The 288,358-nt window shown below is 39.5% G+C and overlaps 7 protein-coding genes and 1 pseudogene across 7 annotated transcripts in view; 5 read left to right on the plus strand and 3 right to left on the minus strand.

Annotated features, from left to right (window-relative positions):
• Window positions 1–7,897: 7,897 nt before the first annotated feature.
• LOC142104183 (vomeronasal type-2 receptor 26-like) lies at window positions 7,898–39,275 on the plus strand. Its single transcript, XM_075188707.1, has 6 exons — window positions 7,898–8,049; window positions 22,154–22,445; window positions 25,440–25,919; window positions 29,104–29,238; window positions 30,876–30,999; window positions 38,293–39,275. The coding sequence occupies exons 1-6, from the start codon at window positions 7,898–7,900 to the stop codon at window positions 39,198–39,200; spliced, it is 2,091 nt and encodes a 696-aa protein (XP_075044808.1). The 3' UTR covers window positions 39,201–39,275.
• Window positions 39,276–44,444: 5,169 nt separating this feature from the next.
• On the minus strand, window positions 44,445–67,117 carry LOC142104184 (vomeronasal type-2 receptor 26-like). The gene is made up of 7 exons (XM_075188708.1): window positions 67,082–67,117; window positions 66,820–66,896; window positions 62,233–62,443; window positions 58,147–58,605; window positions 54,437–54,664; window positions 52,166–52,289; window positions 44,445–45,418 (listed from the first exon to the last, which is right to left on the minus strand). Exons 1-7 carry the CDS (start codon window positions 67,115–67,117, stop codon window positions 44,511–44,513), a joined length of 2,043 nt encoding a protein of 680 aa, XP_075044809.1. The 3' UTR covers window positions 44,445–44,510.
• A 282-nt stretch (window positions 67,118–67,399) lies between these two features.
• On the minus strand, window positions 67,400–88,135 carry LOC142104185 (vomeronasal type-2 receptor 26-like). Its single transcript, XM_075188709.1, has 7 exons — window positions 86,852–88,135; window positions 85,476–85,540; window positions 82,242–82,533; window positions 78,869–79,327; window positions 75,494–75,718; window positions 73,836–73,959; window positions 67,400–68,307 (listed from the first exon to the last, which is right to left on the minus strand). Exons 1-7 carry the CDS (start codon window positions 88,133–88,135, stop codon window positions 67,400–67,402), a joined length of 3,357 nt encoding a protein of 1,118 aa, XP_075044810.1.
• An 8,442-nt stretch (window positions 88,136–96,577) lies between these two features.
• Window positions 96,578–137,748, plus strand: LOC142104186 (vomeronasal type-2 receptor 26-like). The gene is made up of 8 exons (XM_075188711.1): window positions 96,578–96,920; window positions 97,026–97,499; window positions 99,065–99,119; window positions 99,664–99,853; window positions 128,622–128,873; window positions 130,996–131,430; window positions 134,513–134,636; window positions 136,810–137,748. The coding sequence occupies exons 1-8, from the start codon at window positions 96,578–96,580 to the stop codon at window positions 137,715–137,717; spliced, it is 2,781 nt and encodes a 926-aa protein (XP_075044812.1). The 3' UTR covers window positions 137,718–137,748.
• Window positions 137,749–143,480: 5,732 nt separating this feature from the next.
• LOC142104187 (vomeronasal type-2 receptor 26-like) lies at window positions 143,481–153,255 on the plus strand (annotated as a pseudogene).
• A 4,590-nt stretch (window positions 153,256–157,845) lies between these two features.
• LOC142103360 (vomeronasal type-2 receptor 26-like) lies at window positions 157,846–185,763 on the plus strand. The gene is made up of 7 exons (XM_075187421.1): window positions 157,846–157,874; window positions 161,010–161,180; window positions 164,323–164,614; window positions 165,300–165,767; window positions 169,138–169,365; window positions 181,697–181,820; window positions 184,856–185,763. The coding sequence occupies exons 1-7, from the start codon at window positions 157,846–157,848 to the stop codon at window positions 185,761–185,763; spliced, it is 2,220 nt and encodes a 739-aa protein (XP_075043522.1).
• Window positions 185,764–198,982: 13,219 nt separating this feature from the next.
• On the minus strand, window positions 198,983–249,906 carry LOC142103361 (vomeronasal type-2 receptor 26-like). Its single transcript, XM_075187423.1, has 6 exons — window positions 249,829–249,906; window positions 245,210–245,220; window positions 222,973–223,264; window positions 217,143–217,964; window positions 203,602–203,725; window positions 198,983–199,890 (listed from the first exon to the last, which is right to left on the minus strand). Exons 1-6 carry the CDS (start codon window positions 249,904–249,906, stop codon window positions 198,983–198,985), a joined length of 2,235 nt encoding a protein of 744 aa, XP_075043524.1.
• A 1,142-nt stretch (window positions 249,907–251,048) lies between these two features.
• The window catches only part of LOC142103362 (vomeronasal type-2 receptor 26-like), a 106,318-nt gene continuing 69,008 nt past the window's right edge, over window positions 251,049–288,358 (plus strand). Inside the window, exons 1-6 of the mRNA XM_075187424.1 lie at window positions 251,049–251,065; window positions 261,637–261,925; window positions 273,725–273,940; window positions 276,567–276,788; window positions 282,227–282,350; window positions 285,408–286,021. Coding sequence (XP_075043525.1) covers window positions 251,049–251,065; window positions 261,637–261,925; window positions 273,725–273,940; window positions 276,567–276,788; window positions 282,227–282,350; window positions 285,408–286,021 — 1,482 coding nt within the window. The remainder of the gene's footprint in view (window positions 251,066–261,636; window positions 261,926–273,724; window positions 273,941–276,566; window positions 276,789–282,226; window positions 282,351–285,407; window positions 286,022–288,358) is intronic.

Here is a 288,358-nt window from a genome sequence, read left to right on the forward strand (position 1 = left end):
ACTGTACCATTAGTGAATGTAAGTGATCCATATGCAAAGTAATGGACCACAAGTCACATATACAGTAAGTGCATACAACAGATGGTTTTACATTTTTAGAGTACATTCATTATAGGGATTTAATGAACATTTATCTGTACCAAACTTATGAACAACAAATGTAAAAAAATACAATCATGTATTTATATTTCATCTTTATCTGCTGTGTCTGTAGTATATTTTAAGATCAGGGCAGAATAGTCAAACACCTGCCACTAACTTCAGGAGATCTGTTATAAAAGGCAGTGAGATGATCCAGCGTCATTACACTAACAGACAGATGCATCAGGTTTCAGTGTCCAGTGTGACACATTTCACCTCTGTGTGTTACATTTATGTTTTGAAGATTTGTGTGACTTTTGGATACATTGTACTGTCTATTGTAACAATGGCACCAACTACAGTGGTCACTTATTTATTTATAGTGCTGCTGAATTTAATGATCCTGTGTGTGACACCCTGTACATCAGGTACTCAGAACCCATTACCAGCATGCCATTTGCAATTAACAAAATCATATGAAGACTATGAATATTTTCAAGATGGAGACATCATAATTGGAGGAGTGTTCACTGTGAATCAGTATATGGCAGGAATTCCACAAGAACAAATAGTCAAACAAATGCTGTGTATAAAGTAAGTAATATTTATTAATGTCACATCATTTATTCCACAAATTGCTTAAAAACATTTGACATTTTACTTTATATAAACATGTGAAGTGCAATTTTCTTATTCTGCTGGCTAATTAAAATGCACATAGATCCCAGTTTGGCAAACATTTGGCACATAGAAAATGCCCACTGGAAAATCATTGTCAAATGTCTTAAAAGAATTAACATTCACCCCTTTGGACTCCCACGGCTCAGAATACTCTGCACTATTAGTAGTGCAGAACACTGTGTGCATTGTATTTGTTACATGGCTGTGTAACAATACTGCAGCATTGCTGAAGTTATCTTCTCCTAGTTGTTCTCATACATTTTACATATTCACTGCAACACACTGTCTGCTGCAAAACACAATTGTGTTCTATAGTACGGTTACCTATCTAATTGTAGATATACCCAGGAATGTCATTGTGTGTATTTGTTACAATGCTACAGTTGACAAAAAATGGTCACACAAACTATTCAGTCATTTAGGCAGCAGAAGATGAAAATAGTGTCGGTGAGGTCACAAAAACCTCAAGTTATCAGCAAACGGTCATCGTAGCACTCTATCCCGGGTGAAGAAAAACTTTATTAACAATTTAAATAAACTATTGATAAGAATGAGACCGAAGAAGTTTTAGAAAAGTCAGAATAAAGAGAAACAGATAGACAGGATATGCTGGAAGCTCCGGATTATCCCTGTAGCACTGATTACAAACTGCTGGAATATTGGCTGAAAAGGTTTTACCAGTGGTCAGAATGCTCCAAATGAACCATTATAGCACTTTTATTTCCTTGTTTTAGTATATTGTCTGAATGTGTGATCAGCTCTGCTTGTGTAATTGTAGAAGACAGTTTATTCACTACAAATATGGAAATGGTGACATTTATAAAAAATTAATAACTCCTAAATTCATGCACAATCCGCACAAGATACGTAAGAACTATGTAATACATTTACAGAATCAGGATATCTATAACATTACTGTGTAAGGAATTACTTGTAGGAACAGAATTACATGCAAATTGTAATTAAAGGATTCTGTTACCTACAACTTTATTTTTTCTTCCCCACATCCTTTTATAATTCCAACCCATATATTTATATAATCAGGTAATCAAGCAACATAAATAATATCAAATTAAAATGGTAACATTGTAAATAGACTATACAGTATAATTTTTCTTTGTGTCAAAACCTTTTCCAGGAAATGTGTTACAAAGTCACCTTCTATGGACACATTTGCTGTAAACCTATTTTGTATTATAAGAGTGTTACTGAGTGACAGACACATGAATGTGATATATTACACAGAATGATGATACAGTCAGGGCTGCCAAGAAGAATTCAGGGCCCGGGTACAACAAATTCATGGGGCCCCCCTCATAGTGAAGTAAGCCCCAAAAATTTTTTTTTATTTCTCTGTGGCTCTCTCCTTTTTTTCCTCCTCTGTTTCTCTGTCCCCTTTCTTTATAGTACTGTCCCTCTCTGTTTTCCTCCCCTTGCCTCTCCGTTTCTTTACTTACCTTTTGTCAACTTCTTTCTTTTCTTTTCTGCTCTTCTGTCTCCTCTTCTGTCTTCTTTCTTCCTGCTGGCTGCGGCGCTCCTCACTGACTGACAGGCGTGACTTGATGACGTCACGCCCGGCAGTCAGTGTGAATGGAGGAGAGGAGGGACACGGCGCCGCGCGATCACGTGAGTATTGTTTTTTTTTTTTTTTTTATTTATTCTTCCTCCCAGCTCCCAAGAAACCCAAGACCCCCCCCCCCCCCCCCCCCCGCGGGAAAAAAAAATCTAAAAAGTAAAAAAAAAATAGCGCAAGACAGCAAATTAAAAAAAAAAAAAATTAATTAGCAGTGAGGGCCCGGCCCGGGCCCCCTGGCATGGCCGGGCCCGGGTAAACTGTACCCGCTCCCCCCCCCTCTCGGCGGCCCTGGATACAGTGTATAGAGGAGCAGCTAATGTAATATTACTCCCATATACTGTGTGAATACCCCGCTCTATGTGGATAGAGCTCAGGGGGGCAGAAACACTACAATCACAGCTGCCCCCACCTACTGTATATGGAGTTTACCCCCCCACCTGTTCTCAGATGTAACTAGAGGGAGATGATGCAGATCTGGCCGGTGCTGGGTAATTACACTGCAGTGAATGACAAGAAGGAACCTGATATGTGTTAGAGCTGATCAGTTACCTGGTGGAGGAAGGGGGAGTATTATGGTTACATACTGGGACATCCCTATAAGCTGGTGAGGAGTCATCTCACTCACAGCTTCACTTTCCTTCATCTTCCAGCTAGAAAGACATTTATGTATGAAACCAGCCGGGATCACTACTAAGATTTACACATTCTCTGGGACTAACTTTGTATTGAAGTTCACCTGGGGGGTCTCAGTGAATGTGTGGATTGGAGTAAGATGTCTTAGAGGAATATTGCAGCTGACATCATTACATGTTATTACCAGACTACTTGGGGTTTAGGGTTTCTTGTGAAAAACATCAGTAGGGCTCAGTTACTAACAAAACATTTAGTAGCTAAGTTTGCAAATTGCTGCACATCAGCAAATATCTTTAATCTGCCTAGTGCAGCGTTTCCGAAACCCAGTCCTCAGGCCTTTTAACAGTGAATATTTTAAATATGTAGTTGCTGGAGCACAGGTGTACTCATTACTGACTGACACAATGTAACAGATCCACAGGTGGTATAGTTATTTCACTTGTGACCTGGAAAACCTGCACTATTAGGGGTCCCTGAGGACTGGGTTTGGGAAACACTGGTCTAGTGCAAGTCAATCAATGAAAGCAGGTAGCTGATTGGTTGCAGCAATTTGGGGTTGTGCAGTTTTTTCTTTGTGCACTTGAAGTATTAGTGTTTGTCATGTAAATTTTGACTCCAACACAGCTCTGATTTTGAAACTGTTTCATTGTTACACTGACATACATTGCTGCCTCCTCTGCTCAGTCTGTACAATGCACAGGTGTGTCAGTCTACACAGAGGTGTGGCACATTTTGTAGTATAATGTATTCTTAATAGATATATTGCAGGAATAGCTTTGCATGCATAATTTGTTAGATTCAAAGTGACAAAGACTAAGGGGTATATTTACAAACCTGCGGGTATGAAAAAGTGGAGATGTTGCCTATAGCAACCAATCAGATTCCAGCTGTCATTTTGTAGAATGTACTTAATAAATAACTAGAATCTGTTTGGTTGCTATAGGCAACATCTCCCCTTTTTCATACCTGCAGTTTAGTAAATCTAGCCCTAAATATTGTTTTTCACTCAGCAAAATAGGTGTGGTTCATATGATTGGAATATGTAACTATCCGTGGCTGAAAGCTGCCTCTGTCATAAATGCTTCTTTTTCACACTAATACATTTTTAGGGTTGGTTGGAATTAATGGATTATGATTTCTACCATTTGCAAGAATATTTTCTATATGTTTAGTAAGTCTTTAGAAAATATTTTTTTTTCCTTATAAAATCTCATTATTCATTTAATTTATCTATGACAGCAAAATTCTTGAAAAGAAGCAATGACCTATAACCATACATCTTCAAACCATATATGCACTCATGGTGAACAATTAGTGATGTTTTTTTATTATTTAATAACATTTACATAGCACCTACTTCATATGCAGAATTTTACTGAGAATATTTACTAATTCAATTAAGATCATCAAGGGGAACTCTTATTAGTTATGTTAATCAAGGGAGCACTATTATTATTATTAATTAAGATCTTCAAGGGTCATGATAATGTTAATAATAATATTCCGAACCACATGATTCAAAGCTTGGTTAGTAAGTAAAGCTGGGTACACACTACACTGTTTTCAGCCAATAATTGGGCCAATCAGACGATAGACGACTGATTGGCCAGATATCACAGTAGTGTGTACCCTGGAACGATCATCGTTCCAAAGCACAGACCATCGTTTGAGCGGATTGCTCGTACTGCTTAAAAAATCTCGCTCAGTTATGAACAATGTCGGTCTGATTCTGCAGTGTGTATGCAGAATTGGACAGACATTGCTTGAAACAGCACTTACCTGTCACTAGAAGTGTCCGGGGCTCCGCTGTCATCTTCCCTCTGTATCCTCCTGCAGATGCTGCTGGTGCGTCTAGCTTTCACTTTCAGAATGCAGGGGCTGCGCGTAGGGGAGGGTGTCCTTTGTGCTGATGGTGACCTTTGTGCTGTGTGAGCACAGCCAGGCTTCCGAGCAGCAGCTCCTTGCAGGCTGAGCGTGTCCAGAGTGCAGTGAAGGTGACAGGCCGATGGTCATGACAAATGAACAGCACACATCTGAAGGTAATCGCTATAGTGTGTATACACATATCTGCATGCTCATCTTTTTTTTTTTTTTGTCTGTCGTTAGTGAATCGCTAATCGTTACCTTTTCCTGCAGTGTGTACCCAGCTTAACTCTCTTGAGTTTAGACCCTAGGTTCCCAAACTGTGTACCGCGGCTCCCAGGGGTGTCGCAGCGATGTCACAGGGGTGCCGCGGCCAGGTAGTGAAAAAAAACCAAAAAACTTACCAATCCGTCAGCGCCCGGGACCCAGCATCCTCCTTTCTCCTGCCGCTTGTCACTGATGACGTCACACCCGACATTCAGTGACAAGCAGTGACCCTCTGCCCCCGGGATGCAGATTGGGCAGAGCGAGGGGGCAGAGCGAAGATGCAGAGAGGGCAAAGCGAGGGGGCAGAGAGGACAGAGCGAGGGGGCAGAGGGGGCAGAGCGAGGGGCCAGAGCGAGGGGGCAGGACAAGGGGGCAGAACGAGGGGGCAGATGGGGCGCAGAGGGAGTGGATGCAGAGGGGGCGCAGAGGGAGTGGATGCAGAGGGGGCGCAGAGCGAGTGGAGATGATGCAGGGGCACAGAGCATGGATGCAGGGGGCACAGAGTGAATTAGCTCTAAATTATTCTTTGACAGAAATATAATTGAAAAAAAAAAAAAAAAAATTATTTTCCCTTGGATTTATGTGTTTTTTTGCATACAACTAAATAAGTATTTCTGTCCTGACCTAAATACTTATTACGTTTTTTGACCCAGCTACTTATAAAATGGGACTGCTCTGTAATTATAAGGAGGAGGGGTGCCTTGAAAAAATTATGAAGACTCTAAGGGTGCCGCGAACTGCAAAAGTTTGGGAACCACTGGTTTAGACCATAGGGCCACCCCCCCACTCTTAAGTACCCTTGTCCCCCCAAAAGCTTAATCCGGCTCTGGCCACAAGGTAAGTAAAATTGTTTATTGAAAGTTGATCTGCATGGGGGTGCACATGAAAGTAAAACTCCCTCTAAGACCTAGGAAGGAAGAGCAGAGAGCCGCAGCTATAAGAGTATGGATAAACTTCAGAAGGCGCTGCACTCACAAAGGAAATAGAGGGCGTTGAAACAGCTGTTTGCAGTGAAACATAAAACTTTTAAGAACAACACAATAGGAGAAATACGGTGCAAAGAGTGGAGAAGAAGTTCACGGAGCTCAGTAAAATCTATAGTTATAGTTATCAGTTATAGTTATCAGTAATGGCTGGACATTGGCAAATTAACAACACTGACACAGATGACTCAAATAAAGTGTTAGAGAATTTTTTTTCCTGATGAGGGTTTTTCCAAATCAATTGTGCATAAACAAAGACTTATTATCACTAAACATATATATATATATATATATATATATATATATATATATACATGCATATATCCTAAGCTTATACTTATTTTTAAGAAAGACTGCACGCAAGAGCTAGTTTTAATGTCAAATAGTTTGTATTTTTATACTCATCATAATTTTACACATAAAAAAAAACAGTGTACTAAGCATAAATGCTATAAGACATAATAAAGTACATTACTCGGAATTATTAACTAAATAAAAATATCTTAATTGTGTGTGTGTTAATCCCAGACCACATCAGATAGAGAATGGATGAAGTGAACCTGGGCTACATTTGATCTGGGGGAGGGGGTGAATTGTGTGTGGGTCTGTAGAGGGGGGGGGTTGTCTCTCAGAATAGCATGAAAGCTAAGCATCCCCCACTTTGATTGTGAAGGTGGGGATTGTGCACATTGGCTGGGTGTCCCGATACTATGCTGGGAGGTTTGTACAGATTATCAGGAATGCAATAGATGTGTATAATAGCAGCATAAACAGCACCTTTCTCTATATCATATATATATATATATATATATAAATATATATATATATATATATATATATATATATATATATATATATATATATATATATAAGGCTGACACTGCTCCTCACCTTTGTCACGAACATCACTCACCTGAGCCAATGAGACGCGTGTGTGACACAGGGTTAACCAAAAAACAACCACCTGGTCTGTCTAAAATGATCAAATCCTTCCCTATCTATGCCACACACTAGCTTTGCCGTACCAACTATGCCACCACCAAGGTTTTTTTTATGAATAGCTGACACTCTTATTTAGGAAGCCTTCGGTTCTCCCTAGGATTAATCTAGCACAATTTACTTTAATCAGAGGTAACATAAACCACAAATGTTCTCTTCGTTTCAATTAGGTAGCGTCTTGACCAAACTGTCGCGTGAATTTGGAAGAACACAGAGACTTGAACTTATTAAGTGTAATTTAATATGGAAAATACATCCACAATGCTTAAGATATAACAGTTAATAAAAGGCATACAAATATAATACAATTGTTTCTTATAAAATAAAAACTATAATACACAGAATTGATAACTCACATATAATCAAGTTTCTGGTGCTGGGAGAAGCAGGAAAAATGGGACCCTCTTCAATATCAAATTGACTCCCACAAGTGAACAGTGCAGTTTTAAAACCAAGCTGCAGTTCCCACAGACCCCCTTCCTGTGATGTCAGAACAAAATGGTCTGTGAGAATGCAAATTAGGGTTTTGTGACTCCTTTTATGTCAGGTTTTTGTTACCATGTCCTAACTTTTCACCAGTATGGCTTACAAATATGATTTTACCTCCACACAACAGGTCATAAGTTCCCCTTCATCTGCATACCACACATGCCTCTGGTAAGTATAATATTGGAGAAAATTATATGATATTTTCCTGTGACCCTATTAAGGTTGAATTTGTCATTATCCTATAATGTCTGCTGTGGGAGTAACTGCACAGCAAGAAGCAGCAAAAAGACAAAGGAAGGAGCGGGATAAAGCCAGACGACAAACTATGACTGATGACCAAACACAACGCAAACGTGATCGTCATCACCAGGCAAATATGACCCTTGTCAAATTGCCCATCACAGAGAAACCAATCAAAGAGCGAACAGGACAAGGTAACATCACAGTCAGCGAACAAGATTCCACGCCATTCCTGATGTCAGTAACTTTGATAAAAAAAATATTAATGCTCATAACTGTGGTCCCATTAACAGTATTTGTGAATTTTGCCACGCTAAGCATTTTGCGGCTGAGCAGCCATCTGACAAACTATTCAATCAATGCTGCCACCAGAGTAACGTCAAAATGGGTGCAAAGCAGTCCAACATGGTCTTACTCTTATTTTTTCCATCAATTTGACGAGCTTTTAACTAGAAGTCTAATAAAACACCACTAACCCAACATTATCATATGAACAATCTCACTTTACCGACTCAATCCACAAACCATATTGTCCTCGTATAGACCACCAGAAAGTGCTGCATTGAGTCTCATTCTAGAAAAGATTGTGCCTGTGCTATCATAGTGCCCCATTTAGACTAAGGCATACATTCAACTGAAGATACAATTTTAAAACTGGAAAAAACATTTTGTGCTGCCGGTTGGGGGCAAACTTAAATATGGGACCAGACTTACAGTTGGGAGTGGGTGCATCCTAGTTCAACAATAAATTACAGTGTGAAAATAATATCTGTGTGCTTTATGCAAAAGCAGTCTATCCTCAATGCTGCTACCCGCCTTATTTTTCTCTCCCACCACACTCTCGTCTGTCCCTCTCTGCCAGTCACTACATTGGCTCCATGTGGTCTACAGAATAACATGAAAACTCCTCATCCCCACCTACAAAACTCTCAACTAACCCCCCTTATACCTCCAACCTTCTCTCTACCCACACTCCTTCCCACCCCATCCGCTCTGCCAATGATACTACCCAACTTGTTACCTCTTGCTGCTTCCGCTTCCAGGACATTGCTCGGGCTGCTTTTCACCTGTGGAATGACCTCATAGGCCCTTTCAGATTAGTCTCTACTCTCCAAAGCTTGAAGCATGACATTAAAACTAATTTCTTTATTCAAGCCCTCCTTCTAACTCCATTACCTTGGCTATCACCTTCACTCCTCCACTTAGTACCACCCTTTTTGTGTCTCCCCCTTTCTGTAGGATGTAAGCTCTCATGAGCAGGGCCCTCTTTCCTCATGTTCTCCTTCTATTATTCTATTCTATTATTCTATTATTTCATCACCTTCTACACATCTAGGCCTGCTTCCCTAGCCCCTATTTGAGGCCAGGTCTACTTCACGTTGATCATTACCATCACTGTCACTCACTGTCCCGTAATTAACTTGATCTGCATTACCAAGTTATCTGTGTATAATGTGTCAATTAGTAGATATCTGGTCTTTGCATTATTTTTTTTATTTTTTTATGTATTATTGAATTTGTTATGGATTGTTGCTGTCTGTGATTTGTATACTACTGTAAATTTCATGTGCGATACTGCTGACCTTCTGTGGCACCTTATTAATAATAATAATAATAATAATACCATTTTCCCTGCATGTTAAAAAAATGTATTTGCACTGCTTGCATCTTAGCATGGTTTGCCCAGCTCAACATTTGCACTTTTTAGCTGGACTTGCCCTTAAGTCTCAATCAGTCACACAATCAGGGCCGGCGGAACTCAGTAAGCTGATAAGCGCGGCAGGAGGGTGATACATTTACAGGGCACCTGCCAGGCCGCTGGCGCCGAAAACAATATTTTTTTGGTGTGAGTGTCGTGCTCCCTTAAATTCCGAATGTGTTAACAGAGCAGGGACTGGAAAAAGCGCAGGAGTCTGAGATATCAGTTCATGTATAGTGAAGCCCCAAAGGGTCTTCAGTAGTATTTCCAGTAGTATACGATACACAGACAGCAGACTCAGGCAGTGGGCACTGGAGATCCCTGCCCACAATGTATCTCCCTTTCTCAGGAATTAAGTAACAGACTAATCTTTGCACAGGGACAGGTTATGGTGTTTGGCTGTGCCAATGTGGAAATGAAATTGAAATTCCCTCTGGGATTTTGCCAGGAAAATAAATTGTTTCACTCACAAAGAATCTAATAAAATAATATATGAAGTGTAAAACCAAACAGCAAGTTGGAACAGAAGAGATGAAAAACAAGGTTCCTACAAAATCTCCCTAGTTCTCAGTCACATTAGTCACTAGGGAGGAACCTTTCAGGACAGTGAAATATTTTTACTACTGCATCAATAAATTGATCAGTGGATGTACAAATATCATAAGCATTTTTTAAACATCAATTGACACTTTTATTAAAACAAAATATATAAAAAAAACATTTTTCAGACAGCCCTAGTGGAATCGCTTGATATTATAAAGATACATTGACACATTGAAATACATATAATAAAGTAATCTCTTATTTTTTTCTCTCTGTAGTATTCGTGTCAAATCCTTTAATCCTCAATTGAAGCAATTGCTTTAGTGATCAGATAATATTAAATTTGGGCATAGAAACAAAAGTTTTCAAAGGATCCTAGATTTAGGTTGACATCATAAATCGATTGTTTGAAGCCTGCATGCTATTTAAATATGTCTCAAAGTATATTAGTGGGTCAACTGATAAGAAGTTCAGATAGTATATATATATGGCATATTTGCAGTTTAAAATTGCCTTTCACAGAAGTTAAATTTGGCATATTTCAGCAATGATTGCAAGAGGCAACAGAACTCAGCCGCATTTAGAATTTTAATCCGCAGCCAGACAAGTCCATAAGCTTGTGCAGCTCATAAAGATTGAACCTGCTGTAAGAAAGCACATATGCTCGTTTCTGAGATTTCAACATAGCACCATTTAAGATGTACACCTTCCTCCAGGCAAGATTTTCACAGGTTATCCATTACCGCAACTGACGCATTTCATCACCCACAACACTCTGCGATTTCATCATTGGAAGTGGCTCACATTCAACTCTGGTACTATTTACAGGTACTCTGGCCAATCAGCTGTTTGAAGAGCAGCAGGTGTAATTAACACCCGGATAATCATGTGTATCCAGTGTCTGAATACTAGTCCACTTTTTTTTTTTTTACATAATAGTATCATCTTTCATAGAAAATATAAACAAAAAATTAAATAAGCACTTAAGAACTACAAATTGATCCCATTTATAGAAACACATTAATAGTTACTTTTCTAAATCAGTGAAGCACCTGATTAATATAATGATCCAATTTTATCTCAAACGTAGTTCACAATCAGAACCAGTACCAATATAGCTGGATATAAATTCATTTAAACTCTTTTGTGTTCATTAAAACCATATTTGCTGGCAGGAGAGAACTAAAAGTAGTTGATGATATAATAATTATTTCCAAAATATATTGGTAAAATAGCAGACAAAATTTGAAATATTAAGCAGTTAAATTTCCATTAAAATATATTTCTAATTTCAAAACAGTGTACATAGAGAAGATTCAGTCAATATAATATCTAATAAGAAAAGACTTAGCAGATTCTAAATACCACTGACCAGGTCTATTAACCTTAGCATATGCTACAGAACATGCAGGAAATCTTATTAGTGTGGCAATAGCCCTCTACTGCAGAAGCACACCCGAACAATTTCTTCCTTTTTATGTAGCTTTATTGTCAGGATGGTAAATGTTTTGACACCGTATACTTTCACAGCAATTATGGAGACCCTAAACACTAGCTATACATAGACCAGCTCTCTCTCAGAACCAGCCAGCTTCCCCAACATTGGTCTCAGTGAACAAATGACACAAACAAGCTTTTATACATGATACTCCTCCCCCAGCCTTAGCTTGATGGACAGGTGACACACCCACCTTCTCTTTAAGAGAAAACGCCCATCACTGGCTCTGTTTGAACTAACAGACACACCCTGTCTGTTTGCTGAGAGGAAGCAGCTTTCAAATAATGTAAGTTAACCAACTTTAAACTACACATAAGTCTTTACTTGGTTTAACCTGAATCTAGGTGCATAACTGTGCCAATGTCTTACTCTGCTTGTATGTTTTCTTTGCATCTTGTCAGATAGATGCCTCCCTTTGTTACATTAGGTATTGTTAAGTTCTAATTTCAAGATTTTTCTATATATTGGTTTGGGGATCCAGCTCTCCAACTTGAGAGCTGCTGTCATTAATCATTTTGAATCAGCAGTTTGCGGCTACTGACGTAATAAGTGTTATTAGAATGAGCGCCTGTCCCTATTCTTTTGAATTTCATGAAAGATTTCCACATCTCAAAGTTATGGCAACCAGTGCGGCATAAACTTGTAGAACATAGCAGAAGAGGTCTTCACCTATAGCAGCCGCCTTTCCCGTAGAGACTGGTTATGCTCACAGGCAGTGCTTTTTTTGAAAGAAAAATGGTGCCAGAACTCACCTCTTTCTGCCCCATCATTTTTCTATATTCCTCTATTTCTGTCCCCCTCGTTTTTTTGTAGCCCTCTTTCTGCGCCCCTCCCTCGCTTTCTGGAGCCTGTATTTACCTTCTATGCTTCTTTTCTCGCTTCTCTGGTTGTTTGATTGATCGTGGCTCCTCTCACTGGCAGCGTTGTGACATCACAACACTGCCAGAGCCGGAAGCTAGCACAGGACACACACTAAGATGTGGTGCTGCACTGTAGCAGCACCGCAAAGAAAACAAATGATAGAAGTCGCAAACATTAAATGTTCAAAAGTTAATTTTAAAACTTGGAAAGTCCGTCGAAAAAAGGTGCCGGAACTCAGTTCCGTGCGTTCTATGACAAAAAAGCACTGCTCACAGGTACTTGGATGCCCCCAGAACTTACACTCAGTGTAGTACAAGTTTATGGTCACAGGGCAGCGCTCAGCTACAGGGTGTAATACACAGAGTAGGGCTAGGCCAGAGGTCTGCGGACTGGAAAGAGTTGATAATGTCTGACTTCTCTGACAGAGCACAGGTAGAGACGTCTCGTACAAGCTGGGTCAGGGCCACAGGCAAAGGTTCAGAGTCCGGGTACAGGCAGAAGGTCCGGGTCACAGGCAAAGGTTCAGAGTCCGGGTACAGGCAGAAGGTCAGGGTCACCGACAAAGGTTCAGAGTCTAAGAACAGACAAAAGTCATACACAAGAAAGCAATCCAAGGTTTAAACATCAACAGAGAATATAAGCAGGTAGCAAACTGGAACAGAACACTATAACCGGCAGTGTGGCTCCGTCCTCACTGCCTTAAATAGTACTAAGAGCCAATCAGGGCAAAGCCCTGCAAGTATTCCCAGCACTTGCTTAATTAATTAATGGTACAGCCGGCCAATGAAAAGAGCAGAGTACCCAGCTGCATATTAATCTAATCAGCTATGAATGGTTGAGCCTTTAAACAGCCCTGCGTGCTCGCGCCCTGCTGTTTGACAGCTGGTGGGGCACGGCAGCAGGGAGCCTGAAACGTCCCTATTGTTGCCTAGGCAACCGGGAGGAGGGAGCCGGAAGTGACGCCCTGGTCATCATGGAGAAGAGTGGGATGACACCAACAGAAGACAGAGAGTCACGGCGGTGCCCGCGGCCGCTGCTGACACTCTGTTAGCGCCTGACTGCAAAGTATTATTGTAGCGAAAAGGAAAGAACAAGGTGAAAGCCCAAACTACTATCTCTTCATAAGGCGCTGCCTATACCATAATGAACAGGACAAACATCACATAAGTCCAAAACATGGTAATGGAGTCCAATGACTAATGAAATGGTTCATTTTCCGATCCTTACAATGGTGAAAAAATGGTAGATTTTGAGTTAGATTGGTTTTTGCAATAAAATATATAATTATTTTCATTTAGATACCATTTCAACTCATCAACCATGAAATAATTGATATGTGTTTGTTTTTTGGTCAATGTGCATGATCTTTTCATTATATTCTTATTAGGGATGTGCACCGGCGACTTTTGAGGTCTCGTGTTTTGTGTTTTGGATCCGGATTTTCATTATTTTTGGGGTTCGGATTTGTCTCGCAAAACACTTGACGAAAGGTCTCGGTTCGGATTTAAGGTTTTGGATTCGGATTTTTTTTGGAAAAAACATAAAAAGTTTAAAAATCAAGTTTTTGGGCTTATTTTCACTCCTATGCTATTAGTAACCTCAATAACATTCAATAACAAGCATTTCCACTAATTTACAGTGTATTCTGAACACCTCACAATATAGTTATTAGTCCAAAACGTTGCAACGAGGTATCTTTCTGGACTGCGTAGAGGAGTGGGTCACCACAATATATATAATAAGAAAACCATCAACTTGTATGATTCGCACCAATAAATGTACCTGGACTGCGTAGAGGAGTGGGTCACCACAATATATATTAAAAACCCTGAACTTGTATGATTCGCACCAATAAATGTACCTGGACTGCGTAGAGGAGTGGGTCACCACAATATATATTAAAAACCCTGAACTTTTATGATTCGCACCAATAAATGTATCTGGACTGCGTAGAGGAGTGGGTCACCACAATATATATAATAAGAAAACCATCAACTTGTATGATTCGCACCAATAAATGTACCTGGACTGCGTAGAGGAGTGGGTCACCACAATATATATTAAAAACCCTGAACTTTTATGATTCGCACCAATAAATGTATCTGGACTGCATAGAGGAGTGGGTCACCACAATATATATAATAAGAAAACCATCAACTTGTATGATTCGCACCAATAAATGTACCTGGACTGCGTAGAGGAGTGGGTCACCACAATATATATAATAAGAAAACCATCAACTTGTATGATTCGCACCAATAAATGTACCTGGACTGCGTAGAGGAGTGGGTCACCACAATATATATAATAAGAAAACCATCAACTTGTATGATTCGCACCAATAAATGTACCTGGACTGCGTAGAGGAGTGGGTCACCACAATATATATTAAAAACCCTGAACTTTTATGATTCGCACCAATAAATGTACCTGGACTGCATAGAGGAGTGGGTCACCACAATATATATAATAAGAAAACCATCAACTTGTATGATTCGCACCAATAAATGTACCTGGACTGCGTAGAGGAGTGGGTCACCACAATATATATTAAAAACCCTGAACTTTTATGATTCGCACCAATAAATGTACCTGGACTGCGTAGAGGAGTGGGTCACCACAATATATATTAAAAACCCTGAACTTGTATGATTCGCACCAATAAATGTACCTGGACTGCGTAGAGGAGTGGGTCACCACAATATATATTAAAAACCCTGAACTTTTATGATTCGCACCAATAAATGTACCTGGACTGCGTAGAGGAGTGGGTCACCACAATATATATTAAAAACCCTGAACTTGTATGATTCGCACCAATAAATGTACCTGGACTGCGTAGAGGAGTGGGTCACCACAATATATATTAAAAACCCTGAACTTTTATGATTCGCACCAATAAATGTATCTGGACTGTGTAGAGGAGTGGGTCACCACAATATATATTAAAAACCCTGAACTTGTATGATTCGCACCAATAAATGTACCTGGACTGCGTAGAGGAGTGGGTCACCACAATATATATTAAAAACCCTGAACTTTTATGATTCGCACCAATAAATGTATCTGGACTGCGTAGAGGAGTGGGCACTGGGCACCACAATAAAATATATAAAAAACCTTCAACAGGTCTGCATTACACTGCACATACGGCTGCTCCTCCATCCTCTCCATCATATACATGTTGGAGTTTTAGCGTGTGACAACCTCTTGTTTTTGATAATGTCAGTGCATTTTGAATATTTTTCAATTTGCCCCACACCACTGAATGTACTTTATCTATGATACGCATCTATCTATCTTGACTGCGTAGTGTGGTGGCCCCGGTACACAATTTGGTACCGAGGCCACAATATAATTAAAAAACCCTCCACGGGTCAGAATTCCACCAAAAAAGGGTATGGACTGCGTAGTGTGGTGGCCCCGGTACACAATTTGGTACCGAGGCCACAATATAATTAAAAAATTGGGCATCAACTGTCACCGTTGTTTAATATCTGATACACCTAAATATGGACTGCACAGTGGAGTGGCCCCGGTAGTAAATTTGGTGCCGGGGCCACAATACCTCCTCCAACTTCCAAGTGTAGTGTTTATAAAGACAGACAGCGTCGAAGTGTTATTAGTTGACTTTCTTAACCCTAAAATTGTCCCTGTTGCAAATATTCGTGCAATGGACAGTTACTTTTTTATTGAAAGACTCAAGCTTTCAAGTGTAGTGTTTATAAAATATAAACAACAATACAGTAGTTTTAGAGCACGTCAATACCTCTTGTTTTAAATTATGACAGGGCATTTTACTTTTGGTTTAATTTCTTGAATTTGTTTAAATTTGGTTTTACTTTTTGAACATGGCAAACGACTGTTGATTGGTCATATAATGCAAAAAAAAAAGTTCCAAGATGGAATTGTCCTTGGGCCCTCACACCCACCCTTATGTTGTTGAAATAGGACATGCACACTTTAACAAACAATTCATTTCAGCGACAGGGCCTACCAAACAACTTTGGCTGAAATGATTGGTTTGTTTGGGCCCCCACACCAAAAAAGCTATTCATCTCTCCCTGTACAGACTAAACAGGCTCTACTGAGGCAAGATGTCGTCCTCATCCTCAACCTCTGATTCCTCTCCCCCTACAGTGTGTACTTCCTCCTCATCACACATTATCAATTCGTCCCCGCTGGACTCCACAACCACAGGTCCCTCTGTAGTATCTGGAGGGCAGTGCTGTACTTCATTGAGGAATTGATTATTCATTTTTATAAACATCATTTTTTCAACGTTATGAGGAAGCAACCTCCTTCGCCGCTCACTGACCAGGTTCCCCGCTGCACTAAAAACTCTTTCCGAGTACACACTGGAGGGGGGACAACTCAGGTAAAATAGAGCCAGTTTGTACAGGGGCTTCCAAACTGCCTTTTTTTCCTGCCAGTAACAATATGGACTGTCTGACATGTCTACTTGGATGGTGTCAGCAAAGTAATCATCCACAAATTTTTCTATTGTGACAGCATCCAATGCAGCGAGAGTAGACATGTCTGCAATGGTTGGCAGGTCCTTCAGTCCGGACCAGATGTTATCAGCATCCCCGCCAGTGCCTCTTTTGGGAAAACTGAGCTTTTTCCTCGCAGCCATAGATGTGGAAGAAAATGAGGGTGGAGCTGTTGGTATGTCACGGTCCTCTTCAGAGGACAATCTCCTGACCAGCAGGTCTTTGCACCGCTGTAGACTTGTGTCCGCCGGAAACAGAGACACAACATACGCTTTAAACCGAGGATCGAGCACGGTGGCCAGAATGTATTCCTCTGACTTTAAAAGAGTGACCACCCTCGGATCCTGGCAAAGCGTACGAAGGGCTACATCCACAAGAGCTACATGCTTGGTGTAATCGCAATGGCTTACCAGCTCCTCCCTCACTTTCTCCAGCTGCTTCTGCAACAGCCTGATCAGGGGAATGACCTGACTCAAGCTGGCAGTGTCGGAACTGACTTCTCGTGTGGCAAGTTCAAATGGCTGCAGAACCTTGCACAACACGGAAATCAGTCTCCACTGCGCTTGACTGAGGCGCATCCCCACTCCTTTGCCTATGTCGTAGGTGGCTGTGTAGGCCTGAATGGCCTTTTGCTGCTCCTCCATCCTCTGCAGCATATAGAGGGTGGAGTTCCAGCGCGTCACAACCTCTTGTTTGAGGTGATGGCAGGGCAGGTTCATGCTTTTTTGATGTGCCTCTAGTCTGCGGTAGGCACTGGCTGAATGCCGAAAGTGTCCAGCAATTTTGCGCGCCACCGCAAGCATCTCCTGCACACCCCTGTCACTCTTGAGGTAATGCTGCACCACCAAATTAATGGTGTGGGCAAAACATGGGACGTGCTGGAAATTGCCCATATTTAATGCCCGCACAATGTTACTGGCATTGTCTGACACCACAAATCCCCATGAGAGTCTAAGTGGGGTAAGCCACTGGGAGATAATTTCCCTCATTTTCTCTAATATGTTGTCAGCGTTGTGCCTCTTATTAAAGCCTGTAATACACAATGTTGCCTGCCTTTGCACGAGCAGCCATTTTGTAGTTGCTGCTACTGATGCAGCTGTTGCTGTTGCTGCGGAAGGGGATGCATCTACCCAGTGGGCTGTCACAGTCATATAGTCCTTCGTTTGCCCAGAACCACTTGTCCACATGTCCATGGTTAAGTGGACAGTGGGTACAACCGCATTTTTTAGAGCACTGAGGACACTTGATCGTACTTCTCTGTACATTTTTGGTATCGCCTGCCTAGTGAAGTGGAATCTCGACGGGATTTGGTACCGGGGACACAATACCTCCATCAACCCTCTAAATCCCACTCCACTGATGGCGGACACCGGGCGCACGTCTAACACCAACATTGCAGTTACAGCCGCAGTTATACGCTTTGCAATAGGGTGACTACTATCGTATTTTGTGGTCATGGCAAACGACTGTTGGACGGTCAATTGTTTTGTAAAAGACTTAGCGGTCTTACGACTTCCCCTCTGGGAAGATGACCGACTAACAGCAGCAACAGCAGCAGTGGCAGTAGTAGGCGTACCGCTGCAGGATTCCTCAGATGAATCCCGTATTGAGGAGGACTCAGTCTGGCTGCTGACTTGGGCTGCAGGACTGAATCTGATGGAGATTGTGGAGGAAGTTGACGAGGAGGGTGTTGCTGGTGTGTATCCAACTGGACCACGGGATTTAGGTGTCCCTGTACCGATGAGGGTCCTAGCCCCAGTTCCTGAACTAACCACTGAACTATGAAGGTTATTCAGGTGACGTATAAGGGAGGATGTTCCTAGGTGGGCAAGATCCTTACCCCTGCTTATTTGAGCTTTACATAAGCTACATATGGCCATACATTGGTTGTCTGGATTTGGATAAAAATAACTCCAGACCGAAGAGGTGCATTTTTTGGTCTTCTGACCAGGCATGACGATGGGCTTTTTCATCCCATGGACATCAGCTGTTTCCCCCCCTGGTGCCTCATTTACAATAACCACATCACCATCCTCATCATCAAGTTCCTCCACAGCGCCAGCTACATCATCAATAGCCTCCTCCCGAGCCACCTCTTCCCGTACAGTGATAGGAAGGTCAGGCTTGACAACCACCAACATCCTTGGACTCGCCTTGTGGATTTGTGATAATTTCTCTTTAGAAGGCAGAGTTGTTTGCTGTTTTGTTGCTGACAGCATAACTCTCTTCAATTTTTTGTAGGGGGGGGGGAGGAGGAGGAGGGCTAAGATCCGTGGGTGAAGCTGAACCACTAGTCATGAACACGGGCCAGGGCCTAAGCCGTTCCTTGCCACTACGTGTCGTAAATGGCATATTGCCAACTTTACGTTTCTCCTCAGATGATTTTAAGTTTCTCTTTTTGTTACTTTTTCTTAACTTGGGCTTTTTGGATTTTACATGCCCGGTACTACGAGATTGGGCATCGGGCTTGGAAGACGACGTTGATGGCATTTCATCGTCTATGTCATGACTAGTGGCAGCAGCTTCAGCATTAGGAGGAAGTGGGTCTTGATCTTTCCCTACTTTATCCTCCAAATTTTTGGTCTCCATTATATGTAGCACAAGATACTGCAGAATGTGTGAACTTGGTAATATTGCAGTACCAATGGACTTATACTGCTGGATTGGTTTTGCAAATTTGGTTATAATTATATATATTTTTTTTAATTTTTAATTTTTAATTTTTTTTTACTTTTTTTTTATTTTTTAAAAACTTGTGAATAATGGGGAAATAACTATGCCCTTAGAAGCACAGAGCACAGGACACAGCACCACTGGACTGAACAGGACACGGCACAGGACCCAGCAGCACTACGGAACTCAGCAGGACAGAGCACAGGACACAGCACCACTGGACTGATACTGCAGAATGTGTGAACTTTGTAATATTGCAGTACCAGTGGACTTATACTGCTGGATTGGTTTTGCAAATTTGGTTATAATTATATATATTTTTTTTTAATTTTTTATTTTTTTTTACTTTTTTTTTTATTTTTTAAAAACTTGGGAATAATGGGGAAATAACTATGCCCTTAGAAGCACAGAGCACAGGACACAGCACCACTGGACTGAACAGGACATGGCACAGGACCCAGCAGCACTACGGAACTCAGCAGGACAGAGCACAGGACACAGCACCACTGGACTGATACTGCAGAATGTGTGAACTTTGTAATATTGCAGTACCACTGGACTTTTACTGCTGAATGTGTGAACTTGGTAATATTGCAGTACCAATGGGCTTATACTGCAGGATTGGTTGTGCAAATTTTGTGGTAATTAAAAAAAATGAAATTAGTTTTTGGTATTTTTTTAAATAACTTTTTTTTATTTTTTTAAACACAGGGGAATATTGGGGAAATAACTATGCCCTTAGAAGCACAGAGCACAGGACACAGCACCACTGGACTGAACAGGACACAGCACAGGACCCAGCAGCACCACTGACCTCAGAAGGACAGAGAACAGCACACAGCACCACTGGACTGATACTGCAGAACACAGCACAGCACAGCACAGCACAGAACTAAACAGCACAGCACAGAACTAAACAGCACAGCACGAGATCTACCAGGACAGAGGACCACCTAACACACCCTCCCTCTACCCTGATCAATGCCCGAGTGAAGATGGCGGCGACTAGCGGGGAATTTATAGGATCCGAGTATCGCGAGATCCGACAACGGGATTATGAGTCAGAGCCTCAGTTTCAGATTTGAATTTGGCGCCAATACCCGGATCTGTCTCTGATCCGACTCGGATCGGCAACGTTCGGGTGGGCTCGGATTTCAGAAATCCGAGTGCGCTCATCTCTAATTCTTATATGCATGATTCTTTTTTTTCATAGATATACAATCATAACAGGTTTTATTATGTGTAAGATAATTGGATATAAAATATTCTCTTCTTGAAATGAATATCCTAAATTGATTAGTCCAGTATTAATTCTTAAATTAATGTTTTATATTTTTAATGCAAAGGCTCTAGAATTTCTTGCATATGTATCTATTACTATATGAGTGGCAAAAGATTATTGAATATACAAATCTCGTATTAAGATCCCAATTGCAGCCATCTCCATCTTAGGGCATAATCATGGACTATATTATATGTGTATATTCATCTATGCCACCTCCTAAAGGCTGTCCATTGGGTAGTCATATCACATAATACTGGGACTGGTGGTCACATGACCGGAGACAGCATACATCAAAAATGATACATAACTAATCAATTGTAGTCTTTGGCAATTTAAGGATATAATATAAGACCAAATCCCCAGGAAGAGGCGTGTTAAGTATGAGGAATTCTGAAATAAGTTTGATGACCTCTAAAGATCATGTGATTAAGTATATGAGAGAGGAAGCTTCAAAATTATCTGTGAATTTGTATACCAGTTGAATTTATGCATCTTAGATTGTATTAGGAATTGTTTCATGTTATATGAATCATACTATTGCTATAATGTATCTATCCCTCTTTGAGAATGATCAGGTGATAGAAGCCTGAGCAAGTCACTTGATAGAGCTCCTTTACTATAAATAGTTGCTCTATTGGAATGACTATATATTCCTTGATAAATACCTGTGGAAGGTCGAAATGCGTCAGCACAGTCAATCTCCAGCCTTGCACTTACTGCCTAAACTGTTCTCAAGTGTCTATGATCCAGTGGGCTCTTAGATAAAAGAACTGTGTTATGAGCCATTACCATCGGCCAAATCTGTTAGGCGGCCATTACCTGGCATCTTTACATTAATTAAATCTGAGATCTATATATATCTCTACTTATGTTTAATATGTTTTTAATAAATTTTGATTGAAGGTAATACACTATTGCACATTCTTGTTTTCTTCCACATATATCTGCTTCATGAACATGATACTTGTATCTCAAAGAAGATTTTTTCACCATTGTGTGGATCGGATAAAGAACCATCTCATTATTCATTGGACTCCATTACCATGTTTTGGACTTATGTGATGTTCATCCTGTTCATTATGGTATAGGCAGTACCTTATGATGTTGTGAATTATTATTTTAAGTTGGCCCTCGTTGATATCGTGTTTTGTGATTCAGGTGCCTGAGAGTAGGGATACATATATTTTTATTTTTTTTCCACTCATTTTTTTAGCTACTTCTTCAGTACGTAATGGCTTCCATTTCAAAAAACATATAATTGGACAATTTTCTGTATATTCTTTTCACAGGCCTTCACCGCAACATTACAAAAATCTACTGACTTTTCAGTTTGCCATTGAGAAACTTAACAACAATTCTTATCTTTTACCTAATATAACACTTGGATATCATGTATATGACTCATGTAATGCTGGGAATAAGGCAATAAAAAGTGTATTACAGATATTATCTGGACCCGGACGTACGGTGCCTAATTATTCCTGTACAGAGAGAGGCAAAGTGATTGGTTTTATTGGAGATCACCATTCAGTAACGACTGTACCAATAGCCCAATTCTTAGGAGCATATCATTATTCACAGGTAAACAAGACATGGGTTTTCTAAAACAATTGAATACAATGTTAGCAACAATGAATATTTGACTTGTCAATGTGATTGTGGATAGTTTGTATTCTCTGGTGTAGTGTGGTCATTACATCTGGACTACTGTACAGTTTATTTTTTTAGATTGTCCAGTTACCAGTTTCTGCTACATATCTGACTCTGATCCTTGGCAAACAGCACTTCTACTTCATATCAGCTTTTTGTCATCCAGCTTACTTTGAATTCTACTGTGAGTCCTGCAGCTTGAACATATAGCTGCTTATATGAAACAATTGTCTGCTGGCTAGGAAAGAAGAAATATTATCTACAGGTGTTTAGGTGTCTCTCGGATTAAATTTTCCATGCTCCACACATACAAAAAACCCCTATAGGCGCTAAGGAATAAAAAGCTTAAATAGCAGCTGCTGTCACATAGGATTGTGGAATTATTCCAATATAAATTGTGCCAAGAAAAAAACACTGTGACTGCACTAAGTAGATAGTCAATTGACATTAACATCAAAAAGAGTCACATTCCCTTTTATAATTATACATAAAATATTTATTTATAAATGATAAATAAAAACTCAATAAAAACACACAAATATGACCGATAATCAACTAATAAACACTGGATAATATAAAATCAATATATGATAATCAGTTGCTGCATTGAGGAGTTATACAGTTCCTACTTGGTACTACTATGGCCAAAATAGTACTATAAAGGCTATATTTCTACAGTTCAGTTCCTGGATACAAAGTGTTGCAATGTGCACATAAAGCTGCTGATTAAATTTACCGAATTATTGGCTACTAACAGACTTTTCCACGCTTATAAGTTACAGCATCCTGCACAGGGTTCGAACTTGCGGAGGGTAGAGATCACGCCAGTGTAGCTCTAATAGTGAGAGTCCCAGTCACATGACTCTGATGCTGAGTCTGTTGTCCAAATTTCAATATCATAGGAGGATCCATAGATTTTTAGCTTGCAAGTAGGAGGTAACCTCTTACCTCTCTGTATGTATGTATTACCCAGTATTGTTTTATTACTGTTTGTTCTCAATTGTAAAGCGCTACAGAATCTTCTGGCGCTATATAAATAAATGTTGTTGATGATGATGATGATCCTCCGTTACTTGAAAATTAGTATAGCAGAAATAGTTGTTACAGCTCCAGAATGATAAAGAACGCTTTTGTGCAGACTGCACTTTCATCAGAAGGAAATTGGTGTAATGAGGGTGATCCCACTTTATTTATTCAATTAGAAACCAATTAGAAACCACAATAGTTAATTGCACACATTTGGCAATCAGCGATTAAATTTGTGTAAAATGCAAATCAATAACACATCTTGGCTAGTAGAGAAATCTTTATACATCATTCTGCCCGTTGATACTGCACTGAGGGAGTCTGGGTTTGTCTCACTTGCGTTTGGACTTTTGCTTCCTTAATGTGATTAGAAAGATTGGTTACCCTGCATTATCAATATTGGATCTGTAAGTAATATTGTCTACTGTCAGAACTGTTATTATACTGTTTGAAGTACCACAGATTGCCAATGTTTCTGAAGACCTCTAATTACTACAGCTGTTTGAGGCTACCATTACTAGAAACCTGTGTTTGCTCTGTATCTGATCATCAGTTACTCTGGATGTTTTCTACATATTCAATATAAATTCATGGTAGAATATCATCATCATCATTTATTTATATAGTGCCACTAATTCTGCAACGCTGCACAGAGAACTCACTCACATCAGTCCCTGCCCCATTGGAGCTTACAGTCTAAATTCTCTAACAAACACACACACAGACTAGGGTCTATTTGTTAGCAGCCAATTAACCTACCAGTATGTTTTTGGAGTGTGGGAGGAAACCGGAGCACCCGGAGGAAACCCACGCAAACATGGGGAGAACATACAAACTCTTCACAGATAAGGCCATAGTCGGGAATTGAACTCATGATCCCAGTGCTGTAAGGCAGATGTGCTAACCACTGCGCCACCGTGGCTCCTAGGCGTAGGTGCTAGGTTATTAGATGATTCAACAGAAGGTATATGAAATCAGACAGTGTACATGAAACCGCTAAATTATTTATTGCAAATATGGTAGAGCTACCAGTGCACTGGATAAAGGTTTGTAGAATAATGTACAGTTCTATAATAATCACTGAAGATGAGAACAAGGAGGGGGGGAGAGTTGATAAAAACTGTGAACAGCCTAGAGATGGAATGATGAATCCACAGTTGTTTGCACTGCTCTCCTGCCTCTATCTTGTCTTGAATTACCTTAGTGCTGACTTGTGGCCGAAAGGGTTAAGTTTTAGAGGTTTCTTGGTGGAAGACAAGGAGTGTCCATGATGGGATAGCGAATGTACAAGGACATAGAAAATACAAATTTTAAGTTGCTAATATAACTATCAGTGTTTCATTGATGGCTAATTAATTTTTGAAGCGTGGGTTATAAAATGTTTTGAAATTTGAAACAAAATTATCTTTTAATGTTTATTTGTTTTTAACAAAATTGTGTTTTCAAATATTAATTTAAGACAACAAATTCTATAAAAATGTCAAACATAACAATATATTAAATAATTCTAATGTTGGAGTTTTACTCCTCTCTACCGGAGATCTCCACATATATTGCTTAACAGACCAAATTATTTTGTTTATATTATTTAAATGTCCTTTTCTAATTAGAATGTCTTTCAAATAATTGATCTAAAACTGCAAGTTATATATGAAAAGTCAAATGTAATGACAAATTAATTAAATGTCTATAATAAAGTTGTTTAAATCTATAAAATGTATTTTGAAATTATATTTTGTTTGAACTTTTAATAAAATCTTTGTGAAATGAATCTAGTCACTATGGCCCAATATGTGATTCACTTCACAAAACCAAGCAGATACTTAAAAAGTTTAATAGGCAGTCAGACTTTAAATTGTAAAACATATATTACTTATTGTATTTATTTGTTCCTTGTAGATCAGCTATGGTGCAACACATTCTGCGCTAGGTGACAGACGTTTTTATCCAACTTTTTTCAGAACTCTTCAAAATGATCGCACTATTTATTCAATGTTATCTAAAATTCTAAAATATTTTGGATGGACGTGGATTGGAATTTTAGCCTCAGATGATGACAGCGGAGATATGGAAGTTGAACTTCTGACAAATTATGTGACCAGAAGAGGCATCTGTGTTGCTTTCACCATAAAAATGAGCTTCAAACATAAAGACTGGATAAATAAAAGGACTGCTCAAATAATAAGAAAATCAAATGCTAAAGTTATAATACTTTGTGGGACATTTTCTCAGACTTTCATGAAATGTCTAGAAGTAATGTATGATGTTCTCAGTGACCGGACCATAGTCTTGAGTCCTATATGGGCAAATAACAAGTTTCTCATGGAATTGATTGGCAATATATTTAATGGTAGTTTGGTTCTTGACAATTTGCAAATAGTATTACCAGATATGTTGAGATTCTTAAAGAAAATTATACCTGACAATTACCCTAAAGATAAGTTACTTGAACATATTTACATATTATACTATAATTGTTGCTTCAGTAACCAATCAGAGTGTTATAATTATGGCCCCATGTATAATATAAGTCTTCATAAATGCTCTGGAAAAGAGATGATTATACGACTACGCCATTTTAGCTACTATGGGATTTTCCCGCGAGTGTATTTAGCAGTCACTGTTATGGCTCGTGCTCTAAATATTATGCACTTATTTCTGTACAATGAACATCAAAAAATGGAAACTAAATTCTACTCTTATAAACATCAGGTAACAAAAATGTATTAACAAATGATGGTCTCTAACTGACGTCCATTTGGAAATGTATTTAAAAAATACCTTCTATAGGAAGGACACCATTAACTACATATTACATAGTATAAAGATGAATAATTATGGAAGAGTTTTATTTTCAAATGAATGTGTTACTTTGAACGAATTGTTCAGTTTTATTTTGAAGCTGGAAACCACAAAGAGACTCACAAACAATGCTGTTTAATGCAGGGTATATTTATATACTGAGTAGTTTTCTCTCCAATTGGTCTATTTATTAAAGGGAGATAAGCCCTAAATCCTGCAAAAAGGGGATTTTTATCGCAAAATGTAAGGGTTCCAATTATTTACTAAATGCCCCGGCCAGTAAAGGTTATTACAGACAGGTGGCCATCGCTTGGGGTCTCCCAAGCAGTACAAGTACTACTCTGGTTGCTATCACCATCTCAGGACGGCGGTAGCTGGGTGTGCCCACAGGAAAAATTTATTAGAATTAAAATAAAACATTTGATTTATTTTGTTTTGGGGGCTGGTTTTCTATGTTTTCATTTACGCAGCGATAGAAAATCTAAATATCTAAGGGGGTCTTCATAAATAGACCCCATCTGCACATTTCCTGTTATAACCATGTCATTTCTCAGAATTCCTGTGTAATCAGTCTATCCGAAACTTGCACCAAACTGTGTCTCCCTCCAGAAAATTGTTCAGATTATATGAATATGCAACATTTGTGTACGGTCTTTAATCTGTGAAAAAGAATACACGCTTCTTTAATTTAATGAAATGTGTAGCAATGAAGGAAATAATTTGAAAAAGTGCAGCCAGGACAATTAATTGTCTGGCACTCTAAAGCAAACATATAAATCACTATGTGTCAGTAGGTACAGCATATAAATATTCCAATATAGCTATATTGGGATAATCTCACCTGTCAACGCCAAGGCATCTCCTGTAGGTGAGTCCCTAGACTGTGAAACAAATGGGCGCGTGCACATCCAGGCAACTCTGCAGAAGAATCAGAGCTCGCTGCACATTATAATTGTCTGTCAGTGGAGAAATGCCTCTCTACAGTCAATTCAAGTGATCTAAAAAACTGACACCAATAATAAAGACCTGGGGGTAAATGTATCAAGCTGCGATTTTTTTTCAGCAATTTGACTACTGGCGATTGTATGAGTATGTGCAAAGTCACCATATGTATTAACCTGCGATTTTGACATTCCAAAATCCAATCTCCGGCAATTTGTGTCGATTCTAAAACACCTATCCTGCTGATGGTTTGGTCAAACTCGGTTGAGATTTAACAGAATAAAAAAAGCATGTTGTTAGATCTCTCTGGCCATTCTTACATAAGAGGAGACAAAATATAAGTTTTAATTATGAGAGTAATCATGATTTCTTGTTTAGAGGGGCAAAAATTATTATTAATTAATCTTACGGGGGTCAAATTATTTTATCAATTAATTAGTGGGCCAAATATCATTAATGATTATATGAAATGGAAATATTTATTATTTTATTATATTATAGTGACATGCTATTTTATTACCAGTGGGGCAATACATTTTTTTTTCTGATTTGCAACGCTTAAAATTTCCTGATGGGGACACCACATGAAGTACATACTTGTGGCACTACTTCTGCTGCCCTATGCCTGAGATGTGTATCAGATATTCTAACACATTTTTTCTTTTTTTTCTTATTAGATAAACACAAAATAAAGATATCTTGCATTTTTGTACATGTTTACTTATACAATTTACACATGCAGTTCTCTACATTTCTAGATCTAATGTGTCTTTTGGACGAATGTACCTGTGTGATGCCCCTGAGTGATGGGGTATGAATGAAACCACCTGTATGACAGGCTAGTGCATAGTGGCAGGACAGGAGCATTTGAATGTAGCCAGTACCCTCTTCCAGTATAGCAGGGATCAGGGATAGTGGTTGTGTGGTTACTGAGAGGGACACTCTGAGACTCAACTGTAACTAATAATGTATGTGAGAGCAAGAACTTGAGTTGCAAGAGATAGGTTCTGAAACCCAACAAGATGTAGAGAGAGGAGTCAGTATAACTGCTGAGAGTAGCGATGTGAAATCAAAGTTGCCTCTAAGTCGGTGTGACCGGCTGGAGAGACGAGATAGCTGGAGACTTCCCTAGAGAAGCAAGTGTGACAAAAGTCCAGGCATGAGTATTAATGTCGGCTGGGTGTGGAACGGCTAAAGAGGAAGAGGTACCCTCTAGTGAGATCAGGGCAAGAGAATTGACCGTGGTACAACTGAGACTGAATCAGTGAAGTGAACAACTCATTGTGCCTGGGTTAGAAAGGGCTGAGCTACACCTGGGTGGCCGGTATTAGGTGTTTACACCTACACTGCCCCACAGATGGTCAGGGGCTACATTACACTGTTAGTTATTATATAGTGCCGCCATATTTCACAATGCAGAGAATATTTGATCATTCACATCAGTTCCTGACAGTTTAAAGTCTCTACCACAGGAAACACACAAACATTAGAGTTCTTTTACAGCAGCCAATGAACCTACCAGTATGTTTTTGGAATGTGGGAGGGAATCGAAGAACCCGAAGGAAACCCACGCAAACACGGGGAGAACATACAAACTTCACATCGTTAGCCAGTGGACACTAGCTGAATCAATATATCCATAATAATATATAGTTAATTAGTCATTTTAAGTTATCTGTATATTATGCACAATATTATGAATTCGCTTCATTTAATTGTTTTAAAGTTACATCACTATTTGAAGAATCTTAAATATTCATCTGATGATGACTCACCTCTATTTTTTGATGAAAATGGACATTTTATTACTAATTATCAGATTTTAAATTGGATAATAACAAATCAAATGAAAGTGAGATCATTGCAAGTTGGTGAATTCAGACCATTGGATAAAGAAGATCGTCAGATTTTAATCAATAAAAGTGCAGTAACATGGAAGAAGGGTGTCAATCAGGTTAGGTACAATCACTGTTTACTTAATTCTTATATATATCACATCAATTGACAATTTTAATTGATGTTTCTATAAATATTTTTTTCTATAAACAGTGTTCACCTTACATCAGATGTAAGGTGCTTCACTTACATATTTCTGACATGAGGATCAGTAGGGTTCATTCTCTCATGTTCCATTAATGGACACAAATGTTTCCTAATCAAAGGATACATCTGTAATATGAAAAAGGAAGTTGTGTCATGTGACTTCCTGTAGGCTGCACCCTCAGTTATTGCTGCAACCTTAAGACCATCGCGTGTAATGTAAGGAATTATGAAGATTGGTTTATCAATGAATATTCTGACTAAACGATGCCCCTACCCCTTACAATGCTCAGCATACTAGAAGTAACCTCAGCACTCTATGACCTATATAAAAGCTCTGTGGCCTTGTTCTTACCTTATGGTCAGAGACTCCACGGTAACTTCTTATAACGTTATAATTTACAACAGAGGATGCATTATCCTAATTACACATTTTCATTATAGAAAACACTCAGTGATAGACTCATAGACGTTTCCATCCTTAACAACCTTTTCCCCTAAATTATTCCATTTTTCTTTTTTTAAATAACACATTTAGTCAGGGCCGTATTTACATTTTATGCTACCGTAGGCTCTTATGTGTTCCTACAAAACTCCTGGTAAACCTAAATTAGTAGGATAAGGGGAGAATTGGCTTCTATAACTGCTTAGGTCTTCCCCATCCTGGTCAATGAACCCAGGGGTACCCTCTTTTGATGAAGTAGGTAATCTATTTTTTAAAAAAATGGGCTATCTATATTATCCCTACACAATTTATATTTCATTTCAAGACCATGTAAACTAGCAAATAAAATGCAATATCATTTGCAAGTGTAGATTTTATTATGACAACCTATGGTCCTGCTTATTGCTGTTTTGGAAATTGGTTGCCAAAGCAATCATCACAAAGTATTTATTGGTAGTGTTTAGAAAATAAATACACACATTTCTTATAATTCACTTTCTTAGGAGGTTTATGCAAACTAGCGGCATTTTCTGAATATTGAAAGTCTTTTGATATTGAAATGTGACTAGCCCAAGCAAATGGCAAAAAAGGTTCAGCATTGGGATGAGAAACGACTCAACAGTGAAGGGGTTAACAAAGACCAGCAAGACAGATTTTTGGAAAAATAAATTTCTAGAACAAGGCGATATATTGTGAAATTGGAGGGAGGAAGATTAAGGGCTAGATTTACTAAGCTGCAGGTTTGAAAAAGTGGGGATGTTGCCTATAGCAACCAATAAGGTTCTAGCTGTCATTTTGTAGAATGTACTAAATAAATGAAAGCTAGAATCTGATTGGTTGCTATAGGCAACATCCCCACTTTTTCAAACCCGCAGCTTAGTAAATCTAGCCCTAAAAGTTAATAAGAAAAAGAACATTTTAAATAATGTGTGATAGATCGATCTCCATGTAAAATAATTTAAGAATCCCTCGGGAAGATATGGTGATTACATAAGACTTAGATCTAAAACATTAAGAATTGTAAAACAATATATATATATATATATATATGTATATATATATATATACATGAAAACTGTCACATAAATATATTATATCTATTTCAGATTCCAGACTCTCGCTGCTCAAGAATGTGTTTACCTGGGAGCAGAAAGGTCCCAAGACCTGGAATACATCCCTGCTGCTATGACTGTGCTCCGTGCTCCGAGGGAGAAATATCCAATACAACTGGTACATTTTATGTGCTCTATAAACATGCAAATAAATTTGTACATTTCCCAATCTCATGAATGAACAGATCATGTGGGAGGGGCATTGATATCACCACTCCCTGTTTGAAACAAGCAACCAGCAGTCGCAGGTGGAGAATGTTGGAGATTTCAATGGAACCTTCACATATTTTATTGGAGTGGTTACATTTTGTGAACCTCCATTTACCTTTTATCAAGTAAAGTCATATTACTATATATATACACAACATTAATATACCCATCCCCCACCCCCAGATAATGTAACACACCTATACCCATAAGATAACATTAATAAGCCCATACCCCAAGATAACAATAATATACCCATACCCCTCAGATAACATTAATACACCCATACCAACAAGATAACATTAATATACCCATACCCTCAGATAACATTAATACACCCATACCCCCAGTTAACATTAATACACCCATACCCCTCAAATAACAATAATACACCCATACCTACAAGATAACATTAATATATCCATACCCCTAGATAACATTAATACACCCATACCCCCAGTTAACATTAATACACCCATACTCCTCAGATAACATTAATACACCCATAACCCCTAGATGACATTAATACACCCGTACCCTCAGATAACATTAATATACCCATACCCCCAAATAACATAATATACCTATACTCCCAGATAGCATAATATACCCATATCCCCAGATTACATTAATACTCCCATACCCCCAGATAACATAATGCACCCATACCTACAAGATAACATAATACATCCATACCTACAAGACATCATAATTCTCCCCTTTCCTCCCAGGCCTGCCCCAACCAGGCGGTCTCCCTCTACAATCACACCCTCACCTCCGCTCTGGACGCGGTCGCCCCTGCCTACTCCGTCCACCCCCGCTGCTCCAAACCCCAACCCTGGCACTCCAAATTTACCCGCTTCCTCCAAAAATGCTCCCGTTGCGCCGAACGTCACTGGAGAAAATCCCGCTCCCTGGCTGACTTCCTCCACTTTAAATTCATCCTTTCATCCTACAGCTCTGCCCTCTCACTCGCTAAACAATCTTTCTTTAAATCCCTCATCTCTTCCCAGTCCTCTAACCCCCGCCGCCTCTTTGCCACCTTCAGCACTCTCTTGGCCCCCTCCCCTCCCCCCACCCCCTCCTCCCTGACTGCCTCTGATTTCGCCTCCTTCTTCTCTTCTAAAATCGAGGCCATCCGACTTGAAATCTCCTCCTCCACTCTCTCTTCCACCCCTCCCACTCTTCTGTCCTCCCCCCCCAACCACCTTCCCCTCCACTCCTTCCGTCCCACCACCGGCGAGGAAGTCCACTCTCTCATTTTATCCTCCCCCCCACTACCTGCCCCCTGGATCCCATCCCCTCCCACCTTCTTCGCTCCCTTTCCCCCACCACCTGCTCCCACCTCGCTCACCTCTTTAATCTCTCCCTCTCCACTGGCATCTTCCCCTCCTCCTTCAAACATGCTCTCGTATCCCCCATTCTTAAGAAACCTAATCTCGACCCCACTTCTCTCTCGAACTATCGCCCCATATCTCTTCTCCCTTTTGCCTCCAAAATTCTCGAGAGGCTCGTCTGCAGCCGTCTCACCTCCTACCTTTCTGAATACTCCCTCCTTGATCCTCTCCAGTCTGGTTTCCGCCCACTCCACTCCACTGAAACTGCCCTGGCTAAAGTCACCAATGACCTCCTCTCTGCAAAAGCCAGGGGCCACTTCTCCCTTCTCATCCTCCTTGACCTCTCTGCAGCCTTTGACACCGTTGACCACCCCCTCCTCCTTCACACCCTCCAGTCTTTCGGCCTCTCCGGCCCAGTCCTGTCCTGGTTCACCTCTTACCTTACTCACCGTTCCTTCTCTGTCACCACCTCTGGGTCTCTCTCCCCCCCATCCACCCTTCCAGTCGGGGTCCCTCAGGGCTCTGTTCTGGGACCCTTACTCTTCTCTCTATACACCTCCTCCCTGGGTGAACTCATCAGCTCCTTCGGCTTCAGCTACCACCTTTACGCTGACGACACTCAACTATACCTCTCCTCTCCTGATCTTTCTCCCTCCCTCCTCTCTAGGGTGTCCGCCTGCCTCTCTGCCATCTCCTCCTGGATGTCCTCTCGATTCCTCAAACTTAACCTTGCCAAAACTGAGCTCATAGTTTTTCCTCCCTCTCATACCCCATCCCCTTCTGACCTCTCCATCACTGTCGACAACACCTCTATCTCCCCTGTCCCCCAACTTCGCTGCCTTGGTGTCATCCTCGACTCCTCTCTCTCCTTTGGCCCCCACATCCTCTCTCTTGCTAAATCCTGCCGCTTCCAGCTGCGCAACATCGCTCGCATCCGGCCCTTCCTCTCCCAAGATGCCACCAAATGCCTTATCCACTCTCTGATCATCTCCCGCCTGGACTACTGCAACCTCCTCCTCACTGGCCTCCCCCACTCTCATCTCGATCCCCTTCGATCCGTCCTTAACGCTGCAGCTAGGCTTATTTTCCTCTCTCGCCGCTCCTCTTTTATCTCCCCCCTCTACCTAGCCCTTCACTGGCTCCCATTCCCCTTCAGAATCCTCTTTAAGCTCCTCACACTCACCTACAAGGCCCTCGCCAACTCCACTGCGCCCTACATCTCCACCCTCCTCTCTATTCATGCTCTATACCGCCCTCTCCGTTCTGCCTCTGACCGTCGCCTCTCTTCCCCCCTTATAACCTCCTCCCACGCGCGTATCCAAAACTTCGCCCGCGCTGCCCCCCTCCACTGGAACAAGCTCCCTCCCTCCATCAGATCTTCCCCTAATCTGTCCAGCTTCAAACAGGCCCTAAAAACCCACCTTTTTCTTAAAGCCTTTCTGTCTCCCACTTAACTTCCTACCTTATCTTCTGCCTCTGTCCCCCTACTCTCCCTCTCTCCCCTGCGTCTCTCTGTCTGTCCACCCCTCCCCTTAGATTGTACGCTCCTCTGAGCAGGGCCATCTCTCCTCCTGTTTCCACCACTTCTAACTCTGCTCTCCAGCTACTTAGCCCTCCTCCTCGAGGGTCCTCCACCCCACGTCCACTCTCGCTCCCTCCTCCCTCCCTGTCTTCCGCGCCCTCCTTCTTGGGCCCCGTCGTTTGCGGATCCTCCCTCCCCCTTCCCCGCCCTCTCTAGCTGTGCATTGAGCGTACTGAGTTGCTGTGTTTACTGTACTGTGCTGTCTCCCATTGTATTGTGATTTTGTTTGTCTCTGTACGGCGCTGCGGATGCCTTGTGGCGCCTTATAAATATATATTAATAATAATAATAATAATAATGCACCTATACCTTCAGATAACATTAACACACCCATAATCCCCAGGTAACATTAATACCCCCATACCCACAGATAACAATAATACTCCCATACCCCCAGATAACATAATACACCCACAGCCCCAGATAACATTAATGCACCCATACCCCTGAAATAACATAATACACCCATAACCCACAGATAACATAATACACCCATACCCCCAGTTAACATTAATATACCTGTACCCCCAGAAAACATTAATATACCCATTCCCCCAAAAAACATAATACACCCATACCCCCAGATAACATAATACACCCATACCCCCAGATAACATAATACACCCATACCACACAGATAACATTAATACACCCATACCCCCCCTCATAACTTTCAACCAATACCCCCCCGGATAACATTAATGCACCTCCCTTCCCATATACCTATTCTTCAAGAAAGTTGAGATTAAATTGCAAGGAGAAGGAAGGGGAGCATAAAAGGAAGTCTAGGTCACTGAGCGGGTGATCCCGCCCTGTCACAAGTGTTCATATGCTATGTGTATTTTAGTTTTGGGCCATAAGATTGTATAATATGGTTAAAAAATGTGTAAAATCATAGTGTCATAAATACTTCAAGGATATCCAACTTAAAAAAGCATTGGTTAGCACTTCTGCCTTACAGCACTGGGGTCATAAGTTCAATTCCTGACCATGGACTTACCTGTGAGGAGTTTGTATGTTCTCCTCGTGTTTATGTGGGTTTCCTCCGGGTGCTCCGGTTTCCTCTCACACTACAAAAACATACTGGTAGGTTAATTGGCTGCTAACAAATTTACCCTAATCTGTGTCTGTCTGTGTGTGTGTTAGGGAATTTAGACTGTAAACCCCAATGGGGCAGGGACTGATTGATGTGAGTGAGTTCTCTGTACAGTGCTGCGGAATTAGTGGCACTATATAAATAAATGATGATGATAATGAGGATTATGTCAAATTATAACACATTAAAGGGAAACCAATAAATGCAATTTAACTGACTACGCGATTATCTTTTATGATGTACAATTTTTGGAAAATGATCTGTGATATTATAATGTGGTTCAGTAATTTACATGCTAAGTTATTACTTTCTGGCAACTAAGTTTAATTGAGTCTGTGTCGCTTTTTTCCACTCAGATTGCAAGAATTGATCCTATTTAGAAATATTTGTTATACCTATTGTTGCTCATCTCATGTAGTATAGATTACTACAAATAAATCATATAATTGTGCCATAGCTTTAAATGTGTTACTATGTGTTTATTCTACTTTAAGCATTTTAATAAAGGATATTGTTCATACACAGTGACATAACTACAATTTTTAATGTGTTCATGGTGTAATATTAATGAGTATTTTACTATAATTGATGCAACTTTGCAGTTTCTTTTGTTTGACAGTTACTTGCGTAGTAACTGTCTGGTCCAGTCTCTGTAGCAAAAGTCTCACTCTCAGCTAATCAGTCATCCAGTCATGCGGTCATTCTCCTGAGGCTGAGCACCTGGGCTCAGATAATCACAAGCTCCTCTAACCCCTGGTACTTAGCTTCATGGGATGGAGATTGAGTCAAAAGAGAGATAGAGCAGCAGGAAGGATTGTCCCTGAAGCTCTGTCAAAATAGCCGTCAGGCCTGCGTCTTCATTAACCCTTCAGGTGCCGGCCTGGTTGCATGATCCCCTTCTCGTCTCCCCTGGCAGAACCTGGGGCACTTTCATACAAAAGAAGTATTTCTCCCAAGTAACACATAACCTAGGGACTCTTCTAACCCAATTATCAGCTGTTGAGCAGAAAATTGCAGCCAGAAGAAAAATTAATCTGAGCACTTGTGTTTTGTGCATTTTGAGTTGCATGTACCTTACTTATGTGCAATTTATAATCCAGCTTGTACTTTTTGACGCAGACGCAAGTTACTGTTAGTCTGACAGGCCCGTAATAAATTTGCAGAACTAGCGGTAGAGGTCTTCGCCTATATCAGTCGCCTTTCCCGTAGAGCTTGACGCGCTCACATGAACTAGGATACCCCCAGGTCTTCACTCTATTGTAGTGCAAGTTTAACACCGCAGCAGCAAGGCAGGAGGAGGAAATTCAGATTATAACAGGTGATCAGACGTAAGTCGAGGTCAGGGGTCCGAAGCAAACAGAATAGTAGGGGAAAGGTTAAATGGTCAGGGCTGGCAGCGATCAAGAGTGCCTGAAAAACAAGCCAAAAGGTCAGGGTCACCAGAACATAAGCAGAATCCAGAAACTGGCTAGTGGTCACAACAGGAGGTCCAATAACAGAGAGGCAGAGTATCCACAGGAACACGGGTAACAGAACAGGAGCAGGTCAGCAACAGGCAAAATCCACACTATAACCGGCAGCGAGGTTAAGCCCTCCCTGCCTTAAATTCTCAAGGTGACCAATCAGGGAAGGGGGATAAGGTGTATCCCAATGAGCCCCCCAGCAGGTGTATAACACTGCTTAATTATCCCACAGGCTCTGGCTACACTACAGGATACTACTGCGCTTGCGCCTGGCTGTCCAGCGTTTCTGGGACACAGCGCTGAGCAGAACAGCATCTCCGTTGCCCTGTAAGATCGAGCAGCGGGGAGCCGACGCTCTTAACAGTTACATGCCAATTACAAATAAACTTCCCAGAAATAATTAGGGCACATGTGCAAAAACATTGTTACCCTAATGGCCTTAAGTATTAAGGGGAAAAACTTGTTGCCTTTTGCAATCGAACATGTTCACTTTGTACCTTTATGATAAAAGCATTTTAATTAGCAATGCTGAAAGACAAAATATAAATGCATATGATTCAAAAACTAACCAATTATTGTTAGTACCCATTATTTATGAAGTGTTGACATGGTATGCAGAGCTGTACATTAATGGGATCATTAAATACAATAACATTAAACAAAAGCTAACAGTTTAGAAAAAGTGATGGGAAAGCTAAGAGCAAAGATTCAGCCCAACTTATGAAGTCTGACACTGGTAACTACATTAGCAGGGGGACCTCATTCTCACTGTCCTCCTCCTTTAGTGAGAACCAGACCTCAGCTGGTAGTGCTGGTGCTAGTTATTCACACTCTCTTTATTGTTATTATTTCTTTATCTTTGTTTTCTTAAATAAACAAGATGTAGATGAAAGTAATCATTGCCAACATTCCCATCCTTATGTCTTTTTGCAACACTGCTCCTCACAGTGACTGTAGGAGTAGGTACTCTGGAACCATATCTATATATATATTAATTTAACTTACTACCTTTTACAGTACTGCTCCTCGCAGTGATTGTATGAACAAACACTTGGTCGTCATCCTTGTATGTATTTATGATAGTCCACTCCTTATTTTATTCTTTAGTATCACTCCTCACAGTGACTGTAGGAGATAAGGGTCGGTGATCGTATCTGTATGATCAATAAGCTGTAAACCTGTGTCTGCTATTTCTTTCGCATTGAGGCCTTTTCCACAGTCTAGGTGAATGGCTAAATCAAGGGCCAGTTGCAGAAAATATAAAGGGGAAATCCTGACTTTTTTTTAAATAACAAAAATATGAATGGTACTGGTCACGGTGACAAACTGGCATTGTTGATTTACAATACATGTTTTAGATAAATAACTGATGAATAAGTAAGTTGCGTATTTACACTTTATCTCCAACCTGCTACTTTGGGGGATCAAGAACTGTATATTTGTTAGGATGCAGAAATTATTAAACTACATTTTGTAAACTTTTTAGCTACATACGATTTTATAATCACTCATTAAAGATTCATTTTACTCCAATTATATTTAATTCAATCATTTTATTACCAACAATAAAGCTTTGCATTAACCTCTAATATATTTGGACATAATAATTGGAGTCAATATTTTATCTAGTTGCTCTCTGAACTCTTAAGATCCGCTATGTTTTCGTTGTTGAAAAGTACTCAAAACTGTACAATAACTTGTCTTTATCAATTATGCGTTTTTGCAGACAGTAAAAATTGCCTTAAATGTCAGGATGATGAATGGCCGAATGAAAAGAAGGATTTGTGCATTTCCAAATATGAAGACTTTCTGTCCTACACAAATGATGAGATCTCTGTAGTATTTATTTCTGTCTCAATTTTCTTCTGTTTCCTAACTCAGCTAATATTGGGAATTTTTATATCACATCAGGATACACCTATTGTAAAAGCCAATAACAAGAACCTCAGCTTCCTTCTCCTGGTCTCCATCATGCTGAGCTTCCTCTGTGTGTTCCTCTTCCTCGGTCGTCCTGTGGATATAACCTGCATGCTGCGTCAGATCTCTTTTGGAATCCTCTTCTCCATAGCTGTCTCCTCTGTGTTGGCCAAGACTATCATGGTTTGCATCGCTTTCAATGCCACCAAACCCGGCAGTGTATGGAGAAAATGGATGGGTGTGAAACTGCCCAATTGTGTAGTCTGTATCTGCTCATCTGTCCAAGTTATGATCTCTATTAGTTGGTTGTCTATCTCTCCTCCCTTCCAGGAGCTGGACACACACTCTTATCAGGGACAGATCATCGTTCAGTGTAATGAAGGTTCAGTTATTGGGTTCTACTCTGTCCTGGGTTATATGGGGGTTCTGGCAGCTGTGAGTTTTATTACAGCCTTTATAGCCCGGACATTACCAGACAGTTTTAATGAGGCCAAATACATCACCTTCAGCATGCTGGTGTTCTGCAGTGTCTGGATTGCAATGATCCCGGCTTATCTGAGCACCAAAGGGAAATACATGGTGGCTGTGGAGATCTTTTCCATATTGACCTCAAACGCTGGACTTTTAGGCTGTATATTTTTTCCCAAATGTTATGTTATATTATGTAGACCTGAACTGAATACAAAATTGCATTTGCTTGATGAAAGAAAGTCATGACATTTTGTAGTAAAACTGCATATATTTCTTGCTATAGTAACGTTACCTTATAATCATTTAATATAATTAGTGTGAGTTAAGGATAAATAAGCTAAGAGTATTTTCTATCTTTTAAACATTGGATGACTAAGCTTTTCTTATGAAGTCAAAATAATAAACTTACATGAAACATTTTGATGCACAATTTATTTATTAGTAATAGTAATAAAACAGGTCCCTGAATTAGTAGAAAGTACCACTAATATAACATTACTACACGGAGTATTAATGGTATAAGTAATAATGGAGGTAGAAGTACCAGTAGTAGATGACGTTGTGGTAACGATGGTGGTGATGATAGCAGTAACAATAATAACAGTAGTATCAGTGACAGCTGTGACGATAGTAGTAGTACAGTCGTTGTTCTCCAGTTCCTAATTATTATTAGTACCTATTCCAAGTAGGAAAGTAAAATTTACTGAGCTGTTCTTTAGGAATTATCCCTTCTACTTTTTCTTCAGTTACCTCCAGTTCTTCCCATTACTATAATCACTGCCCAGTTTGGCTACAAGCAGTGACCAATGAAATGCTGGGAGAGGTCAGAAAGGTGTCTCTCCAACAAATTCTCTTTCTGGATAAAATATCCTAAGATTAAGGGGTAGGGAAGAAAAAGCAGATGAAACTGGAGCAAAAATTTTGTTCAGTATAATATACAGTAACTTGAGTTATGGACATTGAAAGCAAACATGAAAAGCATTATTTCAGGAGCTTATTTAAATTTTTGCTGAGAGCTCCAAGCAAAATCATCGACATTCGAAGTTTAGAGCAATAGAACTGCAATATTAAACTGCAAAAGCTGAACTAAACTTCCCCTAGCTCACTATTCCAGACAGAGAAAAGAAAGAAACAGCTCCTTCACAGCGCTCCCTCTCAGTTGCTGCCACTAAATGCAAAAGGGATACCACCAAATCCTAATCATACACAAACATACAGAACACATCTAGACAGCGCTCACCGAGGTAAATACAAAAGTTCATACAAAAGAGTAATTGAATACTCAAGTCCTTTAAAAGATAAAGTCACTGGCAGATTCCAAATGCCCTTATCACATGCTCTTTCAACAACGTGTTCCCATATCCAAACGAAGATCATAAAAAAGAAGGAAGAAAGGGTTAATTTCCGGGGCATATAAACCCCTAAAGCTGTAGTTACTTATAGAAACCTAGAGAAATATCTAGTTGAAACATCAATGAAGGTCACAGATATCACAATCTCTTCTTGGATTTACCAATTATCATGGATATGTGAAGAGAAAAAAGGAAACGCCAGAATCTGGCATAATACCTTCAATACAATTTATTAAAATAAAGCCAACAGTATAAAATCCTCATTATGAGCAAGTTCACACCTACCAGAGCGGTATGTAGAGGTCAGAATAGAAAGGGTTAAATCCCGATTGACATAAAGGCAGATCATCTCCTCCTCTTACGGTAGGAACAACTTGTCAGCAGAAGTTCTAATTTGCCAAAGCGTTTAGACCCGAGTCCTTGGGTCTTTATCAAAGTAATAAATAATCCATGCATCCGATACAGGTCCTTATATGTGAAGCGACCAATCAGAAATGCAGGTAAAAAATACATAATTATCTATAGAGATAATTATTAGCCTATAGCAAACAATCAGATTCTAGCTGTCATGTTGTAGAATGCACTAAATAAATGAAAGCTAGACTCTGATTGGTTGCTATAGGCAACATCTCCACTTTTCCAAACCCGCAGTTTAGTAAATCTAGCCCAGAGAGTCTGATGTAAATGTGTTTCATGGCTTTGCACATCCCAGTGTGAGAAGATAAGCCTGCCACCTTTAGCAGCTTCCAGGATCTCTCACTGTTAGCTTTAGCACTTGAATAGACTTTGTGGGGCCGATCACAGCTGGAGATCCTGGTAGGCAGCATGTGAAAGCCTATACAGGTATATAGAAATGTGACCTTCAAAGGAAAATGTTGTCATAGCTCATATTTTGGGAAATCTGGGGGTTACGCCATACTGAGGAGCAGCAAACACACCAGGGTTGTGAATGACAAGTACGGGGGGTATCCGTGAACAGCTAAAATCACATATCTTTGGAAAAGCTATGTCACATTGTCATAATTCTGTCACGTTTGGTATTTAAATGTGTGGGAGATTATGACCGGTTTATTGAACGGGGAATTATTTCTCAGGGATAGATCTGTGAAGAATTACCCACAGGTCAAAACTTTGGGAATATTTGTGAGCAAAGTATAGTGACACCCAGGGGACATCCCTGCCCCCTATTAGCATTAAACACGGCCCCTGTGAAGACCATCCCATGTCTTGTTGCTTAAAAACCTGTGTTCTGAAAGAACAAACTGTCAGACTGTCTGGGAAATCAATTCCCATTGATAAGCTGTTCATCTTCTTCAAAGCCAAATTTCCCTTGGCCAGAATGCAATTCATGTAAGTGCAAATCTGAATGTAACCCCTTTTATTTGAAACTGCTTTGCTTGTCCTGTCAGTCTATTAATTGTTTATTCATTATTTTTCTTTATATCTGAATGTCCTGTATTTTTGTATATTAAATCTATAATGTAATAATTTGCGTCCTTGATACTCTAACAAATCCATTAGCCTGTTTAGAAGAGTCAGATTGCTCGACCCAGTTAACCCTTGGAATGCCAGTGTGTGATTTGTTGATACATTTGATTAACAATCTGTGTGTGCTGCATTTACATTTGTGTAACAGTCTGGAGGTGTGAAGAGTTAACCCTGTGTGTGCTGGTATGGGTTTTGCTAGTTGGTGAATAACTAAAAGCCTGTGTGCCAGTGTGGGACAGTATATTGGGGTCCTATTGCCTGTACTCAATAGGTGGTGGCAGAACCTGAAGTGTCTGGGGGTGTGAGAGCGCTGTGTTGGGGGCGATTCAGTAGGTTTATAACCTGTGTGATAGGTAGTGAGAGACTGCGGGCTGAAATCGTGTGTGACCTCATACAACAAACACCCCAAAGTCACGGCAGCTGAAATCGTGTGTGACCTCATACAACGAACACCCCAAAGTCACGGCAGCTGAAATCGTGTGTGACCTCATACAACGAACACCCCAAAGTCACGGCAGCTGGGAGCGTGTGTGACCTCATACAACGAACACCCCAAAGTCACGGCAGCTGGGAGCGTGTGTGACCTCATACAACAAACACCCCAAAGTCACGGCAGCTGAAATCGTGTGTGACCTCATACAACGAACACCCCAAAGTCACGGCAGCTGAAATCGTGTGTGACCTCATACAACGAACACCCCAAAGTCACGGCAGCTGGGAGCGTGTGTGACCTCATACAACGAACACCCCAAAGTCACGGCAGCTGGGAGCGTGTGTGACCTCATACAACGAACACCCCAAAGTCACGGCAGCTGGGAGCGTATGTGACCTCATACAACGAACACCCCAAAGTCACGGCAGCTGAAATCGTGTGTGACCTCATACAACGAACACCCCAAAGTCACGGCAGCTGAAATCGTGTGTGACCTCATACAATGAACACCCGAAAGTCACGGCAGCTGGGAGCGTGTGTGACCTCATACAACGAACACCCCAAAGTCACGGCAGCTGGGAGCGTGTGTGACCTCATACAACGAACACCCCAAAGTCACGGCAGCTGGGAGCGTGTGTGACCTCATACAACGAACACCCCAAAGTCACGGCAGCTGGGAGCGTGTGTGACCTCATACAACGAACACCCCAAAGTCACGGCAGCTGGGAGCGTGTGTGACCTCATACAACGAACACCCCAAAGTCACGGCAGCTAGGAGCGTGTGTGACCTCATACAGCGAACACCCCAAAGTCACGGCAGCTGGGAGCGTGTTCGTGACAGAGGGTATTATGCCAGATTCTGGCATCTCCTTTTTTCTCTTCACAAATCCACGATAAATGGTAAATGCAAGAAGAGATTGTGATATCTGTGACCTCCATTGATGTTTCAACTAGATATTTCTCTAGGTTTCTATAAGTAACTACAGCTTTAGGGGCATATATGCCCCGGTAATTAACCCTTTAAGTACATCACATGGTGACTTACTGTTAATTATTCCACCTTACCCTTAAGGTGATAGTATACAGTCAAGTAAGTTACACCAGTGTTTGAATTTACTACACATGCGCACCATTTTTTCCTTCTTTTTTATGAATCTTCGTTTAGATACATATGGGAACACGTTGTTGACAGAGCATGTGAAAAGGACATTTGGAATCTGTCACTGACTTTATCTTTTAAAAGACTTGAGTATTTATATTTACCTTGGTGAGCGCTGTCTAGACGTGTTCTGTATGTTTGTGTATGATTAGGATTTGGTGGTATCCCTTTTGCCTTTAGTGGCAGCAACTGAGAGGGAGCGCTGTGAAGGAGTTGTTTCTTTCTTTTTGTTTGTCTGAAATAATGTGAATGTGAGCTAGGGGAAGTTTAGTTCAGCTTTTGCAGTTTAATATTGCAGTTCTATTGCTCCAAACTTCATAGAATAAAGAATGTCGATGATTTTGCATGGAGCTCTCAGCAAAAATTTAAATAAGCTCCCGAAATAATGCTTTTCATGTTTGCTTTCAATGTCCATGACTCAAGTTACTGTATATTATACTGAACAAAACTTTTGCTCCAGTTTCATCTGCATTTTCTTCCCTACCCCTTAATCTTAGGATATTTTATCCAGAAAGAGAATTTGTTGGAGAGACACCTTTCTGACCTCTCCCAGCATTTCATTGGTCACTGCTTGTAGCCAAACTGGGCAGTGATTATAGTAATGGGAAGAATTGGAGGTAACTGAAAAAAAGTAGAAGGGATAATTCCAAAAGAACAGCTCAGTAAATTGTATTTTCCTACTTGGAATAGGTACTGATAATAATTAGGAACTGGAGAACAACAACTGTACTACTACTATCGTCACAGCTGTCACTGATACTACTGGTATTATTATTACTGCTATCATCACCACCACCATCGTTACCACAACGTCATCTACTACTGGTACTTCCACCTCCATTATTACTTATACCATTACTACTCCGTGTAGTAATGATATATTAGTGGTACTTTCTACTAATTCAGGGACCTGTTTTATTTGTACTTCTAATAAATAAATTGTACATCAAAATATTCCATGTAAGTTTATTATTTTGACTTTGTAAGAAAATTTTAGTCATAGCATGTTAAAAAAATAGACAATACACTTAGTTTTTTTTATCCTTAACTCACACTAATTATATTAAATGACTATAAGGTAACGTTACTATAGCAAGAAATATATGCAGTTTTGCTACAAAATATTATGACTTTCTATTGTCAAGCAAATACAATTTTGTATTCAGTTCAGGTCTACATAATATAGCATAACATTTGGGAAAAAATATACAGCCTAAAAGTCCAGCGTTCGAGGTCAATATGGAAAAGATCTCCACAGACACCATGTGTTTCCCTTTGGTGCTCAGATAAGCCGGGATCATTGCAATCCAGACACTGCAGAACACCAGCATGCTGAAGGTGATGTATTTGGCCTCATTAAAACTGTCCGGTAATGTCCGGGCTATAAAGGCTGTAATAAAACTCACAGTTGCCAGAACCCCCATATAACCCAGGACAGAGTAGAACCCAATAACTGAACCTTCATTACACTGAACGATGATCTGTCCCTGATAAGAGTGTGTGTCCAGCTCCTGGAAGGGGGGAGAGATAGACAACCAACTAACAGAGATCATAACTTGGACAGATGAGCAGATAAAGACTACACAATTGGGCAGTTTCACTCCCATCCATTTTCTCCACACACTGCCGGGTTTGGTGGCATTGAAAGCGATGCAAACCATGATAGTCTTGGCCAACACAGAGGAGACAGCTATGGAGAAGAGGATTCCAAAAGAGATCTGACGCAGCATGCAGGTTATATCTACAGGACGACCGAGGAACAGGAACACACAGAGGAAGCTCAGCATGATGGAGACCAGGAGAAGGAAGCTGAGGTTCTTGTTATTGGCTTTTACAATAGGTGTATCCCGATGTGATATAAAAATTCCCAATATTAGCTGAGTTATGAAACAGAAGAAAACTGAAACAGAAATAAATACTACAGAGATCTCATCATTTGTGTAGGACAGAAAGTCTTCATATTTGGAAATGCACAAATCCCTCTTTTCATTCGGCCATTCATCATCCTGACATTTAAGGCAATTTTTACTGTCTGCAAAATGGCATAATTTATAAAGACAAGTTATTGCACAGTTTTGGCCACTTTTCAGCAAAGAAAACATAGTGGAACTTAAGAGTTCAGAGAGCAACTAGATAAAAGAATGACTCTAATTATTATGTCCAAATATATTAGAGGTCAATGCAAAGCTTTATTGATGGAAATAAAATGCTTGAATTAAATATAATTGGAGTGAAATTAATCTTTAATAAGTGATTATAAAATCGTATGCGGCTAAAAAGTTTCACAAAATGTAGTTTAATGATTTTCACATGATAACAATAATACAGTTCTTGATTCCCCAAAGCGGCAGGTTGGAGATAAAGTGAAAATACTCTACTTACTATTTCATCAGTTATTTATCTAAAACATGTATTGTAAATCAACAATGCCAGTTTGTCAACGTGACCAGTACCATTCATATTTTTATTAATTAAAAGAATGTCAGGATTTCCCCTTTACATTTTGTACAACCGGCCCTTGAATTAGCTATTCAGCTAGACTGTGGTTTAGGCATCACTAGGAAAGTAATAGCAGACGCAAGTTTACAGAACGCTTCAAACATTTTTTAAAAAAAAGTAAACTCCTGCTTAGTGATCATACAGATGTGATCACCTAACCTCATCTCCTACAGTCACTGTAAGGAGTGATACTAAAGAAGAAAATAAGTAGTGGACTATCATGAATACATACAAGGATGATGACCAAGTGTTTGCTCCTACAATCCCCACGAGGAGCAGTACTGCAAAAGGTAGTGAGTAAGTTAAAGTTATATATATATATCTAAAAGTAAATGAGAGGAGGCGCACAATAGTGTAATATGGCAAGTCAATGGAGCCAGGTGAACCAAACCAGAAAAAGAACTAAACCACCAGAAATGAGTGAGAGCTTCCCACCAAGTGGGTATCGCCTATATCTGAGATGGATAAATAAAACTCATAGACTAGAGAGTCACACACGGCCAAATGGCATTCAGAAGGTAGAAAAACAGGTCACACCAATATAGATGTACTCGTACCGGAAGCCAATGGTTTAATGGCTTATCTGCAGGATGTCACGTAGGCTGTGAGGATGTATTCAATCTTCAGCCACCCTTGGCTATCCCATAGCAACGTGACCTGCTATACTAAGCTTTGAGATTGCAACCACTGGAAGAGTGGTAAACAGGACACTGCACTGAAACACTAACTTTCCCCCAGGCGGGCGGACAGAGAGTTTTTAGTTTACACTTCGGATGTTTGGGACACAGGAGTGTTACTATTAAGAAGAATCTTTTCTATACCAGGTAACCTATGGGATAGCCAAGGGTGGCTGAAGATTGAATACATCCTCACAGCCTACGTGACATCCTGCAGATAAGCCATTAAACCATTGGCTTCCGGTACGAGTACATCTATATTGGTGTGACCTGTTTTTCTACCTTCTGAATGCCATTTGGCCGTGTGTGACTCTCTAGTCTATGAGTTTTATTTATCCATCTCAGATATAGGCGATACCCACTTGGTGGGAAGCTCTCACTCATTTCTGGTGGTTTAGTTCTTTTTCTGGTTTGGTTCACCTGGCTCCATTGACTTGCCATATTACACTATTGTGCGCCTCCTCTCATTTACTTTTAGATTTTTTCCTGCTACACCGCTTGCTACGGAGGATTGGCAGCCGCCCGCACGGGGGAAGTGTTACATAAGAAGGAACAATTACAAGATTTTGGACTATAATATTTACATACTGGTGTTAGTATCTTAGCGCCTTCTGTATCAAATCTGTGATATTTTATATATATATATATATATATATATATATATACAAGTTAACCCGTGCATGATACTCATGCATTCTAGTCAAATCAAGATACTTAAGGTCTTAAAAAGGTTCTTGTCATGCATTTGGGCCTAGCCCAGGCCTCCTTAGGGGAAGATCGTTATTTCCCGACGCAAGCGCCCTTTTTAATGTGTGTTCATGAGGTAAAATTACCTCACGAAAATGAGTTTGACCCCTCAACTCGTAAATTTAGCCTTTACTACCCCTCCCACGGGGGGAAGGGGGGATGATGGAAGTTAACTGACTTGACTATTCTAATTTTTTTGTCAAATAATGTCAGTATACCAAATTTCAGGTCAATTGGATGAGCCATTTCTGAGAAAATAGTTTTTTCCACACACACACACACACACACACACACTAACGCACGCCTCTACACATGTGTGTTCATGAGGTAAAATTACCTCACGAAAATGAGTTTGAGCCCTACCAAATTTCAGCCCTTTTTGAAAAATTTTTCCCACACACACTAAGAATTTAGTAGGTCAGTGTATAACTCTGCCCAGCAGGTGGCGCTGCAACTTGTGTTTTTTTTCCACACACACACAGACAGACAGACGCCACTAAGCATTTATATATTAGATAGACATGGTTACAGAGTACCTACCTACTCCTACAGTCACTGTGAGGAGCAGTGCTGCAAAGAAACATGGCGATGGGAATGTTGGTAATGATTACTTGCGTCTGCATCTCTTTTATTTAAGAAAACAAAGATAACAAAGTAATAATATCAAGAGAGTGTGAATAACTAGCACCAGCGCTAGCAGCTGAGCTCTGGTTCTCACTAAATGAGGAGGACAGTGAGAATAAGGTCCCCCTGCTAATGTAGTTACCAGCGTCAGACTTCGTAGGCTGGGCTGAATCTTTGCTCTTAGCATTTTCATCCCTTTTTCCAAACTGTTAGCTTTTGTTTCATTTTATTGTATCTAATAGTCCCATCAATGTACAGCCCTGCATACCATGTCAACACTTTATAAATAATGGGTACTAACAATTATTGGTTAGTTCTTTTAATCATATGCATTTATATTTTGTCTTTCAGCATTGCTAACTAAAATGCCTTTTCATAAAGGTACAAATTGAACATGTTCGATTGCAAAAGGCAACAAGTCATTCCCCTAAAGACCTTAATACTCAAGGCCATTAGGGTAACAATGCTTTTGCACATGTGCCCTAATTATTTCTGGGAAGTTAATTTGTAATTGGCATGTAACTGTTACACCCGCTCTTACATGTGTTCCGACTGTCATGGCAACAGCCGCGATGTTACTTCCGGGTTCTCCATCTCAGCTGCTGCCAGGGCAACGGCCGAGATTCTGTTCGGCTCAGCGCTGCGTCCCAGCAACGCTGGACAGCCGGGCGCAACCGCAATAATGTGCTGTAGTGTAGCCAGAGCCTGTGGGATAATTAAGCAGTGTTATACACCTGCTGGGGGGCTCATTGGGATACACCTCTTCCCCCTTCCCTGATAGGTCATATTGAGTATTTAAGGCAGGGAGGTCTTAGCCTCGCTGCCGGTTATATCGTGGGTTTTGTCTGTTGCTGACCTGCTCCTGTTCTGTTACCCGTGTTGATTCTGCCTACGTTCTGTTGACCCTGACCTTTTGGCTTGTTGCCAGCCCTGACCATTTGGCCTGTCCCCTACTACTCAGCTTGCTTCGGAACCCTGACCTCGGATTACATTTGACCTCCCGTTGTCATCTGAATTCCCTCCTCCTGCCTTGCTGCTGCGGTGTTGTTAATAAACTTGCACTACAATAGAGTTAAAACCTGGGGGTATCCGAGTACCTGTGAGTGCGTCAAGCTCTACGGGAAAGGCGGCTGATATAGGCGAAGACCTCTACCGCTAGTTCTGCATGTTTATTACAAGACCTGTCAGACTAACAGTAACTTGCAGAATGGCAGTTTTTTTATTTACTGCCTCAAAAAGTACAAGCTGGATTTTAAGTTGCACATAAGTAAGGTACATGCAACTCAAAATGCACAAGTGCTCAAATTAATTTTTGTTCTGGCTGCAATTTTCTGCTCAACAGCTGATAATTGGGTTTAGAAGAGTCCCTAGGTGATGTGTTACTTAGGAGAAATACTTATTGGTTCTCTTGTATGAGAGTGTCCCAGGATGCCTGCCTGCCTGCAGCAGCTGAAAGTCATACATTTTTAAATGCACAATAATAGAATTAAGGCTGAACACAGGTTCTGCCGGGGGAGGTGAGAAGGGGATCATGCAACCAGACCGGCACCTGAAAGATTAATGAAGACGCAGGTCTGACGGCTATTTTGGTAGAGCTTCAGGGACAATGCTTCCTGCTGCTCTGTCTCTCTTTTGACTCAATCTTCATCCCATGAGGCTAAGTACCAGGGGTCAGAGGAGCTTGTGATTACCTGAGCCCAGGTGCTCAGCCTCAGGAGAATGACCGCATGACTGGATGACTGATTAGCTGAGAGTGAGACTTTTGCTACAGAGACTGGACCTTGGACCAGACAGTTACTACGCAAGTAACTGTCAAACAAAAGAAACTGCAAAGTTGTAGCAATTGAAGTAAAATACTCATTAATATCACACCATGAACACATTAAAAATTGTAGTTATGTCACTGTGTATGAACAATATCCTATATTAAAAAGCAGAATAAACACATAGTAAAACATTTACAGCTATGGGACAATTATATGATTTCTTCGTAGTAATCTATACTACATGAGATGAGCAACAATAAGTATAACAAATGTTTATAAATAGGATCCATTCTTGTAATCTGAGGGGAAAAAAGCAACACAGACTCAATTAAACTTAGTTGTCAGAAAGTAATAACTTAGCATGTAAATTACTGAACCACCTTATAATACCACAGATCATTTTCCAAAAATTGTTGTTCATAAAAGATAATCGCATAGTCAGTAAAATTGCATTTATTGGTTTCCCTTTAATGTGTTATAATTTGACATCTTCATCGTCATCGTTTATTTATATAGCACCTTTAATTCCGCAGCGCTGTACAGAGAACTCACTCACATCAGTCCCTGCCCCATTGGAGCTTACAGTCTAAATTCCCTAATATAGATACACACTCACACACAGACACAGAGGGAGAGACTAGGCTCAATTTGATAGCAGCCAATTAACCTACCAGTATGTTTTTGGAGTGTGAGAGGAACCCGGAGCACCCGGAGGAAACCCACGCAAACACGGGGAGAACATACAAACTCCTCACAGATAATTTCATGGGCGGGAATTGAACTCATGACTCCAGTACTGGAGTAAGTGCTAACTACTTAGCCACCGTGACATAATAAAATGTTTATCTTGTGGTATACTGCTGCGCTAGTCATGTAATACAGAGTTAACCATTAGTTTTTTGCATATGCATGATTGTATAAAAAACATTGTTGTACTTTACACATGGTGAACAAATGCTTTTCTAAGTTGGATATCCTTGAAGTATTTGTTACACTATGATTTTACACATTTTTTTCAACCATATTATTATACACTCTTATGGTCCAAAACTAAAATACACATAGCATATGTACAGTTGTGGCAGGGCGGGATCACCCGCTCAGTGACCTAGACTCCCTTGGCCTTCTTTTTATGCTCTCCTTCCTTCTCCTCTTAATTTAATCTCAACTTCCTTCAAGGGTAGGTATATGGGAAGGGAGGTGCATTAATGTTATATGGGGGGTTTGGGTTTATGAAAGCTATGAGTGGGGTATGGGTGTATTATTGTTATCTGGGGGTATGGGTGTATTAATGTTATCTAGGGGTATGGGTGTATTAATGTTATCTGGGGGTATGGAAGAATTAATGTTATCTGGGAGTATGGGTGGATTATGTTATCTGGGGTTATGGGTATATTAATGTTACCTGGGGGTTATGGGTATATTAATGTTATCTGAGGGTATGGGTATATTAATATTATCTGGGGGTTATGGGAGTATTAATGTTATCTGGGGTTATGGGTGTATTAATGTTATATGGGTGTATGGGTGTATTAATGTTATCTGGGGTTATGGGTGAATCAATGTTATATGGGTGTATGGGTGTATTATGTTATCTGGGGGTATATGTACATTATGTTATCTGGGGGTATGGGTATAATAATGTTATCTGGAAGTATGGGTTTATTAATGTTATATGGGGGTTATGGGTGTATTAATGTTATCTGGGGGTATGGGTGTATTATGTTATCTGAGGGTATAGGTATATTATGTTATCTGGGGATATGGGTATATTATGTTATCTGGGGGTTTGGGTATATTAATGTTATCTGAGGGTACAGGTGTATTAATGTCATCTAGGGGTTATGGGTGTATTAATGTTATCTGAGGAGTATGGGTGTTTTAATGTTATCTGAGGGATATGGGAGTATTAATGTTATCTGGTGGTATCGGTATATTAATGTTATCTGGAAGTATTGGTTTATTAATGTTATCTGGTGTTATGGGTGTATTAATGTTATATGGGTGTATGGGTGTATTATGTTATCTGGGGGTATATGTACATTATGTTATCTGGGGTATGGGTATATTAATGTTATCTGGAAGTATGGGTTTATTAATGTTATATGGGGGTTATGGGTGCATTAATGTTATCTGGGGGTATGGGTGTATTCATTTTTTCTTAGGGGTATAGCTGTCCTATGTGATCTGGGGGTGGGGGATGGGTGTATTAATGTTGTGTGTGTTTATATATAGTAATATGACTTTACTTGATAAAAGGTAATTGGAGGTTCACAAAATGTATCCACTTCAATAAAATATGTGAAGGTTCCGTTGAAATCTCCAACATTCTCCACCTGCGACTGCTGGTTGCTTGTTTCAAACAGGGAGTGGTGATATCAATGCCCCTCCCACATGATCTGTTCATTCATGAGATTGGAATATGTACAAATTTATTTGCATGTTTATAGAGCACATAAAATGTACCAGTTGTATTGGATATTTCTCCCTCGGAGCACTTAGCACAGTCATAGCAGCAGGGATGTATTCCAGGTCTTGGGACCTTTCTGCTCCCAGGTAAACACATTCTTGAGCAGCGAGAGTCTGGAATCTGAAATAGATATAATATATTTATGTGACAGTTTTCATGTATATATATATATATTTTTTTTTTACAATTCTTAATGTTTTAGATCTAAGTCTTATGTAATCACCATATCTTCCCGATGGATTCTTAAATTATTTTACATGGAGATCGATCTATCACACGTTATTTAAAATGTTCTTTTTCTTATTAACTTTTAATCTTCCTCCCTCCAATTTCACAATATATCGCCTTGTTCTAGAAATGTATTTTTCAAAAATCTGTCTTGCTGGTCTCTGTTAACCCCTTCACTGTTGAGTCGTTTCACATCCCAATGCTGAACCTTTTTTGTCATTTTTTTGGGCTAGTCACATTTCAACATCAATTTGCATAATTTGTTTATGCACAAATTATACCTTGTTTTTTCAAAAGACTTTTAATATTCAGAAAATGCCGCTAGTTTGCATAAACCTCCTAAGAAAGTGAATTATAAGAAATGTGTGTATTTATTTTCTAAACACTACCAACAAATACTTTGTGATGATTGCTTTGGCAACCAATTTCCAATACAGCAATAAGCAGGACCATAGGTTGTCATAATAAAATCTACACTTGGAAATGATATTGCATTTTATTTGATATTTTACATGGTCTTCAAATGAAATATAAATTGTGTAGGGATAATATAGATAGCCCATTTTTTAAAAAAAAATAGATAACTTACTTCATCAAAAGAGGGTACCCCTGGGTTCATTGACCAGGATGGGGGAAGACCTAGGCAGTTTTAGTAGCTAATTCTCCCCTTATCCTGCTAATCTAGGTTTACCACGAGTTTACGTTATGGTAAAATAAGTATTGTTTGTTCAACAGTTTTGTAGGAACACATAAGAGCCTACGGTAGCATAAAATGTAAATATGGCCCTGACTAAATGTGTTATTTAATAAAAGAAAAATGGAATAATTTAAGGGAAAAGGTTGTTATGGATGAAAACGTCTATGAGTCTATCACTGAATGTTGTGTATAATGAAAATGTGTCATTGTGTATCCAAGACTTATCCAAGACCTATCAATGACTTCTCCCGCGCCACTCCCCTCCATTGGAACAAGCTCCCCCGCTCCATCAGAAATTCCCCTAATCTGTCCTCTTTCAAACGAACATTAAAAACCCACCTTTTCTTAAAAGCCTTCCAGTCACATGCCTAACCCCCCACCTGTTGGCTACCTCTCCCTCTCATCCCTTCTTCCCTTCTCCCCCCTCTCCTCGATTCATCCTTGTGTCCGTCTGTCTTCCCCCTCCCTTTTGATTGTATGCTCCTTTGAGCAGGGCTCTCCTACCTCCTGTTTCCATCACTTTTAACTGCGCTCTCCAGCTACTCAGCTCACCTCCTCTTGGACCTTCTGCACTCTGACTCCTCTCGCTTCTCTCCGCTCCTCTCAGTGGCTCTTAACCTGTCATCTGCACCCACCCTCTTGGGCTCAAGTTACCAGCCTGTTCTGACTATTCCCCACCCTCTCTTTCTAGCTGTGCTTTGAGCTCCCAGAGTTATAGTGCTTACTGTTACTTGTACTTTGCTGTTTCACCTTGTACTGTGTCATTGTTTGTCCTTGTACGGCGCTACGGATACTTTGTGGCGTCCTATAAATAAAAATTAATGATAATAATTGGGATAATGCACCCTCTGTTGTAAATTTTAATGTTATAAGAAGTTACCTTGGAGTCTGTGACCATAAGGTAAGAACAAGGCCACAGTGCTTTTATACAGGTCATAGAATGCTGAGGTTACTTCTAATATGCAGAGAATTTTAAGGGGTAGGGGCATCGTTTAATTAGAATATTGATTGATAGACCGATCGTCATAATTCCTTACATTACACGCGATGGTCTTAAGGTTGCAGCAATAACTGAGGGTGCAGCCTACAGGAAGTCACATGACACAACTTCCTTTTTCATATTACAGGTGTATCCTCTGACTAGGAAACATTTGAGTCCATTAATTCAACATGAGAGAATGAATCCGAGTGATCCTCATGTCAGTTATGGATAAGTAAAGCACCTTACATCTGATGTAAGGTGAACACTGCTAATAGAAAATAATATTTATAGAAACATCAATTGATATTGTCCATTGCTGTGATATATATAATAATTAAGTAAACAGAGGTTGCACCTAACCTGATTGACACCCTTCTTCCATGTTATTGCACTTTTATTGATTAAAATCTGCCGATCTTCTTTATCCAATGGTCTGAATTCACCAACTTGCAATGATCTCACTTTCATTTGTTTTGTTATTATCCAATTTAAAATTTGATAATTAGTAATAAAATCTCCATTTTCATCAAAAATTAGAGGTGAGTCATCATCAGATGAATATTTAAGATTCTTCAAATAGTGATGTAACTTTAAAACGAAAAAAAATGAAGCTAATTCATAATATTGTGCATAATATACAGATAACATAAAATGACTAATTAACTATATAATTTTATGGATATATTGATTCAGCTAGTGTCCACTGGCAAACGATGTGTAATTTGTATATTCTCCCCGTGTTTACGTGGGTTTCCTCTGGGTGCTTCGGTTCCCTCCCACACTCCAAAAACATACTGATAGGTTCATTGGCTGCTGGCAAAAAAAACCTCTAATGTTTGTGTGTTTCACGTGGTAGAGACTGTAGACTGTCAGCAACTGATGTGAATGATCAAATATTCTCTGCATTGCAAAATATGGCGGCACTATATAATAACTAACAGTGTAATGTAGCCCCTGACCATCTGTGGGGCAGTGTAGGTGTAGACACCTAATACCAGCCACCCAGGTGTAGCTCAGTCCCCTTTATCCCAGGCACAATGAGTAGTTCACTTCACTGATTCAGTCTCAGTTGTACCAGAGTCAATCCTCTTGACCTAATCTCATCTCACTAGATTGTACCTCTTCCTCTTTAGACGTTCCACACCAGGCCGACATTGATACTCATGCCTGGACTTTTGTCACACTTGATCCTCTAGGGAAGTCTCCAGCACTCTCGTCTCACCAGCCGGTCACACCGACTTAGAGGAAACTTTCATTTCACATCGCTACTCTCAGCAGTTATACTGACTCCTCTCTCTGCATCTTGTTGGGTTTCAGAACCTATCTCTTGCAACTCAGGTCCTTGCTCTCAAATACATCATTAGTTACAGTTGAGTCTCAGAGTGTCCCTCTCAGTAACCACACCACCACTATCCTTGGCCCCTGCTATACTAGAAGAAGGTACTGGGTACATTCAAATGTTTTTGTCCTGCCACTATGCACTAGCCTGTCATACAGGTGGTTTCATTCATACCCCATCACTCAGGGGCATCACACAGGTACATTCATCCAAAAGATATTTTAGATCTAGAAATATAGAGAACTGCATGTGTAAATTGTATAAGTAAGCATTCATTAAAATGCAAGACATGTTTATTTTGTGTGTATCTTATAAGAAAAAAAGAAAAAATGTGTTATAATATCTGACACACAACAGGAATAAGGCAGCATACGTAGTGCCACAAGTATGTACAGTATGTGGTGTCCCCATCAGGAAAAATTAAGCGTTGCTACATCAGAAAAAAATAATTATTGCCCACTGGTAATAAAATAGCATGCCACTATAATATAATAAAAAAAATTCCCTAACATATAATCATTAATGATATTTGACCAACTAATTTATTTATAAAATAATTTGACCCCGTAAGATTAATTAATAATCATTTTTGCCCCTCTAAATAGGAAATCATGATTACTCTCATAATTAAAACTTGTATTTTGTCTCCTCTTATAGTAGGAATGGCCAGAGAGATCTAACAACATGCTTTTTAATTTTGTTAAATCACGGACGAGTCTGACTAAACCATCGGCAGGATAGGTGTTTTAGAATCAACACAAATTGCCAGAGATTGGATTTTGAAATGTCAAAATCGCAGGTTAATACATATGGTGACTTTGCACATACAATTGCAAGTAGTCAAATCAATTAAAAAAATCGCAGCAGCTTGATACATTTACCCCCAGGTGTCTGTTATTGGTGAGTTTTATACATCACTTGAATTGACTGTAGAGAGGCATTTCTCCACTGACAGACAATTATAATGTGCAGCGAGCTCTGATTCTTCTGCAGAGTTGCCTGGATGCGCACGCGCCCATTTGTTTCACAGTCTAGGGACTCACCTACAGGAGATGCCTTGGCATTGACAGGTGAGATTATCCCAATATAGCTACATTGGTTTATGTATATGAGGTACATATTAACACATAGTGATTTATATGTTTGCTTTAGAACGTCGGACAACATTTTTTTTTTGTTCTCACATACAATGGGGGTCTTAATTGTCCTGGCTGCACTTTGTAAAATTATTTCCTTCACTTCTACACATTTCATTAAATTAAAGAACCGAGCCTTCCTTATTTAAACAGATTAAAGACATTACACAAATGTTGCATATTCATATAATCTGAACAATTTTCTGGAGGGAGACACAGTTTGGTGCAAGTTTCGGATAGAGTAAACACACAGAAAATCTGAGAAATTACATGGCTATAACAGGATATGTACAGATGGGGGTTTAGGGCCTGATTCATTAAGGATCTCAAATGAAGAGGATACTCATTTCAGTCTCCTGGACAAAACCATGTTACAATGGAAGGGGTGCAAATAAGTGTTCTGTTTTACACATAAGTTAAATACTGACTGTTTTTTCATGTAACCCACAAATACTTGATAGCTTATTTGTACACTGAAATTTAAAGTTGATATTTGTGTGTTACATGAAAAAACAGGCAGTATTTAACTTATGTGCAAAACAGAACACTTATTTGCACCCCTTCCATTGTAACATGGTTTTGTCCAGGAGACTGAAATGAGAATCCTCTTCATTTGAGATCCTTAATGAATCAGGCCCTTATTTATTAAGACCCCCTCAGATATCTAGATTTTTTATCTCTGCCTAAATAAAAACATAGAAAACCAGCCCACGAAACAAAATAAATAAAATGTTTTATTTTAATTCTAAATAGTTTTTCCTGTGGGCACACCCAGCTACCGCCATCCTGAGATGGTGATAGCAATCAGAGTGGTACTTGTACTGCTTGGGAGACCCCAAGCGATGGCCACCTGTCTGTAATAACCTTTACTGGCCGGGGCATTTAGCAAATAATTGGAACCCTTAAATTCTGCTAGAAAAATCCCCTTTTTGCAGGATTTAGGGCTAATCTCCCTTTAATAAATAGACCAATTAGAGAGAAACTACATTAGTATATGCATATACCCTGCATTAAACAGCATTGTTTGTGAGTCTCTTTGTGGTTTTCAGGTTCAAAATAAACCTGAACAATTCATTCAAAGTAACACATTGATTTGAAAATAAAACTCTTCCATAACTACTCATCTTTATACTATGTAATATGTAGTTAATGGTGTCGTTCCTATAGAAGGTATTTTTTTTAATTAAATTTTCAAATGGACGTCAGTTGGAGACCATCATTTGTTAATACATTTTTGTTACCTGATGTTTAATATAGTAGAATTTAGTTTCCAGTTTTTGATGTTCGTTGTACAGAAATAAGTGCATAATATTTAGAGCACGAGCTATAACAGTGACTGCTAAATACACTCGCGGGAAAATCCCATAGTAGCTAAAATGGCGTAGTCGTATAATCATCTCTTTTCCAGAGCATTTATGAAGACTTATATTATATATGGAGCCATAATTATAACACTCTGATTGGTTACTGAAGCAACAATTATGGTATAATAAACAAATATGTTCAAGTAACTTATCTTTAGGGTAATTGTCAGGTATAATTTTCTTAAAGAATGTCAACATATCTGGTAATAGTATTTGGAAATTGTCAAGTACCAAACTACCATTAAATATATTGGCAAAAGAATCCATGAGAAACTTGTTATTTGCCCAAATAGGACTCAGGACTATGGTCCGGTCACTGAGAACATCATACATTACTTCTAGACATCTCATGAAAGTCTGAGAAAATGTCCCACAAAGTATTATAACTTTAGCATTTGATTTGCTAATTATTTGAGCAGTCCTTTTATTTATCCAGTCTTTATGGTTGAGGCTCATTTTTATGGTGAAAGCAACACAGATGCCTCTTCTGGTCACATAATTTGTCAGAAGTTCAACTTCTATATCTCCGCTGTCATCATTTGAGGCTAAAATACCAATCCACGTCCATCCAAAATATTCTAGAACTTTAGATAACATTGAATAAATAGTGCGATCATTTTGAAGAGTTCTGAAAAAAGTTGGATAAAAACGTCTGTCACCTAGCGCAGAATGTGTTGCACCATAGCTGATCTACAAGGAACAAATAAATACAATAAGTAAAATATATTTTACAATTTAAAGTCTAACTGGCTATTAAACTTTGCTAATATCTCCTTGGTTTTCTGAAGTGAATCACATATTGGGCCACAGTGACAATATTCATTTCACAAAGATTTTGTTAAAAGTTCAAACAAAATATAATTTCAAAATGCATTTTATAGATTTAAACAACTTTATTATATACATTTAATTAATTTGTCATTATATTTGACTTTTCATATATAACTTGCAGTTTTAGATCAATTATTTGAACGACATTCTAATTAAAAAAGGACATTTAAATAATATAAACAAAAGAATTTGGTCTGTTAAGCAATACATATGGAGATCTCCGGTAGAGAGGAGTAAAATTCCAGCATTAAAATTATTTAATATATTGTTATGTTTCACATTTTTATAGAATTTGTTGTCTTAAAATAAAAATTTTAAACACAATTTTGATAAAAACAATAAACTTCAAAAGATAATTTTGTTTCGAATTTCAAAACATTTTATAACCCACCCTTCAAAAATTAATTAGCCATCAATGAAACACTGAATGTTATATTAGCAACTTAATATTTGTATTTTCTATACATCCTTGCACATCTGCCATTACATCATTGACACTCTTTGTCTCCCACCAAGAAACCCCCCAAAACTTAACTCTTTCAGCCACAAGCCATCACTAAGGTAGTTCAAGAAAAGATAGAGGCAGGAGAGCAGTTCAAACAACTGTGAATTTATATTGAATATGTAGAAAACATCCAGAGTAACTGATGATCAGATACAGAGCAAACACAGCTTGCAACTGGTTAATAAGCACAGAATAATGTTTCTAGTAACGGTAGTCTCAAACACCTGTAGTAATTAGAGGTCTTCAGAGACATTGGCAATCTGTGGTACTTCAAACAGTATAATAACAGTTCTGATAGTAGACAATATTACTTACAGATCCAATATTGGTAATGCAGTATAGCAAATATTTCTAATCACATTAAGGAAGCAAAAGTCCAAACGCAAGTGAGATAAACCCATATTCCCTCAGTGCAGTATCAGCAGGCACAGTGATGTAGAAAGATTTATCTCCTAGCCTAGATTTGTTATTGATTTGTATTTTACACAAATGTAATCGCTGATTGCCACATGTGTGCAATTAACTATTGTGGTTTCTGATTGGTTTCTACTTGAATAAATAAAGTGGGATCACCCTCATTACACCAATTTCCATCTGATGAAAGTGCAGTCTGCACAAAAACGTGTCAAGGTTCTTTATCATCATGGAGCTGTAACATCTATTGAAACATCTAAGATAGTATTCACAACTCAAAATTTGCTGCTATACTAGTTTTCAAGTAACGTAGGATCATCATCATCATCATTTATTTATATAGTGCCAGCAGATTCCGTAGTGCTTTACAATTGGGAACAAACAGTAATTAAAAAAAATACTGGGTAATACATACATATAGAGAGGTAAGAGGACCCTACTTGCAAGCTTATAATCTATGGATGCTCCTATGATATTAAAATTCGGACAGCAGACTCAGCATCAGAGTCATGTGACCGGGACTCTCACTATTTGAGTTACACTGTCGTGTACTCTACCCTCCACAAGTTTGAACCCTGTGCAGGAAGCTGTAACTTCTAAGCGTGGAATCATCGGTGAATAGCCGATAATTCGGTAAATTTAAACAGCGCTTGTCAGCAACTTTATGTGCAGATTGCAACACTTTGTTTCCAGGAACTGAACTGTAGAAATATAACCTTTATGGCACTATTTTTGGCAAAGGAGTACCAAATAGGAACTGTATAACTCTTCAAAGCAGCAATTGATTATCATATATTAATTGCAAATTATCCAGTGTTTATTAGTTGATTACCAGTCATATTTGTGTGTTTTTATTGGATTTTTATTTATCATTTATAAATAAATATTTTATGTATAACTATAAAAGGGAATGCAAGTCTTTTTGATATTAATGTCAATTGACTATCTATTTAGTGCAGTCACAGTCTTTTTTTCTTGGTACAATTTTTATTGGAATAATTCCACAATCCTATGTGACAGCAGCTGCTATTTTATTCCTTAGCGCTTATAGGTTTTTTTTGTCTAAGGTGCGTGTGTGGAGCACGGGGAATTTAATCCAAGTGACACTTAAACACCTGTAGATAATATTTCTTTTTTCCTAGCCAGCAGACAATTACTTCATATAAGCAGTTATCTGTTCAAGCTGCAGTGCACACAGAATAATTCAAAGTAAGCTGGATGACAAAAAGCTGATATGAAATAGGAGTGCTGTTTGTCAAGGATCAGAGTCAGATATGAAGCAGAAACTGGTAACTGAACAATCTAAAAAAAAAGACTGTACAGGAGTCCAGAGTAACTTCTATCATTGACAAAGATTGCAAAGAACAGGAGGGGGAGGGGGGCTTAAACTCCATGGGGTATATTAACTAAATGGCGGGTGTAAAAAAGTGGAGATGTTGTCTATAGCAACCAATCTGATTTTAGCATTCATTTATTTAGTGCATTCTACAAAATGACAGCTTGAACCTGATTGGTTGCTATAGCCAACATCTCCACTTTTTCAAACCTGCAGTTTAGTAAATATACCCCCAAAGTCCAAACAGGTCAGGAGAGACTCATATCCTAAATCAATGAGGCAGTTGTGCGAGGACTCATGTAGCTGATGAGGCAGTCCCAATAGCCTAACAATGCTTATTATCTACTAACCCAAGAGACCCTTATTTGCTTGTGTTTACCACAAACCACGATTCTTGCCACAGGAGTTTTGATGTAATGACCACACTACACCAGAGAATACAAATTATCTACAATCACATTGACAAGTCAAATATTCATTATTGCTAACATTATATTCAATTGTTTTAGAAAATTCATAACTTGTTTACCTGTGAATATGGATATATCATCATCATCATCATCATCATCATTTATTTATATAGCGCCAACATATTCCGTAGCGCTTTACAATTGGGGACAAACGTAATAAACTAATAAACAAACTGGGTAAAACAGACAAAGAGGTGAGAAGGCCCTGCTCGCAAGCTTACAATCTATGGGACAATGGGAGATTGACACATGAGGTTAAGTATACATTTTGCATCTTGGCCCAGCCAGACTGCAAAGGTAAAAGTGACTCATAAGCTAAATGATCCCGTCACACAACAATGTTGGTCCGGGGGTAGTTGTCTTGTGTGAAATTGTGTAACAGGCTAAAGGTAGTGAGGTTAAGATGGTGGTTGAGGAATATTATAAGCTTGTCTGAATAGGTAGGTTTTCAGAGAACGCTTGAAAGTTTGTAGAACAGAGGAGAGTCTTATTGTGCGAGGGAGAGAGTTCCATAGAGTGGGTGCAGCCCGAAAAAAGTCCTGTAACCGGGAATGGGAGGATGTAATGAGGGTGGATGAGAGACGCAGATCTTTTGCAGAACGGAGTTGCCGAGTTGGGAGATATTTTGAGACAAGAGAGGAGATGTATGTTGGTGCAGCTTTGTTGATGGCCTTGTAGGTTAGTAAAAGTATTTATACTCCTAATAATTGGGCTATTGGTACAGTCGTTGCTGAATGGTGATCTCCAATAAAACCAATCACCTTGCCTCGCTCTGTACAGGAATAATTAGGCACCGTACGTCCTGGTCCAGATAATATCTGTAATACACTTTTTATTGCCTTATTCCCAGCATTACATGAGTCATATACATGATATCCAAGAGTTATATTAGGTAAAAGATAAGAATTGTTGTTTAGCTTCTCAATCGCAAACTGAAAAGTCAGTAGATTTTTGTAATATTGCGGTGAAGGTCTGTGAAAATAAAATACAGTAAATTGTCCACTTATAAGTTTTTTGAAGTGGAAGCCCTTACGCATTGAAGAAGTAGCTAAAAAAAATGAGTGGAAAAAAATAAAAATATATGTATTCCTACTCTCAGGCACCCCAATCACAAAACACGATATCAACGAGGGCCAACATAATATAATATTTCACAGACTAGAACCGATGATGAAAAATGGGCAATATGTTGAGAGCATCATAGTCCTTAATTTAAGGGCATTAAAAAGGATTTGTACACCTTGCTTCTCTGTAGGTTGCTGTAGAGTCGAGCCATACATTTTATCTGACCTTTATCAAGTGAGACTGAAGAGATAGTAACAGTAAATGTTAGACCTAGAGTGTTCCAAACAGGTGGCTACCTAAGATGTAAATCTGGAATGTCACCCACAAGCTAAAAACATAAATACATGGATAAAAAAGGGGATAAACATCAAAAGGTGCTGCCTATACCATAACGAACAGGACATACATCACATAAGTCCAAAACATGGTCATGGAGTCCAATAAATAATGAGATAGTTCTTTATCTGATCCACACAATGGTGAAAAAATGGTCGATTTTGAGTTACATTGGTTTATAATAAAATATATAATTTTTTCATTTAGATACCATTTCAACTCCTCAACCATGAAATAATTGATATATGTTTGTTTTTTGGTCAATATGCATGATCTTTTAATTATATTCTTACATGAATGATTCTTTCTTCATAGATGTACAATCATCACAGTTTTTATTATAATTGATCTAAAAGCACTGAAGCAGCAAACTTTGTGAAAACCAATATTTGTATCATTCTAAAAACTTTTGGCCATGACTGTACGCTAAATCCCAGAAACTAGCGTATGTGCTTAGCTAAAGCAAGTTGAATCTTTAGGAGCTGCACAAGCTTATGGATTCATCTGGCTGCGGATTAAAATTCTAAATGCGGCTGAGTTCTGTTGCCTCTTGTAATCATTGCTGAAATATGCCAAATTTTACTTTTGTGAAAGACAATTCTGAACTTTCAATATGCCATATATATACTATCTGAACTTCTTATCAGTTGATCCACTAATATACTTTGAGAAATATTTAAATAGCATAGAATCGATTATGACGTTAACCTGGATCTATGATCGTTTGAAAACATTTGTTGCTATGACCAAATTTAATATTATCAGATTACTAAAGCAATTCCTTTAATAACAATTTGTAGGTAATTCTGTTCCTACATATAATTCCTTACATATTAATGTTATAGATATCCTGAGTGTGCATGAATTTAGGAGTTATCAATTTTTATAAATGATACCATTCCCATATTTGTAGTGAATAAACTGACTGCCACAATTACAACTGCAGTGCTGATCACACATTCAGACAATACACTAAAACAAGGAAATAAAAGTGCTATAATGGTTCATTTGGAGCATTCTGACCACTGGTAAAACCTTTTCAGCCAATATTCCAGCAAATTTTAATCAGTGCTACAGGGAAATTCTGGTGCTTCCAACATTTCCTATCTGTTTCTCTTTATTCTTTCTTTTTAAAAACTTCTTCGGCTTCATTCTTATCAATAGTTTATTTAAATTGTCAATAAAGTTTTTCTTTCCCTGGGAGAGTGCAACAATGACCGTTTGCTGATGAATTGAGGGTTTTTGTGAACTCACTGATACTGTTTTCATCTTATGCTGCCTAAATGACTAAATAGTTTGTGCGACCATTTCTTGACATTTGTAACAAATGCACACAATGACATTCCTGGGTATATCTACAATTAGATAGGTAACCGTACTATAGAAACCAATTGTGTTTTGCAGCAGACAGTGTGTTGCAGTGAATATGTAAAATGCATGAGAATAACTAGGAGAAGATACCTTCAGCAATACTGCAGTATTGTTACACAGCCATGTAACAAATACAATACACACAGTGTTCTGCACTACTAATAGTGCAGAGTATTCTGAGCCGTGGGAGTCCAAAGGGGTGAATGTTAATTCTTTTAGGACATTTGACAATGATTTTCCATTGGGCATTTTCTATGTGCCAAATTTTTGGCAAACTGGGATCTATGTGCATTTTAATTAGCCAGCAGAATAAGAAAATTGCACTTTACATGTTTATATAAAGTAAAATGTCAAATGTTTTTAAGCAATATGTGGAATAAATGATGTGACATTTATAAATTATACATACTTTACACACAGCATTTGTTTGACTATTTCTTCTCGTGGAATTCCTGCCATATACTGATTCACAGTGAACACTCCTCCAATTATGATGTCTCCATCTTGAAAATATTCATAGTCTTCATATGATTTTGTTAATTGCAAATGACATGCTGGTAATGGGTTCTGAGTACCTGATGTACAGGGTGTCACACACAGGATCATTAAATACAGCAGCACTATAAATAAATAAGTGACCACTGTAGTTGGTGCCATTGTTCCAATAGAAAGTACAATGTATCCCAAAGTCACACAGATCATCAAACCACAAATGTAACATTCAGAAGTGAAATGTGTCACACAGGACACTGAAACCCGATGCATCTGTCTGTTAGTGTAATGACGCTGGATCATCTCACTGCCTTTTATAAGAAATATCCTGAAGTTAGTGGCAGGTGTTTGACTATTCTGTCCTGCTCTTAAAATATACTACAGACACAGCAGATAAAGATAAAATATAAATACATGATTGTATTTTTTCACACTTGTTGTTGTTAATAAGTTACTTTAGTACAGATAAATGTTCATTAAATCCCTACAATGAATGTACTCTAAAAATGCAAAACCATCTGTTGTATGCACTTACTGTATATGTGACTTGTGGTATATTAAGAGGTGATGGAATATGGATCACTTACATTCAGTAATGGTACAGTGAGCTAGAAAGTACCTATAATTTTCAATGCAAAAAATCTTGGTAGCTGTCGGTGGAACCCAAAGTTATGGTGTCATTGTGCTAGGACTAAATTTTTAGAATGTCATTGTTCTGGCACTCCAAAAGCGGTGGTTTCAAATAGATCATACAGCATCTCTGGCATAAAGATGTCCCCAAATCCAAATTCTGAAATCCCACTTGAGGCCCTGACCCACAGTTTGCACCCTCTGATGCATTGTAAGTGATAAGAAGCAGATGTGTGCAAAGGATGTTCATAAAAGTTCTATCATAACATTTGTCTAAAATGTGTAAAAGTTGTTTCCTTTCTCCATAGATACATTGTATATAGCCATATATAGTCAACATATTCCCTGGGCCTGGGGTGGCATCAATACTATTCTTACTGTTAGATATTAATAACTTTTATCAATAAAAAATGGAGAGGTGTGAATGTATTATATGGTGACCTGACTGATCACAATCAGGGTCAGTGAGTGACACAATTGTTGGAGATATCATGGACCTGGATAACTTGATCAGAAGAGGTGCTCTAAAAGTACGCATTTTGGTGGTTACCCCCCTCAAAGGGAATTAAGAAGACATGAAAAGGAGAAAAAGAGCAATGGAAAGGAGCCTTAAATCAACATGTATAAGATAAAAGACAAAAAGGTGCTTAATAAGATTGACCATAGAAGGTTTTTGTATTTTATGTGCTTAGTTGTGTAATGGGCTTGTAACCTCTTGGGGTCCTGCTTTTTTCCCCTTGCTGCCCCATCATTATGGCTAGGATTAGCTTCTACATCCACTGAGTTGTCTGAGGTTTCGCCATTATAATTAGTAGAACACTATGTTATAGTTCAGAGCTTATACACCTCTCTGGGAATCTATATATTACCCCATCTAACACATTAGCCCTTTTGTGTGCTGGAGATGATTGTTTTTAAGGAAGGATGTGTTAAGAATGTTTGGCCCCTCCTCTATTAAAAGTAAAGACATCTACATAGACAAGTCCTTTGTCTAGCTGATATGATTAGAGACAGGAATCTTCTAGTATGATTTTTGATCAAATTGACAAATTCCATCACAATAATCATGAATGCTGTTAAATCAGTGTTTGCAAAATAATGTTCCTACCCAACTAGGTTGCTCTCTATCCAGAGAATTCTGTCTGTCTGGAATAATGTGAATGTGAGCTAGGGTAAGTTTAGTTCAGCTTTTGCTGTTTAATTTTGCAGTTCTATTGCTTTAAACTTCATAGAATAAAGAATGCTGATGATTTTACATGGAGCTCTCAGGAGTAATTGAATAAGCTCCTGAAATAATGCTTTTCGTGTTTGCTTTCAATGTCCATGACTTAAGTTACTGTATATTATACTGAACAAAACTTTTGCTCCAGTTTCATCTGTATTTTCTTCCCTACCCCTTAATCTTAGGATATTTTATCCAAAAAGAGAATTTCTTGGAGTGCCGCCTTTCTGACCTTTGTCCACTTTTCATTGGTCTCTGCTCGTAGCCAAACTGGGCAGTGATTATAGTAATGGGAATAACTGGAGGTAACTGAAAAAAAAGTAGAAGGGATAATTCCTAAAGAACAGCTCAGTAAATTTTATTTTCCTACTTGGATTAGGTACTAATAATAATTAGGAACTGGAGAACAACGACTGTACTACTACTATCGTCACAGCTGTCACTGATACTACTGTTATTATTGTTACTGCTATCATCACCACCACCATCGTTACCACAACTTCATCTACTACTGGTACTTCCACCTCCATTATTACTTATACCATTACTACTCCTTGTAGTAATGTTATATTAGTGGTACTTTCTACTAATTCAGGGACCTGTTTTATTACTACTAATAATAAATAAATTGTACATCAAAATATTCCATGTAAGTTTATTATTTGGCTTTATAAGAATAGCTTAGTCATAGCATTATTAAAGGATAGACCATACACTCAGCTTTTTTAATCCTTAACTCACACAAATTATATTAAATGATTATAAGGTAACGTTACTATAGCAAGAAATATATGCAGTTTTATTACAAAATATCATGACTTTCTATCGTCAAGCAAATGCAATTTTGTATTCATTTCAGGTCTACATAATATAACATAACATTTTGGAAAAAATATACAGCCTAAAAGTCCAGCGTTTGAGGTCAATATGGAAAAGATCTCCACAGCCACCATGTATTTCCCTTTGGTGCTCAGATAAGCCGGGATCATTGCAATCCAGACACTGCAGAACACCAGCATGCTGAAGGTGATGTATTTGGCCTCATTAAAACTGTCTGGTAATGTCCGGGCTATAAAGGCTGTAATAAAACTCACAGCTGCAAGAACCCCCATATAACCCAGGACAGAGTAGAACCCAATAACTGAACCTTCATTACACTGAACGATGATCTGTCCCTGATAAGAGTGTGTGTCCAGCTCCTGGAAGGGGGGGGAGATAGACAACCAACTAATACAGATCATAACTTGGACAGATGAGCAGATACAGACTACACAATTGGGCAGTTTCACTCCCATCCATTTCCTCCACACACTGCCGGGTTTGGTGGCTCTGAAAGCGATGCAAACCATGATAGTCTTGGCCAACACAGAGGAGACAGCTATGGAGAAGAGGATTCCAAAGAAGATCTGACGCAGCATGCAGGTTATATCTACAGGACGACCGAGGAACAGGAACACACAGAGGAAGCTCAGCATGATGGAGACCAGGAGAAGGAAGCTGAGGTTCTTGTTATTAGCTTTTACAATAGGTGTATCCTGATGTGATATAAAAATTCCCAATATTAGCTGAGTTATAAAACAGAAGAAAACTAAGACTGAAATAAATACTGCAGATATCTCATCATTTGTGTAGGACAGAAAGTCTTCATATTTGGGAATGCACAAATCCCTCTTTTCATTCGGCCATTCATCATCCTGACATTTAAGGCAATTCTTACTGTCTGCAAAATGGCATAATTGATAAAGACAAGTTATTGCACAGTTTTGGGCATATTTCAACAACGAAAACATAGCGGAACTTAAGAGTTTAGAGGGCAATTAAATAAAATATTCACCCTAATTTTTATGTCTAAATATATTACAGGTCAATGCAAAGCTTTATTTTTGGAAGTAAAATGCTTGAAATAGATATCATTGGAATAATATGAATCTTTAATAAGTGATTATAAAATTGTATGTAGCTAAAGAGTTTTACAAAATGTAGTTTGATAATTTATGCATCACAACAGTTATACAGTTCTCGATCCCCCAAAGTGTCAGGTTAAAGATAAAGTGAAAATACGCAACTTACTAATTCATCAGTTATTTATCTAAAACATGTATTGTAAATCAACAATGCCAGTTTGTCAAACTGGCCAGTGCCACTCATATTTTTATTAAGAATGTCAGAACTTCCCCTTTACATTTTCTACAACCGGCCCTTGAATTATCCACTCACCTAGACTGTGGTAAAGGCATATGTCAGACGCCTTCCCCGCGCCTCCCCGCTGGTCAGGGACAGCCTTTTTTCTCTTGCGAAGCGATCCGTTGCTAGGCAACGGAGACGCTTCTTCCAGGAATCACCAGGCGCATGCGCGCACGTTGCCACAGCAACAGGACGCGCTTCCTGACTTCCTGTCAGTGGTCATCACGTCTGACCGTCGCCCCCTGTCCAACAATGAGCTGCTTCTTCCTCCTATTTAAAGATGGCTCTGTCAGAGCAACTAGTTAATCTAGCCTCCAGCATTTCCTATGTTCTATTGCATTCAGTCTGACTTCTTGTGTACCGACCAAGCTCCCATTGACCTCGTTTTGGATTATCCCTCTGTCTTGTACCACACTCTCCGGATTGACCCTTGGCTTGCTGACTTCTCTTCGGTTCCTGATTCTGTACCTTGTTTGCCCGCACGTTGCCAGACCACAGCCAGTACGACCACGATTCTCATCGCCACCTCGCGGATAGCTTCCTCGGAGGGCCGCGACCTGCACGTCGTTTACCACGAAATGCAAACTTCCTTGCGGGGGTTCCTGGTGAAGACCGGCGGCATGTTATACTCCGCACCTCCTAGTGTTGCAGTGTCAATATCCGCAGGTAGCCGTATTCTCACGTGACAGTTTGCTCTGGCCATGTCTACAGAAATGCCAGGTGAACCACCGGCCCGGGACCTACTCCTCCATCTTGCTCACAGAGTAGAGAAACAGGAGTCCGAACAGGCGCAGCTCCTCCAATGCATCCAATGAGTCGCTGTACGACTTGAGTCCCTTTAAGCTTCGGTGACCTCCTCCCAGGCCACTCCTGTAACTAACTCCGGAGCCGCGGCCTCTTCCTCTTCTTCCATAGCGGTATCTACCACTTCTCTAAGACTCTCCCCGACGGACAAGTTTGATGGAGAACCTAAGAAATGCAGGGGATTTCTTAACCAATGTTTGATTCATTTCGAATGTAATCCTGCTTCATTTCCCTCTGAATGGGTGAAAGTAGCCTTCATCATTCACTTCTCTCTTATCCAGACAAGCCCTTGCCTGGGCCTCTCCACTGTGGGAACGGAATGACCCTATCCTTTCTATCGTATCTTCCTTTATTGAGGCATTCCGGAGAGTTTTTGATGAGCCCGGCTGGGTGTCGTCTGCCGCCTTCCGCCTTCTGAACCTTCGCCAGGGGTTTCTTATAGTCGGTCAGCATGCGATTCAGTTTCGCATGCTTTCTTAAATGGAACAAGGAGGCGTTGGTGGCAACACTTTGCCAATTATTACCGGCAGTTTATGCCGCAATTCTCCACAATTGCTCCCATCACGCCCTCACTCAGAGGGCGGCCGATCCCCGGGATTGGTTCTCAGAGGCCATCACTGCGCTTGAATCACTTAAAAAGGCCTTCTTCTCTGCTCCGGTGCTCGCTCAGCCAGACCAAAACAGACCCTTCTTCTTAGAGGTTGATGCATCCTCCCTTGGTGTTGGGGCAGTACTATCTCAAGAATACATCTGTGGTAGCCTCCTGCCCTGTGACATCTTCTCGAGGAAATTAGCCCCCTCTGAAATTAATTATGGCATCGGTGATAAAGAATTACTCGCAATCAAGTCTGCGTTGGAAGAATGGTGTCACCTCCTTGAGGGCGCTCTCTACACTGTTACTGTCTTTACTGGCCATAAAAATCTCATCTACCTTCGAGATGCCCGCTGTTTGAATTTCCGCCAGGCCAGACGGTCTTCATTTTTTGCCAGGTTTGACCTCAAACTTACCTACCGTGCCGGCTCCCTAAACTCCAAGGCTGATGCTCTCTCTCGGTCATTTGACATTTCCGATGTTCCATCCACTGTTGAACCCCCACCTGTGATCGAACCTTCCTGCATAGTGGCGATCACTCATACTCCCCCTGTCGGTTGTTCTTTCCTGGTACCCCACCTCCGTCTGAAGACTCTTCCTTGGGCGCATACTTCCAAGTTCGCCGGACATGCCGGGGTTGAGAAGACTCTCTCATTATTGTACTGATACTACTGGTGGCCTACTATCCGTATGGACATTCGGGACGTTATAGCCTCTTGTGCCACGTGTGCCCAAAATAAGGTTCCTAGGCAACTCCCCGCTGGCCTACTGCAAACCATTCCCATTCCTGACCAGCCATGGTTGAGCATCCCTATGGATTTCATCACAGACTTACCTCCTAGCTGTGGCTTCAACACCATCTGGGTAACAGTGGGCAGGTTTTTGACTATGGCCCACTTTGTCCCTCTGAAAGGGTTACCCTCCGCTTCCAAATTAGCACTAGCCTTTGTCAAGGAGATCTTTCGCCTCCACGGGTGCCCTCGGGAGATAATCTCTGATCGTGGTGTTCCGTTCATATCCCGCTTTTGGAGGGCACTTTGCAGGGACTTAGGTGTTACCCTCAAATTTTCTTCGGGCTACCATCCACAAACCAACGGACAGACGGAATGGGTAAATCAAGACCTGGAATTGTTCCTCCGCTGTTTTTCATCCCACAATCAGTCCAACTGGAGTCTCCTGTTGCCTTGGGCCGAATTTGCCCAAAACAATCATAAACATTCTTCCTCAGGATCCTCTCCTTTAATGAAGGGTTAATGAAGACGCAGGCCTGACGGCTATTTTAACAGAGCTTCAGGGACAATCCTTCCTGCTGCTCTGTCTCTCTTTTGACTCAATCTCCATCCCATGAGGCTAAGTACCAGGGGTCAGAGGAGTTGGTGATTACCTGAGCCCAGGTGCACAGCCTCAGGAGAATGACCGCATGACTGGATGACTGATTAGCTGAGAGTGAGACTTTTGCTACAGAGACTGGACCAGACAGTTACTACGCAAGTAACTGTCAAACAAAAGAAACTGCAAAGTTGTAGCAATTATAGTAAAATACTCATTAATATTACACCATGAACACATTAAAAAATGTAGTTATGTCACTGTGTATGAACAATATCCTTTATTAAAATGCTTAAAGTATAATAAACACATAGTAACACATTTAAAGCTATGGGACAATTATATGATTTCTTCGTAGTAATCTATACTACATGAGATGAGCAAAAATTAGTATAACATATGTTTCTAAATAGGGATCAATTTTTGCAATCTGAGTGGAAAAAAATGATACAGACTCATTTAAAATTAGTTGCCTGAAAGTAATAACGTAGCATGTAAATTACTGAACCACATGGTGAACAAATGCTTTTTTTTCAAGTTGGATATCCTTGAAGTATTTATAACACTGTGATTTTATACATTTTTTCAATCATATTGTACACTCTTATGGCTCAAAACTAAAATACACATAGTATATGTACAGTTGTGGCAGGGCGGGATCACCCACTCAGTGACCTAAATCTTCCTGGCCGTCATTCTATGCTCCCATTCATTCTCCATGTCATTTAATCTCAACTTCCTTCAAGGGTAGGTATATGGGAAGGGGGGGTGTATTAATGTTATCTTGTAGGTTTGTGTATTTTAATTTTATCTGGGGGTATGGGTGTATTATGTTTTCTGGGGGTATGGGTATATTAATGTTATCTGGGCAGTATGGGTGTATTATGTTATCTGGGGGTATGGGTGTATTATGTTTTCTGGGGGTATGGGTATATTAATGTTATCTGGGCGGTATGGGTGTATTATGTTATCTGGGGGTATGGGTGTATTATGTTTTCTGGGGGTATGGGTATATTAATGCTATCTGGGCGGTATGGGTGTATTATGTTATCTGGGATATAGGTACATTAATTTTATCTGGGGGTATGGGTGTATTATGTTATCTGAGGGTTATGGGTGTATTATGTTATCTGGGGGTATAGATGTATTATGTTATCTGGGGGGTATGGGTGTATTAATGTTATCTGGGGTATGGGTGTATTAATGTTATCTTAGTGGTATATGTGTATTATGTGATCTAGGGGTGGGGGATGGGTGCATTAATGTTGTATGTATATATATATATATATAGTAATCTGACTTTACTTGATAAAAGATAATTGGACGTTCACAAAATGTATCCACTCCAATAAAAAATGTGAAGGTTTCATTGAAATCTCCAGCAATCTCCATCTGCTACTACTGGTTGCTTGTTTCAAACAGGGAGTGGTGATATCAATGCCCCACCCACATGATCCGTTCATTCATGAGATTGGGAAATTTACAAATTTATATGCATGTTTATTGTTACGGCAACGAGTGAGGCATAAAATCATAGAACTAGTGGAAGAGGTCTTCACCTTTAGCAGCCGCCTTTCCCGTAGAGACTGGTTACGCTCACAGGTACGCGGATGCCCCCAAGACTTAAGCTCAGAGTAGTATAGGTTTATACTCACAAGGCCACGCACAGGTACAGGAGGTAGAGGCAGGCCAGAGATCTGTGGACTGGACGGAGCACCTGAGGAGATGTTAGCTACCAGCAGGGTCAGGGTCACCGGCAAAGGTTCAGAATCCGGGTACAGGCAATAGATCAGGGTCACAGGCAAAGGTTCAGAATCCGGGTACAGGCAATAGGTCAGGGTCACAGGCAAAGGTTCAGAGTCCGGGTACAGGCAATAGGTCAGGGTCACAGGCAAAAGTTCAGAATCCAGGAACAGGCAGAGGTCATACACAGGCAATAAATCTAAGGTTCAACACCAAACAATAGCTCAGGAGCAGGCAGCAGTACTGGAAACAGGACACTATAACTGGCAGAGAGGCTAAGCCCTCCCTGCCTAATATACTGCAGCTAGCCAATCAGGGCTTTGCCCTGTAACAAGCCTCAATACCAGGTTAATTAATCAGCCTAAATTAATCAGCCCGCATGCTGTACACTAGCGCACGCGCCCGGCTGCCCTGTGTTGCCGGTGCGTGCTAATACTGATTTCGGCGTCCGGCTGTTGCCTTGGCAATGGTCGGGGCCGTGAAACCGGATGTGACGTCCTGGTCGTCATAGCGACGGCTGGGACGCCAGGTACCAGAGGCAGTGAGTCTCAGCGGTGCCCGCGGCTCTTGACATTTATAGAGCTCATAAAATGTACCAGTTGTATTGGATATTTCTCCCTCGGAACACGGAGCACAGTCATAGCAACAGGTATGTATTCCAGGTCTTGGGACCTTTCTGCTCCCAGGTAAACACATTTCTGAGCAGCGAGAGTCTGGAATCTGAAATAGAGATAATATATTTATGTGACAGTTTTCACGTATAATTTTTTTTTACAATTTTCAATGTTTTAGATCTAAGTCTTGTGTAATCACCATGTCTTCCCGATGGATTATTAAAATATTTTACTGTATGAGTCCCCATCACTACATGGAGATCGATCTATCACCCTTTATGTAAAATGTTCTTTTTCTTACTAACTTTTAATGTTCCTCCCTCCTATTTCACAGTATGTCGCCTTGTTCTAGAAATCTAATTTTCAATAATCTGTCTTGCTGGTCTCTGTTAACCCCTTCACTGTTGAGTAGTTTCTCATCCCTGTGCTGAACCTTTATTGCCATTTTTTGGGCTAGTCACATTTCAACATCAATATCTGTAATTTGTTTATGCACAAATTATACCTTGTTTTTTTTTCAAAAGACTTTAAATATTCAGAAAATGACACTAGTTTGCTTAAACTTCCAAAGAAAGTGAATTATTAGAAATGTGTGTATTTTTTTTCTAAACACTACCAATAAATACTTTGTGATGATTGCTTTGGCAGCCAATCTCCAAAACAGCAATAAGTAGGATTTTACCCATAGGTTGTCATAATAAAATCTACACTTGCAAATGATATTGCATTTTTTTTGCACATTTACATGGTCTTGAAATGAAATATAAATTGTGTAGGGATAATATAGATATCTATTTTTTTAAAAATGGGCTAACCTACTTAATCAAAAGAGGGTACCCCTGGGTTCTTTGACCAGGGTGGGGGAAGACCTAAGCAGTTATAGAAGCCAATTCTCCCCTTATCCTACTAATTTAGATTTCACTGTAGTTTACGTTATGGTAAAATAAGTATTGTTTGTTCAACAGTTTTGTAGGAAGACATAAGAACCTACGGTAGCATAAAATGTAAATGCGGCCCAGACTAAATGTGTTATTTAATAAATGAAAAATGTAATAATTTAGGGGAAAATGTTGTTAAGGATGAAAACATCTATGAATCTATCACTATATGTTTTGTATAATGAAAATGTGTAATTAGGATAATGCACGCTCTGTTGTAAATTATAACGTTATAAAAGTTACCATAGAGTCTGTGACCATTAGGTTAGAACAAGGCCACAGAGCTTTTATACAGGTCATAGAATGCTGAGGTTACTTCTAATATGCAGAGAATTTTAAGGGGTAGGGGCATCGTTTAATCAGAATATTCATTGATAGACCGATCTTCATAATTCCTTATATTACACGCAATGTTCTTAAGGTTGCAGTAATAACTGAGGGTGCAGCCTACAGGAAGTCACATGACACAACTTCCTTTTTCATATTGCAGGTGTATCCTCTGATTAGGAAACATTTGTGTCCATTAATGGAACATGAGAGAATGAATCCTACTAATCCTCATGTCAGAAATATGTAAGTGAAGCACCTTACATCGGATGTTCACATACTGTTTATAGAAAATAATATTTATGGAAACATCAATTAAAATTGTCCATTGATGTGATATATATAAGAATTAAGTAAACAGTGATTGCACCTAACCTGATTGACACCCTTCTTCCATGTTATTGCACTTTCATTGATTAAAAGCTGCCGATCTTCTTTATCCAATGGTCTGAATTCTCCAACTTGCCATGATCTCACTTTGTTTTCTTTTGTTATTATCCAATTTAAAATCTGATAATTAGTGATAAAATCTCCATTTTCATCAAAAATTAGAGGTGAGTCATCAAATGAATATTTAAGATTCTTCAAATAGTGATGTAACTTTAAAGCAAAAAAATTTAAGCTAAATCATAATATTCTGCACAATATACAGATAATTTAAAATGATTAATTAACTATATAATATTATGGATATATTGATTCAGCTAGTGTCCACTGGCTATCAATGTGGAATTTGTATGTTCTCCCCGTGTTTGCGTGGGTTTCCTCCGGGTGCTTTGGTTTCCTCCCACACTCCAAAAACATACTGATAGGTTCTTTGTCTGCTGACAAAAAAAGGACTCTAATGTTTGAGTTTTTCCTATGGTAGAGACTTTATACTGTCAGGAACTGATGTCAATGATTAAATATTCTCTGCATTGCGAAATATGTTGGCACTATATAATAACTAACAGTGTAATGTAGCCCCTGACCATCTGTGGGGCAGTGTAGGTGTAGACACCTAATACCGGCCACCCAGGTGTAGCTCAGCCCTTTCTAACCCAGGCACAATGAGTAGTTCACTTCACTGATTCAGTCTCAGTTGTACCACGGTCAATCCTCTTGCCCTGATCTCACTAGAGGGTACCTCTTCCTCTTTAGCCGTTCCACACCCGACCGACATAAATACTCATGCCTGGACTTTTTGTCACACTTGCTCCTCTAGTGAAGTCTCCAGCTATCTCGTCTCTCCAGTCGGTCAGACCAACTTAGAGAAAACTTTGATTTCACATCGCTACTCTCAGCAGTTATACTGACTCCTCTCTCTCTGCATCTTGTTGGGTTTCAGAACCTATCTCTTGCAACTCAGGTTCTTGCTCTCACATACATCATTAGTTACAGTTGAGTCTCAGAGTGTCCCTCTCAGTAACCACACAACCACTATCCCTGATCCCTGCTATACTGGAAGAGGGTACTGGCTACATTCAAATGCTCCTGTCCTGCCACTATGCACTAGCCTGTCATACAGGTGGTTTCATTCATACCCCATCACTCAGGGGCATCACACAGGTACATTCATTCAAAAGAAACATTAGATCTAGAAATGTAGAGAACTGCATGTGTAAATTGTATAAGTAAACATGTACTAAAATGCAAGATATCTTTATTTTGTGTGCATCTAATAAGAAAAAAAAGAAAAAAGGTATTATAATATCTGATACAAATCTCAGGCATAGGGCAGCAGAAGTAGTGCCACAAGTATGTACTTCATGTGGTGTCCCCATCAGGAAATTTTAAGCGTTGCAAATCAGAAAAAAAAATGTATTGCCCCACTGGTAATAAAATAGCATGTCACTATAATATAATAAAATAATAAAAATTTCCCTTACATATAATCATTAATGAAATTTGGCTTACTAACTTATTTATAAAATAATTTGACCCCCGTAAGATTAATTAATAATAATTTTTGCCCCTCTAAACAAGAAATCATGATTACTCTCATAATTAAAACTTGTATTTTGTCTCCTCTTATGGTAAGAATGGCCAGAGAGATCTAACAACATGCTTTTTTTATTCTGTTAAATCTCGGATGAGTTTGACTAAACCATCGGCAGGATAGGTGTTTTAGAAACGACACAAATTGATGGAGATTGGATTTGGGAATGTCAAAATCGCAGGTTAATACATATGGTGACTTTGCACATTCAAACCCTAGTAATCAAATCGCTGAAAAAAAATCGCAGCTTGATACATTTACCCCCAGGTCTTTATTAATGGTGTCAGTTTTTTAGATCACTTGAATTGACTGTAGAGAGGCATTTCTCCACTGACAGACAATTATAATGTGCAGCGAGCTCTGATTCTTCTGCAGAGTTGCCTGGATGCGCACGCGCCCATTTGTTTCACAGTCTAGGGACTCACCTACAGGAGATGCCTTGGCGTTGACAGGTGAGATTATCCCAATATAGCTATATTGGTTTATGTATATGCTGTACCTACTGACACATAGTGATTTATATGTTTGCTTTAGAGTGCTGGACAACATTTTCTTTTGTTCTCCCATACACGGGGTCTTAATTGTCCTGGCTGCACTTTTTCTAATTATTTCCTTCACTTCTACACATTTCATTAAATTAAAGAAGCGTGTATTCTTCTTTTTCACAGATTAAAAACCGTACACAAATGTTGCATATTCATATAATCTGAACAATTTTCTGGAGGGAGACACAGTTTGGTGCAAGTTTCGGATAGACTGATTACACAGGAATTCTGAGAAATGACATGGTTATAACAGGAAATGTGCAGATGGGGTCTATTTATGAAGACCCCCTCAGATATCTAGATTTTCTATCACTGCATAAATAAAAACATAGAAAACCAGCCCCCAAAACAAAATAATTAAAAAATATTATTTTAATTCTAAATAATTTTTCCTGTGGGCACACCCAGCTACCGCCATCCTGAGATGGTGATAGCAATCAGAGTAGTGCTTGTGCTGCTTGGGAGACCCCAAGCGATGGCCACCTGTCTGTAATAACCTTTACTGGCCGGGGCATTTAGTAAATAATTGGAACCCTTACATTTTGCGATAAAAATCCCCTTTTTGCAGGATTTAGGGCTTATCTCCCTCTAATACATAGACCAATTAGAGAGAAACTACATCAGTATATGAATATACCCTGCATTAAACAGCATTGTTTGTGAGTCTCTTTGTGGTTTCCAGGTTCAAAATAAACCTGAACAATTCATTCAAATTAACACATTGATTTGAAAATAAAACTCTTCCATAATTACTCATCTTTATACTATGTAATATGTAGTTAATGATGTCATTCCTAAAGAAGGTATTTTCTTAAATACATTTCCAAATGGACGTCAGTTGGAGACCATCATTTGTTAATATAATTTTGTTACCTGATGTTTAATATAGTAGAATTTAGTTTCCATTTTTTGATGTTCATTGTACAGAAATAAGTGCATATTATTTAGAGCACGAGCTATAACAGTGACTGCTAAATACACTCGCGGGAAAATCCCATAGTAGCTAAAATGACGATGTCGTGTAATCAATTCTTTTCCAGAGCATTTATTAAGACTTATATTATACATGGGGCCATAATTATAACACTGTGGTTGGCCACTGAAGCAGCAATTATAGTATAATACACAAATATGTTCAAGTAACTTATCTTTAGGGTAATTGTCAGGTATAATTTTCATAAAGAATGGCAACATATCTGGTAATAGTATTTGGAAATTGTCAAGTACCAAACTACCATTAAATATCTTGCCAAAAAAATCTATGAGAAACTTGTTATTTGCCCAAATAGGACTCAGGACTATGGTCCGGTCACTGAGAATATCAGATATTTCATCTACACATCTCATGAAAGTCTGAGAAAATGTCCCACAAAGTATTATAACTTTAGCATTTGATTTGCTAATTATTTGAGCAGTCCTTTTATTTATCCAGTCTTTATGGTTGAGGCTCATTTTTATGGTGAAAGCAACACAGATGCCTCTTCTGGTCACATAATTTGTCAGAAGTTCAACTTCCATATCTCCGCTGTCATCATCTGAGGCTAAAATTCCAATCCACGTCCATCCAAAATATTTCAGAATTTTAGATAACATTGAATAAATAGTGCGATCATTTTGAAGAGTTCTGAAAAAAGTTGGATAAAAACGTCTGTCACCTAGCGCAGAATGTGTTGCACCATAGCTGATCTACAAGGAACAAATAAATACAATAAGTAAAATATATTTTACAATTTAAAGTATGACTGCCTATTAAACTTTGGGAAAATCTCCTTGGTTTTGTGAAGTGAATCACATATTGGGCCACAGTGACTATATTCATTTCACAAAGATTTTATTAAAAGTTCAAACGAAATATAGTTTCAAAATACATTTTATAGATTTAAGCAACTTTATTATAGATATTTAATTAATATGTCATTATATTTGACTTTTCATATAAAACTTGCAGTTTACGATCAATTATTTGAAAGACATTCTAATTAAAAAAGGACATTTAAGTAATATAAACAAAATTTATGGTCTGTTAAGCAATACATGTGGAGATCTCCGGTACAGAGGAGTAAAACCCCAGCATTAGAATTATTTAATATATTGTTATGTTTGATATTCTTATGAATTTTTTGTCTTAAAAAAATATTTTAAAAGACAATTTTGTTAAAAACAAATAAACTTCAAAAGATAATTTTGTTTCAAATTTCAAAACATTTTATAACCCACCCTTCAAAAATTAATTAGCCATCAATGAAACACTGATAGTTATATTAGCAACTTAAAATTTGCATTTTTTGTACATCCTTGTACATCCGCCATTACATCATTGACACTCCTTGTTTCCCACCAAGAAACCCCCAAAACTTAACCCTTTCAGCAACAAGCCATCACCAAAGTAATTCAAGACAATATAGAGGCAGGAGAGCAGTTCAAACAACTGTGAAATTATTTTGAATATGTAGAAAACATTCAGAGCAACTGATGATCAGATAAAGAGCAAACACAGCTTGCAACTGGTTAATGAGCACAGAAAAACTTTCTAGTAATGGTAGTCTCAAACAGCTGTAGTAATTAGAGGTCTTCAGAGACATTGGCAATCTGTTGAACTTCAAACAATATAATAACAGTTCTGATAGTAAGCAATATTACTCACAGATCCATTATTAGTAATGGAGGATAGCCAATATATCTAATCACATTAAGGAAGCAAAAGTCCAAACGCAAGTGAGACAAACCCAGACTCCCTCAGTGCAGTATCAGCAGGCAGAGTGATTTAAAAAAAATTATTTCCTAGTCAAGATTTGTTATTGATTTGTATTTTACACAAATGTAATCACTGATTGCCACATGTGTGCAATTAACTATTGTGGTTTCTGATTGGTTTCTACTTGAAAAAATAAAGTAGGATCACCCTCATTACACCAATTTCCATCTGATGAAAGTGCAGTCTGCACAAAAACGCGTCAAGGTTCTTTATCATCATGGAGCTGTAACATCTATTGACATATCTAAGCTGATATTGACAGCTCAAATTTGCTGCTATACTAATTTTCAAGTAACGGAGGATCATCATCAGCATCAATTTTTATTTATATAGCGTCAGCAGATTCCGTAGCGCTTTACAATTGGGAACAAACAGTAATAAAACAATATTGGGTAATACATACATACAGAGTGGTAAGAGGGCCCTGCTCACAAGCTTACAATCTATGGATCCTTCTATGATATTGAAATTCAGACAACAGACTCAGCATCAGAGTCATGTGACCGAGACTCTCACTATTTGAGCTACACTGGCGTGATCTCTACCCTTCATAAATTTGAAACCTGTGCAGGATGCTGTAACTTCTAAGCGCAGAAACCTTTGTGAGTAGCTGATAATTCTGTAAATTTAATCAGCAGCTTTATGTGCATATTGCAACACTTTCATTCCAGGAACTGAACTGTAGAAATATAGCCTTTATAGTACTATTTTGGCCAAAGGAGTACCAAGTAGGAACTGTATAACTCCTCAACGCAGCATTTGATTATCATATATTGATTGCATTTCCAGTGTTTATTAGTTGAATACCAGTCATATTTGTGTGTTTTATTGGGTTTTTTTTTTTCATTTATAAATAAATATTTTATGTATTATTATAAAAGGGAATGTGACACTTTTGATATTAATATTAATTGACTATCTACTTAGTGCAGTCACAGTGTTTTCATCTCGGTACAATTTCTATTGGAATAATTCCACAATCCTATGTGACAGCAGCTGCTATTTTGTTTAAGCTTTTATTCCTTAGCGCCTATAGGTTTTTTTTGTCTAAGGTGCGTATGTGGAGCTTGGCCAATTTAATCCGAGTGACACATAAACACCTGTAGATAATATTTATTCTTTCCTAGCCAGCAGACAATTGTTTCATATAAGCAGTTATATGTTCAAGCTGCAGTGCTCACAGTAGAATTCAACATAAGCTGGATGACAAAAAGCTGATATGAAATAGGAGTGCTGTTTGCCAAGGATCAGAGTCAGCTATGAAGCAGAGACCAGTAACTGAACAATCGCAAAAAATAGACTGTACAGGAGTCCAGAGTAACTTCTATCATTGACAAAGATTGCGTAGAACAGGAGGGAGGATTAAACTCCATGGGGCATATTTACCAAATGGCAGATTTGAAAAAGTGGAGATGTTGCCTATAGCAACCAATCTGATTTTAGCATTCATTTATTTAGTGCATTCTACAAAATGACAGCTTGAACCTGATTGATTGCTATAGGAAACAGCTCCACTTTTTAAAACCCGCAGTTTAGTAAATTTACCCAAAAGTACAAACAGGTCAGGAGAGACTCATTTCCTAAATCAATGAGGCAGTTGTGCGAGGACTCATGTAGCTGATGAGGCAGTCCCAATAGCCTATCATCATGCTTATTATCCACTAACCCAAGAGAACCTTATTTGCTTGCATTTAACACAAACCACGATTCTTGCCACAGGAGTTTTGATGTAACTACCACACTACACCAGAGAATACAAACTATCCACAATCACATTGACAAGTCAAATATTCATTATTGCTAACATTATATTCAATTGCTTTGGACAACTAATGTCTTGTTTACCTGTGAGTACCGATATACTCCTAATAATTGGGCTATTGGTACAGTCATTTCTGAATGGTGATCTCCAATAAAACCAATCACCTTGCCTCTCTCTGTACAGGAATAATTAGGCACCATCCGTCCTGGTCCAGATAATATCTGTAATACACTTTTTATTGCCTTATTCCCAGCATTACATGAGTCATATACATGATATCCAAGTGTTATATTAGGTAAAATATAAGAATTGTTGTTAAGTTTCTCAATGGCAAACTGAAAAGTCAGTAGATTTTTGTAATATTGCGGCGAAGGTCTGTGAAACGAAAATACGGTAAATTGTCTAATTATATGTTTTTTTAAATGGAAAAAGTAGCTAAAAAAACAGTGGAACAAAAATAAAAATATATGTATTCCTACTCACAGGCACCCAAATCACAATATCAACGAGGGCCAACTTAACATAACATTTCACAGACTAGAACCAATGATGAAAAATGGGCAATATGTTGAGAGCATCAAAGTCCTTATTTTAAGGGCATTCAAAAGGATTTGTACACCTTGCTTCTCTGTAGGTTGCTGTAGACGGGAGCCGTAGATTTTATCTGACCTTTAAAAAGTGAGACTGAAGAGATAGTAACAGAAAATATACTCCAAACAGGTGGCTGCCTAAGATGTAAATCTGGAATGTCACCCACAAGCTAAAAACATAAATACATGGATAAAAAAGGGGATAAACATCATAAGGCGCTGCTTATACCATAATGAACAGGACATACATCACATAAGTCCAAAACATGGTCATGGAGTCCAATGAATAATGAGAGGGTTCTTTATCCGATCCACACAATGGTGAAAAAATCTTCTTTGCGATACAAGTTTCTTTCAAGAGGTGCTCATATTCATGAAGCAGAAATATTTGAAAGAATACAAGAAGATGCAATAATGTATTACCTTCAATCAAAATGTGTTAAAAACATATTAAAACGTAAGTAGAGAGATATATAGACCTCAGATTTCATTTCAGTAAAGATATAGACACTCCATTAATGCCAGGTAATGGCCGCCTTACAGATTTGGCCGATGGTAATGGCTCATAACGCAGTTCTGTTATCCAAGAGTCCACTGGATCGTAGACACTTCAGAACAGGTGAGACGGTTAGTACAAGGCTGGAGATTGACTGTGCTGACGCATTTCAACCTTCCACAGGTCTTTTTTAAGGCATATATAGTCATTCCAATAGAGCAACTATTTATAATAAAGGAGCTATATCGTGTGATCTGCTCAGGCTTCTATCACCTGATCATTTTCAAAGAGGGATAGATACAATATAGCAATAGTATGATTCATATAACATCAAACAATTCCTAATACAATCTAAAATACATAAATTCAAATGGTAGACAAATTCACAGATAATTTCGAACCTCCCTCTCTCATATACTTAATCACATGGGGCCTGATTCATTAAGGAACTTAAATTAAGACGTTTCATATTTAAGTCTCCTGGACAAAACCATGTTACAATGCAAGGGGTGAAAATTAGTTTTCTGTTTTGCATATAAGTTAAATACTGACTGTTTTTTCATGTAGCACACAAATACTTGATAGCTTATTTGTACACTGAAATTTAAAGTTGATATTTGTGTGCTACATGAAAAAGCAGTCAGTATTTAACTTATGTGCAAAAGAGAAAACTAATTTTCACCCCTTGCATTGTAACATGGTTTTGTCCAGGAGACTTAAATAAGAAACTTCTTAATTTAAGTTCCTTAATGAATCAGGGCCATGATCTTTAGAGGTCATCAAACTTATTTCAGAATTCCTCATACTTAACACAGCTCTTCCTGGGAATCTGGTATTACATTATATCCTTATATTGACACAGACTGCAATTGTTTTCTTATGTATAAATTTCGATGTATACTGGCTCCAGTCATGTGACCCCCAGTCCCTCCTAATCATATGACTATTAAGTATATTCTAGGGCTTCCCCATACTGCTAGCTAGATGCCGGTCCGGTCACGTGATCACTCGTATCACATGACTATGACGTGTGCGGAGGACTCCTTCTAGGTTAATCTTCACTCTCATTCAGAGGCAACTCTGGTCATGTGATATGGCTACCCAATGGACAGCCTTTAGGCGGTGGCATAGATGAATATACACATATAACATAGTCCATGATTATGCCCTAAAATTGAGATAGCTGCAATTGGGATCTTAATGCCAGTTTTGTATATTCACAAATCTTTTGCCACTCATATATGTAATAGATAAATATGCAAGAAATTTTAGAGCCTTTGCATTAAAAATATAAAACATTAATTTAAGAATTAATAATGGACTAATCGATTAAGGATTTTTTTTAAAACTTTTTATTTAAAGAGGAGACAACAGAAACCGTACAGACAACAATTTTGACACGAAAGAACTTAATATTCAAGGTGCATCCTCTAAGTTTTATACTTTTATATCGGGGGGAGGGTGAGAAGGGAAGGGAGGAGAGGGAGGGGGGGGTAGAAAGGCACAAATATTATCAACAATATTGCTAATGAGTGAATAGGCACGCAAAATTGGAACATTGCTAGGAAAGGCTTAGACACATAGTTACAATGACTGCCCAAAAAAACAGAAACATACTGGCATTACTCACCAGTCGTGCACCATATCCAGCCTGGGGGGATCCAGAGGCGGCCCAAAAGCTATGTTCCAACTGCAGGAGGAGGAGCCGCATTGGATAAGCAGCTACGGCTTTCTAGAAAGTACCACGGGGCCCACACCTTATCGAAGTTATATGATTTGTCATGGAGGTAGCACGTTATACTCTCCATGCTTTCGACATGTCTTATGTATGACCGTAACTCCTGCATAGAGGGAGCTCTAGGGTCTTTCCAGTGCTTTGCTATTAGGGATTTAGCAGCTGCCAGAATGTGGGAGATTCGCTTGTTAGAAGGCGCACTCTCGTCAGGTATAGGGCGAGAGAGAAGGAATGACCAGGGATTCTTACTTATCTGTTGTTCTGATACAGAGTTTATGAGTGTAAGAACCATGTTCCAGAAAGGAACTATGCGAGGGAAGGTCCACCATATATGTAGCATCGTACCTCTCTGGCCACATTCCCGCCAGCAGCTCGGAGTGGCCATAGGAAACATTCGAGACAACTTATCAGGAGTATAGTACCACCTATAGTACACTTTATAGGCAGTGTCCTTAATTAGTGTGGAGATCGAGCTCTTGGCAATCCCCTCCCTGACCTCTTCCCAGCATAGATCGTCTGGGGGAGGGCCCAAGTCATTTTCCCAATCCCGCTCATGTCGGCCTGGAGTATCAAAAGTATAATCTATGAGCCAATTATAGATTAGGGAGATCATCCCTTTGGTGAGAGGTGAGTGTAAACACATATACTCAAAGGAGGTCGGGGCCCGGAGAGCCTCCTGGCGGGGGCAGAGACATGGCGAAGTGTCGAACCTGGAAGTACTCAAAAAAGAGCGGACGAAACGGTTCAAATTTATGATGGAGTTCAGACATAGAAGCCCAAGTTTGATTAACCACCAGGTCCGAAACCACCCGTAATCCCGCCTTTATCCAGAGCTTAAATTGCTTGGTTGAATTGCCAGGAGGGAAGTGTGGGTTGCCCCAAAGTGGAGTCAAAGGTGAAATAGGGGAGGACAATTTATATTTGACCCGGCATGAGTCCCAAAGGGATAAGCAGAATTTAAGAGATTGAAGAGAGGAGGCCGCTGGTGGTCTATCTATATTGGCCAAGCCCCAGAGTGATGCCATGGAGGGGACCCCAACATAGTGGGTCTCCAGGTCCACCCAAGCTATGGACTGGTAAGGTGCATAAGTTACCGCCACCTGGGTCAAATGAGATGCCAAATAATAAAATTTAATGTCTGGATAACCCCTACCTCCCCGAGCCCTGGGCTTCTTAAGCACTGCTATCGAAATTCTAGGGGGCTTGGCTCGCCATATAAACTTTAGGAAAGAGGAATGCAAATCCCTAAACACAGAGTCGGGAACCTTCACTGGAAGAGTCTGGAAAAGATACAGAAGTTTAGGGACCAAGTTCATCTTGATAGCAATAATCCTCCCCACCCACGATATGATATAGCTCTTCCAAATCTCCAAGTCCTGTTTGATTTTTGACAGGAGGGGGGGGGAAGTTTTCCCGATACAATCTCTCATAGGATGAGGTGATATAAACTCCAAGATATTTGATCTTATTTGGCTGCCAACGTAGTGTAAAATTAGTCTGTAAACTGGACCTAAGGGAAGGGGAAGTGTGGAGGAGCATGGCCTCAGATTTAGAAAAATTTATTTTATAGCCAGACAGTAGGCCATATTCATCGATAAGTTTATATAGGGTGGGTAGAGACTCCTGAGGGTTCGTCAGAGAGAGAAGTATGTCATCTGCGAAGAGAGATATCTTGAATTCCCGCGGTCCCACTGTCACACCTGAGATTGACGTCGACTGTCTGATCATCGCCGCCAAGGGTTCTATCACTAGAGCAAAAATTAAGGGCGAAAGGGGGCAGCCCTGTCTCGTCCCGTTGGAAAGGGAGAGAGGGTCAGAAAGAGATCCATTGACCAGAACCCTAGCTGAGGGAGAGTTATAGAGGGCAGATACCCCGGTCAGAAATTCAGCTGTGAAACCGTACGCCTTCAGAGCTAGGGTCATAAATTCCCAGGAAATCCGATCGAACGCCTTCTCAGCATCCAGTGAGAGCATCATGGCCGGGAGGCACCTTTGATTAATTATTTGAACAAGGTCGATCGCGCGGCGAGTGTTATCCCTGGCCTGGCGACCCGGGATGAAACCCACTTGGTCATAATGGATTAGACCCGGAAGGACTCCATTCAGACGAGTAGCCAGGATCTTTGCGTATAGCTTAATGTCAACATTGAGAAGGGAGATAGGACGGTAGCTTGCACAGTCGCTAGGGTCTTTCCCCTCCTTATGTATAACTACAATACGCGCCTCTAACATTGATTTCGGAAAGGGTTCACCATGTAATACAGCATTGAACAAGGAGCGGAGGTGGGGAACCAATGTCTGGGAAAATCTTTTATAGTAGGCTGCGGAGAAGCCATCGGGCCCTGGGGCCTTGGAGGACTTTTGGGCCTTGATAACTGCTAGTATTTCCTCCGACGTAATATCCTCATTTAATTGTTGGACTAGACTGTTGGAAAGGGTAGGGAGGTTCGCTTGCCTCAGGAAAGCTGCTATCGTGTCCGCAGGAGGAGCATTCCCAGGGTTTAGAGCATCCAAGTTGTACAGTGTAGAATAAAATTTCTGAAACTCTCGCCCTATCTGATCAGGACGGTAAATAGGTAAGCCGGAAGGAGACTTCAGGGCCATGAAGTTGTTTTGAGATCTCTGGGCCCTCAGACGGGAAGCTAGTATTCTATCAGCTTTATCTCCTTTTTCGTAAAACGTCTGCCGCAGCCGTTTCAGGGCCGAGGCAGTGGATTCAGAGAGAAGGAGGTTCAAATCGGATCTCACCTTTAGAATTTTGGCCAGTACCTCTTCATCTGGAGATAGCTTATGCTGTCTTTCCAGAGTCTGGAGTTGGATAGTTAGTGACGCCCGTTTGGAAGTGGCCAACTTCTTACGGCGTGAGGCCATACTAATAGGATGGCCTCGCACCACTGCCTTGTGGGCTTCCCAGAGGGTCATGGAGGAAGTATCAGGGAGGTCATTAAAGAGAAAATACTCGTCGAGGAGGGTCCGGAGCTCCAAAATAAGTGACTGATCATGGAGAATGGAGTCATTAATGCGCCACGAGGCGGGACGAGGACGGGGTACTATGTCTGATAGGTCAGCTGAGATAGGAGAGTGGTCAGACCAAACCATCGGGTGTATGTGAGCTGCCCTGAGTCTTAAAGACAAATCGTGGCTGAGGAAGACCATGTCTATTCGTGAGTAGGTACCATGAACCGGGGAGTAAAATGTGTAATCTCGGGATGAGGGTTCCCTGAGCCTCCAGGAGTCAAAGAGGAGATGATGGGAAAGAAGGGATACCAAGGCCTTAGATTTACGGGACTCCGAGCCACTGACAGGGGGGGGGGCACAGTGGACGATCTATCTATGCTATCATCTACTACAACATTGAAGTCCCCTGCCATAATCACCTCTCCCTGGCGTACCTGAGAGAGTAGAGAATCCAGGGCAGCCAGGAATGAACGCTGATTCTGATTTGGGCCATATACATTAACCAGGGTGCATACAGTATTATTGAGCTTGCCCACTAGGATTAGAAAACGACCTTCAGGGTCAGAATGAGATGTCAAAAGCTCAAAGGTTACGTGGGATGCAAAAAGTGTGGCTACTCCTTGCTTTTTTTGTCTGGGGTCACAAGCATGGAAAGCAGAAGGGTACCGTTTAGATTTCAATTCTGGATGTGAATGACGGGTGAAATGTGTTTCCTGGAGAAAAACTATGTCTGCTCTATGTTGTTTAAGTGTGAGATAAAGTGTTGTACGCTTTTGTGGGCTGTTCAAACCTTTGACGTTTAATGAGAAGATCCTAAGAGCCATCTGGTGGTGAAGACAGGGCCGCCTCAGGTCCCCCAGCGAGGATCAGTCGCACTACAAATGAAAACAAAAACAGTTCCAAGTTAACACAAATGCAATAAGGACAGAAAATATAAAGAAGTGCCTGGGGTAGAAAGGGAGAGGAAGGAAAGGAGAAGGAAAAGGGGGAAGTAGGGAAGTGGGCAGGGCCAACATGTGAGGACACACCTGGTCCATGAAGCCGGCCAGGGAAGGTACGGGGCTCGATTAAGGATTTTAATTCAAAGAAGGGAATATTTTATATCCAATTATCTTATAGATAATCAGGGCCGGATTAACCCGTGGTCTAACTGGGCTACAGCCCAGGGGCCTCGGGCACCCAGGGGGCCCTTGACAGTGCTCAGTGGCATTATTGAATAGGGCGGGGGCACCCCTGGTCCGATCACTGCTGCTGAGCCTGTCACTGTAGTCTTTCCACGGTGCTCAGTAGTTTCCTTACTGAGGAGATCTTGTGAGTCTCACTCTGTTGTCCTGTCACTGTAGTCCTTCCAGAGCGCGCCGCGGAAGGACTACAGTGACAGGATAACAGAAAGAGGTAAGTACTTGGGGTGGTGGGTAGCGGGGTGGATCACGAGGGTGGGGCTCACAGGGGGGGCAACTCACAGGGGGGCCTCACAGTGGGGGGCTCACAGAGGGGCCTCACGGGGGAATGGAGGCCCCCTTAGTCCAGGGGCCTCCATTCCTTTAATCCAGCCCTGTAGATAATGAAAACTGTTATGATTGTATATCTATGAAAAAAGAATCATGTATATAAGAATATAATTAAAAGATCATGCATATTGACCAAAAACAAACATATATCAATTATTTCATGGTTGATGAGTTGAAATGGTATCTAAATGAAAATAAACATATATTTTATTACAAAAACCAATGTAACTCAAAATCGACCATTTTTTCACCATTGTAAGGATCGGATTTTGAACCATTTCACTATTCATTGGACTCCATGACCATGTTTTGGACTTATGTGATGTTTGTCCTGTTCATTATAGTATAGACAGCGCCTTATGAAGAGATAGTAGTTATATCTCACCTTGTTCTTTCCATTTTCGCTACAATAATATTTTGCAGTCAGGCGCTAATAGAGATGTGGAAATCTTTCAAAAAAATTCAAAAGAATAGGGACAGGCGCTCATTCTAATAACACTTAATAAGTCAGTAGTCGCAAACTGCTGATTCGAAATGATTAATGACAGCAGCTCTCAAGTTGGAGAGCTGGATCCCCAAACCAATATATGAAAAACCCATAAAATAGAACTTAACAATACCTAATAACACTTCCTGCATGTTCTGTAGCTTATGGTTTACAGACCTGGGGGTAAATGTATTAATGTCCGGATTCTTCAACTCCGGCGTGTTCAGCGTCTTCAGCGATTAAATTTAATCGCCGAAGACGCTGAACACGCCGGAGTTGAAGAATCCGGACATTAATACATTTACCCCTTGGTCAGTGATATTTAACATCTGCTAAGTCTTTTTTTATTAGATATTATATTTACTGAATCTTCTCTATTTTGAAATCAGAAATATATTTTAATTGCAATTCAACTGCTTAATATTTCAAATTTTGCCTGCTATTTTACCAATATATTTTGGAAATAATTATTAGTTCATTAACTACTTTTAGTTCTCTCTTGCCAACAAATATGGTTTTAATGAACCTAGAAGAGTTTAAATGAATTTATATCCAGCTATATTGGTACTGGTTCTGATTGTGAACTACGTTTGAGATAAAATTGGATCATTATTTTAATCAGGTGCTTCACTGATTTAGAAAAGTAACTATTAGGGGGGGGGATTTAATTCCCCCCGAAGTAGCACAGTGTTAAACCTATTACCGTTCTTACGGTATGTCTAACCCGGCTATCTGCTCGCTGCTCAGGGAGCTGCGGGCGAAATGCCAGCATTGAAACTACCGTAATAACGTTATTTAGGCGCACTATTACCGTAATAACTGTAATAGTGCGCAGGCCACGTTACTTTTTACAGTAATGCGGCCAATTGAATTCCCCCCTTAATATAAATAGGATCAATTTGTAGTTCTTAAGTGCTTATTTAATTTTTGGTTTATATTTTCTATGAAAGATGGGACTATTATGTTAAAAAAAGAGTGGACTAGTATTCAGACACTGGATACACATGATAATCCGGTGTTAATTACACCTGCTGCTATTTAAAAAGCTGACTCTTTGCATAAACTTAATGTGATTGTCAATAAAAGCCTTTAACCCTTATGAAATGCTTGTAATTTTACTTCGGTATCCCATAGCAACATCTGACAAAAAGGTCTAAAAACATTGAAGCAGCAAACTGTGTGAAGACCAATATTTGTGTCATTCTCAAAACTTTTGGCCATGACTGTATGATGAAATTCCAGAAACAATTATATGTTCTTGCTTAAAGTAAGTTGAAACTTTAGGAGCTGCACAAGCTTATGGACTCGTCTGGCTGCGGATTAAAATTCTAAATGCGGCTGAGTTCTGTTGCCTCTTTCAATCTTTGCGGGTAAGAATACTGCTGAAATATGCCAAATTTAACTTCTGTGAAAGGCAGTTCTGAATTTTCAATATGCCAAATATATATATATACCATCTGAACTTCTTATCAGTTGACCCACTAATATACTTTGAGAAATATTTGAATAGCACGCAGGCTTCAAACAATCAATTATGACGTTCACCTAAATCTAGGATCCTTTGAAAACATTTGTTTCTATGCCCAAATTTTTTAATATTATCTGATCACTAAAGCAATTGCTTCAATTTAGGATTAAAGGAATTGACACGAATGCTACAAAGAGAAAAAAATAAGAGATTACTTTATAATATGTATTTCAATCGATGTGTCAATGTATCTTTATAAAATCAAGCAATTCCACTAGGGCTGTCTGAAAAATGTTTTTTAGATATTTTGTTTAAATAAAAAAGTGGCAATTGATGTTTAAAACATGCTTATGATATTTGTACATCCACTGATTGATTTATTGATCCAGTAGTTAAGATATGTCCCTGTCCAGCAAGGTTCCTCCCTAGTGACTAATGTGACTGAGAACTAGGGAGATTGTATAGGAACAGTGTTTTTCATCTCTTCTGATCCAACTTGCTGTTTGGTTTTACACTTCAAATATTATTTTATTAGATTCTTTGAGAGTGAAACTATTTCTTTTCCTGGCAAAATCACAGAGGACTTTCAATTTCACCTCCACATTAGCACAGCCAAACACCATAACCTGTCCCTGTGTAAAGATTAGGGAGAGAAAAGCACCATAGTCTGTTACTTAATTCCTGAGAAAGGGAGATACATTGTGGGCAGTGCCGATGCTGGGATCTCCAGTGCCCACTGCCTGAGTCTGCTGTCTGTGTATTGTATACTACTGGAAATACTACTGAAGACCCTTTGGGGCTTCATTGTACATGAACTGATATCTCAGACTCCTGCGCTTTTTGTAGTACCTGCTCTGTTAAGACTCGGAATTTAAGGGAGCACGACTCCCACGCCAAAAAAATATTGTTTTCAGCGTCAGCGGCCTGGCAGGTGCCCTGTAAATGTATCACCCTCCTGCCGCGCTTATCGGCTTGCTGAAAAAAAATAAGAGTAAGACCATGTTGGACCGTTTTGAACCCATTATGACGTTACCCTTGTGGAAGCATTGATTGAATAGTTTGTCAGATGGCTGCTCAGCCGCAAAATACTCAGCATGGCAAAATTCACAAATACTGTTCATAGGACCACAGTTATGAGCATTAAGATTTGTTTTATCAAAGTTACACACATCAGGAATGGCGTGGAATCTTGTTCACTGACTGTGATATTACCTCTGTTCTGTTCGCTCTTTGATTGGTTTCTCTGTGACGGGCAGTTTGCTGAGGGTCAGATTTACATGGTGATGACGTTCTTTGGTCATCAGTCATAGTTTGTCGCTGGGTTTAATCCCGCTCCGTCCTTTGTCTTTTTGCTGCTTCTTGCTGTGCAGTTACTCCCACAGCAGACATTTGCCTTTTAGGTGGCCTCACAGTTACACTTTGTTGCTTAAATTAATTATTATGTTCCTATTAATTTTACAGTAAGTGTAAATAAAAGGAATGGATAGAAAATTGAGTCAATTTCGAATAGCAAAGGTTGTTATAGATGGAAACTGCCACTCGAAATAACCTAAATAAACCAAACAAATAAGCCCAAGAAATGAGGAAAGTCAGTAGGAATAGTCAAATACACAAAAGAGTCATTTGCAAACTTGTTACCAAATTTGTGTTTTGTGTGTGTATTTATAAAGGTGAGGAGCAGCGTCAGCCTTTATATATATATATATATATATATATATATATATATATATATATATATATATATATATATAGTTATGGAGAAAGGTGTTGTTTGTGATGCTTTTATACATATATTGCATTTCTGATAATCTGTACAATCCTCCCAGCACGGTATCGGGACACCCAGCCAACGTGCACAATCCCCACCTTCACGATCAAAGTGGTGGATGCTTAACTTTTATGCTATTCAGAGAGACACCCTCCCCCCCTCTACACACAAACACACAAAATTCATTCCCTCTCCCAAATCAAATGTAGCCCAGGTTCACTTCATCTATTCTCTATCTGATGTGGTCTGGGATAAACACACACGATTAAGATATTTTTACTCATATATAAAACAAGTTAAAAATTCAGAGTGATGTACTATATTATGTCTTATAGCATTTATGCTTAGTACACTGTTTTGTATTATGTGTTAAATTATGAGGAGTATAAAAATACAAACGATTTTACATGAAGCTAGCTCTTGCGTGCAGTCTTTCTTAAAAGTAATTATAAGTAGAGATGCTCACTGAACCCAGTGAAGTGGTTTTGGTTTTGGATCTGGATTATCTTCATGCTTTGGTTTTGGTTTTGCCAAAACCACCCTCGTGTGCTTTGGTTTTGGTTTGGTTTTGGATCTGTATTTTTTTAGAAAAATTGCTAAAATATGCTAAAATCACATACTTTGCTCTTTTTTTGATCCTACATTATTATTAACCTCAATAAGACTAATTTCAAGTCATTTGCAGTCAATTTTGACCACCTCACAGGTCACAATATTAGTTTCATACACTTTCAAACAAAGATTGCAGCAGTTCTTGCCAGTGATAAGAAAAAGGCCATTGTCATGACTGGGCATAAGACCAAAAATCCATCACTTATGTGTGCATTATTTTTACACAAATCCTGACAACAGTTGTCTAGCCATTTGTAGCATTTGTAAAGCCACACTCAGTAGAGGTAGGCACCATAACCATCTAAGATATTCATCTTCTCACCTCTTTGTCTGTTTTACCCAGTTTGTTTATTAGTTTATTAATGTTTGTCCCCAATTGTAAAGCGCTACGGAATATGTTGGTGCTATATAAATAAATGATGATGATCCATGTTACGGCATTTGAAGTGAGTTCATGGAAAGCTGTTGGGAAAATCAGAAACTTATGTTAAAAAATAACAATAAGGGGGGCGTGGCTAAGACGCCATCTCAGACAGACACGTTTTTGGGCTCTCCCTGTCTACGAGCTCTTAAACTAGACAATATTTGGGCTCAAATACTGCCAGAACTGCCCAGACGGCTTGTGACACTAGCTGAGACCTCCGGAGGTGTTTACCTACTTCCTGGGGCACTGGAAGATCGCTTGCAGCCGGCTGAACATCTCGCGCCGAGTGCCCTCTCATAAGCAGGGCTTGCCGGCATCCCACTGACTGCTTGGCTCCTGCCAGAGTAGCCCCTCCGACCCCACTGGCTCTTTTTCGGGCTTCCAGCCGTCCGGAGCGCATTCGGCGGGATAAGGGGCCTATTTCCGGCGGAGTCCCTGGGCTGAAGTTGAGAGCCGCCCGGCGGACCCTCCACTTCCAGTTTCGCCGCGGGACTTCCGGTTTCGCCGCGTGACTTCCGGTCGGACGAAATTGAACGGAGTCGGCATCCCTGCATTGCTTTCACTAAAATAACAAAGCGCCCACCTTCTCAAGGCTTCCATCGCCTTGTTGTGGGGCCCTTCCGCTGTTAGAAGCAAAGTGCAGCCACTTGACATACAGCCACTTGCAAAATCTGGCTCCTCTGCTGACACCTGCTACAGACTCACTACCCAAGCATTCAGCTAGATCTGTATCAAGACAGGTTCCATGTCAACCATCTCAATAGCAGAACAAGGAGCATCCACCTCAACCTAAACCCTCGCCTCAGAGAGGGAGCATCAGTATGTCCACTTAACCCACATGGGTTTGTTCCCCGCCCGTCTGCCTCATATTCATCGTTAGCAAACGGTTTCCCAGAGATTCTGCACTTAACATGAATAAATCTACGGGTAAAGGCCGCAAAGGCGCACCAGTTGAGATAACTCAGCACTTCTCCCGTCAGGACAAAGCACATACTTCATCTTCTCCTAACTCACACTCCCAGAGCGACCGAGACCCTCCTACCTCTGCTTCTCCCTCAACCAAGGCGGATTTTAATCGTGGAGCGCACTAACGCCTTTTCCGTTGACCTTCAGAAGGCTATAGGCGATCTCAAAACAGAAATGGTCGCAATCTCCAAAAGAACCTCGGCTCTGGAAAACAAGATGGAGTCGTCACTTACATTCCAAAATGTAGTCTCAAAAGATATAGACTTCCTGCTAAAGGACAACGATTTCATGAGGGACAAGCTGGAAGATGTTGAGAACAGGGAACGTCGCAATAACCTCAGATTACGCAACATCCCCGAATCAGTGGAACCTACGGATCTGGAGGATTATGTGAGTAGGTTTTTCTCTTCTCTGGACTCTGCCTTATCCAATCACCCAATGCAGATCGAACGGGTTCATAGGGCCTTGAGACCACGCCCGAAAGATTCCGAACCCCCTCGTGATGTGATACTGAGACTACTATCCTTTAAGACCAAGGAACTTATTACCAAAGCGGTTCGGAATTCTTCATATACCCTTTACGAAGGGTCCCGTATCCAAGTTTTTCAAGATCTTGCCCCTTCAACGATAGCCAAGAGACGCGACCTCAGGGAGGTTACCAGCATCCTTAGAGAAAATGGATACAAATACCGCTGGGGTTTCCCTTTTCGTTTGATTATTGAAGTCGAGGGCCGTCAAGAGTCAATCCGAACACCGAACGAAGGAAGGGACTTTCTTCGCAAGCTCCATCTCTTTCGTATTGACAGGATCGTGGGTGGCGATGCCCAGAGCTCCTCGCAACGGCCTCCTTGATTTGTAAATCTACGTCTCTGTTAGAGGAGACGTGAAGTAATATTGTGCCTTAACTTGCTCTGTTTGTATCTCCTTTTATTCTTCTAACAAATGTCAATATTTTCATGTTGCTCTCATATTTACCGTAGATATTGTTGTCTCTGGTTACAAGTTTAGCTTCGGTTTAACCTTATTATGTTATTTATGTACGGGCGGGGGACGTGTCCTGTCCTCCTAGCCACGCACCCACATACCTTGGGATTTTCTTAGCAGTCTATCTGATAGTTTATATTTTACACGCACTCCCGTACTCTGTGCCTTGGTTCTGATAATTGAATAGGCAAACCTTGCCTTGTTTTTTAAGTTAATATAGTTTTTTTAGGCACTGTCCTAGTAGGTCTCTCCTCTGCTTTTGAGGTCTGTACCTACTCCCTTGCCTTTCTTCCTTCATAACTCCTCCTTCCTTTACTCTCCTTTCCCTTCCTTTCCCACTCCCTGCTCCCCCCCCCCCCCGGTACTCCAGTTCGAGGGATAACATCTTTATTCCTTGTGTTTCTCCTAAGAATACCGATCATGACTCTTACAACACTCTCCCTCAATGTTAAAGGGTTAAACACACCTCAAAAGCGCTCTATGCTATTCCATACGTTACGAAAACTTAATGGTGATATAATTTTTTTGCAGGAGACTCATTTCAAAGCGGGTGGCCATCCTTCCCTGTCCTCAAGAGGATATCCTGATGCCTACTATTCCTCTCATTCAACAAAGAGGAATGGTGTCGCCATTCTTCTCCGCAGTTCAGTTCCGTTTGTCGTGTCAGCAGTTAAGGACGATCCTGAAGGCCGGTTTCTCTTCCTGTCCGGAAAAATTGGTCATCTAGATATAACCTTTGCCAACGTTTACGCGCCAAACACAGGTCAGACAGCTTTTTTCACACACTTTTTCTCGGAACTACACCATTTCCGTAAGGGTTTGCTTTTACTCGGGGGTAACTTTAACACTGTTATGTCCCCCCTCCTAGACAGATCTGCTTCTAGGCACACCTCCCCTCCATCTTCACATACAAAACATCTGCAGAAACAAGTGACTGAGGCCGGCCTATTTGATATCTGGCGAGCGTTATATCCCTCTTCAAGGGACTACACATTCTACTCCTTTCCCCACCAAACCTACTCCCGGATTGACATGTTTATGGGCTGCACAAACATCTTCCAACATATAACTAGGGCTGATATAGTTCCCAACACGTGGTCCGACCACTCTATATTATCGTTAACGGTTGACCTTTTTCAGAACCCTCAGGGCAGAACCTCCTGGAAATTGAACGAGACTCTTCTTAAACTTCCCGGGTTTCAAGATCTCATATCTGATTCTATCACAAAATACTTTGAGCTCAATTCAGACCCAGAGATTCAGATCTCCACTATATGGGAAGCCCACAAGGCAGTTATTCGGGGGGACATCATCCAGTTTGCTTCCCGCAGGAAAAAAGAACGTAACACAACGCTTGATAAACTTACTCTTCAACTTAAAAATTTAGAAACAATACATAAGGAGTCTAACTCCCATTCACTTTTGAAAGAAATCCAAAAGACTAGAGGCGAAATTCAGTCAATTCTCGCAGAAAGAACAGAACGCCAGCTTAGATGGCTTAATCAAACATTTTTTGAAAAAGGCAACAAGGCCGATTCTCTTTTGGCCAGGAGACTGAGAGCCAAACGGGGTTCCCAAATAATCAATTCTATCAGAAACAAAAAAGGGGACCTATCTTACGATCCCAGAACCATAAATGAAACATTCCACAAATATTATGAAAATCTGTATAACCTTCATAAGGACCAAACCTCATTTAAAGCCCCCGCTCAAGCCATCAATACCTACCTAGATAATTGTTCTCTTCCTTCCCTATCCTCCCGCCAGGCTTCTACTCTTAACGAGGCTATCTCCAACGAAGAAGTAATCCTTGCACTAAAGTCACAGAAGAATTCCAAAGCCCCCGGCCCTGACGGCTTTATGATGCTTTATTATAAAACATTCTCCAAAGAACTAGTCCCTCATCTGACGCATTTGTTTAATTCCATTATGACGGGGGGTAAATTCCATACAGAATCCACGCGCTCCACTATAGTGGTGATTCCTAAACCTAACAAGGACCCGACCTGTTGTCCCAGCTACCGCCCCATTTCACTAATCAACTCTGACGTTAAACTTTTTGCCAAAATTCTGGCAAATCGTCTAAATGCCTTTTTACCAACACTGGTCTTCCCAGACCAAGTAGGTTTTGTCCCCACCAGGCAGGCTCTAGACAACACTAGGCGTACTATAGACATCATCACCCATATTAACCAGAATAAGATCCCGTCAGTGGTTTTGGCATTAGACGCCGAAAAGGCCTTTGACAGACTCTCGTGGCCTTTCATGTTCAGCACGTTAAGTCACTTCGGTTTAAACGGGGCCTTTCTTTCGGCCATCCAAGCCCTATATCACCGCCCCACCTCATCGGTATTGACCAATGGGCTCCTATCCCAGGCTTTTTCACTAGGTAATGGCACCAGACAGAGGTGTCCCTTGTCCCCCCTCTTATACGCTTTATGCATAGAACCTTTAGCTGCCGCCATTAGAAGAAACCCGGACATATCAGGGATTCAAATTGGTCCTCGTCATTTCAAAATCTCCCTATTCGCTGATGACGTACTATTAACACTCGCAAACCCCCTCATTTCACTCCCAAATCTTCTTAAAGAACTTAAAGAATATGGATCCTTATCAAACTATAAAATAAATAATTCTAAATCGGAAGCCCTCTCACTCCAAGTCCCTATCGTCACCAAAAATATTCTCGAATCTTCGTTCGATTTTCAATGGCGCCCAAAGGCGCTACGATATTTAGGGGTTCAGATCACGAAAGAATACAAACAGCTATTCCAGGCCAACTACACCCCCTTATTTGACTCAATAAAAAGAGACCTGGCCAGATGGGACCCGCTTTTTGTCTCCTGGTTTGGTAGGATTAGCGTGATAAAAATGAACGTTCTGCCTAGAGTCTTATATCTTTTCCAGACCTTACCAATCCCAATCCCAGGTACCTTTCTAATGAATCTGCAATCTTCATGCGGTACATTTATCTGGCAAGGGAAAAAATCGAGACTCAAAAGGTCCTGCCTAGCTAAGCCCATCCAGTCAGGGGGATATGGTCTTCCGCTCTTTGAGCGCTACTATCATGCAGTTAACCTCAGTCATATCATTTCCTGGCAGTCTGCTCCAGGGATCAAGAGATGGGTCGATCTAGAGAACGCACATACACCAGATCACAATCTGAATTCGCTCCCCTGGCTCCCTAGAGCTCAAAGGCCGGCCTCAGTGTACTCGCACCCCTCCATACAGTTCACACTCAACCTATGGGACAAGCTCCATAGAAAGTGGGAGCTCATCTCATTTCCTTCTCCTCTTACTCCACTGTGGCATCACCCGGACTTTCCAGCAGGAAATATGCGGTCATTCTCGCGCCCCTGGCAAAAGGCTGGTATCACTCAGTTTACTCACATTATGGGAGATTTTGCTCCCCGCACTTTCCCGGATCTAAGAGAAAAAAAGGGCCTTCCTTCGTCCTTACAGTTTGCTTACGCTCAAATCCGAAGCTTTATTCAATCTCTCTGTAGATCCTCCAAGCTTCGTAGCCTCACTCCTTTTGAGAGGAGCTGTGTGTATAGACCAGGAGATTCGGGTCTAATATCTCTGATATACCATAATTTCCTGGTACCAAAAACTGACACTGCGGAATCGTTTGAGGTGGCATGGCTTCGGGATACTGGTAGAGCTCTGGATCAGAAGGGATGGTCCCGGCTACGGGTGAGAATCTCCAAAATCTCCATTAATACCTCAATACGAGAAAACACATTTAAAGTATATACAAGATGGTATCTAGTGCCCTCAAAGCTCCACATAATATATCCAGGCACTTCTGACTCATGCTGGAGAGGATGTGGGGAGGTGGGCTCATTCTACCACATCTGGTGGACATGCCCTAGAGTTTCAAACTTGTGGTCCCAGGTGGCCGACCTAATGACAAGAATCCTAGAGGTTGAGGTTTCACCTGACCCAATGGTTATGCTGTTATGCTCTCGGGTCGAAGGCCTAACTAAACAGGCAGATAGACTTGTTCAACACATTTGTGCCGCTACTCGCCTACAGATAGCGAAGGAATGGAAGTCCCTCCATCCACCCAGCCTCCAAAGTGTAGTCTCTCGTGTGTGGTACATGGCCTCTATGGAATACATCACCAGCCTTCTCCACGACAAAATTATAAATTTCAAAAAGGTATGGAATTTCTGGTATTCTTTTCATCAAGCAAATATGCCCGCTACTTAAAAGGCTGTTTCTTCAGAAGCTCTTACCAGGTCCTACCCCCGCCCCACCCCCACCCCTCCCCCCCCCATTCCTCTCTTTTTCTCCCCCACTTCTCTCTCTAAAAAATAAAAAATAAAAGCAGCACCGATTTAGAGTTCCAAGGCAGCTGAGTCTTCCATAATCATTGATTGGGCCAGCCTACTACTTCCTCATTATAGGTTAACTTACTGCTTCCTTTTATGTTTAGGAATTTGTTTAACAATATGTCATTTGCCTGACTTCCCTCCCGTCTCTCTATTGTCATGTTCTGGCCCTTATGTTCAAATGTTTTTTTTTCTTCCCTGTTATTATCTGTTATATGGAACTCCTGTTTTTTTTTCTCTGCATAAATAAAGAGTTTAAAAAAAAAATTAAAAAAAAATAACAATAAGCAGTCCAACATCAGCTACCTCCCTTCTCTCATCTAGATCCCAGCACCTGCAATCTACACCCCCAACACCTTCATCATCAATATCCTCACAAGTGATGGGAGTTAGTCCTGCATCCAAGTTGTTAAGGCTAGATGACTCCTCCACTAACCATGATTCCTCTGAATAATTATTGAACATTAGTCCCACTGCTGCTGCTTCTGCTGCTGGGGGTGGATCTTCCACCCAGAAGAAGACTACTAGTAGTTTACAACAATTGACTGTTAAACAATCCTTTGCTAGAGGAAGTAAGAAAGCTGTCACCCAGCCACAAAGCGGATCACAGACGCCATGCGGTCTATGCTTGTATTAGATCTGCGTCCAATATCCACTATTAATGCAGCTGGTGTTAGACAATTACTTGAGGTCTTGTGTCCCCATTACCAAATTTCATCACAACACCATTTTACTAGTAAAGCTATTCCTCACCACTCCCAGAAGGTTGGTAACAATGTTATTATTGGGCTACAAAATGCCATTCTACATACTCTACACTTAACCACAGATATCAGGACAAGCAGAACTGAAAAAACTAAAGATTATATCACTGACAGCCCACTGGGTCGGTGATTCGCCTTCATCAGCTGGAACAGCAGCAGCATGTACCCAAATATGTCACATTTTTCTGAGGCAGGCTACTCTGTGTATCATCTGCTTCACTAAAAGGCATATTATTGTTGTTATTATATATATTTATTATTAGTGTCAATAGTGTTATCGAGGATTAGGTCACCTCTAAAAAAGAGATGGTTTTGCAAAAAGCATTTAAAGATTTGAAGGCTGTGGGAAAGTTGGATTGAGCGTGGGGAGCAGCACGGGAGTGTCTTGAAGGCGGGAGTGAGAGGTGGTTATCAGACACGAGACAAGGCGTGGGTCAGAGGTAATACCGCTGACAACCTGTTTGAAAAACTAAGGAATGTCATTGCAACATGGCTTATCCTGCTTGGACTCTCCTGAGGATATGTGATTTCTGAGAACGCCACCAATATTGCTAGAGCATTCCAGTGGGGGGAATTCCATCACATTTCCTGTTTTGCTAACACAATCAACTAGGTGGTACAGAACTTTTTATTAATTACAATGACATGCAGGAGATACTGTCTGGGTTCCCAAAAATTTTGGTTCATTTTCGGGATTGTGCAACAGCATGTAGGAGAATGCAGCAGCTGCAAGAAGACTAGAATTTGAAGCAGAATGTACTTTAGTCCAGCGAAGTAGACACCTGTGAAGAGAGCACCGATACAGCTAGCTTGAGTCAAGTGACTGCCTTAATTATACTTTTTGAGAAGCAGCTAGAGAAATTGAAGGAGGAAATTAAACTAAACAAATCCGTTAACTATATTGTTTGTAATTATAGATTAAATACTTAATTCGCTTCGCCAGGATCAAAGAGCTATCAACATCTTGTAATGACGTCTACTCCTTCAATTTCCCTGGCAACTGGTTCTAGGAAAAAACTTAGCTTTCACAAGACACCCAGTGGTGATGCAGATGAGTCAGCACAACATTTTGACATTTGCTCTGCTCTAAAAGAATTGCCCAAAAATCGTGACAACTCTGCCATAAAATGAACTACAAATTCCATGAGAAAGGCCATTATCTGCAATTACATAAAAGTACACAGACTTCTGTGATGGTGGATTCCAGCGGGGTTGAATTAGTATTATTTGAGGAAGATGTACACAATGATGAGGGTGAATACGATGACAGTGTAGATTGCAGGTGCTGAAATCTAGCTAAGAGAAGGGAGCTACCTGATGCTCGTATGCCTGGTAATATTCTGGGTAGAAATGCATCTTGGCAATTTTATGTTTTTCTACAGTAAACTTTCACCTTTTTTAAGAGAGGTTTATTTTTTCTTTAAAAAGGTACAAGCTTTTTAATTACATTTTTGTTTCCCTAACATAAAACCACTATGCACTTGAACATAGACTTTAGCACATAAGGTAGAGGGATAAGTATCATCATGCGTGAGACTGTAGAGTGACAAGAACAATGTCACCCTTCCTGTTTCTGTATGAGCTATGGCACAGTACAATGTCACTGGAGACTTTTAAGAACACTGACAGCCCTATTATTACAGTTTCTGTTTCAGCACTGAACTTTGCCCCCTCTCCTGTTTCTGAGTGAGCTATGGTACAGTAAAATGTAACTCCAGATTTAGACCAAGACAGCCAGCCATATAATTTCAGCAATGACTTTTAGCAATGGAGCACTCCTCTTTGTGTGTTACCTATATAACACTGTAGAATTTGCCTGCAAATTCAGAAGACAAGCCTGCTAGCCCTCCTATTTGTATTTCAGCAATTTCCCTGCAGAATTACACCAACCCTGACAGCACTAGTATTTGTATTTTTCTGCAATGAGAATTAGCAATGCAACTTTCCTTTTTGTGTGTTACCTATATAACACAGTAGAATTTGACTGCACAATTACATCCACCCTGTTATTTCTATTGTTCTGCAATGAGCATTACCAATGCAGCAATGGATCTCTTCTGAATGTTGCTGATAACTTTGTTTAACACTGCTACCACCCTCCTCTTTAAATTCTGTAACTTTGCCTGCCCAACTGCTGTACACTTTGTCCTACCCCTTCTGTGTCCCTCTCCAAAAATGGCGCTAGGTCGCCCTGGAGGGCAGTATTTATAGATTCCAAAACTCGCAAGATCCGAGATCCGACAACGCAACAATGGAGTTTTGCCTCGATTTCGATTCCGAAAAAGTGCGAAAGTACCGAGTCTACTCGGCTTGGTACTCGGAACCCCTAAGTTCGGGGGTGTTCGGTTCCCGAGGAACAGAGCCTGAGCATCTCTAATTATAAGTTTAGGATATATGTATGTGTGTGTATATATATATATATATATATATATATATATATATATATAAAAAAGCCCTCATCAGCAAATGGACATTGTTCATAACTGAACGAGATTTTTTAAGCAGTACGACCAATCCGTTATAACGATGGTCTGTGCTTTGGAACGATGATCGTTCCTGGGTACACACTACTGTGATATCTGGCCAATATCGACTGAAAGGCCCGATTATTGGCTGAAAGCAGTGTAGTGTGTACCCAGCTTTACTTAATAACCAAGCTTTGAATCATGTGGTTTGGAATATTATTATTAACATTATAATGTCCCTTGAAGATTCTAATTAATAATAATAGTGCCCCCTTGATTAACATAATTAATAAGAGTTCCTCTTGATGATCTTAATTCAATTAATAAATATATTCAGCAAAATGCAGCATATTAAGTCAGTGCTGTATAAATGTTATTAAATTAAAAAAATCATCATCACTAATTGTTCACCACGAGTGCATATATGATTTCAAGATATTTGCTTATAGGTCATTGCTTCTTTTTAAGAATTTTACTATCATAAATAAATGAAATATATATTGAGATTTTATAAGAAAAAAAATGTATTTTCTAAAGACTTGCTAAATATATAGAAAATATTCTGGCAAATGGTAGAAACCATAATCCATTAATTCCAACCAACCTTAAAAATTTATTAGTGTGAAAAAGAAGCATTTATGACAGAGGCAGCTTTCAGCCACAGATAGTTACATATTCCAATCATATGAACCACATCTATTTTGCAGAGTGAAAAAATATATTTAGGGCTAGATTTACTAAACCTGCGGGTTTAAAAAAGTGGAGATGTTGCCTATAGCAACCAAACAGATTCTAGTTATTTATTGAGTACATTCTACAAAATGACAGCTGGAATCTGATTGGTTGCTATAGGCAACATCTCCACTTTTTCAAACCCGCAGGTTTGTAAATATACCCCTTGGACTTTGTCACTTTGTATCTAGCAAATTATGCATGCAAAGCTATTTCCTGCAATATATTTATTAAGAATAGCCATTATACTACAATATGTGCCACACCTCTGTGTAGACTGACACACCTGTGCATTGTACAGACTGAGCAGAGGAGGCAGCAATGTATGTCAGTGTAACAATAAAACAGTTTCAAAAGCAGAGCTGTGTTGGAGTTAAATTCCCATAACAAACACTAATACTTCGCATTGTATTTATGTGAAAAAGTGCACACTAAAAAAAAACTGCACTAACCCCAAATTGCTGTAATCTATCAGCTACCTGCTTTCATTGTTTGACTTGCACTAGACCAGTGTTTCCCAAACCCAGTCCTCAGGGACCCCTAACATTGCAGGTTTTCCAGGTCACAAGTGAAATAACTATACCACCTGTGGATCTGTTACATTGTGTCAGTCAGTAATGAGTACACCTGTGCTCCAGCAGAGCAAGAGATATGGAAAACATGCACAGTTAGAAGGCCTGAGGACTGCACTAGGCAGATTAAAGATATTTGCTGAGGTGTAGCAATTTGCAAATTTAGCTAATAAATGTTTTGTTAGTAACTGAGCCCTACTGAAGTTTTTCACAAGAAACCCTAAATCCCAAGTAGTCTGGTAATAACAGGTAATGATGTCAGCTGCAATATTCCTCTAAGACATCCTACTCCAATCCAGACATTCACTGAGATCCCCCCAGGTGAACTTCAATACAAAGTTAGTCCCAGAGAATGTGTAAATCTTAGTGGTGATCCCGGCTGGTTTCATACATAAATGTCTTTCTAGCTGGAAGATGAAGGAAAGTGAAGCTGTGAGTGAGATGACTCCTCACCAGCTTATAGGGATGTCCCAGTATGTAACCATAATACTCCCCCTTCCTCCACCAGGTAACTGATCAGCTCTAACACATATCAGGTTCCTTCTTGTCATTCACTGCAGTATAATTACCCAGCACTGGCCAGATCTGCATCATCTCCCTCTAGTTACATCTGAGAACAGGTGGGGGGTAAACTCCATATACACTAGGTGGGGGCAGCTGTGATTGTAGTGTTTCTGACCCCTGAGCTCTATCCACATAGAGCGGGGTATTCACACAGTATATGGGAGTAATATTACATTAGCTCCTCCTCTATACACTGTATCATCATTCTGTGTAATAGATCCCATTCATGTGTCTGTCACTCAGTAACACTCTTAGGGGCCGATTCAATTGATTGCATTAATTTTTATAATGCTGCAGTAAAAGTTCTATTAAATTACATTACACTACACATTTTTTATACTATTGTCATTACACTACACTAATTTTAATTTATATCTATATAAGAATACCACAAAAACATATTTATACATACAAACATATGCACATACATACCAGTCATACACACATACATACATATATACACACATTTATTAAACTTGAATTTACTAATTATTGTTAATAAATTTTAGCATTGTGTATAGATTAGTTAATGTTTCATTATTTTTTGCATAGTGTAGTTGTAGTAGTGCAGGTAGTTTGCAAAGTTTATTTAGATGATCTGTTCAGTAAAGTGTAGATAGTGAGAAAACTTTAGTTAGATTATCTGTTTTAGAATATATTTTTTTTTTTTTTTTAAGTTAAAAAACTGTAGCTAGTCAGGTAAGTTTTAAAAAAAATATTTTAATAAAATCATTCTGATTTTTAATAATTACTTTTTGATTTCATTACTTTTCTCGTGTTTTTAATTTTTTTTTTAACCCGGCCAGTAGAGGTGAGAGATAAAACTGCAGATTGAACAGTTTGCCTCGCAGCGTTAAAATAGATTTGAATTGCCCCCTAAAGCATTTGCCTATACTATAATACGAGGCTCAAACCCACTACAAAGTGCTAGTTTGGGAAACAAAAATGGAGCGTTACATTGTGAATTAAATTGCGGGTTAAAAAATTGCGCTCCAAAATGATTGAAAAAATAATTAAAATTGTTTAACACTGCGTTAAAACAATTCAGGCTGTCAATTGAATTGCCTCCTTATAATACAAAATATGTTTACAGTAAATGTGTCCATAAAAAGTGACTTATTAGACTGGATATAAATCTCTATTTCTGTAATTATTCACTAGTAAAATAGATTGACATACATAGAGGGTCGATATACCAGTATGGTGAATAATAAGGAGATAATGGGTAATTCAAACAGATTGTGATAATCTCCATCTGTTTTTAATCAGCCTTGAATTTCATTAGAAAGGCATTATGATTTATCTCTATAGTATTATTAGGAATTGAGCAGTTGAATCACCGTAATTAATATGGGATAAGATATAGCACAAAAATTCTCATGATTTATTAATACCACTTAGAAATGTGTTAGTTGTGTGGGAGTAATATTACTGTAGCTGCTCCTCTATACACTGTATCATCATTCTGTGTAATAGATCACATTCATGTATCTGTCACTCAGTCACACTCTTATAATACAAAATAGGTTTACAGCAAATGTGTCCATAGAAGGTGATTGTAACACATTTCCTGGAAAAGGTTTTGACACAAAGAAAAAATATACTGTATAGTCTATGTACAATGTTACCATTTTAATATGATATTATTTATTTTACTTGATTACCTGATTATATAAATATATGGGTATAAAGTATAAAAGGATGTGGGGAAGAAAAATAAATTCATGTTAAAATTGTAAAATAAAGTTGTAGGCAACAGAATCCTTTATAAACAATTTGCAGGTAATTCTGTTCCTACAAATAATTCCTTACACAGGAATGTTATAGAAATCCTGATTCTGTAAATTTATTACATAGTGCACATGTTGTTCTTAAGTATCTTGTGCGGACTGTGCATGAATTTAGGAGTTATTAATTTTTATAAATGTCATCATTCCCATATTTGTAGTGAATAAAGTGACCGCTACAATTACACCAGCACCACTGATCACACATTCAGACAATATACTAAAACATGGAAATAAAAGTGCTATAATGGTTAATTTGGAGCATTCTGACCACTGGTAAAACCTTTTCAGCCAATATTCCAGCAGATTGTCATCAGTGCTATAGGGAAAATCCGGAGCTTCCAGCATTGCCTGTCTATTTAGCTATGTAGCAAATGCAATGCACACAGTGGTCTGCACTACTAATAGTGAAAGAGAGTACTCTCAGTCGTGGGAGTCCAAAGGGGTGAATGTTAATTTTTTTAGGACATTTGGCAACGATTTTCCAGTGGGCATTTTCTCAGTGTCAAATTTTTGGCAAACTGGGATCTATATGCATTCTAATTTGCCAACAGAAGAAGAAAATTACACTCAAAATGTTTATATAAAATAAAATGTCAAATGTTTTTAAGCAATATGTGGAATAAATAATGTAACATTTATAATTTTGACATACTTTACACACAGCATTTGTTTGACTAATTCTTCTAGTGGAATTCCTGCCATATACTGATTCACAGTGAACACTCCTCCAATTATGATGTCTCCATCTTGAAAATATTCATAATCTTCATATGATTTTGTTAATTGCAAATGACATGCTGGTAATGGGTTCTGAGTAGCTGATGTACAGGGTGGCACACATAGGATCATTAAATACAGCAGCACTATAAATAAATAAGTGACCACTGTAGTTGTTGCCATTGTTCCAATAGACAGCTCAATAAATTCCAAAATCACACAGATCTTCAAACCATAAATGTAATATTCAGGGGTGAAATGTGTCACACAGGACACTAAAACCTGATGCATCTGTCTGTTAGTGTAATGACGCTGGATCATCTCACTGCCTTTTATAACAGATCTCCTGAAGTTAGTGACAGGTGTTTGACTATTCTGTCCTGCTCTTAAAATATACTACAGACACAGCAGATAAAGCTGAAATATAAATACATGATTGTATTTTTTCACACTTGTTGTTGTTCATAAGTTACTTTGATACAGATAAATGTTCATTAAATCCCTACAATGAATGTACTCTAAAAAGGTAAAACCATCTGTTGTATGCACTTACTGTATATGTGACTTGTGGTATATTAAGAGGTGATGTAAACTGGAGAGGGGGTATCCCTACTTTGCATATGGATCACTTACATTCAGTAATGGTATAGTGAGCTAGAAAGTCCCATTACATTATAATTTTCAATGCAAAAAATCTTGGCAGCTGTCGGTGGGACCCAAAGTTATGGTCTCATTGTGCTAGGACTAAGTGTTAGTATCTCATTGTTGTGGCACTCCAAAAATAGTGGTTTCAAATACAACATACAGCATCTCTGGCATAAAGATGTCCCCAAAACCAAATTCTGAAATCCCACTTGAGGCCCTGACCCACAGTTTGCACCCGCTCATGCAATGTAAGTGATAAGAAGCAGATGTGTGCAAAGGATGTTCATAAAAGTTCTATCATAACATTTGTCTAAAATGTGTAAAAGTTGTTTCCTTTCTTCATAGATACATTGTATATAACCATATATAGTCAACGTATTCCCTGGGCCTGGGGTGGCATCAATACTATTCTTACTGTTAGATATTAATAACTTTTATCAATAAAAAATGGAGAGGTGTGAATGTATTATATGGTGACCTGACTGATCACAATCAGGGTCAGTGAGTGACACAATTGTTGGAGATATCATGGACCTGGATAACTTGATCAGAAGAGTTGCTCTATAACTATGCATTTCAGTGGTTAACCCTCTCAAAGGGAATTAAGAAGACATGAAAAGAAGAAAAAAAGCAATGGAAAGAAGCCTTAAATCAACATGTATAAGATAAAAGACAAAAAGGTGCTTAATAAGATTGACCATAGAAGGTTTTTGTATTGCATTAGCTTAGTTGTGTAATGGGCTTGTAACCTCTTGGGGTCCTGCTTTTTTCCCCTTGCTGCCCCATCAATACGGCTAAGACGAGCTTCTACATCCACTGAGTTGTCTGGGGTTTCGCCATTATAATTAGTAGAACCCTATGTTATAGTTCGGTACTTATACACCACTCTGGGAATCTATATATTACCCCATCTAACACATTGGTTCTTTTGTGTGCTGGAGATGATTGTTTTTATGGAAGGATGTGTTAAGAATGTTTTGGCCCCTCCTCAACTAAAAGTACAGAAACCTACATAGACAAGTCCTGTGTCTGGCTGATATGATTAGAGACAGGAATCTTCTAGTATGATTTTTGATCAAATTGACAAATTCCATCACAATATTCATAAATGCTGTTAATACAGTGTTTCCAAAATAATGTTCCTACCCAACTAGGTTCCTCTCTATCAAGAGCATTCTGTCTGTCTGGAATAATGTGAATGTGAGCTAGTGGAAGTTTAGTTCAGCTTTTGCTGTTTAATATTGCAGATCTATTGCTCTAAACTTTATAGAATAAAGAATGTCGATGATTATGCATGGAGCTCTCAGCAAAAATGGAAATAAGCTCCTGAAATAATGCTTCTCATGTTTGCTTTCAATGTCCATGACTTAAGTTACTGTATATTATACTGAACAAAACTTTTGCTCCAGTTTCATCTGCATTTTCTTCCCTACCCCTTAATCTTAGGATATTTTATCCAAAAAGAGAATTTGTTGGAGAGACACCTTTCTGAACTTACTCAACTTTTCATTGGTCTCTGCTTGTATCCAAACTGGGCAGTGATTATAGTAATGGGAAGAACTGGAGGTAACTGAAGAAAAAGTAGAAATTATAATTCCTAAAGAACAGCTAAGTACATGTTATTTTCCTACTTTGAATAGGTACTAATAATAATTAGGAACTGGAGAACAACTACTGTATTACTACTATCGTCACAGCTGTCACTGATACTACTGTTATTATTGTTACTGCTATCATCACCACCACCATCGTTACCACAACTTCATCTACTACTGGTACTTCCACCTTCATTATTACTTATACCATTACTACTCCGTGTAGTAATGATATATTAGTGGTACTTTCTACTAATTCTGGAACTTGTTTTATTACTATTACTAATAAATAAATTATACATCAAAATATTCCATGTAAGTTTATTATTTTGTCTTTATAAGAATAGCTTAGTCATAGCATTATTAAAGGATAGACCATACACTCAGCTTTTTTAATCCTTAACTCACACTAATTATATTAAATTATTATAAGGTAAAGTTACTATAGCAAGAAATCTATGCATTTTTGCTACAAAATATCATGACTTCCTGTTGTCAAGTAAATGCAATTTTTTATTTAGTTCAGGTCTACATAATATAATATAACATTTAGGAAAAAATATACAGCCTAAAAGTCCAGCGTTTGAGGTCAATATGGAAAAGATCTCCACAGCCACCATGTATTTCCCTTTGGTGCTCAGATAAGCCGGGATCATTGCAATCCAGACACTGCAGAACACCAGCATGCTGAAGGTGATGTATTTGGCCTCATTAAAACTGTCTGGTAATGTCCGGGCCATAAAGGTTGTAATTAAACTCACAACTGCCAGAACCCCATTAATGACTGAAATACCAGCTCGCAAGCGGGTGTCCAGTCAACTTGGGGAGTTTTTACTTAGTGAGACCTGTCAGGGGCTTTACTACAGTACTAAAGTCTCGGGTAAAGCATCTGTAGTAACCTGCAGTCCTTAAGAAGGTCAGTACTTGTCTTTGGGTTGTGGGCTGGGGCCAGTCTTGGAGTGCTTCTACCTTAGATGGTTCTGGCTTAACCCTAACTCCCCCCACATGATGACCCAGGTACGGCACCTCTGACATCTCCATTTGACACTTGTCTGCTCTGATGGTCAGACCTGCCCACTGATTTTTTTTCCAACACCTACCCTGCATGTTTCAGATGGTCCTCCCAGGACTTACTAAAATGGCCATGTCATCCAAGAGTGCCTGAGCAAAGCCTTTACACCCTTCCAACAGGTAATCATCCACATGCTGGAAGCTAGCTGGTGCGTTCTTCATCCCAAATGGCATGGACTTAATCTCGACCAACCCAAATGGGGTGATGAATGCCGTCCGTTCTTGAGCCTCTGGGGTCAGTGGTATCTGCCAATACCCCTTACTCATCAAAGATTGAGATATACTTTGCTACAGCTAACTTGTCTAACAGAGCATCAATGCAGGGTAGGGGATAGGGGTCAGATACAATCACTAGGTTCAACCTGCGGTAGTCTACACAAAACTGCGTTGTCTTGTCCTTTCTAGGGAACCAATACAATGGAGGATGCCCATGGACTATGCAATGGCTGGATAACACCTAGCTCAAGCATCTCCTGTACCTCACTGTATATATTCTTCTTGGCCTCTGGTGAGACCCTATAAGTGAGTTGCCTAATTGGTCTATGCTCACCAATGTCCAGATTGTGCATCACAATGGCACTCCAGCCAGGCTTCCTAGTGAACTGAGTCGCAAATGCCACAGTACTGCTACAAGCTACTCCCTCTTGTCTTCAAGCTACTACCTCTTGCGGGCACTCAACTGCTCATCCCAGCCCACTTCCTCTACACCACCTTCACCTCTTGCATCAGTGAGGAGGCCAGGTAGAGGGTCATTTCCTGGTTCCTCAGTTGGTAAGCAGGAAACCGCTGCATTTTGAGACCGTGTACGGTCCAGTCCAGGCAGCCTGGAGCTTGTTCTGGTGCGTGGGCACCAGAACAAGGACCTTCTGCCCCACCTCAAACACTCTGATGCGCATGCCCTGATCATACCAAGTCTTCTGCTTGGTCTGCCCTAGGTTAGTTTGCGCGAGCCCCATGAGATTCTTTAACCTTCTCTGAGCTTTAACACATACTCCATACAGAGACATTCTGGGGATGGTAGGGGGCAGTAAGAAATTGCCACACTCCACTCTTTCCCAGAGACACTAGAACAGTTCACTCATGAACTGTATCCCTTGATTAGTTAGGATCTTACTGGGAAACCCTACTCTGCTAAATATTCCTAGGAGAGAATCCCCTACCTTTTCTGCAGTTATGGAGGACAGAGGTATAGCGTCAAGATACTGGGTAATGTTGTCAACCACTGTGAGGATGTACCTCTTCCCGACATTCCTTGATAGAAAAAGTTCTGTGTCAGGCTCTTCAGTGTTTGGTCTCTGCCGTGGTGTCCAGCCATAGGGATTTCGTGGGCAACTGACATCAGTTGTGTGTGAAAGCTCTGTGGTACCACCAATTGAACTTGTTCCTGAACTGGTCTATCCTCATCTACTTTCTTAGCTACACAGTACAACAACCCTTTACGCCAGGTTACACTCTCCATTTCCATTCCTGGAAGGCTTCTGCCAGTTTGGTGTCTAATGCCTTCCAGTGAGCGATCAGAGAGCTGAGCTACCTTGAATTCTTTCCTGTGGCCCTCACTATCGTCTAAGTCAGGACACTTTCCAGGGGGGTCTATGTTGGGGTTACTAGGGTTATTCAAAGTGGGATCAATCAAAGGGAGGTCACTGTGGTCAGCTATACTCACCGCTGGAGTTGGCATACTGCTAGGGACAGGAGCATCACCAGGCACCCACACAAGATCAGATAGGCCGGAGGCAACATCCTCTGCATTGCTAGGGGACGTAGTCTTTCCAGAAGCAAAGAGCTGGCTGGTTCCTAAAGAAATAGCAGCTTGAGTCTTTTCCTCTGGGCTGGCTGAAGCTTTGGTTGCAGGTGATGACTGTCATCTAGCAGCAGTCTGTTCCTTTGAGCTGGGTTGTGCAGGTGTAGATCCTGAAGAGTGTAGTTGGGTAGCTTGGCTCTGGGTAATAGAGTTGAGAAATGCCGTCACAATTCCACCCTGAACATCGTTGCCCAGGATCACATCCATAATGGCAACATCTTGCAGCTCCTGGCCATTTCCCCAGTCCAGATACAACCTTGCTACAAGCACTTCCTTCTCCAGTCAATCTGCCACAGTCACTTTGGCAGTGCGACTCTGCAATACTGCAGCAGGATCAATAAGGATCAATAAGATGGGGCTCACTACAGTTATTGAGACCCCTGAATCTCCCAGTCCTTCTCCCTGCAGGTGTTCCACTTGGACAGGCTGCTGCCTGTCCAAGTGGACAGGCACCCCCCCACAACACATGTTGTGGGGGGGTCTTTTGTCTTTTGGACAAACAAGGGACTCTCTCCGCTGAGTCACCTTCAGATATGCCAAACTCCATTGGGCTTGCAGGTGGAAACAGTCTCTACTAACTCACCTTCGCCAGTTCAGCAAGTCAGCCAGGCCCCAGGACTCTGATTAGGGTATGAGTCTGGGGTGTTGAGGCTGTTGGACAGTCCATTCTTAGGTGACCGGTTTTCACGCAGCCGTAGCACTTCTTCTCCAGCCTAGGCTCTGGAGGTCTCTGATATCTCCAAGGGACAGAGTGGGGCTGTGGCTGGAGAAAGGTACCCGAAGGATTAGATACTGTGGGGATGGCTCTATTACCTCCTCCACAGTCTGGGCACCAGCTTCACGCACCCACTTTCTGTCCGACTCCCGCAGCAGGTTGGCAAACTCCTCATGGGTGGTGTGGAGGTTCTTGGCAGAACTTCTGACAATAGTTCTCTGGGGTAATAGTATACCATCTAAGGAGTACCTTTTTCACAATATCATAGTCCGCACAGTCCTCTGAGGGCACCCGATGGTAGGTCTCCACTGCACGTCCTTACATTGTGGGCACCAATTGCTTAACAAATTCCTCTCTGGGTACAGAGTGTACCCTGCAGATTGATTCAAACACATGCAGGTGCTCATCAAGATTCACAACACAGTCCTGAAATTTAGGGCAAGGTAAAGATGACAGTCCTGATCCTCTTGGGGGTGTCTCCACCATGGACTGCAGAACTGGCGCCCTTCCCTCTTGACGTCATGCCTCGATGACCTGTACCCTCTCAGCTTCCATTGCCTTATCCCCTAATGCTGCCAGCTGGATCTTTAGCCTGGCTTCCCTGTGCTCATCATAGGGACTGGTTCTGTGGGTACAGTCTGTTGAGAAGAGGTTGCTGCTGTCTGGGGGTCTAGTCCACCTTGATCCCGGTGTTTAACTGGGCCACCACCTTGACCACTGCTGCCATCTGTTTCCTCCACTATCATGCTGTAGGTGCCATTCTCTCAGTGCCGCTCTCATCTCCTCCCTGTTTGGTGAATGACTGATATCAATGCCCTTGGCACTGCATAAAGTCTCAAGGCCCACCCTGGATATGTTGGTGTAATCAGACATCCTGTGTGTTCTCCTGGCTTCAGTTATTCCACTCCTTAATAAGTCGGCTCTCCTGACTGGTTCACAAAAAGCTGCCTGGGGTTATCCCATCTCTTGCCACCAGAAATCTGTGACATGATGGATCTCCTATGCCACCCTGTCTGTTGTGTTGCTGGGGACTGGCTGGGCTTACCTTGCCAACATTCCCATACCCCCTCACTGTAGATCAGGGTTGCTGTGCATGATTTCCCCCTGGCCTTTCACACTGGCCAGAGCTGCGGGGTAATGGGCGGAGCGGTGGTACTAGACGCTGGGTCCAAACCTCAGAACAGCCAGATAACAAATTGGGTTTGGGTCTAATCCTCAGGTTACAGAAATTACAGCAGGTAGTAGTTGCCAAGCAGGCTCTTGAAGCAATTGATGTTTATTAGCTCAAGTGTCCTAATAAGGACAGTTCACACTAGTGTATAATATTAGTGATCAGAAGGTCATATGGAACAATAATGATACATTACAGTGCTTTTTTATACAGTTTTGGATACAGCCTGGCAGGGGGTAACACTGCCCCCTGATCCTAGATGGCTCCGCAACATCTGAAATATTACATCAGATCTCAGAATGTAAAATCCTTTACACTAGGAGTTAATGCAATTTAAACTTTAACAAAATTTACATCAATCACTTAATTTCCTGCATCCTGTCTTAGAGACATAGGAAACATAACAAGTTTAAATACCCCCCATGTGCCTTCAGGCTAAGGGGTGTGTTGGACAATGAGATGAAGAGGTCTAATTAACATGAGATTACCTGCCTTCAATTAGTCACAGAAAACACATTTCCTCAGAAATCAGTACATTGCTAATACAGAAATATAGCACAGAATCAAAGTCAATACATTTGCAGTGATATAAATTGGCGCCTGCGCCACTATTTCAAATAAATTTCTACAATAAAATCTTTCTATTGGATCCAGCCACATCCTACTTGTGTTCAATGTTGTTCAATCCTGAACATCTGAGGGAGCTAATGTCCGTATATAGATTATCTCGCTATATAGAGCAATATTTGAAAGATATAAATCAATAAAAAGGACTCATTCTAGTCCAAAGCATATACGTGAGTTTCCCTAGCAAGGTAATCTCATGTAGGGCATACCCGCCTACTCTGCCGGAATGCCCGGGTGACTCACAAATTTCTGGGAGTTGTGCCCGGCTTCTGGGAGAGTAGGAAACCCTCCCAAATCCCACCAACGCTCTATTGAAGTTAGTGGCATGTGGCCTGATTCATTGCACATTGCATGATCATATCCCCACCTCACAATGCCATGAATTGTGGCCTCTCCAGGACCTCCCAGAGGGGTGCCATCAAAAGTAGGCAAGTATGATGCAGGGATCAAAGAGGGGATATACCGGTTTGCTGTCAGTATTGCAGGGCTGTCTCTTGCTTCTTAAAATATTGTTATTTGTGTATTTTGAAAACTGTTACATGAACTTGTCTCTAGGTTTAGTATTGTGTGATTACAACCTCATAGATGATTATCAAATAGGTATAAAGTACAGAAGCTTCTGCATTAATTGTCTGCACTGAAATAACAAGTGAAACAGAGAGCAATAGGTTTTTCTCTGTAACTAAAAGAGATTTTATGCATGGCTACCACTGTAGTCTCATTGATCCACTCAGTGTGTGGCTACAAGTGTTTGGTTGCTTGTGGGTTAAACTGAAACCAGCTCAGACAACATACTCTATTTTTTCTTCGCTTTCTTTCCTGTCTCTTCCCTCCTATGATTATAAAATTCATATCAAGAAACTGAAGCTATCACACTAACATCTCTTAGGGATTATTGTCATGGCACATAATAATAGTGGGTGAACCGTATAATTATTTTAACTACATTTGACAGAATGTTGCCAGTTATTTTGCTTAGCTGTGTTAGGTTTAAAATTCTGCTGTGTTCCCTCAGGAATTAGATTCTTATCTTCTATTCTTTCTTGCAAATGTACAATCTGACCTTGTCATAATGTATTTGGTGCATACATGAATATTAATTAATTTAGTAATTTTAATATATAATTTACAGCACACTGATACAGTGAAAATTGATCTTATGAAATGACTTCTATGTTGTAACATTACAATAAAATAATAATTTCTGGATAACTTTATCCAAACAGCAGTCGCCTTGGCAATTGCTGGAACCAATATTGTCATGGCAATTGCTGGTTCCATATTCGATTGCTCCAGTAACACTGTTATACATTCATGCTTAAACATTGTAATGGTTATTTACAAAAGAGCAATAATGCAGATGTGCAGTGTTTTTGCGCAGTCTACTTTTTTGAGAACATAACAAGGAGCGCTCTCACTTACAGTTTAAGGAATAACCTTTTGAAAACATTATGGTATAAATGTGTAAGGGACACCTAAGTACTTTTCACATGTGAGCTGGGTTCCAGCAGCCACAATGTCGAGCTCTGTGCAAGAGAGTAACAGCCTAAGCAGCAAAAACATTTGTGGTACACTTAACTACATAAGAAAAATACATAAAGAATCGTAGAATGACAAGTGTTTTAAGAATAATGAAAAAACAGCTCTGGGACTAAATAATAAAATATTTTCTGTGGAATGGGCTATAATTTTATACTCTCCTTCATTTGTTTTGATAAATTTTTTATTAAATTAAGACCAGGTTAGCCAGTGGCATAACATACTTATAAATAAATAAATAAACAAGAGATTTGGATTCAACAAAAATTAAAATGTCTAGCAGACATATGTATGATAATGGTTATAACAAATTTTTGGCAAATAAATGGACAGATCACTTAAGACAGAAACCTAATTCCTAATAAAAGCTACATATCAGATACTAACCATTAGAGATCATCAGGGAAGACTTCAGACTGGTGGCAGTATGGCATATCACCGTATAACGGCTCAGTTCAACAACTGATCAACATAATTAAAATACAGATAATTTGATCATAACAGTGAATAAGAGATACTTAGAGCCCCACTTTCATGCACTAAACCCAAAATTATTTTGCTGCTTCAATTTTAGTAGAAGATCAAAGATCTATAAAAATAAGTAAAGCAACGTGAAAAAGGGAGCACCTCATTCCACATAAAAGTGTTATATCCTGCAAATTGCTTCTTTGCAAAAGTAATAAGACCCCCTACCAAATAAATACAATAGAATGCACTTTCACCAGAGCCTATTCATGAAGTAGAACTTGTGCCAAGCTAAAACCCAACGCATTTTGTCCATATTAACTGAAAATGAAAGGATAATACTATCAAAAGGTTTCAGTTTTCTGTACACAGTGTACATAACACTGTTGAGTAATTGGATTTAAATAAATGCATATGGTGGGTCACATTAAAAATGTTTTAGCTAAAAACAACCATATATAATATAATGGAACAAACACTAAGAATTAGATTGTAAGCTCAGTCGGGTAGGGCCATCTTTTCCTTTTGTTTCACACAATTTTTTTACATTTGTTTGCACCATGAATCCTTCAATAATAATCTTAATTATAGTATTAGTATTAAGAATCATGGTACTTGCAGATCCAGTGTAGTCATTCCCCATGTGGAACAAAACCGGTTATATTTACTAGAACCTGCTGTGATTCAGGTTTGCACTTTTTTATAGGCCAAACTAAAACTTGAAGAAATAAGTGACAATTTTAAACGTTATCATTTTAATATTTCTAGACATGAAAGTGAGCATAAGAAAATTTAAAACTCCTAATAAGGGAGGTGGTATCATATTAGAGGATGCATCTTATAAACAAAATTGGATCAATAACCTTTACCAGAATATTTCAAAGCATTATCTAAACTTTTATATATGCTAGAAATAAGGGTATTATAGACAAGATCCAAAAACATAATTAATTTTTGATAATATCAATTTTATATTGTAGCATAATTATTTTGTTTTTGATAACAGTATATTGAAATGAATGGAATTTGACGACTTAAGTATATCAAAACCATTTCTCAAAAATGTCATGGACACTGCTAAACAAGCATACTTCCAATCTCTCATCTATGCTCAGGCTTCTAACCCCAAATGCCTATTTAGCATATTTAAATCTCTTCTCAAGCCTCCCACCCCAAACCCTTTCACTACTATCAGTGCCCAACATCTTGCTTCCTACTTCAAGAACAAGATTGAAAGATCCAACTTGAAATGAAATCTTCTTCCTAGACAAACAACCAGCTCAATTCCTTCCCTGCTTCCTCTAACACCCTCTCTACATTTGTTATCTTCTTACTCTACTACCTGTCCTCTTGATTCCATACCCTCATAAAGCAATAGCTCCCTGTCTACTGTGCTAATCCCAACCCCAATTAAAATCTGTAGTCTTTCTCTCTCTCTCTACTGATATCTTTCCATCATTATTCAATCATGCAGTGATTACTGCTATTCTGAAAAAAATAAATTCTGACCCAAACTCTTTTTCAAATTAATGCCCCAACTCTCAGCTCCAATGTCACTCCAATCTTCTTGAGAAGATTGCCTACACTCACCTCACAGGCTTTCTTTCCTCACATAGACTATTGAATCCTCTTCAGTCAGGCTTTCCTTACCAAAGCTCCACAGAGACTGCGTTGACCACGGTTGTCAATGATTTAATTACTGTTATATGAAAATTTCTGTACTTGCTTCTAATTCTCCTGGATCTCTCTGACTATATTCAGGCAGCACCCACTTTGTGGAATTCCCTCCCTCACACAATAAGACTTTCCTCTAGTTTTCAAACCTTCAAGTGTTCTCTGAAAACCCAACTTGAGGCAAGCTTATAAAAATCCTCAAACGCTCTTTTAACACCCCAAGGCTACCCTTTTGTCACCCTTTACACAGTTCACACAAGACGGCAACCTTATGACCAGCATTGCTGTGTGACTGGATCTTACAACCCACTAAACACTTTTTACCTTTGCAATCTGGCTGGACCAATATGCAATAAGTAGCACTTAACCTTATATATCAAACTCCCAATGACCTATAGCTTGTAAGGTTGCAAAAGGGGTCCTCTTACCTCTGTCTATCTATTTCCCAATATTGTTTTATTATTGTGTTTGTTTCCAATTGTAAAATGCTACAGAATATTTTTGCACTCTATAAATAAATGATAATGATGAATTTCCAATCTTAAAGATATCAAATATAACAGAAAATTAATATTATTAAATATCACAAAGAGTATTTCAGTAAGTGTAAAACTATGTGGGTGGTATATCTATTAAAATGTAATCACAAACTACAATATGTAGAACATACAAAAAAAGTTATCGGAAGAGTAAAAGAACATGTGTAAAATATAAAATATGCTGCTTAGATTGTGGAAGCAGTTTTTGGAGGTACATCATTAAGATCCACAAGGCCTTACAGTATGGGCTATTGATCAAATATATTTATATTGTAGAGGGGAAGTAAATGTAATGCTATAGGGACTTTGGATTTTGACGCTGAAAATGTTTCAACCACAAGGTTTAAATATCTATTTAGATTTCACAACTTTTTACATATTTCACAGACAGTCGTATTAGTCTGTTGCTGTTTATTAATAGTACTACAATCTCCTTAGAGATCACTAGCATTTACTTAATTTTAATATAATACTATAATCACATATATATTTTCATTCACTGTATTATCTTTTTAATGAAATAGTACGACATAATTAACTTAAAAAATACCAACATAATCACTGCCTAGCATTCTACTGCTGGTTTTAGTTTAATTAATAACTTCCCTTTGAGTGAAACATAACCTTGTTTTGATCTCATTGATACTTGACAATTACAAATTCCTAAACATTCATAATCTGTAAATGACAATTTAGATTACATAAATTTAGAAGAAAACTCGTGTTCTACATCTATAAAGTGTCCCAGATTTACAAGGCTTTAATTATTATGTGCTTATTCAAGATTGTCACATTAATAGTCTTGTCACATCCAATAATTTTCTATTATAACATTGTTGTTATGTTGTTAGACAATTATCTTGCTTTTATAGTGAACTCATATCCAGCATATATATATATATATATATATATATATATATATATATATATATATATATATATATATATATATATATAAAAAGTGTATGGGTTCTATATTAAAAAATATGTGACTTGTTTATGATCACACTCAAATTTAGGTGCCTATTTTGACTATTTTTCTAATGATATTCTTTTTTACATAAATTAGTTAGTGGTATACCTACAGTTATGTACATACAGATTAACTTTATCATTGTCTTTTGATTCTCTGCTCTGTGTAATATCTAGGCACTATATAAAGAATAATCTAAAAATTATCTTAAATAAGTAGACCTGCATCTAATAGAAAATGTAGAATAAACATTTATAATAAGATGGCCACTCGAGTGTAATCTGATTATTCCCTGGCTCTCTCCTAAAGACTGCCAGTATGGAGATCTATGTTCCACTTATTCAAAATATGTGCCCCATCTGTGATTCAGTTGGTGGAATTACTTGTATTATATTATTGTATTATTGTATGTTTTAATACATTTTTATTACACACTGATTTCTGCTTTAGGGTATGTTTTTATACACTAATAAGCGCTGCCATACTATTGATTTTTGCTTGATAGAGATTGCAGATTTGACTAGCAGATGTTTGTGTACTAATTTTGTTTTAGTCAATTACTAAGCCAAAGCCACCTGAGTTCTCTTTTTCCTTTAGTGCACAAGTGTGTGCCAGAGGCGAAACAGCAGTATATAAAGGTCGGAAGTTTATTTACAAGAAAAACATTAAGTACAAAGAACATAAAACAAAACACAAAAAAAAAAAAGCATATATGTGTTAAAACAAATCATTAGTTTTATGTATTAAAACCAGACTCTTATAAATTATATCATCATATGATGCAATTCATTCATAGGAAACAGGACAAGCCCTCAAACAGGGAGATATTTTATATTCTTGAAAATGAGGGAAGCAATTAATCTATTAACTAACATTATTGCAAGACTAAATTAATTCAAAAAGATTAAACAAATAATCATAGTAAAATAGTATGAAAGCATATAAGCTAACCAATTGTTAAATAAAGATTGAACGAATGTAGACAATTCGGTTAAATTCATTCATCATTCATTCAATTAAGTTCAATCACAATTAATTAGAAAAAAAAATGTTAGTAAATAAGTTTAACATGTCAGTAAAACATATTGGTAAACAAATTCAATGTGTCAGCAAATACATATTTTTTTTTATTAATGGTAAAATAATTGTGTAATATACCTGAAAAAAATATGTCCTAAGAAGCAAAATATAATACAAAGTTAACATAAAAAATGACTGGTAAAACTATATATTATTAAAAGTCCAAAGAACTGCTAAGAATATCGTTCAAAGATACACTCCATTAAGTATAATAAAGCATAAAAAAGTATATTATTATGCAATTGATCATTATTATCATTTTATAATCGGCACCTTTTTATTCTAAAAAGGAATTGATATTGTAAACTTATAACCAGTGTATATATACACCTCATTTTTCTCTCCCGCCGCTCTATCTCTGCTGTCTCCCTCCAACATTCACTACATTGGCTCCCAATGGCCTACAGAATTAAATTTAAACTCCTCACCCTCATCTCTAAAGCTCTTAATCAATCATCCCTTCCCTACTTCTCCAATCTCTACCTACATTCCTAGCCGCCCCCTCCGCTCTGCCTGTGACCGCCGCCTCACTGCGTCACTGATCACCTCTTCTCACTCCCGTCTCCAGGACTTTGCCCGGGCTGCTCCCCAGCTGTAGAACGATCTTCCACGTTCCATCAGGTTAGCATCTACTCTCAAAGGCTTCAAGCGTGCCCTTAAGACTCATTTCTTTATTCAAGTTTATCAGTCCTCCTAACTCCCTTGTCCCGGCTCTCTCCACCAGTTAGTACCACCCTATTTGTGTTCCCCCTTTCCTTTAGGATGTAAGCTCTCAGGAGCAGGGCCCTCTTTCCTTGTGTGCTCCTTCTACTATTCCATCACCCTTTGTACCTCTTGGCCTGCTTCCCTAGCCCTATTTTCTTAAGCTTTGGCCTACTTCTCGCTGATTTCTACCATCACTTTCACTCATTTTCCCAGAAATAATTTGATTTGCATTACCATGTGACCTGTGTCTGTGTGTATATATTTTTGATCAATTTTTGTTCTTTCTGTATCATGTTGTGTCATGGCTCTCTGTTTTCTGTATATGTCATGTACGGCGCTGCGGACTCTTTGTGGCACCTTAAAAATTAAAGATAATAATAATAATAATAATAATAATAATAATAATGATAATAATGGATGGGATTGTTGTTGACACAGGTGTGTCAGTGGTTTAGTTGATGTAGCACATGGCCTAGAACAGGCGCGGGCTGACGTCCGTCAGCCCGGGGGGCACACGCCGCACAGGCGGCCGCATCACATAACACGTGATGCGGCCGCGTCATCAATGACGCGCCGGCATCATGTGTCATGCGTGGCCGCATCACATTGAAATTTCTTCCGGGGAGCGGGCAGCCCTAACAGCCGTGATTCTGAGCAGCCCGGGGGGCCGATGCCCCCCTGCCCCCCGGCCCAGCCCGCCCCTGGCCTAGAACCAGAAAGCTAAGTTACTTTTAAGACAATAAGAACTGCAGTACAACTTAAAGATGCTGAGAAAAAGATATGTCAGAGGTTGATAAACTGGAGGGTCAAGTCTCTGGGCTAAATATATTGCAAAGTCCAGGGCCGGCAGAGCAGGACACAGTAGCTCCAGAGTGGTGTTCAGGAACACGCTGTTACAGGTTACATGGGTGAGGAAGATAATTTTGTTTTAGCTCTCAAAGACATTGAACAGAGGTTAAGGAGCTGGGTCACTTACCAAATAAGTCAAGAGCAGCTAGGATGTAGTTGCTTAACTGAAAGCTGCAATGCTGAATAACTGTATCTGGTAGTTTTGTGCTGAAGGGGAGGATATAGACTTTTGGGGTACAAAGGTAGGAGGTACACTCAAAATTAACAAGTTAAGGTGTAAATTGATGTTTTTTCCTGGACAGCAGACATTAAATTTAAGTACTCTGGTCCCACCAATGCACAGTAGCCCACCCAGTAGTGCTTCCATCCATAACACATTACTCAGTTGCCTCTCGCAAACACATCCCTTTGAAGGGGAATTAAACTTGTTTAATTGATATCTAGACCTTATTAATTGCACAACACCACAGGTTTGAAAACTATGGGTCAGAATCTCAAGTGAGGTCCCAGAATTTTATATTGAAGGACATATGATTTCAGATATTCAATTAGGAAACACCTTTTTAGGTGTGTCGGAATAAAGACATACTGACATTTGGGTCCTAGAACAATGACACATTGACTTGCACCCACAGACAGCTGCCAGCAGGTACTGTACTTCAAATGTCTAGATTTAATGGTACTTACTAGCTTACAATACCATTGTTGAATTTAAGGCATCCATATCCAAAATAGAGACTACCCCTTGTCCAAGTTACATCACCTCTTACTGGACCACAGGTCACACATTCAACAAATGCATATACTAGAGGCAGATGGCTTTACATTTTCTGAGTACACCCCTTACATGGATATTATAAACATTTGTTTGGACTATGATATAAAATTACTTCTGAAAAACAACAATTGTAAAAGATTGCAAATAGAAATATTATTTTTCATCATGTTTTTATAGGTTAGATTTATCTGCTGTGTTCTGCGTGTATTTTAAGAGCAGGACAGAATAGTCAAACACCTGCCACTAACTTCAGGAGATCTGTTATAAAAGGCAGTGAGATCATTCAGCGTCATTACACTAACAGATAGATGCATCAGGTTTCAGTATCCTACGTGGCATGTTTCACCTCTGAATATTACATTCACGGTTTGATAATCTGCATTGCATTGGAATACATTGTGCTGTCTATTGAAACAATGGCTACAGCTACAGTGGTGACAGGTTTACTTAAAGTGCTCCTGTATTTAACGATACTGTGTGTGACATTCTGTAAACTTGTTGCCCAGAACCCGTTACCTGCATGTCATCTGCAATTAACAAAATCATTTGAAGACTATCAATATTTTCAGGATGGAGACATCATAATTGGAGGAGTGTTCACCGTAAATCAGTATATAATAGGATTTCAACAAAAAGAAATTATCCAACAAATGTTTTGCATAAAGTAAGTAATAAAGAATATAACCATTTTAATTCATTTATTTTTGATTCCAACTATTGCTTAAGACATTAAACATTTGAAATTTGACTTTATATGAACATCTAAAACACAATTTTCTCTCTCTATAAAGTCAGCCTTCCTAAAATCTAACATATTTGTTTTTGTGCACTGCTTGATGGTCACTGGATCCTAGGTTCTCTCTCACATTTACATCAGATATTCTGTCTCTATTTGTAAGAGTTAAGTCTAAGTTTGCATCTTTGTGAGTGGGCTCCATCACCATTGCTTGAGGGATGCTCGGCGCAAGAAATTCAGAATGTCCCTACTTCTAAAGAAACTTGCAAAAGACCCCTCCCAGTTCACATCAGACAGCACAGACCCCCACCGACCCACCTAAAATCTGTAACCAGCATCAGCGCTGAACAGATTACTAGATAATTATGGTTGATCTATAGGTCCCTGTAAAGCTCTATCTATTACACAGGTCTGTTAGTATTTCATGAAATAATATGCTCCCCTAGGGGAGGTTCCACTAGCATTATATATATATCTATATTTTAAGATAGTTTGGAACGCAATCTGCAACTGTTCTTTTAGTACGTAAGTTAGAACATAGCTAGGGCGGATGGCTGTAATAAGCACTGATATTCCATGAATTCGTTATTAATTGCTATGGGCCTGATTTATCAAGGGACATAAACAGCGATTTTGTGCGTATTATCCGCAAGACCACTCTGCGCATGCCCAGAACCGGACCGTACGCCACAGAACACAGCCACATTCAATTCATCTTCAAAGACAAAGGACACTTACTACAGCCTACAATATCAGGGAGGTATCAAGGTGAGGAATGTCGTTTGGCCGTAGCCAATGTACAGTAAGCGCGTGCCAAACTCCAGCACACACAGCAGCATCCAATCCAGCTGTATCTTTTGCTCCAGCTACAGGGCTAGTTTAAGTGCCAATTACTAATGATGATGACTGTGTATGCATACAATAACAGGTGTATGCAGTCAGTAGCAACTGTGAACATTTATTTTATGTACATTAGACATCAATGACATCCTAATAAATGTATTTCATGTGAATTGTATTTTGATATTTTGTCCTTAATGCCTACATTATTAACAGGTGACATTAATTCAGTATTTTATTTCCTGTGTGCTCTTTTGAGAATTTATATTTCACATAGGTATTGGACATATCCAGGGGTGTAGAAACCATGGGCCGGGGGGGTACGTAGAGGAGACTGCTGCCCCCTTCCCCCCCATGATTTCTGCTGGGTAGGCAAAGACTGCATTTTGCTCCCCCCCATGATCGTCTGTGCAAAACCCTTCATGCTACTTTCTGAAGTTATGGTATCTGTTCTAAATTTGTGAAACTTTTTTAAATCATAGATTATATTCGTATAACTACCAAATGTTCTTTGATATAGATTGCATTAGTACAGATTTCATACAGATTTATTGTTTTGTATATATAAAAGACTCTTAAGTGTTCCATTCATAAACATTTAATACATAACCTGTATTGATAATGAGCAACTATTCACTTTCCTTTTAATCTGAATTTCGTGAGGTGCGTCCAGTAACAAACATGAGATACAGCAATTTGCATTTATAGCACAGACCATAACCAGTGAGGCAGTGACTATAGATTTATAAATACTCCCAATCAAATGACGAGATTAGGCTGTCAAAGAAATCTGAATAAAAACTAGGTTAAGGACTATGATTTTTTTTTTTAAGATAAACAATTGAATTTATCTATCTTTCTAACATCCATTGTAATAAATTGGTAGTTAATATTAATAATAATATTTATTTAACAATATATAAATACATTTTTATAGTAAAAAAAACAATGAAACTGACCAACCCCTGAAACACTGACAAAAATGAATATAGGATTGGGAGTCTTTGTATATCTACAGTCACTCTTACAACTGTCGTAAAGCGAGATACCAAATGTGAGAAAAAGGGCCTCCCAGCCCCATAGTAGTCCTTAGCATTTTGCCCCCATAAAATCTTCATTCCTACACCCCTGGGTGTATCCTGCAGTGTCCTGTAAAATAGAGCAGAGCAGGCCTACACCCGTTGTTTGTTGAATTCGGGTGTGCGCTGACCCAAATTATGTGCGTTCTGAAACAAACGCACGTTGCCCTCAGTATGCGTACCTTGGTGAATCAGGCCTTAAATGTTACGTAACTTAGTACTACTAATTAACAATATAATTGTTACATAATTACTAATCATTTTGCAGTGAAATGCATACATTTGGGATAATATTGCGTTAAGGATCCCAGAGTCAAGATAACATTGGCATAAGGGTATACTATAAAATCTTACCTGTTTCATATTAATATTTGAAATATACAAGAAACAGTGATATAAATATGGTCATCTTTGATGTAGGATGTCCACGGTATATTTGTATAAATTTGTGACAAAGGATATTGTATGTTTATTAAGCATCTGGTCTGAGCCAATATAAGTGGAAGGCATTACCTTAACAACAGCATTATTTTGCTCAAAGTCTAGCAATAAATCCAGGGATTCTTCTTTTGTGTGTGATTGTTAATATTCTCAGGAAAGCACAATATTGCTAAAAGTAAATATATAGCCACTGCTACATGAACAGTAAAAAAAGTTTTTTTCTACTACGCTGATTTCCTGTTGCAACAAAATAATATGGTCAAAAAATTGTTCATCTAGAGTAATTAACATCCAATTGTACAAGCAATAATTTTAAGATATAGATAGACAAATAAATGTCATTATAAAGACATATCTGCCAGGATACCCCTCGGCTTCACTCAGTTCTTACCAGTAGTTTAAGTAATTTAATATCATTATTTTTATACCATTGTTTATTATAATTAATTATGATTTGTTTAAACAATAACATGAATGAGACAAATTGACAAGATTATTTACCTTAGCTTTGTACCAGCTGGTACAAAAGGTAATTATTGGTTTATCGCTGATTAATTGTGAACAGGTTGCACTTAGTTGGGGAGAATCTTGTGAATTTATTTGTTGTAACCTATGAACCACAAATGTCACCGGTTCTCCTTCAATTTACCATAGCAAGATCCAGTTATAACATATATTCAAAATAAGATTTTGGGATATCTTTCATCATGCATCTACCCGAGGAAGGTGCTCTATTTCAAAATTCATTGCTAAATACCTATTAGACACAGGTTACCAGTCTTCCAGTTGGCTTGGGGCCACCATAAGACCCAATTTGTGATATAAAGCTACAAACATGTTATGTGCATAACACTGGTAAATTAAACTATAATAAACATGTTCATAGTTGATCTATTACTGGCCTGGTGCTTTTTCAAGCTAATAACACCTATAGTTGGGTTTTAAAATATCCATATGGCAAGTGTACTGCCTAAGCCACTAAAGTCTGTCTAAATCAGCTGTAAATGCATTAATTCATCATCCTCATTATTATTATTATTATTATTATTATTATTCTTATTATTACTACACCTTTTAACTCTAGCTACTTGTACGTTATTTAAAGGCTTTAATTTGCACAAATATATAATTGGACAATAAACAATATTTTCTTTTTATAGCCCTTCACCTGCATATTATAAAAATTTACTGACTTTTCAGTTTGCCATTGAGCAATTTAACAACAATTCTTTCATTTTACCTAATATAACACTTGGATATCATGTATATGACTCATGCTCTGATAGAAACAAGGCAATGAAAAGTGTATTACAGATATTATCTGGACCAGGACATATGGTGCCTAATTATTCCTGTACAGAAAGAGGCAAAGTGATTGCTATTATTGGAGATCACCATTCAGTAACGACTTTACCAATAGCAAAATTATTAGGAGTATATCGATATTCACATGTAAGTGAAATTTTATTTTTCTAAAATGGTTGAATATAATATTAGAAATCATAATGGATAGTTGACATGCCAATGTGATTGTGGATAGTTTGTGTTCTTTGGTGTAGTGTATAAGTTGCATCAAAATTCTTGTCACAAGAATTAGGGTTCTGTATTAATAAAACATTATTATTAATTAGATATGTAAGGTGCAACAGTGCTCCACAGCTTCATACAGTATATAAGATGAGATATACATAGAAGGTAGACAAAATAAATGCAGGCATGAAAACAAATGGTATTGAGGTCCCCTTGTTATAAGAGAGCTTACATTCTAATTGGAAGAGGACACTGCTGAAGCAAGAGGAGAGTGTGTGGCTCAGAGTTGAGATTGGAAAAGTTATGTGGGTAAATAATGGTGGGTAGTATAGGTGGGAGTATTTTTAGCTCTAATAAAGAGATGGCTTTTCATAAAGTCTCTAAATATTGGAAGGCTATACAAAAGTCTGATTGGTCATGGTAGGGAATGTCATAAGTAGGTGGCAATACAGCAGAAATGTTGTAGGCAGGAGTGACAGGTGGATAAGAGAGTCAAGGCGCAGGTCATAAGCCGATCTAAGAGGCCAGAAGGAAAGTATTTTTAAGTGAGATTTGAGATCCATGAAGGGATGTGTTCTTGAGGGCTTCGTAGGTAAGGATGAGCAATTTAAATTGGATTCTGTAGGACACAGTGAGATAGTGTAGGGATAGTGTAGGCGTCAGATTTGAACCATTGAGAGAAGAAGTTCAGTCTTGCAGCTGCATTTACATTCGATTGAAATGGGGATAGATGGGTGAGGGGAATGCCAGATTACATAAGGTTGCAGTTGTCAAGGCGGAAGATGAAGCGATAATTGGTAAGAGTCTTGGTAGCATCTTGGTTACAAAAAGGGCAAAATCTGGTAGGACAACAGGACAGGGTGTTAGGAATAAAGCAGAGGGTGAAGTCAAGTTTAACACCAAGACATCTCACTTGAGGGAAAATTGTGGTGTTATTAATGGTGAGGCATATTTGAGAGGATGTGGTGAATATAGGTGGATGGACGATGATAAGTTTTGCTTTGGACATGTTGAGCTTTGGGAAATCCATGTGGACATAGCATAGAGACAGTTGCTTACAGGAGATAGTACAGAAGGGTACAGGTCAGGGGAGGAGATGTAGATATGGGTGATGAGCCCCCTAGGTGGTACTAGACCAAATGAGTTAGTTTAATAAGAGAAAAAAATATACAGTGAGTAAAGTAGAGGGACAAAATTAGAGCTTTGTGGGACCCCAACAGATATCAGTAGTGGAGGTAAGGTTAATATACCCCACTAGCTCCATCAATACTTACCTATCCAGGAATTGTGTTGGTGTCTTGAAGTGTACCACCATCTTGAATATCCGATAGCTGGATACTTGAATATTCATGATGCAACATTCATAAAGTACAAGTTACTTCATCACATTTTCACACAGGGACCATAGAACAATGTGAGATTTCATTAATAAAAAAAGATATCTTAGCAGAATGGGAGACACAAGAAGCAGAGACATAGAGAGATAGCTCTCAAGTTTCAACTGAGTAATAAAGCTATTAAATATGTATAAAATAATGCTCTATTGGCTTATTACCTATTTAAGATATTGACAGACTATTTAAAGTGAGTACCAAATACAGCATGGATGCATAAGATTAGAAATGAAGGAAACATTGCTGCCAAATGAATATCAATGTTTCATTGCTGGTTTATCAATTCCTGAAGGTTGGGCTATAAAATGTTTTGGAATTTGGAACAAAATGTTTTTTTAATATAATATTTGAATACAACAAATTCTATAGAATTATCAAACATAACAAATGTAAATTATTAGTGACCAGTGGAGTTTTAATCTTCTCAGCAGAGATCTTCTCAGTTATCACCTAGCAGCAAAATCATCTTTTAAAATAAACATTTTATAAAATATATTTCAGCTTTTAGAAAAAAAATTGTGGAATGAAGATTGTGACTATATTGTGACCACATTTTGTGAATCACCACAAGAAAGCAAAGACATCTTCACAAAGTCTATTTAGCAGTCCAACTTAATATAAAATACATTAATGATATTTTTTCCTTGTAGATCAGTTACGGTGCAACAAATTCTGCATTAGGTGACAGAAATTTTTATCCAACCTTTTTCCGAACTCTTCAAAATGATCGCACTATTTATTCAATGTTATCTAAAGTTCTAGAATATTTTGGGTGGAAGTGGATTGGAGTTATAGCCTCAAATGATGACAGCGGAGAGGCAGAAACCCAACTGTTGACAAAATACCTGACCAGAAGAGGCATCTGCGTTGCTTTCAGTATAAAATTGCGTATCTATAATAAAAGATGGATATATAAAAGGAATTCTGAAATAATTAGAAAATCAACTGCCAATGTTATAATATTTTGTGGGACATTTTCTCATGCTGTCATAAAATGTCTAGAAGAAATGTCTGATGTTCTCAGTGACAGGACCATTGTCCTTAGTCCTAACTGGGCAAATAACAAATTTCTCATGCACAACTTTGTCAGTGTATTTAATGGTAGTGTGGTAGTTGACAATGTACCAATAATGATACCAGATATGTTGACCTTCCTTAAGAAAATTAAACCTGAAAATTACCCTGAAGATAAGTTGCTGGAACACATTTATGCTTTATACTATGGTTGCTGCTCCCCAAACCCAGCATGTTGTTATTATGGTTCCATATATAACATAAGTCTCAATGAATGCTCTGGAAAAGAGCTGATTATAAACCTTCAATATTTTCACTACTGTAGGATTGTCTCACAAGTGTATTTAGCAGTCAGTGTTATTGCTCGTGCTCTACATAATATGCGCTTATTCCTGTACCATGAACACCAAAAAATGGAAACTAACGTCTATTATTTTAAACAGCAGGTAACAAAATATATTACAATATAATGGTCTATAACTTGTTTCCATTTAAAAAATTATTTTAAAAAATAGCTTCTATATGTATGATGCCATTAAATATATATCACATAGTAGTATAAATATAGGTAAATATGGAAGAATTTCATTTTCAAATAAATGTATTACTTGTATGTGTCAGCATGCAGCATTTGTCTAAGATCTTAAATCCTTGGAGCAACTCTCTAATTACATACTGTGAGACTGACACCTGGCAGATAACAGACACAGCAACTTCTTTCTTGAATAACCATGCTTTTATTGTACACATCACCAATAACACAGAACACTCTTGTCAGACCCTAGCTCTGGCTAGACTTAAACCTCCTGCCTAGTCACTGGCCAACTATCTGGCATTGGTCGCAATGCACCAAAAAAACAATACATTTTTAAATACTTTACACCCCCCCAGCTTGACTGACAGGTGACACTCCCACTTGGTCTTTATAAAAGAGTTCTCTACAGGTGCTCTGTTTGATAAGCCTCACTGCAGACACAGTATGGCAGCTGCTGTTAGCTGTGAAAGAAAAATACATCCAAACCACCTTAAATCATATAACTTAAATTACACGTTATACTTTTACTTTGTCACACATATGTCCTCCACCTGTATATCTTTAACCATTGTGCACTGCTGTACAAATGTGTAACCCTGTCTGCAGCCTTGCCCTGCAGACTGTCAGCTGAATACCTACCTTTTCTGTTAGAGGCCAGTGGCAAACCACTCCGTGTGTCACAATACTATAACATCATTGGTGATTAGTGTTTTCCTTTGATATTATATTTTGTTGTGTTATTTCTGAATACTGTATATTGAATGAACAATTAATGACACTTACCATAAGCTGTTTGAGAATGTAGTGCATGTAATCACTTACTGAGATGTCACATTGTATCCCATTAAGGGCTATTATGAAAGTGCAAAGAATTGTAGTGCAAACAATGTGTGTTTAACGTCACATGGCCCCACACACACAATTGGCACTACCAGACAACACTGGGCCATGACACTTTTTTTTTTAAATCTATTTATTTATTTTTTAACAACTAAAACACCATTCATCATCAATGAGTTTATGATGGAGAATGCTGTCTCCTCCACTATGCTGCAACATTGACACGCTGTAAATGTAACGTTCTGCGGACGCACTTATGGGTTTATTTAGGATTACACATATCGCATATTTTACACCAGCGCTTTGGCATAAATCTGGCAAAGTCGGAATGAGCCTTTATCTCTAATTTTTCAGTGGACATTACCTGAATTTAAATGACCATAATCGTCTATTGTTTTTTAGACATTTTAAGTTATCCGCACAATATTATGCTCTCGCTACATTTCATTTTTTTGTTTTAAAGTTACATCACTATTTGAAGAATCTCAGATATTCTTCTGAAGATGACTCACCTTTAGTTTTCGAAGAAAATGGAGATTTTGTCACTTCATATTATATTCTGAATTGGATAGTTACAGAAACAATGGAAGTGAGATCATGGCGAGTCGGTGAATTCAGACCATCGGTTAGTGAAGATCGGCAGCTTTTGATCAATGAAAGAGCAATTAAATGGAAGAACGGTGTCAATAAGGTTAGGTGAAACCGTTAATAGTTATATATTACAAATCAATGGACAATATTAATTTGATGTTTCTGAATGACCTTAATTATCATTAGGATTGTAATCATATTACACTGGTCATAGTTAAGCTATAATAATATATAGTATATAAACAGAGATAAAGTTTGCCTCCTAATGACTACATAACACATGTTGTTTACTGACATAAAGGATAGTCTGAGCCGACTGACACTAAATCCAGCTGATGCCAGATCCCAAGGCTGCGCTTCGGAGTTTCCTGCGGTTTACTGGTTTGCAGCCATCGTGTGCTCTGTACTATAGTTTCTACATGTGTGTTCATTTATAAGGCATACACCTAATAGTGATGCTGGAACACAGATAAATGACTACAAATACACATCACAACGTAATACTTCACCAAGTCCGTCCAGGTGAAATTAACACACATAAAAGACAATTTAAAAGTAACTGGAAGCAATAAAGAAATAACACTTTACACAATTACACAATCAGTCAGATACAAAGGGCCATCTTACCCTGAATAACATTATCTAGGGCCTATGCAAAAAAGGATATAATGTTTCAAAGCAGTGTAGTCAGGGAGTGGGAAAAGCAGTAGACTACTTGGTTATATAGGAAGAGATATTAGTAGCATGAGTAGGTTATATCTCCACTATATAGGTCACTGATAAGACCTCACCTCAATTGCTATAAAAAAAAATACAATTGAAAATAATTTAGAGAAGGGCGACAAAAATGGTGCATTTGCTGCATAACTAAACTTATATGGAAAGACTTCAGGAGTTGAAAATGTACAGCTTAGAAGAGATAGAATTGGAAAAAATGAGAGGAATTCTACAACAACTTTGAATTCTAGGGACACACTTTGAAATTGAAGGGAGAACGACTGAAAAGTAACAAAGAACGTTTTTAAAGAATGAGCGATAGATCCATAGAATAGTCTCCCAAGAGTTGTGCTGGGGAGTCATCCAGTAAAATAATTCAAAAATGGCTATTGTGAAGATTTACATCTAAAATATAAAAATAAGTAAAATTTCCAGAAGAACATCACACAAATATATTGTCTCCATCACAGATCCCAGACTCTCGTTGCTCAGAAATGTGTTTACCTGGGAGCAGGAAGATCCCAAGACCCGGATTCCATCCCTGCTGCTATGACTGTGCTCCGTGTTCTGAGGGAGAAATATCCAATACAACTGGTACATTTTATGTGCTATAAAATAACTAAAGCTGTTATATATAATTATAACATTTATTGTATTCTTAGCTTACCCTCAACTTCAGCAGATGGCCTTGGAGGCAGGTATGTCATCCATAATCTCTTCTACTCTCAGTAAGTAAAACATAACCTTATGAAGGACCTCATTAAAAGCTTAAACTGTAGCTTTAGTGAAGTTTTACTAAGTCATAAAAAAAACTACAAAGATCTGCCTTTATTTTTCAGTCTAGTGCTGCTCTCCATAGGCAAACCGAGGGGGGTTTCCAAGTACCTGTGAACCCCCTTCCAGCCTGGGGCACTGTATAATTGAGATGGCTGGACCATGCTCCCGCTTCACATGGCTCTGCTCGAAAAGGGAGAGCTGTGTGCACCTAACAGTAGTGCACGCAGCATTGCCCATGTATATGATGGGGATAGGAAGAGTTGGAGAGCAGCCAAGCACTGTCTAAAATTATAGCCACGCCCCCCATGCATGCTGGTCATGCCCACTGGCGGTGTGGTGTGGAAACCCCCCTCTACAAATCCTGTGTTTGCCCCTGCTCTCCTCCCTACTACTAAAGCCAGCCATATCTCTCTGTAACTTCTGATTTCCAGTTAATGGGGGAGGGGCATTGACAACCCCACTCCCTGTTTCACACAGGACAGCAGCAACAGCAGAGAAGAGAGTGGCACTGGATTAATGCTTCGAGCTATCCATCAGATCTTTGGAACTCTGTACCCGTAAAAGAAGTTATGATCTTTTGTAATTAAGCAATGTATAGCTTGAATAGAAATAGTTTATGTAGGAGCCAATTAGTAAAAAATGTTTAAGGTACAGACCTTCATAGCTAAAGGAGTTGCAATTAGATTAACAACTGATGTGTCAAAGGTAAGAAGGTTTACTTTGAATCCCCAGAAATAACTCATTTATAGAGATAAGAGTGAGACAAGAAAACGAGAGAAGTCTGGAGAGAAAGATTTACAGATGAGCAGGGTCCTCCATACCCTTTGTTTTCATGTCTGCATTTATTTTGCATGTGTTTTATGTCCCTGTTTTATGCATGTCCTGTTTTCCCGACTGTATGGCGCTGCGGAGCACTGTGACTCCTTACAAATCTACGATAATAATAATAATAAGTGTGTACTCTACCCAAAACTAAAGTGTAGAGTAGAGTTTCCTTTAAAATTAATTTTGTGAATCTCTGATTTCGTAATAGAAAGCCATGATATTAAAATCATTGTGCTTTATTTTTGGAAAATGTCAATATAACACATAATACATAAATAAAATTAGTAAGAATAAATAATCAGCTACTATTTCTGGTGTATCTGCCTACAGAACACGGTAATAATATGAGTGGTGACTCTTTATATCACACTCAATTCTTCATGTATACTAATATATTTATTATCAGTATTATTCCACCCCCTTCCTAATGCCTTGGTCATGCTTCATCAGGATGCAGTGAGTTGTATTAAATAGCAGGTGAGGCAGAATTCTTCCTCCCTACACCCCCCACATCATCAGTCACCGAGATATCAGTTATGATGTTGTCTATGTTTATTGTCCTTAGTATTCCTGATTCTTTTACAAACTTAAAACGCAGATAATTCATAACCAGTAAATGTGCAAAATGCTAAGAATTAATTTAAAGTAATAATAAATTGCTGAATATATATAGGAATACTCCAAGCTCTGCAGAGGGCTCAGTGGTCCTACGAGCGCCAAGTAGATAAGACTGGTCTGCACCATATCCTTACCAAGTAGGCAGACGACAAAGACCATCAAGCCGAACCTCGTACAAGTTAGCAGAACACTATTTGTCATTTTGATATCTTAAAGCAACTCTGTTATCTATAAACTGCTGTCACTAAACTCCTGGCAGATGATTTCACAAATTAGAGATGTATTTTATTCTACCACTTAGTTTTGCAAGCAATTTATTTCTAGAAATAAAGCTTTCTATTGATCTTTAATATTTGTCTCTATAAATGAGGTTATATATTTGTCCACAGTGTGCAAACCAAATTTACTTACCCGCTCTTCATAAGTTATCACCTCTATTTTATACAGTTTCCCTCAGAACCTTTTAAAGTTTTGCTTTCTTATTAAAAGTGCCAAAAACCGTGCCCATTATCATTAATTTGACTTCATTATTTATGTATTTTTGCAGATAACGAAAATTGCATTAAATGTCAGGATGATGAATGGGCAAATATAAAGAGGGATTTGTGCATTCCCAAAAGTGAAGACTTTCTGTCCTACACAAATGATGAGATCTCTGCAGTTTTTATTTCTGTCTCAGTTTTCTTCTGCTTCACAACTCAGCTAATATTGGGAATTTTTATATCACATCAGGATACACCTATTGTAAAAGCCAATAACAAGAACCTCAGCTTCCTTCTCCTGATCTCCATCATGCTGAGCTTCCTCTGTGTGTTCCTGTTCCTCGGTCATCCTGTGGATATAACCTGCATGCTGCGTCAGATCTCTTTTGGAATCCTCTTCTCCATAGCTGTCTCCTCTGTGTTGGCCAAGACTATCATGGTTTGCATCGCTTTCAAAGCCACCAAACCCGGCAGTCTGTGGAGAAAATGGATGGGTGTGAAACTGCCCAATTGTGTAGTCTTTATCTGCTCATCTGTCCAAGTTATGATCTGTATTAGTTGGTTGTCTATCTCTCCCCCCTTCCAGGAGCTGGACACACACTCTTATCAGGGACAGATCATCGTTCAGTGTAATGAAGGTTCAGTTATTGGGTTCTACTCTGTCCTGGGTTATATGGGGGTTCTGGCAGCTGTGAGTTTTATTACAGCCTTTATAGCCCGGACATTACCGGACAGTTTTAATGAGGCCAAATACATCACCTTCAGCATGCTGGTGTTCTGCAGTGTCTGGATTGCAATGATCCCGGCTTATCTGAGCACCAAAGGGAAATACATGGTGGCTGTGGAGATCTTTTCCATATTGACCTCAAACGCTGGACTTTTAGGCTGTATATTTTTTCCCAAATGTTATATTATATTATGTAGACCTGAACTGAATAGAAAATTACATTTGTTTGACAACAGGAAATCATGAGGTTCTGCAATAAAACTGCATATGTTTCCTGGTATAATAACCTTATCTGTAATGATAATGATTATAATTTGTGTTAGTAAAGGAAAATATAGATAAAATTATTAAACATAAAAAATGCATTGATATGAGCAAGTCACATAATAAACATATCACTATACAATATATACAATAGTAATTTTATTAGTACGAGGAAACAGTCTTCAGATGCAATCAAAGGGATTTAGCAACACTTTTGTAAGCTGTAAAAAAGTTATACTGGGAACCAGTTCTATGAACAACGCAGGAATTGCACTTCAGGAAGAGGAGGGAAACACTGTCATCTATTCTGCTTCCAAAATCACTATTAAAATGTCATGGCCAAGGATATCCTTATTTTTTCTTCAGTATAGTGAAAACTTCTAATCACCTTCCTGGTCAATTGATTGCGCTCTTTCATGTTAAGAGGACACCCATTGAGATTGAACAATTTATTCAAGCTGATGTAATACTTTATAAATGATTTCAACTCAACCTTGTTACTGATTTGAATTTTTGCATTTGGCTCCTTAAATTATGCTAAATACTCATCTAGTCTTAATATAACAGCAACAGCCGCAGCATGGGGTTCACTTGGGGCACCATGGTGGCTCAGTGGTTAGCACTTCTGCCTCACAGCACTGGGGTCATGAGTTCAATTCCCGTCCATTCTGTGGCAGGACTGTTGAACCTTGTTGTTCCACAAACATAACCAATAGAATGAAAACACAAGCAATGAATCCCTTGTTTTTTTTCCATTTTTTCATATACATAATTCCAAAGGATAACTTCATCTATGGTGTAATCAAAAGGAGAATAAAATAAAAATACCCTCAGAGACCAGCACAAATATTTCTTATGGTAAATATCATTGAACACAATGGAGCCAGAGTATTCATATACATCTACCAATGCATGCGAGACACATTATTGTACCGAACGCATTCCATAGACCAGCATCTGCAACACATTGTGGTACGATATTTAAGGTTTCAATTTATCTGAGTGAACTGTTAGGTTCATATGCGTTTGACACATTTTCCATACTTACTGTGTGTGATAGCTAAATGATATCTATCACATAGAGCCAGACAAGCCTTTTCCGCTCGACCAATCTCAAACTGTTGTCTCATGAAGGCTGCTTGTGTTTTCCTGAGCGGTGAAGGTTTGTCCAGGTCAATTCAGTTTAAAGTCATTTTCAAACAGCACTGTGAAGAATTTGATGATGATGAAGATGCTGAAGATGCCGGTTGCTTCGTTCATTGTAGCACATCCATTCACAACACAATATAGTAGAATACACAATGTGTTTCTTTTTACCAGTGCACATTGTTGTGCTATATATATATATGTGCATACCTAGTGAACCAAACAGCTGCAGTAAATGTCCTTGAACTGAATGGAGCCAGAGAAGCTTTATGCATCCACAGATGCATTGACATGTATTACATTTATAATGCATTTCTGCACCAGACACATCCATAAACATCTGCAGTTCAGTTCCGTACAATATCACAGTATGTTCTTTTTACCTGAGTGCACTGTTATACTATGATGCATTGTATACATCTACTGGACATGACAACTGAATATCATTCAACATGATGGAGCCAGATCATCCTTATGTATCAACCAGGGCAATGTTATGTTATTTGCACCAGACGCATCTCTATGCCAGCAGTGCAATTCATTGTAATACGATATTAAGCATGTTTTTATTTTCTTTACATGAGAGCACTGATATAATATGTGTATCACACATTTTACCCATGTATTTTACGCCCATGATTTCCATATGATTGATGATGATAGCCGAGTCTATTGAAATAATTTCCTGGAAACACAATATTACCACTTATATATAATACATAATCATCTCACCCTGGTGGAGGAGCAGCCTGTAGTGTTTTGATGCGATATATAATATTAGTCTTGTAAGTTACATTGTATCAATCCCAATTAATAAATGAGCTTGATCAATTACAAATTCTAGTCTTTTACCATCCATGCCGTCCGATTATATATAAATATTTTCCATAACTACTGGACCTGAAAGCTAAATGCCATTAGATCGATAGAAATGCGTCAAATCTCAACCGTAATACTAACATTATGCAGTATTTCATCAGATTCTGACAAAAACAACAAGAGCAATGTGTGTGATTAAGGATTATATGACATACAATAGTACACGTTATATACCTTAAATTATATTATATTATTAACAAGCCCAATTTACATTTATAATGGTTATGTTGCAACACATATGTTGCATACTAGTTGCCAATACTTATAAGAAGCACAGGTGGAAGCAGAGTAATATCTCTCACAAAAGTTATAGATTTACTTAAGCTATAGGTCACTGTGAACAATAAGCAAATTATTCATCCAATTAATCAATCGTGTATACAGCATATGATGTGAATGACACATATTCTCTCTGTATATAATTGGTGGTGCTATATAAATAAACAATGATAATATAGCTTTTTTTTGTTTTATAAGAATATGTCTGGTATATTCACCTATGTTAGCATAGCTATAGTCTTTCAAATAACTATTTGTCCCATATTATGCATATAAGTGATGACTGTATGCACTTTATTTGATTTGACTAATTAATGAATAGTGTTTAATGGGTTAGCCAATTTACATTTATATTCAGCCTATTTAACACCTTCATTACATTGAAAATAACATAGCTGAACTATCCCCTAAGGAAGTCACGAGGTGCAACAAAATATCTTTGGACTTTTTCTGTACCTGGAAGCCTCATGCATTCAACAGTGGTATCAAAGACAAATTAAACTTTAGATTGTTTTAGAGAGACAAGGACCATATATGTCTATGGTATTTTACTACTTTGATGTAGTAAAATACTGTTTTTTTCAATAAATTTATTTATACTACCATAGCCTGATCATTTATTAACCTTCAAGAGTGGGAGAGAAGGAGGCTTGAAAGAGGAAAGTGTTAGATATTGAGGGTGGACAGAGAGGATATAAATAAACCAATAAATGACTGCCATATCACACATCACTTCAAGACTTGTTATATTGTGTATGTTACTGAGCTGTTATGTTTTAGTTATTTTTCAATTGATATTTGTAAATTGCTTATCCATGTTATTTTTAAAAATAAATTATTTTCAGAATTGCTTCTGACTGTGACAACATACTTTAGGCTGACGGTCTGTTCACAAACTTACAGAACTAGTTGGTGGTGGTCTTCACCTTTAGCGGCCGCCTTTCCCATAGAGCTTTATACGCTCACCGGTACTCAGATGCCCCAGGACTTAACTCCAGACGTAGTGCAAGTTTGTAATACAGAACCGTAGCGGCAGGCTAGGAAACAGAGTAGATGGCAGCAGATGGTCACACATAAGCTGGGGTCAGAGGACACTAGAAAGCAGAATGGTCAGATAATACGCAAAGGCCACGGTCACAGGCAACACAGTGGGGTCCAAGGTACAGGCCAAAGGGTCAGGGTCACAGGCAAGCAGGCAAGGTCCAAGGTACAAGCAGGGGTCATACACAGTAGTCAATCCAAAAGGCTTTTACCAAGCACAGCAGCACAGGAGCAGGTTAACTGACAGGGAAACTGGACACTATAACCAGTAGGGAGGCTAAGCCCTCCTTGCCTTAAATACAGCTACTGGCCAATCAGGGTTTTGCCCTGTAAACACCCCCAGGAGATGATTAATTTAAACAAGGGCTCAGTCAGCCCGCCGGCTGTTTAGAATTGCCGGGGCGCAAGCGCAGTATTATCGGCGTCCGGCCGTTGACCTGGCAATGGTCGGACTGAATACAGGAAGTGACGTCTCGGTCATAAAGGAGACAGCCGGGACGCCCACAGAATGCAGAAGAGAGTCACGGCATTGCCCGTGGCCGCGGTGGCTCCTGACACATACTGCATATTTTTAGTGCTTTGGTTGCGATTTTAGGCTCATAAAATCTATCAGTCTACTTGTGTATTTTTGATTTGGGATATCTCTGTATCTGGGCAACACTCGCAGCTGCACCATCGCTACAGACGTCCAGAGCGCTGATACATATATAATTTATAAGCTAAATGCCTTTGAACACAATTGAGAAAAGGACTAAATGCTGCCAGGAAAGACCTATGCTTCTACAAGTGCAATGTTATAATCTACCTAACATTGTACCTTGTGTTATGTGTATGATATATTTTACACACTTATTATATCTCATAGCTGACTGACATTTAACTGAATGGAACCAATCAAGGCTTCACCGCTCAAAGAGTCCCAAACAGTTTTCTGCACAGGGTGATTGTGATTGGCTGAGTGGAAAATGTTTGACCGGTTCTATTTAGTTCAAAGTCATTTTCAGATAGCTTGGGAAAGAAGTTGGGGATGAGGATGATTGTTGCACTTTTACTAGTGTTTCTACACTATTCTGTACACAATTCCTATCCTAATGCTATGACTATATTACTACTGTTACGTCCACTCATTATTAAAAATGAAAGTAATACATGTAAAATAACAATCACATTTAGAAAAAAACTAGGACCTTTATAGAAAAAAAATGAATAATAGTAAATTAATAATTAATTAATCAAGAACAGTAATATTAACCATAAAAGTAAAAAATAAATAAACCTGTACCATCAAAAAAGCATTTGGTCCAGACCAGCTCTTCAGTGTGCTTAATTATTCATTGAGCAAATGTCACAATGGCAAATTGCCTAACGATGTTCCTGAGTGACTCTCTCGGCCTTTGGGCCGACAGGCTGCCTCTTGTGTCCAGCACCTGAGTATTATTATTATTATTATTATTATCGTTTATTTGTAAGGCGCCATAAGGTTTCCGCAGCGCCGTACATGGTACAAACAGTAGACTATACAGGGTAAGACAGTACAGAACAATAAACACAAAGTACCAGTACTTCAGAAACTCCAGGCAAGTATGAGTATGAGGAGAAGCTATGTATGTTTTGCAACAATTAAGGTCATGTAATATTTCTTGTCCTTTACTTAATATAACACTTTGATGTGACTTTTACGCTTTTGCACGATGCGCCTCTATAGATTCTTCCACTTTACATTACTCTAGGCCCATTTCCCAATTGAAGAGGTGGCCCCACGATAAAGTAGCCATACACCTTGAAGTAATCTGGGTAGTGCAAAGTCAAAGGATATCCAGAATGCATCCAGTTATAAGGTCATCTTTGAGCATCTTGCAGTGCACAGATCTTTTATATATATATATATATATATATATATATATATATATATATATATATATATATTCAATGATGAGGAATAGTTTGGACAGTTGGTCAGTGGCCACCTTCTTATGATAAAGCCTCCAGGTCCTGTCGCCCTAGGCCTGGGTCTGTGTGGCTTTGGGATAAATTTGAACATGTACAAATCTCTATTTTTTTGTTATACAAGATTTTGATTAGCATGTTCAAACCCATACACGATTATAACATTTTTTCTCTATTTAGACATATGCACAATCACAATTTTGTAGATTTAGTTTAGTTTTACTTGCTGCTCTCTGCATTCATATTTTTATTAAATGTACAGAAGCGTAAACATGTATTGTGTATTAGACATTTTATGTTACCTGCATATTGTGCACTAGCTTCATTTAATTTTTTATTTTAAAGTTACATCGCAATTTAAAGAATCTTACAGTTTTATTGCCAGATGGACCACCCTTGGGTTTTAAAGAAAATGGAGATTTTGTTAGTTCATATCGTATTGTAAACTGGGTAATGACAGGAAAACTGAAAGTGATAACAAGAGATGTTGGTGATTTAATCCCATCAGCTAAAGAAGATCGGCAGCTTTTGATTAATAAAAGTGCAATAATATGGAAGAACGGTGTCAATCAGGTTAGCTGAAACGGCTGTTTACTTACTATTTATTTAACACACATTAATGGTCAATTTGCATTTACATTTCTATAAAGTGTATCTGTATAAATTATGTGTTCCAAAGTCAGATATAGAAATGTTTCACTTACCTATTTCTACCATGAAATATCACAAGTCTTTATCCTGCTCTCCTGAGTCCAAGGATGAAACCTGTTTTAAGAAAGAGGAAATTGCCCCATTGCAGCTTTCCATAGGACGCATACTCGGACTCATGTATTGCTGCAGCCCTAACAGGAGGACGAGGGATCTATCGCATACAGGGCAGTAAGAAAGGTAATAATAGGTGATAGTGAGGACAATCATGTCCTATAGTATAGCGAGTTGTCTATGGGGGGGAATTCAATTCCCCCCGAAGTACCGCTGCGTAAAACCAATTACTGTTATTACGGTAATATTAACCCGGCTTTCTGCTCGCAGCAAATTGCTATTACCACAATAACGGTAATAGTGCGCAAGCCGCGCAATTTTTTACAGTAACACGGCCAAATGAATCCCCTCCCTATGTGTCATTCTCATTCTGTGTGTCAGTCACTGTTGCTGTGAGTCTTTGTGTCCTTGTGTGTGTGTCATTATCGTTTTAAGGAACAGATTTCTTATTAAAAGAGAATTTTAATTAACACAGAATCAAAAGGCTAAGGATGAGCGAAAATGTAAAAATTATTCTGTGGAATTTAGCAAGTTTCGCTTAAGGAATTTTGCCTTTAAATTTTCTTTACAAAATTCCCCATCTTGTTTGTTCTACTTGTACTTCTCCCTTATTGGCTCAGTGGAACATGAAAAGAAAAAAACATTATTTATAAAATATTGTCCTATTGGGTTTGTTATTTAGTTATGAGGCTTGGGAGTGTATTCACATATTAAAGCCTCAATGAATCTAAAGCTGATACATTTACTACTCTGAGAAAAAAAAAATAATTCCTAATATATTTCACAATTTGGTTACCTTTATATTTACTACAATTGTTATAAATGAATAGATAACATTTTGGCTAAAGGCCAACAGAGAGAAAGCTGTATTACATGGTGTAAGCTGAAATGATGGGCAGGTAACCAGTGGAGTTCCTCCACATTAAGGGCATATTACTATAAATACAGGACTATTAATATATCAGTATTAGTTTAAAGGATAAGTGCTGACAACTGTCTTTTTGTTTTGTATTAATATATTAATTTATATTACTTTACGTAAAGGTATGTTCTTATTGCAGAGGATACCAAAATGTGTACCAGGACTAGGGCTGTTACCCCAAAAAGATTTAAATAAATGCATTGCTTTACAGAATATAGGAGAAAAGACTAAGCTGTGAAATCTTCCATTTAATACGTCAAAATGTAATATAAAGCACATGGGACACACAAATACAAAAGCAAAATAAAAACAACTAGGGGACCATGCAGTTATAGTTTCAGTTGATGGAAAGGTCAGCAAGCAACATTTAAAGACTTGCACATTACACTTACTGTAGGTCATAGCTCTCACATTGAGGTCTTGGAAAGGTGAAAAGATTCATAGGGGTATATTTACTAAACTGCGGGTTTGAAAAAGTGGAGATGTTGCCTATAGCAACCAATCAGATTCTAGCTGTCATTTTGTAGAATGCACTAAACAAATGGTAATTAGAATCTGATTGGTTGCTATAAGCAACATCTCTACTTTTTCAAACCTACAGTTTAGTAAATATACCCCATAGTTTGAATGGTTGGAATCATCTATGAAATGATCTTCTTTTTATTTATGGAATAATATAATATTATCATTTTTAGGCAAATGTATTTGATCATTTTTTAATACTGCAGATCTTTTTAGAGTATTGTGTAAATTAATTTCTTATATTGTAGATATTATGAAAATCTACCTCCCCAACTTCTTCAACTGGTTCTCATCACTTTACAAGTGTCAAAATGTTTTGAGTTTTCTTCTAGTCGGGGGTCTCAGAAGTAAAAGAGAAACAGAAACCATTAACCGTCACCCAACAAGAGTACCACATATTGTCATTTCATAGGTCACTGGTAAGACCTCATCTGGAGACCCTGGGCCTGAGTCATTAAGACACGCATACTGAGCGTAGCATGTGTTTGTTTTAAACTGCACATAACTTGGCTCAGCGCACTCCGAGTCTACAAGAAACTGATCTCAAGATATGTGTGGTGATGACTACGGGTGTAGGTTTACTCTACTCTACTAGACCAGACACTGCAGGATACGTACAACACCTATGTGGAATATAAAATAGCAGACATAACTAGGACTCAGGACTTAGACTAGACCTCTAGCTGGAGCAAGAGATACGCCAGGAAACCAGTGTACTTATGTGTTCGTCTGACCCTGACTTGGACGTGGCTGCACAGGAACGCACTCTGCACTGCCTACGTGCATGCGTCCATTCCCAAACCCATTCCCTCCCCAAAATCATAGTCTGTAGTAAGCGTTGTTTGCGCTCGAAGACAACTTGGGCATGGCTGTGTTCTATTGTGTATACTCCGGTTCTTAACATGCGCAGATTGATTTTGCAGATGATATGTACAAAATAGACATATACTGTCCTTAATGACTCAGGCCCCCTATTTCCAAAAACCAAATATAAAAATAAATTCAGGAAAGGACTATTAAAATGGGTGCATGGGCACATTCAAAAGCAGAGTTTTAAAAATAAGAGGTGTGAAAGATCCATGGATCAGTCTCCCAGCAGCTGTGGTGGGTACTCATAAAATAGAAAAAAATAAAATCAAGAATACATGGTACAAACATAAGACTCAAAAATATCAATATAGAAAAAAATGAAATGAGCAGACACAAAATGGGAGAGTAGAAGGACTGGTAAGTGGTTTGCTACCAACAGATTATGTTTATATTTCCCCCCCGAAAGAAATACTACATTTTACAACCTCTCATTAAGTTAGAATGATTGCAGTCATATACACTGTTGCATTTTACTGCAGCTGATGCGGGTGACATGCAATTTAAATCATTTTATTAATAGGGAAAAATGTTTTTTCTATGCTATACAGTAATCCACTGTAAAGGGCAAAATACGCAGGCACGCAATAGGTTCTGTGACTGTGAATTGCCCACCTCACCCATAACTAAGAGCATGCTCAAAGCGCACACACATTCTGGACTCTGTAAACATGTTCTGTGCAAGCTTTTGCTGGTTCAAATTCTGACAGCAAATCAAGGGAGGGCTGGCAACCTGTAGCCCAGGTGGGGCGAGACGCAGCTCATCAGCCTATTAGGAACATTATAAAGTAAAATAAATGCATGTAGCCCAGTGACCCAGCCCAAGGAATCCCCCATGTGCATTACCAGTTGGACCATGACTCCCACAAAAGTTGACACAGGTTAGTTTTCTGGGGCATTTTCAGTCACTGGGATGTGGGCATCCACCTATGGATGTGTGGACAATTGGGTGCATTTGCTTTTCCACTGTGCACTGTTGGTAAATGCCCTGTAGTGTGTAGTTTAAACATTTCCATAAAAGCATTCTCAAACTCTGGTCACATAAATAATTTGTCTCTCTTTCAGATTCCAGTCTCTCGCTGCTCAGAAATGTGTTTACCTGGGAACAGGAAGATCCCAAGACCTGGAATACATCCCTGCTGTTATGACTGTGCTCCGTGTTCCGAGGGAGAAATATCCAATACAACTGGTACATTCTATATATACATGGAAATAAATATGTATAGCTGCTATGTCTATAGGTCTTTGAATATAATAATATGTCTTGGACAAATATTTTAATAATGAACTTGAAATCATGAAAAGTGAATTCTCTTGTACATAGTGAATGAAAAATATGTATAAAATGTATAAAATGATTATATACAGCGCCTCATGAATTGCAGAAAAAAAGTAACCTTCAAAAAACCGTACAGATGTTTTTGAATAATTATAACAAAAAATTAGAAAGAAGGAAACTTTCTGCGCTATCCGTTCCCACTCTTACATATAAATCAATATCTTCCTTTTTTTAGATAATGTTGATTATCATATAAAACGTAAAAATTTCACAACTCGAGGATATCCTATCCTCGCAAGTAGAAATAGACTTGCAATATATATAAACCTATGTTATCGTAGCAGGTACTTGAAGCAAAGCGACCTAATCTTGTCAGCCTGCTTTTCACATATGGGGGTAAATGTATCAATATGCGGGTTCTTCAACACCCGCGTGTTCAGCCTCTTCCGCGATTAAATTTCAAGCGGCGCTGCATTGTAAAGGGAAGTTAACCCTTTACAATGCAGCGCCGCTTGAAATTTAATCGCGGAAGAGGCTGAACACGCGGGTGTTGAAGAACCCGCATATTGATACATTTACCCCATGGTAACAATCAGAGTGCTTCAGCAATCTCCCACATGTCTCGAACACCACATATGAATAAAAACTTCCTACGCTATCCGTTCACAATCTACCATATAAATAAATATCTTCCTTTTTAGATAATGTTGATTGCCATATAAACTTCACAACTTCAGGATATCTTATCCCCGCAATTAGAAATAGACTTACAATTGGTATAAGCCCGTGTTCCCGTAGCAGGTACTTGAAACGCGGAGACCTGATCTTGTCTGCCCGCTTTTCACATATGGTATCAATCAAAGCACTTCAGCAATATCCCACATGTCTCGGACACCACATTGAAAGAAAAAATAAAAACATCTAGTGTACTACGTTTAAAATTTAATAAAATACAACAGGGGATATGGTTACCCGTACCGGATAATTGAAAAGAAAAGCGCTTGGGTAGTTAATGATGTTCCGGAGCTCCTAACCACAGCATTTTCTATCAATGATGTACGATCACGTGAGAGGGTTCCCAGTCCGTCTGTTGTCCACTTCACCAACGCGTTTCAACTGTAATCAGTCTTTCTCAAGTATTTTTTCTTTCAATGTGGTGTCCGAGACATGTGGGATATTGCTGAAGTGCTTTGATTGATACCATATGTGAAAAGCGGGCGGACAAGATCAGGTCTTCGCGTTTCAAGTACCTGCTACGGGAACACGGGCTTATACCAATTGTAAGTCTATTTCTAATTGCGGGGATAAGATATCCTGAAGTTGTGAAGTTTATATGGCAATCAACATTATCTAAAAAGGAAGATATTTATTTATATGGTAGATTGTTAACGGATAGCGTAAGAAGTTTTTATTCATATGTGGTGTTCGAGACATGTGGTAGATTGCTGAAGTACTCTGATTGTTACCATATGTGAAAAGCAGGCTGACAAGATTAGGTCGCTTTGCTTCAAGTACCTGCTACGATAACATAGGTTTATATTTATTGCAAGTCTATTTCTACTTGCGAGGATAGGATATCCTCGAGTTGTGAAATTTTTACGTTTTATATGATAATCAACATTATCTAAAAAAAGGAAGATATTGATTTATATGTTAGAGTGGGAACGGATAGCGCAGAAAGTTTCCTTCTTTCTAATTTTTTGTAATGAAAAATATGTAGCTGGAAAAAAATAGAAAATAAACCTATTACTAATAATAATTGATATGGTGAGGCTAATTAGGACAATAAAACCTTCTATTCTATTTATTGTATCCTCAATAAGCCAACAGTCCAGCGCTGCTCTTCTCTCTAAATTTGGCTTGCTACAAACACAGCAAGGGTAGTAGCAGGGAAAAGAGCAGCAAAATTTGTTGGAGGCTTAAGGAGGGCATAGGATCGGAGGAAAATTGCACCCCAGTGCAACTTATTGTACTCCACCTAAGACTACATTTCCTTTAATATTAAGATTGTGAACCTCCGATTTCCCATTAAAAGTCTTATTAACAGGATCCTATTCTCCTACCTTTTCTCCCTCTCCAACATTCTCCCTATCATTTACTGACACTATTTGAAGTCCCAATGTTCTAATCTAATTTTGCCATGTCATGTCATTTGTTTGTTTGAAACCTTCGGGTACATATTTCCCAATCGAAAGATCCGAAAGGCTTCCCTGGTGGATAAGTAGTTAAATCTATTCCTTCCCTACCTGGATGTAGTCACAATGCAGATAACAATGAAATCATCAGCTGTTCCCGCATGATTGCAGGAAAAATGTCCTACTATATTTGGGTTTGTTCTCTGATCAGTTATTTTCTAGTGGTATTCTAAATAATGACAAATAATAATCTCGTGGTGCAGCTCACCTATTGCAGGCCGCAACCACAATCTAATAAATGAACGAAAAAATCAGTGTTACAATTGATACAGTTGAGGAAAGATTCACATGATATTGTAGATCTAAAATTACACATTATGTTAGTAATAAATTTACATGTTTTATAAATGGTCTGGTGAAATTTAAATCAGGCACTTTGCTTATTGGGCAACCACCCAAAAAGTTTCTAAGATTTTCTTTGGGTATCCATCTTTCGAAAAAGAAAAATTCTTGAAGTAGCTGCTAACAAGTTTTTAAGATTTTTGGATTTTTTTAAATACTGTAAGTGTACTTTCTGGCAATAAATTGGGCAATTTATATAGCTTAATAAGTAATACGAGTAATAATAATAAAATATTTAGATTTTTTTAATTTTTCCCCAGATTTTATTACATTATATGATATATTAATATGTAAAGATAAATATTTTTGGTGGTGGTTGACTAAGGACCCTTATTTAAATTAAGTAAGCTTTCCCTACTTAGAGATTTTGCCTTTATTATAGGTCCTATCTAGTAGAGCCTCAGATAACCTCTCAAGATAAATGTAGTATTTGTGATTATTCATTAAAATTCACATCTAAAGAACAATTGCATCTCATTCTTTGAAATTGTCGAAATGTGATTGTTTGCATCCACAGATTAAAATATTGACTGCTGTAGTGTAAATATTATTTGCACTAACCTGTTTCTGATAATTTTTTGTAATGACATTTTACCATGTGAAGGCAGAGAGTCTGACAGCCAAGTAATTAGTTAATTGTAAATGAAATAAAAAACTGAATAAAAGATTGAAAATGCTAGTGTTAATATGTGATATAAAATTATTAATGGATGTCGGGTCAATCTTTAAAATGAAAATAAGTTAATCAATCTAGTGGCCATAGCACAGCAGATTGACCCAAAGGGACTGGCTCAAATATATTTTTTATTGAACCTTCACATATAGAGACTGGCATAGTGGGGCAAACCTGTTGCCCATGGCCATACCCTGTATTTGTAAATAACATTGTGAGTCAAATGTAATAATTTGTCAAAATAAAATTAATCAAATTCAAAAGAAAATCATACTGTTCCTCTGAAATCCCACAGTTCTGATTTAATCAATAAAACATTACCTATAGTCCATGAAGTAAATATGTGTTTAAAAGTTAAACATCACATGTAAGCTAATAATAATCAGTATTCCACATAAAAGAAGATATAGTTCTAAGATTAGATGTAGTATCCTGAATGTGAGGCAAAACGTAAAAGGAAAAAGTGAAAAACAAAGAAGAGGAGGAGACATGATGAACAGATTGTGGAAAAAGAAACAAATTGAAAAAAAAGGTATGGAAAAAATAAACAAGTCTTAAAATGAGGGTGGGCGACTATATTTACATTTTGTGTGTTTAGTTGGGTATTGGGCATATATTTTATGGACATATTGCCCAATACACAGGTATCACAAAGAGGTACAATAGTTGATACCACTTTAGGATTCCTTTCTTTCCTAGCTAACACTACACCAGGAATATGAATAGTCCCTACACTTTAGGACTAAAATATGTGACTAAATAAGGTCAATTTTGAGTATCCCTATTTTATAGGTATATCTGAAGAAAATTATATCATGTTTTGTTAAATTAATGCCCAATACCTGCTATGTTCCAAAGGGAGTTACAATACCTTTTTGGGACCCATAATTAGAATTGGTGGACAAGGAGGGCAGTAAATTGGTTAGAAAATGGATTAGCATACCAGCACACCTCTTTCAGGGATGTTTACATATCATAGAAGGAAAGGAAAACCTTGGGTCCTGGCATTCGTGTGGATGTTACATTGACATGTACCAACTACCTAAACATTGTTGCAGACAAGTATATCCCTTCATGGCAGCGGTATTCCCTGATGGCAGTGGCCTCTTTCAGCAGGATAATGCACCCTGCCACACTGCAAAAAAATTTCAGGAATGGTTTGAGGAACATGATAAAGAGTTCAAGGTGTTGACTTGGCCTCCAAATTTCCCAGATCTTAATCTGATCAAGCATCTGTGTCATGTGATCTATGATAATAACAATAATGTGCTGGAAAAACAAGTCCGAGTCATAGAGGCCCCACCTTGTAACTTACAGTACTTAAAGGATCTGCTCCTAAAATCTTGGTATCAAACACCACAGGACACCTACAGAGGTGTTGTAGAGTCAATGCCTCGATGGGTCAGAGCCGTTTTGGCAGTATGAGGGGGACCTACACAATATTAGGCAGGTGATTTAAGTGTTGAGGCTTATCAGTATATATCTATATCTATCTACATAATATATATATATATATATATATATATATATATATATATATATATATATCCTTCTGCAGCCCTATTCTCCACACTGTATTATATTGACCACTAACATATTTGGACATATTAGTTAGTATTGTATTGTATTGTATCTAACGTGAATGAGCCAAATGTAATTATCCATCCTTTAAGTTCTGTTGTGTTTTTGTTATTGACAAATGCAGAAAACTGTACCCAGTATCAATAGTTTAACTTTATTATTTATGTCACTTTGCAGACAGTGAAATTTGCATTAAATGTCACAATGATGAATGGCCGAATAAAATAAGGGATTTGTGCGTTCCCAAAAGTGAAGACTTTCTGTCCTACACAAATGACGAGATCTCTGCAGTTTTTATTTTTGTCTCAGTTTTCTTCTGTTTAATAACTCAGCTAATATTGGGAATTTTTATATCACATCAGGATACACCTATTGTAAAAGCTAATAATAAGAACCTCAGCTTCCTTCTCCTGGTCTCCATCATGCTGAGCTTCCTCTGTGTGTTCCTGTTCCTCGGTCGTCCTGTAGATATAACCTGCATGCTACGTTAGATCTCTTTTGGAATCCTCTTCTCCATAGCTGTCTCCTCTGTGTTGGCCAAGACTATCATGGTTTGCATCGCTTTCAAAGCCACCAAACCCAGCAGTGTGTGGAGAAAATGGATGGGAGTGAAACTGCCCAATTGTGTAGTCTTTATTTGCTCATCTGTCCAAGTTATGATCTGTATTAGTTGGTTGTCTATCTCTCCCCCCTTCCAGGAGCTGGACACACACTCTTATCAGGGACAGATCATCGTTCAGTGTAATGAAGGTTCAGTTATTGGGTTCTACTCTGTCCTGGGTTATATGGGGGTTCTGGCAGCTGTGAGTTTTATTACAGCCTTTATAGCCCGGACATTACCGGACAGTTTTAATGAGGCCAAATACATCACCTTCAGCATGCTGGTGTTCTGCAGTGTCTGGATTGCAATGATCCCGGCTTATCTGAGCACCAAAGGGAAATACATGGTGGCTGTGGAGATCTTTTCCATATTGACCTCAAACATTGGACTTTTAGGCTGTATATTTTTTCCCAAATGTTATATTATATTTTGTAGACCTGAATTAAATACAAAAACACATTTGCTTGACAGACTAAAAATATGATGTCCTGCAATAAAACTGCATATGTATACTGATATAATAGACTTACCTGCAATGATAATGATGGCATGTAACTAGTATAATTAAAGAAAAAAAGTATCACAGTGTGTTGCTTCTTTTATTTTTACTTATGCATGGAAAATTTAATTTTATGACCAATCATATACAGCCAGATAATAAGCATATCAATATCTGTGGAATAATAGTTTTAACAGTAGCTCCATTAATAGTAGAGGTGGTGATGGTGGTATTATTAGTAGTAGGGATAGTGGTGGTGGTATTATTATTAGTAGTGATAGTGGTGGTGGTGGTGGTATTATTATTATTAGTAGTAATAGTGGTGATGGTATTATTATTATTATTAGTGATAGTGGTTGTAGGGGTGGTGGTATTATTAGTAGTAGTAATAGTGGTGGTGGTATTATTATTTTTAGTGACAGTGGTGGTGGTGGTGGTATTATTAGTCATAGGGATAGTTGTGGGGGTATTATTAGTCGTAGTGGTGGTGGTATTATTAGTAGTAGTGATAGTTGTGTTGGTGGTATTATTAGTCGTAGTGATAGTGGTGGTATTATTAGTAGTAGTGATAGTGGTGGTGGTATTATTATTATTAGTGATAGTGGTGGTGGTGGTGGTATTATTATTAGTGATAGTGGTGGTGGAATTATTAGTAGTAGTGATGTGGTGGTATTATTATTATTAGTCGCAGTGCCAGTGGTGGTATTATTATTAGTAGTGATAGTGGTGGTGGTAGTATTATTAGTAGTGATAGTGGTGGTAGTATTATTAGTAGTGATAGTGGTGGTAGTATTATTAGTAGTGATAGTGGTGGTTGTAGCATTATTAGTAGTGATAGTGGTGGTAGCATTATTAGTAGTGATAGTGGTGGTAGCATTATTAGTAGTGATAGTGGTGGTAGTATTATTAGTAGTGATAGTGGTGGTAGTATTATTAGTAGTGATAGTGGTGGTAGTATTATTAGTAGTGATAGTGGTGGTAGTATTATTAGTAGTGATAGTGGTGGTGGTATTATTAGTAGTGATAGTGGTGGTGGTGGTGGTGGTGGTAGTATTATTAGTAGTGATAGTGGTGGTAGTATTATTAGTAGTGATAGTGGTGGTGGTGGTGGTAGTATTATTAGTAGTGATGTGGTGGTGGTATTATTAGTCGCAGTGACAGTGGTGGTGGTAATATTAGTCACAGTGACAGTGATAGTGGTGGTGGTATTATTAGTAGTGATGTGGTGGTGGTATTATTAGTAGTGATAGTGGGGGTAGTATTATTAGTAGTGATAGTGGTGGTAGTATTATTAGTAGTGATAGTGGTGGTAGTATTATTAGTAGTGATAGTGGTGGTAGTATTATTAGTAGTGATAGTGGTGGTAGTATTATTAGTAGTGATAGTGGTGGTGGTATTATTAGTAGTGATAGTGGTGGTGGTGGTGGTAGTATTATTAGTAGTGATAGTGGTGGTAGTATTATTAGTAGTGATAGTGGTGGTGGTGGTGGTGGTAGTATTATTAGTAGTGATGTGGTGGTGGTATTATTAGTCGCAGTGACAGTGGTGGTGGTAATATTAGTCACAGTGACAGTGATAGTGGTGGTGGTATTATTAGTAGTGATGTGGTGGTGGTATTATTAGTAGTGATAGTGGTGGTAGTATTATTAGTAGTGATAGTGGTGGTAGTATTATTAGCAGTGATAGTGGTGGTGGTAGTATTATTAGTAGTGATAGTGGTGGTAGTATTTTTAGCAGTGATAGTGGTGGTGGTAGTATTATTAGTAGTGATAGTGGTGGTGGTAGTATTATTAGTAGTGATAGTGGTGGTAGCATTATTTGTAGTGATAGTGGTGGCAGCATTATTAGTAGTGATAGTGGTGGTAGTATTATTAGTAGTGATAGTGGGGGTGGAAGCTGTAGTTTTAGTGGTAAATAAAGAAGTATGCTCAGTATTCAGCTTACAATATTTATATATATAACAGATTACACTGTTACCCAAATTTCAAGGGTATAATGTAGTCGATACACTAACATTAGGCTTATATAGACATTAATGGCACAAAATGTGAATGTTTAAAGATTATCAATAATTTTGGAAAGCGTGACTGTCATTATATAATTATGTTAATACAATAAAAATGAGAATGGAGATATCTGGCTGCATCACTCCCCCAACCTCCAGCACGTGTTTCTGGCTTTGGCTAAATGTAACATTGACAAAAAAAAACTCCCAAAAGACAACACTAATAACAATTACTAATGTCAAATAAATATATAAAAATCAATGTGTGGTGTAATTTATATGTTGGTAGAATTGGCTTAGTCATTAACCCATTAATTTAATTTAATTAGAAGGAAAAATAAGATAAATAAAATACTTACAAACACTGTAATTGTTGCAGCTTGCTGTGTGCGACATTTATTTATACTATGTGAACATAAAAGTACTTTCTCCTGGTCATTTAGTGGTGATGGATATGAGTTCAGCAGTGTAATGCCATCACATTGAGGGAAGTGGTGCACAGCGATTCCAGGTAGTCCTGGGTCTTGGTGGGCCAATAGAGGGGCTGGATTATGCTCTAGCAGCATGTGTGTGTAAAACTGTGTATAAAGGTTGAAAATACCCAAGTGTATAACATCTGCACAACCTTTAAACATAGATGTGTAACTGATTATTTAAGGACTATTTCTGAGCAGATAACCATCACTATTACTTTGCACTTACAGGTGATATAGAATTGTTTGAATATTCAGTCTGGATTACAAATTGGAGACTAGTAGCCATTAATGTACTTATACGATTCTGTTTTTTATGAAGTAGGTGTTGCAAGAGATGAATATTAATATCTTTCATGTTTCTTGGAATGTAAGCAAGGCTGTACTGCTCGAACTTGTGATTATTTAGAATCATTGATAAAAGAATTGGTGTCTCCAAACCTCAGTGTTAGGACCTCATTTTAACATGTTGTGGTCAACAAGACACATTATTTGAGTAGAATGCACGTAATTAACAGTTATCCAATCAGTGCAAATGCCAATCTAAACGCCCCTCTGTGTAAGGGTGCCAAGAGTATTGCTTAAAAAAAATATGTTCAAATGCATTATCGTTACCTCCTGATCCGATTAGACTTGTTGGTCCATATACACAAGAGTTAATAAACCTGACTATATTCTTCATCAAATTATCCGAGATTCCCTTTTTTTTCACTTTTAATTCTTTTATTGGTCAAAATGATTCAACATTAAGGGGTAAATGTATCAAATCTTATAAAAAGGAAAAGTAGAGCCACTGCCCACAGCATCCAGCCAGTCTCCAGCCACCTACTTCAAGAATGTACTAGATAAATGATAGTAGAATCCAACTGGCCACCACTGACAACAACACCAATCTTGTCCCCAAGAAGGCTACCCCTATACTTCTTTGTTGGAAAGAGTATGTGAACCTCTAGGTATATCAAAATCATAGTAACAAAGGCAGAGTATTTGTATTAACATTTATGTTATGGTTAATGAACATGAAAATCAACATTGATACTTCAAATTTAACAGGGTCACATACCATAAAATCTTTACAAGAATATATACAGTGGTGCTTGAAAGTTTTCTCAATGAAAGCTCTCTATACAGCCAATCTGCTGACACACTCATTGGATAGACCAGTTTGACTCTGTACCATTATGTTTAGATTTTGGTTCATGGGTGTTGGCCATACAAAGAGCCCTGAGTTATTTTTTTGTTATTAAAATTTTATTAGCATTTTTCTCAAGGGTAAATAAAGGAGTACAAAAAGAAAAAAGGGGACTAAGTGGTACATTAAGGGAAAATGAGTTACCCCGGGGAGAATATACAATGTAAACAATCACAATAACTTGTAACAGAAAAGGAATATACCATAGAGGACATGCACAAAACACAAATGCAAACTTTCATCTGAGCTAAAAGCCAGGAGCCAATCGCCCCACTAGATTTCGCAACAGCAGAGGTGGAGCATTTGCAGTGTTTCAATTAGATCGAATACACATGGAGTAGAGGAAATCTCAGGGTTGTGGGGGTGGAGTCCACCCTTTCCATAATGATGAGGTGTAAGGCATGTCAATTGTCTCCATATCGAAGTTGAACTGGATTTATAAGCAATTTTGGATAGGGTAGGAGGCAGGGGAGGGCTGGCAATAGTTCAGCCCGGGGGGCAAGACTCAACTCAGCAACCTATTTAAAGGTCAAAAATGCTGGTGGCCCATTGACCCAGCCCAAGGTAGCCCTCTATGGGGCCAGCCTGGGGGGCAGATGCTCCCCTGCCCCCCAGCCCCCCAGCCCAGCCTGCCCCTGGTAGGAGGAGACAGGCTTTACCAGTTCTGCATTATTGCAACCCTGGTTGCTATCAAAATGAGTCCTAGGACATACCGGTCTTCCAGCAGGGCAGTCACAGAGTTTGCATGGAGGAAACCTAGAGTGGGGTCTGGGGCAATTGACAACCCCAAGACTGTATCAGACTAAAAACTTCCCCCCATAGTGGCTGGATTACTGGGCAATGCCTAAAGGTGTGCAAAATATTTCTCACCTGAGCACATAAATGCCAGCAGAATTTTGATCGAGATGGTCAGATCTTGTGAAGCCTGGCGGAAGTAAGATACATGCGATTGAGAAGTTTAACTTGCAGTATGGTTAATGCATTTGGACATGGGGTGAGAGGTGAGTTATGTTCTCTTCCACTGACGTGGGGAGAGGGTCAAGCAGAGTTCTGCCTCCCAATGTAGCTAGGAAGGCTTGGAAGGTGTTTTGTGCTTGTGGTATGCGGTGTAGAAGGGGTGGTACCAAACCGTTATCCCTCCTCTGCTACCACCTTTAGTCAATCTATCAAGAATGCATGCAGGGGATAAGAGCAAAGAATGAGGGATATTTGAAGTGTCTGACACCCAATGTTTGATTTGGAACCTTTTATACATTTCACTAAGTCAATCCTGCAGGAGAGGGAAGGGCATGTGGAGAATATGGCATTAAGCGTGGACATCCCTAGGTGGTACCAATTGCAAAGATTCAAATCAGAGATCAACTTAGATAAAGCATGGAGGGATAAGTTTTTGGTAGGGATTACTAGGTCCTTTGTAAGCATGATCATTCTGTCCCATATTCATAGAGAAGAGTTAGTAGTGAGGTACAGGTCTCAAACCATTGAGGGTCCATAGGAGATCTGCCAAACAATACTCCAGAGTGAAGAGTGAGATTCCCTTCTTTTAAAGCAGCTGTATCAATGTAAGAGGTGGTTATCCCAAAGTACTTATACAGAGCTTGTGGTCTTTTCAAATTAACAAACAGCACTAATATAATGTCAGATCCAACTAACTGTATTATTTAAGGTAACAATAAAATGAAAAAAATGAAAGATAAAATTCTGAAAATATGTGAAAGATTGACAAATTATTGAACATTATTAGCATTTATTACAAACGAATACATTTTACAACAGCTCTGCACGTGGACATTACTGGGATCCACATTATTTAAATCAATATAATTCATCACAGCATCATATCCATCTAATTGGAAAAAAAAATATTATTGTAATAACAGCAGTATGTTGCATGAAAATAGCAATAATTAGAAGCTATAGATGCCATTGAATAAAAGTCAATAAGAGCCCAAATAATTACAAAGACTTTTACTCCCAGGATTTCACATAGAAGGTCTCAAATAAAACAATCCACTACTCACAGAACTCTTAAATCTTGAGAAGGGTTAGACTAAAAGGAATAGTGAAAAGAAAGAAAGCTTGTTAATTAATGGGGTGCACACAGTCCTTATAATTAGTCTTAACAGTTTATTATTTTATTGATATGCATTAAAAAATTAATTCCCACCCTGCAATGTCCATATATTCTCTTTAATACTGTTCAATTCCCTTACATTTGTTAAATTAAACTTATTTGATCTCCCAGGTTGTATATTTTTAATATCTTCAAAACTCCTGCAAATATATAACTTTACAGTCAATACAACACATTCATCACAGTATTAACTATAACTCACTATTCCCAGGATTATCAGACATGTTTCACCTTTATAAGCACAATAACCTTCATTTAAACTACAGTCTCCATTATTTACCATGCAATCTACTCAATACCATTTAAATATGTAATTTACAACATCCGAGTCTTTACACACTACCCACATTGCAGCCATTATACAGTGTCCAAAGGGAAAGGGGTAAGGGAAGGGGATAGAGGGAACATACACTGGCATCTGTGCTGTGAGTCCAGGAAAAGAGAGACTGATAATACTGTCCACACCTGTCGGGAAAGACTCTGCACATGATGTGAGCAGGTTCTATCCATGTGTAAATGTACTATCCAAAACTGGTTTAACCACTCACAGTTTGGACAATGACTCGCCATATAAGGTGGGGGAGGACCAGTTCTTTTGTTAATGACTAACTATTAAATATTCTTGAGTGAATCTTTGGACAGAACATGAAGTACTATAATTTTTATTAGTACCAATATTTTCTGACTTCGGAATCATCAACCAAATTGTCTTCACAATTACAATGGGAAATAGATTAACAGTGGGAGTGTATCTACACCATCTCCCACCATATGTCTAAATGACTTTACCGTACTGAAATGCAAATCAAACTGTTAAACAGACTATACTTCACCCCCGCCAAACTGCACAAAATGTGGCCTAACCACTCGAAATTCTGCTGGTGGGACTGTAACCAAATAGGCGATATTATACATATTTTTTTTTATAACACCCACTAATCTAAAGAGTTGTCTTTAATTTAATCTCCAAAATCCTAACTGCAAAGGTCTAACCCTTCCCAAAAGTAGCATTCCTCCACCTGTATCCAGAGCAGGTTTAAAAACATTATAAATACCTATAAGTTCACATATTAATGGCGGCAAGAGTGGCAATAGCCCCAAGCTGGAAGAACCCCTTACTCCACAATGTTAATAAGATTATATGTAAAATTCAATTTAGCTTTGTGATAGAGACCCTATGTATGTCCTATTCTTCCTCCTCCTCTTTGATTATTGATTGGGCCAAATGGCATGAATATGCCATGGATGGGGAACATAACTATCATAAACTCGGATCTCCCACCCTTCAGCCTCAATGAGCCCCCTCACAACTAAACTTAGCATGGTTGACTAGCTTGTCAGTTTAAAATAGTTGGAATATTGTGTTAAGTACTACAATATTTTAGCCATGTCTTAAATTTGTGTCCATCACTCCCACGTACCAGTTCCCATCCGCAGTTGTAACACCTCTCCTACTTTTTTGTCTGTACATTTTAATTTTTTTTAAATATTTAAACAAAGCAAAACTATAAATGCAGCAAAATATTATATATCTATATATATTTACAACTTATTGCACTTACATTGCACATATCTATTCCCTTGCTTTAATTTCAAGAGTGACTTGAGAGCAACAACTCTGAAACAATGCAAATAGAAATATTATTTTCAATCATATTATTTATATGTCAGCTTTCTCTGCTGTGCATGGATTATATTTTAAGTACAGGACAGAATAGTCAAACACCTGTTACTAAAGTCAAGAAATCTGTTATAAAAGGCAGTGAGATGATCCAGCGTCATTACACGAACAAACAGATGCATCAGGTTTCAGGGTCCTGTATTGATGATCTACATTACATTGGACTACATTGTGCTACCTATTGAACCAATGGCTACAACTACAGTGGTCATAATGCTCCTGTATTTAACAATACTGTGTGTGACATTCTGTAGTCCTGTTACCCAGGACACGTTACCAGCATGTCGTCTGCAATTAATGAAATCATTTGAAGACTATGAATATTTTAAAGATGGAGACATCATAATTGGAGGAGTGCTCACCGTGAATCAGTATATGATAGGAATGCCACAAAACAAAGTTGTCAACCAAATACATTGTGTAAGGTAAGTAATAAAGAATTTATACACTTTACATCAAATTCCACATACTGGAATATGAGCAAATTATTGGCTTTATTTGAAAGTGAGAGAATGTTTGCACATTGACAAGTGACACATACACAGACTGTTCATTCACACAGCAAGAGAAGGAAATATCAGAGAAAATTGTATCACAACAGCCTCCATTTCAGTCATTAAACAACAGGAGACAGAGAAAATCTATTAGCAATAAAAAATAATTTTTTTCTTAACACTTTGTAAAGGAAACAGATGAAAACATGAACAATAAGCGATATAATATAAATACATAAAACATTTCCTTCAGTTTTGTCCTTATTTATAGGGGAAAGGAAGACTAGGGAGGGAAGAGGGTCATTAGGATAAGATGGGTAGGAACGAGGGTGAGGGGGACATCCACCTGATTGTAATGTTCAAAATGTATCACTAAAACGCTTTCCTTGTGTACTGACTGAGACCAGTGCTGGTGTGATTGTAGCTAAAACACAACCCTGCAAGATCCACAAGGATAAGGTGGGAGCTTTGTACAAAATGTACCATACCATGATCGGTTTAACATTATATTGTAAGGAAATTTGCAAATTTGAAGGAACAGAATTTTCTGCAGATTGTTATTAAAGGATTATGGGCAGCACAGTGGCGTAGTGGTTAGCACGTCTGCCTCACAGCACTGGGGTCATGAGTTCGATTCCCGACCATGGCCTTATCTGTGTGGAGTTTGTATGTTCTCCCTGTGTTTGCGTGGGTTTCCTCCGGGTGCTCCGGTTTCCTCCCACACTCCAAAAACATACTGGTAGGTTAATTGGCTGCAATCAAAAAAAAAAAAAAAAAAATTGACCCTAGTCTCTCCCTCTCTGTCTGTCTTTCTGTCTGTCTGTGTGTGAGTGTGTGTCTATAGTAGGGAATTTAGACTGTAAGCTCCAATGGGGCAGGGACTGATGTGAATGAGTTCTCTGTACAGCGCTGCGGAATTAGTGGCGCTATATAAATAAATGATGATGATGATGATGATGATGATGATTCTGCAACCTACAACTAGTTTTTTGTCTTGTACGTGAATTTTAGTAACTTTTACTAAGAATTTGTTCCTGATTCCCTTGTATACTTTCTATGATCTTAGTTATATAATCAGACAGGGTTGTTATTTTACCTTACACTAAGATATGGTAGTAGACATCATAGCCCAGCCAATGAAAAGAGACAACTCTTCCTGATAATGGAAAGACATGGTTGAACATTACAGAAGGAAGTAAAATTAAACAATGTATTTTATCAGAATAATGAGACTGTGTACCCCAAAAAATAAATTAGATATTGAAATAGGTCAGTTTGGCTCTATTCCTGAATTCCTCTAACACACTATAAGTTGCAATACACCAGCATTTTTCTGTCAATTGGTAATACAATCCAGGTTCTAATCTAATAACTGCAAGATGATTGGTCTGCATTAGAGACATGAGATTATAGAAGGTAAAAGTTGATACAGTTTGATGTGCACATGAAATGCTAGAGACACAAATTCTACATTACTTACACCCAGCTCCTGATTTCTATCATATCAGCAGTAACATTAATTACATAAGGTTTATTTAGCATTACTTTCGAAATCAGGAGTTAAATAAAACTACTTTAGGCCTCATACTAACTGGCAATAAATTACATGTGTTTACTAACATTGTTAATGCTAGTACAGCGCATGCATTTGCTGTAAACCTTTTTGCATTATTTTACTTATGGAATTCCACACCACACCCAATCAGGCTTTCTCACAGCCTTCAAATCTTTAGACGCTCTCAGAAATCCCATGACTTTATTAGAGCTTACTTTATCCCTGAAGAAACTACTTACACTAATGCACGCTCACTCTAGTTTTAGCTGTGCTTTCTTGCAATTAGAATGTTCGCTCTCTCAGTGCCCTCCCCAACCTCTGTTTTTATGTCTGCATGTATTTTGTCTACCTTGAAAGTCCGTCTTTTATGTATGTCCTGTTGGCGGAGCACTGTGGTGCCTTTCAAATCTGTGATAATAAAAAATAATCAGAAGAATAAAAAATAAAATATTTTTTTTTAGAACTTTGTTGAGTTGTGTGTATAAAAGCATGCTGCTCGCACATAGCTTACAATTTTTGTACAAAGTTCCTTATCATTAATCACATGTATTTTTACTGTGCAATTACATGTAATTTTAAAAGATTGTGCGGTAGATAAGACACGCAAAGATGATTATGGAGACTAACATGAGTGATAGAGCTGGATTTGCACTACGTGGTTACCAAAGATATATAAAATAATTATTATTGTTTCATTTGTTTTGCTATGAGTGTGAAAGTCTTTGATATGAGGGAAAGTGAAAGTCCTTCTGTGTCAGCAACCTGCTTTAAAATATTGTCTTACACTTGGCAGGGTATTAACTAAAAATAAACTGTGAAGTGTACAAACAAAATAAGAATGCAAATTAAATCGGCAAAGCATGAAATTTATCTTGTTAAACACCTTTCATTCACCTGAATTACACTGTAGAAAAAAAAAGATTTGTATATTTCCAAATGTAATTTTTTATTCTGATACTGCTGTTTTTTGTTCTTCTTGGAAAGAGGGAGAGAGGACAGAACCGTAAGGTTGCCAATTAGATGTCACTTATTTCAAACCAAGGTTGATACAAAACCACCAACATTATATATATTTTGAGTATCCTTAGATTTTGTGATAAACTTTTCCTGTTTGGAACCTTGAATATTTTTAAAGGAGTTGTACAATCCCCCACTCTCTTTACATCAGCAGCAGTGGGCTGAAAAGTTTTAGGGGGGGGGGGGGTGGGTATCTTTGCCCATCATTTTGGAAGATCTCCTTATGAGTTTTTGAAAAACAAGTATCAGCATTTATCACCATTAAAATAAGGCATTGGCCATTCTCCGTATCTACCCCTTTATTGCTAGTTCTATGTTGAGCAGTATTGTGTAATGATATTCCATGTCGCATTTCTGTGCTGTGAAACGTGTCCATGTAACTAGGACTATGTGTTTTTAATTTCCTGCCACTCGTTTAACTTCCGTTACCTCTACAATATTTAAGGGCTTCCATTTCAACAAACATATGATTGGACAATATGCCATATTTTCTTTTCACAGACCTTCACCTCAATTTTACAAAAATTTACTGACGTTTCAGTTTGCAATTGAAGAACTTAACCAATTTTCTTTCCTTTTACCTAATATAACAGTTGGATATCATGTATATGACTCATGCTCTGATGGCAATAAGGCAATAAGAAGTGTATTACAGATATTATCTGGACCCGGACGTACGGTGCCTAATTATTCCTGTACAGAGCGAGGCAAGGTGATTGGTTTTATTGGAGATCACCATTCAGTAACGACTGTACCAATAGCCCAATTATTAGGAGTATATCGATATTCGCAGGTAAGCAAAATCTGATTTCAGGAAATAACTGATATGCTAGTGATAATATTCAACCTTTTGATGCGATTGTGGATGGTTTGAATTCTTTGTGTGATGTGGCAGTTACATAAACATTTTTGTAGCAACATGAAATCACTGTTTCACTATTGGCAATTGTTAAAGCATAGACTGATGTAAGTGAGTTCTCTGTACAGCGCTACGGAATTAATAGCGCTATGTAAATAGCTGCTACTGCTGAAAGTATAAGCTCTAAAATGTTTTGGAATTCAAAAGAAAATGCCCTTTTAATAAGTAATTTTGTTATCTTTTAACACATTGTTTCAAAACAACTGATGCTACGAAATGTCAAGCATGTCAAGTTATACAAATATAAATTATAAATTCCATTTTACACATCTGTAGTTGACATGTCAAATTGTCTTCTAAAATGTAATCTTTAGATTTTCCAATTATTCTTTTAAAACAGCAAGTTCTGTATGAAAGGTTAAAAATAACAACAAATGGAACACGTTTATAATACACAATGTTTGTACTCTTAAAATGTCTTTTCAGACTGCTTTTTTGTTTCAACTTTTAATAAAAGATTTGTGGAATGAACCCAAGGAGATCTTCACAATGTTTAATTAGCAGCCTAACATTAAATTGTAACAAATACATGACTTGCAGTATTTATTTTTCCTTATAGATCAGCTATGGGGCAACACATTCTGCGTTAGACGACAGACATTTGTATCCAACTTTTTTCCGAACCATTCAAAATGATCGCACCATGTATCCAATCCTATCAATGATTCTAGAATATTTTGGGTGGAGTTGGATTGGAATATTAGCCTCCAATGATGACAGCGGAGAGACAGAAGCTCAACTGTTGACAAATCATTTGACTAAAAGAGGCATCTGTGTTGCTTTCACCATAAAAATGAGTTTTGATCAATACAATAATAAAGGCTGGATAAATAAAATGAATGCTGAAATAATTAGAAATTCAAAAGCCAAAGTTATAGTGCTGTGTGGGATGTTTTCACAGACTTTCTTTAAATGTCTGGGAGAAATGAAGGATGTGCTCAGTGACAGGACCATCGTTCTGAATCCTACTTGGGCAAATTACAAGTTTCTCATGAACCAGTTTGCCAAAATATTTAATGGTAGTTTGGTACTTGACTATTTACCAATACAGTTACCTGATATTTTGAGATTCTTTAATAAAATTAATCCTGACAATCATCCTAACGATAAATTACTGGAACACATTTGTGTTTTATACTATAATTGCTGCTCAACGCACCAATCAATGTGTCGTTACTTTAGCTCCTTGTACCGTTCGCGTTTACATAAATGTACTGGAAAAGAAATGATTATCCGAATTCGCAATTTTAACTACGATGGGATTTTCTCACGAGTCTTTTTAGCAGTTTACGTTACTGCTCGTGCTCTAAATAGTGTGCACTTATTACTGTACAATAAGCAGAAGACAATGGAAAATAATGTCTATTATTTTAAACAACAGGTAACAAATATGTGAAAAATGATTGTCTCCAACTAGTGGCCCTGGACCATGACATTTGTCATAAAGAATTATGTGCAATCTATATATATGGTAATATCATGTGCAAAATAAGGAGTTATCTGCATATCTCTACCACAGCACATTGCTGTAAACTTTGAATTCTGGATTTTTGCTTTCTTATGTGTGAAAATGACAATCTTTGAAAGTATGAAAGTTCCATTTTACATGACTATTTTCAAAGAGAAATATATTATTAAATAAATTTAAAAGATTAAACATAGTTCTGTATCAAAGTCCAGTACAGTAGGTCATAACAGGAAATACGTTTTATCCATGCAATGTATGCAGAAGTGTTATATATCCATAGAATCAAGTATAGACAGGACCACTCAAAAACTATGGCCTCCTGATGTTTGATTCTGGGACCACCTTTCCTTGAGAGATGGGTTTCAAAAAATGTTATATTTTAATATCTAATCAATAAAATGTTGGCTAAAGCAAACAACTAAATGGTTAGGACATAGCCCATTTTATCAACAGTTTGTCCATAATTAAGTTCCTGTTATAAAAGCCATGGGACATGTCACACACTATTTTCCCTCTGAGGGAGGGCTCAAAAACAAATTGAGAAATACTGAATTAGTGAATGGAGTAGTTTCAGTCTTTCATGAACTTGAGATTAGTTGTATTGAAATTACTGCACATTCCATGTATTTTTTAAGGGTGTATTTGGATAGGTTCAGAAGACTTTAATGTTATCCTTTTTAATCACTTTCATACCAACACCTGTCTATAGCCAATCATATATTCTGATTGATCCCAGCAGCACATAATATTTCAGGAAATCCACATTCTGATCTTTTGGGAGGCAATAACCTGTACACGTATGTCCTTTTGTGAGGTCAGAACTACATGTTGTATGGGAAGCATCATGAGAATGGAAATGGGGGTAAGCAGGAAGGTAAAGATTGTGTTTGATAATGGAATGAGCACAACAGTGTAAATAGATAAATAATTTTATTAATAAACGTACAACAATTTTCTTAAAAAGTTTTCGGTTTAATTAAGAAGTTCATTTGTTCCTGAAGTTTCTGTTTGCTCCCAATGGTTGGATGTAAAGTCGTCCAAACAGTATTAAAGCGAGTTTCGAAAGAGCTTACAAAACTAATACATTCACCCTACGCATTTCATCTCTAGTAGGTTTCATAAAGGGTATAAATATATTTGTGAGGATTCTGGGTTTTTAGAACCGAAGTTCACTAGGTTATTCAGCCCCCCTAAGTTGAGAAATCCCACAGGCAATGAGGATAATGAAAGATACAATGCTATCTTTACTTTTCTTACAGTAGAACAACAGAATATAAAATTGCACACTTTAAACAATAGGTCAGCGAATCACCAGTGTCACTAGGAGACCCAGCAAGGTTCCCCACCCAACTTCGCCATTCAAAGTCTCCACAGGTTCAACAAGAGCTTTCCTGGCCACTTGGCCAACTTTTCACCAGTGTGGTGGGGCTTTGGGTATCAGTCTCAACACTTCTGTGGACACACTAATTTACCCAGAACCTGGCAAGTATCTCCCAATGTTATGAGCTGATGACAGGCCCCAATATAGAGCAAAAGCCTGCTTCCCCAGGTACAGGACAGCGATGATCACCAGGTCTGCTGATAGAGAACAGAAACTCAACACCAGTCAGCTCCACACTTTACAGGAGTTAATCCTTAGAATCAATACCCTCTCCCCCTTGGAGTGGCTCTTTATATCCAAGGTCAAATTCCCACTGTGTATTCCAACCCAAAAAAAACCCTTCATCATAATCATCATCATTTATTTATATAGCGCCACTAATTCTGCAGCGCCGTACAGAGAACTCATTCACATCAGTCCCTGCCCCCATTGGAGCTTACAGTCTACATTCCCTAATATAGACACACACACACAGACACAGACAGACAGAGAGGGAGAGATTAACCCCTTCTTCATAAACATTTTTGGGTGCTGGGGCAGGAGACTGGGGTGGGAGTAGAGATGAGCTGGCCTTCCACAATGTCTCCCCTGCTGTGTCCCTGTCAAAATGTCTAGGCTAGTCCTGTGGAAGACAATGTGTAATACTTGTCTTTCCCCACCACCAGATCTTGGATAACACACAGTCCCTGCTAAAATGAACCTCTTCCACACTTTTGTTATGTGTCAAGGCTCCCAGCTGTCCCTCACTTCCTGTCCCTTCCTTCTTACCCCCCCCCCATATGTCCACAATAAGTTGTCTCCCTGTCCACCGGGCACAGTTTAAGAACTGGACTTGGGGTTACAGTTCATATAATCTTCTGAGGGGGTTCTGCTAAAAACATATTGTAATTGCACAGATTTTTTTCCATATCTAATACCGATCTTTTACTTTCTGAGTATTGTTTACCGCCAGGATCTATCATGGGCACTAGATTCACCCAGAGCTTTGCCAAATGTATATTTATGAGAAACCAGGTGATTTAGCTAACCTTTGTGTTTTTTACATTTGTATAATTCAATTTATTACTTTTTGAGTCTATCGAGGGGCTCAGAGAGATCACTTGGATAGCTAGTTAGTGGCAGATTTCACTAGATAAATCACCAAGTCCTAGCGACGTAAGCATGGGTCTGTTTTACTTTGGGATAAAATTTGACCATGTCTATTTCTATAGAAAACATATCATTTCTTAATATTTCTTACTATAAGATGTTTCTTAACATTTTTATACCCATTTACTAGTTTAATACTATCTCTGTTTTCCTATTACACATGCAAAGTAAACATTTATTACATTTCAGTATATGCTTCCCTTATACCATTTATGCTTGCAGCTCTCTACATTTCATGTGCATTTATTAAATATACACTTCAGCTATGTAACTTTACAATTTTCATGAATCTTAATAGCCTGGTCTTCTATTGTTTATTCGACTTTCTAAGTTACCCACATATTGTGCACAATATTATGTTCTAGCTACATGTTAACTTTTGTTCTTTTTAATCTTTAGTTACATCACTATTTGAAGAATCTTACAGTTTTAATGCAAGGTGGATCACAAATAGGTTTTGATGAAAATGGAAATTTTGTCAGTTCATATCGTATTTTAAATTGGATAATGACAGGAACATTCAATGTGAGCTCAAATAGAATATGTGAATTCAGTCCATCAGCTAAAGGCGATCAGCAGCTTTTACTCAATGAACGTGTAATAATATGGAAGAACGGTGTCAATCAGGTTAGGTGTAACCACTGTGTACTTGCTATTTAAATAATAAAAATCAATGGACAATATCCATTGCCGTTTTGTGTAAATAATGTCTGTGTGTTCTGATGTGAGATGTAAATGTGCTACATTTACATATATTTCAATGTGAAGGATAACTTCAAGCCTTTCCCCAAGGTCTACTTGTGCCCCCAGTAGCTCCCTAGTCCAAGGGTAAAATCTGTAGCAACTCAGGACTTAATTATTGCTGCAGCCTTAACAGAAGTGCAGGGTATCAATCCTACAATGCAATCAATGCAGCCTTGTACTTCTTATATGGTAATAGAACTCAATGGGTCTGGGCAGAAATTGTCTCATATAAATGTTAGACGTCTAAAAGGAAGTAACAGGTGTTGAAGTAGAAATGATTCAAAAATAGTAAGTGTAGAAAGAGCAAAGTTCTCTTTGTTCTTTCAAAATGCATATGCACTAGTCTGTATTCAACATAGAATCAGACTAATCTTTCTCTATGTGAAACCACAGGTTATATTCAAATAATCCCACCCCTCTTAACATATGCCACTAATCACTTCACATACTTTAAAATAATATACCTTATAAGGACAAAGTCAGTTGTATATGCTTTTTACAAACACTTAATTGAACAGATAATCCTATACCCAAGAGGTCAAGAAGCATATGTGACCTCTCACATTCTTCGGTCTTTGTCCACTTAGTAACACATCTGGGGGTAAATGTATCAATCTGCGGGTTCCTCAACACCCGCGTGTTCAGCCTCTTCCACGATTAAATTTAAAGCGGCGCTGCATTGTAAAGGGTTAACTTCCCTTTACAATGCAGTGCCGCTTGAAATTTAATCGCGGAAGAGGCTGAACACGCGGGTGTTGAAGAACCCGCAGATTGATACATTTACCCCCTGGTATCAATTTGAACATCCTATAGAAAAAGAGACCCCTTGTATACTATAACATATACAGAAATAATTTAACCCATTGCACAGAATACAGAAAGAGACAATTCACCTAATATATTTTAAACACATATATACATTAATAATATTTTATACAACTTATATTTGTACCATCATTTATTCCATTACAACAGGTGAATATTAGGGTTGTAGCAAACTTCAGGTAACATGAGTTTTCATTTCAGAATAATGAAAGCCTTAGCCATGTGTGGACAATGATGCCCTCTAGCTCATTTCTATGTTACTGACTCCACCTCCTTTTAGCTATGCACCTATTTCACATTAGAGATGGCATGAAAATAATTAAATAAAATATTACTTTGTTTTTAGTAATGGAAAAATGAAAACATGTTGATAAAAAAAAATCTCCAGTATATTGGTAACAGGTATTGTTTTAATGTTATTTATTGCAACATAGGATGCACTCAGTTCAGCTGCATTCTGTCTACACAGAGCCACATTTAAACTTGTGTACAAAGCTATTAGGAAACACACTGTCTAGTTCTGTCTAGAAGCCAAATATTATAAGCGATGTGTATACCTTAGCAATATTCTTTCTCAATTGTTCTGAAACAATGTTTTACTCCAGTGTCTCTGACATTACATCTATAAACTTTTGGTCTATCCACAGGTTACTATGATTAATTCTTAAACCAGTTCTATTTGGTTTCAAAATGAAAGATAAATAACATTTGCTCCTTCTGTTTCTGTTATTGAACTGAAAAATACCTATTGCACACATATCAGTAAAAGTAATTAAATCAAATATTTATTCGCCTCATCATTCCCTCCTTTGATCACATTAATAATCAGCTAAACAATATTCTCTAACATACAAGGATAAAATTTGGGATGATGCGCTCAAATGTGCTCCATCGCAGTCCTGTTGTTGTTCTCATGGTCTCCCAATAACCAGGGAAGCAGTTATGCAACCAGAGTGAATATGCAGGCGATCACATGATCACACTGCACATATCCTTTTGTTCTTTTTAAAATAGGATATCCTTCAGCATGGTGCCAGTAATAGATGCTGTATTTTGCTCTCCATTCCTGCTGTTTGGCTGCAATACTTTATTGCTGACCCTATGCCTGGATCCTGACAACCCTTTCTGTCACCTACCTCTCCTGACCCTATGCCTTGAAACAGACCATTCTAATCTGCCTTGACCCTGTGCCTGGACCTCTTTCTCTGTCTGCTGCCAACTTGCACCCTTGCCTAGAAATTTTATTTGCTGGCCTATACCATGCCTCTGAATTTCTGTGCATCTGGAACACTAGATGTGACTATAGATTTTACATATCTCTCTATAAATAATCGACTATATTCTATGCTTTTTATGCCACGGGTTCCACTAAAGATGAGATTCTACAACTGTTTGCCTAAATACTTGGGCAACTGAGTATTGGTTAGCTAATTACTGTCACTCACCGGACTGTGAGTGCTTCTTCCCGGACATTTAGGAACCGTGGCCGTCCTCCATCCTGAGGGACTGCGCATGCGCAGCCCTTTCTATACCTCCAGTGTATGTTCCTTTAACTTAATTGGCAGATCAGGCAACCTCCCTATATTAAGCACCTGTGGTCAACACCACGTTGCCTGATCTTGGAGTCTCATTCCCCATGAGTCTCTGAAGGTGTTCCTGTGTTTCCTGTTTATTCAGCCCTGCTGATTCCTGTGGTTTCCAAACCACTTCTACCTCTGTGGTTTCCAAACCACTCCTGCTACTGTGGTTCCCATACCACTTCTACCATCTACTGTATCATTGTGACTGTGAGCTGATTCCTATCCGCTGCCTCCGTGCACTACAGTCTTCTAATCACTTCAACTCTACCATGTATCATTGGGACTGTTAGCTGATGGCTATCCGCTGCCTCCGTGCACTACAGGCTTCAACCTGCAACTCGTCTGTGTTTCATCATCGTGACTGTTTGGCTGATTCCTATCCGCTGCCTCCGTGCACTACAGTCTTCAACCTGCAACTCGTCTGTGTTTCACCATCGTGACTGCTAGCTGATTCCTACCCGCTGCCTCCGTGTACTACAGTCTTCAACCTGCAACCCGTCTGTGTTTCATCGTGACTGTTTAGCTGATTCCTATCCGCTGCCTCTGTGCGCTTCAGTCTTCAGTCCTTGTCTACTCTACCGTGTTTCCTTGAGTCTGCTGCCACTATTGCTACCCGCTACTCTCTGTGATCATCTGTTCCAGCTCAACTCTGCTCCGGTGTCCCATCGTTACTGCACCTGCTGGTTGCTATTGGTTACCTCCGTGTTCCCGCAGAGACCCGCTGCTGTTACTTCTCAGCGCTACTCATCCATCTACTGCTGATCCGCTCTCCACGCCTTCCTGTGTTCCCTGCTGGTCTACCTACCTGTGCGCTGCACCTGCTAGACCCCTGCTTCACCCATCCAGGGACTTGTATCCTGCTGGCCTCCTGCCCTTCAGGTATCTCTGCACTCCTGTCTGACTGCCTTCTCCTGAACCACGGTATGCATACTTCCCATTGACTGTGCTGTGTATTGCATACCTTGCTGGACTGTGTTGGTTCTCCTCTGGAGTGTACTATCCGCTGAGTCTATTGCCATCATTGACTGTGTTGGTTCTCCTCTGGAGTGTACTATCTGCTGACTCCACTGCCATCATTGACTGTGTTATCTCATGCCGGATTACTTCAAGAGACTTTCTATATTGGCAGTGTTGTTCAGTCATTTATACATTTATATTGTGCATATTACTGTGGATCAAAGTCAAGGTGCCCGTGTATATATTGTGTTGCAGTCTCTCCCCGTGCACCTCCTCACATATATATTCAGTAGTACAACTTGCTAACGCAGACCACTGACTCCCCGGATACCTCCACTTGGATTCCATTCCTTCACTCAGACAGCGGTACAACTTGCTATCCGTAGACCGCTGACTCTCATCACCTCCTCGTTTCTGTTGGACATTCCTCCTCACTATAGCAGTGGTACAACTTGCTACCGCAGACCACTGACTACCTTCACGTGTCCTTTGTCCATACAGTTCCTCGTGTATTACTACCTCCATATTGCCAGTGCTGCTAGTCATAGACTTTCCTGAGCATCTCATCATCTGCTATTTCCTGTTCCGTGATCACCCTGCTACCAGAGTACCATATTACCACCTATACTGCTCTGGTAAGCCTATCACCTGGTGATCCCTGGGTAAAGACTCCTAGTGCCAGTGACAGTAAGATCAGGCCATGACAGACCCAGATACGGAACCTACTGCTAAAGAGATGCTGCAGCATCTGGTCAGCCGTGTGGAGCAACAGGATGCTCGCCAACAGCTGTTACTTCAATGTTACCAATCGTTAACCTCCCAAGGAACATCTGGACAGACTGTTACAGCTAGTATTGAAGCTCCTGTGCTTTCCTCCGTTTCCCCAGTGCCATCCCAGGTGTCTACAGCTCCTACGCTTCACCTGCCTACTCCGTCAAAATATGACGGGGACCCCAAAACTTGTAGAGGTTTCCTTAACCAATGTTCAGTCCATTTTGAACTCCAACCTCAAAATTTTTCTACCCATCGTTCCAGAGTGGCCTATCTTATCTCATTGTTTTCTGGACAAGCCCTGGCTTGGGCCTCCCCTCTGTGGGAAAGAAACGATCCAATTCTACAAGATAGTGCCAAATTCATTTCCACGTTCCGAAGTGTGTTCGATGAACCAGGTCGTGTGACCTCCGCTGCTTCCAGCATTCTTCGTTTGCGACAAGGCTCCCATACAGTAGGACAGTATGTCATTCAATTTAGGATCTTAGCCTCTGAACTTCAGTGGAACACTGAAGCATTAGTTGCCGCCTTCTGGCAGGGGCTCTCCGATAAAATTAAAGATGCACTGACTACCCAAGAGCTTCCTTCGTCACTAGAAGATTTGATCTCTCTTTGCCATCGTGTAGACATGAGATTTCGTGAAAGAGAATCTGAGAAAACAACTTCTGCTAAAGCACCTCTTCGTTTAAACCCTCAATTTCGTCCAGTTTCACCTTCTGTGATTCCCATGGAGATAGGACGTTCCAAATTATCTTTAGAAGAGAGGAAACGAAGAGTAAAGAATAGACTCTGTATCTATTGTGCTGATTCCACACATATGCTCAGTTCTTGCCCTAAGAAATCGGGAAATGCCAGGCCCTAACTAGTTCTGGAGAGGTGAAGTTAGGGTCCCTGGAGTCCTCTCCATTGTCTATGAAATCTAAAGTCTGCGCTTTCGATGTTACGATTTCCTTTGCTACCAAATCCTTTGAGTCACAGGCATTGATTGATTCCGGAGCAGCAGGAAATTTCATTTCTAAATCACTAGTGAATCAATGGTCCCTACCAGTGATCACTTTAAAAACACCCATTACTGTGACGGCTATAGATGGATCACGTCTCATCAATGGTCTCATCACCCAGAGTACGTCTCCAGTAACCCTTCAGATTGGTGTACTACACCATGAAGAAATTTCGTTTTTAATTCTTCCTGTTACGACAAGTCCGATTGTCTTAGGCCTTCCATGGCTTCAATGTCATTCTCCCCAGATTGACTGGCGCACCCCTCAAGTTACGTCTTGGGGGCCTGAATGTCACCATCGTTGTCTCTCTCAAGTTATTCCTCTTAAAGTACAGCAATCTTCCATCTCATCTTCCTCCCCGGGACTCCCTCCTCAGTATGCTTCATTTGCCGATGTGTTTGATAAAGCTCAGTCTGAACGTCTTCCTCCTCATCGTTCTTGGGATTGTCCGATCGACCTTCTACCTGGCAAGACTCCTCCCAGGGGTCGGGTCTATCCTCTCTCGTTACCTGAAACTCAAGCCACATCTGAGTACATACAGGAGAATCTCCAGCGTGGGTTCATTCGACCTTCCACCTCTCCCGCTGGAGCTGGGTTCTTCTTCGTCAAAAAGAAGGATGGATCATTACGCCCTTGTATAGATTTTCGTGGACTCAACGCCATTACTATCAAGAATCGGTATCCCATTCCGCTGATCACTGAGCTATTTGATCGCATCAAGGGAGCTCGGATATTTACTAAGTTGGATCTTCGTGGTGCCTACAATTTAATTAGAATCCGTTCCGGTGACGAATGGAAGACCGCGTTTAACACCAGAGATGGGCATTACGAATATTTAGTAATGCCCTTCGGGCTGTGTAATGCCCCCGCGGTTTTCCAGGGTTTCATCAATGAGATCTTTCGGGACTTATTATATGTATGTGTCGTTGTCTACCTGGACGACATATTGATCTTCTCACAGGACCTGCCTTCTCATCACCAACATGTGGCAGAGGTCCTCTCCAGACTACGGAAAAACTCATTGTTCTGTAAATTGGAAAAATGTTCATTCGAGTTACCCCAGATTCCATTCTTGGGGTATATAGTTTCCGGAGTTGGCCTGAAGATGGATCCAGACAAAGTAAATGCTGTACTACATTGGCCTCAGCCAACTACTCTTCGTGCCATCCAGCGTTTTTTAGGTTTTGCCAATTACTATAGACGCTTCATTCAAGACTTCTCATCCATTGCATCTCCCATTGTGGCCTTAACTCGGAAAGGGGCTAATACTAAGCAATGGTCATCTGAGGCTCTCCAAGCCTTTCAAATCCTCAAAGAGTCCTTCTCGTCTGCTCCCATTCTGCGACAACCTGATGTGACACTCCCCTTCTTCCTAGAAGTAGATGCCTCTAATGTGGGCTTAGGAGCTATTCTCTCCCAACGCTCGGAGCAACAAAAATTACATCCTTGTGCCTTCTACTCTCGGGGTCTTCTGCCCGCAGAGAAAAACTATACTATCGGGGACAAGGAGTTGCTGGCCATCAAAGCTGCATTAGAGGAATGGAGATACTTGTTGGAAGGAGCTCGCCATCCGGTGACGATCTTCACGGATCATAAGAACTTGTCATATTTGCAATCTGCTCAATGCTTGAACCCTCGTCAAGCAAGATGGTCTCTTTTCTTTTCCCGTTTTGAATTAATTATAACCTTCAAACCAGCTGCTAAGAACAAGAAAGCTGACGCTCTATCTCGAGCTTTTGTGACGTCCTCTGATGTAGAAGAGGTTTCCAACCATGCTATTCTAGACCCCAAATGTATTTCTCTGGCTGCTTCATCCACCAAAATGCTACCATTTGGGAAGACCCTCGTGCCTCCTACTCTGAGGAGGAAAATCCTTTCGTGGTTCCATGCCTCTCGTTTTTCTGGACACGCCGGTGAACATAAGACCTTTGAGATTCTCTCTCGTAGTTACTGGTGGCCTTCAATGAGGAGAGACGTCAAAGAGTTTATTGCTTCCTGTGATTTATGTTCTCAGTTCAAATCCTCCCGCAGAACTCCAGCAGGGTTGCTGCGACCACTACCCATTCCGTCCAAGCCTTGGACCCATATTAGTATGGATTTCGTTACTGATTTGCCACCAAGTAAGAATCACAATACTATTTGGGTAGTGGTAGACAGATTTTCGAAGATGGCTCATTTCGTCCCTCTGTCCGGTTTACCTTCCTCGTCTACTCTGGCTGAACATTTCATTAAAGAAATCTTCCGCATCCATGGATGTCCGTCTGAGATTGTGTCAGATAGAGGAGTACAATTCGTTTCCAGATTCTGGCGGGCCCTTTGTAAAACCTTGGGCATACGATTAGCACTCTCATCGTCTTACCATCCGCAATCTAACGGACAAACGGAACGAGTCAATCAAGATCTTGAGACTTTTATTAGGATGTTCTCTTCAGCCAACCAAGACAACTGGGTAGAATTGCTCCCTTGGGCTGAATTCGCCCATAACAACATGTACCATGAGTCATCATCCAAAACTCCATTCTTTGTGGTCTACGGTCACCATCCGTCTTTTCCGGAATTTCCTGCCCTCCCGCCCACCCAAGTTCCTGCTGTGGAGACTGCTTGTCAGACCTTCAAAAATATCTGGTCTCAGGTCAAAACCTGTTTAAAGAAGACATCTAACAAATATAAGTCTTTCGCAGATAAGAAGAGGCGGGCTATTCCACCACTAAAAATTGGAGATCGTGTCTGGTTATCTACCAAAAATATTCGTTTGAAGGTTCCATCTATGAAATTCGCCCCTCGTTTTATTGGTCCATATAGGATCATTCAAGTTATCAATCCAGTATGTGTTAAACTTCTTCTTCCTAAGAATCTTCGGATCTCCAATGCCTTCCATGTGTCCTTGCTCAAACCTCTCATCATCAACCGTTTCTCGACTCCTTCCTCAGCACCGCAGCCAGTTCAAGTTCATCAGGAGGAGGATTTCGAGATTACTGAGGTATTGGATGCAAAAATTTCGCGAGGAGTCCTCCGTTTCCTCGTTCATTGGAAGGGCTTTGGTCCTGAAGAGCGTTCATGGATCAAAGCTGAAGATCTTAATGCTCCTGCCCTTCTGAAGAAGTTTTATTCCAAAAATCCGGACAAGCCCGGTTCCAGGCGTTCTGTGCCCACCTTTAAAAGGGGGGGTACTGTCACTCACCGGACTGTGAGTGCTTCTTCCCGGACATTTAGGAACCGTGGCCGTCCTCCATCCTGAGGGACTGCGCATGCGCAGCCCTTTCTATACCTCCAGTGTATGTTCCTTTAACTTAATTGGCAGATCAGGCAACCTCCCTATATTAAGCACCTGTGGTCAACACCACGTTGCCTGATCTTGGAGTCTCATTCCCCATGAGTCTCTGAAGGTGTTCCTGTGTTTCCTGTTTATTCAGCCCTGCTGATTCCTGTGGTTTCCAAACCACTTCTACCTCTGTGGTTTCCAAACCACTCCTGCTACTGTGGTTCCCATACCACTTCTACCATCTACTGTATCATTGTGACTGTGAGCTGATTCCTATCCGCTGCCTCCGTGCACTACAGTCTTCTAATCACTTCAACTCTACCATGTATCATTGGGACTGTTAGCTGATGGCTATCCGCTGCCTCCGTGCACTACAGGCTTCAACCTGCAACTCGTCTGTGTTTCATCATCGTGACTGTTTGGCTGATTCCTATCCGCTGCCTCCGTGCACTACAGTCTTCAACCTGCAACTCGTCTGTGTTTCACCATCGTGACTGCTAGCTGATTCCTACCCGCTGCCTCCGTGTACTACAGTCTTCAACCTGCAACCCGTCTGTGTTTCATCGTGACTGTTTAGCTGATTCCTATCCGCTGCCTCTGTGCGCTTCAGTCTTCAGTCCTTGTCTACTCTACCGTGTTTCCTTGAGTCTGCTGCCACTATTGCTACCCGCTACTCTCTGTGATCATCTGTTCCAGCTCAACTCTGCTCCGGTGTCCCATCGTTACTGCACCTGCTGGTTGCTATTGGTTACCTCCGTGTTCCCGCAGAGACCCGCTGCTGTTACTTCTCAGCGCTACTCATCCATCTACTGCTGATCCGCTCTCCACGCCTTCCTGTGTTCCCTGCTGGTCTACCTACCTGTGCGCTGCACCTGCTAGACCCCTGCTTCACCCATCCAGGGACTTGTATCCTGCTGGCCTCCTGCCCTTCAGGTATCTCTGCACTCCTGTCTGACTGCCTTCTCCTGAACCACGGTATGCATACTTCCCATTGACTGTGCTGTGTATTGCATACCTTGCTGGACTGTGTTGGTTCTCCTCTGGAGTGTACTATCCGCTGAGTCTATTGCCATCATTGACTGTGTTGGTTCTCCTCTGGAGTGTACTATCTGCTGACTCCACTGCCATCATTGACTGTGTTATCTCATGCCGGATTACTTCAAGAGACTTTCTATATTGGCAGTGTTGTTCAGTCATTTATACATTTATATTGTGCATATTACTGTGGATCAAAGTCAAGGTGCCCGTGTATATATTGTGTTGCAGTCTCTCCCCGTGCACCTCCTCACATATATATTCAGTAGTACAACTTGCTAACGCAGACCACTGACTCCCCGGATACCTCCACTTGGATTCCATTCCTTCACTCAGACAGCGGTACAACTTGCTATCCGTAGACCGCTGACTCTCATCACCTCCTCGTTTCTGTTGGACATTCCTCCTCACTATAGCAGTGGTACAACTTGCTACCGCAGACCACTGACTACCTTCACGTGTCCTTTGTCCATACAGTTCCTCGTGTATTACTACCTCCATATTGCCAGTGCTGCTAGTCATAGACTTTCCTGAGCATCTCATCATCTGCTATTTCCTGTTCCGTGATCACCCTGCTACCAGAGTACCATATTACCACCTATACTGCTCTGGTAAGCCTATCACCTGGTGATCCCTGGGTAAAGACTCCTAGTGCCAGTGACAATTACACTCAATAGGAAAAGGGAATGCTAGAGGTGAACACCATGGTTAGCTGGTTTTAGCAATCTTATGCTAGGGCAGATCTTTTCAAAATAGAGGAGTGTTTTGTGATATTAAAATGTACTGACATATGTTAACCATGCCAAACAGCAAATAAATTATTTTTGAGCCACATTAATGCAACCAAGAGTATTATCCAGTGAGCACAATCTTATATTGTATATTAACTTTGTGCCACTTGGATAAATCACTGTATTTATTATATCCCAATAATATTTTATTATATACCCCTCCTAAAATGCTCAAATGCCATCTTGTTTTTAGAAATTCCCTACATCTTTACTACCTTATTCACACTTCTTAAGGTGTGAGGGGTTACTTCATACATTGATTTGCAAACCTTTTGTAAGAGTAGCTCTACATCTTTAAGTTGGGCAACCAACTGAAATAGCTGTGCAACAAGTCTGATATGCTTATAGTTAAGTCTGCAGCTATCGTTTAAAATAGAGATTCTGCGATGTGATCGCTGAGGTTCCAAAGCACAAAGGTTTTATTCAAAAATAGAAAACAAGGCAAAGTTTGATATGCATAAGCATGTGCCTACTAGCACTAGCACAAGCTTCAATAAGAGTGCTCTGGGTTCCAAAGCCAGGGCTCAACAATTTATTCACTGTACAGTTGTAAAAAGCAGTGACATTGCACAGATACACAGTTACAGAATTAAGGCCTTCATTCATAGGTTGAAGGGTCTTGACCTCCGAGGAACTCAACGTGGCATTGCTAGAATTTTCTGGTCATTGTTCCTTGAGATTGCCAGGTGTCCTTCTCCAGATTTTCGCCTCTAGACCTGTATAATCTGTTTTTTATGATCCCTGTGTTGGCTATTTAGTGAATGAAAAAGTGATATTATTTATAACTGGCGTTCGCAAAGTGCAAACACTACATAAATAATACAGAAAATGTTCTCAATTAATTGCGAACAGAATGATACCAAACATTATTTAGAATCTTTACCACTTTATATTTTAGATTAAGTAAATAGATTAAACTTAATGGCATGTTGCAATAATAATTATTCGATTGTATACTAATCTCATCACAAGTGATTCTAGTGTACAGAAAATATTGATTACCACCTTCATCCAATTATGAAACTTCATAATTTCCTTCGCTAACAGGTAGAATCGCACAAAACGCAGGGCTATTTGCAGCTGTTAATGCTAGTTGTTGGCTGCTTTAACAAAAATTCTACACTGACATGGTTGCAAGGGGACGTAGTATGATTACAGACTGGATTGTCTTCTTGGTCACAATAAGACTCTAAGGGGGGTATTCAATTGTTAGCGTTAATGGGAAAAAATGATCACTCAAAAAATATTACCGTTTATACGGTAATATTGCGCGTGAAAAGCGTTAATACGGTAGTTTACTCGCGGAATTACCGTATTAACGCTAAGATTTTTTGAGCACTCGTTTTTCCCCGTTAACGCTAACAATTGAATACCCCCCTTAATCCCTTCTAAGGCAGGGAAAGAGGAGGCATTATTTTGGCCACTACTTTTTCTGAGGCCTACTTAAATCAGTAACCATGTGCGGTTGTTGGTCAGCCACTGACTGGGTCACTGCCATGCAGTGTGATGCATGCATCAGTGCAGTGACTCCTTCTAGTTTCACCATTGTGATAAAAGCATTCATCACAGTGGTCAAACATAACACAAAATAGTGACACATGTAATATAAAGATACCCCATCCTTACATAATTATTTTAAGGCATAAATGAGCCCAAACATTGGTAGTTTAGGCTAAAAACAGAAAATATTATTGAATGTGTGTTCCTAAAGTGACTTTGAAGTGATGTCGTCAGTTTCCTCCATGCACATTTCCAGTTAGACCAGGAATCCAACAGTAGACACTTTTATGAGCATTTGCAAACACCAGGATGTAGGCGTCCACCTGTGAATGTATTTGGTGGACAACTAGATGTATTTGCACAAATAAAGAGGCTCCTCATTATTTGCTTTTGCATTTTCACAAATGTCCTTTAGGGTGTATATTAAAGATTTCCAAAAAAAAAGACGTTTTAAAAAATGATGGTCACATAAATATATTGTCTCCATCTCAGATTCCAGACTCTCGCTGCTCAGAAATGTGTTTACCTGGAAGCAGAAAGATCCCAATACCCGGAACACAGCCCTGCTGTTATGACTGTGTTCCATGTTCCGAGGGAGAAATATCTAATACAACTGGTAAAGCTTTTCCGCTATAGACCTATATAGTCTTTTACAAATATCTTAATAATGCAATTTGTGTCATGAACATTGGACATTGGGCCTGAGCTATTTAGGAAAGTAAGGCAAATAAAGGAGTAAATGTTCTCTAAATTAGTTTATTATTTTGCACATAAGGAAAATACTGGCTGCTTTTTCATCTAGCACACAAATATTTGATAGCTTTATTTTTACACTGAAATTTAAAGTTGATCTAGGGCATGCTTTACCCCAACTATAAATCTGTCCCCGCATTATAAATTTACCTCCCCAACAATGCAACATGGTTTTGCCCAGGTACAAAGTTAGTCTTTTTTTATGCTTTGCTCTCCCCAATGACTCAGGTCTTTTGTATTTAGTGAATGGGAAGAAATAAATAAAATATTCAGGCTAGTTGGGACAATAGGACAGAGGTAAGAAAATTGTTCCTCAGATCGAAGGACACAGCATCTAGTATATCATCATCATCATCATCATTATCATCAATGTTTACTTATCAGGCACCACAGTATATCTGTGTATAATGTGGTAATTTGCATGAAACCAGGGCTAACATATGGCTGTTCTTGTCTCTTTGTGCACTTCTGAGATCTGGTTAAGTCAGATTTTAGAACATTCCCATCAATAGTATCATATAGTCTCCATGCATCTTGACAAGTTTGCTATATGCTTGTATATATACACCTAGCATGAGCGCAAAGCTTGTGTTCTGTTCAATAAATCTATTTAACTGCGATTGAAACAGAACAGTATGAGCCAAGGCGCCATAAGGAAATCAAAGTCTCTGGTACAAAGGAAAACAACTATCTGTGAATGGTCATATAACGCTCTAGTGAGGAAGGTGCTCCAGCTTCAGCAATCATAATCAAACATGTAAACAACATATATATTCTAGAAAAAATGTGAGAGAATTGAGTCCCACAGATTGATAATATTAAAAGAAGTAAAGCAACTAGGCAAGGCCAATGCATCCCTTAGATTGTACGCTCCTTTGAGCAGGGTCATCTCTCCTCCTGTTTTCACCACTTTTAACTCTGCTCTCCAGCTACCTTGCCCTCCTCCTCTAGGACCTTCTTCTCCCCGTTCCCTCTTGCTCCCTCCTCTCCACTCTGGGGGTTTCCCTGCCATCCGTGCCCTCTAGGGCTCCGCCGTATGTGGGACCTTCCCCTCTCCCCTCCCCCGCCCCTCTAGCTGTGCTTTGAGCTCACACAGGTACTGTGCGTTTTGTTTACTGTATTGTGCTGTATTGTCTCACCTTTGTATTGTAATTTTGTTTGTCCCTGTACGGCGCTACGGATACCTAGTGGCGCCCTATAAATAAAAATGAATAATAATAATAATCATGTGAGAAGACTCTTAGTCTTTCTGCCCGGGTATTCACAACAATAGCGGCACCAGACTGGTTTCCTGTATCCACATTTGAGAGCAAAGATACATGAGAATTAGTGCCCTCTGCTCTTTTGGACAGATTCACTAACAATCTGAACATTACACCACCTTGAACGATTCTACAAGGCATCTGCATTCTAGATCTGAGATGTGCCACTAAGTGTGGGAGCCATTGGTATATATATATTCATCTGCTAACTGCGGTAGTGTGTTCATTCCCATAACCATTGTTATGTCTAAGGAGGGGGAAATCCACTTTTAGATTTTTGATTTTAGCTATAATGTTCAACATTTGTAGCCGGCAGAAGTTGGCTCATATTAGGTTCAGATTGAGAAGCAGGAGAGGATGACGCTGATGAAATAAACTTAGGTGGGCCTGGTGACATGGATACTGCCCCTTAGAGTCCAATACCCTCCCTAGTTTTGGGCACAGTTTGGCATTAGGTTGGCTCCTCTAAGAATTTAGGCCAGGTTTAAACTTGATGGCTGTAGCTTTGCTTTCATTGTCTAACCAGCAATACATAAAATTATTGATGTAAGTGAATAAAATAATGGTTCACATTGAGTTCAGAGAACTGATATCCATTGCACAGCAGCTCCTATACTATCCATATAAGCAACCTTATGTTAGTTATGTTTCTTGTGTGTCCTACAAACAAGGGTTCTCTCAATCTCAAGTGCCAGCATTTTATCTGAGTGCTGATTGCTTTACTAGAGATGGAAAACAAAATTCTGTGGGCCTCTCTAATATTTACAACCAGGCCCAGCACTGAAATGTTCAGGGGATCTTTGAAGGTATCCTGGTGCAGGCTTGGCTAACACTCCCAACAGGTGCCAGCTATATTGTCAGAACGTTGCTCAATACATAATTAACTGTACAAAGAAAAATTATAATTGCCACCCCCTTATTTTAAAACTCCTTTATCTTTATTTTATTCACATTCTTTTTTTCTCAACTTCTTCTTTATTCTGCTGTTTTGCTTCTTTTATCTGTATAATCCCAGCAAGAATCTCTTGTATAAACTGTACTCTGAGTTCTTATTAGATGACCAACAACATATATGAGTAATGATGGTAAAATTTTGAATTCTTCCCACCACTCTGTCATTGGTTGAAGCTTTTAATCAATCAGTACTCAGAGGAGAGTCAACAGATGCCTGGTGTACTGTGTTGGACCAAGAAAGTTTTTGGGGAAAGAGGCCTATTTATTAAACATGAGTGTTATTAATTTAATGTTGGGGGTGGGGAGCCGATAAGCTTTACAGCACATGAAAAGTGAACAGGACCTCAGCATTCCAGGACAAGGCTATGTTGTGGGTCCCCAAAAAATAAAATCATAGTAATCATCCCACAGATCCTAGACAGGTGGAGTATTTAGCAATTTTTGGGGAATGCTGATTTTGTATTCATAGTCAACAATGGTGGGTAGAAATAAACAAATAGCCTAGCTCTGACAAGACTGACTCTGGTCCCTCTGGATAGGGAACACCCTAAGTTCCAGGTCTCCACAAACTCTTTGTCATAAAAACAGATCTTTTGCACATCTATGGATTTCATTGATGAGTAGTGTCCCAAACTGTGCCGTGTCAATAATTTCATTTATTTATTGTTTATGTCTTTTGCAGACAGTGAAAATTGCCTTAAATGTCAGGATGATGAGTGGCCGAATGAAAAGAGGGATTTGTGCGTTCCGAAAAGTGAAGACTTTCTGTCCTACACAAATGATGAGATCTCTGCAGTTTTTATTTCTGTCTCAGTTTTCTTCTATTTCATAACTCAGCTAATATTGGGAATTTTTATATCACATCGGGATACACCTATTGTAAAAGCTAATAACAAGAACCTCAGCTTCCTTCTCCTGGTCTCCATCATGCTGAGCTTCCTCTGTGTGTTCCTCTTCCTCGGTCGTCCTGTGGATATAACCTGCATGCTGCGTCAGATCTCTTTTGGAATCCTCTTCTCCATAGCTGTCTCCTCTGTGTTGGCCAAGACTATCATGGTTTGCATCGCTTTCAGAGCCACCAAACCCGGCAGTCTGTGGAGGAAATGGATGGGAGTGAAACTGCCCAATTGTGTAGTCTTTATTTGCTCATCTGTCCAAGTTATAATCTGTATTAGTTGGTTGTCTATCTCTCCCCCCTTCCAGGAGCTGGACACACACTCTTATCAGGGACAGATCATTGTTCAGTGTAATGAAGGCTCAGTTATTGGGTTCTACTCTGTCCTGGGTTATATGGGGGTTCTGGCAGCTGTGAGTTTTATTACAGCCTTTATAGCCCGGACATTACCGGACAGTTTTAATGAGGCCAAATACATCACCTTCAGCATGCTGGTGTTCTGTAGTGTCTGGATTGCAATGATCCCGGCTTATCTGAGCACCAAAGGAAAATACATGGTGGCTGTGGAGATCTTTTCCATATTGACCTCAAACATTGGACTTTTAGGCTGTATATTTTTTCCCAAATGTTATATTATATTTTGTAGACCTGAATTAAATACAAAAACACATTTGCTTGACAGACGAAAAATATGATGTCCTGCAATAAAACTGCATATGTATACTGATATAATAGACTTACCTGCAATGATAATGATGTCATGTAACTAGTATAATTAAAGAAAAAAAAAGTATCACAGTGTGTTGCTTCTTTTATTTTTACTTATGCATGGAAAATTTAATTTTATGACCAATCATATACAGCCAGATAATAAGCATATCAATATCTGTGGAATAATAGTTTTAACAGTAGCTCCATTAATAGTAGAGGTGGTGATGGTGGTATTATTAGTAGTAGGGATAGTGGTGGTGGTATTATTATTAGTAGTGATAGTGGTGGTGGTGGTGGTATTATTAGTAGTAATAGTGATCTTTTCCATATTGACCTCAAATGCTGGACTTTTAGGCTGTATATTTTTTCCCAAATGTTATATTATATTATGTAGACCTGAACTGAATACAAAATTGTGTTTGCTTGAGTACAAAAAAACATGATGTTCTGCATAAAGCTGCATATGTTTCCTGATATAGAACTTTACTTTGTAATGATAGTAGGCACAATATATTTTCTCTATACTTTTTACTCATGACAAAGCATATCAATATCTATGTAATTGTAGTTCTAGTGGTAGTAATAATACTGGTGGGGGTATTAGTATTACCAGTGATAGTGGTGGTGAAGTAATAGTTCTAGTGGTAGTATTATTAGTAGTGGGGATTGTTATTGGGGTTTTACTGGTAATAGTAATAATGGGGATGGTGGTATTAATTTTAGTAGTGGTAACAGCCATGAGGGAAATAATAATTTTAGTCGTTTTAGCACCAGCAATATTAGTAGTGATGATGATGGTATATTTAGTATTAGTACTAGTATCGGTGGTGGTGGTAGTATTAGTCTTAGTTGCCCAGTATTAATATTCAAATATGTAAACATGTAACATACAACTGCCCAAATATCAAGGATATCCAGCCCTTTCAGAATACAATATAAACTTAATGTAAATGCAATTTACTAGGCTCAAAGCGAATGCATAGAGAATTAATATCACTGGTAGCTACTATGAAATAACTTTTACGCCATTAAGGCCCTCACTTAGGGCCTGAGTCATTAGGAAGAGCAAGGCAAAAAAGGAGTAAGATTTATCCTTGACAAATCCATGTTACAGTGCAAGGGGTGCAAATTAGTTTATTGTTTTGCACATAAAGAAAATACTGACTTTTTTGTCATGCAGCACACAAATACTTGATATCTTTATTTTTACACTGAAATTTAAAGTCGATTTAGGACATGCCTTACCCCAACAATAAATCTGTCCCCACATTTTAAATTTAACTCCTCCTCTAATGCAACATGGTCTTGCACGGTGCAAAGTTACTCCTTTTTTTTTTTTTGCTTTGCACTCCTTTAAGACTCAGGCGCTTACAGTTGAAAACAATTTTGCTTCCCAAACATAGGCGTAAACCTACGGGTGCAAAATTGTGTATCTTACGATGCATGTCATTGTGAGTGACATACTCATATACTTGCGCCCAACTTAAAATAAAGCATAGAGATGTGATTATATACGAAGGTCAGATACAACTGACTTACAATGGCGCATATTTCTGCAAGGTATTTACAGGTCAGCGTAAACCATATTTATCACTAAAGACCACACACTGTAAAATCACTATATTCTATTGTGTACATGGCACTTCATTGCATTATATGAAATTGTGTATTTTAGGGATAAGCTCCTCTAGCTACTCCCTGATTAGATATCTTATCATATATTCCAAAAGTCATACAATATATCACCTCTTTTTTGTCAGGAAACTGCTCCTGAACCTCTTTATCAGTCACAAACCGCCCTCTGCGCACTTGTGACTTGGAAGCTTACTGTAAGGGAACACAGGAATCCAGCCTCAAATCTCACACTCACCTCTTCCTCTAAGGCTACAGATTTTGCTGGTCCCATTTCCCAACACAGACGCACACTTCACACCTGTCAGCAACTGCCACCAGCTACGTATAAGGCCCGTAGCAAACCTATGACTTAATCACCCAATTATGCACACTCTGTGCTCTGGTAGCTAAACAGTTAACCCTTCACACACTGGTTTCTAAAGAGTTAATTCAGCCAAGCATCTGTCTCTTCTAAACAGGCAATGAATTTGTTTAGAGCTATTATATCAACTATTACATTATAGATTTAATATACAAAAGGTACAATGCTTACAGATAATAAAAACAATTAGATAAAGATTTGACAAGAACAGGTGTTACTCTACAATTCTGTGCATTATACAGAAGGACTGAGCAGTGCAGACAGTAATAAATGTAACTAACATTGTATTTATATGCAAAATTTGTAATAAACCATAGCAACGAACCAGGCCCATGCTTTCATTGTCTGACTTGCACTAGACAAGTGAGGGGCAAGGGAAATAGCTGGAAGGCCACACAGAGGAAGGAGGGAGAGAAGTAAATTATGCTTTCTCAGACATTCAATACAATATACCTATTAAGCACAAGTATTACACTACAATACTGGCAACTGGCAAATCTATGCCTCATATGGACAGACTGGAAAGAGCAGAAAGCAATGAGTGTAGAGAGCAGAGCTGTGTTTGATTCAATATTCACACTCGCTTAACTTCTTGATTCTTTTGGATAAATTTAAATTGCTGTTTCAGAAGTGGCTGCCCCTAAAACTATCCTGGCAGGAGAGAACAAACACTATTAAGATGCATATTTTGCCAAAGGTTCTATATCTTTTCAGACCCCCCCCCTCCCCCCTCCATACATATCCCAAACGTTGTTTTCGGGGAGCTTCAGAAAGCTGATGGGGGATTTGTCTGGAGGGGCAGGAGGCCAAGACTTAAATAAGAGATTTTGGTAAGGAAAGAGTGGAAGGTGGTTTCCAGTTGCCACATTTTATATTTTACAATAATGCTGCCCATTTATCACGTGTTTTGGAAATCTTCTGGGAGAAACCTCTTAAACAATGAATACTCACTGAGGTTACACGTTCTTCACTAGCTAGGATTTGACATCCCTCACTTCAACCTATGATACAATTCTGGAAAAAGTTTAGGTCTCTCTCACAGTTTGCTCCACTCACCGCATTAACACTCAATCTGGAGTTTCCCCCTGAGTTTGCTCCCAAACTACTTACAGCCTGTTCATCAGTAAAACTACTCCTAATTTACCAAACCAAACTTACTGGATTTATCTTCAACTGAGGCACAGTAATCTAAGCCTCTATAATAACTGAATTGTCCAAAGAGGACCATCACTGTTTGAGACTCTATGCCTCTCTAAGATTCCTCCAAAAATTCTAATTTCATAAATTTATAAACTATGCTTGGAGAGGATTTGTTCCTGAGTCTCCAACTATGCTTTATCCTGGACCGGAAAGTGGAAGGGAACTTAGACATAGATCAATGGCATCAGATTTTTCCAATTACTTACTCAAATTCAGCATTGTTTGCAGTCCTAGAAACGTAGCTTAAGATGTCTTAACTAGGTGTTATAAATACCTGAGTATCTTCAAGAAAATGGTACCTGGCACCTCTGATCTGTGCTGGATGTGTAATCTGGTACACCTATTCTATGGTGGCACTGTTCCAGGTTGATGAGTTATTGTCAGGAAGTGAGGCGCATCTCCGAGTATAAAACAGCTCTCCTGACCCCCCTTTACCCCGGAATTCTGTCTCTTTAACTCAGTGGCTCCATCTATCTCTAAATTTAAAAGTCACTCTGAAATCACCTTATGAATGGAATCAGAGCTATTATCCCATTGAGATATACATCTCCTCCAACCATCTCTCTGTGGTTCAGGAGAATCAATCTATATATGGCTATGGAAGAAATAACATACTTGGCCACTGACAAATATTCTGAATTCATAGCCACGTGGTATGGTTGGATAGACTCTAAAGAATCTGATTGCAATAAACTGTATTCACTGCAGACCTATACTGTTTATTCTGATGAGTCTGCTTGACGCTCATAAAGTCTTCTGCAGTTATATGATTTTCTGACATATATCTTGTTCTTTAGACCACCATTTGATTCCCAATGTCCTAATAACACACATAACTCAAGCGGGCCGAATTTTAGTGATACACATCCCTTCCAAAACCCTTGACCACCACTTGATGGACCAAAAGATATCTTAATACAACTCTGACTCTCAAATGTACCTCCCCTCTCTCCCCCCTCTTGTTTCATCCCCTTTTTGTTCCTGGGGATATCCCTCACCCCTTAATTGTTATATCTTCCTAATTGTAATTGTTTGCTCTCAGTTTTCAGTTTACAGGTTGTATTAAGATTTTTTGACTTTTAGGATATGAACGATTTTTTTCTGTACTGCTATTTCTAACTGTGATGAGTGCTCATCATCTTATGTCATTGCCTGATCTGTATCAATAGCTACGGATGTCATGTTGCCAATACTTTTCTGTAAACTGATATTTTCGTCTTCAAAAAATAAAGAATGCACAAAAAAAATCACCTGATATACTGTAAAGCTGAATAACTCTCATTGTATTCAGGTTAAAAAGTTGCAGTAAACCAGAACTTAGATTAGCCGATATCATAGGCTTTAATTATAAACTTAATAGCAGTACCAGTATAGGACTAGCGGCTGATGGCTCTCACAGTCTGCTATATCTTCTGTCTGTATGAGTAATACAGTTTGAGCAATTTAGGATACACTTTCATATTCTACCTCAAATGAAAGATAAGGGATGCATATAATTATTGGACATTTGTTATTAAAATCTATGATTAAGATCACTACAATCTAATTGGGGATCGTTTTCTTATGTGTAATGTGATTCCTGACCCTTAAAGGGATATTTCCCCCATATATAATCTTTGACTGGTGGGATCTGGAATTAATCCCACATGACAAATACCAGGAAAAATAAATGATTGGGGCATACAATAAGAACACATTATGATTCCTTACTCTCATTATAAATAACAATCTGAGAGAGGATATTTTTGTATCACCAATCCCCAATTAAAGACACATATCTACGTATGACCAATACCCATTGGATTTGTGATCTAACCCTTTAATAAATACTGCTCAGCAGGGAGTCTATGATAACTCTCTAGTATACTCAGCACCCGTCTTGAATTGATAAAAATTATTGGAGAATCAGTATGTTTCGATAGTATATCTATCGATCTTAACAGTTACTATCTTTGGTTCATCGTGTCATATACTTGTTTTTATTATTTCACTACTTCTAACCACATTCAAGTAACTATATTTTAATTGACATAAATAAAATTCATATAAGTTTTAAATAATCTCATTATCCTTTGAGTGCCTTAAGGTGCTTTTCAGTTCTTTTTTCAAACTATGTAATTTGTGTGGGTGCACCTATTTCCAGATGTGAAACTAATACACATAAAATGTGACATTAAGATATAAGTGATTTTTTTTCATATCTGGAGTATGTAGGATTATCCTGGTGCGATAGGGTGGTTCTTAATCAAGTAAACCAGAACAGCCAGCAACACATGGATTTATTGTTTGTCTAGTACTAGACAGATGCAAGATAATTGCTATCTGGTTCCTGGGGTTTAGGGCATAGTTTTCTGCAATGTTAGTAAATGAGCTCTAATGAGACGTTTATATTTCCACACAAATAAAGAATGAGTAACTGGCTACATCATACTTTTATAGCATTAGGGTTGAAGGGGACTGTTGACTAGTGATTGGTTCCTTTTCTTTTGTTTGCCAGTAAATGGGCTGATTGTACTGGGTTGGCTTCATCTGCTAAATCTCATACAAATCAAGGTCAATATGCTAAAATATTTGGTTCTTCATCTCTACCCACCATAGATATTATTACATCTTCCCACAAACAGTTATATTATATTAAGATCATTATGGGACACAATCGTAGCATGCAGGATATTTTTCCAGATACATTGTAATTAACCTCAAGAAACTTTGCCGTAGAACCATTATAGCATCTCAAACAATACGGACATGGCCGCGGCACAGGATGCCCGATAAAACAAAAACCCAACAGAAGGGTTAATTAGTAGCAGTTCACAATTTACTTCATTTGAAGGAAAGCGAATGGTCTTTGCTGTGATGAGTACTGCTGACACAGTGTAACTGTTTTTTTGGGTGATATTTGGGTGCAATATATTAGGCAATGTATTTGTATTTTAGAGGTATGCTGCTAAACAATCGTGTTATGCCAATATGTGTTGCAAATGTATTGTGTTCTTTAAAACGTTTAATCTTTATTTTGATGTTATTTTAAAATATGTTTAGAACAGAAGTATTGTTGGATACCTTTATCCATGGGAACAGTTTCAGACTTATTCTCCAAGGGTCCCTCTAACCAAACATTCCCCTCCTCTATAGGCACCCCATTAATAATGGCAAAGTTATGAAATGTAACACACATCAATCATGTGGCATATAAACTTCAGCATTTTCATGAGGGCTTCTCCAGTGTGGTCAAGGAAATAAAAAGGGTTCTTTCTATGACCAATTTGGTGGAGGTATGTGCCAAATTATATGCTGATTTTTTCTCTGTGACTGTGATGTAATAAAGAAGTGAGGAGCCATGGTCGCAGAGGTAATTGCTATCTCCTGCATTTAGAATAACACATTTTGAGACAAATGACCAGTATGTGGTCCTTATATCCTAGATGTGTAAATTGTGAGATTTTTTTAATAATTATGTTTGTAAAGCTTCCCCCAATATAATTGCACATGGGTGCAATATAAAAATGTTTACACTTAGGCAAGATTTTAAAATCAATACTTGGTGAAGTTTTTTGCAATATAAAGTAACATTCTTTTATGACCCACATGTTGATATCACTGTATACATTCTTTGCTTGGCACACTGACCTTTAGCACAGCTGGCATGAAGGATTTGAAACAACACATTAAACTTACCTAACTGATCTCTGTACTTCCGTGTGCTGGAACTAATTTTATTGTGCTTTTTTGTCAACATCACCAGCACCATCTAATCTTAAAATCTTAGCAAATAATTTGTGTGCTCAACTTTTACATATTAATGCATCATTACAATAATTTCAAATTGTACTCTGGTTATTTAATTTTTATAGACAGATCCTATGAAGGTTTTATTATGCAGGATAATTTCAAATGCACTTAATTTTTTATTGGATATTTTCTCATTAGTTAATCCAGAAGCCCTAAAACTCAGGACTTATTATGTTTGTTCTCCCCAATTTATAACATCCTTAATACATGTATATAATATTCTTTTGGACTCTTATATTAGTCATTTATTATATTATGGTTCAGAAAATTCCAAAGCCAGGCATTATTATAATTTGGCTGCTCTCCATTTTATACTCAGCATATAATATATGCTATTTGGATTAGACTCTCAACATGAGTATACAATTTCTAAATAATTCTCTGTCCTCGGAGTGGTCTCTATAATTTAAAACAAACTATTTTTGTATTGATTTAAGTCAATTCCAGAAGATTGCAGTGTAGAGTGTATATTATGCAATTTGCAACGTATGTTCTCTTCCCAACGATTGGTGGAATTTATAGCAATTCTTAATGTCAACAATATCAACTTAAAATTGACAGTTGAAAAACATGGAAAATATATTTCCTTGACCTCAGAAAAATAAGGGTAAGATGGAAAGTGACATGTATAGAATATATTCAACAACAAATAGCTTACTATATAATAGCAGTTTTCACTTTCCACCAATATTCAAAACATTTCCCAGCGAAAAATAATAAGTATTTCCAAATAAAACCGTACCAACCATTTCACATTGAAACAAAGGCAGAAGAACTTTCAAGTGAAAGACTAAAAAACAGAGGATATAGTAATCATCTAATAAAAAAACCACTCAGAGAAGTTGAAACTTAAGATAGAGTTTTACATTGATTTATTCAAAGCCAAAAATCAAGCAATAAGAATAAATTTACATTCATTGGGTATTTTTGCAATGAATAAAAACTTGTAAAGGATATTTTACAGAAACACAGAATGATGAAATTTCAGAGATTTTAGAACTTGAGGTCTCCATACATTGGAGAAGAGCTAAAAACCTAAAGGATAGACTAGTAAGTGGCCACTTTGTTTCCGAAAGACAGACACCAACTAAGAACCTTGGATCCCTTAGATGTAGCAATTGCAAAACATGTGTATACAGGAAAAAAGACACTTGAAATATGGGTCAAATATAATGAGAAACACACAATTAAAAAGTACTTCAATTGTAACAAGTGCTACTTATGTTGTATCCACTGCTCCTATCCCATGCAAAAAATAAACAATGTGATACAATTGTTCTTTGAACCACAAAAGAGAGTTCTCATCCAAATTAATAAATTGACTGGTGCGCGATAGGAGTAGTTTAGTACATGACTGAAAGCAGTATGTGACATCCCTGCTGCAACAGTTACTGTGGTCTGTAATAACCCTGATGCACAGAAATGTAGCGCAGCCAGCAATTTAATCAGCAGGAGAATTGCTCATGTTAATCTGCTAAATCTTCAGAGTTTCCAGGATGACCTAAGGCCAGAGCCTGAACTGGGTTTTCACTTCTGGGTACAACCATCCCAAAAAGTGTATATGCTGGTGTCAGCAAAGCTGTTTTTGAACATAGCACAAACATCTGATCAAATAAACCTATGTGACACATCAACATAAAGAACAGATGAATGATGTTTTGTTTATTGACTATGTAGACCTCATTTGATAAAACTATAAAAATATGCAGGGGACTTATGTTGTAGACACAATCTACATTTATCATTGCATTATGTGTCTATAATAAATTATCTAAAAACAGTATGTTTAACTGCATTGTCATATCTCTTGAAGGACCCATAAATTATTAACTGCACAGTTGATAGCAATGAACAGAATAATGTGTACTTAGAGTGTTAGGAGAAAAATACAACAATCACATTTAGGGGTATATTTACTAAACTGTGGGTTTGAAAAAGTGTAGATGTTGCCTATAACAGATGCTAGCTGTCATTTTGTAAAATGTACTAGATAAATGATAACTAGAATCTGATTGGTTGCTAATGGCAACATCTCCACTTTTTCAAACCTGCAGTTTTGTAAATATACCCCTTAGAATTTAAATTGCAATTAACACCCCACAACTGTCTCCTTACCACTGTATGAGTGCAATGTTAATCTTTTTTCTAAATATGGTGGTACATATTGCAAGTATTAAATGCAAATAGACAAATATTATATAGCCACAATACAAAAAATGCTTATTTTATGCGAAATGTAATGTACACTGTATCTGTGCACTGTATCTTACTGCTGATATGACATCAATCAGGGACTGATGTGCATGTAGTATGTCATTTGTTTTTCTAGCAGGTACTGTACACCTCAACGCATTAAACTGTATAACTTTTACCTTCCATAACAATTTTTTAACAATAATTTCATAAATATTAGTTTACTAACATATGAAGGAAATCTGAAGCAGAGAACGATGTTTGAATAATAACTTGAAGGAAAAATATTGATTATCTTCCCCTGATTATATGGTTAGAAAGTATAAAACACTGCAAGAAATTAAACAGTGAAATTACTTATGTGCAACAGAACAAGATAAAGTTGTAGGTAGCAGACTCCTTTAATAATTACTTGAAAATAATTCTGTTCCTACAAACGATTCCTTACAATGTAATGTTAAGCTGACAGCACCGAACACATTCAGACAGTGCAGTTAAGCATGGGCAGGAAAGTGTTTCAGTGATATATTTTGATCATTCTGGCCACTGGTAAATCTGCCAACTATAGGGCACTTTAGGTGCTTCTACCATCTGCCTATATGTTGTAGAATTTAATGGCTCATCTGCAAATAGTGCTAATAGATTTTCTCTGTCTTGGTGACAGTTTGCTGAAGTTTATTTCCACTGACATGAGGTTGCTGTGAACTCACTGACACATTTTTTTCTCTGATATTTTCTCCTATTGCTATGTTAATGGCTGAATAATTTGCATATGTGCTATTTATCAATGTGCAACCATTTGTTCCCTTTCAAATACAGCAATAATTCGCTCATTTTCCAATATTTGAAATCTTAAATAAATGGTGTAAAGTGTATAAATCCTATACTACTTACATTAAACACATAATTTGTTTCACTATTGGGTTTTGTGGAATTTGTAGCATATACTGATTCACAGTGAACACTCCTCCAATTATAATGTCTTCATCTTGAAAATATTCATAGTCTTCAAATGTTTTTCTTAATTGTAGATGACATGCTGGTAACGAGTTTTAGGGAACAAGTCTACAGAATGACATACTCAGTAGTATTAAACACAACAGCACTTTAAATAAATAAGTGACCACTGTTGTTGTAGCCATTGTCCCAATATTTTATTGATCATCAAACCATGAATGTAAGAGGTGAAATATGTCACACAGGGCTCTGAAACCTGATGCATCTGTCTGTTAGTGTAATGACGCTGAATCATCTCACTGCCTTTTATAACAGATCTCCTGAATTTAGTGACAGGTGTTTGACTTTTCTGTCCTGCCCTTAAAATAAAACACATGCACAGCAGATAAAGCTGACATTTTAAAACAAGATTCAAAATAATATTTCTATTTGTATTGTTCAAGATTTTATATACAATGGTACAAACAAACATTTATAAATCCCTATAAGAAATGTACTCTCAAAAATAAAGCTGTTACCTCTGTTGCATGTACATTTTGTATATGTGACCTGTGGTCCACTAAGTGGTGATGCAACCTGCGGAGGCAGAAGTCCTTATTATTTATATCAATGTCTTACATTCAACCATTGTATAGTGAGCTAGAAAGTACCACAATATCCAGGATTGATTTTGAAATGAAATAAAGCCTGGCAACTGACTATGGGTGCTGTCAGTCTTTCGGGATCTAGGGCAGAGATGCTTACTCATTTCTTAGCTGGGACCTCAGTTTGCACACCTCTGATGTAGTGGACATGATCAGGACTACAAATTAGTAAACTAAGCAACTAAGAAAACAACATTGCATTAGAAAAGCTAGCTGCAAAGAGTAGGTCATGTGAAAAAATCATCCAATTAAGTACTCTAAGTTAAAGGTAGGCATAGTCTGCTATAGCAAAATCTAGATGAGAATAAACATTTCACATTTGCCCCCCTGTAGCCCAACATGACTCTTAAAGTCAATTCCACGGTACAGTAGTATACAACACACCTTTTGTTTTTAAAAAACAACAAAAACATTTAATGCATGAAGTAATGTACGTTTTACATCCATAATTTCATATAGGGTGAGATGTAATAAATTCTGGTCATACTAAGCACAGAAAAGGAGTATGAAAAAAGTCACTATTGGTGATAGGGGGGGGCAAAGTTTTTGTAACTTTTTTAAACTGTCTACTGCTGGCGGCTCCAGTATCTTTATAGCCGCTGGACCCAAAGGTATTGCTGATTTAATGTCAGCATTCTCATTGTCGGCATTTTATCAGTGTCGGGCCAATTGAAATATCGCCATTTACCATGTCAGCAGGATAGGTATCGGTAATTCTTCCATTGGAAATATGACCACCACATCCTTCTAGTGAATAGAAAGACTCTTCTAAATGTCATCAACCAGGCGCACCAACCAATGTACTACGATGGTACTGCCATCTATTGACAGGTGAGCGCCTGACTACTAGTCATCTGAGCCAACGTTTGGTGTAAGCAAGTTGGAGATTTTTCTCAATGTCTTCAACAAGTCAGGTGTAAAATCCAAGGTACAATATCTATAGTTCTTTGTGGATCTGAACTAGGACACACAATCATCTCTGGAAGCAAAGATCCAGGTTACTAGTCCTCTGCACCAGTGTATGCTTTAGTTGAAGTAATAGATTTTTCATAGTATCATAATTCATCATTGCATCTTGCAGGGTAATATTTTTTATATTTACATCAATATTTTTGATGGATGGTCTGTCTTCCCTAATGGTCATTTGGTTTCTATTAAATTTTCTCCTTTTTTATTTATTATTTCCTTAGAATCCTGTTCAATTTTCACTTCTATCCCATCCATTAAAAGTTAGGGAACACATATACAACATTAGGAAATGTTTAGAAACCCATACTTTATCTGCATACTTTAAAGATAAACATGAATGCAATATTAGCCATATAAGGATTTTATTTTTGCTCTTCAAAATATATACATTCATTGGAGGTATAAACATATTGGGCCTGAGTCATTAAGGAGAGCAAGGCATAAAAATTGAGTAACTTTGCACCTGGGCAAAACCATGTTGCATTTGAGGGGGAGGTGAATTTAAAATGGGGGTGCAGATTTATAGTTGGGGTAGGGCATGTTCTAGATCAACTTTAATTTCAGTGTAATAATAAAGCTATCAAGTATTTGTGTGCTACATGAAAAAAACAGCCAGTGTTTAGCTTATGTGCAAAATAAACTAATTTACACCCCTTGTGTTGTAACATGGTTTGTCCCGGAGAGCATTTACTCCTTTTTTTACCCTTCTTTCCTTAATCACTCAGACCCAGTGAGGCTACTGGATTCATAGCACTGGTGGAATAGCATTGAAGCATTTGCCCCGATCCCCACTAAAGCCCCAGTGTTAAGTATTTTGTTTGCTTTAAATACATTTTTCCACATAGTTTAAATACATTATGTGTTGAGTGCACTGTGTCAAAAGTACTAATTACACTTAAACAACGGCCAGACATGTAGGTGTGGTGGAAGGGGGGCCGGCAACAATTACTCATTCTCCTTTTGCTATTTTTATATTTTATTATCTTATTTAGATATGACACTAACCAAGCTTTGTAGAATGTTTGATTATCTTGCACAATTATATGTAATCTGTATCATGTATAAATACTAATTATATCATCATCACCATACTACTAATAATACCACCGCCACCACCAATATTATTATTACTATTGGTACTACTACTAGAATTACTACTACCACCACCACCACCAAACGTATTATTAATATTAGAAGAGTTATTATTACCACCACTGGTGCAAAAACTATGACTACTACTATTAAAACTACTGTTCCGTAGATACCGATATGTTTATCCTTTGAGTTGATAACGTTGGCTTGGTCATACCATTGTATTTGTTCTTGTTTAAAGTGCAAAAGAGAAACACAGTATTATTTTTTTCTCTGCATTCACATTAATTACAGTCAATAATTATTATCACAAGGTATGTATATTATATCCGGAAACATATGCAGTTTTATTGCAGAACATCATGTTTTTCTGTTGTCAAGCAAATGCAATTTTGTATTTAATGCAGGTCTACATAATATAATATAACATTTGGGAAAAAAAATACAGCCTAATAGTCCAGCGTTTGAGGTCAATATGGAAAAGATCTCCACAGCCACCATGTATTTCCCTTTGGTGCTCAGATAAGCCGGGATCATTGCAATCCAGACACTGCAGAACACCAGCATGCTGAAGGTGATGTATTTGGCCTCATTAAAACTGTCCGGTAATGTCCGGGCTATATGGGCTGTAATAAAACTCACAGCTGCCAGAACCCCCATATAACCCAGGACAGAATAGAACCCAATAACTGAGCCTTCATTACACTGAACGATGATCTGTCCCTGATAAGAGTGTGTGTCCAGCTCCTGGAAGGGGGGAGAGATAGACAACCAACTAACAGAGATCATAACTTGGACAGATGAGCAGATAAAGACTACACAATTGGGCAGTTTCACTCCCATCCATTTCCTCCATACACTGCCGGGTTTGGTGGCTCTGAAAGCGATGCAAACCATGATAGTCTTGGCCAACACAGAGGAGACAGCTATGGAGAAGAGGATTCCAAAAGAGATCTGACGCAGCATGCAGGTTATATCCACAGGACGACCGAGGAACAGGAACACACAGAGGAAGCTCAGCATGATGGAGACCAGGAGAAGGAAGCTGAGGTTCTTGTTATTAGCTTTCACAATAGGTGTATCCCGATGTGATATAAAAATTCCCAATATTAGCTGAGTTATGAAACAGAAGAAACATGAGACAGAAATAAAAACTGCAGAGATCTCATCATTTGTGTAGGACAGAAAATCTTCACTTTTGGGAATGCACAAATCCCTCTTTTCATTCGGCCATTCATCGTCCTGACATGTAAAGCAGTTTTCACTGTCTGCAAAAATTTATAAATTATAAAGTGAAATTACTGATATTAGGTACATGTCTGGGCAATTTTCAATAACAAAAACATAGCAGAACTTGTAGGGTAACTTTATCAATAAAGTAGATAGAGGGGATATATTATAAAAGAAACAGGTAGGTTAATTTGGTTTACTAAAATAAAATATATATCCAAATTAATAGGTGCAAATATGCTAAAATTATATCAATACAAAGCTTTAGTTATAGAAATTAATTAGTTAAAATACACATCATTGGAGTAAAATTAAACTTTAATATGTGGTTATAAAATACAGTTTAATATTTATCCTTCTACAGCTACTGTTAGGACTGCACTACTGCACAAAGTAATAAGAATGGAAATGACTTATATACCTACATGCATGATTATTGGGTTACCATTATCACTGTGAGGAGCACTAATGCACAATTGAACAAGATAATTAAGAGGGAACTGTCATGAATACATAAAGTCACTGTGAAGAGTGCACCTGCCCAAGGAAATGAGGAGGGTGACATTTTTTATATATATATATATATATATATATATATATATATATATATATATATATATATATACAGACAGACATGATCACTGAGTGCCCACTTTTAGCTCACTGTAGGGAGTAGTACTTCACAATGTAATGAGGAGGGTAAAGTCCTATTGTCAGACATATATTTATGGTTGGATTTTGGTGTACAAGAAGTGAAATAAAGACTTCCAGAAAGGTAACATAAAGAATAAAGTGATTGTTTAAATGGGATAAGGAGTAAAGTAAAGCATGAAGTTGAGGAGCACTGCTAAACAATTTATTGCGGAGGGGAATGCTAGGGACAGTGTTGGGTAAGGCAGAAATAATTTGGTAACTTAAGAAGCACAATGAAGTATATCTTATAATCGCATGTAGAGTATTTTAGAGAATCTCTCCATCACACCAATAGCATCAGGGCCAAAATGATTAGGATAATGTTCCCTTTATTAGGTATTTCAAGGAATAATCTGTTTTACAGGCATGGAAACATGTGCATCAGTGTGTGGGAGTTGTAATGTATTATAGAACATGTGGTTAGGATATAGTTAAAATCAATTAAAATCCAGTTTTTCGCAATTTGCTATGGTTCTCGAGATACGTGAAGTACTATTCTAGTGCTTTTTCCACAACATTTGCGTTGCTGCTGATATCCATAGGTGGATTTTTTTTTGGTTGTGTTTTTAAATTCATTTTTCCTTTAACATAGCATGTTGTGCAGCCTTTTACACTTTGGTCAAACATATAAATAATGTCAATATAACTTTGTATTTTTTCAGAAAAAATAGATTCCCCCTGTAGAAGCTGTCTGAATGACCCAGACAAATTCTGCTACATATATGGTAGCTATATTCTTGTTAAACAAAGAAAACCTATCACCAAGTTTGTGAAACAAGTTTATTTGGAATATTTTGGGATCAAATTAGGAGACCAGGACAAGGCATGGGCACCACATAAGGTTTGAAAACCATGTGTAGAGGACCAACGACACTGGAAAAATTGTAAACGGAAAAGCTTAAGCTTTGGTGTGCCCATGGTTTGGAGAGAAAATTTGAGAATTAATATGAGCATAAAGGTGCACTTCCTGCATAACCACCTAGACAAATTCCGACATAACCTTCATCATCATCATCATCACCATTTATTTATATAGCACCACTGATTCCACAGCGCTGTACAGAGAACTCATTCACATCAGTGCCTGCCCCATTGGAGCTTAAAGTCTAAATTCCCTAACATACACACACAGACAGAGAGAGAGACTAGGGTTAATTTTTGATAGCAGTCAATTAGCCTACTAGTATGTTTTTGGAATGTGGGAGGAAACCGGAGCACCCGGAGGAAACCCACGCAAACATGGGGAGACCATACAAACTCCTCACGGATAAGGCCATGGTCGGTAATTGAACTCATGAGGCTGTGAGGCAGAAGTGCTAGCCACTAAGCCACCATGCTGCCTTGGTGATGGAGGAGAGATACCTAGGCAGTTGGGACATACATATGATGGCGGACTACTGTTGCAACCTCTAGCGTGATTGTTCTAATTTACAGTCCTACAGACAGCGTTATTGAAAGGTATAAGAAAATTGACGATTCAATATTTGCTTTACAAATGATATTTATAGGATTTTTTAACTTATTAGTTGTAATTATTGTAAGGAATTTAGTGTGTGCTTCAGAAAAAATAAAATGTGTTAATTTTGTGCAATTACCTATGTATTACTTACGATCATACCCATGTGATCACGCTAAATCGTCGGTTTTTGGATGAATTTGTGTGACCCCCTCATATCTCAAAAGCTGTTGCCAATCTGGGAAATCTGATTACATATTTGGAATCAGCACCAAAATTTGGCCCTAAAACAACTTTAACATGTTGGGCAGCAAAAATGCTGTTGATCAGTGTTATCAGTCCCAGGACATGGTACCAAATCAAAGTTACCTTTATCAGATACTTTTCATAGGTAGAATGTGTGTGGGTGTTTTTTATAAAGAGGGGCAGATTTTTATACTAAAGAAATTCTACCTGAAGCACCAAAAAGAGCAGGAGCTTTGGTGCCTGCAGTTGCTAGAGTTATTAAGAGATATTAGAAATTCCAATATGTATATTGGGCACAATTGACATAGCTCACTGTACAGAAGCATCCTAACACAACAAAGTAAAAAAAAAGCAATAAATACATCCTCCTACATAACGATTTTACATTCCAAGACATATATGACCTACGTATGCAAGGGACATCTATGGGAACAAAATTCACCCCAGCTATGCCAACATTTACAAGAACACACATGAATAGCCCCCCAAGTAAATGTCCTTTTTAATTCTCAGTTGAATCAATTTATTGAACATAACACCGGCTCTGTGACTGTATGGAAATGGAAAGCTTAGGTTAGATGTATTTTAAAATTGTTAATTTAGTAGTCCTAATTTTTGAGGAAAATAATATTAGAGAGAGTTGCTAAGTAATTCCACTCGTGTTGATATATTGTTTATTATAATATTCTAAATATTTTTTACTTACAAATATTTTTTTAAAATGTATTGATGAGCTTTGCTTCTTGCTAATTTAATTCTTTGGCCTATCAACATTTTTTTAAAAAAAGTAGGAAGACCTTGATAATGAATGCTATTAAATAAAAAAAAATCAGAGATTCACAAATGAAATCTTAAAGGAAACTCCTTCCAAAAATGTAGTTTTGCATGGAGTGCTATGTTATGACCTACTGTGGTGTCCTCTTCCTCTGATCTGATGGGCCGTGCAAAGTCCACCAACAATCCAGCACTGATCTTCTCTCCGTTAGTACCGCTTTCCTGTTTCTGACAGGAAGAGGTGTTGTCAATGCCTCTCCCCATCATGGGCGTATTATCAACAAGTCGGCTCTAGGACAGAGAGGAGAGCAGCACTGGACTGTTGGAGCCTTCTGTGACCAATAGACAAAAGTAAGATCGATCTTTGCAGTTTTTCATGACTTAAAAATTCTTCAATTTAAATATATTTACAGTTATGTTTCAGCTACATTTTTTACTTATTTAATGCTTATTACTTCACTTTCATTAATAAAATATTTCTAAAAGACTATTATTTTCAAACACCTTTTCACGTAATGTATTATTATATGGAATAGCTATCCTAATTGATTTGCATGTTTATATAGCACATAAAATATACCTGTTGCATTTGATATTTCTCCCTCAGAGCAGGGAACACAGTCATAGCAGCAGGCATGGATTCCAGATCTTGGTAACTTTCTGCTCCCAGGTAAACACTTTTCTGAGCAGCGAGAGACTGGAATCTGAAATGGAGACAATATGTTTATGTGACAATCATTTTGAGAATGTTTTTCTGGAAATCTCCGATGTGCACAGTACAGGGCATTTACAGAAGTGCAAAGTACAAAAAGCATAGCCTCTTTATTTGCATAAATGCACTTAATTGTCCACACCTTCAGAACTTGAAGTCCATATCCCAGTGTTTGAAAATGGCGCAGAAAACCAAGTTATTCGTAAGTTTGTGGTTTTCCTGGTCCAACTGGAAATGTACATGGTGGAAGCTGAAAATCTCACTTTAATCCTTCTTACACCTACTTTCTGCTTACCCCTTTATTAATTTCAACTTTGTTACTTAAAATACTGGTCTGTTTAGTCTTATTTATGTCCTAAAATCATTATGAAAATTTTGGGACATATGAACTCAATCTTCATTATGTGTTTTCATGTTTGAACATTTTCCTTACTGTATGATGCATTTTGCACATTCTAGACTGCCTGGAGCCATGAACTGGCCTTATAACTGTAATTATCAACTGCTCAAAACTAACACAGTGGCTGTATCCCTTATTGTGTATCACCTACAACAACTAAAATTGTCATCCTCATATGTTTTGTATCAAGTTACCCAATTTCTCTTACATTGAAAGCTTGTTTGTCTATTTTTACCTTCTGTTTAAAGTGATTGTATGTCATTTGTATCATGATCCCCTCAATGAACAGCACTGCAAAATATATTAATTCATTATAAATAAACAATAATAATAATAATAATATTGTTATTGCCATGGTTGAAATCATCTAAATTTTGCAACCCTGTAGAAGTTGCTCTCTTGCCCTTCACCATAAAAAAGGGGCAACTTGAAGTAAAATATGTGCGAGAAATCATAACACTACATTTGTTTTATCTCTAATTTTGAATGTCTGAATGTGCTGGAATATGTTGTTTCACAGTTGATGGGGCACCACAAGTGGCTTAAGCTTCTGCTTTCTCCAATGACATGTGGGATTTGGAGGATCTTGTGGGTGGAAATTATTGTCACATGTTCATGTGTAACTAACTGAAGTGCCCGGCGTTGCCAGAGTTTAAATCTTCAAGTTATTAAGTTATTAATGAGTTGGATGTAACTCTCAACATTTTATAAAAAATTAGAAGCTTAAACGTTATCCAAATCCATCCAGTGAAAGGCCCAGAGCAGGTTCCCTGTGTCAAAGTTCTGATCAGCATACACCAACTGGAGGTTCGACTGGGACCCTAATCCCCCTAAACCTGGCCAGAAACCAACTCAACCACCTTCCGTTGGTTTTATCCCAATCAGACCAGGGGTGTCTGAATGCATAACTGAATGCAAATACAAATTTTAAATATAAGATATATAAATATTAAGTAAACCGTGACTTCAGCTAACCTGATTTACACCTTTCTTCCAGATTATTGCACTTTCATTGATTAAAAGCTGTTGATCTTCTTCAGATGATGGATTTAAATCACCAACATCTCTTGTCATCACTTTAAAGTCTCCTGTCATTATCCAATTTAAAATACAATAGGAACTGACAAAATCTCCATTGTTATCAAAACTTATAGGTGATCCATCTTGAAATGAAAGTTTTATAGTCTTCAAATAACGATGTAACTTTAAAACAAAAGATTAAGTGAACCTAGAGCATAATTTAGTTGATTAAATATGCATGTTATTCCATAAATAATTATTTGTAATAAAAAATTTGGCAAAAGCTTCTTTTACCTGTATAATTCTATAAAGCAAATTGTTGCAATCATATACGAGGTTGAGTACTGTGGAATTTGGAGTACAGTTACATTTAATTTTCAAGAGAAGCTAAAGTCCATTCTTTTCTTTGTACTTACATTTTTTCCACAAACCTTTTAAATGGAAACTAGATCACCTTTACAGGCAGGGCCGTCATCAGATGGGTACAGGGAGTCCTAATGAGAGGGTCTCGGACCCACCAGGGGGCCCGCCGATGATCCTGACCTTCTCTTCACTGGCCCAGCGGTAGAAAGTTGATGGCAGCCCTGTCTCCAAAATAGTTAAATCCCAAAACTCTGCTAACCGACCTGCCTCTAATATTATCGTCAATGCGTTTGTGACACTTGCTAATAAAGTTTGTATGTTCAGTAATAAGGCCAGCAATGCCACGGGGAAGATGGGACTTGTAGTTCCAATTGTTGCTTCTGTTGCTGATAGCAGCCCAGGACAGAGTTGAACATGGAAAATAGCTGACAGCTGCAGTGCATGCATTAAGTTCAGTGAGAGTTGAACTAAATCAGCTCCTACTGCAGGCTAAGGAAAGTATGGAGGCGGACAAAAACTACAGGAGAGACTGTAGGGGCTGACCCAAGCCAGGAGACAGGTGATACACCCAATATGTGACAGAGACCCCGCCTCTTATAGGATAACCCTAATATCAAAGTTTTTATGTTTTTCTAGAGAGAACTACAAAAGACACTGCAGGAATCAGGTTAGACAAAACAATCCATTTCAGAGACCCTTAATATTATTGCATAATACAAATATCACAGACCCCACCCGGCACCCTCAGAAACTACAAATCAGCATAGGCTGCAGTGGTAAGTTAGGTAAGACACTCCACTACGTTTAAGAGACACCATTTAGAAGTGTTTCTAAGCACATATATAGTTTTAGTCTTGTTTATGCAGAGAAATCATTCAAATAAGGTCATAAGAGTTTCCTTTAATTTATTTGTGCTGGGGAAGGAATTGGCAGCAATCTATTATCAATAGTATTAGAAGCACTTTCTAAGGGAATGGTAAAGATCTAAGAGGCATTTGGGGAGGTCTGGGGGGCATGTTGTTGTTCAGGGCGCTATGGCTCCATGCTTAACCACTGCATCCACCAGCCCAAGATGCGGTAGGGGGGCTGAGGCACAGCTAAAGGAGGAGGGGTAATGTCCCGCATTTTCATTTGTACTGGGCCCCCAGAATTTCTGATGGCAGCCCTGCCAGGGTGATGGTTAAATATAGGAGGTCATACAATCTTAGCAGATAAAAACATATGGAGGAAAAATATTTTCAAACGGTTGTCTTGAAAAAGAAACTGTTGGTACAAATAAAGGGTATCACTAAATACAATAATACACAGCATTGTACACTAAAACAACTAGGCCAATATAGTTATAACTAGTTTTTCAAAAATGCATCAGGACCATAAACAAGTTAAATGTATAAACTTCATTTAAAAGAATGGTATGTCTGGTACTGTTGACGGAACCAGACTTTGTCACCTATAAAGATCCCTTCTGATTTGGTCAGTGCTGGAGAATTGATCAGTCACACAGAAGTCTGTCAAACCAACTCTGTTTATGAAGCTATAAGTACTAGTAAATAAAAAAATATTGCATGCTCAACTTTTTTTTATGCTTACATTGTGTAATAGTTAGCACATTTCTTTTTTGTACACTATGGGGCGTATTCAATTGTCGGCGGAAATGCCGAAAATCCCGCGGTCCACGCACTATTACCGTTATTACGCTAATAGTGCATGGAAAAACCGTTAATACGGTAATTTTCTCGCTGCATTTCAGCTCGCGGCTCACTGAGCCGCGAGCTGAAATCCAGCCAACTACTACCTTACGGTAGTAGTTTTTACACGGCGGGACTTCCGGAGAATTGAATATGCCCCTAAGTCTTTTAAACATCTCTGCAAAACTTCTGCTCATGACCCCCCATCTTTTCTTGTCTTGTAGCCTGTAGTATGGACACTTTGTTATCTCAGTTTGCAGTTCTTCTTTCAGCACAGAGAAGAATTTGCCATTGTAATCACAATTACTGCAACTGTGCCTTCTGCATGTAAATTATTCTAACTAATTTCATTCTGATACCAAATACTTCTATAAAAGTTACATTACTTATTTAAAGGCATCATTATTTATTTCCCATTTCCCTTCTTTGGATTATTTAATTAAGCCTTATCTGTCCCTGCCTTACAATTCTCACCCACATAAGCCCTACTTCACCTTACCTAAACTAATGCTGCGATACGATTGGACACTTAGGTCTATCCATACTTATGTATAGATGATCCTTGCAAATTACTTTCCCCAGTATAACATAATACAATGGTTATAAAAGTATTATATAGTTGAAAAGAAAACAACATAATCAAAAATGAGCTTATAATATTATACTGTTGTCTTGACAGCTTTGTAGCATATTATCATTTATCTGTGTCTGCGTCATAGTCCATGTAATACAGATTTCCATATTGCTCTGTTGAAGTAGTTTTCACATTCACATTGACAGTTTCCCTCTTGGAGCATTTCATGGACATGATTTTCTTAGTGGTCAATATCAAAATCTTGATGTATCCTTCAGGTAAAAATTTATAGGCCTGGTTTCCACACACATAATACAGCCCTTCAAAGACGAAGATGACCTCCATTGGCTATGTCCCATGCAAACCATTTCCAGGGTGCTAAGGAAAAAGGGACACAGTATCCTTACATAAGCTGAATACATGCTAAACCATTATCACACTTATTCCCAGTACATCGGGTTACTTTATCCGCACCTTCCCATATTCTAGCTACAGCCTCCCCTGTTATTTGAAACCACAAACCAAGGAGCTTGTGTCCACCCTAAGATGTATAGGGCAACCTTGGTGTTGTTACATTTTCCAGGAATTAAATTACCCGTGTTTTTCCATCCTTCCTTAACATTTAACTGTTCTGGTATCACTGGTGTAGCTAAAAAAGGACATTGTTTGCGATGAAATGGGTGAGTGAGTGCATCTCCAGCAATCAGAAAATGTCCCTGTTTCTGCAAGCATATAATGCATCGGAAGAAATCTATTGTCCAATGGGTTCTGCAAGTGTTTATGTAACTCTCTTATTCTACGATTGTGATATATTGATCCCTCATCCAGATCTCGTGTGTGAGGATCCAGATAAAAGGACCAGACTAAAATTGCAATTGCAAAAGACATTAGCCCAGCACAGATCACTACTTTAGCAAGAGTGGACTCCTTTTGTCCTGACAAATTTTTACCCATTACTTATCTTTTAATGTGTCCTGTTAATTTTCTTGCAGTGTGAAGTGTGGATCCACGAATCTCATCCTTCCACCTTCACTGAGGTAGGTGTAGTCAGCAACACTTGAAAAGGGCCTTCAAACTTTGGCTCAAGTCCTTTTTTGACGTGGCTCAAGTCCTTTTCTGACGTGTTTCTTTATGCATACCCAGTCCCCTGTGAGTTCCACTGATCTGATCAGAATCTGGAATCGAAGCAAAAACCTGATAGTAGATTTTGGTTAGTTCTTTCTGCACATTTATTATATGGTCAGTCAAGTCACCATGTTTATGCTGTAACTGCTGAGGAAAATAGCATCCTATCTTAGTAGGAGTACCAAACAGTATCTCATAAGGGGTTAGTTTGATTTTGGTATTTGGGGTATTCCTTACAGAGAACAAAGCTAATTGTAAATATTCCAGCCAAGTTTTGTTAGTTTCAGCCATCATTTTCTGTAATTTCAATTTAATAGTCCCAATTAATTAATTACCCTTTAAACTTTCCTGCTAATTTGAGGATGGTAAAGGGCTATGTGATGCCCACATCAGCTAAGATGTGGGCTAAAATCTCCCCTGTGAAATCTGTACCTCTGTCACTTTCAATGACTTTGGGGACCCCATATCTGCAGACCACTTCAGCCACAATTTTTTTCGCTACACTTTTTGTGTTCACTGCCATACAAGGCCATGCCTCCGGCCAACCTGAGAAAAGGTCTACACAGATCAGGACATACTCATAGCCCGAGACCTGTGACAGCTGGATAAAATTTACCTGTAATCTTTGAAATGGGTAATGTAGGGACCCCTAGGGACCCCTAAGGTTAAGTGTTTAAACACTTAACCCGACATTGCCACCTTAAAGTTCTATTAACAGACGTCGTAATGACATAAAGCTGCAAGGCCGAAGACTTGTTCAATCGTAATAACTACTTGTCAGCAAGGTGATCCAATTGGAGATCTCTACCGTCGGCTTAAAGATAAGTCTGTTTCTTTTGACACACTAAATCGGATTTTACTTGTAAGACTTCTTCATGTTGGTTTGGTGGTAATCGTGAAAACGATTACTACCGGTCTGAATTCTTTATGGGTTTACCTGCAGACCCTACAAAATCTCTGCTCCACCAAATTGGGTCATAGTCATGATCTACCCCAAAAGCATAGTGTGAGTGAGTGTATATATTGACTGTCTGCCCTTCAGCTTCAATACAGGCTGAGGTCAAAGCCGCCAGTTCAGCTTGTTGGGCTGAACATTCTGAAGATAGTGGTTCCTGAATCAGTATGTTTGCTTCTATTGTGGCTACATAACCTGTGTGTGGGGTGCTTTCTGTGTAGTACCATGAACCATCCACAAAGAGGTGCAGGTCAGCCTCAGGTGTTGGAGCATCTCGTATGTGGGGAGTGCTGGCTGTCTCTTGATTCATTAATTCAAGACAATCATGACTGTCACAAAAAGAAAAAGAGAGGTTTCATAATCAGGTAAGGCTAGTGCTGGGGCACATATGATATCCTCCCTTAATTGTGACCAGGTGTTGTAATGCTCCTCAGTAGAGGGCAGTAAATCATGTTCTTTGTTGTCTTTCAATAGGTCATACAACACCTGCAATTTTTGTGAAGCATTGGATACTCACTCGCGACAGTAGATTATGAGACCTAAGAAAGAGCAGAGTTCATGTGGGGTCTGTGGACACTCACCTTAAGCTATGGCTGTTTTCCTTTCTGTTGTCAAGTGTCTCTTCCCTTCAGAAATGCAGTGTCCCAAAAAGTGTATTTTAGTCTGCACTAGCTGTAATTTATCTTTGCTGGCCTTGCAACCAGCTTGTGCTAAAAACTTTAAGAGAGAGATGGTATCTTCCACACACCCAAACCCATTATCACAACACAGTAGCAAATCATCTACATACTGCAAAAGTGTATTATTTCAGTTTAAGGGGGCCCAAGATTTTAGAATAAAGGCCATAGCTTCTGAGAAGGCTGAAAGGGAAGGGGCCCCTCACTGTGGTAGTCGTGCCCAGCAGTACTAAAGCCCATCATATGTGAAAGCAAGCAAAAGCTGGCTTTCAGAGTCCAGTGGAACCGAAAAGAATGCATTAGCTAAGTCTATGACTGTAAACCATCGGCCCTTAGAAGGTATTTTATTCTGCAAAGTGTGTAGATTGGGGACTATAGGACTGTCAATTACCATTCTCTTATTGACTTCCCTCAAGTCATGTACCATTCTGTAGGTGATAGGTTCACAGAGTTTGTGTCTTTTCTTTACGGGGAACAACGGAGTGTTCCAGGGGGACTAGCAGGTTCTAAGGAGAACTGCCTGCACATATGCTTGAATTTGTTCCCCAATTGCCTTTTTCTGACCTGGGTTTAAAGAATAATGTTTGATTGTAATGGGTACAACCCACGGTTTCAGTTAGATAGTTACTGGGTCAACTGACAATAAACCAACATCCATTTTACCGTTTGCCCAAAAATCATATTGTATTTCTGCCAATATTACTAAAGGTACTATAAACAGAATGTTTACTTCTTGTGGAAATGTCTGAGTGAACATGAACATGTCAAAAGCTGTCTGTGCTTTAAGTCCAGCACCTGAGGTGGGAAACACATATCCATTTCTGTAAGTCATACTGGCTTCCAGAGTGGACAGTAAATCTGTCCCTAATAAATTGACGGGGCAAGTCTCAGACACCAACACCTGAGCCATTACTGATTTAGCTGGAGATGTGGTTACAGTTACAGGTTTAGTCTGTTTGAGACTCACAGGTGTCCCATTCAACCCAATTGCAGGGACTGTAGTAGATTGTAGCAAGTCCTTAGATATGCAATCTGACCTAATTACAGTTCTGGCTACCCCCGTATCTACTAAAAATGAGATTTCTTGATTGTTTATTTTAAGGGGCAAGGTACACTGGGGACCAGTTAGGTCTCTTGCAAGCATGGGCATTGTGGACACAGCAGGTCAGTGTTCCTATGGGGAGTTATCAGGGTTGGTTACACTGTGAACGGGTGTTCGCTGATTTTTATACTGGTGGAATTCTGAACAATTATGTTTAATGTGTCCAGGTTTACCACAGAAGAAGCACAAACCTTTTTGCCTTGCTTCTACACTGGAAGGTCTGGACTGGTTGGGTCCAGTTCTGGGTCTAGCTCCCATCCCTGTCCCTATCCCCCACAATTTGTGTCAGCTAAATAGACCGGCTGGGGGATGCTCTTTACCTTTCTCTCGGTCCTGTCTCTGTAGTTTTGTTCTATAGCCCTGAGTAAAGTAAGCAAGGTGGTGAGTTGCATTGAACTGGCCTCTGGTCTTCTTCTATACAGTTCTACCTTAATTTTGGGGTCTAGGATGTTAAGAAAAGTAGTCTTAAAAATCCTTGCCTCCCTAGATTTTGTTATAGTAAAGATCTGTGTGATTTCTCAAGACGTGGTCATAATAGCCCTGTACACCCACTCCTTTCTCTTGTCTCTGATCAACTGCGGCTGGGGCTTGTTGTACAAATTCTGTACAGTACAGTAAACATCTGTGGATCCACAAATTCCCTGACTCTGCAGTTTTCTGATCCTGTCCCTCTTTGGGGGGCTCTGCCTAACTTAGTCTGATTTGTGAGATCATTTGTGAGCAAGAGCAACTGAGTCTCCTGCTGCTACTTTTATGGCCTCTTATAAATGTACCCAGGCTGCTGAATACACAGCATATAGTCTTTGCATATATCTGTAAACTTCCATGAGCAGATTTCTAATATCTGGTATTTCCTTTGCTATGGACATTAGTTTTGTTTCTGATTCATTTACTTCACCATGACTATATGCAGGGGGGGCAGAGGGTTCCCTTGATTTCAAATTACCTGGCCTATGGGTCTGACATTCTGCAGAGTTTCTAGTCTGCCAGTGAAATATTTTGGAATAATCACATTTCCAGGTATATTTAGTGGGTTTTTGGTTACATAATGTGGCAATGTATTTGACAATTAACCTCTGTGCCCTGGGAACCCTAACTAAAAGGGGGCAACCTTGGGTCCACAAAACATGACACTGTTCACATTTTTCAACATTTGGGGGTTACAAAATCCGCAAATAGAATATTCCCAATTTGTTCCCTTAATATTTGTTTTGTTCTTTCTATGTCTTAAGGGGTTATCATCAATTTGCATATCAGTCATCATTTCATTCCTATCATCACATTCCTTCTCATATTACAATAATTCAGCAGTTTCAATCCAAGATTCCATTTTTCTTTCTAGACCTTTTTCATGTATATACTGATTATGTTTCTTCCTCAATTCTCACAACTTATCTGGGACCAATGACCCTCTGGGGTCCAAACCGCCCCTTTGAAATAATTTCCTCGTACCCTTCAGGGTTACCTCGCCATGTATCATTCTTATAATATCCATGGCACTCCGAGGTCCATTATCTGAAAAACTACTTTCCGAGGATCCCATCTTTATCTGGGGCTAACCCGCCCCTTACAAATAAACTTAAGGTACAAGACTTTAATAAGGCACTTTAATCAAATGTATACAAGTTCTTTGTATTATCACTTATTTTGCCAAATAGTAAAAATGGAACCTTCGAAAAACTTTACGTTCTATTTGTCTCCACAATTTTCCTGTGTGAACTATTTAAATGACCTTTGTACCACCAACAGGCAGATAAAATGACCCCCTAAATATAAATGGTTTCCCTGTATGACAACCTAAACAAATACTGTTTATTCTATATCCTTGAGTATTCTTAAGTCTTTACAACAGACTGACAGGTTTTAAGAGATACAGAAATAACAATTACTTTTTTAGAGAAGAATAAGATTTCTACTCACCGCGCGGTTTTGTCGCTCCTAGTTCTGTCTCTCTGAACCCCTCGCAGTCTTCCGAAAAGGCTTTGAGAATTTCAGGTGGGAGCCTCCAAGTACTGTTGACAGAACCAGACTTTGTCACCTATAAAGATCCCTTCTGATTTGGCCAGCGCTGGAGAATTGATCAGTCACACAGACGTCTGTCAAACCAACTCTGTTTATTGAAGCTTTAAGGACTAGTATTTATACAAAGAATATAGCATTCTTAACTTATTTTTATGCTTACATTGTGTGATAGTTAGCACATTTCTTTTTTTGTACACTATGTTCTTTAAACATCTCTGCAAAACTTCTGCTCATGACCACCCATCTTATCTTGTCTTGTAGCCTGTAGTATGGACCCCGTGTTATGTCAAATTTACAATTCTTCTCTCAGCTCAGAGAAGAATTTGCCATTCTAATCACAATTACTGCAACTGTGCACTTCTGCATGTAAGCTATTCTAACTAATTTCATTCTGATACCAAATATTTCTATACAAGTTACATTATTTAATTAAAGGCATCATTATTTCTTTCACAATATCACAATACCTGTATCAATTTTGCAGCAGCCTCTTATAAATTGTATGTGTTGTTTGAGGACCCTACTCCTTCCATTATAAAACTGTGTCTGCCTGCTTACGTTCATTTCCCTTCTCACATTATGGTGTTCGCCACATCACATGTCACTCTGTCCTCAATAACAAATACTTGAATATACAGGTTACTGCCTCCCAAAATGATCAGTATCCATTTCTCATGACATATTCTGTGTATCTGTGATCACTTCAGGACTGGGCTGGGCCGGAGAGACAAAGTCCAATTTGGACCTGTGTAGACTAGCCACCTTCTGTCATTTGACCGCAGATCGTATGATCTCTCCCCCGTCTCTCCCTTCCCATATCTCCTCTCTTTTATTTCCTATGTGCAGCCTCCTCCTGTGCCCGTAAGAGACGCGCGCTACGTGACAGGCACCGTCCCATATGTGTAGAGCAGCAAGAGAGGCAGAAGAGTCTGTCTCTCCAACACAGCGTGGATTGAACAAGGTTATTGTGAGGGAGGTGTTAATATATTGTGTGAGGGACAGCTGGGGGGCGGGGCCAAATGCCACGATTCACCGGGAATCACAGCGTTTGGGAGCTAATTCTGCCCACTTCACTAGGAAGTGGGCACTTCCTAGTGAAGTGGGCAGATCCGGGATATTGCCACACTCTCCCAGGAGTCTGGGAGACTCTCTCAAAATGCGGGAGTCTCCCGGACATTCCGGGAGAGTTGACAAGTATGATCTGTATATATTCAAAACATACAAAAAGAGAGATGCAAAAACATAGCATAATTCGGTTTTAATAAAAGAATATTTAATTATTTTATTCAAAATAAACTCACATTTGTAAATGCATAAAAAACAGACTAAAAACAAATCTCCGTGAGATGTTAAACTCGTACAGATGATATGAGGTAAAGCGAGCATCCAAATCTTAGACAGTTAGCACTCGGAATGTTGCTGTCTTAATCACATCATCAACGTGTTTCAACTTATAAAGTCTTTTTCAAGGTGATGCAGGGACAAGTCAGTATGACCTTTATATACCTTTCCTCCAATAAGTCCATATGTCTCAAGGTTAAAGGTTAAATAAATGTAAACAACACATTCTTCAATTTGACCCGTTTAATTATCTTTTGCTTGAGCGAATCTTGAACCAGCAGCATAGGATTTGGACACAGTGGTGCAAGTGGAACAAGCAGTATAGTGCTGGTTAGCTACAGTGCGTCTGTGTAACTAGCAATAACTTTCTTTAACTAATAATACTAATATAAATAGTACTGCATTAGAAAAATGCTTTATTTCAAGAATTGAGAGCTATTTAAAGCTTCTGTTCTGTTAACAATATCTGTTGACGGCTCTAACAGAACAGGCAGTACAGCCTCAATCCTTGATTAATAGGCTCTCTAACAGGTATTATGGCCGGCGACAACCCTAGTAGTATATAGTGTGAAGCAAAAACAAGCCCTTTTGCTGGCAAAAGCGTCAGGGTTTTTTTACATAAAAAAGGACTTTTTGCACTTTGATAAATCAGCCCATATTATATAATCTATTGCTGTAATATGATATAAATATATACCCTAATATAATGAGTCAGGTATGTTAAATATAAAGGTGCTGTAGGGGGAAGTAACATATAAAATAAATTATTTTCATTGCTTAAGATTTATCATTTATAATAATAAAGTACTGATGGGTTAAGCAACACTAAAAGAGCCTCTTTTTATATTGATAAATATATAATGTACTGAAACCCACCCTTTAAGGATGGGCCGCTACTTATGCGCCAGTGCTGTGTGCTGGCCCCACAGGCTGAAGTCTGCCAGCCAGCCATTGATTTGCTTTAATTATATGATTACCTATAGGTTGTTGCTGACATGTAATTAAGAATTACAGCATAAAAGTTTTCTGAATCTAACCAAATACACCTTAAAAAATAACATAATATATACAGTGATTTCGATAATAAATGTCCAGCAGATGTCTTTACTAGAACAACTCACTATCCAGGTTTCCTTAATAAAAAGTTGAGCTCTATACCTGAGACTATAAATTATATAACACATCTGCACATTTACTGGACAAAAATTGATCAAAGAAGCACTAAAAACATTGCTATGACCTACTGTACTCTATATTGTACCATAAGATCGAGTTAGGGGTACTGTCTCCTGGGGTTAGACGGCTGTACTTCACTCACTAAAGCCAGATAAATCACACCAGTCCAGTGCTTTGGTTTAAAAAGCCTTAGCTAGTTTTATTGGCATGAAAATAAAATAAAACATAAAGAAAATCCTTGCTGTCTGACTTATAACTAATACATAGGCACTCCTCTCTAAAGTGAAGGACCTAGTGTCCCACACATATACAAAACAACAGATCTCACAGGTCACAAATTGTAATATTTTTCAGGAGCCATCTGACCTCCTCCCCAATTATTGAGAGACTGAATGAACTGAATAGCACCCTTTCAACAGCACCTCATCAGGTGAAACTCCTGATGATTAACAACTTGCTAGCTTGTTGGAAAATCTGAAATGGGCCTTTTGAATGGAACCCCCCTGTCTCTCTACATTCATAACCCCAGGGACCCTTACCTCTTTTCATAAAGCTGATAACAATTTTTGAGCAAAATTGCCCAAACACAGCAATCTCCCTGTGGTTTTAAAATAAACAAGACAGAAGCCTGGCTACATATCTGCCCTCAATCACTTTCCCAGCACTTATGTCACAATCGATTTAGAACTATATTTCCAGATTTAAGTTGACATAAACAAATGCAATTATGTATGACCTTCTCATGTTAAAGTATAATTTATACTCTCTATGCTAATGAAACATCGCAAATGAAAATACAATTACAGAATTAAAAGTCTACATCAAGGAGCAATGAGCAATAGAAGCACAGATAAACCCTTATCGCCTGTTGCAGCTGATATTTCTATGAGCACATTTCTTTATAATAAATGGCATAATCCGGTGCCACCAGTTGGAGACCACCATTATTTTATGTTTTTTTGTTACCTGTTGTTTAAAATAGTAGACGTTCGTTTCCACTTTTTGATGATTATTGTACAGAAATAAGCGCATAGTATTTAGAGCATAAGCAGTAACATAGACCGCTAAGAATACTCGTGGGAAAATCCCATCGTATTGAAAACTACGAATTTGTATAATCAGTTCTTTTCCAGAGCATTTATGAAGACGTATGTTGTATAAGGAGCCATAAAAACGACACACTGATTGGTTTGCTGAGCAGCACTGATGGTATAAAATGTAAATACGTTCAAGCAACTTATCTTCAGGGTAATTTTCAGGTTTAATTTTATTAAAGAATCTCAAAATATCTGGTAAATGTATTGGTAAATTGTCAAGTACTAAACTACCATTAAATATACTGACAAACCGGTCCATTAGAAACTTGTTATTTGCCCAGTGCGGATTTAGGACTATGGTCCGGTCACTGAGCACATCTTTCATGTCTCTTAGACATTGCACGAACGTCTGAGAAAAAGTTCCATGAAGTATTATAACTCTGGCAGTAGAATTTCTAATTATTTCAACATTCCTTTTATTTATCAAGCTTTTATTACTGCATGTTTCAAAACTCATTTTTATGGTGAAAGCAACACAGATGCCTCTTCTGGTCAGATATTTTATCATTAGGGCAGTCTCTGTATCTCCGCTGTCATCATTTGAGGCTAAAATCCCAATCCAAGTCCATCCAAAATATTCTAGAACTTTATGTAGCATTGGATAAATACTATGATCACTTTGAAGAGTTTGGAAAAAAGTAGGATAAAAATGTCTGTCACCTAACACAGAATTTGTTGCACCATAGCTGATCTACAAGCATAAAATAAATACTATAAGTAATGTATTTTGTACAGTTTAAAGTTAGGCTGCTAAGCATGCATTTTGGATATATCCTTTGGCAGATGGGACCAATCACAATATGTGGCCACAATAGTCACAATTTTCATTTCATAAATCTTGTATTAAAAGTCAATGACAGTAATTTAGTTAAAAAAAAATATTTTTTTAAAGATAATTTTGTTCTGAATTCCACAACATTTTCTGGGTAGTCTTTAATTAATTAATTAGCCAGGAATTAAAAATGTATAATTTAAGGACATACAACAAAAGAAATGCAGATATTAAACAAAGGGTCGGTAGGGCTTTGTTCTTGAAAAAGTTTGCAAACTACTGGGAAAAGGGTATAGTTGAGAAGGAAGTGTAGTTGTGAGTGGAGACTGAGATGGATAGGTGGGAATAGGGTAAGATCTAATAGAGAGAAGGGTTTAAAGATTTGAAGTCTGGACAAGAGTATGGGTGGGCGTGGTATGGAACTCTAGAAGTGGTTGGTGCATACTAGAAATCTTGTAGGGGGGAGTAATAGGTGGTTATCAGAGATGAGGTGCTCCCTACAACTCCAACCTCATCTCTATTCACGCTCCATCCCGCCCTCTACAATCTGCCAATGATCGTCGCCTCTTTTCCCCTCTGATTATTTCCTCTCACGCGCGTATCCAAGACTTCTCCCGCGCTGCCTCCCTCCACTGGAACAAGCTCTCTCGCTACATCAGAACATCCCCCAATCTGTCCAGTTTCAAACGGCCTTTAAAAACCCACCTTTTTCTAAAAGCCTTGCAGTTTCCCACTTAACTACCTACTTTATCGTCTACCTCTCCCGCCTTCTTCCCCCTTCCTTGATTCAGCCTCCGTTCCCCCCTTCTCTCCCTCTCACCTTTGTGTCTCTCTGTATGTCTACCCCATCCTTTAGATTGTACGCTCCTTTGAGCAGGGCCATCTCTCCTCCTGTTTCCACCATTTCTAACTCTGCTCTCCAGATACTTAGCCCTACTCCTCGAGGACCTTCTGCCCTCTGACCCCTCTTGCTTTCCTCTACACCCCTCTGTGGCTCTTACCTGTCATCTCCGCCATCCCTCTTGGGCTCAGGCTAACAGCATATGCAGATCTTCCCTTTACCCCACCCTCCCTGCCCCTCTGTCTAGCTGTGCTTTGAGCTTCCTGAGTTACTGTGCTTATTGTTAATTGTACCATGCTGTCTCACTTGTACTGTGATATTGTTTGTCCCTGTAAAGCGCTATGGACACCTTGTAAATAAAAATTAATAATAATAATAATAATAATAATAATGAAGGATATGGGGAGAGAGTATAGGGATTTGTAGAGTGGTGAGGTAAATGAGCATTTAAAATGGACTGAAGTGAGTATAGATTGGTGAAGAGAATGCCAGATAGAGGAAGGTTGCAAGAGTCAAAGCGGGAGATGATGAGGGAATAGATAAAGTTTTGGTTGCATATTGGTTAGGAAATTATTTTAGTATTTATTTAAAGATGGAGGTAATAGGATAGGGAGAAACACTGGAGGTGGGTAAAGTGAAGTGTTATACTAACGAACTGGGCTTGGGAGACTGAGGAAATTGCGTTGTTATTGACAGTGAAGGAGGTTGATGACCCTTGGAAAGAAAAAGGTTGCACCAGTGTATCTATATCCGCGGACAAATATGTGAACTGCAGATATTCAAAAGCTATTTTTTATTTAAACTCATTAAAAACATAGATTCAATATAATAAGAAATCACCTAGTGAATCACATATATTGCACCAAAAGAATGCAAAATGTATCTGGAACCTATATTGCACCTGTACAAAGTAAAAATTTGCACTAATTAAGCTGATTGTTATATATTACAGCTCTTTGATAAGGGTGCAGTCAATAAATCTCCACTTGAAATTCCTGTCGTTCACCAAAAAGAAAAGACTGTACAGTAATACTAAAATTGGCCAAAGAGTTCTTTGAATCAAAATATTATAAAAATATAGGTATGTAATCCTGCAATGTAAAGTATCCTGTTTAAATTAGGCTACTTTTGGCTGCTGTCACATAGGCAATAATCAGAATTGATCTCAAATAAGAAAAATTCTCAATAATACCAACTGTGGAGATGAGGAAATGACCATCGTCTTACCAGCTTGCTGGACTATAGTTCATTCTTACTGTTCAGGGAGTACTGAAATGGTACTGGCCACTTTATGCCATTCTAAGTTGTGCAGCAATCAAAGTGTTCCCTCCTCAAACACCCTTCTTATGCCTCTTTTGTGTATTGACTATAAATGATTAGCAGCACATTTGGTTCATAAATATTAGTCTTAAGTCTCCTCAGTGCGTTGTCACTGTGTGTTCCACAACGCGTCCTTGCAGCAGTAGCCAATGTGATATTAAAAACAGGTATCAAACAGTATTGGCAGTTCAAACCAATATTTTCTCAGCGTACAAATGCATCTATTCAAACATACTTACGCGTTTCATCGCCTTAGGGTGTTTTCCTTAAAGATGTCAATATTGGATCCAGATACATATTGCATTAGTTTGGTTCAATATATGTGATTCACTAGGTGATTTATTACTATATTTAATTTATGTTTTTAATATAGTTAAATAAAAAATAGCTTTTGAATATCCGCAGTTCAGAGATCAGGAAGACTAAGTTGAAGAAACTAGAGATGCAGCCCTCACCAACACTTCCCCTGCATACATCTCAAATTTCATATCAAAATATTCTCCCTCCCACTCTTTTAGATCTACCTCTGACCTGCGCCTTGTCCCGTCTTTGGTAACCACCTCTGACACCCGCCTACAAGACTTCTCCCATGATGCTCCACACTTATGGAATTCCCTTACCACACTCAATCAGACTTTCCCACAGCCTTCAAATCTTCAGACGCTCTTTGAAAACCATCACTTATTTAGAGGTGGCCTTATCCTTGATGATACTACTCACACTAATGCACCCTAACAACTGTCCCAATCTCCACTCTGAACCACATTTACTCGTCTTGTCTCAGCTGTGCCCTCTCCTACTTAGGATGCAATATCTCTAATGAGCAGGGTCCTTCATACCCTTTGTTTTCATGTATGTGCTTATTTTGTCTATCTTGTATGTCCCTGTTTTATATATGTACTGTTTTGCCTACAGTACGACCCTGCAGAGCACAGTGGTGTCTTACAAATCTACAATAATAATAATAATAATAAGACAAGGTTAAGGGAGTATCCATCACAGTAGGTGGTAGAAGAAGACCACTGAGAGAGATTAAGGGAGGAATTAAGTGAAATATGTTGTGCACCAGGGACAGTGGGGTTGTCAGAGAGAATGTTGAAATCATGTACTTTCAGAGTAGGTAGTTCAAAGAAATGAGTGAGTCAAGAAGAAAGTTGCCAAGGAAATGAAACAATTCTAATTGTAAAAATAGTGGATATTGTGTCAGAGGAATTAAGCCAAGATTCTTTAAGGGCAAGGAGGTTGAGGGATGATTTTAAAATGAATAGATTGGTGAAAGTTTGTTATAAACAGATTTTGCATTCTAAAGTGCACACTAAAAATGGAGGATCAAATCTGTGGATGGAGCAATGTGGATGTAGGGATTGGAACTAGCAGCTGAATGAGAAGTTATGGGGTGGAACAAGGACAGTGATCAGATAGTAGGAATTGCATTAGAGCCATGTGTTTATATGTCACCAGCAACTATAAGAAAGTTCAGGGTAATAAATAGGACATGCAAGGATGATTTAAGAGTATGACGTTTGTTTATATTTCTTAAGGCTGGTGAGGTGGTTGCAGGAAAGAACACGGTTCATGTATGTAAACTATTAAGGAGGAAAACAGTGAAAGGGAAATTATAATGAGGGAGAAAGAAATAGGATTTATTGAAGTTGAGTGAATTTTGGAGACAATTATGGTGAACAGGGCCTGATTAAGGTTTTAGGCTGCTCCAAGCTAAAATGCTTGTAGCACCCACTTGCCTTCAATGCCAAGCTAACATGCGGTAGATGAAGATGAATGTTTAGGTTCCCTTGTTTACGAAACTCAACTCCACTTGGCATTTCAAAAGGGTCATGGCAATCTTTGACACTCATGTCATTTTCACTAAAATAAGAACTATATGGCAGTATGGAGGCATTAACAAGCTCTACTGAGGGTGAAGATGTGAAGGTGGAGGGTGCTGTCACTCATGCACAAGTCACTATACTTGTCTATCCTACTTGCTTATCCTCCAGCGCATCCCCAAGGATGACTCATTATCCTCAGCCTTTACCATGGGAATACGTCAAAATTAAAACCTTACTACATTTTTCATTCATGTTTTCTCTTTACTTTATAACGCTTCCAGGAACAATTTTCGATCTCTGACAAGCATTGTGCCCTAGGCTATAGCCTAGTCATACTATGAGATAATCAAGCCTTGATGATGAAAGTGAGTAGGAGAAATGGAGAAATGAAATTCAGTAGCTGAATGGTGGAGTGATGTGAGAGACATGCATGAATATGGATTAGTGAAGGTAGGTATTTAGAGAGTGGGAAGAAAATATAGATTCAGGTAGTACAGAGCAGTGGAGGCTCCTGTGCCATACGCTCTGGGCTTAGAGGATCCAACATCGCTATAGAGGTGGTCGTCATGTAGATGCTTGGTGCAACGACAGTCCTCAGAGCTATTGTGTCATTTATCAACAGTTTCCACATATTTTTGATGCTTTATACCTGTGAGACTAACATATTTTTGGAGGAAAGGCACAGAGCTGAATTAATGACCATCTATCTGTAACCACTGTCCGCATGCCACCCAATATTACATAACTATTTAAGTGCTTTTCTTTTTCTCTGGGAACTGAAGAAACATCTCTGAGTCTTCTTATGTTTCCAATGCTGCTATGAGATTTTTTGATAAAACATAAAATGGGACCTCACACTGCTCAACATTATTTCGTAAATATGACCATGTATGTATCAAAACTTCTTCTTACTTTAGGGAAATCACATTTTACTTACCTGTGAATATCGATATACTCCTAATAATTGGGCTATTGGTACAGTCGTTACTGAATAGTGATCTCCAATAAAACCAATTATCTTTAGTCGCTCTGTACAGGAATAATTAGGCACCATACGTCCTGGTCCAGATAATATCTGTAATACACTTTTTATTGCGTTAATCCCATAAGAACATGAGTCATATACATGATATCCTATTGTTATGTTAGGTAAAATGAAAGAATTTTTGTTAAATTGCTCAATGGCAAATCGAAAAGTCAGAACATTTTTGTAATATTGAGGTGAAGGCCTGTAAAATGAAAACATGGGACATTGTCCAATTATACTTTTGCTTTTAAAAAATTCACTTTAGCTGAAGTTAAAAGAGAGAAAAAAGAATAAAAAACATATAGTCCTGTTTTCAGGCACCCGTATCACAGAAGAGGACTGCAGTAGGGGAGATCCGGTCATTGTGCAATCTAGCCAGGACTCAGTGAGATTCTGTGGCGGAATGCTGGATCACTGGTGGAACTGTTGATGTGATCCACTCTATCGCTCTATTGTAGCTTGTATATGTATTGGCCGGGCCTTTTAGGGCTGCTCTCCTACTATCCTGGTCAGGTTAAAAGACAGTATGGCCATTCCACATGGTTTTCCAGATGAACTTTCCCAAAATGTATTACCGTAAAGCTTGAGCTAATGGGACATGTAATTCTCCTAGCTAAGAAGTGTCTCAGGAACCCATGAGCTGCCCAGTGACATGTCTGACTGTAAACCTCCAACATTACATGTATTGAAATACAGAAACAATTGTTTCTGCAATTAAAATAAAAAATAAAATTATTTGCTTGAAAACGCATAGACAGTTTTCTGGTGAAATTATACAAAAAAAATTATACTACATACTCCATCAATTTTAACTACTGCATAATTTTGTTTTTGAGTGAAATAAAAATATTTACATGACAAAACAGTCAGTATTTAACTTATGTGCAAAACAGAAAACTAGTTTGCACCCCTTGCATTGTAACATGGTTTTGTCCAGGAGACTGAAATAAGATACCTCTTCATTTAAGATCCTTAATGAATCAGGCCTCATGTTTGTAAAGCATCTCACAATATGCTATTTTTCAACTCCCCAAATAAAATTGACACAGGAGTGCACTAATTTTTACCCTACCCTGACATGTGATCAAAAGAGTAAAATGTTTACACTTAGATGACATTTTAAAATCAAAATTTGGTGACATGTGTTAGATACTTTTTATTTATTATTGATATTGTTGTATATTTTTAATTTGTTTTTCCTCCTTTAAGAACTGAAATTCTGTATATACTTCTGAATAGCAGATTGTCTTATATTCAAACTATGTTTTGAGATAATAGTCAGCTTATAGGTGTCTTATTTATTTTTAATTGCTTGTTGGTGGCTAGCACTGAAACTCCTTCTGTGTAATTGTTGCTTTTCTCATTATTATGAAGCCATGACCTTATACCGATGCATATTTTCTATATTACAATATTCTTGTATATCTTAGATATGGCTCTACTGCCATCGACAGCTAAAGACATGCCTGTTTTTGAGTTATTATATATGGACGATGTATAATTAAGGTGGCGTTATTGTAACAAAAGCCTTTGTTCTTTGTGAAATCATCAGAACAACACTGACCAAGTGAATTATACAATTCCTTGTTCTCACCAATTGATTAAATTAACTTTTTATATTTTTATATCCAGTTTCTATTCTTCTTGTAAATAAAAATGATGTAATCCTTCGTCGTTAGGAAGATTAATATGCTACAAGTGGGTTGCAAATACAAAATAAGATTTTTTTAAACACCCACATGTCAATATCACTGTATTTCTAAAAGCTTATATTCTTTGCTGGGTACACTGACCTTTAGCACAGATGTCTTAAAGTATTTGAAACAACACATTAAATACAGTTTACTTATCTCTGTGCTGGGACTAATTAATGGTGAGCTTATTGCACTTCTAATGCAGAATAATTGTTATATAATAAAACTTGATTCCATACATGTTGCAATGTTGCAGCAGTGAACATTATATACATACATCTATAAACATTAATACATACGAAGACAATAAGGTGGTACAGACAACATGGACTTACACACTTATCTAATAACCACTCATGTTCAACTGTTCTCGGATGTTTGTCATATCCAAAACCTAAAGAAAAATGTCCACACTGGTATTTCCTTCTATCCCACAAAGTCTTTTCATTATATTTTTGAAATTGACCATTGTGGGAAATACACAATAAATTATGTAATTGTAATTTTGAGATCTAGAAATGGATAACCTTCATGTGTTTGGGATCTCCCCCATAATACCTTCAATATTACTCTACTCCATTAGTCCATATTAAGTTAGGGGGGTGCTATCCTAATACCAAAGTCGTGTACAACCACAAGAAGCAGAAAAGAAAGTAGTCGTCTCTTAATGGTGCACTCTGATTACCAAAAGTTTTAATATTTATATGCAGCTCAAAAGCTAGTAACTTTAAAATGTATAAAGTTTATTATGATAAGTTTAGTCACCCCCCCAATCATGCAGTGAAATATTAGAGGTACAATATATAAATCGTGAAGAAAGAAGTAGTGAGTTCTTCTTTCAATTAAAGTTTTATCAAATAATTTGTGTGTTCAACTGTTACATATTATTGCATCCCATTTCAACTTGATCTTTGGCTATTTAAATTTATAGACTGATCCAATGAAAGTTTTAATATGCGGAATAATCCCAAGTGCACATAACTTTTTATTACAGAGTTTTCAGTAATTAATCCGGAATCCTTGTAACTCAGGGCTAAGTGCATTCTAATTATTCTCCCCAATTTACAACTTCCTCAATACATGTATATAATATCCTATTGGATTTTTATATTAACCATTTATTTTATTGTGGTTCAGGAACTTCCCAAACCAAAATTTGGAATCAAAATTCTGAAACCACACATTACTATAATTTTGCTGCTATCCATTGTATATTTAGCATATAATATATGCTACTTGGATTAGATTCTCAACATAAATATTGAATATTAAATGATTCTCTGTCTTCAGAGTGGTCTCTATAATTTAAGACAAACTCTCTAGTATTTAAGACAAACTCTCTAGTATCGATTTAAGCCAATTTCATAAGATAGAAGTGTGTGGTATATATTATTCAATTTGCAACGTAACATATGTTCTCTTCCCATCTATTGTAGGAATTTATAGTAATTCTTAATGTCAACAATAACAACTTAAAATTGATAGATGAAATACATGGGAAATAAATTCCTTTGACCTCCAAATTAAGGTGAAAAATAGGGGTAAGATGGAAACAGACTTGTATAGTTGTAAAAAGTGTTTATAACAAAGTGTCTGAACCAATATGTATAACTGCAATGTCATATCTCTTTGTAGACCCATAAATTATTAAATGCACATTTGATAATAACGAACCAGTATAGTGGGTGCTTGTAGTGTTAGGAGAAAAATGCAACATTTACACTTAGCATTTAAATTGTAATTAATTGCAAACACACCGCAACTGTCTCCTCACTACTGTATGATTGCAATATTATTCTACAGTCTAATGAAGGTGGAAAAGATTACAAGTATGAAATGCAACCAGAGAATTATTATATAGCCCCAATGCAAAAAAAATTTGTATTTTAAGCAAAGAAAACAGATGTACTCTACATGATCCCCATCGTGTTTAAAACATTGAATTGAGAAAGAAGTGTGCAAAACCTTTCCACAACTCATTGCTCATCCCTTGTACCTGAACACAAGGGAAAATGTGAGTGAATGTGCTGACATGGTCTGACACATTTATATGCATTGTACTAGCATTAGTGCGTATTTCAGGAACTGAACTGCAAGTAGTATGTCATTTGGTTTTTTTGCAGGTACTGTACACCTCAACGCATCAAACTGTATAACTTTTACCTTCCATAACGTCTTTGTCTCTCTGATACAGATCACTTCTTTAAACAATCATCTCATAGTTATTAGCTTACTAACTTATAGAGGAAACCTGCAGCACAGAACTGTGTTTGAATTATAACTTAAAAGAAAAATATTGACATCTTTGCCTGATTATATACTTACATGGTTAAAAAGTATAAAATGCTGAATGAAAATACATAGTGAAATTACTGACGTTTATGTGCAACAGAACAAAATAAAGTTGTAGGTAGCAGACTCCTTTAATAATTATTTGAAAATAATTCTGTTCCTACAAATGATTCCTTACAATGTAATGTTAAATTGACAACACTGAACACACATTCAGACAATGCAGTAAAACATGGGAAAGAAAGGGTTTCAGTGATACATAGTGAACATTCTGGCCACTGATAAAGCTGTTATATATAGGGCACTTTAGGTGCTTCCACCATCTGCAAATGGTGCTAATAGATTTTCTCTGTCTTGGTGACAATTTGCTGAAGTTTATTTCCATTGACATGAGGTTGCTGTGAACTCACTGACACACTATTTTCTCTGATATGTCCTCCTCTTGCTATGTGAATGGCAGAATAATTTGTGAATGTGTTATTTATCAATGTGCAAACATTTGCTCCGTTTCAAATGCAGCAAATAATTTGCTCATTTTTAAAAATTTAAAAGATTAAATAAATGTTGTAAAGTGTATATATCCAATATTACTTACATTAAACACATGATTTGTTTGATTATTTTGTTTTGTGGAATTGGCACCACATACTGATTCACAGTGAATACTCCTCCAATTATGATGTCTCCATCTTGAAAATATTCATAGTCTTCAAATGTTTTTCTTAATTGCAGATGACACGCTGGTAACGTGCTTTGGGTAACAAGTCTAGAGAATGTCACACACATGATCATTAAATACAGCAGGATTTTCAATGAATAATTGTCCGCTGTTGTTGTACCCATTGTTCCAATATAATGTAGATCATCAAACCATGAATGTAATATTCAGTGGAAAAATATGTCACACAGGACAATGAAACCTGATGCATCTGTCTGTTAGTGTAATGACGCTGAATCATCTCACTGTCTTTTATAACAGATCTCTTGAATTTAGTGTCAGGTGTTTGACTATTCTGTCCTGCTCTTAAAATAAAATACATGCACAGCAGATAAAGCTGATATATAAGCTGACATATAAATATATGATTGAAAATAATATTTCTATTTGTATTTTTCAGGAATTTTTCAATTATAGCATAAGCAAATGTTATCCCTATAAGAAATGTACTCTCAAAGAGTAAGCTGTTACCTGTATTGCATGCACTATGGGTGCTGTCAGTCTTTAGGGGTGTAGGGCAGGGGTGCTCAGCCTTTTCTTAGCTGGGACCTCAGTTTGCACACCTCTGTTTGCTTAGAGCACAGTCTGCTATTACAAAATCTAGATTCTTGCATGCAAGTTGTGTTCAGATTTTAATCAGGTCCTGTGTCTGTATTTATATGTAACAAATATATTCAATATGTTGACTTTTAGCATACAACTAAAACATCAAAGGGCTAGTGGAGATACAGGAATTAAGGAATTATAACTAAGTTTAATGTATAGTTCTAACCAGCAACTATGTTCAATTAGGGCCAGAGAAGCTTTATTAATATCGCCTCTACCCTTAAGTTTCTACAGGAACTGACTATTACTGTGTTGTCAGTGGCAGATAGTTTTTAAATTCAGGGCTTCAAACAATTTGTCAGATTTCTTTGCCAGAAGAAAAACCATTCTGCTTCCTCAAGAAATCTGGCATCCAACCCTCACTAGGCAAGTTGGCAATTAGCTTGGATAACTTAATTTTAAATTAGTAATCACTGAAAATACACAAAAAGTTGGTTCAGAAGAGTACTGTTCAGGAGGCAACTTTTTGTGTTGTTCGAGGAGGAGAATTTGAGGACTGATTTTGAAGTCAACAAGACTTCTGACAATTACATATCTGTTAAAAAATTACATTATCTGACCCTCTAGTATTCCTTCTATGCACAATCAAGCAATGTCATAGTCTTTGGTCTTCAACAGATGTAAAACAAACATATTTAGATTTAAGTCCTCTCTTGATCTAAAGTAGTCCAAATGCAATTAAAAAAAAGACTGAAGCAAAATAACACAACCCTATCCCGAGCTTCATGACCCATTTGAGAGGTTCTCAAGGAGAACTTTTCTCATGGTTCCAACCAAAACTAGGAGAAATGTATTTTGCTTCTAATATAGAGGGTTGTTATGATGTTTTGTGCCTTCTCTATTAAAAGAAAGCTAACCTACACACACAAGTTCTTCTGTGATTAGAGATGAGAGTCTTTCAAAATTTGGTTTGCAGTAATTTTGCAAAATTTCATCATAATGTTAAGACCACCTTTCCAACAGAAGTTTCCTGCCCAGCTGGCTTCCTCCATATCCAGAGCATTCTCACTTTCTCACTGATGTATTTAACCTGAAACTGAGCTAAGTAGAGACTGGGTGTTTTAAAGGTTGTTTCTCCATTAAAAGCAGACATAAAGCTCAACATTAAAAGTTGAAGTGAATTTTCTTAGAGAACCTGATGGTTGTGGTTGCTGGGTAATTAACAAGTCTCTTTGAAGCAGTGTTTCCATTTTAAAATTCCAGATTTCCTGATTGATACCTATTTTGTTGTGAAAAAGCAGGAAAACTGGCATAAACCAGGAAAAACAGGGAAAATACCCTATAATTGGAAGCACTGTGGGAAACCAGGAAAAACAGGAAAAAAAATGTAAGTGGAGACAGCATAGAAGTGGGAACTATACTACCCCCATAGGGAAGCGCAATTTATTATGCATGCGCAGTACTGAAATTTGTATATTACAAAATGGACTTATACCTAACTCTAAATGGGTGTATGTATTTCCCTTTGGTGCTAAGATTGGTGCTAAGATAGGTTAGAATCATTATAATTAATATAGAATTGTTTAAATAATCAATCTGGATTACAAAATGGAATTCAGCAGCCATTATTGTACTTAAATGCTTCTGCTTTTTATGAAGTTGTGCAAGAAATGAAAATGTCTATATCTTTCATGCCTCATGCTTCTTGGAATGTACCCTCTACAGAAAGCAGTGATCCATGACACATAACATGATACTTGAAGAAAAACATACAAAAACCAGACATACCAAATTAATAAAAGTACAGGTAACATGGTAATGTAGATCGAATTTTGTGAGTGAAAGTGATGGTAGTAATCAGCGGGAAGTAGGCCTAAGCTTAAGAAAATATGGCTAGGGAAGCAGGCCAAGAGGTACAGAGGCTGATAGAATATTAGTAGGAAAACAAAAGGAAAGAGGGCATTGCTCATGAGAGCTTACATCCTAAAGGAAAAGGGGAGACACAAATAGGGTGGTCTCGTTTCGAGTAGAGGGAAGAAAGCCGAGAAAAGGGAGTTAGGATGAAGGCTGATAGGCTTGAATAAAGAAATTAGTCTTAAGGGCATACTTGAAGCCTTTTAGAGTAGAGGCTAACCTGATGGAGCATGGGAGATCATTCCACAGCTGAGGAGCAGCACGGGCAAAGTCCTGGAGGCAGGAGTGGGAAGATATGATCAGTGAAGTAGTGAGGCGGTTGTAATTGGCTGAGCGGAGGGGGTGGCGAGGAGCGTAGGCAGAGATGAGGTTGGAGATGTAGGGGGGGATTGATTGAGAGCTATGAAGATGAGGAGTTTAAATTTAATTCTGTAGGTTATGGAGAGCCAATGTAGGGACTGCTGGAGGGAGACAGCAGGGATAGAGCAGCGGGAGAGAAAATTGAGGCCGGCAGCAGCATCGGATGGATGTCCTAATGGCCTCTTCTGGGTCTGCTATAAATTCTGACTATTTCTTTCACATGAAATTCACAAACTGATTTGCCACCTGGAGAACATTTAGAAGTTTAGAAACATACAACATTTGATAGTTGTTGCTCATCTCATGCTCATAGTATAGTTATGGTAAATTGGATGTATGGATCTCTATTTTTCATGTAGGTTGGGTTTATATATCAAACTGTTATGGCCACCAGTGCATCATAAACTTGTAGAACTAGTGGAAGAGGTCTTCACCTATAGCTGCCGCCTTTCCCGTAGAGACTGGTATGCTCACAGGTACTTGGATGCCCCCAGGTCTTACACTCAGGGTAGTACAACTTTATCGTCACACAGCGGCACACAGGAACGGGAGGTAATACACGGAGTAGGGACAGGCCAGAGGTCTGCAGTCTGGAACAGAGATGGTAATGTCTGACTGGCCTAACAGAGCACAGGCGGAAACATCAGATACAAGCAGGGTCAGGGCCACAGACAACGATGCAAATCCGGGTAAAAGGCAGAAGGTGAGGGCAACAAGCGATGGTTCAAGTCCAGGTAACAGGCAGAAGGTGAGGGCAACAAACAATGGTTCAAGGTCCAGGTAACAGGCAGAGGTCATACACAGAAGTCAATCAAAAGGTTTTCACCAAACACAGCACAGAAGCAGGTTAGCAAACTGGTAAAAGAACACTATAACTGGCAGGGGGGCTAAGCCCTCCCTGCCTTAAATACTGAAGGGAGTCAATCAGAAGTAAATCTTCCCTTCAGGTAGAAAAGGAGTCTTGAGCTACTTGAGTCCAGACAAATGGATGTTTCTTATTAGTTAACTGGGTAACAGGTGCAAAAGTGATAGAAATCCCTTAATCAATATGGGCAGAGGTTCTTGGAGAGACTCAGAAAAGACTACTGCCAAATAGATAATAGATAATATCATATTGATCAATGATGTCATCCACAAGATGATATGAAGTGGCAGAGTTTTTACACAGTCTGAAGGGCATAAGGCGGCGGTTCCCAAACTGTGCGCCGCGGCTCCCAGGGGTGCCGCGGCGCTGTCACTGGGGTGCCGCGGGCCAGACATAAAAAACAGAAAGAACACAGAAACTTACCAATCCGCCGGGCGCCGGGACCCAGCAGAGAGAGGAGGCTGCTGGGTCCCGGCGCCCGGCGGATTGGTAAGTTTCTGTGTTCTTTCTGTTTTTTTATGGCTGGCGCAGGGCAGAGAAGGGGGGACAGAGAGCAGAGGATGGGGACAGCAGGCAGAGAAGGGGGGACAGAAAGCAGAGGATGGGGACATCAGGCAGAGAAGGGGGGACAGAGAGCAGAGGATGGGGACAGCGGGGCAGAGAAGGGGAGACAGAGAGCAGAGGATAATGACAGCGGGCAGAGAAGGGGGGACAGAGAGCAGAGGATGGGGACAGCGGGGCAGAGAAGGGGGGGACAGAGAGCAGAGGATGGGGACAGCGGGCAGAGAAGGGGGGAAAGAGAGCAGAGGATGGGGACAGCGGGCAGAGAAGGGGGGACAGGGAGCAGAGGATGGGGACAGCAGGGCAGAGAAGGGTGGACAGAGAGCAGAGGATGGGGACAGCAGGCAGAGAAGGGGGGACAGGGAGCAGAGGATGGGGACAGCGGGCAGAGAAGGGGGGACAGAGAGCAGAGGATGGGGACAGCAGGGCAGAGAAGGGGAGACAGAGAGCAGAGGATAATGACAGCGGGCAGAGAAGGGGGGACAAAGAGCAGAGGATGAGGACAGCGGGGCAGAGAAGGGGGGACAGAGAGCAGAGGATGGGGACAGCGGGCAGAGAAGGGGGAAAGAGAGCAGAGGATGGGGACAGTGGGCAGAGAAGGGGGGACAGGGAGCAGAGGATGGGGACAGCGGGCAGAGAAGGGGGGACAGAGAGCAGAGGATGGGGACAGCGGGCAGAGAAGGGGGGACAGGGAGCAGAGGATGGGGACAGCGGGCAGAGAAGGGGGGACAGAGAGCAGAGGATGGGGACAGCGGGGCAGAGAAGGGGAGACAGAGAGCAGAGGATGGGGACAGCGGGCTGAGAAGGGGAGACAGTGAGGAGAGGATAGGGACAGCAGGGCAGAGAAGGGGGGACAGAGAGCAGAGGATGGGGACAGCGGGCAGAGAAGGGGGGACAGAGAGCAGAGGATGGGGACAGCGGGCAGAGAAGGGGGGACAGAAAGCAGAGGATGGGGACAGCGGGGCAGAGAAGGGGGGACAGAGAGCAGAGGATGGTGACAGCGGGCAGAGAAGGGGGGACAGAGAGCAGAGGATGGGGACAGCGGGCAGAGAAGGGGGGAAAGAGAGCAGAGGAGGGGACAGCGGGCAGAGAAGGGGGGACAGGGAGCAGAGGATGGGGACAGCAGGGCAGAGAAGGGTGGACAGAGAGCAGAGGATGGGGACAGCGGGCAGAGAAGGGGGGACAGGGAGCAGAGGATGGGGACAGCGGCAGAGAAGGGGGGACAGAGAGCAGAGGATGGGGACAGCAGGGCAGAGAAGGGGAGACAGAGAGCAGAGGATAATGACAGCGGGCAGAGAAGGGGGGACAAAGAGCAGAGGATGAGGACAGCGGGGCAGAGAAGGGGGGACAGAGAGCAGAGGATGGGGACAGCGGGCAGAGAAGGGGGACAGAGAGCAGAGGATGGGGACAGCAGGCAGAGAAGGGGGGACAGAGAGCAGAGGATGGGGACATCAGGCAGAGAAGGGGGGACAGAGAGCAGAGGATGGGGACAGCGGGGCAGAGAAGGGGAGACAGAGAGCAGAGGATAATGACAGCGGGCAGAGAAGGGGGGACAGAGAGCAGAGGATGGGGACAGCGGGGCAGAGAAGGGGGGGACAGAGAGCAGAGGATGGGGACAGCGGGCAGAGAAGGGGGGAAAGAGAGCAGAGGATGGGGACTGCGGGCAGAGAAGGGGGGACAGGGAGCAGAGGATGGGGACAGCAGGGCAGAGAAGGGTGGACAGAGAGCAGAGGATGGGGACAGCGGGCAGAGAAGGGGGGACAGGGAGCAGAGGATGGGGACAGCGGGCAGAGAAGGGGGGACAGAGAGCAGAGGATGGGGACAGCAGGGCAGAGAAGGGGAGACAGAGAGCAGAGGATAATGACAGCGGGCAGAGAAGGGGGGGACAAAGAGCAGAGGATGAGGACAGCGGGGCAGAGAAGGGGGGACAGAGAGCAGAGGATGGGGACAGCGGGCAGAGAAGGGGGAAAGAGAGCAGAGGATGGGGACAGTGGGCAGAGAAGGGGGGACAGGGAGCAGAGGATGGGGACAGCGGGCAGAGAAGGGGGGACAGAGAGCAGAGGATGGGGACAGCGGGCAGAGAAGGGGGGACAGGGAGCAGAGGATGGGGACAGCGGGCAGAGAAGGGGGGACAGAGAGCAGAGGATGGGGACAGCGGGGCAGAGAAGGGGAGACAGAGAGCAGAGGATGGGGACAGCGGGCAGAGAAGGGGAGACAGTGAGCAGAGGATAGGGACAGCAGGGCAGAGAAGGGGGGACAGAGAGCAGAGGATGGGGACAGCGGGCAGAGAAGGGGGGACAGAGAGCAGAGGATGGGGACAGCGGGCAGAGAAGGGGGGACAGAAAGCAGAGGATGGGGACAGCGGGGCAGAGAAGGGGGGACAGAGAGCAGAGGATGGTGACAGCGGGCAGAGAAGGGGGGACAGAGAGCAGAGGATGGGGACAGCGGGCAGAGAAGGGGGGAAAGAGAGCAGAGGAGGGGACAGCGGGCAGAGAAGGGGGGACAGGGAGCAGAGGATGGGGACAGCAGGGCAGAGAAGGGTGGACAGAGAGCAGAGGATGGGGACAGCGGGCAGAGAAGGGGGGACAGGGAGCAGAGGATGGGGACAGCGGCAGAGAAGGGGGGACAGAGAGCAGAGGATGGGGACAGCAGGGCAGAGAAGGGGAGACAGAGAGCAGAGGATAATGACAGCGGGCAGAGAAGGGGGGACAAAGAGCAGAGGATGAGGACAGCGGGGCAGAGAAGGGGGGACAGAGAGCAGAGGATGGGGACAGCGGGCAGAGAAGGGGGAAAGAGAGCAGAGGATGGGAACAGTGGGCAGAGAAGGGGGGACAGGGAGCAGAGGATGGTGACAGCGGGCAGAGAAGGGGGGACAGAGAGCAGAGGATGGGGACAGCGGGCAGAGAAGGGGGGAAAGAGAGCAGAGGATGGGGACAGCGGGCTGAGAAGGGGGGACAGGGAGCAGAGGATGGGGACAGCAGGGCAGAGAAGGGGGGACAGAGAGCAGAGGATGGGGACAGCGGGCAGAGAAGGGGGGACAGGGAGCAGAGGATGGGGACAGCGGGCAGAGAAGGGGGGACAGAGAGCAGAGGATGGGGACAGCGGGCAGAGAAGGGGGGAAAGAGAGCAGAGGATGGGGACAGCGGGCTGAGAAGGGGGGACAGGGAGCAGAGGATGGGGACAGCAGGGCAGAGAAGGGGGGACAGAGAGCAGAGGATGGGGACAGCGGGCAGAGAAGGGGGGACAAAGAGCAGAGGATGAGGACAGCGGGGCAGAGAAGGGGGGACAGAGAGCAGAGGATGGGGACAGCGGGCAGAGAAGGGGGAAAGAGAGCAGAGGATGGGGACAGTGGGCAGAGAAGGGGGGACAGGGAGCAGAGGATGGGGACAGCGGGCAGAGAAGGGGGGACAGAGAGCAGAGGATGGGGACAGCGGGCAGAGAAGGGGGGACAGGGAGCAGAGGATGGGGACAGCGGGCAGAGAAGGGGGGACAGAGAGCAGAGGATGGGGACAGCGGGCAGAGAAGGGGAGACAGAGAGCAGAGGATGGGGACAGCGGGCAGAGAAGGGGGGACAGAAAGCAGAGGATGGGGACAGCGGGGCAGAGAAGGGGGGACAGAGAGCAGAGGATGGGGACAGCGGGCAGAGAAGGGGAGACAGAGAGCAGAGGATGGGGACAGCGGGCAGAGAAGGGGGGACAGAGAGCAGAGGATGGGGACAGCGGGCAGAGAAGGGGGGACAGAAAGCAGAGGATGGGGACAGCGGGGCAGAGAAGGGGGGACAGAGAGCAGAGGATGCTGACAGCGGGCAGAGAAGGGGGACAGAGAGCAGAGGATGGGGATAGCGGGCAGATAAGGGGGGACAGAGAGCAGAGGATGGGGACAGCGGGGCAGAGAAGGGGAGACAGAGAGTAGAGGAAGGGGACAGAGAGCAGAGGAAGGGGACAGAGAGCAGAGGATGGGGACAGCGGAGCAGAGAAGGGGGGACAGAGAGCAGAGGATGGGGACAGCGGGCAGAGAAGGGGGGACAGAGAGCAGAGGATGGGGACAGCGGGCAGAGAAGGGGGGACAGAAAGCAGAGGATGGGGACAGCGGGGCAGAGAAGGGGGGGCAGAGAGCAGAGGATGGTGACAGCGGGCAGAGAAGGGGGGACAGAGAGCAGAGGATGGGGATAGCGGGCAGATAAGGGGGGACAGAGAGCAGAGGATGGGGACAGCGGGGCAGAGAAGGGGAGACAGAGAGCAGAGGAAGGGGACAGAGAGCAGAGGAAGGGGACAGAGAGCCGAGGATGGGGACAGCGGAGCAGAGGAAGGGGACAGCGTGACAGAGGGCAGAGGAGGGGACAGCGTGAGAGGGGCAGAGGAGGGGACAGCATGACAGAGGGCAGAGGAGGGGACAGCGTGAGAGGGGCAGAGGAGGGGACAGCGTGACAGAGGGCAGAGGAGGGTGACAGCGGGGCAGAGGAGGGGCACAGTGGGGCAGAGGAGGGGGACAGAGGAGGGGCACAGCGTGAGAGGGACAGTGGAGGCGGACACAGTGTGAGAGGGACAGTGGAGGGGGACACAGCGTGAGGGGGACACAGCGTGAGAGGGGCAGTGGAGGGGGACACAGCGTGAAAGGGGCAGTGGAGGGGGACACAGCGTGAGAGGGGCAGTGGAGGGGGACACAGTGTGAGAGGGTCAGTGGAGGAGGACACAGCGTGAGAGGGCAGTGGAGGGGGACATAGCATGAGAGAGGGCAGTGGAGGGGGACACAGCGTGAGAGGGGGCAGAGAAGGAGACAGCGTGAGAGAGGGCAGAGGAGGGGGGGCAGCGTGAGAGAGGGCAGAGGAGGGAGGACAGCGTGACAGAGAGTAGAGGAGGGGGCAGTGTGTCTGGATGCAGAGGGGGCAGTGTGTCTGGATGCAGAGAGAGCAGTGTGTCTGGATGCAGAGGGGGCAGAGTGCCTGAGGGCAGAGTGTCTGGATGCAGAGGGGGCATTTTTGCATACAACTAAATAAGTATTTCTGTCTGTAAATACTTATTACAATTTTTTGACCCAACTACTTCTAAAACAGGACTGCTCAATAATTATTTTGGAGGGGTGCCTTGAAAAAATTTGGATACTCTAAGGGTGCCGCGAACTGCAAAAGTTTGGGAACCACTGGCATAAGGGCTTACTGTACTCAGTGACCATGTTGAGGATGATAAGCAGTCTTCCATTCATCACCCTGCTTAATCTTAGCCAAGTTGTAGGTTCCTTCATGATCCAGTTTGGATACATTGACGATATTTTCTTTGTATGGAGAGGCTCAATGACGGATCTCCAAGCCTTCTGTGAGCATTTAAATAGGAATAACCAGTTTATTGAACTCACTTTCAATTTCAGTGAGTCATGTATACATTTTTTGGATATTACCATCTATATAGATAAGAAATGTATTCAAACTAAAACTTATAAGAAGCCTACTGATACCATGGGGTATATTCAGTATGACAGTCATCATTATTATAGGTGGTTGGACAACATACCCTATGGTCAAATGAAAAGAATAAAACGCAATTGCAGTGATGATCATGTTTGTAGGGAACAGATTAAAGATCTTAAAACAGTTTTTGCTAATAAAGGTTATGATGTTAATTCATTAAGTCAAGTGGAAGAAAAAGTGTTAAAAATTGATAGGGACAGTCTTTTCACTCCAAAAGAGAAACTAATTAAAGATCGAAGTCATAAGTATGACTGGGCGTTCATATCTCAGTTTAATAGGGAGTTTAAACATGTTGAGAGAATTATTACAAAATATTGGGGTATTCTGTTAAGGGACAATATTATAGGAAGTTCATTACCAGAAAAACCCGTTTTTGTATACAGAAAAGCCCCTAATCTTAAGGACCAATTAGTAAGAAGTTCATTACCAGAAAAAAATAGGAAATCAATAAGAACTATTGGTTTCCACAGATGTGGACTGTGTCTGGCTTGTAAAACAGTAAAATCAAAATCAAGTAAGACTACATGTCTAGACATCAATTAATACCAACTTAAGATCAAACAGTTCATTACATGCCACACGGCTAATGTTGTATATATTATAGAGTGTCTATGTGGCAAATTCTATGTAGGGAAGACGTCTCGCCCTCTGAAAACCAGAATTCGCGAACATATATACAATATTCGAAAAGGTCTGGACACCCATTCAGTGTCAAATCACTTTAAAACTGAACATATGTGTAACCCAGAACATATCAAACAATTTTGTGGCATACAGGTAATAGAGAGTAGTTGGAAAAATAGAGATACGGCTGGTTCCCTTTCAAAGGCTGAAATGAAATGGATTTTTTTATTAAATACCTTAACCCCTAAGGGTCTTAATATAGAGTTTGAATTGAAGTGGTTTATATGATTATAACCTCTATATTGAGTTAATAAAGAATAGAATAGCTTTATGATGCAAACAGATTTTTTTGTCTGCATTTCTAATCAAGCTCTTGTCTTTTTCCTCTCTCCATGTCTACATGTATCTTTCATTTGTCTGAGAAATTTGTATGAAATTTATTGGGAAATATGATGAGAATTGAAGAGGAAAAAAGGAAGATCTACAGATTTTAAGAGATCCGGATTCTTATCTACCCTCCTATACTCTTATATATGTATATGTATATTTGTACATGTGTATTGTTGTTTTAGACTCTTCTGTACCCAGATTGTTGATATAGGTGTGCTCAAACATTTTTTTATACACCTACCTTGTTTTTAATATATATATTATTATTTTGTATTTTGCATTTTGTATTTTATTATTTTGTGTACATGGTAAATGTGTATCCTCAGATGGAATCAAGGAAGATTGCATATTAACCTCTTTTTAAGTAGGTCCAAATTATGACAGCAATTGAAACAGATGATTTAGCTGTTTCTATCCCCGTTTTTTGAGCCAACAGGAAATCTACTAGGATATTTTAGTCCCTGCTAATAAAGTTCTTAGGTACATAATACCCTATACCGGAAGTGACGAGTGCCTCTGGAATATATCCAAGCCTCGTTTTCAGGTTGATAAGGAAGTAGGGTTAGATTTGTTATGGGACGCGTGTATACCGGAAGTGACGTGGGTTTTTTTTTACATCCAAGCCTCGTTATGAAGGTAAAGGAAGTAGGGCGGAGTTTACTATGAAAATCACGCTACAAACATGGATATATATAGAGGTGATAATACACTATTATCCTACCTTGAAAAAGACTCTGAGTCGAAACGCGTTGGAAGGATAAGTGTAAGCGGGATTTCGTTACATTGGTGAACTGACATCGTGGAGGAAATTTTCTTGCGAATATCCTGAATTCATCTGGTATGAGTATACACATTACCATTTTTGGATAACCTTGATGTCATGTTTTATATGTATAGGTCTCTGTGTTTTGGAGATAATACATTTTTATTAAATGGTGTTTTATGATAATGCACCAGATGGTTCTTATTTCTTCTTTTCTGGCATATCATGTTTATACTCTGTGGAGGAACTTGAAAGCGGTATACAGGAAGGATTACTAGAGATGCCCTATTAAAGCTAACATCTTGTAAGCATACATCCTTGGGGGAGATGGTGTAAAAAGTCACAAGAATTGCGGTGGTATTTCTTCGTTTTCATCACGAGGTTGAAGAATACACTTTCTGACCGGGAACTTTGTGGACTTTTATATATTTATATTGTAGACAATCTGCACTATTACTTCTCCATTTGTTTTATATTCCCATGAGTCAGACTATAGGAACTCCATTTGAGGAGAGAGATAAGGGTCATCTATCCAGTGAAGGGAATACAGAAGCCCCTTTCTCCTGGGGTATGTGAGAAGGTGCGCGCTTAGTGTATGTTAACTGTATTTTATGTACGTGGCCTTGCCCAGGCAAATTACCAGTTCAGGGAGGAGGCCACCTGTTCTTTATGAAAATCATTTAATCATTTTCAACAATAAGGACTCCCAGCAGGAGAGAAGGATGAACAAATAAATACACATCCTTGTTGCAGTCCAGGCAAAAATATTCATAACACATTCACCCAAAGTAATTGTTACACTTGTTTTATTCATTTATAGCCCTTATTACTAAGGATGAGCGGGCTCGGATGTCTGGAATCCGAGCCCACCCAAACAGTGTAATTCCGAGTCAGATCACGCCGATTCCGAAACTTAAAACGAGGCTCTGACTCATAATCCCGCTGTCGGATCTCGCGATACCCGGATCCTTTAAATTCCGCGCTTGCCGCCGCCAACTTCACTCGGGCATTGATCAGGAAAGAGGGAGGGTGTGTTAGGTGGTCCTCTGTCCTGTGATTTCTCGTGCTGTGCTGTGCTGTGCTGTGCTGTGTTCTGCTCAGTCCAGTCCAGTGGTGCTGTGTCCTGTAAACAACAGAAAAATACCCCTGATATGGCGCCAATATAGTACAAGTAAAGATGAATGGAATAGAGGGGAGACAACTGGTTAATAATGTTCTCCCAATGTTATATTGGACAGAAGACAAGCTGCTGCAAAAACCAAGGGGCTGCGCCCACCAACAAACAGAATTAACAACAAAAAACGAATGCAGCGCTCAAATCTAACTATCTTCCAGTATGGGCTAGTAGAGCATAAATAGCAGATCACGAGTGGTCAAATGTATAAAATAGTATTTAATATCACAATAAAATCATACATATATTACCTATTGATGCTTAAATGATGGTAATAGGAGGAAAGATATACAGAAACTACGTCACAGTGCACTGTGACATAGAATGATATAACAATTCATTGGCTGTAAAAAAACATGTAAAATAGTGCTCATGAGTCTAAATTGTTGGAACCACACCGCTACTATTAGCGATATGTATAACAGCTGTATACCTTGTAGCCGATATTGTGGTCAAAACATATAAGAATTGAGCATTGTTCTGCAAATTCCTCCCAGAAAAAAATGCTGATTATTGCCGTAGTTATTAGTCCACATATAATAATAATAAACTTCTTCCGATGGATAATAATATCTATATAGCCATATGTATAGCTCCGTACGGAGTAAAGATAATCTGAAGCCTCCGCTTCCAGTTGGTTTTATAGTATTAGTTCACCATGAAAAGTGTCTTCCACTTCATACCCCATAGATGGAGAAAGACACATAAATGAGTAAGATATATTATAGTACTCACTGTCTCTGATTGGAAATTAGATGCGTCGTTCTACACACCCGTTAATTTATACCATTAGAGAAACATCTTCGTAGGATCACTGTGTGTCCGATGGTTATAGATTGGAGTCCCACTCCTTCATGATGCAGACTGGAATCGTGGGTGAATAATAGTGCAGCCTTTTAGGCTTTAGCGGAATACTCTCACAAATAACTTCACGCACTGCATCAGATGATGGTCCTTGTGTAATCCGCGGTTCACAGCTGCGTGTGTAGCCGCCTGACCCACCACTGACTGTGGTGGAAGAAAGCTCCAAACGGAGAGAGGGGTATGAAGAGACCGTAGGATTCCAACGGAGTCAATTATTTACTTCCAGATTGATCCGGTGATGTCAACTCCTGCGTATGATGAGTGGAATATAGCCGGCACTTGAAGCATGTAGAAAATGAATAAAAATAGCACAATACGGTACCAAAGGTAATAAGAGACCAACTAAATAGTTGACTCTATGCCCCTAACGCGTTTCATTACGGAACGTAACTTCATCAGAGGGAATGAACATGCTGTGTCCTGTGCTCTGTCCTGCTGAGTCCAGTGGTGCTGTGTCCTGTGCTCTGTCCTGCTGAGTCCAGTGGTGCTTTGTGCAGTGCTGTGTCCTGCTGATTCCAGTGGTGCTGTGTCCTGTGCTCTGTTCTGCTAAGGGCATTGTTATTTCTAAATTATTCCAAAGTTATAAAAAAATTATTAAAAAGTTATAAAAAAATAAATATAAAAAAATTATAAAAAAATTATACAAAAAAAAAAAAAATTAGGTTAAAAAAATAGGTAGTACTATTTCAATTCAAAGTCACACTACGTTCACTCTTGCAGCTGTCACAAAAAATAGGTAGTACTATTTCAATTCAAAGTCACATTACGTTCACTCTTCCAGCTGTCACAAAAATTAGGTAGTACTATTTCAATTCAAATTCACACTACGTTCACTCTTGCAGCTGTCACTAAAAATAGGTACTGCTGTATAACTACAGTCCAGTGGTACTCTCCTGTGCCGCAGATAATTTGTAAAGGCTTTGCCCAGTGTGTGTGGTTTAGGGGTACGCTCTCTTGTGCTGCATATAATGGAGTACCAAAATTTGGAGGATAAAGTAGGGAAAGATCAAGAACCACTTCCTCCTAATGCTGAAGCTGCTGCCACTAGTCATGACATAGAAGATGAAATACCATCAACGTCGTCTGCCAAGGCCGATGTCCAATCTCCTAGTACAGGGCATGTAAAATCCAAAAAACCAAAGTTGACTAAAATTTCCAAAAAAAGAAAATTAAAAACATCTGAGGAGAAACGAAAACTTGCCAATATGCCATTTACGACACGGAGTGGCAAGGAATGGCTTAGGCCCTGGCCCGTGTTCAGGACTAGTGGTTCAGCTTCACCCAAGGATCTAAGCCCTCCTCCTCCCCCCCTCTCAAAAAAATTGAAGAGAGTTATGCTGTCAGCAACAACAACAAAACAGCAAACAACTCTGTCTTCTAAACAGATGACATCACAAATTCCCAAGGCGAGTCCAAGGGTGTTGGTGGTTGATAAGCCTGACCTTCCCATCACTGTACGGGAAGAGGCGACTCCATCTACCATTTGCAGCACACCCTCTGCATATGCTGGAAGGATCACCCACAGTGTAGATCCAGATTTGGATAATCAAGGTGTCAATGTTGTACACCGGGAGGAGGCTATTGATGTAGCTGGCGCTGTGGAGGAACTTGATGATGAGGATGCTGATGTGGTTATTGTAAATGAGGCACCAGGGGGAGAAACAGCTGTTGTCCATGGGATGAAAAAGCCCATCGTCATGCCTGGTCAGAAGACCAAAAAATGCACCTCTTCGGTCTGGAGTTATTTTTATCCAAATCCTGACAACAAATGTATGGCCATATGTAGCTTATGTAAAGCTCAAATAAGCAGGGGTAAGGATCTTGGCCACCTAGGGACATCCTCCCTTATACGTCACCTGAATAACCTTCATAGTTCAGTGGTTAGTTCAGGAACTGGGGCTAGGACCGTCATCAGTCCAGGGACACCTAAATCCCTTGGTCCTGTTGGATACACACCACCAACACCCTCCTCGTCAACTTCCTCCACGATCTCCATCAGATTTAGTCCTGCAGGCCATGTCACCAGCCAGACTGAGTCCTCTTCAATACGGGATTCATCCGAGGAATCCTGCAGCGGTACGCCTACTACTGCCACTGCTGCTGTTGCTGCTGTTAGTCGGTCATCTTCCCAGAGGGGAAGTCGTAAGACCGCTATGTCTTTCACCAAACAATTGACCGTCCAACAGTCATTTGCCATGAGCACCAAGTAAAACAAAATTAAAACAAATTAAACAAATTAAACCAAAAGTATAATATAACTTATAAACACTACACTTGAAAGCTTGAGCCTTTAAATGAAAAAGTCACTCTTCATTGCACGAAGATTTGCAACAGGGACAGTTTTTTTGTTCCCAAAGTCAACAAATAACACTTCGACCCTGTCTGCCTTTAACATACTTCATGGGATCTCAATGATGAATGGTCTGTACCATGGTTGGAGGAGGTATTGTTACCAAATTGGGTACCGGGGCCACTCCACTACGCAGTCCAGATATTAAAAAACGTTGACTGTTACTGCCAAATCCAAAATTAATCAAAATGACCTGTCATCGTCTAAAACAAGAGGTATTGACACGCTAGAACTACACCCTGTATATTCTGCAGAGGATGTAGGAGCAGGAAGCTGTGCAGTGGAATTGAGACCATTTGAAGGCGGAGGTATTGTGGCCCCGGTACCAAATTGTGTACCCGGCCCACTCCACTACGCAGAAAGCTACCTCGGTGCAATGTTTTGGACTAAAAACAATATTGTGAGGTGTGAGGTGTTCAGAATAGACTGGAAATTAGTGGAAATTATTGTTATTGAATGTTATTGAGGTTAATAATAGCGTAGGAGTGAAAAACAAACAAAAAACTAGATTTTAGCACTTTTTATGCTTTTTTAAAAATAAATCAGAACCCAAAACCCTAAATCAGAACCAAAACCTTTCATCAGGTGTTTTGGCAAAACAAATCAGAACCTAAAACCTCAAGCTAATCAGAACCCAAAACCCAAAACCCAAAACACTAAAAGTGCCCGGTGCACACCCTTACCTATTACCCATAATACACCAAACTGTGGGTTGTATTTGGGTGCCCTGCAATGTCAAATAAACCATACATTTTATTAGGAACCACTCTTTTGGGGTGCAAGAATAATTTCATTCTGACATTTGGGTTCCAGAACAATGACACAATGACTTGGCTAAAAGAGGTTAAGCACCTCTGCACTACACCTACACTCAGCTGCCAGAAATCAGTGCTTTTAAAGAACATAGATATAATGAAACTTTCTAGCTCACTGTACCTTTGTTGAATTTAAAGTATCCATATCCAAAATGGGGATTACCCCATCTCCAGGTTGTACCACCTCTTACTGAGCCAAAAGTCCCATATTCAGCAAGTGCATATATTAGGGATAAATTAATATACTTGTTATGAGTATATTCCTAACAGGGATTTTATAAACATTTGATTGTACCACTATTTAAAATATTTGCTACATTGCATGTATCCGTTCCCTGTCTTTTATTTAAAAAGGAAATTATGGACAACATAAAAATTGCAAATAGAAATATTAATTTCAACCAAGTATTTATATTTCAGAATATTTGTTGAACGTGTATTATATTTTAAGAGTAGGGCAGAATAGTCAAACACCTGCCACAAAATTCAGGAGATCTGTTATAAAAGGCAGTGAGATGATCCAGAGTCATTACACTAACAGACAGATGCATCAGGGTTCAGTGTCCTGTGTGACATATTTCTTCTCTAAATTTTACATTTGTGATTTGATTGTCTGTGTGACTTTGGGATACATTGTGCTGTCTATTGTAACAATGGCTGTAACTACAGTGGTCAAATATTTACTTAAAGCTCTGCTGTCTTTAATGATCCTGTGGGTGACACCCTGCAGACCTGTTACGCAGAACACGTTACCAGCGTGTCATCTGCAAATAAGGAAAACATATGAAGATTATGAATATTTTCAAGATGGAGACATCATAATTGGAGGAGTGTGCACTGTAAATCAGAATATGATGGAAGTTCCACTAAACAATATTGTTACACAAATGCTATGTTTAAGGTAAGTGATAAAGAATGTATTTATGTTATATCATTAAGATTCCACATACTGCATTAAAACATTTTAAATTTTTCTTTACATAAAAATACTAATTTCTTTTAATTAGGAATAGAGGAGGGCAAATCGATGCGGTCGATTCTGAAATTGTCCGAATGGCTTAGATTTAGTGTTGCAGAAATAATATGCAAATCAATCTCAGCTGTCTATAATTCTGCCACTGGATAAATGTAAAGATGCCAATCAGCATGTGACATGTCTATAGTCTTATAGAAGCTGATTACAGCTCTTTGGACACAATCTTTCTAGGGTGTATTGGGGAAAATATTCTGTGAATACTCTCTGTGACTATTAGTAATCCAGACTACTGTACACTCCTGTGCTGACTGCATTTCCTACATAGCTGTGCAGCAGTACTGAAGCATTACCTGAGCTATCTTTTCTATTTTAATCTTACATATTTTATAAATTCCCTGTACACACTGCTGCAAAGTACAATTGTTTTCTATAATGCAAATGTCCATCAAGGTTTAGAAATGCACAGGAAACTCAACAAGTATATTTGTTTTTAAGTAGAAAATTATCGCTTTTGCTGCATTGTAGTTGTTGTGAATTGTCAGGAAAGCTCACATGAACTCTTCAGTAATTCATACAGCAACATAAGGCAATGTCAGGGAATAGAGTGTGTCAGTGTCTTCACATCAACCTCATGTCAGTGGTAATAAATATAATAATGATCTAACTAAATCTCTCTCCCTGAGAAAGAGACAATCTTAACAGTTAAAAAATATTTTGTTTGTAAATTATTTATTTTGATATGATTGATGCAGAAGTTTACAAAAAGAGAATAAAAGCTGTGCATTCTGCAACTAATAGATCTGAATTGCCCTATAGTCATTCCAACTGATTATAATCTGCAGAATACTGGTTGAAAGTGTGTGCCCAGAATGCCCAAAAGTTCCCTTAAGGCTCTGTCTTGCCCGCGTTCTAGTGTATTGTCTGAATGGGTGATCAGTGCTGCCGGTGTAATTGTAGCCATTATCATTATTAGAAATGCCACAATATGTAGGAATAGTGACTTTTATAAACATGAATAACCCCTAAACTCACACACACCCCTGTGCTAGATTCACAGGAACAATGTATAACATCAATATGTAAGAAGTTATTTGTAGGGACAGAATTATCTGCAGATTGTTATTGAATGAGTCTGCAACCTACAGCTTAAATATATTCTATTACACATGAACTTCAATAACTTTTATTAACACATCTCTTTCTGCCTTCCTTCTATACTTTCTACACATTTATTCATATAATCAGGTAGGTGAGTTTATTTAGATTACACTAAGATATGTCAGTTGGCTGATTTCTGGATACAATTGTTTCCAGTGCAGAGATTACAGCAGAGCTGTGTCCTATTCCAGAGCAATGAAAATAAACAAATCTGCCTGATAATATGAAAACATTGCTGAAAACCACAAAAGGAGCCAGAGATAAAACATTGTATTTCATAAGATTAGTGGAACCTTGTGCACAAAACAATACATTACATTCATCCAAACATGGAAAATCCCTATAAGAATTACATAGAAAGAAATGTATCCTTTACTTACACTGGAAATTACAATATATTATATATTTTTCTGTCAAGCTATTATTATTATATTACGGTTCTGTTCTGCAGAGTTCTTCCATATGTCAGTGAACTAAAAATTGGGAATTGATTGATAGAAGAAGGGGTCTGTGTTAGAGACAATGGGCCTGATTCATTAAGGAAAGGAAAGCAAAAAAAATTAGTAATTTTGGACTTTGGCAAAACAATGTTTTATTGGAGAGGAGGTAAATTTAAAATGTGAGGACAGATTTAAAATGTGAGGACATATTTATTATTGGGATAGGGCATGTCGACTTTTAATGTCAGTGTAAAAATAAAGCTGTCAAATATTTGCGTCCTACATGAAAAAACAGCCAGCATTTTACTTATGTGCAAAACAATAAACTCATTTATACCCCTTGCATTGGAACATGGTTTTTCCAAGGTTCAAAGTTACTAACTTTCTTGCTTTACTTTCCTTAATGAATCAGGCCCAATGAGAATATAGAAGGTAAAAGTTAATGCAGTTTTAATGCAGTTTGATGTGTACAGGAGATACAGATTATACAGTACTTACACCCAGCTCCTGCATCCTATCATATCAGCAGTAACATATTGTACATTACAGAAGGAAGTTTTAAATTCAGGAGTTTAATAAAAATGCTCGAAGCATATTAAACTCTGCGGAGCATATTTAATTGTTGGCGTTATAGCCAAAAATCTCGCGGCGCGCGCACTATTACACTCGTTATGGTAACACTGCAAATAGGGGATAACTATATTTTTCTTTAACATGAATCTTTTTCTAGGAAATGTGTTACAAAGTCACCTTCTATGGACACATTTGCTGTAAACCTATTTTGTATAATAAGAGTGTTACTGAGTGACAGACACATGAATGAGACCTATTACACATAATGATGATACAGTGTATAGAAGAGCAGCTAATGTAATATTACTCCCATATACTGTGTGAATACCCCGCTCTATGTGGATAGAGCTCAGGGGGCAGAAACACTACAATCACAGCTGCCCCCACCTATTGTGTATGGAGTTTACCCCCCACCTGTTCTCAGAGGTAACTAGAGGGAGATGATGCAGATCTGACCAGTGCTGGGTTATTATACTGCAGTGAATGACAAGAAGGAACCTGATATGTGTTAGAGCTGATCAGTTACCTGGTGGAGGAAGGAGGAGTATTATGGTTACATACTGGGACATCCCTATAAGCTGGTGAGGAGTCATCTCACTCACAGCTTCACTTTCCTTCATCTCCCAGCTAGAAAGACATTTATGTATGAAACCAGCCGGGATCACCACTAAGATTTACACATTCTCTGGGGCTGACATTCAGGGGCGGATTGGGAACTAAAAATGTCTGAAGTGCCATTTACCTTTGTTTCTTGTGTCAAAAAAGGGGGATTGAGGGCTGACCTCTCCTCCCCACCTACCTGACATACACAGGGCATGAGAAATAGGGTCAATTGTGAGCCCACTTGTGTTTGGCTGCCCAGCATATATAAGAATGTCTTAATACTTGTATATGTATCTGTATCGTGCTGGTGGTACTGTGGACGGAACATATTAAAATAGAAGTCACATCTCTGTTCCGGGGAATCTTACTCTTTAGCTGGGTTTTACCGGTCCATATACAGTGATTCTCAGATCCACAGGTTCATCAAAACCATCTCATGGCCATGGTCAGAATTATCCAGTGCGTGCTTACTAGGGAGCACATCAATCATTAGACACCTGTGACACAATGCATCACAACTAATCAAGTGGAAACCTGCTGAAGCGGGGGGCCGCAACAGAGTAGCAAAAGGAAACTTCCATGCGAAGCAATGGGGCACCAGGGTGGACACAGGAAATGAAAGAGAGGGACGGTAACCCATACGAAGGTGAACCCAGAAAACCCTGGAGGCAGACCACTAATCGGGCCTTGGTCCGAGGGAAAAATGGGAAAAATCCCTTCATGCCTCCGCCCAAAGTGGCTAGCAGCATAGCGCTGGGTTACCGGGAGAGCCAAGGCCCAAGTAGCAGCATTACGGTTTGGGACTGACATTTGTTATAGTCGTTCGACTACCATCACCCTAACAGTTAAATGACCATGATGGAAGCATTATGCTCGGCTGCAGCGATAGCTGCCCTGATACGAAAGGAATGGGTGCCGAATATAGCCGGGGCCAGACCCGTACATGCTAGGCCAACTAGCAGCATACGAGTTAGAGCATGCTGGAGCTCTTTAGTCTCTCATAAATTAAATCAAACACATGTCACCCCATTGGGGGAGTACCCCCACCAATCGTAAACATAGTGTGGCAGGGCAGATAGCCGGGATGTCCTGGGCTGGGAGGTAGTGATAACCCCCCCAGGTGTGGAGAGCTACTCTCGTATGCTGTTACTCATAACAACTGAGGCCAAAGAAACAAATCTTACCTGGTTCCCCTATTGTAAAATCCCAGGTTTAAACCTGGTTGGCCACAAGGCTAAATAAGAAAAATGGAACTCGTATGAACGCCATTCGAATTCTCCCTTCAAATTAAAACATAAAATTGAAAATTAAAATTGTATTCCTCATACGGAGGCAATGAATTCAGTTCTATTCTGTTGTGTATCCAACTTCCAAGTAAGCCTCTGCTAAACAGACTGGCCTGCCAGCAAAGCAGGGCATTTTGTATAATCCCTACCCTGGTTGTCATCGGTATGTATGCAAATAGTCTACCTAACATTAGTGGATTCATTATCCTGCCAGGAAGTTATCATATAAGGTTTCCCCCTCAAAAAAATTTGCGGTCCCTGGGCAGCGGCAGAAAAGCCATAATAGTGATATCATGTCACGTTGTGTGCAGTGTAAATAAATGACAAAAAAATTACCTCACCGAAGACACGCCCTTTGTCCTCGCACTCGCGCATGTCGTGTAGTTTGGAGGCATTCCAATGCTCCTGCTCCATCCCGATCCTCTGAAAAGTGCCGCAACGCTTGAAATCCTTGTCAGAAATTAAGAATATTTTCTGCTGAAACTAGAAACATGTTAGTGCCTAAAAATGTGTGCTAGTGTAATCTACAGGAAGACAATAGCAAGCTGAATAGCCGGGGCAGGGGGGGCACGGGAGGGGAGATTTATCTGCCACCTGGCAACCAGAGAAGCTGAGGTGGCTGGGTAATCTGCAGAGCGGAAGGGGGGGTCGGCTCCATGGAGTGCGCTGTGGCTGTAGTGGGCGGATTGAGTTGAATAGGGGTGTTGTTCTACGAGGTCAGAGAAGGAGCAGAAAGCTTCCTAGGGCTGGGTGGGATAGTCGACATCACACACCTTGTGAATGGACATGTGCTTGCATTAGGGTTAGAAGGGGGCAGTGAGGAGGGGAAAACCTCCCCTAGGTAGGCCCCCAACTGGCAGAGAAGCGGAGGGGACCAGCAGTGTGGGCAAATGTGGAAGGGGTGGCACGCACAGGGGGTTCAAATTATGGGGTTGGTGGAGAGAGTACATAGATATCTAATGGCTATAATATTTGCTGCTTCGTGTTTTACTGGGTAACTTTTTTTGTTAGTGTTGCCATTTTATATAATTATGTATTGAATTTCTATTTTAATGTGAAAAAAGGGGGAGGCTCTGTTTCCCCTCATGCAGACACATAAACCTCTCTAAAGTGTACAGGAAGTGGGGCAGCACTTGTGGGCTCTAACTCCGTGGGGGTTTTAATACGAAGTGCGAGGGGGGTGGGGGTGATGGGTTCAAATACAGTGCCCTCGTTGTATGTGTATTGGAGGGGGGTCTGCTTATCCCTGCTGGGTGCGAGTTTCCCTGCTGTGAGAAATGGCAGCTTGGGAGGAAAAGAGAGAAAGGGATCCCCTCTCCCTCACTCTTAGCACCATGTGGCCACTTCTAACTGACTCCGGAGCTGGGCAGCAGTGCCCCTTGCTCCAGAGAGTGGGAACTCTGTCAAGTTCCCGGGTCGGCGGTCTGGCAATGACCGACAGGTCCAAGTCACTTGACTAACATCCGAAGCTCACTATAAGCTCTGGGGCTACCTAACAAGAGGTGCCGGCATCTGGTGTGTAACAACGCGACCACTCCTCTGCTGGGAGAACTAACATGGCTGCAGACATAAGGTGGGGGGTTAAACATGTTATGGATACCTGGAGGTTCAGGGGGGGGCATCATGAAGCAGGAGAGCAGGTATCTGAGTGGGATATATCAGTAATAAGTTAATGGGGGTTGAGAACTGCAGCTCTATGTAGTGGAAAGGGGACTGGGATGCTGGGCTGCAGGTATGGTTGGAGGGAGAATGGGGGGGAGTGGGAGTTGCAACAGGGGAGAGAAGGAGAGATGTAGGGGAGGTAAAGACAGCCATTTGGGGCAGCACGGTTGCTCAGTGGTTAGCACTTCTGTCTTACAGCACTGGGGTCATGAGTTCAATTCACAACTATGGACTTATCTGTGAGGAGTTTGTATGTTCTCCCCGTGTTTGCGTGGGTTTCCTCCGGGTGCTCCGCTTTCCTCCCACACTCCAAAAACATACTGGTAGGTTAGTTAGCTGCTAACAAATTGACCCTAGTCTGTGTCTGTGTCTGTCTTTGTTAAGGAAATTAGATTGTAAGCCCCAATGTGGTAGGGACTGATGTGAGTGAGTTCTCTGTACAGCGCTGCAGAATTAGTGGCGCTATATAAATAAATGGTGATGATGATGATGGTGATTTTCCAGAAATAGGGCACATGCATATGCACTTATGCAGACTTGCACAATTCTGGCTCTTATGCCTGCATGGAGAGGAGGGACGAGGGGAGCAAGGGTTCTACAAATTCAGAGTTCAGTACATAGATGTCTGTGCAAATGCAGCTCATGCAGACCACTCTCAATGCCTTCCCCATTCTCCATCAGTCCTATTCTGAGCAATATTTTGTTACCTATCACAGCCCTGTTCTGTGATATTGGTGCTTGTAACCAGAACTATGGGCCCGATTCATCGAGGTACAGATCTGCCTTTTTATGCGGATAATCCGGTAGTCATCTCTGCGCATGCGTGAAAATGGGAGTTAAGGAGCAAAAAGCACCACATACGCTGCTCAAACAGAGCAGATCCGGCACTCAAAGGCAACTCAAATACATTTGAGATGATAGCTGACCACTTCAGAAGAAAGGGGTGGGAATGGGAGGAGTGTGGGCGCGGACTGGGCGGAGATGAGAGATCACTTGAGGAGAGAAGGCGTTATGGATTTTAACTTAAGAACAGTAGGCGTTTACGGGATACTGACGTCACTAATGTCTCAAATCCTTGCTAAAAGTTAAGGAAGCTCAGGGTCATGTTTAAGTCCAAAACAGTTAGCTAAAATAACTATTAAACGCCTCTAAAAGCATCCTGCGCGTTTAAAATGCACAACGAAATATGCACAACATACATACATATCAATACAGACATTTTTAAGTTTGGGGGTTTTTTCAAAAAATTTTACATTTATTTGGATATATAGATATATATTACAAATGTTTCATTAGTACGTTTGTGTAAAATAAGCCTATTTTCCTTACATACACCTTTGTAATAAATGCCTCTGTCGAGTGTAAGATGTTTGCTGATATTTTGGACCTTTGGGTTCAATCCGGAACAGCCGGAACGCCGGAATTAGTTCGCTTAATATAGCGCCCTCTGCTGCTTGCTGGATCTTCAGTAAAGATGCCTGTCTTTTATAGGCCTGTGCAGAGCATTTCCGTATGCTACGCAGATATCTTCTCTGGAATATGGGGATCAACTTTGCTACATACTTCCAGAGATATATATTTTGGACATTACTCCTATAGATTACAGTTATCTGTTATAACTGACTTCTTGTATGCAGGAATGGAGTGCTGAGTGCATTCCCCATTCATTCTGGCTGCCGGAATGGATGGGGAATGCACTCAGCACACCATTCCGGGAGTGGAATGCACTCAGCACTCCATTCCGGCAACCGGAATGAATGGGGAATGCACTCAGCACTCCCTTCCGGGAGTGGAATGCACTCTGCACTCCATTCCGGCTGCCGGAATGAATGGGGAATGTACTCAGCACTCCCTTCCGGGAGTGGAATGCACTCTGAACTCCATTCTGGTTGCCGGAATGGTTGGCTGAGTGCATTCCACTACCGGACTGGAGTGCTGAGTGCATGGTTAAAAGGTTTTTGTTTTGTTTTTTTATCTAGCACTAACATTCTACTTTGGCATAAAGATTGATTTTAAAACTCTTTAGAATCACAACAACCACCATTATAATTACTCTCAATGTAAAATAGCTGATGTGACAGTTGTTAATGGTGCGTTTGCAATAAAAACCACTAATAATAGACATATAATAAATTAATATTAAAATTTCTGCAAATTACACGCATGATTTATGTTATTTTAACTAGAGATAAGCGCACTCGGATTTCTGAAATCCGAGCCCACCCGAACGTTGCCGATCCGAGTCGGATCCGAGACAGATCCGGGTATTGGCGCCAAATTCAAAACTGAAACCGAGGCTCTGACTCATAATCCCGCTGTCGGATCTCGCGATACTCGGATCCTATAAATTCCCCGCTAGTCGCCGCCATCTTCACTCGGGCATTGATCAGGGTAGAGGGAGGGTGTGTTAGGTGGTCCTCTGTCCTGCTATATCTCGTGCTGTTCAGTTCAGTGCTGTGCTGTGCTGTGCTGTGCTCAGTCCAGTGGTGCTGTGTCCTGTGCTCTGTCCTTCTGAGGTCAGTGGTGCTGCTGGGTCCTGTGCTGTGTCCTGTTCAGTCCAGTGGTGCTGTGTCCTGTGCTCTGTCCTTCTGAGTTCAGTGGTGCTGCTGGATCCTGTGCTGTGTCCTGTTCACTTCAGTCCAGTGTTGCTGTGTGCTGTGCTCTGTCCTTCTGAGGTCAGTGGTGCTGCTGGGTCCTGTGCTGTGTCCTGTTCAGTCCAGTGGTGCTGTGTCCTGTGCTCTGTGCTTCTAAGGGCATAGTTATTTCCCCATTATTCCCAAGTGTTTAAATAAATAAAAAAAAGTTATTCAAAAAAATACAAAAAACTAATTTAATTTTTTTTTAATTGCAACAAAATTTGCACAACCAATCCTGCAGTATAAGCCCATTGGTACTGCAATATTACCAAGTTCACACATTCAGCAGTAAAAGTCCAGTGGTACTGCAATATTACAAAGTTCACACATTCTGCAGTATCAGTCCAGTGGTGCTGTGTCCTATGCTCTGTCCTGCTGAGTTCAGTGGTGCTGCTGGGTCCTGTGCTGTGTCCTGTTCAGCCCAGTGGTGCTGTGTCCTGTGCTCTGTGCTTCTAAGGGCATAGTTATTTCCCCATTATTCCCAAGTTTTTAAAAAATTAAAAAAAAGTTATAAAAAAAAAAAAAAAATTATTATAACCAAATTTGCAAAACCAATCCAGCAGTATAAGTCCATTGGTACTGCAATATTACCAAGTTCACACATTCTGCAGTATCTTGTGCTACATATAATGGAGACCAAAAATTTGGAGGATAAAGTAGGGAAAGATCAAGACCCACTTCCTCCTAATGCTGAAGCTGCTGCCACTAGTCATGACATAGACGATGAAATGCCATCAACGTCGTCTTCCAAGCCCGATGCCCAATCTCGTAGTACAGGGCATGTAAAATCCAAAAAGCCCAAGTTAAGAAAAAGTATCAAAAAGAGAAACTTAAAATCATCTGCGGAGAAACATAAAGTTGCCAATATGCCATTTACGACACGGAGTGGCAAGGAACGGCTTAGGCCCTGGCCCGTGTTCATTACTAGTGGTTCAGCTTCACCCACGGATCTTAGCCCTCCTCCTCCTACCCCCCCTACAAAAAATTGAAGAGAGTTATGCTGTCAGCAACAAAACAGCAAACAATTCTGCCTTCTAAAGAGAAATTATCACAAATCCCCAAGGCGAGTCCAAGGGTGTTGGTGGTTGTCAAGCCTGACCTTCCCATCACTGTACGGGAAGAGGTGGCTCGGGAGGAGCCTATTGATGATGTAGCTGGCGCTGTGGAGGAACTTCATGATGAGGATGCTGATGTGGTTATTGTAAATGAGGCACCAGGGGGGGAAACAGCTGATGTCCATGGGATGAAAAAGCCCATCGTCATGCCTGGTCAGAAGACCAAAAAATGCACCTCTTCGGTCTGGAGTTATTTTTATCCAAATCCGGACAACAAATGTATGGCCATATGTAGCTTATGTAAAGCTCAAATAAGCAGGGGTAAGGATCTTGCCCACCTAGGAACATCCTCCCTTATACGTCACCTGAATAACCTTCATAGTTCAGTGGTTAGTTCAGGAACTGGGGCTAGGACCCTCATCGGTACAGGGACACCTAAATCCCGTGGTCCAGTTGGATACACACCAGCAACACCCTCCTTGTCAACTTCCGCCACGATTTCCATCAGATTCAGTCCTGCAGCCCAAGTCAGCAGCCAGACTGAGTCCTCCTCAATACGGGATTCATCCGAGGAATCCTGCAGCGGTACGCCTACTACTGCCACTGCTGCTGTTGCTGCTGTTAGTCGGTCATCTTTCCAGAGGGGAAGTCGTAAGACCGCTAAGTCTTTCACAAAACAATTGACCGTCCAACAGTCGTTTGCCATGACCACAAAATACGATAGTAGTCACCCTATTGCAAAGCGTATAACTGCGGCTGTAACTGCAATGTTGGTGTTAGACGTGCGCCCGGTGTCCGCGATCAGTGGAGTGGGATTTAGAGGGTTGATGGAGGTATTGTGTCCCCGGTACCAAATCCCGTCAAGATTCCACTTCACTAGGCAGGCGATACCAAAAATGTACAGAGAAGTACGATCAAGTGTCCTCAGTGCTCTAAAAAATGCGGTTGTACCCACTGTCCACTTAACCACGGACATGTGGACAAGTGGTTCTGGGCAAACGAAGGACTATATGACTGTAACAGCCCACTGGGTAGATGCATCCCCTTCTGCAGCAACAGCAACAGCTGCATCAGTAGCAGCATCTTCAAAATGGCTGCTCGTGCAAAGGCAGGCAACATTGTGTATTACAGGCTTTAATAAGAGGCACAACGCTGACAACATATTAGAGAAACTGAGGGAAATTATCTCCCAGTGGCTTACCCCACTTAGACTCTCATGGGGATTTGTGGTGTCAGACAATGCCAGTAACATTGTGCGGGCATTAAATATGGGCAATTTTCAGCACGTCCCATGTTTTGCCCACACCATTAATTTGATGGTGCAGCATTACCTCAAGAGTGACAGGGGTGTGCAGGAGATGCTTGCGGTGGCGCGCAAAATTGCTGGACACTTTCGGCATTCAGCCAGTGCCTACCGCAGACTAGAGGCACATCAAAAAACCATGAACCTGCCCTGCCATCACCTCAAACAAGAGGTTGTGATGCGCTGAAACTCCACCCTCTATATGCTGCAGAGGATGGAGGAGCAGCAAAAGGCCATTCAGGCCTACACAGCCACCTACGACATAGGCAAAGGAGTGGGGATGCGCCTGAGTCAAGCGCAGTGGAGACTGATTTCCGTGTTGTGCAAGGTTCTGCAGCCATTTGAACTTGCCACACGAGAAGTCATTTCCGACACTGCCAGCTTGAGTCAGGTGATTCCCCTGATCAGGCTGTTGCAGAAGCAGCTGGAGAAAGTGAGGGAGGAGCTGGTAAGCCATTGCGATTACACCAAGCATGTAGCTCTTGTGGATGTAGCCCTTCGTACGCTTTGCCAGGATCCGAGGGTGGTCACTCTTTTAAAGTCAGAGGAATACATTCTGGCCACCGTGCTCGATCCTCGGTTTAAAGCGTATGTTGTGTCTCTGTTTCCGGCGGACACAAGTCTACTGCGGTGCAAAGACCTGCTGGTCAGGAGATTGTCCTCTGAAGAGGACCGTGACATGCCAACAGCTCCACCCTCATTTTCTTCCACATCTATGGCTGCGAGGAAAAAGCTTAGTTTTCCTAAAAGAGGCGCTGGCGGGGATGCTGATAACATCTGGTCCGGACTGAAGGACCTGCCAACCATTGCAGACATGTCTACTCTCGCTGCATTGGATGCTGTCACAATTGAAAAAATGGTGGAGGATTACTTTGCTGACACCATCCAAGTAGACATGTCAGACAGTCCATATTGTTACTGGCAGGAAAAAAAGGCAGTTTGGAAGCCCCTGTACAAACTTGCTCTATTTTACCTGAGTTGTCCCCCCTCCAGTGTGTACTCGGAAAGAGTTTTTAGTGCAGCGGGGAACCTGGTCAGTGAGCGGCGAAGGAGGTTGCTTCCTCAGAACGTTGAAAAAATGATGTTTATAAAAATGAATAATCAATTCCCCAATAAAGTACAGCACTGCCCTCCAGATAGTACAGAGGGACCTGTGGTTGTGGAGTCCAGCGGGGACGAATTGATAATGTGTGATGAGGAGGAAGTACACACTGTAGGGGGAGAGGAATCAGCGGTTGAGGATGAGGACGACATCTTGCCTCAGTAGAGCCTGTTTAGTCTGTACAGGGAGAGATGAATAGCTTTTTTGGTGTGGGGGCCCAAACAAACCAATCCTTTCAGCCAAAGTTGTTTGGTAGGCCCTGTCGCTGAAATGATTGGTTTGTTAAAGTGTGCATGTCCTATTTCAACAACATAAGGGTGGGTGGGAGGGCCCAAGGACAATTCCATCTTGGAACTTTTTTTTTTGCATTATATGACCAATCAACAGTCGTTTGCCATGTTCAAAAAGTAAAACCAAATTGCAACAAATTCAAGAAATTAAACCAAAAGTAAAATGCCCTGTCATAATTTAAAACAAGAGGTATTGTCGTGCTCTAGAACTACTGTATTGTTGTTTATATTTTATAATCACTACACTTGAAAGCTTGAGTCTTTCAATGAAAAAGTAACTTTCCATTGCACGAATATTTGCAACAGGGACAATTTTAGGGTTAAGAAAGTCAACAAATAACACTTCGACGCTGTCTGTCTTTATATACACTACACTTAGAAGTTGGAGGAGGTATTGTGGCCCCGGGCACCAAATTTACTACCGGGGCCACTCCACTGTGCAGTCCATATTTAGGTGTATCAGATATTAAACAACGGTGACAGTTGATGCCCAATTTTTATATTATATTGTTGGCGCTGTAAAAAATTGTGTACCGGGGCCACCACATTACGCAGTCAAGAAAGATAGATGCGTATCATAGATAAAGTACATTCAGTGTTGTGTGGCAAATCGAAAAATATTCAAAATGCACTGTCATTATCAAAAACAAGAGGTTTTGACACGCTGAAACTCCAACATGTATATGATGGAGAGGATGGAGGAGCAGCCGTATGTGCAGTGTAATGCAGACCTGTTGAAGGTTTTCTCTATATTTTTTATTGTGGTGGCCAGTGCCCACTACTCTGCACAGTCCAGATACTATTTTTGGGTGTAATTTCAGACCTGTTGAAGGTTTTCTCTATATTGTTTATTGTGGTGGCCAGTGCCTACTACTCTACGCAGTCCAGATACTATTTTTGGGTGTAATTCAGACCTGTTGAAGGTTTTCTCTATATTTTTTATTGTGGTGGCCAGTGCCCACTACTCTACGCAGTCCAGAAACTATTTTTGGGTGTAATTCAGACCTGTTGAAGGTTTTCTCTATATTTTTTATTGTGGTGGCCAGTGCCCACTACTCTAGGCAGTCCAGATACTATTTTTGGGTGTAATGCAGACCTGTTGAAGGTTTTCTCTATATTTTTTATTGTGGTGCCCAGTGCCCACTACTCTACGCAGTCCAGATACTATTTTTGGGTGTAATTCAGACCTATTGAAGGTTTTCTCTATATTTTTTATTGTGGTGGCCAGTGCCCACTACTCTATGCAGTCCAGATACTATTTTTGGGTGTAATGCAGACCTGTTGAAGGTTTTCTCTATATTTTTTATTGTGGTGCCCAGTGCCCACTACTCTACGCAGTCCAGATACTATTTTTGGGTGTAATTCAGACCTGTTGAAGGTTTTCTCTATATTTTTTATTGTGGTGGCCAGTGCCCACTACTCTACGCAGTCCAGATACTATTTTTGGGTGTAATTCAGACCTGTTGAAGGTTTTCTCTATATTTTTTATTGTGGTGGCCAGTGCCCACTACTCTACGCAGTCCAGATACTATTTTTGGGTGTAATTCAGACCTGTTGAAGGTTTTCTCTATATTTTTTTTTGTGGTGGCCAGTGCCCACTACTCTATGCAGTCCAGATACTGTTTTTGGGTGTAATGCAGACCTGTTGAAGGTTTTCTATATATTATATTGTGGTGGCCAGTGGCCAGTCCTCTACGCAGTCCAGATACTATTTTTGGGTGTAATTCAGACCTGTTGAAGGTTTTCTCTATATTTTTTATTGTGGTGGCCAGTGCCCACTACTCTACGCAGTCCAGATACTATTTTTGGGTGTAATTCAAACCTGTTGAAGGTTTTCTCTATATTTTTTATTGTGGTGGCCAGTGCCCACTACTCTACGCAGTCCAGATACTATTTTTGGGTGTAATTCAGACCTGTTGAAGGATTTCTCTATATTTTTTATTGTGGTGGCCAGTGCCCACTACTCTATGCAGTCCAGATACTATTTTTGGGTGTAATGCAGACCTGTTGAAGGTTTTCTATATATTATATTGTGGTGGCCAGTGGCCAGTCCTCTACGCAGTTCAGATACTATTTTTGGGTGTAATTCAGACCTGTTGAAGGTTTTCTATATATTTTATTGTGGTGCCCAGTGCCCTCTACTCTACGCAGTCCAGATACTATTTTTGGGTGTAATTCAGACCAGTTGATGGGTTTTTAATTATATTGTGGGGACCACTCCTCTACGCAGTCCAGAAAGATACCTCGTTGCAACGTTTTGTACTAAAAAAAAAAAAATATTGTGAGGTGTTAGGTGTTCAAAATAGCCTTTAAATTAGTGGAAATGATTGTAATTGAATGTTATTGAGGTTAATAATAGCGTAGGAGTGAAAATAAGCCCAAAAACTTGATTTTCACACTTTTTAGTTATTTTTTTCAAAAAAAATCCGAATCCAAAACCTTAAATCCGAACCAAAACCTTTCGGCAGGTGTTTTGCGAAACAAATCCGAACCCAAAACATCGCGAAAATCCGGATCCAAAACACAAAACACGAGACCTCAAAAGTCGCCAGTGTACATCCCTAATTTTAACCAAAGCGTACTATTACCCCGGAATATGTGTCATGTGTCATTGTAGTGATAGTCCAAGGTTACGTTCAAGTTTCAGAGCTAAGCCAGTCACACATTGAAGAGAACATCGAAACTGTACCCAGAAGTGGCGTCAGTGGTGTAAGGCAGAAGTGCAAGCAAAGCAAAGCTCCATGGTACTGGACTGTGGTGAGCGTTTTGTTTGGATAAAGCTGAGTACATCACATAACCTGTACGCCGTGGATCCATATGAAAGTCGGTTTGCAGGCAATGTTGCATTTAACTCCAAGGAGGCTGTCCCCTACAAACCCCTCCCCTATTAGTCCATTCGTAGTAATAAATGTCAGCATGCACATAATAATGTGCATGTGAACTGTGGGCCCTGGGGCTTTTCTAAAGTTCCCCCCAAAAAATGAGTTTATTACAATACAGGATAAATATGAGGGCATATTTTACAATGTGGTTGAGCGTGTAGAACAAATTAAAATATAAAACCATTGTGTCAAGTTCCTGCCTTTCTTCTTAGCATAATGACTACAGTCCACAATGTGCACACAATTGTTATGGGTATGCTTGGTATTTGAACTCATGCCTGCTGTGTTGTGAGTTCAAAGTGCTAACCACTGAATAATGAAGAGTACTATTAAGTGTCAGTTGCCTGTGTAGCACGCATGCTGTATTGTTGGTGTTCTTCATGTTTTTTCAAATCTCAGGTTGTGATATTGGGTAGCTCTCCCAATTTCCATAAAGGCAGTCATGAGTTCTAATCCAGACAGAAACCCTTTATCTGTGTGGAGGTTGTATACATGTGTGTGTATCCTTTATGGAAGAGTATGTTATGCATTTTCCAGAAAACCCAGATGGATTTATAGTACAACATACATTTTTATAGATTCATTATTCATGTGCTTTTAATGTAGCCATGTCCATGCATTTTGCGTACTATGAAATCCAAAACACAAAAGGCCTTCAGCAATGCGTCTTTTAGTTAAAAGTGTTTATTACGCTAATTAATAGCAAATGAAAAACATTGTTCACAGTGAACCACATCATTGTTATTTGCCAATGATTAATCAGTAACGAGCTATCCCGTGAAAATAAGCCACAGGCATTGTATTGTGTTATGTGTAAACAAACTGTTCGGACCTCCCACATTGGGGTGACGTATACATTTGTTAGGTTCACGTCAATTGCTTGTGATCCGTCGCTTGTGCTTGTACCGTGTTTAAAGATCCGCAGGTGGGTGTGTTTTTTTGAGTTGGTAATTCTTATTTCCGTCCCTTAAGTATAAAAGACCACAAGTGGGTGTGTTTTTGGAGTTTGAGGTTCTTATTTCTCTCGCATAAGTGTCTGAGTCACTCAAAGTATGCAACGCAAATACGGATGCGTTTGCGTACCTTGATTAATCGGGCACTATGTGTTTTTATTTGTCTTCCATTCTTTTTACTTCAGTTACTTATACATTATTATAGTGCTTCCATTTCAACAAACATATGATCTGACAATTCCCTGTTTTCTCTTTCCACAGACCTTCACTGCAAAATTACAAAAATCTACTGACTTTTCTGTTTGCCATTGAGAAATGTACCAATTTTTATTTTTTACCCAATATAACACTTGGATACCATGTATATGATTCATGTAAAAATGAGAATAAGGCAATAAAAAGTGTATTACAGATATTATCAGGACCAGGAAGGATGGTGCCTAATTATTCCTGTACAGAAAGAGGCAAGGTGATTGGTTTTATTGGAGATCACCATTCAGTGACGACTGTACCAATGGCCAAATTATTAGGAGTATATCCATATTCACATGTAAGCAAGACATGATTTTCCTAAAATAATTGATTATAATGTTATAAATCATAATGAACATTTCCTCTTCAGACTCCCTGGTAGCCCTGACCAATGGGTTAGTTCCCTTTTCAGTTGAGCATAGACTGGAAAGAAAACACCTGAGCCTATATAATGTAACTCCTCCTCTTTCAAAAAGACTTGTTTCCTGTCTTGTTCAGCTGAGTAGACAGTGCCTGTAGTGTGTAAGTGAAGTTCAGTGAGTGTGTTTGCTATTTTTGCACATGACAGTTACCCGTTTACCTGGGATCAGATCCAGAGGGCCTTGGGACCATCCCACAATCAGTTGCTACCCAGGGCAGTAGGTTAGCTTCCCAGGACCACTACATTCAGCTGTTGACCGTGAAGATCAGGGGCATTTCTTCCAGTTTTAAGCAGAGACTGCATGACAGGGCATGACCAGTGGGTCATAAGGAAGTGCCACTCACATACATTTGGCTTTTGTACTGGAGTAAAAGGTGCAACATCTGGATAGCAGCTACAAGACCAATAGAGTGCGTTACAAGAGGAATAGACCACAAAGCCAAAGTAAGCCTCACTATTAATATGTAATTCTATATTAATGAATATTCAGATCCTTTATGTGTGGATTGTACACCTCAAGCTTTGAATGACACATGCCACTGTATCAATTTAGAGAGTTACAACATTGCAGGATGATTTCTTTTTGGATGGTCATCGTAAATACAGAGTATTTTCTACAGACAATGCTATTAAGGATCTTAGAAAAAAAAGAATGGGGGCAACCAAAAAGATTTCAGTTGAACCCTAAATGGCTTGAAAGAAGAAGACAAAATGAACACCATTTAACAAGATATATTCCCTCATGATGAATTCCACACACTGTCACAAAAGTGATCAAAGTCTAAAAGTCTTTTCACCATACTCATTCTCCTGGACATCTCTGCTGCTTTTGACAATATTGATCACCCTCTTCACCTACACACCCTTCACTCCATTGTCCTTCAAGACACAGCTCCTTCCTTGTTCACTTCCTACTTATCGAACCACTCTTTTAGTGTTTCTATCCCTGGCACATTCTCCTCTCCACTCCAAGGGGTAAATGTATCAAAGTGCGAGTTTGCCAGCGTGTCTTAATCGCGGCAGGGGGACCCCTGCCGTGTGTCCGACTGCTATAGTGCCGCCAACCCTGGCTGGTTTGCCTAGTGCTGGTAAAGTGAAAATCAGGGGGACCCCACGCAAAATTTTTCCCTGATTTTCACTGGACCAGCACTAGTCAGGCAGCACTAGGGTTAAGCATGAATAGTGGGGGGACCTCACGTTTTTTGTTTTTTTTTACTTTTATCTATTCTTTGACATTTTAACACTGGGTAGTGTAACAGTGGTGTGTTTGTACAACACGCTGCTATCAAGCAGCGTGTTGCATCTGGCGTGTTTTGAAGCAAACTCTCCTGAGTTTGCTAACTCGCAGCTTCATACATTTGAGAGCTGTATAGCTGCAGTGGCAAACAGTCGGGAGTTTGATCTCTGGCGATTTTGCAAATAGCGATTTTGACAGAAGCAGAACTCTGGCGATTTTGCATGAAATCTCAGCTTCATACATCGGCGAGTTTCAACTCTCCCGAGAAAATCGCTGGATTTGCAAAATCGCACTTTGATACATTTACCCATTTACAAGTATCTGTTGGGGTTTCACAAGACTCTGTTCTTGGCCCTTTACTTTTTTCATAGTATACCTCTCCTCTTGGGGAAATAATTAGCTTATTTACCTCTAGTACCACATCTACACTGCCATCACGCAAATCTATAACAGAAATATCAAAATATAATGCAAATTAGCACTGGTAGAAAATGTGAAATCAAGTAATAAAAAACAATATAACCAGATATAACAACGTTAAAAAATATAATAAATAGTTTCTTTGAAAAGTCGTGTTCTCTCTTCTTATGGTGTATATTTTTCTTTATTCCTCCCGTATTAACATGAAAAAAATAAAATAAAATACAAAACTTAGTGTACAATGTGTACAATATATGCTGCACATAAATCACAATGTGATTTGGAAGTTACTGTCACCTGAAAGAGAAGCTCTCTCTAAATCATCCAAAACTGAGGCTTTGAGCTGGATATTTAGTTAATATTTTTTCTCACAGTGTAAACAACATTAAAACAATTTTTTTTTATGCCCAATGCTTATTAGACCTCTAATATATATTAGACCTTATTAGACCTCTAATATGTGTCTTGGGTTATATATAAAAAATATAGGTAATGCAGATTTGAAATAAAAACTTTTTCTTTATTTCCCGACTTAGATTCAGGCACTTCAAACATAGTGCGATATCCAATCCCCCTGAGGGTATATACTTATCCCATGCAGATGGAACATAGAGCATTGAGAAACTGACAAGTGTCTGCAGACAGTAGTATTAAACGGCCAGCAGGACATTCTCTCTGGCTCACAGATGGGGATAGCTGCGCATCCACACCTGTGAGTGAGCGCAATTTTGCACTATATTTTGTTATTTCTGTTATTTTGGTGCATACTGTAGGGTGGTATTGTTATACAGCATTCTGCTGCAGGTGTTTGGGGAGAAGGTGAATTTAGATTTAATTTTTTTTTTACAGTCACCCAAATCTGTATCTCTTCCCCTGACTTCGCCCCTTCTTGTGTATCCAACAGTGTTTCTGTTATATCCACATGGATGTCCCAATGAAATCTGAAGCTCAAAATGTTCAAAACAGAATTTCCTCTTCGCTGATCCACCACCTCCCCTCAAATTTTTCTCCATGTCAATAACACCTTTTTCCTCACATAAGACTCCCACCCAGTCCTGTCGACTCCACCTTAGAAACATTGCCAGATTATTCTCTTTTTCACCCAAAATGCACCCAAACACTTCCATCCTCTCATTATCTCCCGTCTTGCTACTCCAACCTCCTGTAGTGTAGCATTCCCCTACCCAGGGTCGGACTGGCCCGCCGGTGGACCGGACTATCCACCGGTAGGCCCCGACCCTGAATCGCTCCCCTCTTCGTTGGTGAGGGGAGCTAGAAACTTTAATAGTAAAAAAAAAACAAAAAAACCTCACGTGACCGCAGCGCCGGCTCCGTTCACACTGAATGCCGGGCGTGACGTCATCACGCCCGACGTTCAGTGAGGAGCGCCGGCAAGACAGAGGAGAAGAAAAGGAAGAAGCAGATAGAAAAGGTAAGTGATAGGGGAGCATGGAACAGAAATAGGAGCATGGAACAGAGAAGGGGGAGCATGGAACAGAAATAGGAGTATGGAACAGAGAAGGGGGAACATGGAACAGAGAAGGGGGAACATGGAACAGAAATAGGAGTATGGAACAGAGAAGGGGGAACATGGAACAGAGAAGGGGGAACATGGAACAGAGAAGGGGGATCATGGAACAGAGAAGGGGGAGCATGGAACAGAAATAGGAGCATGGAACAGAGAAGGGGGAACATGGAACAGAGAAGGGGGAGCATGGAACAGAAATAGGAGTATGGAACAGAGAAGGGGGAACATGGAACAGAGAAGGGGGAGCATGGAACAGAAATAGGAGTATGGAACAGAGAAGGGGGAACATGGAACAGAGAAGGGGGAACATGGAACAGAGAAGGGGGAGCATGGAACAGAGAAGGGGGAGCATGGGACAGAATAGGAGCATGGAACAGAGAAGGGGGAGCATGGAGCAGAGAAGGGGGAGCATGGGACAGAATAGGAGCATGGAACAGAGAAGGGGGAGCATGGAGCAGAGAAGGAGGAACATGGAACAGAGAAGGGGGAGCATGGAACAGAATAGGAGCATGGAACAGAGAAGGGGGAGCATGGAACAGAGAAGGGGGATCATGGAACAGAGAAGGGGGAGTATGGAACAGAGAAGGGGGAGCATGGAACAGAGAAGGGGGAGCATGGAACAGAATAGGAGCATGGAACAGAGAAGGGGGAACATGGAACAGAGAAGGGGGAACATGGAACAAAGAAGGGGGAACATGGAACGGAGAAGGGGGAACATGGAACAGAGAAGGGGGAACATGGAACAGAGAAGGGGGAGTATGGAACAGAATAGGAGCATGGAACAGAGAAGGGGGGACATGGAACAGAGAAGGGGGAGCATGGAACAGAATAGGAGCATGGAACAGAGAAGGGGGAGTATGGAACAGAGAAGGGGGAACATGGAACAGAGAAGGGGGAGCATGGAACAGAATAGGAGCATGGAACAGAGAAGGGGGAGCATGGAACAGAGAAGGGGGAGCATGGAACAGAAATAGGAGCATTGAACAGAGAAGGGGGAACATGGAACAGGAAGGGGGAGCATGGAACAGAAATAGGAGTATGGAACAGAGAAGGGGGAACATGGAACAGAGAAGGGGGAACATGGAACAGAGAAGGGGGAGCATGGAACAGAATAGGAGCATGGAACAGAGAAGGGGGAGCATGGAACAGAGAAGGGGGAACATGGAACAAAAATAGGAGTATGGAACAGAAATAGAAGTATGGAACAGAAATAGAAGTATGGAACAGAGAAGGGGGAGCATGGAACAGAGAAGGGGGAGCATGGAACAGAAATAGGAGCATGGAACAGAAATAGAAATATGGAACAGAGAAGGGGGAACATGGAACAGAGAAGGGGGAGCATGGAACAGAAATAGAAGCATGGAACAGAGAAGGGGGAGCATGGAACAGAGAAGGGGGAGCATGGAACAGAGAAGGGGGAGCATGGAACAGAGTGAAGGGGGAGGCTGGCAGAGTGAAGGGCGAGCCTGGCAGAGTGAAGGGGGAGAATGGCAGAGTGAAGGGGGAGCATGGCAGAGTGAAGGGGGAGCACAGACAGTATGGCAGTGTGTGAAGGGGAGCCAGGAGAAGGGGGGAGCAAAAGCAGCATGGAGGGGGCAGTGTGATTATAAGGAGGCACATCATGGTGATGAAGGGGCGCAGTAATGTGTGTGTGATGGCACAACGGGCTTGTGGCAATGTAATGTGTGTGTGGTAGGTGGTGGCTAAATAATGGGTGCTATTTTCTTTGTAGGGTGAAGATGGGGCAATTTAATTTTATAGTGGGGACTATTAATTTAAGATGGGGTGGTTTGGGCGCTATTAATTGATGTGGGGCTGAGTTTGAGGAGCATGAGGTATATTTATTAAATGTGAATATGAATTATTTAATGTCAGTGAAGGTTGCAGGAAATAGGTATATTCATTATATGTAAATGTAATAAATTTATTGCAGGGGCTGTCTGTTGGGAGGAAATAGGTTTATTAAATGGGAATACTATTACTTTTATGTTGGGGCTGGAGGAAGTCCTAAGTATTAAATGTGGGTCCAATTGATTTAACGCCGGGGCTGGTTGGAATTTTCTAAATGTACCCATTATTTTTTCCAAATAGGACCCCTCAACATTCCAGGATCCAGGCAAGCCACAGCTAAAGAAACCAGCAGCCAAAGGTGGTGACAAGAACAGGTAGGACAGTCTGTCAAATGTTCTGAGTCTAGTGCAGGCTTGGCTAACCTGTGGCACTCCAGGTTTTGTGAAACTACAAGTCCCAGCATACCCTTCCAGCAATAGGCTGCTATATATTGGTAAAGCATGCTGAGGATTGTAGTTTCACAACACCTGGAGTGCCACAGGTTAGTTAAGCCTGGTCTAGTGGGATAATCCCGATTTTTGGTGACTGTTCTGCCCAATCTAAGGTGCAGATCAAGACTGTACTCTTAATACACACTGCATTCTTTATATACTACACTATTGTGCTAGCTGTCCTTTGTGGGCTGACCACTCCCCCTCTAGTGTCTGGTCTCACCTCTTTGATGGTTGGCCACACCCCCTCTGGTGGGCCCCTAGCATTGCTGTCCCCTGGTGGACCCTTCATGCCCCAGTCCGACACTGCCCCTATCCCAGTGTTGGCTAACCTGTGACACTCCAGGTGCTGTGAAAGTCCCAGCATACTCTTTCAGCAATAATCTGCTGTATATTGGCAAAGCATGCTGGGACTTGTAGTTTCACAACACCTAGAGTGTCACAGGTTAGACAACACTGCCCTACCCCATGCATCCCCACTTCAATCCAATTCAAATACTGCTGGAAGACTGATCTTCCTTTCTCCTCACTCCACATCTTCTGCACCACTTTAAAATTATTATACTGTCTCCCTCTGTCCTCCAGAATCTAATTCAAATTACTCACATTAATCTACAAAGCCCAAAACCACCCCTTCATACATCTCAAATCTCATATCTGTTATGGCTACAGGCTACCAAGATAAACTTTTAGAACAATAGGTAATGAGGTCTTCACCTTTAGCAGCCACCTTTCCCGTAGAGCTGAGTATGCTCACAGGTACCTGGATGCCCCCAGGTCTTAAGCTCAGCGGAGTAAAGGTTTATCTTTGGTGGTGGTAGCGCAGCTGGAACAGGAGGCAGGAGCCACGAGGATGGAGCGGGTGGTCAGTGGTAGCCCAGGATCAGGGATCAGGGGTCCGAAGCAGGCAGATTAGTCAGGAATACTGGCTAACGGATCCGGGTCACAAGCAAAACAGCAAATTCCAATGTTCAGGCAGAGGTCAGGGCTACAAGCAAACAGGCAAGATCCAATTCCAGGCAAGGGTCACAAAGAGGAGTCAATCAGAAGTCAGGAGACAATAATCAGATCAGCAACTACACAGGTAGAGAACGTTATAACCGGCAGAGAGGCTAAGCCCTCCTTGTCTTAAATACAAAAACTGCCCAATCAGAATTGAGGAGGTGCTGAAGATCTAATCAGCCAGCTGGGGCTGAAACTACCAAATAATCTAATCTCAACTGTGGAGGGCTGTGTCAGATGCCGGGACATGGCGCTGTCAGAGACAGAGTCCTGGCCGTTGTCATGATGACGGCCAGGACGTGGAAACTGGAAGTGACGTGCGGGAACAAACAAAGTGACATACCGGCTGTTGCCATGGTAGTTGCGACGAAAGCACGAGAGGAGAGCCGTAGATCGTCGCGGCTCGTAACAGTACCCCCCCCTTGAGGAGTGGTTAAGGAACCCCGACATCCTGGTTTGTTGGGAAATTGCTTGAAAAATTATTTTATAAGCTTGTCAGCGTGTAAACGCCTCCGCGGAATCCAGGATCTTTCTACCGGACCACAGCCCCTCAACTGCACCAAAAAATGAATTTGCCCCATGACTCTTTTGGAATCAAGAATCTTCTCCACCACAGATTCCTGATGATCGTCGATGTTGATAGGTCGAGAGCTCTGTGGGTGGCGAAGCCTAAATCTGCATGCAGGAACAGCCGACTTTAGAAGTGAGCATTGAAAAGTATTGGGAATCCTCAGTGAACGAGGAAGCTTTAACCTGAAAGCAACAGGATAAAACTGTTTAACAATGGTGAAAGGTCCATATTGCAAGTCGAAATCCAGACCTGTTGACCCACTTTAAAAGAACAAGTTCTGCAGTGACAATCTGCAAACATTTTGGATTGAAATGAGGTCGGTAACAAAGCAGAGTGGACTCTCTTCCAGATGATCCTGAGACGGGAAGCCGTAGAACGTATCTCCGGAAGGCCAAAATGATTGAGGGAGGACAAGGAGATAAAAATTGGGTGAAATCCAAAATTACAGAAAAATGGAGAAATTTGAGTGGAAGAATAATATGAGTTATTATATGCGAACTCAGCCCATGGAAGCAAAGAAGACCAATTGTCGTGAAATTTGGAGGCATAGAAAAGTAGAAATTGCTCCAAAGATTGATTGACTCTTTCAGTCTGTCCGTTGGACTGCGGGTGATATGCTGACGATAGGCTGATGTTAATCCAAAGGATGGTACAAAAGGACTTCCAAAACTGGGCAACAAATTGAGAGCCAGGATCCGAGACAATATATACTGGTAGACCATGAAGGTGGAAAATATGCTGAATAAAGAGTAGGGCCAGAGTCTGAGCACTGGGAAGCTTAGTCAATGGAACAAAGTGTCCTGAAGAGTATGGCATTTCAACAATAAAATCCATTGACAGATGTGTCCATGGTTTCGTAGGAGTAGACAAAGGCATAAACTGACCCGAAGGGCAATTTCTGGATATCTTGTTTTTTGAGCAGTCTTCACAGGAAAGAACATAGTTCCTAACATCAGAGGACAGGGAAGGCCACCACACAGAGCGTGAAAGAATCTCAATAGTCTTAGCAATACCTGGATGCCCGGCAGACTTATTCTCGTGGTCCTCGGAAAGAACTGCTCTCTGCAGATGAACTGGAACAAAAAGGCGACTTGCAGGTGTCTCGGAAGGAGCTATTTTCTGGAATTGACGTAGGGTATTGCCCAGGTCTTGTGTCAAACCACCACGGATAATAGAAGAAGAAATAATGGGTTCCGGTTCACCAGCAGGTAATTGGTGGGGAACAAAACTCCTAGACAGAGCATCTGCCTTGACATTCTTGGATCCAGGTCTATAGGACCAGGACAAACCTAAAGCAAGTGAAAAATAATGCCCATCGGGCTTGCCTAGGATTTAACCGCTTAGCAGTTTTAATGTACAAAAGGTTTTTGTGATCGGTGAAGACTGAGATCGTGTGAACAGCTCCCTCCAGCCAGTGACGCCATTCTTCAAAGGCACATTTGATTGTAAGAAGTTCTCGATTGCCTACATCATAATTAACTTCAGCGGTAGACAATTTGCGTGAAAAGAATGCACATGGATGCAATCTGTGATCCCAGGGGTCCTTTTGAGACAGGACAGTACCAGCACCTAATTCAGACGCATCTACCTCTAGAATAAATGGTAAATCTGGATTCAGATGTCTTAGGACAGGAGCAGTGATGAGTGCCCTTTTGAGGGCTTCAAATGAGGTGATGGCCTCTGGTGGCCAACTGCTGGAATCCACCACTTTGCGAGTGAGAGCCGTAATGAGAGTTACCAACTCAGAAAAGGCCTGGATGAATCTCCTGTAATAATTTACAAAGCCCAAAAACCTCTGGATGGCCTTTAGATTAGTAAGACGCACCCACTCCAGAATGGCCTGAACTTTGCTAGGATCCATGGAGAATCTATCGGAAGAAATTACATATCCAAGAAATGACACCTTCTGAACCTCAAACTCACATTTCTCAATTTTGGCAAAGAGGTGATGCTCTCTAAGTCTGAGAAGGACCTGTTTAACATGGAGACGATGCTGTGACAGAGACCAGGAATAAATGAAAATGTCATCTAGGTACACTACAACGAATTGTCCTAGAAAATCACGGAGAACCTCGTTGATTCGATCTTGGAAGACAGCAGGTGCATTACAAAGGCCGAAAGGCATGACCAAATACTCATAATGGCCAGATTGTGCGTTGAATGCAGTCTTCCACTCACCGCCTTCTTTGATGCAGATTAGATTATAAGCTCCACCTAGATCGATCTTGATGTAGACAGTAGCCCCCTTGAGTTGATCGAATAACACGGAGATGAGTTGGAGAGGAAAGGAATTTTTATGGTAATCTTGTTTAATCCTCGAAAGTCAATACAAGGACGCAGACCACCATCATTTTTAGATACAAAGAAACATCCAGCTCCCACTGGGAATTTTGAAGGTTTAATAAAAACCTTTCTGCTGATTCTCCTCCACAAAATTCCTGCATCACCTTGGTTTCGGGACCGGAAAGAAAAAATAATCTTGCTTTAGGCAATTTTGATCCAGGAATCAGATCAATAACACAATCAAAATCATGGTGTGGAGGTAGAGAGTCAGCCGCTTTTTTGGAAAACACATCTTGAAATTCACGATAATGTAGAGGAAGTTGTTCAAAAAGGGGCTGCAGTAACCGAAGAGGCAGGAGCAGACAATTGTGAGAGCAATGGAATCTCCAGTGGACAATCTCTCCTTGGCTTCAATCAATAACTGGATTATGGAGATGAAGCCAAGGATGACCGAGAATTAGTGGAACGAAAGGGCAATTAATGAGGTAAAGAGACAGGGTTTCAGAATGAAGAGTCCCTGCCATTAGTTGTAATGGCGGGGACTTGTAACAAATTCTGCCCCCAGGTAAAGGACCTCCATCCAGGCCACATACTGTGATTGCAGTGTTGATTGCCACTAAAGGAATCCCAAGAGATCTGGCAAAGCAGATATCCAAAAAATTTCCCGCAGCACGGCTATCTAGAAAGGCCAAAATGGCAACAGGGCGAGGTCCGAAATCAATTTGAGCAGGAACCAATAAGGCATTTTTGGAAGAAAACAACTAGGCCTAGCCGAATCTCTTCCACATTCTTTAGGTCTGGTCTTTTCCCGGCTTATTAGGGCAGGAGCGAAGAAAGTGACCTTTGTTGCCACAATACAAACAAAGACCCAAAGTAAGTCTCCTTGCTCTTTCCTCTGAAGAAAGGTGGTATGCGACTAATTGCAGTGTCCATTGATGCGGGAACAAACGAAGACGAAAACGATGGTACCTCCTTTTTCGCCTTCCTCTCCTTGATCCTCCTGTCGATTTTGATGGTGAGCTGCAGAGGGTCTCCAGAGATGTTGGAGAAGAATACTGCACAAGAGCGTCTTTGATCTGTTCGGACAACCCTAAGCGAAATTGGCTGCATAAGGCTGGATCATTCCATTCACTGTCAGCAGACCATCGCCTAAATTCAGCACAGTACTCCTCAGCAGAGTGGCGGCCTTGCTTCAAGGCCCTCAGATGAGCTTCAGCCGAGGCCACTCGATCCGGATCATCATAGAGTAGACCCAAGGCATTAAAGAAAGCATCCACCGACTGCAACGTTGGACTGGTTGGAGCAAAACTAAAGGCCCATGACTGAGGATCACCCTGCTCTGATATCTCTGCAGACTGTCTGTTCTCTCTGCTCAGACCACCCATCCTGTGCCCTTCTGCCTAGGGTCACCTATCTGGGCTGGTCCCACAGCTCAGTCTCTCCCAGGATGCCCCTCTCTCTCTCTCCGCCCTCTGGTTTCTCAGTCTTCTTAAGCCCTGGCCCCTTTTCACAACAGCCTTGTGGGAGATGTAGTTCCTCTTCCTGGACTGGTAAATAGCTATATCCATCTCTTTTCTTACTGATGCAATTGTGATTATTAGCCCCTGGGTGCACAAGTCCAATTGCAGCATCCCCAGAGGTTACAGATGTGACAAAAGTAAATGAAACTTTGTTTTGAAGGAGGATCCTTCAGACTTGATATAAATATTTTATTTTGTGCATTCAATTTGGTGTCACTGATTATCGGTCCACCTTATATTATTACTGCTTTGGTACATCTCATTGATCAGGGCTGCCTGGATGTCCGAAGAGGAAATAAACAAATTATATTTACCATAGAACAATGATCAGTGTGAGGTTCCACTCAGTTATTTGATCACATAATCTCAGAGCAGCGCTCGAGGGATAAAAGGCAGAAACGTAGAGAGACGGCTCTTAAGTTGTAAGACAAAAATAAAGCTCTTCAATATTTATATAGTAATGTTCTATTGGACTAGTACATAATTAAGATATTGAAATACTCTATTTCAAAATAATATTGAATACAACATGGATGCATAGATTTTTTTTTGTAACTAGAAATTCTATACAATTTTCAAACATAACCATAAATTTAACAAATGTTCATTATAGATGTCCGCTGGAGTTTTACTCATCTCTAGATAAGATTGTAACAGACAATATTTAACCGGCCATGTTGACATATCGATTTTATAGCCATTTCTAATTAAGACAAGTATGACATCACATTTAACAAACATCTGTACTAATGAATGTTTGTTACTTTAAAATATATTTTAAAACAACTTTATTAAATTACTTGTAGAATTTATTTGTTCCTTATTTGTTGTAGATCAGCTATGGTGCAACAAATTCTGTGTTAAGTGACAGAGATTTGTATCCAAGATTTTTACGAGCTGTTCAAAACGAGCGCACTATTTATTCAATGTTATGTAAACTTCTAGAATATTTTGAGTGGACGTGGATTGGAATTTTAGCCTCCGATGATGACAGCGGAGATACAGAAACCCAACTGCTGATAAATTATGCGGCCAAAAGACGCATCTGTGTCGCTTTCACCATAAAAATGAATATTTATAATAAAAATTGGATAATAAACAGGATTACTGAAATATTTTCAAAATCAACTGTCAAAGTTATAGTACTTTGTGGAACGTTTTCTCAGTCTTTCCTAAAATGTCTAGAGAAATTATATAATCTGTTTATGGACCAGACCTTAGTCCTGAATCCTCACTGGGCAAATAATAAGTTTCTCATGGATCAGTATTTCCCAATATTTAATGGTAGTTTGGCAATTGAAAATATACCAATAACATTTCTTGATATTTTTACATTCTTTAAGAAATTCAGTCCTGAAAATTACCCTGATGATAAGTTGCTTGAACATATTTGTGTATTATACTATGGTTGCTGGTCAAAAAACAGTGAAGTGTGTCATTATTATGGCTCCATATATGGAGGACCAAATCTTGTTAAATGTTCCGGAAAAGAGCTGATTATACGACTTCGCCAGTTTTCCTACTATGGGATTTACCCACGAGTGTATTTAGTAGTCTTGGTTATTGCTCGCGCTCTACGTAACATGCGCTTAGTCCTGGACAATGAGCATCAGAAAAGGGAAACTAAACTCTATTATTTTAGACATCACGTAAGAAAAATATATTTATAACTTTTGGTCTCCAACTAAAAAATCTAAAACTAAAAGTAGCTTCCACATAAAGTATATAATTAAATACATATTACATAGTATAAAGATGAGGAAATATCAAAGGCTTTCATTTTCAAATCAATGTATTACTTTAGAAATATTGTTCAGATTTCTGGTGAACTGACTTAGTGAACCTGGGAACCACAGAGAGCCTTAAGAAAATCCAGACATTTGATACTGACACAAATCACTGAAGAAGTGTAATTATTAGGTGAAACTCACCGGACTCTCCAATATTATACTGTAGACTGGGCAATTACAAGACCCGGAAGTCAGTGAGTTCCACTGCAGAACACAGGTAGAAAGTTGATGGCAGCAATTCTATAACTAACAATGACTGTCACTATAGATATACAGCATGGATGTATCGTTAATCAATAAAAAGTGATTTTATAGAACTAGCCCAGTGACTCACTAATTTAGCAACACTCCTACTTGCATACACTAAGAGGCTGCACAGAAAATTGGAGGAGTCATCAGAGGATGCACTTCAGATCCCAAGCGTGAGTATCACCATTCTTCAATTAGAAGCCGTCGGATTTCAGATAAGCTACTTATCTTGATTTTTGGTTTATTCCGAGGTAACTCACTATTGGATAGGATAAAAAACTCCAGTTATGTGTAATGATTTTGTGTGGAGAGAAAGCAGGTACAGATAACAAGTGAGAGAATAGGTTGGCTAAAAATAACTGCAGAGACTGATTTAGGAAAGTACCTTGGAACTGTACATTTGGACAAAAGAACTATTGGCAATAGATCTTGACAGACTTTCCTTGAATTATATATTTATGGACATATCTAGAATAAGACTGTGAAACTAGAAGATTCTGTGCATAAAATTAGATTATATACTATATATTAAGTAGATGGACTGGTCCTTAGTATACAACATATTCACCTACTTGTAGACAATAAGGGAAAGTGCGGCACTGTATATTGACGCTATAATACAGGTGTGTTTGTCTATTGATGTCATTTTCTCTTTTACTATTTTCTGTTATAACCTTTGTAATTTCTTTTCATTCTTGTGCGTTCAGTCTAAAACTTGCACTAAACTGTCTCCCTCCAGAAATTTGTTCAGAATGTGTGAACATGAAATATTTGGGCAAGATCTTAAAATCTTGAGCCCCTCTCTAATTACATAGTGTCCATCTTCCTTATAAGTCCGATCAGTGTCAGGCTGGGACATAAAGGGCCCACTGTGGAATGCAATGTTAGGGGCCCACCAGAGGAGGTGTGGCCAGCCAACTGAGTGTGTGACTAGTGGACCAGCTCACAGACGACATGACTAGTGCCATATTGAAGCATATCATGTAGCATGTAGTAATATCTAAGCCTCTGTCACAACGCCACATGAAACAAGAAAGTCCTTTCTTGCAAAACTTTAACGCATTTTAGATGCCATATCTCTATTGTGTGATGAAACAAGAAGTTATTCGACTGGCCCTCTCTCTATTTACACAGTATGGGTAGGGGGTGTGTCTATGCTCTGATTGGCTGAGTGGTTGTGTCAGCCAATCAGAGCACTGCAGAGGCAGTGAGGAGTTCCTGCATAAACAGGAAGCTCATCTGTATTACCAGCAGCACAGGCTGCTCCTACACATCTACATCTGTGGGGCCCTGGTGATCGTTTTCCAGACCCTCCCACTAGCAAAAGGGGCGGGACAATCGGGCCCACAGGGGATCTCCCCGGGACGCTGCTGGGCCAGTCCGACACTGCTTCCTATTCATGTTTGCGTCCTATTCACTTTTTGTGACAGAGCTCTTCACAGTGACTGAAGGAGAAGGTGCTCTACAATTGTTATTTTTTTACATATCTTATGTTGAATATATTAAATATACACTTAATCTCTAATTTATCTTAATCTAAACAACCATAATCTTAAATTGTCTATTGGACATTTTAAGTTATCCACATATTGTTACAATATGGTATTCTTGCTGCATTTATTCTTTTGTTTTAAAGTTGCATCACTATTTGAAGAATCTTAAATATTCTCCTAATGACTCAACTCTAGTATTTGATGAAAATGGAGATTTTGTCACTGAATATAATATTTATAATTGGATAATGGGAGAAACTATGGTAGTGAGATCATTGAAAGTTGGTGAATTCACAGCATCAGATAATGATCAGCAGCTTTTCATCAATGAAAGTGCAATAATATGGAAGAACGATGACAATCAGGTTAGGTGCAACAACTGGTTACTTAATATTTATATATATCAATTGTTGCTTCTGTAAATAATATGTCTATAGATGATGTGTTCAGATATTAGATGTACATTTTCACTTACCTATTTCGGATGTAATAGATCCCTTGAAGTCCTTATCCCGTGCTCCGGTCATAGCGGCCACAGATTCCTATTCCAAGAATTCAATCCATAGTAAGAAACAGAAGGTCACTTCAGTGCAGCTCCCTGTAGGCTGTGTCTTTGGACTCAGTTGTTGCTGTAGTCTTAACCTGGGCGGCCAAGAGTTATTTCAGGTACAATAAACTCTTGAGGCCCTTTCAACAGCCGATGAAAGAGGGGAGGAGGGTACCACACCTACACAGGCAGGCCTGGCCACAAGTTCATTGTACCCGACAACCCCCTTCCCCCCATTCGGTGCCCTGGTCCTAACAGGAGCATAGGAGATCATACAAAGTAAGAAATGTAAGGAGGAGAGAGGACTCTTGCCAAACTGTCAGTTTCGTTGTCTCTCATCTCTTCACAATCCTCCAATCCCTGCCACTTTTTTTCCACTTTCAACACACTCCTTTGCCCCTTCCACCCCTCCTATCCTCCATTACTGCCACTGGCTTTGCCTCCTCTTTCCCTTCCAAAACGGAGGCAGATATTAAATGTCCTTCTTCCATCACTCTTCTGCCACTCCTACCTCTCCACCCCCCTCTCCCTCCAGCCACCACCCATCAAAACGCTGATCTACTCACTGAACATTTCTAGTCTTGACTACTGAAACCTTTTCCTTACTAGCCTCCTTCCCTTCTCGCATATCGCTCCTCTTTGATCTACACTTAATACTGTCACTAGACTTATCTTCCTCTCTCCCCGATTCACTTCTGCCTCCTCTCTCTGCCAAGACTTGCACTGGTTCACCTTCCCTTACATAATCCTCTTCAAGCTCTTCACCCACACATACAATGCCCTCTCCAACTCCACTGCTCCATACATCTCCACCCTCATCTCCATACATACTGCCTCCCACTCTCTCTGCACACTCTACCCACAGTAAGAGGGGCTTTTGCTGCTATCACCACTCGAATCCTTAGCATAATTATGCTTTGGTGTATACAGTTTAACATTAGCCAATTAAATAGACTGACTCCTTCTATTCTTGCATTTGGTTTGTGAATAGTGTATAAGGAATACATTAACTCTTAAAGTGCCAACTGAAATGGAAGTGTAATAGGTGGTGAGTCGTTTGAAAAATTTCAATTTGTATAAAGTAAGGGCACTTTTTAATGTTGTTGCTTATTTTATTGACTATTTGTTTAAGGCCAGTGTTATAATCACTGAGGTTAGATTTTGTAAGCACCGTGTTCTTTCACTGGTCATTATTTAAACTATTTAAGAGGAAATATTGAACAAAATAGTAGAACCCTCTGGTCTCCTAAAAATTATGAAAAGTGTACTGATAATAATAGTGACAAGAAGTAAAGGAGTAATGAAATCGGAGGTGTTTTTATGTAAAGAATGAGATTAATGCAACTATAATACAGGACACTGTAGATAGGATTGGGAATATTTTGGCAACTCTAGAAACTGATGAGAGAAGATCTTTGAATAGGAACAATTTGTAAACCATCAGGACAAGAAAAGGAATTGGAGAGATCATCATCACAGTTTATTTAGGCACCACAGAATCAGTATCGCTGCATAAGAGAAACAATCAGTAAAAATCAATACGAGAAGGGACAATAGAGAAAACAACTATATTAAAAGACGCAATTAAAAAACAGGAAACGTTACATAGATGATGAGGAGATAGGAGGACCAAACTCATGAGAGCTAATATTCAAGAAGGTCAGGGAAGCAATATATGAATCCACCAACTCATATGTTAGCCAAGAATAGTAACATTATGGATTGTTTATGTGGAAATCTCACAAGCAATTAGTTGAGGAACCAACACACAAGGAATCAATCCTAGTTTTACTTCTCACTGACAAATGTATCTGTAGGAGGGAAATTGGGGTCTAGTGACCATCAGTAAGTGTTGCTTAATATATTGACACTGGTAAAGCAAAACTGCACCAAGACAAAAGTTTTATAGCAACTGTGATGAAACAAGGTCCCACTGCACTGAGGACTTTTTATTCATCACCAGTTTCTCGCAGGTTTATGTACTTTTTAATCCTTGGCCCAGTCTCAGTATATACACCAGGACATCGATGTATTATGTGTATTGTTATTTCATGTTTTTAGGTACATTTTGTCCTTTCTGTTACCTGTAATATTGTACGTATCAGCAAAAAGGAGAATATTGCCATATTGTATGAAAATAACAGGACAGCAGAAGTCATTTCTCCTTGTGTTAGCTAAGGTAATTGCCATTTGTCTCTAGTGTCCATTGTTATGAGATGCAACATGGATCTGGGCTGCTAGTAATCAGAACAATGTATGAGTGATTGATAAGATAGTTAGCTGGCAGCCCAAGTTAATTATCTAGGTCATCAGTTAATCAGAGAGGTAATTAGGTCAGATGATATGCATTGTGCCTCTACAATACTATACTGGCTGAAATAGCCTTGGGAAAGGAATTAATATGTATTAATAGAAATGTTATTGTATCAAAATATACCTCAGACGTTTATTGTGTAAGGCTGCAGATACAATGTATCAAATGTTTTAATGTTTCACACAAGTGTGAAGTATCATGTTATTCCGTGATATAATATTGTTAAGTATATCCAGCCAAATAGCTAATTAAGTGAAGCCATTATATTGCCTAATCAAAGTAACAGAGACAGTATGTCTAACAGTTAAAGTGTCCATTGATAGACCCCTGCTGAAAGGGGGAGAAGTGGGAGATACTGTGTATATAGAAGAATATATGCAGAGTTTCCAGCGCTACTGCCTGTATTCACATAGACTAAAATGTGTAGAATATATAAATATTGTGATAACAAAAACAAATACTTATATTTTGCTGTAGTGTAGATCCTTTTTCACTGCTTTGTGATATCCATTCCACATATAATATTCAAAGTGATATGGGACATAAAAAAAAAAAAAAAAAAACAGAACATAGTGTAATATTGCTTCAAACAAAAAGAAACAGCTATTCATATCACAAATGATTCAAATGGTAATTCTTTCTGTGAAAAAATATATCCATGTGACTCGTGCTTCCATTGTGTATCTCTTATGGAAATCCACTTACTAGACGACCAACTTAAAAATCGCCTTCAGTAATTATGAGATGTCAAAAATTTGTTGTATTATTCTTCCTTCACTTGTAAATTCCCCTTTTGTGTGTGCACTCAAGAGAACAAGAGGTGAAAAAGACGTTGTATCAAAGTGCTTGTTAAATCTCCTTTTCCTCTGTGGTGTTATTTGTTGATCTTCTTAAATAAATCTCTCAATGTTGACATGCAGAAAAGTAAATGAGAAAACAGACCTAGTGTGAGACCGTTTTCATCGAGAAAATGTATTTATTTCACATTTGATCCTCATACATTGGAAAGCTGGAACATGGTGCTATATTACGGTTCCTTCCAAATGGAGACAAGAGTGAATGTGATGTAAATAAGATTCCCGGGAAATCTGCAACAGTCTCTACTCCTCTGGTATCTCAGATGGTATTAGAGGGTCCCCCTTTGTTCCAGTTTTTGCAGCCCTTTAAATTGATGCGTTTCAACCTTACTATATAGGTCTTTATCAGGGATAGGGCTTCGTAATATTGACTCCCTTTTATACAGAAAGTCTCCATTTCACAAGTTCTTGGGTCAGAAGGTCATTATTTGTAAAACATGTAAGATATCATATGTCATACCATAATCTGAACAAAACTTATTTATAATATTTGTCTTCTCTTATTCTAAAGTTTTTATATGATATTTATGCATGTTTCCCTTCTTATTTTCAATAAGACTTCATTAAATCCCAGTGGTAATAGAGATCGAGGAACCACGCGTCTGTTCCACAGCCATTTCTGGTTTGTGTGGCAGGCTTCGTTGTGAGAGTACTTCAAATTATTAGCAGAAGGTGGTGGGCACGTCTTGCGTTCCACCATTACTTCTGGTTTCTCATCTAAGCCCCATTCTAAGTGCTTATCCTTCAGCACTAATTGGCTATAGACGTGTTTTACATTTCTTATGATTGGCGTATCTTATAACACAAAGAAAGGAAAGAGGAACAAAGGATTATCGTTGATGCACTATACAGTCCTCAATTGTGAACAGCTGATCATGTGACTTTGGTAAAGAATATAGAATATTCAGATTCACTTAATATAAAGAAAGAATTTAATTATAGATTCCTATATGTTCTTCAGCTATTATAGATTATTTATTGATACAATCAAAATGAGGCAAGATACGCCGTTCATAAGACATTTAAAACACGTCCATCTTATGCCTGTCACGGTCCACGGGTATCTGTGGGATTCTAGAGCCCGCTAGGTTCAGCGCCACCTACAGGGAGGTGCGCAATGTAGTGGGACAGAAGGTTTGTACCAGTAAGCCCCGCTAGGGAGTTTGGGCTTAGCGGCTTCCGCCTCGCAGGTCACGGCCCTCCAGTTAGGTACTCAGCGAGATCCAGTGGTGAGTGCAGAAAGAAATGTCTGTGGTAGGTGTACACCGAGGTCCGGGTAGCAGCAAGCAGAAGAATTGATCAGATGGGTAGATAATCTGCAGCAGGTCGACAGCAGAGTCCAGGTAGCAACAGTAAGAAACTGGAAAAGAGGGTGCGATGTTCTGCGGCAGGAAACACCAGGGTTCAGGTAGCTGCAGCAAGAGACTGGATCAGAAGGTGCAATGAACTGCAGCAGGAATACACCACGGTCCAGGTAGCTACTAGGATAGGAGAGCAGGATGTACTGGTAAAATGGCTGAATAAGTCAGAGAGTCACAAATGAGAACACAACTTGTAGAAGCAGTACAGATAAGCTGGATAGCAGACCTAATTCAGTGGTTGGAGAAGCAGAGAGGTCTGGCTTAGTCAGGAGGCATGAGGTACAGGGTAAACCATGATAAGCAAGCCTCAAGTTCTTGTCAGGAGGTATGAGGTGGTGTAGCGATCCGTAGGAGACAGAATAGAGGAGGGTCAAACGAGCCAAGGAGTCAAAACCAGGAGAGCCACGAAGGTATCAGGGAATGAGCAGGAGAGTTGTCAAGAATGTAGCCAGAGTCTGGGTCAGGAGACAATGCCACTTTAGCACTGCTCGGATAAGCCCCATTTATGCCACAAATGAATTATGAAAATGAGGGGATATCAGGGCTGTCTTTTTACTTGTGACATATTGTTCATTCAAATGTTTAACTACAGTGGAAGAAATATATTTAGAAATTCCCTTAAAAAATCTGCCTTTCCACTTTTGTAAATGTCTTGTACAGTATAAATTAAAGATGTCCATAAAATCATTTTCAAAATTTATCAAATATATTGTCTCCATCACAGATTCCAGTCTCTCGCTGCTCAGAAATGTGTTTACCTGGGAACAAAAGGATCTCAACACCTGGAATACATCCCTGCTGTTATGACTGTGCTCCGTGTTCCGTTGGAGAAATATCAAATACAATTGGTACATTTTTTGTACTATATAAACCTGCAAACAAATAAGTACAATGTATATTACATATTATTATTAAGTTAAAAATTATTCAAATACAATAATTAGTGTTTAACCTCTTCAGTGCTTAGAATGATTGGAACTTGTCCTTAGTAACACAGGGGGATCAAAGAAGTAAAAATTATACTTACTTGTCTCCCACAGTTATTTCCTGTTGGTGGCTGATGGAACTTATTGTTGATTTTCAGTCTCCAATGTTTTCTCACAAATGTTTCCATATCTTTATATTATTGTCTGTAACCCCTTATATATGGATTATATCTTCTCTTCCAATGGCGGTTATTACAATTAAAGACTTTTTTACCTTCTCCAGATCATATCATTTGTCAATAAAAAATTATTTATCTCTGTAGCCTAATTTAAAAATATTTATTGCTAATTCCCTCTAATTCATTATTATTATTATTATTATTATTATTATTATTATTATATTGACATGTATATAGACACTGCAATTCATCTGTTTAATATAACTCTAGTGCAAATGGAATGATGTTCAATATAAATGATCAAATCTAAAAAAAAATCCTTTTTCCGTTCTAATATGAATGTCCAATCAATCACAATTTTATTGTTGAAGATATGCACAGAACTGGTCTAATTTCTCCCTTTCACCGTCCCAAATAAAAATAATGTCTTCAATATTGAGCTACCAGATCACTACACCCCATACCAATGGCTATTCCAGACATGCATGTCCTCCCAATGGCCCATGGATATATTGTCGTAACTTGGAGCAAACCTGGTCCCCATAGCAGTTCCAACCTTCTGGGTGTAATATTTATTATAAAAACATAAGGTTATTGTTCAAAATGGAATAGATGCCATCTATCATTAAGGACTTCAAATCCACACTCAATGTTCTGTTATCTAGAAAATATCTGACAGCCTGTAAATTCAAATTGTGTCTAATAATACCGTGGAAGGAACAAACAGCAATGACTAAGTAATAACTCTCTTTCCAAGCTGTACTATTTAGCTTATTTATAATGCCAATGATGACTTTCAAATAGCCCTTAATTTCCAGACTATATACCTGCAGATGGTGATCTGTAAAGTGAGACAGATTGGAAGTGACCGCGTATGTGACAGCCACAGTTGGTCTTCCCGGAGGGTTTTCCATATTTTTATCTACTTTGTACAGAACGAATATTATTGGTATTACTACAAAAATTATCTTTCTTTATCAGATAAAGTACTATATTTTGTAATTATTAATAATCACAATTTATTCTGGATTTTAATGGTTGTATTATACTTAAATCAAAAGTGATCTTCTCATTAACTTGTCATTCCTCACTTTATTTGTTGATGTCTGTCAGGATGAGAGCATAAATCTGATATGATGAAATAGAATATTGAATGTCAGGGCCCAAATAAAACTTTGCATGGGTACATAAATTAACCTGATCTTCAACTTAGATAAATGTGTGACCAAATCTTTTTTTTTAAGGAAACAATGAGCCCAGTAGGAGGTGATTAAGTTAAGCAAACCCTTTGTGAAGAGACCAGCTTAAGATATGCAGATCACAGACATCCATTGTATTTGATCATGTATTTCCCTAGCGAATTGACTTCCTTTCATTAGGGTTGTAAACACAAACTAACCGCTAGGTGTAAATTGGAGAGCCATATGCCTAGGTGAGAATCTTGGAGACTCTTGTATAAAACCTCTATGGTCTTTATGCAGGTACATAGAAATATGAACTTGAAAGGAAATTAATTCATTTTTCATATTTTGGGAAATCTGTGTGGCACTACATACTGAGGAGCAGAAAACACACCAGGGTTGTGAATGACAAGTATGGGGGGTATCCGTGAACAGCTAAAATCACATATCTTTGGAAAAGGTATGTCACATTGTCATAATTCCATCATGTTTGGCATTTAAATGTGCGGGAGATTATGATCGGTTTATTGAAGGGGGAGTTATTTCTCTGGGAAATATCTGTGAAGACTTACCCACAGGTCAAGACTTTGGGAATATTTGTGAGCAAAGTATAGCGACACCCAGGGGACATCCCTGCCCCCTATTAGCATTAAACGCTGCCCCTGTGAAGACCATCCCATTTCATTTTGCTTAAAAACCTGTGTTCTAGAGGAGCAAACTGTCAGCTTCTTGGGGATCAATCTAATTGAAGGACTGTCCATCTTTTCTGTCTGCCCCAGGCATACAGATTATTATATGTATGTAATGCTCTGTACTGTGATCCCTTTTGATTTTATAACTGTTTGCAATTTTTTATTTGTATGTCAAATCTTTATCTGTTTTTATTATCTGTAAGCACTGTACTTTTTGTATATTAAATCTAAAATTTAATAGTTCTGTCCTTATTGCTCTAAACAAATCCGTTAGCCTGTTTAGAAGAGACAGATTGCTTGGCGGGATTAACTCTTTAGATACCAGAGTGAGAAGAGTTAACTATTTAGCTACCACAGCACAGAGTGTGCGCAATTGGGTGATTAAGTCATAGGTTTGCTACGGGCCTTATTCGTAGCTGGAGGCAGTTGCTGAGAGGTGTGAAGCCTGCGTTTGTGTTGGGACGGGACCAGCAAAATCTGTAGCCTTAGAGAAAGAGGTGAATGTGAGATTTGGGTCTGGAATCCTGTGTGTTCCCTTACAGTAAGCTTCCAAGTCACAAGTGCGCAGAGTGCGGTTTGTGACCGATAAAGGGGTTCAGTAGCGGTTTCCTGTCAGAATAGCGGTGATATATTGTATGACGGTTGGAATATATGATAAGATGTCTAATCAGGGAGTGGCTAGAGGGGCTTATACCTAACAATGTCCATAATTAAGATATCCCCGTTTCCTTATCTCATTCTTTTGTGTGTTGTGGTTGGGGTAAAACTGGGGACATTTAAGGACACATTTTCTTCTATTTCCATTGTTTATAAAGTTCCTGTCTGAACTTTCTGAGCTCATTTCAGGTTTTGCTATGCTTGTATTATTGGAAAGTGCAGACTGGACCTGATATTAATAGATTGACTCTATTATTTGTCATTTTGCAGACAGTGAAAATTGTCGTAAATGTCAGGATGATGAATGGCAGAATATAAAGAGGGATTTGTGCATTCCCAAAAGTGAAGACTTTCTGTCTTACACAAATGATGAGATCTCTGCAGTTTTCATTTCTGTCTCAGTTTTCTTCTGCTTCACAACTCAGCTAATATTGGGAATTTTTATATCACATCAGGATACACCTATTGTAAAAGCTAATAACAAGAACCTCAGCTTCCTTCTCCTGATCTCCATCATGCTGAGCTTCCTCTGTGTGTTCCTGTTCCTCGGTCGTCCTGTGGATATAACCTGCATGCTGAGTCAGATCTCTTTTGGAATCCTCTTCTCCATAGCTGTCTCCTCTGTGTTGGCCAAGACTATAATGGTTTGCATCGCTTTCAAAGCCACCAAACCCAGCAGTGTGTGGAGGAAATGGATGGGAGTGAAACTGCCCAATTGTGTAGTCTTTATCTGCTCATCTGTCCAAGTTATGATCTCTGTTAGTTGGTTGTCTATCTCCCCCCCCTTCCAGGAGCTGGACACACACTCTTATCAGGGACAGATCATTGTTCAGTGTAATGAAGGTTCAGTTATTGGGTTCTACTCTGTCCTGGGTTATATGGGGGTTCTGGCAGCTGTGAGTTTTATTACAGCCTTTATAGCCCGGACATTACCGGACAGTTTTAATGAGGCCAAATACATCACCTTCAGCATGCTGGTGTTCTGTAGTGTCTGGATTGCAATGATCCCGGCTTATCTGAGCACCAAAGGGAAATACATGGTGGCTGTGGAGATCTTTTCCATATTGACCTCAAACGCTGGACTTTTAGGCTGTATATTTTTTCCTAAATGTTATATTATATTATGTAGACCTGAACTGAACAGAAAACTGTATCTGCATGATAGAAATACGTAATTGTGAAACTTTACTCTACACATAAGTATGTGCACAATATGTTGTTATTATAAATGAGATGAAGCCATGGTACATAAATTAAAGACTAACACAAAATAACTGTGGGTGTAAAAAGGAAAATCTGTTAAAAAAAGAAAATAAAGGCTTTGAATAATGGCTTTAATAGACAGTAAATATGACCTTTCATTCTCTACCCTTAAACATGGCTACATCATGCAGGCAAGTAGGCAAAACATTTGAAATATTTTTTATCATTTTATACAATGTATATTTTATCAACTGTTCCAAATCTGAGTGTAATGTACATGCAAAGTTGTATCAGGTTGCAAGATTACAATCATGAAATACTAGCACAAAGAAAGAATGATACACTCACAAACTACGTATTAGAAAAAGATTTAATAATTAATATGAAAATTAAAATACTTAGCTTCGATAACTTGTTAGACACACATGTAATTCCCTGGATTTCCAGCATGGAGACCCCACATTCAACAAGCAGGTTGAATCATGCATCCTAGAATACTCTGATGACATTATCATTCAGAGTAAAACAGCTAAGTTTGCAAACTGAGCAATTATATCCATATATTGCTTAATAACAAACATTACAACAAATACTTAAGAATACACAAATACTCTCTGTCTGTTGTAAAACCAACATTACCTTAAATAACCATTGTTTGAGCTGGATTGAAGGACATAGTCCACTATACTATGTTTATGGAAAAAATGGCCAATAAAGACAAGTAAATAATGTGATGAAACATCACACACTTAGTATCTGTTCATAAAGAGACATATAGAAATCAATGATAGACTCCATCTTGTTTCATAATTAAAGGAAAATACCATACTGCTACAAAAATTAAAGTTTATATCATAAATTTATATTCTAATCCTCTTAATCCTCCAATTGGGGGGGGGGGGAAAGAAATTCTGAAATAAATATTTTCTTTCTCAATTCATCATAATCTAAACGTTATGATCATCACTAGTTTAGTGGATTCTCTGTTGTCAGATGGGTTTGGTGCTGGAGAAGAGGAGCAGAGTCTAATGAACGCCCATTTTTCAACTTAGACCCCTGTGTCAGGAGCCCAGGCGGTGCCTCTAGCCGCTGTGACTCACTGTGCTCGCAGAACGCCATGGAGACGGCCAGGACGTCCCTTCCTGCTTTTGCCCAGGCCGTTGCTAAGGCAACGGTTGGGACGCCGTCCTGTCTAATGCCAGCATTAGGAGCAGATGGGCACATGCGCAAATATTCTGAATTAATTAATCAACCCCTGAGGGTGATTATTCATTCCTGGGCTTCCCTGTTTATACTAGTAAATGCATGTCATTTAGTGCCAGTAAGTATGAGGCATAAAACATTTCTTTTTAACTCTTGGTTTTGAAAGTTCATCTGAGAACTCTCATTCTGTAATGTAACATTATCTTACTGCTGATGTGATATGTTTCAGGAACTGATGTGCATGTAGTATGCCATTTGTTTTTCTTGTAGGTACTGTACACCTCAACGCAACAAACTGTATAACTTTTACCTTCTATAACATTTGTCTCTCTGATACAGACCACTATTTTAACAATCATCCCATAATTATTATACTAACAAATGGAGGAAACCTGCAGCACAGAACTGTGTTTGAATAATAGCTTGAAATAAAAGTATTCACATATTTCCCTGATTATATACATCTATGGTTAGAAGCATAAAATGCTGAAAGAAAATACATAGTGAAATTAATGACGGTTTTGTGCAACAGAACAAATAAAGTTGTAGGTAGCAGACTCCTTTAATAATTATTTGAAAATAATTCTGTTCCTACAAATGATTCCTTACAATGTAACATAGTAACATAGTAACATAGTAACATAGTTGATGAGGTTGAAAAAAGACACCAGTCCATCAAGTTCAACCTATTTTGGATCTCCTGCGATCCTGCACTTATATTTGAAATTAATCCAGAGTAAGCAACCGCCAATCTGTTTCAATTTTAAAATCCCCCCAGACTCAATATTGCAATCCAATTTTTACCCTATATCCAC

Source organism: Mixophyes fleayi, chromosome 10, assembly GCF_038048845.1.
Source record: "Mixophyes fleayi isolate aMixFle1 chromosome 10, aMixFle1.hap1, whole genome shotgun sequence".
In the NCBI taxonomy this organism is placed as follows: domain Eukaryota; kingdom Metazoa; phylum Chordata; class Amphibia; order Anura; family Limnodynastidae; genus Mixophyes; species Mixophyes fleayi.

What these genes read in the sequence shown, in the direction of transcription:
- LOC142104183 (XM_075188707.1), top strand. Translation starts at nt 7,898, where the DNA reads ATGACTGATGACCAAACACAACGCAAACGTGATCGTCATCACCAGGCA. An exon ending in GAGCATATCATTATTCACAG is followed by an intron (nt 22,446 to 25,439) that starts GTAAACAAGACA and finishes TGTTCCTTGTAG; the next exon opens with ATCAGCTATGGTGCAACACA. An exon ending in TTCTTGACAATTTGCAAATA is followed by an intron (nt 25,920 to 29,103) that starts GTATTACCAGAT and finishes ACTAATTATCAG; the next exon opens with ATTTTAAATTGGATAATAAC.
- LOC142104184 (XM_075188708.1), bottom strand. Translation starts at nt 67,117, where the DNA reads ATGGAGGTGGAAGTACCAGTAGTAGATGAAGTTGTG. An exon ending in CAGTAGTAGATGAAGTTGTG is followed by an intron (nt 66,897 to 67,081) that starts GTAACGATGGTG and finishes CTTTTTTTTCAG; the next exon opens with TTACCTCCAGTTATTCCCAT. An exon ending in GGAAGAAGGGTGTCAATCAG is followed by an intron (nt 52,290 to 54,436) that starts GTTAGGTGCAAC and finishes TATCTATTTCAG; the next exon opens with ATTCCAGACTCTCGCTGCTC.
- LOC142104185 (XM_075188709.1), bottom strand. Translation starts at nt 88,135, where the DNA reads ATGGTCTTCCTCAGCCACGATTTGTCTTTAAGACTCAGGGCAGCTCAC. An exon ending in ACGATCTATGCTGGGAAGAG is followed by an intron (nt 82,534 to 85,475) that starts GTCAGGGAGGGG and finishes TTCGTTTCACAG; the next exon opens with ACCTTCGCCGCAATATTACA. An exon ending in GGAAGAAGGGTGTCAATCAG is followed by an intron (nt 73,960 to 75,493) that starts GTTAGGTGCAAT and finishes TCTCTATTTCAG; the next exon opens with ATTCCAGACTCTCGCTGCTC.
- LOC142104186 (XM_075188711.1), top strand. Translation starts at nt 96,578, where the DNA reads ATGACTCTTACAACACTCTCCCTCAATGTTAAAGGGTTAAACACACCT. An exon ending in CGTTTACGCGCCAAACACAG is followed by an intron (nt 96,921 to 97,025) that starts GTCAGACAGCTT and finishes CCCCCCTCCTAG; the next exon opens with ACAGATCTGCTTCTAGGCAC. An exon ending in GAATCTGCAATCTTCATGCG is followed by an intron (nt 99,120 to 99,663) that starts GTACATTTATCT and finishes ATCTCTCTGTAG; the next exon opens with ATCCTCCAAGCTTCGTAGCC.
- LOC142103360 (XM_075187421.1), top strand. Translation starts at nt 157,846, where the DNA reads ATGGTCAGATCTTGTGAAGCCTGGCGGAA. An exon ending in AAATATTTAATGGTAGTTTG is followed by an intron (nt 165,768 to 169,137) that starts GTACTTGACTAT and finishes TTTAATCTTTAG; the next exon opens with TTACATCACTATTTGAAGAA. An exon ending in AGAAATATCTAATACAACTG is followed by an intron (nt 181,821 to 184,855) that starts GTAAAGCTTTTC and finishes TGTCTTTTGCAG; the next exon opens with ACAGTGAAAATTGCCTTAAA.
- LOC142103361 (XM_075187423.1), bottom strand. Translation starts at nt 249,906, where the DNA reads ATGGAGCAGGAGCATTGGAATGCCTCCAAACTACACGACATGCGCGAG. An exon ending in GAGTATATCGATATTCACAG is followed by an intron (nt 217,965 to 222,972) that starts GTAAGTAAAATG and finishes TTATGCTTGTAG; the next exon opens with ATCAGCTATGGTGCAACAAA. An exon ending in TCTACTATTTTAAACAACAG is followed by an intron (nt 203,726 to 217,142) that starts GTAACAAAAAAA and finishes TCTCCATTTCAG; the next exon opens with ATTCCAGTCTCTCGCTGCTC.